We start from the raw sequence: 287421 nt of genomic DNA, 5'->3' as shown, positions 1-287421 counted from the left end.
TGTGAACCTAAAGCAAATGCCCCAGTCCATAATAAATTAAAATGAAACCTCTGTGTTAAAGGCCAGGTTGCAACTTATGAAATTCAATTAAAGTTAAAAGATCTATTTTCCAGGTCTTGCTAACAGAGCACATGGTAATGACCCTGCCTCCATAACTTTCAACTTGCTTTGGGACATATTCAAGAGTGCAGATTTTCCTGTCATTAATAAATCGTTTTATATTCCAGTGAGCAACCGGAACCGTCTCAGTTAAGCTGTGCCTGGAAGCGAGGGGCCGTGTGCTGACACGCTGCATGGTGCAGTTTGCCTGTATCCTTGGCGTGGAGGGCGGGCGGGATGCGGGGCACCGGCTGCACAGCTCCAGAATGACGGTTGTGTCAAGGAAATCAAGTGCATGAAACCCCCATGCAGGCCCTTCCTGGCCTCCTCCCTCTCCTTTAAGGCAGGAATGCGGAGCTGGGGGTGAGCTTGGGGGCTGCATGGGTGCAGAAGGCAGGGGCAGGTGAAGAGGAGGACGGCAGCAATGAGCAGAGCTGCTCTGTCCGCGGAGTCCCGACCGATGCATCCCAGCACTTTAGAATGACGGAAACTCTGCCCTGGCACTGTGAAACTTCATAGCACTGCCCTGGCCAGCGTTGGCCAGAGTTTCAGGACAAATTAGCTGCAAAAACCACAAGGAGGGGGTGATTAACCAGCAACGCACTGTGCTTTCAAAGAACAGCTAACACCTACATTTAGGAAGAAATTTATTAAGCAGGTCTTGCTCGTGAAGCTACAGAGAGGTTTGCAGGGATTTCCCGCTTCATTCTGGTGATAGCGCGAGGGGCCGGAGCAGTCCCGGGCTCCCGCAGCGCAGCCCGGGCACAGCACGTCCCCCAGGCTGACACTGCTGCGCGTGCCTGCAGATAACGCATTCGCTGCCGAGAGTGCATTAAGCAGCTCTCAGCCAGGGACAAGTAAGTGTGCTTCAGCTAAGGATGACACAAACCTTTGCCTTCAAGTTAAAAGGGCTATTAACCAGAATACAGAGATATTTATTGTTAGTATGAAGTCTATTACTATGTCATTAGTAATAATAACACACAGATAATGAATTGCACTGTTCTCCTAATGACTTGGGGGTGTGGAACCATCCTTCCTAACTTCTGTTCTTCCAGAGACCACACTCCAGGCAATTAATACTGTCATTGCATACCAAGGATCCTAACCCCACTGTGATCAGAGCACATGAATAATTTGCCTTTCAGCTATACCGAGAGCAAAACTGGGCTATGACTGAGACCACATTCCCGAGTTGCAGCTGCAATAATTAACACTCAGCAGGAAGTGGAGGGGCATTTTGGAGGAGCGCAATGGTCTGGGTTTGGAGGGTTAGGGGCTGGAAGCTGCTCCTCTGCTTTTTCTTTGGCTTTGGATCAGCCCCACCTGTTAAGAGCTTCGCTATTATCCTCTGCATGGTGAGCAGCAGGACAAGAATCTCTCTGCAGAGCATTGCAACTGCAGCACCCTCAGCGCTGTGCCAGGATTCATCCCAAACGTGGGGAGAGAAGATGCGGGAACGTGGTGCTGAGAAACGTCCTGGCCAGCACCAGGGCCTTCACGTGTATCCTGGGCAAGCATATCCTGTGACCACTGCATTTATTGGGAATTCTGCTTGAAAAGGGAGTTGGTTCTGAAGGGCTTGGATGCCTGCCATAATTAGCTGATACAACATCAGTGAGGTGGTACCCAGACTGAGGGAGGAGCCCAAGGACGCACCTTTCCTGACCATTACCTGCCCAGTGGAGCCAGCAGGGCCGGTTCTGGCCCGTAAAGCCCCAAGTGGCCCATAGCCGTGCAGTGCCATGGGTGAGGACACAGCCCAGGCTGGCACGGCGACGGGGAGGCAGCACAACGGGCCACGTTCCCCTCAATGCCATCACCGGAGCGCTCGGGGGACCCGGTGCTCCTTGTCAGCACGGCGGTGCGACCCGCGGTCACTGGCGGTGCCCAGCCGAGGGCACTGAGCGTCTCAGGACAGGCTCGCTCTGCCCCTGCTTCCCAGCCCCACTTACAGGGGTGACACCGGGTCCCAAATCACCGCTCGTGCCCCCACACGGCCCCAGCTGGCCGCGCACCCCGGCCACGGCGCTCTGTGCGGAAACGCTCAAAAGGCAAAACTTAATGTTTTGTTTGGAGTCACAATATTCAAACATGTTTTTACAAGCCTTCAGGTTTGTCCTTTTGCCCCCTTCGGAAATGTATATACTGTAGAACCTGAAATATCTCTCCGGCAAGCAGTGAGGTGAGAAATACTTCCACTTTATTCCTCTTTAGTTTTAGTAACTTGGTTTTAGTTACAATATTTATCCCCTCTTTACAGCTCGTGATACATTATCCAATGTCAGGGTTTTTTTCCGACTGCTGCTTCCCATGAAAACACGAGCTGCAGAAACTCTTGTTTCCTCGATCCCTTTGGCCGCTGTGCACAGGATCCAGAACTGCTCCGAACTCCTCTGCTCCGGCCTCGCATGCCGACACGTCCCCTCCTAGGGCACCGCAGCACGCAGAAAAAAGGAAATATAAAATCACGCAGAAACTGTAAATTCCCCATATTTTTATGAGCATCATTTGCACAAAAATTAGTTGATCATGGACAAACATCTCGGACAAGCAGAAAAATGAGTTTTGGTAGATGTGCTGTGCAGCTGCGCTCTGCAGCAGGGACAGCCTCGTCCTGCACCAGACCCCAGCCCCTTCCTGTAAATGGATTCGTGCTGTGACATTTCCTCTTCTTGCTACAATTTTTGTCACTGAAATGAGCGACTGGGGGTTGTGTTGTCTCATTTCCCCATTGCGGTGCCGTCCTCCACTGACCTTTTTAATATTCAGTATTTTGAATTGTTGACCATTGCTCTCCTCCTCTTCCCATTAAAAGCCGAGTCTAACCTGGTGCGAAAGGCTGGCGTGAGCGGCCCATTGAAATGAAACATCCGAAAAGGTCAGATTAGTGCAGCACTCCATGTATTGCCCAGAATTTATTAGATATTGAGATTCATGCGTCTCCTTCCTGTGACAAAGACTGTTCCAGCAGCAAAAATAAAAATAGGTACAACATCAGTCTAGTGTTATGCTAACAGCGGCACTAGGAAAAATGCGAGGCTGTATAATTTATCCCATTGTTATTATGGTTTTTAGCTTCTGCTCCTCTTTGGATGGATTATTATAGAAACGTAGCAGAAAGCCTAATTTACATCTGATTCAGGGATCTATTTATGGTGCTGCTCAAACTTGTGGCATTTCTGAGTCTCCTCCGCTATTCTCTGTCTCCGGATAAAAAGGTAAAACTCATTCAAATCAGAGACATGCGTTTTTCTGCTTCTTCAGCAACTCCAGAAACCTTTTCAAAGAGGCATCTGCAGTAGCATTACCAGCATCGACGGGCACCCGCTTCGCTTCGTGCCGGGCACGAGCAGTGGGCTTAAGCCCAGTTTAGCATATTCGGCCTGGCTGGTGTGCCAGGAAATTCGGAAAATGTATGTAACATTTTTTCCCCTGGAGCAAACACTTGTCTTATCCTCTGTCTTCAGTTTTGCCTGCTTTGCATTTTCCATTACTGCCTGGCATCCCAGCACTATTGCCATTAATACACAAAACTCGCTGCAGCAACAGACCGTGCATTGGAGTATGTGCCGAAATACTTGTCATTAGCTTTTGATTGTAATTTACTTTTAGATCATTCAGGACTTCTATTAATTAGAATATATCACATTATTTTCCCCAGATCTGTTTGAAAAACACCAGTAGAATTGGCTATGTCTTTTACTTTTCCAAGGGACCACTTAAAATGCTAATGATAGTGTTAGCTCTTTACTGTGTCCTCTAAGACTGAGCCCAGGCCAAGGCAAGTCAAGGTTGAAGCTCCAGTGTAATACATGGCTGAAAATCAAAACACAATGAATAAATACTCTTTTCACCTCGTTTTTCCAGTTTATCAACAGTATTACCTGCCAGGTCAGCCTCCACTTTAATTCTTTTTTTCATCTCCACAAAACCACAGTGCCTTTCCTTGGCCTTTGGAGATTAGGCACTAAAGCCAAAACTGGTTTAATGACATCAGTTTTTTCAGGCTCTTAAACAAGAATAACAAGCCAAAGTCCTTTTACATTTCAGCTGCATAGGGAGAAGAGAAAAAAATATTCTCTGATGTGATTTTCTTTGGATATAGCAACACAGGTGTTTTCCTGCCAAAGTTACCCATCGGAAACGACGGGGCAGTTTTCCCCACCCCAAGTCGGGCAGTTCCCATTCCCCCCCCCCCCCAAGTTTTCTTTTTGGGAAGAAAAATCTCCTCCCGATGGGGTGAGAGGCCTCGGGCAGCCTCCACCCCCCGCCCACCTGCTGCTCCATCCCGCTTGGGAGGTCTGGAAATGTCCAGGGGATCCTCCTGGAAGGGGTCCCTGGGTGCCCCACTGCCCGCTTTGTTTTTTCTGTGCTCAACTTAAAATGATCGGGAAGAAACACACACAAAAAAAAACCCCCAGCTACCATTGCAATTCAGCCCTAGCAATTAAACACTTGCAAAGCAACAATATTAATTTAGAGTTGCTGTTTAAGGTTAAAATTAAATTAAACACACCACAACACATTGGAAATAAAAATTTAAAATGCTATTGACAAGCTGCAAGTTCTCTAACGCCAAACACAAATTATGGTCACAACCTCTTTCTCTTTCTATTAATCCAACACTACACTTAAAGCGCACTGCCGGTACGCGCAGAGCTGGTGGTCTCCTTGCCCTCCTCTTCCTACCAGCTCTCTGTCAGTGGGAAGTAACTTTGACATGCATCTTTCCTCAGGTCTTGGTGTTTCTGGCACAGAAGGATGTGTTTGGCTGGACACCGAGCCATCCGTATAGGCAAAGGCAAAGGGAGCTGTGCTGGCATTGGAGCCGCGCGCTGGCAGTGCTCTCGGAAGGAGGGACCTCGAGGCTCTGCACATGTTTAAAGTCACATCTCCCAGTCTGCCCCGTGGCTCGTGGAGGACAGAGGATGCTCGGCGTTTTTAGAAGAGTGTTCTCAGGTCAACAGCAGCCCAAGTTATTTGTTCTCAGCCACGGGACAAGGGCGGGCGCGACGCCCGGGCGCAGCGGCAGGAGGCTCTCGGTGCAGGCACCCAGGCTGCCGCGCGCTGCGCTGCACATCCGCACTGCACAACCATGCTGCATGTCCTCGCTGCATGTCCTCGCTGCATGTCCTCACTGCACAACCATGCTGCATGTCCTTGCTGCATGTCCTCACTGCACAACCATGCTGCATGTCCTCAATGCATGTCCTCGCTGCACAACCAGCTGCATGTCCTCGCTGCATGTCCGCACTGCACAACCATGCTGCATGTCCTTGATGCATGTCCTCGCTGCATGTCCTCACTGCACAACCAAGCTGCATGTCCTCAATGCATGTCCTCGCTGCACAACCAGCTGCATGTCCTCGATGCATGTCCTCACTGCACAACCATGCTGCATGTCCTCGATGCATGTCCTCGATGCATGTTCTTGACGCACATCCCTGCTGCATGTCCTCGCTGCATGTCCTCACTGCATGTCCTCACTGCACAACCAAGCTGCATGTCCTTGCTGCACGTTCTCGACGCACATCCATGCTGCATGTCCTCAATGCATGTCCTCGCTGCACAACCAGCTGCATGTCCTCGCTGCATGTCCTCGATGCATGTCCTCACTGCACAACCATGCTGCATGTCCTCGATGCATGTCCTCGCTGCACATCCATGCTGCATGTCCTCACTGCACATCCGCACTGCACAACCATGCTGCATGTCCTCGATGCATGTCCTCTCTGCATGTTCTTGACGCACATCCCTGCTGCATGTCCTCGCTGCATGTCCTTGCTGCATGACCCCACTGCACAACCATGCTGCATGTCCTTGCTGCATGTTCTCGCTGCACATCCTTGCTGCACCTCCTCACTGCACATCTGCGCTGCACATCCTTGCTCCCCATCCTCCTTGCATTTGATATGCCACACACCTGAACAAAAGCTTCACATGGTGCTGGGAACAACGATCCCTTTCTACAAGTAAAGGGGAGATTTATGGAGAAAATCACTTGAGTCGGGTAGTCCCTGACACCACCTCTTAGTACATGAGAAGTGAGCGGGACCTGACGGATGTGGCTGCTCCTCATCAGGGAATTGCTCTTGTCTGTGTTCCAGCACAGAATGGGACGAGCGTGCTGATGGTGAAAGGAAAACCTTTACCTTTCAAGCCAAAATCCTTGAAGGATCATAACTCAGCCAGGAGAAAGGATATACGTACGGTTTATTCTGTTACTTGACAGAATTAGTTGTTCCTCGCTTACTGCAGCAGTATGAACTGTGTTTTGTGTGCAATGTTTTCTAAAGGGTCCTTTTTTCATGAGATTAGTAAATTTAATTTGAAATTTGGTATTCACGAGGAGCGTGCCGGCGGAAGTCAAGCCATAGAACCGATGACAAAGGTTATTACATTTTTAAAATTATATTTTAAAGACATTTAATAACTGCGGAGAAAAGACTTTTATGAAAATGTAAATTGGCAGATTAAAGAGCGAGTTACACAAAGTTATTTAAAAAATACCTGGAGTTCTTTTTCCTCTCAGCCCTTAGAGGGCCAAGGTCTTGCTCTCTGGCCAAAACACTATTGTGGGCCAGGATATCGCTGAGAGGAGGTTTATGCTCTGAAATTGATTCTAAGCATAGGTACAAAATGCACAAGGTTCCTGATGGTCTCATACACCCCACGTCTTAAACACGGTCTGCCGATATTTTCTTCCAATCACCTGCATTGCCGCTCGGTGTGCAAAAGGACCAGGACCTGCATCTCCTCTGTGCACGTGCCAGCTAGGGGGACATTCCTGTGCCCCTGGCCTCGCTGTGGGCGGTAGGAGCAGCGGGAAGCACTCAGGAACAGACGGTGCTGCAAGAGAGACTCATTGGTTTTCACCTTATTTTCAAAGTTTTCCCTGTTCTATTTGAGAAAAAAAAATGATAAGAGGGAATAAACGATAACAGGAGCTCTCTATGTTGGGTAGGGAGGTAGCTGAAGCAGCTCCATTGCTGGTGCCCAGTTCCCTATGGTTCCCTAAGCCACCTCTTCTACCCTCCCCGAGTTAAATCCCACATTGGGAAACATCTCTTGTCCCTGCGAAGGGAAGTCTCTGCCCAATGGAAAAGTCAAGCTCATCTGCACCTAAAAGAATGATACAACCTTGTACATCCTACCTGTCCTCCTGCAATTTTATCCACTGCACTCTGTAATTTGCATAAATTTGCATCCTCTTGGTCAACTTGGTGGGCCATATTAAGCTCAGACTCTAGTTCCCACTTGCAACATTGTCTAAGCCAAATATCGAGCCAAATCAAGTGATTCAGATAACTAACGTCCCTTCATTTCCATTTATTTGTGGGAGTAAGATCCTTTCCTTTAAATGATATTAGAAAACATCGTATACTTCTGCCTGCAGCAAACTTATGAGAAGGTCAGATGGAGATTTTGCAGTGAACCTCAGCCCTTCCCACCTCTGCTGAACCAGACCTTTCTTCCCCATGCTCTGAAGCACCAGGTTGCTCTCGAGAGGGCCAATCACCCCCACTGCACCAACATTTTAGGTGCCTGAGCCGGATGACTCTGAGAACTTGACATCAAATCCGGGCGATATGTGCAATGCTGCTGCACGATTACATTCACAAAGAGATAAAACTATAAAAACATTTGATGCTGATCAGCACTGCTTTACAGGTTAGACAGCCCTGATTACATTATTTGATATTCTGTATCTGGCTGAGGAAAGAAGCTGCAGAACTGGAGCCTGCTTCATTTTATTATGAAATTACTTTGGATGAGGAACTTTATAAATGAGATCTGCAAAAATCATTTTCAGCAGTGAATATTACTGAAGGAGGGCAAGGTTATTACCGAGGTTCCCTGGTGACCTGTCCAAGGCTTGATACAATTTGAAGCTTTCATTAGCAACCTGGAAATGGGAATGGGCGCTGGAAGGAGCGTGGTGCGGAGGACCGGAGCGGGCGCCGCAGCCTGGGGGACCCGCTGGGCTGCAGCCGGCCCAGGACCACGTTGTGCAGAGCAGAGACACCTGCGTCGTCCTCCCAGACCGGCCTGGGGCTCAGCAGGGCCAGAAGGACCACGAGCCCTTGCCCTAGGTGCAAACCAAGGCATGGACCGTGCAGGAGCTGGAGAGCGCCCTGTTACAGCTTGGAGATACAGCTGCAAGGTGCCTGTGCCCCGGTTAGAGAGGAGACCCCGTTACTGCATCTCAGTGCTCTCAAGGGAATATATGGTATATTGGCAGACCCTACAGGTTTGGAACATCCTGGACAAGGTACCCTGGCAGTGGGCAGGGAGAAGCAAGTTGATCATCTGTCCGGGGACAGCGGGAGGGCGTCAGGCGAACGCAGAGCCGGTTGCGGCAGCACAGCCCTTGGGGCAAACTCGGTGTCTGTTGTCACAACACGCTCAGCGTGAAGCGCAGAACCCACCCCCGGCTCGTGGAGACACCTGCACGGGCCCAGCAAAGCACCCCGTTCTGCTAGGAACTGTGTGCCCCTCACATGGACAACCCGAGCCACGAAGGCATCACTGCTTTTTCTTAAGGGCCATTCCCTTCTTCCTGGGACAGCTATTCTCATGGAAAACTAACTCTATGGGCAGCTTCAGTCACCCGTCCTTTTCTTTGATAGAAGAATTGTGCTGTTTGCTGTTACTCATAAAAGTATTCTTCCCCTCAGTCTCAGAAGACGCAATTATTGAAGCTTTGCAGTGAACAGAAGAAAACAAAAAGCAGTCAATTGCCTGCGGGCAGATCCAGCACAGGGAGTTTCAGCCCAGAAGGGGCAAGTTCTGCCAGGCCAGGAGAGCATGGGGGCCCCTCGTGTGACCTGCCCTTCCATCACGATTCATATCCACATCCTCTTGCCATCGATCCCTCCAGGCGCAGGAGATGTGTCTCTCTGTCCTCAGGTCTGCAGGAGATCACACAGGAGTTTCTCATGCCCAGTGCTACCAAAGCACCACTTGCAACCCATTTCCTCTTTGCTTTGCGTTAGCAGCCCAGAACTGTGCACGTCTGTTTTCCCTGACAACAGCTGGTGCTTGATGCCTGTGACTGCCTTGCTTTTTGCATTAGCCAAGCATGGGTAGACGTTGCAGAGATAGAAAAGTATTATCTCTTGCTAGAGTATACTTGGAACACCTTCAAAAGTTAAAGTAAAAAAATGCAACCCTGTATTCAAATTTGAATTTATTCATTTCATTTTATATGAATATTTTTATCTCATGCATTATAAAAATTTTTACACATATCTCCTTTCCAGTACCCTGAAACTTCTGTGCATCCTGATCAGGAGTTTGGACTTGCTTTATCTTTAAACTCTATTTTATTTTAAAGAAATAGTCTTAAATACCTTGCCAAGTTTGTTGAAAATGATGCCAATTAAGTTTTTGTATGACAGAAATGGTAAAAAAGTAATGTTGGAGGGCTGGCTTTTCTGTAAGTGTGCTACGAGCTGACCAGAAGGCATGTGCAGTGTTGTGTGTACCTTTGGTCTGCCTTCTGATGCAGGTTTTGTAAAGTTCCCCGTGCTTTGTAGGGACAGGCTATTTCCATCAGTCCTTTTTCAGACTCCTCCTGCTTCCCGACTTCCCGCCAAGTCGGAGCATGCAGATCCACGTGACACACGAAGTGTTTCAAAGCAGTGCCGAGCCTGCAGAGCTCGTGCGCTCCGCGGGGACCTTGGCACAGGCTTCACGTGCAGGCGTCCTGCAGCGGGTGGTTATTCTGGACTCCCGGTGCGCAGCGCCCTGGCACACGGACCTGACACCTCCAACCCCTCCAGCCCTCCAGCATCCCCGCCATGCTCATCCGCTGCTGATGAGCAGGAGGAGGCTGCGGTCGCGGCCCGGCCCGCGGGTCTGTGCTGTGCTCCTCGAGCGGCAAATTACGGGAGAGCAGATACCCAAGGTGCACAAGCTTCGGGATGCAGCCGGGCTTTCCGTTACGGGAGCAGCACCTGGCACAGGGCTCATCCTGTGCACACTCCTGCCTGCACCGTTCCACCCACCTCCATCCTTTCCTGCCTTTGCAGAAGGGCTCCTGGCCGCATAACCCACCACCGCAGAAAACTCGGGAAGTGCATAATTAAATTCTCACTCGTGGCTGGGCTCCAGCTCCTCTAATTTACCATCGCCCCGGTGTCCGGCACAGGCTCTGCGCTCCGGACACCCACCTTCTGCTCGTCACCTTCTGCTGCCGAAGCTGCTCCCACAGCTTTGCCACCTGCCCACCAGGCCCTTCTCAGCAGACGTGGGCAGCCCCGCTCCAAGCGCTTGCTCAAGTCGCAGGGGAGCACTGGGCTCTTCCGGAGCGCTCTGCGTGGCTCTGCTCTCAAGTCGTCTTTCCAGATCAAACTCTTCTCCTGGAGGGAGGCTGCCAACCCCACTGCACCAAGGGTCTTCCCTCCCGCTTTCCCTGGCCACCACCACAGGGACAGTGGGAGACCCTCTCCCAGAGCCAAAGGCAAGAGCGCGGCTGGACATCCTGGGAAATATGGAGCCTTTCCTTGCTTATACACATCCATGCGTGGAGGTGCCTGTTTAGGGAAGGCTCACCCAGTCCTATATGAATGCAGGTTTAATGTACAGCCCTGCTGATTCCAACTTGTCTATTCAGCCAAAGCCACCTGGCCACCACCCTGGAAGCCCCAAATGCCACTAGCATGAAGCCATGGGCCATTTCACATATGTCCTATGTGCTGCAGGACCAGAGCTTCCGTTCAAGCCTAGGCAACCTTGGATTTAATAATCTAAAAAGTATCCAATTCTTTCAGTGTCATGCTCTTTTCATAAAGTAGTTCTATACCTCTTAGATTCTTTTAGATGCCTGGAGACATCTGTTTTTCATCCCATTTTGCTGGCCCACTCTGTTATTTCTGTAACCCTGGGTCCAAAGTGTACTCTTCAGTGTTAAGATGTGAAAACACAGTGCATGCCATGAAATATTAAATGAAAAATATTAAGGCAATTTTAGAAGTCTAGAAGGTCTCATATGTCATGAAGTTGCAGCACCAGAGCCGCTTTCCTGGCTGAGCCTCGCAGCATCTCATCTTGGCTCCTACTGAGAAGTCCGACACTGTGAGTCAGCCCTTCCTGGCAATTACTGGGAGGGCTTGTGTTCCTGTAAGACAAGCCGATCTGCACAGAAACACACATACTCTAATGCTGAAATACATTTGGAAACTATTATTATTGTTCCACCAAACAATAGATCCCTCGAGAAGCAAGAGAACATTTTCTATTTACACATCTGTACTAACTGCTGCTTGGAGAAGGAATGGCTGATTTGCTTGATGCACAGGAGAATTGTTTAGTGTTCTCACTAACCCAAATTGCACATCATCAGGGATTAATTTGTGTTATAAGAGAATCAAGATTTGGCCCTTCATCAGAATAAATGGCAGAGCTGTCTTTATCCTCCATCTAGGACTCTGTAGGCAGTCCCATTGACCCCACCAGACCTCTGTCGTCTTGTTCAATACTGCAGGTTTCTTGTAGAAACAGAGACTTCAGGTTTCATAAAGCGAAGCCTGAAAACGGGAGGCAGAGCTGCCGTGGGAAGGGAGGCAGGGAGGAGGCTGCAGGAACGCAAGAAGGCTGGAGGTGGTTCCCATGGGGGAGCCTTGGGGGTGGTCAGCCCTGCTGAAAACCCCTCTGTGCCTCTGCACACAAGTCAAGGAGCAACACTGTGGAGCTCACGGCAGCGCAGTGCTCGCTGCAGGGCCTTGCTCTTCCCCCAAGGATGCAGCTGAAGGATGGTTTGCTCCAGGGCCGCACATGGCATGGCCCTGGGCACCGTGCAGTAGAGCTAGATGGGGCACTGGGCAGCATTGTGCGGGCAGAAACACAGCACAGATCCTGCTTGGTGGGTTAGACACATCTGCACAGCGTCTCCACAGTTCTTGAGGGATGAACACACCCCAAGGAAGGCTTTAAGATGAGCTTAAACCAAACCTGCACACGCAGCAGGTCTCGATTCCGCCCGGAGAAGGAGTCCACAAGGAGAGGTGGGACCAGGTGGAAGGCAGGACGAGCCCTGCTACCCCGGCAGCTTTGGAGACTCCCTGCTGCAGGAGGGCAGCAACGGCTCCTCCGCGTGGGCTGCCTTTCCCCACGGATTCTGCCAGGCTATTTCCAGCATGCGCCTGCATCACATGCATTCTCCAAGCATATTCCTTCTCAGTGCACAGGAAAGAGCAGTGTCCCTGTCTTGGTAGCTGTAGGTACATTTTCTCTTTGGAGAAAACTTCCTTCACCTGCCAGGGTGGCCTCATGCTCCAAGCAGGAAGCCTGCAGCTGGTGTTCACTCTCTGGATTTTAATTCAGTTAACATCACAGAGCACAGTTTAAACATGGAGCTGCTTTTGTTATTTTGAGGTGGTAAGGGGTCATATTTTAGGAGCACTTTCCTCAGCTAGCCTTGCTAAGGAAATCTATCTGAATGTCTGGAGTTCTCTACTGCCGTGTTAGTGAGCAATGCCGAGACAGCCCCTCTTTCGAAGGGAGCTTCTCTGGCAGGAGCTTGGAGTTATTGCTGTCGCATTCGCATTCCCTCCAGCTGTGCTGTTCATAAAGGTGCAAGATGATATTATTTCAGGGAAATTCATTGGGTAACCGAATAGTGTTGGAGCACTGTAAATAAAGGTATGTATTTGACTTTCAAACCAAGTTTCAAATACACTATATTGCTATACACTCTGTCTTTCTCTTTCACATTTATGTTTTTTCTTTTGCATTTTCTGTTTGAATTATTACTGTATGTGAGACATGATTTACATTTAGTGAAGCCCAGAACAACAAACAACAACATTATGTTACACAAGGCTAATCCGTCCTTATACAAACTCATTCCAAAGAGCAGCGTGTTCCCACTGATCTATATTCACCGATATAATATGCTCTAGGAGGCAGGCTGTTATACCTACACACAGCCCTATACGAATGCATTGTGGGTGGCAGTTCCTGTGCAGACATTTGGAACCGTTTCCTAATGGTAGCATCACCATCAGGAACTGATAATTAGAAAGTGGGAGGTATTTTTGGACTGGGCTTTATTTCCGCCGGAATGGTACAATTTTAATAATATGAAGAAATATAGAGAATTTCACCTAGTTACGTCTTTTGCGCTGTGATGCTATATATTGAAAAAAATAGATACATAAAAAGAGTATGAGCTATGCTTCTCAGATGAAGATATAGTTTTTAAATATGCAAGACAAATTCCATTTATTAGGTTTTGCAATATAAATAAATAAATGAATAATAAATACTAAATAAATAAAAATAATTGCAATAAATAAATAAAAAAGGGGGGTAGACAGGAACCCTGCAGTGGGTTAATTAGTCCATGTTAATATGCCCTTAAGAAGGGCGCCAGGAGCCAGCAAGGGTGACGGGAAGGTGGCTGAGCCCCGGGTGGCAGCTCTGTGCCAAAGCCAATGTTCTGGTTCAGCTTTAATTCGGCTACATTTCATAAACTGCAGTTATTTTTGCTACCTTTCCGATGAAGATTATGAAGGAAAAGCAAAAACATGAAACACTCTCCACTTGAGAGCATCTCATTTTTTACTGGAAGATATTTTTTTTGCTTGTCACAACAATAATTTTTTGTGGAGACTTGATACATTTTCACTTAGCGAAGTTGAATATTTCCAGTAATGCACTTTTGTTCACATCTAAAGTCTCTTGTTCATTGAAAACACATTTAACAGCACTATTTTAATCAGACCTGTAGATACCAGTTGTCTGGGGTGGAAGGTCAGGCCTCCCGAGCAGAGAGAAGCCAACAGCTCCGCAGGGCTCCGTAGGCTGCAGGAGGCTGCAGGAGGGTTGGTGACAGAGAGAAGACATCGGGTGCAGAAATGGGCTTTGGAAAATGGGATGGGCCTTTTCCTAGTGAAAACTCTGCTGCGCCGAGGGGTAGTTCTGGCTCTGGCTCGACTGCATGTTATCAAATGTGCAACTGGGAGAGGGTTCACCAACCTGCTACTGAGTCCATCTGTGCTGCAAGTGCTCGAGTGGCTCATCCTGGGAGGATGTGGGAGGATGCCGGAGGATTCTGGAGGATGTGGGAGGATACAGACGATGAGGGAAGATGCAAAAGAATGCAGGAGGATGCAAAAGGATGCAGGAGGATGCAGAAGGATGCAGGAAGATGTAAAAGGTTGCTGCTTTGCAGCACGGCAGAGCGGCGTGGAGCTGCTTGCTGCCCCGCTCCCTTCGCGCGGCACCTCCAGCTGACCCGCACGTGCTGGTCACCGCTGAGGCTCTGATGCGGTTGGCAACATCGGTGCAGCACCGGAGGCCAGAGTTCAGAAACTCTGCTGGAAAATCATGGTTTATTAATACACCATTAAGCACTTGAAATGGATTCCAGCGGTGTATGTCTAAGGAAGGAGATAATTCTGCATTTGTTAGTGACTGACAGAATGCAGAGTGGAAATTTATGGTGTAAGGCCTAATGCTAGGAACACTAACGTGCAGGGTGGATTACTCCCTCGCTGGCAGTGCTCGGGCTCTGCACCAGCATCTCCTTTTTCTTATAAACCCTGCAGAGATTTCTCCCCATGTTTCTGCTCCCCTTTAGCCTCTCCCCAGAGCTCACACAGGGCAAATCAAATGGGACTGTTCTGCTCTACTGTATGGACCACTCTATCAGCTCACTGTGCTGAAAACTTGGCCTAAGTCAATTCAATTACGAGGCTTGCAGTTTGCAGCAAAAAACATTAACCTTTGCTTAGGCATGCAGGTTTAGTAAATGCGTTCACCTATGACAAGCTCTAACGTGTCCTCCCGAGGGGACATGCTGAGCTCCTGTTTAGCCGGGATGTCCTAGACTGCCTGCACTGATCCGTGCGCTGTGCCTGCTGCGGTGGCGAAGCCAGCCCATCCCGGAGAGCTCCTGCGTCCAGCGGCTCCGGCCAGGGTCTCCGATCCCTCCCTGCTACTCTGAGGGGAAAAGCAGAGCCTCCGTGAGCAGAATTATCTTAATGGGTTTTGAGTCCACAAGTAGCTTATGGAAAATCAGAAGTTACTTGTTTTTCTCCCTCACGGAAAGGACTTTGCTGGATTATTAGCAATGGGAGTAAAATAGCCGGGATTGCAGAATGAGGCAGAGCGGGATGAAACGAGCAGTGGGAGCACCCCAGGGAGCAGGTGGAAGAAAACCAGTGCTGAAGATAAAGAGGAAAGGGCCCATTTAGGCACGCACAATTATTTCCCTGCTTCAAGAGCAGCCCTGGTCTATTTGTTTGCAAAAGCAATTCACAGGAACATTGTTATTGCCGCTCTCCCTGTGAGAGAGGGAGTACTGGAGAAGAAAATTCCTGCCTGGGGGAAGATGCTCTGGGCGCCTGTGTGCAGGGATGGGGCCGCGCTTCGTGGGCTCCTGCGGGCAGGGAAAGTGTGTGCAAGATTTTAGTGACCCAAATTCCCACAGCGCAGAGGCAGGGTCCATATGCTAGCACATGTCCTCAAGCGCTTGGAGAAGAAGGAAACTGGAGAACGCTGAAGGCAGCAGAGGCAGAGAAGGACCTGGATGTCCTGGTGGGCAACAAGGCGGCCCTGAGCCAGCTGCGTGCTCCTATGGCCAAGAAGAGCAGTGGCCTCCTGGGGCGCATCAGGAAGAGTTGCCAACAGATGAAGGGAGATGATGCTGCCCCTCCTCTCGGCCCTGGTGAGGCTACACCTCCACTGCCTAATGGGATGCTCAGAAATGCAGTTCAGAGGGAATATGAGCTATTTCAATGGACATTAGGTGCACTTTTCCGTTGGCTTGTTTGCTCTTAACCCCCTGAGTGATTTGTTATGCTATGAGCATCGTAGGGAGCAAGTGGGGGTGACATTTGGAGTGTGGTTAAAAGTGCCTTAGGACCCAAAGTCTTCTCTTCAGGCGTCCTTCGTTAACTCAACAGCCTAACCGCCCACCAAAACACGGCAGAACAGGCACGCAGGGCAGCCAGGTTTCTGAGAGGAGCTCCGGGCGCGTGCGCACGGCCGCGTGCCCCTCGCAGGGCTGCGTCCCGGCATCGCGCCCGTGCGCAGCCCCGAGGCCCAGCTCGCTCCTCTCCGCATTGCCCGAATAGGAGCGCCCAGAAAAACCTGGCTGCTCGGCATGCCCTGGAACAGAGAGCTAACAGCTCGCTCCACAGCAGCCGCCTCATTTCTGCCAAGGGAACCGGCCAGGTGAGGAGACGGATGTGTCCTGGTGTCTCTCTGCTTCTTTAGGCAGGTAACTGCTTCTTTGTTTTTTTCCTTATCTTTGGAAAATTTCCAAAGAACATCACCGGGGCTTGAGATAGCTTCAAAGAGATGAAGTGCCTACCAGCATGTTTGAGGAACCTGCGCACTCACGTTCTTCCCTATCCCGCATTTGTCCTTTGGAAATGGAAACTCTATGTGAGCCTTATAGGCTGCTTGCAGCCCTCCCTCAAGAGAGGCCGAGCTGGAAAGCAGTTTATCAGAGCACAGACTCCTTCCAAGGACTCCGTCCTGGTGACACTCATATCAATATTCATGTTGTGGCTTCATTTTAAGCTGCAGAGAAACTTGGGGAAGGGCTGGCAATGCGGCTCTGGTAGGAAATGGGTGTGAGGTGGAACCCAGTCTCCCTCAGGGCTCTTTGCATCTTCCCAGGCAAGCAAACAAATGAGCACACCAGAAAAGAGGAATCCTACTTAAATAAAGGCCTGGAGATCAAGGGGGAGAAACAGAGCGGCATCGGGAGGCTGGGCAGAGCGGGTGTCCCCACTGACCCTTCTCCTGGCTCCCTTCCTCTTCACAGGCTCCCACTGCAGCACAGAGGGGATGGAGAACGTTAGCTTAAACACTGACAAATCCCTGTCAGTTTTATGACTTAGAAGAACTATTACAACTATTAACTATTTTTTGCTTTAGACGCTGGAAGGTGTCTCACGTCTTTCCTTGCTGTTGATGGCCTGTGGTGCCCAGCCTGGCTCCCTTCCCCGAGCAGCAGCCCCGGGCTCCCTTCCTGCCCTCGCGCGCTCTGGACGAAGCACAAAGCTGCTCTAATGCAGCAGCTCGGAGGTGCCAAAACGTGGCCTTTGCCTTTCGAGTCTCCAGCACTCACCAGGACAGGTGCTGATTTGTCTTTTGAGTCCTCTGCTCCTCTTTTATTCTTCATATTTAATGAGGCGCAAAGAGCTGTGCAGTAAAGGCTCATCAAAGTCACCATTTATCTCTGCTTAGCTGTCTGCACTATGTATTAGCAATAAATGCCCCAAATCGCTCTGTATATGGGTACATTCCTCCTCATTATTTCACGTTGTTTCCTCCTGAAATTAAATCCCTTCGCAGACTCTCTCCACATCTTCCTTTGCTCCTTGACTAATAGCACTTACTTTTGAGCTGCACAGCAGCTCTGTAACCATCACAAGACGAATCCACAGGTTTATCTAAGGGTTCCTCTGGAATTTATCACAGAAAGAGCGCACAGCTCCCAGACTCCAAGCTCCATGGGAGACTTAGCCAGGAAGGAAGCCAGGAGACTCAAGCACCGGAGCGGCTCCCGAGGCCGCATCCGCAGAGCGTGTCCGGCAGCAACAGGAGTGCAGGAGCAGCTGAGAAAAGCAGCTCTGCACCCAGCATCTCTCGCTTATCTCCTCTGTTGAGGCAATGCCCAGTTTTCTGGTAGAAAGATGGGAAAACAGCGTCATCCCAAGGCGTTTGCAACAGAAAATCCCAGCAGCAGGACAGGCTGGGGGGCAAAGGGGCAGCTCTTCGTCACCACTCGCAGAAGCCTTGCATTAAGTTCTCACTGCCCAGGCTTTCACTGCTTTTCCTTCCTTAATTGCAATCATATCAATTTGTCCTATTTACACATTAATTAAAACAACGGCATTTGATTTTAACACAGACAGAGGAGGAGCAGCGCAATCCCCTTGCGGCTGATGCAGAAGTCACAGCCCCTGCCCGCAGGTTTCTCCCTTTCTTTTAGCTAGGGAAAGACCCCGAGTCCCTAACTCTGGGTCTCTGAATGCCACCTAAATTGCCCCAAAAGAGAGAGCAGCAGTGCCCAGATCTCCAGGGTAGCACCTTGAAATGGAAACAACAGAGCTTGGGGAGAGTTTGACTTCAAAGTTAGCAGAGCAGTGAAGATAGAGAGCTAAGCCGCAATCATAAGCACAGCAAATAATTAGCTAATTACAACTTGCTTTAGCAGAACATTTTTAATTATTAAAATAATGAGTGAGATTAAATTCTAAACAAAGACTCCAAAAACTCATCCCGAACTTGTCCTTGAAGCTTTCTGTCGTCTCAGCCGAGCGCGTTTACCTGGGAAGACTTTCATTAACTCCACAGAATTTATGACCACAATTTTATTCCTTCCAGTTTATTTCATTCAACAGCTCTGAATATTGAGGGTATTTCTGTAATTCTGCAATTCTCTGCCTCCTGGCGCTGAAGCCCATGGGTGGCCGGGGATGTTCCCGCTGGCAAGAACTGGCAACCCATTTCTCTTTTGCTAGTTTGCTAAAGAGTTTGGCCTATTTTTCCTTGAAATTGGTGGTATTGGAGTGGTTACCTGCTAAAGGTAGCTTTGAGGGTGATCCCCTAGGACCACAGTTCTGTGTCTGTGCTGCAAATCTGAGGTCCAAGTGGCAAAGCCGAAGGAGATGGGCAAGTCACCCAGCCCCTCCTGGCCGGGGGTTTGCTGGGTGAGAAAGGAGCGCGGTGACACATTCCTCCTGCTGATACTGCGTTTTAGCAGCAGGTTTTCAGTACATACGGGTGCATGGCAGGTGTGGAGCCAAGCCTGGAGAGGAGATGTGAGGGAGCTCCACCGTGGGCTGCTGGTCCCTTGCACCTTGTGCAATCCCGTCCGTGCAGGAAACATCTGCCCATACCCAACTGCTCCGGACCTCGTCCCCGCGCCCCAGGCTGTGCTCGCAGGAGCCCTTCACATCCACATCCACATGTTTGTCTAGAAAACCTGGCACGCTACTGAGATTTCACAGTCCAAAGCGAAATTGATTAAGTGATGGAAGGAGGGGGCATTTTAGGATATTAGAGAAATATTAGAAGGAAAATTAAAGCATTACAGGATTAGGACTTATCAGTTTGACTTGGGGTTTGCTGTAATTCAATTAAAATTAACAGTTTCACACTGATTAGTGACAGCGGTCTTCATCTTCCTGAGCTTTTGTTTCTGTGAGCAGGACGGGGTCGTGCTCGCTCGCGGTCACGGCACGGGGCAGGAAGGGGGACCAGGTTTCGGCTCCCGCTGTGCAGCGAGGTCCCTCGCCTTCCTCCTCCTCCTCTCTCTCCTCCTTGGTGCTGTTCTCCTTCCACAGTCTCCAATCCCTGCGCTCTGATATCCTTCATCCGTGCTCCCATGGAAGCGCTCGCCTCGGGTTACAGGTGGCAAAGTGGTCCCTGCTTGGTTTAATTATTGTTATATGCTGATACCGGGTTTTGCTGAAAACACAGTGCAATAAAGTTTGATTGGGGGTATAAGAAGCATCGAGTTGCAGTGCTGAGTGCTGGGGGGCAGCTCGGTGGGGCCTGATGTTTTAGGGGGTGGATTCGTCCCCACTTGCACAGGGACACCTCGTACTCCCATGTACTGCTAATAGTTTGCAATGAATGTGGATGACACCCCGCTGTCTAAAGAGGAAAGGGAGGAGACCTGGCCCCACTGCCTAAAGAGGCACCTCCCGGACCCCCATTCACACGGGATTTGGGGAAGGAGCAGCCGGAGCAGATGGCCACTGCAAATGGCTGTCTGCAGAGCACCAGGCAGGGCGTGGGGGCTGATTTTTTATTTTTATTTTTATTTCATTTTAGCAGCAGAAGCATGTCCCACATGGAAAACTTCGCTCTTTGGGTCTCCAGCCACCACAACTTTCTCCATGGTCCAGGAGGAGCTTCCCTGTGATCCCAGCTGAGAATTTGGGTTGGACCGAGAAGTAATCACAGATACGCAGGAGGGCTTTTGTAAGTAGTGGTACGCTTTTGCTGATGGGCCATTTTGTGTTTAATCTTCCCGGACTGATGCAAGAGGGAACAGGTTTTGGGTCAGCACCGTGGGCGCGCTCTGCACGCTGAGCTGAATCCCAGGGATTGCTGTGACTCCAGCACAGGGGTGAGCCCGGTCTGCTGCTGGAGCTCGGGAAGCTTCTGTGGCCAAGACGGGCTGGTGGCTCCTCCTGCAACGAGGACGCTGTGTTGGCTGCGAGGGACAGTGAAAAATTAATCAAATTAGATGGATTTGATTTCTAATAAAGGAATAAAAATCACAGCTTCTCTCATTAAATTTGTTTCCAGGAGGGACCATTAGGATAATCTAATGTAAGCCCCTGTGCTTCAGCTGTTAACGTCTTGGCACGTTGATGTGATTGCGTCAACCGTCATGTCCCTTCAGAGGTAAAATAGGATCTGGATTGCGACTGGGATACGTGGAAATAATTGATCTTCCTTGTCCTTGATTTTACCAACCAGTTCCTTCAGTATCCTGACCTCACCTGGGGCCGTTTCCATCTCTGGACCGGCAGTCATGCTCGTGGCTGCCAGGCTTGTCACCGCAGTCACCGTTCTGTGGGACGACTTGAGCATTTAGGTGCTTCCCTTCCCATTTCCACCGCTGTTGGCTCTTGGTGCTGTCTCCCCCACTCTGCTGTCCCCCTTTGCTGCAAAAGTGATTAAACACAGACAATATCCCAGGAACCAAACAAAAAGACCTCACAAGAAAGAAAAGCAGATTTCTTTAGAGAATAGTATGATTTTCTCACTTTCTTTTTTTAATTATTTGTTGTGATCCATAAAATCTTCCAGGAAATTTAGGCTCTGTTGCGGTGGACGGAATGGTGTGATTTTGCGAAGAAACAGCACAAAACGCCTGGACGGGCCCGTCGTGGCCGAACTCAGCCCCGGCTCTGCAATGAGCTCGGCGCTGAGCCCCAGCGCCGCTCGGAGCGCGAGGCCGGGACGGATCAGAAGCCGGAGCAAACCCTGTCACCAGGAGAAGGAGGTTTGGATGAGCTGGGCTGTACTCAATGCCTGCAGCTTTCACAGAACCGCTGCGGAAGTACCGCAGATTCTCTTTTCCCATTCCAATTGCCAGAAACATGTTGATGTAAAATGTGTCAGGAAGTCAAAGGGACATGAGCATCCATCCCATGGAAAAACAAAGTCCCAACTCTGTAAGTCATGGAGACTCCTAAGCATGCTGCCTTCATTGCAAAGAGGGAAGAACGGATGAGGAAAATTAGATGCACCATGTGATGGTGGTTTTTTCTCACATACAAAGCCCCTGGTGAACACGGAGGGTGCTGCTTGCGGGTGCTGGTGCAGGCACACACATGCCCGGGGCCAACCTCGCACCCAGGGCTTCTCATTGGGCTTTCCAGAGGCAGCAGCTGCAAACTGCCTCCGTGCACAATTGAGGAACACGAGAAATAAACATTATGAGAAGCTGCAAGGTCGAGCATCAGTTATTTGATCTCATTATACAGAAGATCACAGTCCATTTATTGCCTGTTTTAATGCACATAATTGCATGTATGAAAAATGAGATATGTGCAAATTGATGCATGCATAGTTTTAAACATTAATAACACTGAAACATTTTTGGTAAACCTGTTGAGAGTATTCTAAAATTTCACTCTTTACTGAACTGTTTGGAAACAGGTTTGGTACTTGTTACACATTTTCCTGCACTTTGGATTGCTTCGAAGGAGGTTTGCACATATCTCGTTGCATTTTCTGACATGAATGCTTATGCAATAAGGTGGGTTTTCTCATGGGCTGTGCTTTTTTGAGCGTTTGCACATGTCTGCGTAGCTCTCTCATTCACAAAGCTGCTGCGAGAGGCCCCAGAGGCCCAGACCCATCCTGCAGGACAGGGGCTGTGGAGCCACGAGCTCAGGAGCATCCCCTTGTGCCGGGTGTTGGATGTGGCCGCGTGCCCTGGCGCGGAGCAGCCTGGACCCGCTGGGCAGCGACGCTGCACCGAGCACGGCCGCTACACAAAAAGCATCCATAAACTCCAGCACCAAACTGAGAGCAAGCTGCGGGTTGAAAAACACTCTGAACCTGACCTTGAGTTTTAGGGATTTGCATTAAAATCCATTTTTTCCAGGGCACTGGGATTTGCAGGCTGCTCAGAGCGTGTGCCTGTGATTTGGCTGCTCGCGTGGCCTGTCCTGTGTCGCGCGTCGGTGCCGGATGCAGCTCGCAAGCCAGATTGAAGAATGGGATTGCTCTTACGCTTCCTTCACATCCCCACTTAGTCACAGTAAATAATTCTCACTTGTTTAATTCTTAATCCAGCATTTCATTCGAAAATCCATTCAAAGTCATTAAATTTTGAGTCAGAGGATGACCAAGAAGTTGCGAGTGATTGGGATTTTTTTCCTATTCCAAGCGATGACTAATAAGTGAGCAAGGCGCTAAGGCCTCCCAAGAGGCTGAATCCCCTGTTGGTACTTCCCTGGGAAAGGAGACTTGTGTGGCCAAGGAAGGATGCCAGGAGATCCATGGGCTGCAGGAACATGGCTCTGGTCTCCAGAAACACACGGCAGTGACCATACACACTGCAAAGAGCAAAGAACAGAAACTCTGCAAAGAACAGTGAACAAAAATACACCGCAACAAGGTGCCCACTGCTGTGTCCCCACTGCACAGGCTGCGAGCAGCGCAGCAGCCCAGTGTGGAGCAGCATCCAAGGGGAAAACCCGGTAGGGATGCCCCTGGCCCTGGGGATGCTCCACGCGCTCACAAGAACCTTGTGCTCATGGATACTGAGCGCAAAGCAAGAGGAGGATATGGAGGGGGACAGTGGAGCTGGTGGGCATGACCCAGCACTGCCCAGAACAGTGATGTAAGGAAGTTTAAGGTAGATTTAGGGAAACCCATGGGACCCGCGATGACCCTGCAGTCAGAGAAACTAGGGACCGGTTTTCCACATGCCTCTTCATTTCATTCGGACTCCTTAATGAGTCTGCTGTGCAATGGCTCGCATCTAGATTAGGCACAAATAATAGATGAAAGCCCGAAACAATCCTCAGGATGTTTATTTTAAATAATGAATAAGCCATGGACAGAAGATTCCCGACACTGCCTCTAAACCTTTCACCTACTGTAAATGTATTTGAGAGAACTCCTTGTCCACTAAGAGGTAGGACTTGGATAACACACAAGGAAATGCCTCCCTGTTGTCCCCAAAAACAGGTGAAATGCACAAAAACTCAGCACTTGCTTTTGAGAGGTTACATGAGATGCGTTTTTTGAACAGCCCTCACCCTCCTGCGGGAGGCACTTTTATGGGAAGCATTAACCTCCGCGGAATGACCAAAGCTGACTAATCTTTCCTGGAACATCAAGAAGTACCTGCAAGAAGGGGAAAAGGCCTCTTTATCAAATTAAAGAGATCGGGTTTAACTCTTTAAATTGATTGTACGCTTTAAAGATCTTTATTCCAGTAAAAGTATTGATCAGCAGCAGATCTGCATACTCCTCTCTGATTGTGAGGGGAATTAATACCATCAGCTGTTATTGTAATGTTGATTAAATGACACAAAGGAAAAGGTTAAAGCTGAGCCATGAACGCTTCCATCATGCTATTAAACATAGATTATGTTTTATCTGTGGTGTAATTAAAGCTGTATAACATACACTTTCATTTTCTCTATCTTCCTTGAATGAAGATGTCCCGGCAGGCACCAACCCAACTATGTGGCTTCCTTTTCCCGTCCATCTTCAAGACCTCTGAGAAGAGCCACGTGTCGAATCCTTCAGTGTATTTTAAGCAACCTCTCATTTGAAGCAACCGATCATTTAAACAATCACTGCAAAGGGCCCATTTTCTCCCACGACTTTTTTCAGTGCTGTTTGCTATTGTAAATACGGACTGCCTGCAACGTGTGAATGCAGGAAATTACAGGCGTATTTCTTAAAAGCCAAATACCTCCTAACAGGCAGCACTTTCATGTCTCAATACACTAATTTTCATCATTCTTCATATGTTATTGTTTTGAGCATAAATAGTTTGTAAGTGCACATTAAAAACAAGGTGTTTCAGATACACTGTCACCTGCCCATCGGTAGCGGGGTCTTGCTGACCGCGTGCTGATGCTTTCGGTCAGGTAACTATGGTGATGAGCAAGTTTTCAGGCTGGGCACTGTCTCTTCTGATTTGTGTGAAGTCCTGGTTAATCATCAATCTTTGTTTGCTGGGATAATGTGTATAGGAAAAATGAGAGTAGCAGCTGTTAAACACCGCGTAGCAGGGGCTGGAGCAGCCTGAACACAGCTGCAGCTTTTATACCTTCCCTCTGTGCTCACGCCTCCAGCTTTGCACGCTGTTCTGAGCGATGCCTTCCCGCCAAGGTCATGATCTAGAGCTAGTCCTCGATAATGCAGACCATGCTCATCGCAGTGATGATTCCAAGATGGACCATCCTCATTGCAGTGATGACTCCAGCGTGGAGCATCCTCATCGCAGTGATGAATTCCCGGCGTGCAGCAGCACCGCCCGTGAGCGCGCCCGCATGGAGCGCATGCCGTGGCACAGGCACTCGGGCAGCTTCAGAGCGCTCCTTGCCCAGGACATGCAGAAGCAGCGGCTGCGTGGGCACTGCGCAGCAGTTAGGCCAAGCAGAAAGGTCAGGATAGTGCTCAGAAAAAGGACTTTTTTTTTATTATTATTTTACTGAATATCCAATGAGTTTTTAAAGCTCTTACAGATTTGTCTTTTTCTGCAATAGGCTACGCAGGTGCCAGGAGCTCTGAGGAGACCCTCCCTGCCCAGCGATGCTCATGGTCTGGGCTGGTGGCAGGGACCGCGGGGAGGACGTCGTGCTCCTTGCCAGGGCACCGGGGAGCGAGTCCCCTGCGGGCGGTAACACCAGGGAACAGGATGGCTGCAAGACAAGCGGATCAGCCCGATGCCCGGGGATCCCTCGGCCCTGAGCGGTGAGCCCAGCCCCGCTGGACCTGGACCTGGACCTGCTGGGGCACGAGGCACGAGGCGCTCGGCTCCGCGTCCTCGTGTTTCCATCACTTGCTGCATGTGGAAGCGCGTGCGTGGCAGGCACGAGACCTGAGACCAACGGTCTTTGGGTAATTCACCCCAATCTTGGCGAGTGTTTAAAGGTTTGATGGGCATATTAAACTATGCTGTAGTAGCAACTGAAATGCTTTCTTCATTTTTGGTTTTTTGCACGCTACAAAAGAAAATGAGCTGTTTTTGAACCAAAAATGAAACAACTTGCTGCCAGTTGCTGCTACTTCTGAAACAGCAAGAACACGATGCAGAAAAACAAGTCATCTCCCAAGTCATAATTGCCACACTTGAATTTTTGCTATCAAGGGGAGCACCTCGGCACATTCGTGCTGCTATATTTGGGAGTCTCAAGTAAAGCTTAGAAAAAATGCCAGCAGAGATCTGTGCTCCTGCTTTGCCTTTTCGACACCCTGCTCAGAATTGCAGCACCCGCTCAGCAACAAATGTGTGCGAGAACTTCATGCAGAAGAAAAATCAGCACAAGGTCATCGAATTAATCTGGTAACATCCAGTAATAAGAAACAAAACCACCACCACCACCAACAACAAAAAGCAGTTGATTATATATAAATATTGGGAGAAATAAGCAGCATTCTGCCACACCCCCAGGGCTCAGCATCAGATAATATGTAAAACACTGCACATCAAAACGGAGCACAGAGCAGCATCATAGGAGAAAGTGCAAAATTACCTATTCTACGTGACTGAGACCCATTTTCCATGCTGTGTCACACTGTGAGAATGCCCAGAAGGCTCTGGCAGCCTTTTAACTCCACATCTACCCAATATGATTTCCATGCAAGCTCCTTAGAAGAGCAGGTGGAAACAAAATAGTCTTTTTTTTTTCTTTCCTTTTTTGAGAGATCTGAGATTATTCAGTCAGTAAAACAGCTTTAAACAGACCTCTGAACTTTCTCATCAATAGTAGTCCAAAACAGTAGGTGTAATTTTATGTCTTGTCTAATAAATAAAAGCAGACTGGCAACCATCACCATCCTTTTTAAGTCTTAAGATTGCATAAAAGCTGTTATTTTTATTAGCACAGGATATGTGTGTATTGTTCACAGTGAATCACATAATCAATGACTTTCACCTCTTTTTGCTTTACATATTGCCCAGGGTCAGCTCTCTGGAGTGCTGTGATTATTTGGCAATTATAACCTGAATAATGTGACCCATTTGCTCCCTTTCCGCAGGCTGCCGATGGCCCTCGCCAGGCCCTGGCGGTGGGGACAGGAGCGGATGCGGCTGCGTCGCTGCTTGACCGGGATGGAAGCGGCTCCTCCGCCAGGATTGCCAGTACAAATGTGGGTTGAACATCACACGAGTTGGCTTTTCACCAGTTTTCATCTCAAAAGATCCCTTTGTATCTTCAAAAATACACAGAAACCAGCATTAGCTCCGTGGGAGCCGGGGCGGCTTCCGAAGGGCGAATCCAGCCCTGCGCCAGCAGTGCAAGCCGTGCAGATCTGTGCAAGGAAGCACATTTGCAGGAGAGATGAAAAGTGTTAATTGATGGAAGCCTCTGAGCAGCCTTCCAGCCATTAGGACACCCATTTGCTTGTAGCTCTTTGTTAATTAATGGGGGTGCGATTTTTCTTTTCTTTTTATGGCAGTGCTTCTCATTTCTTTTTTTCCTTTCTATGGGGTGACCTATTTTCAAAACCATCATCCTTTATGTGTCATGGAAACTAAAACTGCTGCAGACATCCTGGTTTTGTGCTGACTGAATGCAGTAATGAATATGCATTCCGCCTAAAAAAGCGCTGTCTATTGTCACTTTTATTTGTCCTATTAAAGGAAGATGAGCAAAAGCTCCTTAATGCTTTAGCAAAATCTGCTAAAATAAAACAAAATAAAATAATCCCCCTGAGTTATTCACCTTCAGATTTTCCTCACCAGTGCATCCGTACCCTGGAAGATGCCCAGGGTCTCTGGCCTGCTGCATACCCAAAGGGGCTGCCCAGCGCTTGGTTTTCAAGCTCCCTGTCCCAGCCTCTTGCACCATCCGCTTTTGCGGCTCTTTCCTTCCTGCCAGCACGGCAGCTTACGGATGCTGACATTTATTTCCCTATTTTTGTCTAGATAAATGCAGTTCATCAATGAGAGCTGCACTGCCACGTGGGTGCCACATACAATGCCAGTCCCATACGGATGGAGCTGCACTATGTCCTTTGCGCCCCGCATCACCTCTTTTGGGGGAAAAAGGCTTAATTTGGCAAGCTGATGTGCAATTAACAGATGAGATAAGAAAATAACGATTAGGACCGAACATACACTCTAAAGCATGTCTACACCTCTCGAGATTTCAATGCGCCATGTGCAGCAAAACCGCTTGTCCAAAGATGCTTAAACCATAACGCAACTTGGCAGGACGTTTCTCTGTCGCTGTCTCTCAGTGCTGCCTAACGCAGGTGCTCGGGGACATCCCTGCTGCGGAGCAGCACCGACTGCTCACGTGTTTGTGGCTCCGCATGTGCGCTACGTCCACGGGCCCCTGCCCTGAACTGGGGAAAGCGGCAGCTTTTTTGCAGGCGGTTTTTTGCCCTGAGCTCCGCTGTCCTCTCGCACCCTCTCCATTTGGCCGCCTGGCATCCCTGCATCGACGGACCCGTGTACAAATGAACACTTGGAAAGTGCAGCCGAAAAATTACCATAATTTATGTTTAATTAAAGAGTTGTTGAAATAAGATAGAAAATACATTTCAGGAATTCAGGGAATTAGAAATATAATGTAAACATAGATTAAATTAATTAAAAATATAATATAAAAATATAATTAAGCTGAACTGACATGATGTTGATGACATTCCTATCTCTCATAAGATGAGATAGAAATGATCTCTTCTCTCAATACCCCCTTGGGAAGGCAAGGAAGGAGCCCCGGAGCACGGCAGGGATGCGCGTGCACATGTCCTCTGCCAGGCGGATCCTCAGGAGAAAACCAAGCTAGCAGCACTACTTTGTTAAATAGCTGCTGGTTTCTTCTCACCTTTGATTTATCTAATTTGGAAACAGTGTTAAGGTATTTTGGGAAGACACCAATGCCGTTCTGTGCCTCACAGTTCTTCAGCCTTAAACTCCTTTTCCTCATTTATCTAAAAACTCATCATCCCACTCGTTCTCTTCCCCTGATTTCATCTCCATCCTATTTTTCCTTTGTTTTTCCCTCATTCCATATCCTACATTAAATGTATTTTGCTTTTCTAGTAAGCCGCCTGCCCATGCCACACATATGGTAGACTTGGGAAGAACATCTCTCTCCTTGGTGCGTGTTCAGGCGGATGCGCTCGCCGTGAGGTCCACACATGTAACCAGGGGCCGGCACTTCCCTCGGGCTGGTGGGGAGGCAGCAAGGTGCTTTTTAGCTCCGAGAGCCCCAGTGCATCACTAAGGAGCTCCGTGATCCAGGACCTGCTACAGCCACCGGTCCCCAAGCCCCACGCTCCAAATGGGGCCTGCGTCCCACTGAATTGCTGACCAGCATTTCCCAGAAACAAATTTGAGGAAAAGAGCTTTCATATTTAATTAACACGAGTCTAGTCTTAGCACCCTGAAGTTACTGTGCTTGCAGCACATGCACATGTAAGGGCAGGGGGACCCTGTCTGCACAGCGGCTGCTGGGACATCACAACTTGCTGCCCTCAAACCTGCAGTGCAGGGCACAACACAGGGCACAGCCCTTCTGCAGCATTTACCTCTCTCCCTGTTCATCTTTGTACATCTATATTACATATAACTACACACAAGCATAGCCACCCATCACTCTCCTGGAGGCTCTTTATTCTAGACAGTCATACAAGTACTGCTTGTTTCCAAATTGCGCTGTTCTCCTCTAATCTTGTTTTCATAATGAAATTTATTTAAGTCTAATATAGCCCTAATGCAGAGTAATGTGTCTCCCGCACCTCAGAATGGGTGTTAAAAGTGTAAATTCATTACTTCCCCTTCAGCAGATCTCCTTTTTATCTCTGTTCTGTAGACAGTAGAGTAATATTTTTCTCCCGAATACACTGATGAGGATCCAAAACTAATTTTCACTAAAATGAGGACTCTCTAAAAAGCTCCCTTATCGTACGGTGCAGCCTCCTCCAGCCGAGCCCGTGTCCCTCACTCTAATCTCTCTGCAGTTCTCAAGTGCTTTCCTGTTCCCTTCGCCCACGTGCAGGGAGCGGGTCCCTCGCTCCGCCGTGCCCGGCCCCTTCCCGGGGGTTTCTCCTTCCAGCCAGCGGGGCGGCTTTGCGGAGCCATCCCGGGACAGGGAGCAGGTCATTAGCCCAGGGACATCGTGGGCAGCCGCTCCAGGTCCCCCTGCCCAGGACAAGGCACAGTTGGGGTTTTGGGGAATGTTTCAGTGCTGGGGCCAGCGCGTCCTGCACCGCTCACTCGGTCACAGCCCCGGTCACTCACCAATTTGGTCACTTGCCCAAACCCTGCCTGGACCGGGCAGGAACTTAACCATTTCCAAAGGAGCCTTTGCAGTTGTCCAAAAACCTGCATTCTTAAAAAGAACACCACAAGCCTAGCCCTAAAATAACTGTGATTCTGCTCTGGCCGTATCTGGCTATTCTTGTGTTGTTCTGCAGAAAAATAAATTTCAAAAAAAGATGAATTCCAATGGAGTAGTTACTTGAAAGCTATTATCACAAGATTGATTAACTTATACTACTTTATTGGAACAGTAGGATCTGGAGAGAGAGAAAAAAAAGCATTTTCCCTTAGCCTTAATCCATGAAAAAGTTATTAGAGACTTATTTCTCAATTGGCATAGTAAAAATCAATACATGTTTTGCAAAGATGTGTGCAATTTGCTTTAAAAATTTGTACTTGCACGATCTTCAGATACTGTGGGCTGTCTGGCAATTGTTCCTAAGGTTTTACAGTGATTTTGGACAGTGGCAGCTTTTGCTGACTCGCTGAAGTGGTGTCTGGTTTGCAGTAAGGGATGGCGAGAGGGAGAGGAAGGTGCTGCTGCCTTCATCAGCTGCTTTGACTTTAATGGAGACATGGGTGGTGTGTGCAGTGACGACGCTGGCTTAGACCCCACCACGCTGTGCCATGGCCTGCCCTATCCTTCCTCCCACAACCTTTCCTTGATTCCTCCGTTAGGTGCCTGGCACTAGGTATGGAGTGCAGTCTGCACGTGGATCTGCCACCATCCTCATACCGAGGTGCTCGAACCTCTGGCTCTGAGCACTTTGCAAACAGAAATATCTATCTGAGCAATGAGCAAGGTAAACGAGACAAGACAACAGGGCACATTTAAAAAAAAAAAAAAAAAAAAAAAAAAGCTTAGCAACACACAAACGGAAGCTGCTGAATCTCTATTAATTCTGAAAACCCCCATTTCTTATTAAGCCACAAGAGATAGCTCCACTTTGTTTCCAGCAGAAGGCAATTTGCGCAGTTCTGTTGCGAGCGCTGCCCACTCCGCTGGAGAGGCGAGATTTCCTAATTGCTTTGTTGCAAAAACAATTTGGGTGGCTTTTCAAATGAGTTTAATTTTCTTTAAAGTTTTCCACGTATAAATGCGGCAGCATTTGGAAAGCAAATGAATTATCCGCATAGCCGACTCAAGGCTCCCTTGCACTGCCATTAAGCTAAATCCTTCCAGACCCTTCCTCGAGACCGGCTGTGTTGGAAACGTGCACACAAACAGGGGCTCTGAGCCGGCATCTTGCAAAAGGGGGTCGCGGGCCTGGAGACAGGGGATGATTGGTTGTGTTCAGGCTGGGAGCTGCCTTCCTGCTGCGGAGCCGGGTGCGAGCAGGAGGACACACAGCCCCATGGCCACGTTTGGAAATGCCCCGTTCACTCACCAGAGTTCTCATCCATAACGAATGGCCCTCGGACGTGGGGCAGCTCCGGCACTGCCAGGTGCCGCTCTGCTTTCCGCACCTCTCCCTTTGGCATCTTCACGAAATCCTTTAATTGAAACGTATTCCCCTTCCCAGCTTTCTTCTTGTTTCAAATGTGTCTGCCTCTCTCACGGAAATAAGAGTCTGTGCTGCTTTTCTCTTTCTCTCTTTCTTTCTCTTTCTATTTCTTTTTTTCTTTCAGAAAAATATCAGGTTTCTTTTTTTCCTCTTTGCAAGATTTCAACTCTCCGACTTCGGAAAAAGAAATCGTTGTGGAGAAAGTATTTCTTGAAATGATGACAGAAGCAAAATTATATTCCTTTGTAGAAAACAGGGACGTTTGAAGGCAGGCTTAGCCTCTTTGTTCTTTGTTCAAGGAAGTTTGAATTCTTGGGTTCCTAGACCATTAATGCTGCTTCATTTTTGGTTTTTGAAGACGAGTATTTCAGAAAACAATGTTGTGCTTGAAAGTTCTTTCAAAAAACACGTCTTCCTTCCACGGTGTGTTCCAGCCATCTGATAATTTGCAGGATAACTTGGCAATTCCTGGCTATTCCTCATAAATATTTATTTCTCCAGGACACCCCAGTGCAAAGAGGCTCCCACATGATGCTCAGAGTCTGTCACCATCCAACCCTCCTCAGACCAGGTTAATAGCTGTTTCGAACATGGCACCAAGCATTGCTGAAGACAGAGCTTTCCCTGAGTTTTCCATCAGTTTTAGGTTTCCATTCCTTGTTTCTATTGGATTGACTTTTCACAGTTATTCAATCCTGCTCTATTAATCTATGTCCTCTAACGTGCTCCCTCAGCCTCAAACAGATTGCCCATTAATATTTCCGTGCTGCCTCCCTTCTCTGGAACCACCACAAACCATCACGGGCCATCACAAATCATCATGGACCATCAAATATCTTGGATTGTCATGGATCACCATGGACCATCACAGATAACCATCATGGATCATCATAGATCACAGACTGCGTAGATCATAATGGATCAGCACACATCATCACAGATCATCACCACGAATTACAACAGGTTGTCACAGATTGTCACACATCATCATGGATCATCAGGGATATCTGGGTTTCTCCCGGAAGGAGTCAACTCCAGCCTGGCACCATAATCTGCAAGGCCCACGGGTGCCCCTGCCAGCCTCCATCCCTGCACTGACGTGACCCGGGACAGCTCGTGCCTTGCTTGTGGCCACAGTATTTAGCTCTATGTGCTCGTTATGTGCTGCGGTTCCAGCTTCCTCACGAAGCACTTCTACAGTGTCATTTTATCTTTATGTGGACATCTCCAGCAGAGTTAATGTAAGACTCTCTAAAATAAAATTGCACAGGCAGAGAAAAGCCCTCTGCAGAAATAACAGCAGCCTGTAAAACTGAGCAATGAAATGACAGGAGTCCTATCAACAATGTTATCAGGCCCAGCCGGTGTGGACCCTGGGAAATCTATAGAATAACAGCAATAAAAAGAGAATGGTAAATAAAAGAGGAGCGAAAGAGAGGCACAAATCAGTATCTTTCTTCTGAGCACCTCCGTCACGAGTGACCTGCTGAGGAATACCCAAACCAAAGGCAAAGCAGCTCAATGCTCACCCGGGGAGGGACAAGCGTGGGAGCAAGGGCCAGACAGGGATAACCAACGCCATCTAAACACCAGCACTTCCCAAGCTCACAGAAGACCTTCTCTGCAAACACTGATTTTATCACACATGATTCTTCCCATTAAGGGGTTTTGCTTGGCAGTTGCAGTGACTAATGGACCTGCTAAAAACATTGTCACATCATCCTTTTGCTCAGAGTTTGTCTAAATGAGCTAGCTGGAAAAGCCACAGCAGTTAGCACGAGCTCAGGGTTACTGCTGCTCTTTTCTACTTACACTGTCCGGTATCCTGAAGGTCTCCGTGTGGTCAGGGCCAGCACAAACGGAGAGCAGCTTCAGGCCAGCTCCGCAGACACCCCGGGCAGGACACAGAGCCAAGCTGGGGCCCCATCACCCTCCTCTGCCATGGAGCTGCCTCCCAAAACCCAGGTGTGCCGCAGCAAGGCTTTATAAGGAGCAGAGATGGCAATAAGAGAATTACCCCAGCATCTCCCAGCACCTGCGTTCAATTACCCCAGCATCTCCCAGCACCTGGGTTCATTTCTGCTACCAAGTAAGCAAAGGTTGCTGGTGGCTGGAGAGAGGATGTGCCTAGCTCATGCCTAGGAGAGAAGAGGCGGCTGCAGAGCATCAGTTTGGGCTCCTTCTTTGTCGCTAGCAAAGAACAGTTAAATTAGTGCCCTTCAGCACTGCTTAAGGAATGAGTTTTCAAGAATAGAAGCTAGCCAACATATTCCCCAGCACATTTTGAAATGAAACAAGGTCTTTCTTGATGAAAAAAACCTCTGGTCTTTTGAAGCCTCCTAACATGATGGACAGAGAAGCTGTTTGCCAGCCTCACCACCACTTGTGTGTCGCCTGTCACCGTGCTCATGGGGTGCAGGACAGTCCCGCTGCCGCCTTGGTGAGAACTGGAGCATCTTCCAGAACTGACCCTCACCTGTTTATCTCTGCTTCTTAAACTTGTTGAAATGTGCTTTGCTTTTTTAAATGCTGCAAATGTCACTAAACAAACAGTTGCACAAAGCAGTGAGAAGCTTTTCTTATCATTATTAGACATTTTCTGACAATGTTTTCCTTTTCCTTAGATCTCTTATTAAACTTTTTCCTCCTCACTCCCTTGCTTTCCCCATTGCTAGCAGCAGCTACCGGCACCCCCAGGAGCCCCAGTCCAGGCTGCAGACAGCATGAATATTGCAGCAGCCCCTTGCCGTAAATGCTCTTCCCAGCTGCAGAGTTGCTGCAGCGCCAGGAGCCGCAAGGACACGGTGCTGAGCCAGGAGCAGAGGTTTTGGGGACAACGCACTCTCATTAGCGCAGCTGGACAGCTTGCGGCAGAGCGCCTGGCCATGCTGATCCCTGCGGCGCCAGGGATTCCTCTTTCTTAGCTCCGATCTACACGATCCTGCTGCCCTTGGTACCTTTGCAAGAGGCACCCCTACATTTAAATTGTCCCTGAGGTGTTTCTGGAGGAGTTAGGTAGACCTCCATGCTTGGGAGGATCAAGTAGACCTCCATCCTTGGGAGGATAAGGCCCAGCAATTCCACAGTCTTCAGCAAAGTTACTCAGGATCCTTAACTGGGAATCCCATTCCACCTAATTCCTTGTTCACATCACCCTCTGTCTGTGCATCTGTGTGCATTTTTAACAGAACCGATATCTAGCTGCTGCTGCTGCAGGTCTGAAAATGCTTACCATGAGGTAGACACCAGGAAAAATGCAAACTGAGCCACTGAAACTTGACCAAATTATCCAGTGGGAGCCCCTGCACGGTCTGCGTGGCCGAGGCAGCTCGTTTTCTGCTGTGCCTTGGCCTTGCTCTGTGCAGGATGTGTCCACACAGGATCTGGGCAGAGGAGAGGAGCCAGCGCTGAACCCCATCGTAAGGAAGAACCCACCGGGGAACTGCTGGAGAGAGACCCCAAAGAGAAAACTGGGTTCATTTCAGGCGTTTTCCCTGCAGAATTCAATGACTACACACACAGGCTGAAACTTTAAGAAAGCAAATTGCAGGTGCATCTGTGTGATACTTCAACTTTGAGTCAATGTGAAAACCTAAATAATTAATTGCTTAAAATATTAATAACGGTGCCTGATAGTTTTTCATGTCTAGGTATTTCTGCATATAAGATCAGCAGATATGCTTAAACGTAAAGGAATTTGGCATCAGCTTTTGCCAGCTAGAAAGCAGCACAGTGTTGAGGTAATTGTTTCAAGAAGTAACTTTAATTTTGCTTTCACTTCTTGCCTACAAAGTAAAGACTTTAACTTTTTTATGTTTTACAAAGACATAAGCTTTAATGCTGCAATGCTCATTATGGTTTGACAAGGACCATTAAGATAAACAGCAAAACTTACACACTGCAGATGCAATAAGCAACCTGAAATGGGTCTTGCTCGCCTATACATTTTATCCAGTATGGATTTTAAACTTATATTTAATTTTCAGAAAATGAAGAGAAAAGAAGAGACACAGAGGAGCGGAAGGGATTGTGCGTGCTGGGTGATGTCTTCACGTTTGAGGCGGAGGAAGCAGGTCCTCGCCCGTGCCCTGTCCTCGGAAGGCCGCCTGCCAGCTCGCCCCGGGTCCCTTCTCCGGGTGCGCAGGCGCGCGGCAGCGAGCGGTACCCGGGATGCGGAGCCGGCCGCGCGCTGCCGCTGCGGGAAGCCAACCAGCACCTCCCGCACGGCGCCCGCCTGGGCCGCCCGCGCCGCCGTGTCCGCTGTCCACACACCCCAGCGCCCTTCAGCGCCGTCAGGAGTTCAACTTCACCGGCAATTCCCCCCAAAACAGCGAGTGCCTGTGCGCAGGCCGCAGAGGAGCCGCGGGCTTCGTCCCCGTCCCGCGGGGATGCCGAGATCCCCCTGCCCGCGATCCCCCTGCCTCGGTGCTGGGGGCCTCTGGAGCAAGGATCCACGCAGCTGCCTTCATGGCCATTTCCTTTGTTTTATTAGGGAGTTGCAACAGGCACACGCTTTTTAAAATTATGTTGTTATATAGTCCTTTCCCTTAGGAAAATAGCCTCCATTATAGCCAGGAAGTATATTTTATTGATCTATTTGTTCTTTTTCTTTTCCTACAGGATAATCCTGAAAAGCTTTGGGAGGTATTTGAGGAAGAGAAATCAGACATAAATTCTCATTAAATGTCTGTCTACTTTTTGCTTCGTGTGGATATTCCCCCACTACTGCTGCTTTCCCTTGCTCTGCGTCCCTATTGCCTCAGCAAAGGAAGGACAAATTACATTACGTGACTGCTGGCCCCACTGGAAGCCCTTTAGAAAGGCCACCTTTATTAAACACAGTTTTAACATTGCTGGAATCATTTATGGCCATGGCTCATGCTGGGTGCTGTCGTCAGAATCTCCATTTTCTATTCAGAACTCCCCAAAACTCAAGCTCCTTCACATTAAACCCCTTATGTAGCAAAACAAGAAAGCTTCTGCTCTGGCTGTGGATGGAACTGCTAGATACACCTGTGGAAGGAGACATATAGACACGTATAGGTGCTAAATGCCTTTCTGTATTGGCGCTATCAGAGCAATTATCAAATATGTTCATGATTATGAGGCACTTGGAATATTACGAGAAATAAAAGATCAAACTTACCTCATTATCAGGGAAGATGAGCTGAAACAACAGACTCTACCAGGCCGCCATGCTGAGAAGATAAAGATCGTGTTACCACTGAATTTTTCATATCCTCCAAAGGTCAGAATCACTTCACCATAAAATTTTCAGTGTCACAAAGCTTATAAGTTGTAAATGTGTTTTTGTTCTAGTCTAGTCATGCACACAAATTATTGGAACCCTTAAATTGTCAAAACATCAAATACAAAAATCAGGATGTGATAGTTGCCATCATGACATTAGAGCGAGTATTTCTGAAAATCTAATCCATTGGCGATGGTAATAATTACTGTAAAATTGCTTCTGAAACTAATTTGTTCATGCACACATAAATGAAAGAGAATCACATTTCCTATTTCTTTTCTCTCTCTAGGGTTTTTTTCTTCCCCGTACAAAGCAGACTGGCCTGTTTTAACTGTTTGGGTTTTGCTCCTCCTTTGAACCTCACTGATCAGGGAGCTTGTGAGAGCAGCAGGCTTCCTGCTCTGGATCCTTTGGCTAAGAGCCCGTGAAGACCCCCCACGGTTCCCCCCAGATCCAGCCTTTCCCAGCAGCTCCCCGGCCTCCGGTGCCGGCTCCGTGGGCTCCGTGTCGTGGGCTGTGCGTGGCCAAGGAGAGCGGTGGTGTCCCAGGGACGTGGCCATGTGCACGCTGATCCCAGCTGCCTCTCCAGGTTTGCTGGATAAACTCCTGACTGCACTAACTGCAGAGAGGGGAGTCAGCTCTATTGCAATTTTGTTCTTTAATCATGACAAATTCTGCTTCTTTGCTAGTAATATTATTATTCCCTTGTCCTTACTGTAATGTCTTCTTCCTCTCTTGCTAATAAAAAAGAAGAAATGGGAGTTAATACTGCAAACCGGGGAAACAAGCCCACTAAGTGAGCAGCTTGAACTCCCTTGGCTGAGCAGCCGTCATGCAGGCTGCAACCTCATCCCTGGTGTCTTTTGACACAGCATCTCGGAAGGAGGCAGTTCTCACTTGGAAACGTGGCTTTTGCTTCCCTGCGCCCGTGGGTTGCAGAGCGGGTAGCACATGGGGGTCCCTGCAAGTGAAATCCTATACAAGAGCACAGCTTCTTGCAAGTCGTGTGCAGCGTAGACGAGAAGAGCACTCGGGTTGAGTGTTTTGCAATGGAAATCTCAAGGAAGTGGGGGGAGGAAAGGTGTTAAAATATGGAGCAAAAAATGTGCTTAGGCTGTGTGAATTGCACCGTTGCTTGAAATTATTTACTAGTGCGGCGCGGGTGCTCGCGGCGCTGCAGCAGGCAGAGCAAACATCCGAGGCGCGCGGGGCAGCGCTCTCCAGGAAAACAAGGCATTGCCGGTATCCATGGCAACCCAGCCACCAGATCCAGGCTTGGGAGCGAGATGCTCTTTAGCATTATGTAAATCTAAAACAGGAAAAAAAGGCTGCAGCTAAAGGCAGAGCCTCCCGTGCTTGCGTATCTGCGCGGGCCCGTCCCCGCCAGGAGCCTTCACGTGCGGATGAGGAGGAGGATGGGGCCGGCTCCGAGGGCTCGGGGGTTCACACAGAGGAAAAGAGGTCGTGACCACGGGGTTTCACAGGGAGAAGGGCTTGTCCTGTGGCCTCGGGTTCCCAGCCCGGGCTTGGGGCAGTCGATGCTCAGGAGCGAACAGGGAAAGGGTCCCTCTGGGTCGGCAGTGTCAGAGTCCCTGGGACAAGGGCCGGGGAGGATGCACGGGGTGCAGACATGTCAGGTTTTGTTTGTTTCTTTGTCTTTGTTTTGGTTTATTTTCATTGTTTTTTTTTTTCTTTTTGTTATTTCCAGAGTAACAGGCTGTCTGGAGCCGGATACCCACTGAACCCCCATGTTGTACCCATAAGCTCTGCAGCTGACCAAATTTTGACATGAGCAGCAATCTAGGGCAGGAAGCATGCAGAGCCGCTCATGCCTGGGCAAAATGTGCAGCCAGGGCAGCTCAGGGGGCTCTGCAACCAAAATGCAGCACCCAAACAAGCCCGACGGCCGCTGCAGTGGGGCGAGCGGGGCACATTCACAGCCCCCACTTGCACCAACCGGGGCCAAAAACCCCCAGCGCGGCACAAATTAATTTGATGTGGAGTCTGCAGTAGGAAATGCCTTGCAGAGATGATTATATTCCTGCACTAAAGGGTATGCACCTTAATAAAACTCCAGCTAAACTGCATATGGAAAAGGTAACATTGCAGATTTATCTTTCTTTCTGTATTCTTTTATAGCCTCCACTTGCTTTTGTTCTCTTTTCTTACCTCTTTTTACTTTTATGTTTGCAAGTGATAAATTTTTCCATGTTTTACATTTTATATTTAGTTTATCTCTTTATTTTGTACTCATTTTGCATTGAAAATGGAACGAGCCTTTAGAATAATACAGACGATATTGAATTTTTTAAATTGCTATTGGGTGTATACTGCATAAGGTGGTTATCTGATCTCTAACTTAATCATGTGGAAATATTGCTGTGGGGAAAGCTGGCTTGGTAACAATGAGACACCTATGCTTTCATAAAATTTATTTAACTATAAACCCATTATAAAGCATTAATATAGAATTCTCTCACTTCCTGTCGCATTCAGGTCAGATTAGCTTTATACTATTGCTAAATTCACACCAAAACCACATTTGGAAATAAACAGCCTCTATACTGGATGCTATTCAAGCTTATCAAGATATACCTCTGCACTGAGGACTTCCTATCTACAAAAGTCAGTAAAAATACACAAAGTGCCTTTTTTTTTTTTGTAGTTCAAAAGCTGAGATTCAGGGCTGAGAGGGGATATTGCATGTTTGCTCTACCGGGAGTAACGGTTGTCCAAGGCAGGCGGAAAACCAGCAGGTTAAAACCTTGGCAGAGCCGCGCGGAGCACGTGGAGTTCACATCCCATCCGTCTCCGCAAAAATAAACACGGCGCCTTCCCAGGCAACCGCCTGCTGGCAGGGCACGATTCGTGCTGTGTTAATGCTCTGTGCAAATATTTGTCCGCTGTTCTTTAATAGCTCCCATAGCTGCTGTATTAGGCCTGCGCGGCGCTCCGCGCTGCACGGCCGGGTCCGGGGGTGACGCCGCGCAGCGCTGCGCTCCTCCATGTCCCGTCGGAGCTGCCCCTCGGTGCTGACCCCGCTGCAATCCCGCGGATCCGCAGGGACCTCCCTGGGCACCAGGTGCCCTGCACGAGGTCGCCGTCCTGCCCGTCTCGACCCTCGCTGGGCTGGATTTACCGGTGTGTTACCGAGCCCTTGGGACCCTGTCAGGACAACGAGAGGTGACAGGGCACGTCAGCCCTGCTCAGCATCCACAGCGCGGGAAGCTTGGAAGCTGCTGCCATGTGAAGTTTTATATCACATTTTTTAGTACCGTGTTAACTCTTTCTGGTAATAGGCTCTGAAGGATAATATTCATTTCAGGTTTTTTCCTATGCAGTATTTTGGGTGCTGCTGGAGAAGGGTCATGTTATTAAGTCGCAGCCCCCACAGCCCCTTAGCCCTGGGGCAGCGCTGGGACCGTCCTGTCCCCAGGAGGAGCAGAAGTGGCGCCTCGGCCTCCCTGGGCTCTCGCAAAGCTGCAGGACTGAGCCCAGCTCTGCGGAGCCTCCCTGCACGGACCAACCCAAGGACACGCCGGAGCCGAGGAAAGGAGAGGGATGACTGGAAGCCACTGGCCCCTTTCGAGATATTTTTATGCTAATTTCATCTTCATGTTATTAAGTGTGAGATGTTATGCCTTAGGGATGTTATATATGCAATTAGATATTTATATTTAAATAATGTGAATCTATAAAGTGCATTTTCCCATTCTTAGCTGACCCTAAAATCAATATCGGAGGCAATTATGTCAGTCTGCAGGACCGGGCAGGTAACATTCATTTTCTGTACACCAGATTACTCTGCTCTTCCTGCGTTTATCTCCGCGGGACCCAGGGCTGCCCTGCAGCGCAGCAGACCCCGTGGACCAGGGGAGCTCGATCCCGAGGTGGCCAGGCCTGGGGAAAGGTATAAAAGCCACTAGTGGCCACTTGGAGATACAGGACACCCCAGCAAGCCCCTGTGTCGCAATGGTCAGCCTCACGCTGAAGCTTTGGGATAGTAATATTGTGTTATTACTAGACATGCTCGTTTTCCACCGTTTCATCACGGGATGCTCCTGCTGCTCATCACGACCGCGGGTGTCGATGCCCATGGTGGCTCCCAGCCGTGACCTTGGGGCTGTCCACCCTTGCTGCGAGGCGCCCTGGTCTTCGTGCGGGTCCCGCTCCCTCATGGGCCTCAGCGCATCCCCAGCCCACTGCCCATGCGGGATGTTGCACCGGGTGCAGCACCGTCCACCCACTGTGGCTGCTCCTGGGGCACATCCAGGCTGGATTCACCTGCTCCTGAGTCCAGAGGGGTTTCCCTGGTGCAAAGCAAGGCAGTGGAGCGGGAAGGAGGGGTATCCTCAGCTTAGCCTTGCTGATAGCAGAGCGGTGCAGGGATCGGCTGTCTCAGAGGAGAGCAAAGGGTCGGGAGAGGCAAAGCGAGGTGAGTGCCTGCCCTAAGGAAAAGCGAGTGCAGCAGCAGCGTTTGGACATTAACTCGCTGCAGGGTGAAGTTCTAGCTGCTGGTAAAAGTGAATTTTCATCAAGAGATACTGCATGGAGCACTGGAGATTTTGCTTCCTTGCTGTCCAAGCTGGGGCCTTGGGGCTGCTGGGAGACGCGCTGCTGCTACAGGGGAGCTGCAGCTCGTGCAAACACAGCATGAGGAGGGTCAACGAGGTGGTGGTGGCCTGGGGGAGGAACTGTGCCTTTATAGGCAATTTTTCATCTTAGAGCATTTGAGTCATACTTGTTTTCCTTAAAGTCTTCAGTTAGCAATAAAATCCTGGGAAGAAAGGCCATGCCAGGGAGCCACGGAAGCGTGCTCGGCGGCTGGGGGAAGCAAACCCTCCGTGATTGTTCCTTTCTTTCCTCCTGCAAAGTCTGGGAGTGACGACGCTGTCTGCAGCCCGCTCCTCCCCGCGCCGCTCCGCAGGGCCCCGGAGCCGAACGTTCCCGGGAAGGACGCGGGAGACCCCGGTTGCCCCGGCTGGTGCCGGCGGGCGTTATCCTCTCAGCATTGAGTCATTTTTCACTTAGCTCCGGGTATTGAGAGCCAAGTCCTGCAAATACAAACAAGTTAAATGTACAAGCAATAGAGCGTGGCTTTATTCTAATTATGAGCAATTTCCCAGCAAAACGCTGCTGCTCCTGCTGCCGCTAGCTGCTACTACTGCCCTTCACTCCAGGGGATCTAGGCCCTCTGTATCTTGATTATATAAATCAGAGCCTAGTTATTAAGTTAAGAAAAGGAGCTGAGCTTGCAAATCAGCTTTTCCACGATAGCCCAGACCTGCGAGTCACTGGGATAAAATTTCTAAGGATAAAACCAAGTGTCCTGGTGATAATTCAAAGATGGAAAACCTTCAGGGAAACCCGTGGAGGGAGGTCTGGGGGTTCCCGGGGCGCTCAGCCGCCTCCTCGTGCTCCCAAGCTCCTCTCGCGGCCCCGGGTGCCGGTGCCGGTGCCGGCAGACGGGCTCCCCGGCGGGACGGGGCTGCGCGGGACGCGGCTGCTCCGGCAGCCCCAGCACCGTGCGCGGGTGCTCAGCGGCCTGCGCGGCGCTGGAATGATGCATTGTGTGTCAATGAATCATGAGATGCAAATTGAAGCATATGATTATTCTCCATAATGTAGAATAAAAATTCAATGATTAGCAGCCAATACAAAGCAGATAAATATGCTTCAGATATAAGTACAGCAGCAATGAAATCAGGAATCGGTAAGTCATAATGCATTGAAGCACAATACTGATGAGCCCATTTTTCTGCGCCTATGAAATAACAGGCTCGTTTTAATTCTTTATAAATAGCTGATAGCGGCTGGAGCAGCCCGCTCCGCGCTCCGCGGCTCCACGCTCCGGGGCAGGACACAGCCCGTTCTCTCACCTCCCCTCTGCTGTTTCAGCATGGGACTATTGTTCCCCCTAAAATAAATAAACAGCCAAAAACTATCCATCTTGTGCACTGGAGCACTAATTGACTGATACGTCCAGAGATGGCATCGTCAGTAACTTCTCCGTAATTCATTTCATTTTTCCATGCTCCATGTATCCTCTGTTGCCCCCGGTCGTCTCTCCCGCCTGGCTTTGCTTTCCCGCTGGGGCAGCCAGGAAAGGAGCTGGGATGAGCGCGGTGCTCGGCCGGCAGCGGCCACGGCGGGGACTGCTCAGCAAAGCGCTCCCTGTGCGCCCCTGGGACTGAGCAGGACAGGATCAGACACGCGCTGACACATCGTCGCACAGAGTCCTTGCGCCAGGGAGCTCCTGAGAGCCCTGCGGGTATTTAAACGCTGCCTCCCTGTCACAGGGGTGATGTTTCTGCATGCCCGGCGCGATTCCCTTTGCAAGATGTGTCCTCGCTCCTGCAGCATCCCATGGGCAGAGCAGGAGCAGGAGCAGGACAGGACCCGGAGCCGGAGGCTGGGTTGGCCTCGCGGCTGCAGCCGGAGCATCGCGTGCCCATGGACTTCCCCATCCTGCTTCCCGAGCCACTGCGTCCCGCGGGCACCCGGCTCGGAGCAGCTCCAAGGGCGCCTCCACACTGCTCATCTCACGGTTTTCAGGCTAATTCCAACAGTATCAGCATACTGGTAATTCGATTAACTGTTTTTTGATGTGTTTGTTTCCTTTTAAGACCTCTGCAGTAATAATTGTTAGCTATAAAAGATGCCAGAACCTATTTCAATTATTAGTCCTTTTAAAGCCCAAATGACATTTTTAATATTCTCCCAGATGCTTATTACCATGGAAAATGATATTTACTCTTCTTGTGGAAGATGGCCAGCAATACATGTTTTCTGGGGCATCAGAACCTGGTGACAAGTTATCATGATGAGAGGGACTCAGAACACGATATATATTACAATAAAGCCTTAATGTAGTGGTAGCAGGAGTTCCTTGCTGACCAAAAGTTAAAATGATAGAAATAATATTGTGGCCGAGGCTCCGAGCAGCCATAGGGACAGGGCTCTGCTTTGACCCAAGACTCTCTCCAAATGCGAAACCCGGAGCCTGGCAGAGAAAATTGCTTTTATGTCCCAATGTCGGAAGAAGCAAAGGGAAGCAAATAGAGAGAACAGGAGAACGAGGTACAGAGACATGCAAGGCCCCAAACAAGCTTATGCCGGGATTATTTTTTCACAGAGCAGAGACCAATGTATTATACAGCAGAGCAGTGCTGATTTTAATAGCAGATCCCTATATCACCATCTTTAGACCAATGCAAAAAGTGTTTTAAAAAGCTTTATTTGAAAATGAAATCTTTTTCTGTGTTATCACTCAAATCTGCTTGTAACGGTAGTATTTGTAATGTCCCTCCTTCAGCTTATGTTATCTGATGCCTACAGGCCCGCTCTTAGGAAAACACAGAAGCCACTTCACAAAATCCTGTCTCCGGGCATTCCAGCTTGGGTTCCTGAATGCCAGCTGCATTACAAGACATAAAAGGGTAGGTTCAGAAGGTCACTTTGGTATAAGTCGACACTCATGGCTCCCTAAGGGCTTCCTATTAATTAGATTTCGGATAAGGGTCTGCAGAGCAATGGAAAGTGCTCCAGACCATCCCTGGCAGCTGCCTCAGGACCAGCCGAAGATGACACGTCACCTTGATGTGCGGCTCTTACAGCATTCCTGCTTAGCTGCTTGGAATTGACGCCCACCCACATCTTTAATTAAAACTGACGGGGATTGGAATGAGACAGTGAATGCACCAAAACCTGAGTTGGTGGCAGCAGAGAGAATAAACCCCAGGTTATTAACGGTTAATGGAAACTGCCACCTAACTCGCAGGGATACAGCGCACCGAGCAGCAGGGAGAAAAGGGCTCCCTCTCTTTTGATGTATCTGCAACAGGCCAGAAAGCCAACCCCGAGTTTAGCTGTCCTGTAAAGGAGAGCTGTGTCTCTGTCATTGCTCTGCTTTAATGCGGCAATTCTGTGTTTCACCGAAACGCGTGCATCGCGGGCACCTGGCTGGGGGCACCTTCCCTCTTGCACCCGGATTAGGATTGTTTTGATTTTTCTTTTCCATGGGAGTTTAAAATGTCCTGAAGCCACTGGCGCTGGGGACGAGGGCTGGAGCTAACCCTGTGTTTCCAAAGGCACCAGGTAGATACCACGTAGGCATCGGGAATGTGGCCCTGAGAGCAGGGAGCCCGCTCCGGCATCCGGACAGTGCCGCTTGCTCTGTGGCATCCTTGCAGAGGGGCTGAAGCAGATAAAACCCATCACAAACCCTTAATTGCCACTTTCTGCAGAAAATGGATGTTTGCCTGCATGATTCATAGCTGCCGGCACTCATTATGATCTGTTCTGCACTGCATAACTTTAAACAAACAGAAATGTTTTGATAAAGTTTGCAAAAGCGCAATTAGTCCTGCAGGCACAATATTTCCAGTTTCCTGATGCTGACTCTCTAGCTGCATTTTTTTAGATTCATAACTTCTAAAGCAGCTGATGGTGGCACGACAGACAAATGAGATCTGGGGCTTTCGGTTCCAGAACCTCAGCAGAACATACAGGCTCCGGGAGGCAGCGCGGGTTTCTCTTTGCTTTGCCGTGTGCCTGTGTCCTATAACCTGCCCCAGCCCCAGCTTTGGGGTTCTTTCCTCCAAGGAAACTCAGGAGAATCCACAGCAACATATTGCAACCTTGGCAGCATCCCCTCCGCGGTTGTTCCTCTGCCGTACATCAGGACCACGTGTCCCTGCAGCCACAGGGTGTCTCTCCATAGAGCCTGGCACTGGAGGAGCAATACGTGCAATTTTGTTATTCTGCACAGAGGATTACATGACACGAGCAAACAGGAAGCCGATGTCTCTGCAGCAGGTACGTGGCCACATTCACACAGGTGACACTAAGAGCTCGATCGCCTCGGGTCACTGCAGACATCCCTGCTGCTCAACCGCTGCCCCGAGAAAACGCACTCCTTGTTGGGTTGCTGTGCTCTAAATGACAGCACCTTGCAATATCTTTGCCATGACAGTTGCTGCCTTAGGTCCTGTTGGACAGACTTGTGCAGAAAGGAGAAATCGCTGCAATTCCTAAGACCTGGTGTTGGAAGTTTCTTTCATTTGTATTTAATATCCTTTTTATATGTCCTTATCTCATTTTAATCTGAAGGGGCTTCTCTATATACATCTACCAGCTTTTTTCTTTATAGAAAATTACAGCAGCTTGGGCTATAACCTAATAATGGTGTTTCATATAGGGAATTCTCAGTATCTTTCAGAGAGTGACCTGGATTTTATCTGCATCACTGGTTTTGTTTTTAGAGCAACTGATGCCCATTGGTCCTAGCTGGTTCTTAGTTCCTGCAGGCTGCCGGCTTCCAGAGAGAACAGGATGTTTTTTGCCATTTTCACTACATTTACTTATCAATAAATAATTGCTATCAATAATGCTAGCTAAAGTAAAGCACAATTACTGGTGAAAAGCATGTGTTTGCTTGCATTTCCCTCTCTCTCTGAAACCTGCATCTGTTTTTGCACATGCTACAGCATAATTTGCCTGGAAGCCCCTGTCTGTGCAAGGGGCTGAACCCATCCAAGTGACCCCCCAGTCTGTAGGCTCAGCTTAATGGTTTCTACCTTGAATCATCTAGGTTTGATCCATATTTAATCTAAAAAAAACAACACAGCAAATTCAAATAGGCTCCATTAGTATAGCACTAACACGCTAATATACGGGTGAGGATGACACACAGGGCTGACTCACGGCGTGCTGGTGGCGGGCGCTCCGCGGCGCGATGCCTCCCGCGTCCAGCCCCGCTCTCCTCCGGGCGCCCTCCCGCTGGCCGCGACGTCTGTGAGCGCCTCCTCGTCGGCTCGCACCGGGAGACGCAGCTACAGACAGGGACGTCTCGAGAAGAGAAGAGAAAAACCACAAAATGGGCTTTATTTGTTGTGCAGTTGCAAAGCAATTAAGCATGCAATTGGTTGGGAGGAAAGGAAACATCCTGTTCTTGCCCATTTTTAAAACTCTAAAGGAGGATCCAGTCAGCTGCCTTTGGTAGATGGAGCGTTTTGGAAAGCCGGAACCTCCCGAATTGCAGCGGCCAGGCAGAAAGCCCGGCCGCACGGTCTGCTCTGCCAAAACCAGTCTGAAATACGCTGGGGTCCATTCCTGAACTAGCTCTGCCTGACATCCGTGCCATAAAAACATGCAAGGTGCACACAGAAACGCCTGCCACCGGCACCCAGCTCGTGGGAAGGAAGGCAGAGGAACGCGGTTCTCCAGGGCCGTTTGCTGCAGATCAGGCAGCTGGCTGGACGCGAGCAGGATTCTTAAAGTGCTTGAGGTGAACTCAAGGCAAAAGTCGTCAGTATTACCACCAAGGCCATACTGGGGGTAAACTTTGAGCAAATATGGGAAACTGACAAAGATAACATGTTAAAAAAACAAAAATACCAGAAGCTGTATAATTATCTTTATTTGTAAATGCAATATTTGATATACAGTTTGAAATAGTTCACATTATTCACATTATTTGGGCGTTCTTCTTTTAAAAGAAAAAGCTTAAACAATTTTGCTCACCTCCACTATGGGAGAAATAGTGAAATGCTGCATCGCGTGCTGCAATCAATACATCGAAACTGTGCTGGGAGATTCGACGTGGCACAGAGGAGACCTACAGGAACGATATGTATCCGCATGCTTCCCTTACAGGAAAACATTTCAGGAGATCAATGAGTCAGTTTGTCCTGAAAGAAAAGAGACAATCTTGAACAAGTCAAAATAATAATAATAAAAAACTCTAAATACTCTGCTCTTGCTTAATCTCAAGGAAAAGGGAGGATTTACAGGGTTAATTTTAATGCTTCTGTTCTGCAAGACGTCAAATCAGATGATCGCAACACATCCTGTGACCATATAATCCACACGTCTGTCACTGGAACAATATTTAGCCTATGTCCTATCATTTAGATTAAAAAGTATTATTTATTATTAAAGTCACTGTTTTAAATGGACAAAGCTTGTGGATTTATTTGTTCTGAAACTGGCAATAAAGAGCAAAAAGTGTCGTAATAAACCGCCCTGGGGAGAGGACCCAATGGCCATTCTGACCACTCGACGCATCGGCCCCGCGGAGCCCATCTGCGCGGAGCCCATCCGAGCGGAGCCCATCCACATGGAGCCCATCCAAGAGGAGCCCATCCGAGCAGCTGCTCCTGCCGTAGTTTCCAGCCCCGCACGGGCCGCCCTGCGGATAAGGACTGCAAGGGAGGAGCAGGTCCCCGTGGACGCGGGAGCTCCCGACGTGCCTGTGCCGCTGGAACGCGTGCCGAACTCCCGCGGGCGCTGACGGGGACACCGCATCTTTCACACCAAAGCGGGGCGTAAAGGGACCCAGCTCCTCGCTTTCACAGACTCGTAAGGAGCTTAGCAGAAATTAAAGGATAATATAGATATATGAATTATAAGAAAGGGAATGTTAACGGATTTTTCCTCCATTATGCCTCACAATTATTTTAATTCCTCTCCAGAGGCCGCAGGCTTAGCCTGAGCCCAGCAAATCGCTGGGGAAGGTTTGTTCCAAAGCGGGGCCCCTCCGGAGCCGCGACGGGCACCGCTGGTGGCCACGGCTTGTGCCTGAGCCCCGGCAGGAGCCAGCCCGGAGCCACCGGGAGCACCCCCGATCCCGGGAGCTCCTTCCCTCCATCCTCCATCCTCGGCCGCGAGCGCAGGATGCTGCGCCGGGCTCTTTAATGGGCTCCTCTGTTTCCTGCACATCTCCTAATTACACATGCGGGAGAGCTGTGACATCTGAAAGGGCACGCTGGGGAGGACCGGGCGCGGAAGGGAAGAGCTTCAATCTATTAACTGAAATATCAATATGGTCTAAAAACATAAATAGCTTCTTTTACAGAGACTGTTTACCAGGACTCCTAGGAAGAAATAGTATTGGGAGAATAAATGCCACCGAGTACCGTATTCTTCCTAAATTGGATTTTCACAGCGATGTACCAATAAACAGGGCCCACGCGTCCCAGCAGCACAGAGCCGTGGCCCGCGGGAGGTCCCCGGCGCGCAGACAGCCCAGCGGCGGCAAACGCGGTCGGTCAGCCCTCCTCGTGGGCCAAAACAGGCGGTACCGCCTGTCTGCCCGTGCCTAGGAGTACGGGTAAGCCCGTAATGCAGAGACCCAGCTGGAATTTTAATTCTGAGTAAAGTGTAAGTAAAATAATGAAAGGATTTTGATTTTGGGGCCGTGAATGTGTGATAATCTAGCAGCCTTAATAATGAAGGTAAATTCCTAAGCATGTCAAAATATTTATGGAAAAGAGTCAAAGAACTGAAAAAGGTATGATGATTGCTATGGTACTCAGACTGCAGTCAAGGCAGTATCCCATCTGCAAGATTTAGCTTTATTTCGGTTTCAATTATTAGATTTTATTATTGCTATTAATTTCCATTGTCATCTGGAATTTAGAATTTGACATAGCAAGACTTAATTCTAGTGTGAAATAGCAGCTTTTCTATTGTTTGCCATGTTCAGTCAAAAAGGGCATCTTTTCAGGTTTAAAGCAATCAAAACGTTGATAAATTTGATGCGAATACTGCTAGGAATTGTAAAAATACTTTCTCTAAGATGATTTTACTTTCTCTTTTCTCTAAGATAATTTAATGAGTTTAATTGGGATGAACTTCTGCTTGCCACAGCTGATTATGTGCCATAATCATTTATTTATTTATTGTTGCTGTGGGCTGCAGGCTGGATGTGGCCCCAGCACCTCGTGTCTATCTTCACCAGGCCTTGGAAAGTCATGGAGCAAGTGCCACTGCCTCCCTTGGGACTTCCTCATCACCTGGACGTGTCTGCTTTCTTATGCTCCTTTCCATGAAAAATCACAAATTTTCTACTGTGGGCGAGAATTTCACGCCGGATCCAAATGAGCTGGTGGAGAGACATCTAACAACAGCCCTGGCTTTCCTCGCCAGGCTCCTGCAGCCGCTGCCCAAGGCGCGCCGATGAAACCCAGATCCTCAGGAGCCGAGTCGAGGTGGGAAATGGGGAGCAGAGCCCTTTGCAAGCGCCGATGTGAACGGGAGCAGCCCACGCTGCGCCTCGCGCCAGCCCTGGCGCTGCCTCCGGGTCCCACCTGCTCTTGCAAAACACCGGGAAGCTCCTTGGGCTGCCCCTGCCGGGGCCGCTGCCGCCGCCGGCGCAGGCAGGGGCACCAAGCGGCTGTGCAGGGACCTCAGCCGAGTTTCAGCCTTTTCCAGGCGTGACTCTGGCCATGGTCGGTCAGGGGCAGGGCCTTCAGCTTGGTTTGGAGGTTAAACATTTACCCCTATATGTCTTTGCTGATGCCACGAAAAATTTGAGAACCTGTTTTTTTGCCTTCTGTAAGTGAGCAGTGAAGCTCTCCCTTTGCTGCTTGATGACCCTCAGGGCTGGCATCACTTATCTGCTCTGCAGGAGCATCTGGGACTCTTCTGTCTGCCAGGACCCCTTGGGCACAGACTTGGCAGAGATCCTCCTGATCCACATGTGGCCGTGGCAGCCGCGTTGCTGCTCGGGGAGCCCTCCGAGGTGCCGGTTAAAGGTTGATCCGCACCGGAGCCTGGCGGTGCCCGAGACGGACCCTCTTGCAGGGGGCCAGGCCCTGGTTTCGGGGCTGTGCAGCGAGCTCAGCTCATCCCGGCACACACAGCGTCCAGCTGCCCCCGGCCCTGCAGCCGCCCCGGCTCGCCAGCCCCGCATCCCCGACGGACACGAAGGCTCCAAGCGGGAATGCCGCTTCCGGATCCGGCTGGGAACAGCTGGGGGTGGAAGGGGAGCCCCGAGTGCAACATGTCACAAGTTGAGGGGTTGTTAATGGAGCTATTGGGTTTGTACCGGAGCCGCTGACGCCGTGATGCCGACGGCAGCGCACAGAACTGGAGAGCCGGCTACCCAAACGCTCCGCGAGAGTTTGTATTTACATGGCAACCAGCTTATTATATTTACATGAACATCTGCTGCAGGTTCACTACAATCTTAAAAACAGATGGACACGGAGAAAGAGCTAGTAATTAACAAAGCTATATGTTGATTAAATCAGCGTGTGGTTAATTTTAATGATTACTGATCTTTACGGGCTCCATAAGACTTCTCAGCAATCACACCCGTTTTGGCAGAGCAGCCGCTGCCGTCGGACACGATGGGCACCGGGATGAAGGAGCAGAGCCCGCGGCTGCGTGGAGCCCCAGGGTCCCTCCTGCCCCAGGCCCGTCACAGCGAGGAACGTGGCCAGGATTTCACCCAGTGCGGCCCAACCACGAGCACAGGCCCGTCCTGGCCCTGCCAAGCGGGGGAAAAAAGCACCCAAGTTTTTAATTTCAGAACTTTCAATTAGCATGATTCGAGGTAGCCCTAAAAATAAAGCTAACACACACAAAAGCAGCAGGATAACTTCCTGACTCCTGAGCTTCAACCACCCAACAGGGAACAAGCGGTGCTTGTGGACTAGTCTGAAACAAAGCCCTGCCGGGTGTTCGGGTTGTAGCTGGAATAGTGCTTTAACCAGAAACCTTCCTGACATGGTGGAGAAGAGCGGAGCAGGGCAGAATTACCCACGTCGGACTTGTCTGAGATAAAAGAGGTGCTCCTCCTGAATTACCTTACCTACACGCCTAAGGTAACCGACGGACAGAGTTTTACACCTTTTGTCACTAGAATAAGCAAGGGATGGCCAAGGTAGAGCTAGAGACCAGGCCATTCCCCTCACCATCCTGTCCTAATCTGCCCATAGAGATGTTTGGAAAACTGCTATTCTTTCCATGGATACGGGGCAGATGTCACCGTATCGGTTAAACGGACCTGGGAAGCGCCGGCAGCACCCCCTGCAATGCTGCTATGTGCAGTTTGCTTCCGAGGGTTTCAGAGAACAGGAAAAAGCAGCGTTTTGTGAGGTAGGAAACACGCAGAGGGGCCTGCTCTCTGAGCAGGTAGCTCCCTTTGGTTAGAAGGAGAAAGGATTAAAAATGGAACAAAGGAATAAAGAGGCCGCTGGGTGAGCGGTCCTGCCCCTGCCCCTGCGCGTCTCCCGGCCGGCGGCAGCGCGGGGACCGACCAAGCGGGCGCGGAGATCCCTCCGCTCAACCGGTGAGTCCCGAGGACGGTCAGAGCAACCGCCGCGGGAGCGGAGCCGGGGCTGCCGGGAGGCCGGTGCCACCGCGAGCGGCAGCGGGGATGCAGGAGCGGCAGGACACACCGGGCCCTGAACCCGGACACGGCCCCTCCGCGCGCGCAGGAGCCGCTCGGCGCCGCCCGGGAGCCGGGACCGGGGGGATGCAGAGAGGAGCGTTTGTCATCCTGGGATTGGGGCTGAGCAGGGCCAGGCGCTGCCGCGCAGGCCGCGCAGCACCGTCCTCGCGGCGCCGAGCAGAGGGGCGCGCGGCGAATAACGACGGGCTGAGAGACACTAATGTGAAAATCAGCAAAGCTGCAAAAAGAGGAAATAACACAAAGGTGTCCCCAGGAAACGGAGACATAGACAGAAAGAGCCAATTAACTTCAAAATAAACCTGCAGACCTCAGTGCCCATGGATACTGCTGGCATAGAGTGTTTAACAGAATTCAGGAAAACATGAGAGATGTGTGTGGTTGCCAAGAAGAAACACTGTTATGTCAGCTAGGCATTTTGGAAGGGAATCTAAACTCTCTCACTTTTGCACAGAAATACATTAAAGATTTTTTCCCCCAGGCAAAGGTTTCCATAATTATACATTGCTGTGTTTTTCCTGTCCCTTTTGGAGCATCTAAACCTGGTAAACTGTAAAAGAAAGAATAGCAAAAGGTTTGAATTGCAGATCTGATCTCATATATCACTTCCTAAATTTTTGGTTAATAAGATGAAACATGCCTGTAAAAAAAAAAAACAGAAATGAAAACTATTAAGCAAGGTGAAGAAGCACATATTGGATATGAAATGGAGACCTAGAAAGGCAGTAATAACTGGAGACCTTGGGGCTGGCTTGGACAGTAAATTAGAAATGAAAATGCGATAGAATTTGGCAGTAAAAAAGGTCAAGGCAATTTGGGACTGTATGTGCCAAGACTTCCTGTCACCGAGCAGTGAGGATGGAGCCTGTTACCAATTTTCTAGATTTAAGCAGCTTGAATACACTTCAAATAAATATCCAAACATTTGTATGCTTAACCAAATCAGACCTCCAACCCTTTTGCATTTTTGCTTTGATTTCTAACATCTTTATGTTGGGTCTCTTTTCTGAGAATTCAATCTGTTGTAAAAATGAGGCTTTCAAGATAAGCATCTGCAGTTGCCAAGAGACTATTATGTTTCGCCTGGAGATGACTGGGCATCCTTGCAGATTGGGAGTTCGGAATTGGAAAACATTGCTTTGCTTTTGAAAGCAGACACATTTCAGATGCCTGAGAACATGGCTATTGCTTCTCAGAACTTCTGTTTTAGCTATTCCTCTCCAAATCATAGTTATTTTATTTAAACGTTTATCCAGGCCACCAGACAGCTCTCACCAAGAACTACAAGGGGGTCTCCAGAAACAGGGAATATCGACCTTCTGATTCCTAGGCCCAGCCCCTCTGCCAGAGCTCCAGTTACTACCATTCATTAAACCAAAACTCAGGGAAAATCACAACCACAACTAAGAGTTACTGCTCAGTTTCTGCTCTGAGACTTATGGTTCCCATGTCTCACAGATACCAGGCTTCCTCTAGAAATAATTCCTGCTAATATTTAACACCATAATATGGTTCCCATGTCTCACAGATACCAGGCTTCCTCTAGAAATAATTCCTGCTAATATTTAACACCATAAAGGTTAAAGCATTATGGTGCCACACAAACTAAGAATTATTTTGTCTCTGAGCATGCAGATGCTGCACGCATTTTACATCTGAAATTGCATCTTTCAGCTATTCGTTATTGTTTGCTACAACTAAACCTTCCGTGTCAAGGAAGTTAAAATCACTTCAACCTAGACATTCACGAGCAATTTTCTTTGAAGGAGGTAGAAATTTATGTGGCTTGACCTAATGATTGAACCGAGCAGGTTTTCGTTGCGCTGTCTGCTGGGCGAGACGTGTCTACTCTGCGCTCCAGGTGCTGGAAATGCTCCTGCGAGCGAGACAGCTCGGGAGCCGTCGGGATGACCTTTCATCGCCAACGCAAACCCAGCAGGAAGCCGGTGCTGTTCTGCACGTGCAGGTTTGGACGTTCCCACTGCTACCCCACAGGCTGCAGGAATTTGCATGTCCAGGCTTTAGGAGCCGCGTTTGCAGGGCTCAGGACGAGGAGACGAACACGTGCCTTTGGAAAATGTGACCTCTTCCACACTGTGGTGGCCACCGCGGCCCTCTGCAAGCCCATGCAGACTTGAGCTGCAATGCACGTGGCCAGCAGTCTTAAAAACCAGATCAAAACAAATCCCAAAGGCTTGATATTGTTAGTTGTCCTCCGTCTTTAATACTTCATCACTTCCCTGGTAAATTATAGATTAAAATAAATGTTCTCATTTTTTTGCCTTCTCGGAAGAGACAACCAAAACCCGAGAAATGCACTCAACTGTCGTGCACAGGACAATAATAAATGGAAAATCACATTTGGCATTGAGCTACTAGAAGAAAACCAGTACCAAAGGAATTGCCCACGGTGTTCTCCCCCCATCCATAGGAAGAGCAGTGACGGCCGGCGGTGATGCCCGCGTGGCTCACTGGCTGTCACCGAGGGGCTGGAAGACCCTTAAATTGTCCTGGATGGCAGCAGTTGCAGCATGATGTGCCCAGAAAGGTCAGAAATTCGGGACTCTGCCGTTAGGTTTTGCAGCGATGCAGAGCGGAGCCGGCAGCGCCGCCGTTTCAATGGGAAGAGGAAGCTCTGCCTCATTCCCGACCGGCACCTCGGCTCGCAGCGAGAACCCCGGCGCCTGCCCCGCGGCACAGCCCAGGCGCCAGCTTTGGACGAGGACTCTGCCCGCTGAAAATTACTTTCAAGTCATAATGCTGAGCATTTAGCAGAAAGCCAAATGAGGATGAATTATAATGAGGACATTAATCTGAAAGACAAAAATTAAGCAGAAGTTGCCGTTGGTAGAGGTTGCCCTCTGGGCAGGGACTAGTTTTAGGCAAATTTAGCGCAATTGCAGTGAGACGGTGGCACCGTCACGGTGCACACCGCAGCAAGGAGGCAGGAAACTGAAGCCCAGGGTTGTGCCCGAGCTCCTCGTTGCCCAAAGCATCTCCTCATTATAAAGTGAAAGAAAGGGGAGACGCCAGACCCTCAGGTGTGTAAATTCAGAGCATTTCCGTTCGTCCCCATGTCTGTGTGCCCACCTACCCCCTCAGCAGAGGAAAAGCAGCCCGGTCTCCACGCCTTTGCCTCACATTTAATCCTCCGGCTTTTGCTAAGCTATCAAAAGGCATTTTTGCACAACACCACTTCTCTTCATTTTATCAGGCCCCTCCGGAGGCCGGGAGCCCTGAGCCTGATGTGTATCTTGGCTAAGCCGGTGTGAAGCCACAGGCTCCGGCGGCGCCGGTGGCCGTGCCAGACGCGTGGCCGCGATAATCCCCGACAGCTCTCGGGCTGCTTTTCTGCCCGAGAGCCCCCATTCAGCCACGGATGGGCTGGTGCTGCCTCGCCGGGCACCCGGGGAGCCGGGGTGTAGGAGGCCCCACTGCAGCAAAGACCTCCCGGCCGCAGCGGGAGCAGCCGGGGCTCTCAGGCCGCGCTGATGCGGGCCCAGGTCCTGCTGAGCGCACGCGTGGGCAGAGCCCCATGCACGGCCCGAGCCCCACGCATGGCCCTTACACAACTGCTCCAACAGCAGCTTCCGCAGCGCGCGGCCGGAGCCTGGCGCAGGAGCCGTCCTGCCGCCCGCACAACGGGGGACACGGCAACGGGGGACACGGCAGGGAGGGACACGGGAACGGGGGACACGGCAATGGGGGACACGGGAACGGGGGACACGGGAACGGGGGACACGGCAGCGAGGGACACGGGAATGGAGGACACGGCAGCGGGGGACACGGCAACGAGGGACACGGCAGCGAGGGACACGGCAGCGAGGGACACGGGAATGGAGGACACGGCAGCGGGGGACACGGCAATGAGAGACATGACAATGGGGGACACGGCAATGGGGGACATGGCAGCGGGCAGAGAGCAGCTCCACACAGGGCCGCGCAGGCCATCCCCCGCGCCCGCACCCATGTTCTTCCATGGTGCCCATCGCATCTCCGTGATCCCTTCCAGGCCGTGCTCGACACGTGCCACACACATCGTTTTCTCTCCAAGAGTCTTGATGGCTTCATAAGTTAATTAAAATGGAACTTGAAAGGATTTTATAATAGATTATGTCATCTTTGGCTTTGTGACATCCATTAAAAATTTACAACTAAGCATGTCAGTTTTGGTGAAAACTGTGTTCTTTTACATCCAGCCCATTTATGTATTTATTTGGTGACATGGCATCTCATTTATAAGAGATACACAAAAGCAATCATTAATCATACTTTCATCGTAAAGCAGCTTCCCCAGCAGTTAAGTAAATAAAATCTGCAGACAAGCTGCTCAGATATGTGTGTTCCAGAGACAGTCATTGAAAACCTGCAAATAAACTTGATAGATGTTCTTATTTATTTATTTATTTATTTATTTTAAAACTTGAAGTCTAGCAGAAATTTGGTAGAGGAAAACAAGGTATTAGCAAAGTAGGCACTTGAACTAGCCGCAAAGTATATAGCACTGTGGGACTTCACATTGGATGAGAATGAATAGCAAATCAAAAGCAATCCCTGAGATCAGGATTTTGGGCACATCAGACCCTTTCTGGAATAAATCAAAGATGTGTTTCTATCACAGACAGAGCTCCTGGCTGCATCAGGGCAAGAATTCAGGGCAGCTGCTGGGCAGGATAGAGACTGCTCAATGGACTGCTCTGCTTTGGGCAAGATGGATCTTCTTCGTTCGACAATGGAAAAAATGAAGGAAAATGAAATGTGGGGGCATCTGGCTCCTCAGGGGACAAGAAGGGTGAGAAAGAAATGGGTGAGAGAGAAACACATGAGGAGTTCTGTTACCAGCGAGGTTTTGTGCCCCTGTACCTGGTTCCTTTTAAAGAAACATGTTCTGCCTTGCTCTGCGCTGCAACGACCAATTGGAAATGCTGGAAAAATCATTTAAAGCACAACCCGTCTTTTCATATGATTTTCAGTTTGCCTCGATGATCGTTCTTAGCCAATGAAAAGGTCTCTGGACATGATATAATCACTTGCAAATAAGTTGTGAATGATCTGCACAGGAGCTAATTTCAGCATGTCCAGAAATCAGATAAATGCATCGGAGCCGCAGCAAGCAGGGCTGTGCTGGAGCCACCACGGAGGTGCCAAGCGCTCGGGTGCCCTTGTCCCCGCGGCTGCCTGTGTCGACATGAAGGTCATTAGCACACAGGTGACTAATCGGCTAATATCCCTGCTCCGTGCTCTAATGAATGCATTTTGTGTCCAGCGTGAGCCTAGAGGGATACAGCTCCACTTAGAAACTTGTCTTGCAAGAAGCACTGGAAGAGGAAAAGACCAAGGGCCAAAAGGGTTAGATTCAGCCCATCGCCTTCACAACAGCATGGCAATACTAGCTTATTAAGAAGGGTTTTATTTCTGTAGGTTACGGTTTATTAAACATTAATAAACAACTAAAAAGAGCTTGTGTCTGGACTGTGCTACGGGAAACCAGAAGTTGTCCTTGGCAATCATTCATTTAGAGGTAAAAGAATACAACTAATCCAGAATCCTCCATTATTGTGAGTTTCTCTTAGACATTAACCTTGTTTTTTTCTAATTTTGAGAAGCATGGATGTCAAAATATACAAACTTGACTGCATAAGAAAGGACTTACATAGAGCTTGATATTTGAGAAATAGAATAATATTGAATGAGAGTTTGCAAATTGCATAAGTCTTCTAAAAAGTATGGACAGAAACAGTGAGCAATCAAACCTTGCTTTGGTCAGGTTGTCTCAGGCAATACCCCTTTATCACTTGCTATGGTTTCCCTTGGGATGGAAGGGAATTCCCTTGGGATTCCCTCCTCCTTCCAGAGGAGGAATCTGGAGAAGGTTGGCTGCTTTGCCACCCCACGTGTAACTGCCATCAGCCACAGAACACATTTCACACTGTGTCCAGCCATAGTTGTCAATTTTTCTATTACACTAAAAAATTTAACAATGTTACAAGTGAATCTCAGATAAGTAGTAAAGATTCATGCCAATGCTGTAAAAACATCTATACATGCCACTTTAACAGCCTATCTTCAAGGTCTGACACTTTGATGTCTGAGCTTTTGTACTTTTTAATTATGTAGCAGTAAGAAAAAAATGATATATTATAAAAAATCTTTAAGATTGAGAATAGGTTAGACCATTTATATTCTTAAGTACAAATAAAGACAAAACCAGACTGCCTACGCTACCTACACCACCTCCCTTCCAAGAGAAAACTCATCTGGCCTCATACTCACCAGCCAGACCTAGTGGAAAACCAGTATAAAGGCTTAGTTTTATTTTAGCTATATTTTCCTGAGCTGACTGGGATATTCACAGCCTCAAATGCTTTGAGCTTGTTGTAGATAAGGGACTTTTTGCATTATGACATGGGGTGATTTGATACATAACTTCCCTTGACTATCTTCCCACTCTGCGCACAATGCTGCAAATGCAAGATATGCCAAGTAGCACACAACTGCAGCAATTCCTTGGATCCTCTCTTGTATATAACTGTGAAGTGAATTGTGATATCTTTTGAAGTAAAACCCTCTTGCAGAAGAAAACATCGCCTGCTTACAAAAAAAAAAAAAAAAAAAAAAAAGGAAGAATGGTGGTATTACATTACTTCAGCATGGCGCAATATTCTTTTCTCCAAAAAAACCATTTAGCAAGCCATGTATTTACTTTATCACAGCAGAGAAGACAGAAGCCCAATAACATTCACACATTTTCATAATGTCTTGTAAAGTGCATATATATCTGTGCAATATCAGCATAGGATAGAAAGAAATATCTCAGCATCTGGAAATGCATTAGAAATAATACAGTTCAATGCAAAAGATGATCATGATGACTATTTCAATGATAAAAGATACTGATAAAAAGAAAGCAAGCTCCTAATGTTACTTGATGGGGCAAAGAACCTTTCTTAGGTAGTGCTCAAAAAGTGTCAAAAATCACACGATCCCCTGCAATCACACTATTCCCCAAAAGTGGGCTATTTTATATTTCAGTTTGGTCTGAATACATTCGCCCCAAGGCAAAATCGCTGTGAATTAAGGGCTTTCATTCTGTCTTCTTTTAAGATTAGATTTTATCACACCTTTAGGAGATAGTTCATGCGTTCATAAATGTGGAAATGTGTAATTAAGTTTTGAGAGGTCTTGGTGAAAAGTCAGTCATTAAGTGCAGGTAGATGCCCTGAACCACAATTACCCCCGCGGTGCAAGGCCGGCGAGGACATCCTTACCTTCACCTTCACCTTCCTCCCCCACGACCAGCCCTGGGGTGGGAGGGAACCATCCCGGTCATGTTTTGTAGCATCAAATCACCATTTCTGCAATCTAGAGCAAAATATACATGAATCAAAGGGCATCTGTAGCAACAATATCAAATATGACAAGGCAAGGATGAACTGGGTCTAATAGCTAAAGACTTTTTGACTCTTTAAGATGTTCAATTGAACATTTAAAAGGTTTAGTCTCATATCAGGTCCAGAAAGCACCCCGGGGGCAGGCTTAAGTAACTACGCCATTAGGCACTGAGCTGCAAATTGCCTATTAAGTCTGACTGAAACTGTAAAATTGCTTTTCACAATGCAAATTAATGTAAATAAGAACAATTGGTTACACATATCACAGGCTATCAAATTGAGGACAGATGATGCATACTGTTTTTTCCCCCTGAATTAGCATTGCTTTAAAGTTAAATTTAGTGCATGTTTAAGAGCTCTGGATGTTCCTATGATCAATTCTACCAATATATTATGGACAGCCTGCACATTGTGATGCGTGTCCTCTATTATATGAAATATAAACCTCTTTTTATGCAAGTCACTGATATTGCCTTTCAAGTCTAATAGAACTACCACAAAACAAGCCATTTACTCAACAACATATTCAGCTATATCTTAACCTCATGCAGAAGAGTGAGATTAGGAGTCAGTTACAAAGGAGGAAGGAAGGGAGGAAAGAGGGAAGGGAAGAGGGAAGAAAGGAGGGAAGGAGGAAAGGGAGGAAGGGAAGAAGGGAGGTGGGCAAAGCTGCGCACCCCAGCAGCATCGGCAGGTGATCCCAGCCCCGTGGTGACCGCTGGGGTATCAGTCCCTTGCTGGTGGTGGCTGCTGTGTTTAACAGCTAACGCTGGCACTGCTGAGCCTGGGCATCAGATTTTCGTGACTTGCTTCACAAACACGCAGTACAGAGCAAATCAGAAGGGTCTCCTCGTCCCATCTTGGGTTAAACGGACTCGCTGTACGCAGGTGCGACCAGTTCAATGGCAAGGGCTTTGTCAAGGGACGTGCCCAGGCCTGGCGTGGCCATCCACGCTGTTGCCCAAGTTCTTCTTTCAGGGGAGTTTCTCACCAACAGGACGGGGCAGACAGACTGCAGAAGTCAGCAGAGTTTTGCTATTTACGGCTGAGGAGCTGTTCTTCCTATCAGCGCTTTTGCTCATCAGCATTAACATATATTATCTGATTTTTTTAACACTCCCATTGGCTACAGAAATATCTGCCAGAAGTTTATCAGAGTTTCGTGCACAAACCCGTCAGCCTGCTGGCTCAGCTGGGATTGCAGCCTGCCTTGGCCAGGGTCAAGCTCCGTGAGCGGCCCCGGGGGCCCGTCCGCCGCACACGACCCGCGTCCCGGCCTCGGCCAGAGCGCTCCAGTGCCACGAGGGAGCGCGCCGGGGGTGCAGCCTGTCCCACAGGGACAGGGACAAGGGCGATGGACACCTTGAGTTTACACAATTGCCTTCATTTCAGGACTGCTCCGTCCCTCTGCGGTTCTGCTTGCAGCAGCCTTCCCTCTAGTCCTCTCTCAATTATGGTTTTAGGGAACTGCATGTAAGAAGAGAAACTGGTACAAGGTGCACAGGCAAATAAACACTAAGTTTGCTTATCTTTCAAAGTAATAAAATTTCAGGAAAAAGTAGCCACAAGCTGGGATGGATTTCCTTCAACCCTGTGACTTTTCAGCAGCATTTAGCTTCCTCTGTGTTAAAATATTGGCAGATGAAAATTAATTAAGCAAAAGGAATATTAACTTACACCAAAATTGAAAATATTGACCTATGTTTTAGGTTAGCTGTCTTGGTGTCCTCGGGGGTTTGATCTTCTTTACATTCAAGCAATAATTCACCGTTGTATTCCCAATCTGAATATATTTCTTTGATAACAGTGTTCAGCACATGCCCAAGGTCTGAACGCTGGTACGACCTGACAGCAAAGTATCAAATAAATTCTGAAGAGCACTGAATCTGAATACTAAAACCCTCTTTTCTCAGCCTTATGGCATTCCCTGTAAATCACTATTGGTAAGATACAAGACTTTACAATCCTGCTGCTAACAGACACAATTATTTATTAGGATTTCTGAAGTGTTGGGAACAGGATCCCTCTGCACATAACATCACAGTAATTTATTTTAATGCGCTTTGTAACTAAATTCTTAACAGATGGATGGAGCACCAGAAGGGTAACACGGGGGAGTCAGCAGGTGGACGGAGAAGCCAGGAGCGGACTGGCACTGATCAGATTATCAAATCCAAATACCTTGAGACAAGCACAAGCTGCCCACCAAATAGGCTGGCACTGACCAGATAAACAAGCAAAAATAGCATGGAAATGCAGGCCGTTCACAGCTCCTTTCCAACCCAGGGCTGTTTCCTGGTGGCTGAGGCACCATCGCTTTGGCACCGCTCTGCACACACATATCTGGTGTGAAGAGCCCCTGCCGCACACGTGTCCTTGCAGGGACGTAAATGCTCCTCCAGAGCAAAGCAAAACTGGAGTGTTGGGCTGTCACTCAGTTCCTGCAAATAATCCTTGGAGTTCTGCCCGAGAAAACCCGGGTTTCAGCACAATTACACAGCGCAGGCACAGGATTACACGGTGCACACTCGTTGGGCCCCTCTTGCTTCCAGTCAGTACCTGTCCTGTTTCAGGCTGCCGCGCAGTGCCCGTGTCCGCAGGCGGATCCCGCTCCCGGCTCCGGATCCCGCTCCCGGCTCCGGATCCCCGGGCCGGGAGAGCCCCAACACGCGCCGTGTGTGGCAGGGGCAGCGCGTCCATGGGCATCCCTGGACAAAGGGGATTCCTGGGCTGGCTCCTTCCAGCAGCGGCTCCGTTGGCACCCCCAGAGCTGCTCTGTAACAGGATACACCAAGCATTTTATAGGGCTTTAAATAACCCACAAAACCTCTTACACATTTTTAGTTCTTCATGCTGAAGAATGGAGATCAACGTAAGATTCAAAAGCTGGTGTTGGTTTAACATTGGGACCACAGCATCAAAATGGACATTTATGATGTTAAATTTGATGTATATGATGTGTTCAAAGTTTAAAAATGCTGATTAGGTTACTGGAATTTAATATTAAGTGCTAATAACCTTATGTTGCTAAACATTTAATCAGTGCAGGCAAGAACACAACATCAAGCAACTTTGTTGGCTTTAGTAGTTATCTTTTTTGAACCATTTGAACATACTGAGAAGAGCTTTGACCCTGCAGAAGCCTTGTTTAAATTTTCTCTCCTACTTGCTTCACCTTTTGGTGACAATTGAGGATTGCTTCTTCGGTAAAACCATTTTGTAAAGCTGACTTTCTGCTTCTCGCAAAGAATAGGTTCAAATATATTTTCCATTGCACATAAAAAATTCATACCAGGTCTCTGTCACTTTTGTTGTTTTCTCATTCCATATCCTTACTAAAGGGGGAAAACAAACAAGCAACAACAACAAAAAAAACCCCACGCTCCCCATCTTCACTGTAAAGTTATCTTTAAAAATGAGGAATTAGTGACTCTGGCTCCAGATCAGCAGGGCAGTAACGTAGATGTGTAATTTTGTCATAAACTTGGGCCTGCTGGACGCGACGAGGGCGTTGAAAGCACACAAGGTTCAGCAAGAGCTTTACCGAGAAACTGCAAAACAGAAACTTCACAGCATTAAGGACGCTCAAAACCTGCAGCAGAAATCAATCCTTCTTGGTCTCCTTTCTGCCATCACGATCACAGGTGTTGATGTAACAGTTGCAAAGAAACCTTTCAATAAACACTTGCAATGTGTAAATCAGTTGTATCCTTCAAACAGTAGCACCTTGAGGAACAGCCAAGGTGTGCCATTGTACTTGTTACTTCACCTCTTTATATATATTTTATATATATATACACATATATAATGTGGGTAAAACCCTTCCCACACCTTCATTCGCAAAGCCTAGCCATGATGACATATATATACAAGTCATTTAACAGGCTGTTTTATGTTAGAAGAAAATGTTTATCATGTTACAGAGGAAGAAAAACTTTGGTTAAAAGAACTATAGCTTAAAGCTTGGTTTCTTTCTCTTATCCTTGAAAATAGTAATTACTCAACACACATTCCCAGAGAGGATATATTCTACCCATGCCGTGCCTACTTCTGCCAAAAGGCCGGGAGCGTTGCCTGTTTGCTTGGGGAGATGTAGGAGTCTAACTTACTAAAATGCTCCTGAAACGGCCCTTTGCTATCCTGGGCACGTGGCCTGCACTGAATCCTGCCCGTGGCCTGCGCTGAATCCCGCCCGAATCCCACCCTGAATCCCGCGCTGAATCCCGCCCGAATCCCGCCCGAATCCCGCGGGCGCTGAGCTGCTCCGAGCGCGCGGCGCAGGGCTCGCTAACAGCCGGGTGGGAGGTGGGTGACCCCCCGCCGCGCAGCATCCCACGAGCCTGGAGACAGATCAGTGCAGGGAAATCCAGCAGTGTGCTCACATCATTAGGGTCTCATCTTGTAGACCCATGAAAACTATTAAATTCTACTGAAGACAGCTACAGACCTTGCTTTATTAGTTCTTTACTATTGTTCACCATAATTCTCCTATAAGATCTTTAGGAGAGGGTGCTTTATCCATCTGCTTCATAAATTCACTGCTTCTCCATAGCCCCTTCTCTGCTGTGCTTGCTTTATTTGTAGTGTTGTACTCTGAGTGGAAACACTTGTCGTGGCTGCCTAAGACGCAATTTTCAGCCACGATGCATTTAACACTTCAGATTGATTGTGGCAAAGTTCTTTGAGCTACTACATGAGCAAGTAAATCAACATCTTTTTTATAGTTGGTGTAAGGACCAATTTTTCTCCTGGCTGGGTTTTCTACACATTTGTGTAGAGATGCTTAATGCTCAGTGATCAAAGGCATATTGGTTTCCAGACACCAAACTGATATGATGCGAATTGAGATGCGTCTAAAAGCCAAAATCAAGCTGGTCAAGATTTCCAAAATGACAGGTCACTGTGGGCCGCCAGCTTCCAGCATTTGCAGCATGCATTTTTTTTTTATTTTTATTTTAAAGGAGGCTCTTAATTACTCATTTTAGAAAAATTTTGGCTGTACTCTTTGTGCAAGCAATGTTCCCACTGACAGGAAGCAAGCAAATATTTTAGCTAGGCTTAATGCAAAATAAATTAAATGCCAGACAGTGGCACTGTAAGGGCCAATCAGCGCTCAGCCATGCAGGACACAGAGTCAGCGTACCGGGCACTCGTACAGCCACTACCAACAACACCAGCAGTGCTGTCTGGCCATCAAGATGGCCAGAAGATATAAATATGGAAAGATTCACTGGAGGAATAATACATTTTAATAAGAAAATGGTATAGTTGGAGAAATACATACCAGTCCTACCTTAGAACTCAAACAGAAGCTGTAAATGTTATTCATTGTCAATATTTATGGGAAGAATGCAAGTTCTAGTGAAAACTGTGTGCAAGCCATTCTCACTCCACCACTTGCCTGCAGGCGAACGGATGCCTCATGTCACCGTATTGGTGTTCAGGTGCTTTAAAAGCACTCAGCTAAAACACTCAGGATCTACCTAGAGTCCAAGACAACCAGCATTCCGCTGCCTCACGTCTCACCAGTGAAGCGAGAAACCAAGGCTTAAATCTACCAGAAAGCTTGAAACAAAGTGGGAAGCCCTTAGCTGCCCTTCCCGGGGCTGCGGCGCAGGAAGGGGTGCCGGGTTTGCAGGCAGGCAGGAGGAGCAGCAGCCGCCCCGCCAGACCGCGGTGCCTTCCTGCAGCCCGCGCGTACCGACCCCGGCCCAGCCCCACTGCGGGTCCTGCCCTGCGCGGAGCCGCCGCAGCGGTGCCGGCAGCCGGGCCGAGCGCTCGCGCCGTGCGGCCGAGCCCTGCTCCTGCGGGCCAGGCCTCCGTTCCCTCCCGCGGCCGGCGAAGGGAGCCCATCGCACCGCGTTCAGCAGAACCTGCCTTGCCTGGATCACTGTGCGATTCTCTGGAACTCCCCCAACACTCGCATTCCGCGCTGGGAAGCGGGGCAGCTCCCGGCGCCCCGGGGTGCCAGGCAGCAGTGGGCGGTTTGGGAGCGCTGCCGGCGGGTCCGCGCGCGGCTGAGCCGCGTGGAGCCGGCGTCTGGCCAGCCCAATTAGCAGCTCCTTCTTCAGGGGGGCGGCAGCTTCCTAACGCTGCGAGCATGTAATTAGGGTCGTGGCCTGCAATAAAATTCAGAAGCAAGATTTAAAATTGCTTCAAAATAAGGAACAGAGCCTAGCCTAGCTTTTCTTCCTTCCAGAAGATGCTCTAGCAGCTTTTTCTACTCTCTCCATTCTTTATCCTCCTCCAGATCTTCCTCCCCTCCAAAGTTCCCAAGGTCTCATTGCTGCAGTGCTGAAAGGAAGCAAACCCCAGGGTCAGCCGTCCTCTGCGTGCCCCTCAACACTGCATGCGGGGCACGCGCAGGGAAGCGGCCCCGCTCAGGGTGGCAGCGGCAGTGTCCCCCTGTGCCCGCCAGGCTCCTGGGCACCCGGCTCCCTGCGGCGCCGGGAAGGTGCTGAGAGCCGAGATCCATGTCCCGGATCCGACGGGAGCGCGGCCGGGTGCGCGCACGGAGCAGCGCTGGACAGGCTGGTAACTGGCATCTGGGACAAGGAAAGGGAAAAGGACAACAGGAGGAAACCGTCGCAGCAGGCCAACAAACGCTGGAAATCAGCACGGAGGCAGTTGCCACACGCGCGCTGTCACCGCACTCCTGCGGATTTTGCAGCAAAGCATCCACATAAAAACATTTGTTTGCAACGCAGAAGTCGGTGACTTGCAAACGCTGCAGGGGACATGCAGCGTCAGCCCGTCTCCCTGCAGCCGCTCGCCGTGCGGGCTGCCGTGCAGCCTGCGGCGCCCGCGCGCGCAGCGAGGACCGTGCAGGAGGCAGCGCGTCTCCCACGCGGCTCCCGCACACGGAGCGGAGCCAAAGGGGGTCTCCTGGTCACTGCCCTCCCCTAGGCCCCTTCGCTGCTCCGTGACACGGAGCGCTGCAACCCTACGGCAACCGCAGGCCACGCAAACACACCCGCGAGCTCTGCACGGTCAGCAGAAGCTCCTCGGGCTGCAGTGCCAGGGGTATCTTAGCATAACTCACAAACTGATGACACAGATTTAATGCTATATACGTATAAATGAGCCTAGTAAAATAAAATAAAGGCTAACAAGCCATCTGCTTCATGACACAAACTTCCATAAATGTCATGAAATTTTATGCTCTCATAAAATGGCGCAATAGAAAAAAAAACTTTTATTTCTCTGCAAGGGGCAAAAGCTCTCTTGTTGCTTGCCAGGACTTGTTCCGTGAAGCACAAAAATAAGCACACAGAAACATTTCGAGAAGAGGACAAGGCAGTAAAACTCACCAGAAAGCAGGCTGATAATTGAGGCTCACCAGCATGGCTTTGCATGATGGTGCTCCCACATCACAGCTTCTGATTGCAGGATTTCTGGGGCACAGACTGTGCATCCTCCTCCCTCGTAGCAACAAATTCAGCCCAGCGCGAGTGACAGTCATTAATCACACCTGCCTGCAAGGATAAAACAAATAATAACCTGTTTCTTTTGGCTGCAGTTGAACCAAGCTGTGGCGCAGGGAGGCCCCCACCAAGGCCCTCGGCAAGGGTTGAGGTGCACCTCGTTGCAGCAGCCTCTCTATCTCCACACATCTCCTCTGAACGAGGGAGGACGATAGACAGACCCCGCCATGGGCCAGGCCCTCGCTCCTCTCTTCCCGCCCGCTGCTGTGCCCGGGCGGGCTCCGCGGAGAGCGGAAAGCCGGGAGCGCCGCGGGGCTCCGGGCTGCGCCCGCGCCGGCTCCGCGGAGAGTGGAAAGCCGGGAGCGCCGCGGGGCTCCGGGCTGCGCCCGCGCCGGGCTCCGGGCACTCACACTGTGCCAGGGCTCATGAACTTCCCGTAGAGACTTTCCTGCCCAAAACATCATCTATGGCAAACATTGAGAAGTGAGCAAACCTTGAAAAACTTATCCTAAAAAAACTAAACAAGACAATTCAGTGATTTCAAAGTATCCTCTTTTGAGCATTTGCATGTGAGAGAACACATTAATCTTTCATTTCAACGTTGCTTTTAAGTGTCATTTTACATCTGTCTCCAACTATTTCATTTTCATTCGTTCAGAAGAACAAAAAGGCACCCGTTGCCTCGCAGGGCTCCCGGTGCGGCGGGACGTGGCACGAGAGGGTTGTGCTCCTGGCCGCGGCCGCGCTGCGCGGCGCCGGCGCTCGGCCTCTCCGGGCAGCTCCCGCCGAGCAGCTCCAGGCCCGGCCCAGCCTCTCCGAGCAGCAGGGCTGCCCCGCGGGCTGCCCCTTCGGCTGCCCCGGCCCCGTGAGCAGGGGCGAGACACGAGGGGGACGGGGGGACCAGCAGCCACGGAGGAACGCAGCTCACCCCATTAGCATTAAGCAACGCATAAGGTACGCATATGTGACTGGTGTAAAAAAAAAGGAAGCGTGCACCTACCAGGTATCTGCAGGGCTGCTGATATATAGCCTTTGACTCCTGCTTGCTAGGATTAGCTTCAGCTGTTGAGAGCTTCTTGACTAGATGTGCTTCCAGAAACAAACAAACAAATATATATTGGCTTGTTGATGTTAATGTTTTTCTTTAATTCCTGTTCCAGGATCTGCTGCAGTTTGTTCTCTGTGATTCCCAGGGTCATCCAAGCTGGTTCCCAGAGTGAACCACTGCGGAGGGAGCCATGGAAAACTCAGCTGTGCCCACCGTGGCATGTGGTTGCCACCACGTCTTCCAGAAGCCCCTGGTGCATCTCCTAATTTCAGGTCCCATGCAGGTAATGCTTAGCACCCTCCCACGCACCCAAAAGGAACCAGACAGCGAGCAGAGTTGCTGGACACCAACCACAGTGCAGGTCTCACACACTGCCCAAATCCCAGTGCCCAGGACCAGCTGCACCACATCAGCTACAACTACTGCAGCTCGTTAGAGAACTTTCTAATCGTCCCTTAATTGAGGCTATCTGCTTCCCATTATGCAAAGACAAATTGGGCAGGTTAAAATGCTTCCCAGCAAACATCTGCTGAGGCAGGTCAAAGCTGATGATAGATGGAGAGCAGGTGACAGTGCCCTAATGGCACAAAGCCCGGGCCCTTCCCTGCACTCGCGTCCTTGCCGTCTGCTCCACGTTTGGGAAGGGGCTGCAGCACGTGTAGCTGGCTGCCTAAACAACCATTAAATGATAGTTACGAGATAAACTACCCATTCAGAAACTTATCACTAGCACTATCATGGTAACATCAAAAGCCCTCACTTTAAAGGGCAGTGGGGTACAAGGATGTGCTCATAACCCCTCACCCAGCCTTTCCTAGAATCTAGATGCCCAGCTTATGCTGAAGTTAATGGCAACACTGACATTGATAAGAATCAATTGTATTTGCAAAACAACCGAGCTCTGAGCACATCCTAGCTGGCCACTCTCTGCACCTAAGAGCCCGTGATCTCCCCAGACAGCGGCTCTCGGTGCCGAGGCATCCCGCATCCACGGGACGTGTCCGTGCAGAGGCAGGGGAAGCGCCGCAGGACAGGATGCCTCGGGAGTGGCCGCGCGCGGGCCTTGGGTGCCGCAGGACAGGATGCCTCGGGAGCGGCCTTGGGCGCGCAGGCAGCCGAGCTCAGAGCCCCCGGCACGGCCGGCCCGGGCAGCGGCCACCGCTCCCCTCCGCTGGGCCACGGGGAGCTGCAGGCTGGGGTCGCGTGGGCCTCATCGCTGGAATCAGGTCACCTGAGGCTTTCCTTAACACAGAATTTGGGCATTTACATTTTAATAACAGTTTTTCACCTCCCTTTTATATTTTACATGTGCAGATGGATTTGACACATGCTACCAAATGCCTTTTTTTTTGAATGCAGCTTTTTTTTTTTTTCCTTTAAACAAGAAATCTGTTCCATAAAACCTAATCCGTGAATAGTCTGTCCTCCAGCCTCACGAGTGCCAAGTTTCCAGGCAAGAGCCATCAGGCCATTTTCCAGCACAAACGCTGGAGGCAGAGCCTGGACCTGCGCAGCCACGCGGAAAGCGGCAGCAGGAGGGGAGCCCCGGCCGGGAGGGCTCCCCTGCACAGTGGCAAAGGGCAGGGAGGGCCTTTTCGTCCCACTGCCAGCCCCGCGCTGCACAGCTTGCTCAGAGCCATCGTTAACATCCACACCGTGTTCGGGCAGTTACAAATGCTGAACCAAGGATGAGGGCACCTGGCTTGCTTTAGCAAAAAGAGAGACCTAATCCAGGAGGCAGAAGTGATCTGAGCACCCAAAGCCGCAGATTGAAGATACCCAAGGAAGGGTGTTTTGGAAGCACTGCACGACCCCGCTTCACAAGCAGAACTCAAGAAAACAAAAACAAACCTTTTATTCTTTCCTTTTGATCTATTGCCAGCTCACTAACAGCCTGGATTCATGCTGCCGGTTGTGTCATATTCTCTTTCTCCTCTTCCTCCACCTCTCAGATGCAAGCAGACATGTTACTCCACATCAAACACATCTCAGAGACGTCTCAGCCTTTCCTGCACACCTGAGGTTCAGAAAGGCCTTAAGTGAGATGCTGCCAGGGCATATAAACCAGTGAGGGTGACGGAGCACTGGAACAGGCTGCCCAGAGAGGTTGTGGAGTCTCCTTCTCTGGAGATCTTCAAACCCGCTTGGACGCAGTCCTGTGCCACGTGCTCTAGGTGACCCTGCGTGTGCAGGGGGTTGGACTAGGTGACCTCGAGAGGTCCCTTCCAACCTCAAGCATTCTATGATTCTATGATTAATCCACTGCTGAACCAGTATTTTAAGAAATATTTGCTTGGAATTGTCTCTGTCACCAACACTTACAGCAAGGGGTTGGTTCCTGTGCCTTACAGAAAGGGAGCTGCTTTGCAGACTCTGGTAGGAGCTCCTCTCTGCTGAACATCTGCATATTTAGGCACGATAAACATAACTGTCCTCATAAGGCCTGTGCAAAAACATTACTTTTTCCCTGATTCTGCTCTACCTCGCACCAGATGCAGCTGTAAGCACTTAATCTGATATGGAATTTGACATATCACAAGGAACTGGACAAGCTTTACACCATATTTGAGAGTTTGGCTTTACAGAAAATGATGGGAAATTGATTGCAAAATCCTTTGTTCTGGATTTGCCCAACACACATTTTTTTTTTCAGCCTCCCTGGTGAAAATGCATGAGACAGAAAGATTTTGACTCCAGATATGATAAAGCAAAAATGAAATTTTCCTTTTTTTTTTCTCCATCAGACCAAGTAGGAGCTTGGCATCACTCCCTGCTCTCTGCATCCTCACAGTGAGGCGGGAGGAAGGACGGCTTCCCATCAGAGCCAGCTCCCGGGGAACGTCCCAGCCCTTGCCAGGTGTCCCCCTTCGTGAACACCCCCAGCTCAGGGCCCACCTTGCCCACACCTGCTCCAGGCCCAACGTCAATGTCACACTGTCCTCACAGGGCAGTAAATGGGATTTCTGGATCCCCATGGCCATGCCACTGGAATGAAGTGGCCATCCATGATGTATCTATCATCTCTTCTACTTTTGATGGTTAGAAAAAAGTTAATTAGAACTTCTGAAACAATGAGACATCCAATTTCTCAAATATGATTCATCTTGTGTCTGAACTAGTCTCCTGAGGGTCATTTTCATAATAAATTAATCTTTCTAATGTCAGACTTAAATTATTAGCAGTGACACACATGGCCACGGTGGTAGCAGCAGCGATGGCCTTGCTGCAGATAGGTGTGGTGGTGACACTGATGATATTGAGTCTGACAATATAAAAAATTAGCTTAAAATTAAAATAACTCTGATGACACCAAACACAACAGAGGCTCATTCAGACCCTGAACATGTCTGCCTCTAGCTGGGAGCTCTGTTGCTTCCTTCTTCGCATCTGGACATGATGGGGATATTGCTGGCCTTCCTTGCCCACAGCTTAGAGCAAAGCTTGGCAAGGCCACGTGTTTTTGTGGCCCCTCCTCACTACTGGACCAAAAAGAGCTGCAATGGCTATTGCTTTTACCTCTTGGTGAGGGAGATGTGCAGTCACTGACTATCTGGAGCAATCCTGTTCCCTCCTGGAGATGGCTTCATCACATTCACTTCCAGGCACTCAGCCATGGATGAATTCTTCATAATGCTATAATTAAACAAGATTTTCTTTTAGTCTATTGATACAGCACTGTATCACAGAGCAGAAAGTCCTGAGGCTCATTGGAATCGGAGATCATGAGAGGTCACAGTGTATACTGAAGCCAGGTAAACAAAATATAGCAGGTAGCTATTCAACAGCCATTGCCTTTTTTACTTGGAGACTGCGGTTCTCTTTAATGTAGTTTTAATTTTAAGTCATACATGGAAATGATGGAAATAATTTTGTCTGCTGCTCGTTTGCAAGCAGGCCAGGAAATATTTCATATTTTTCTTGGCAAGATGAACCTTAGAATTGGGTTCTAGCTAATACATTCTGGAATCTAAACCCTCATTTTATACCCCATCAAAATTCTACAATATTTGGCCAAAATATTATTTTTGGCAAACACTCTTGCCAGGAAATTCATTTGTTAGGATTTGCAAAAATGAAGAAAAAAATCAATATTAGCACAGGCAAAGCAAATTCATTAATTAATGCAAGCAACACTTGCATCTGCTTTCACTATGGCAGTTGTCGCGGGCGATATTCAGGACGTAGCACGTGTTTAACCACATCATCTGTCGGGTCACTTGTGCGCCGGATTGGCATTGCGGCCATGAACCAACTCGGAGGCTGGAGAGGACAGGGGTCACATTCTCCAGCAGGAAACCGCTTCCTCTGGGGAGCACGCACTGCCGGGAGGGAGGACTGTACGCGTGGTGGGCACCCGCACCCGGGATGGACAGGAGCCTGCACATATCCCACTGCTGGCACCCAGGAAACCCCTCACAAACGCTGCCCAGGAGTATTTATGCATTAAACATCTGTGTGACACGTTAATTCGGCCTCTTTTTCCTCCCTGCCCTGTGCAGGCAAATGATGAGCACCGCGCCTGGCAGCACCTGTCAGGAAATCAATAGGCCCAGAGCTAAGCATTTTGTAAACTTCAGAGGAGCTTTACAATTCGCATTTTGTTACTTAAAACAAAACCCTCCTAGACACACAATTTAACACCGCATTCATAAATCTTATGTACAATTAAAAGGCACATTTAAATCCTGCAGATTAAAAGCCAATACACAAATTATAGCCGTGACGAAGCTGTGCCGCCCCGGCAGGTCGCGTCATCTACACTGTGGGGACAGCCAGGTTGTGCCAGCACCTAAAGGGTGACCCCAACCTGAGGGTTAGTCGAGGTGGGAGGCACGGGGGATCCCGGGATAAATCTAGGCGAGGAGGGATTGCCGAGTGCTGGGAATGCCAAAGTGACAAGAGAACGGCATCAGGTGCCCACATCCCCGGACATGGCCACCCCTTGGGGCATGGCGGGTGGCTCAGGCCCTCAAGATGGCACATGTGCTGTGGTGCTGGCATGAGGTGGCCGCTGCCAACATGCTGCCACCTGGACATGGCCACTGCCACTGACAGGACGCTGCGGGCCTGCCCCAAGCCCTGCCGGCACAACACGGCCGCCACAGCACTGCCCTCCTCGCCACAGCATGGCCGCCACCACCACACCACCATCACTGTGACACGGCCACCCCCAACACTGCCCTCCCCGCCACAGCATGGCCGCCACCACCACACCACCATCACTGTGACACGGCCACCCCCAACACTGCCCTCCTCGCCACAACATGGCCACCGCCGCCACACTATCATCACCCCAACACAGCCAGCGCTGCCGCCGCTCTTCCCAAACACAGCACGGCCGCCACCACCACACCACCATCACTGTGACACGGCCACCCCCAACACTGCCCTCCTCGCCACAACATGGCCACCGCCGCCACACTATCATCACCCCAACACAGCCAGCGCTGCCGCCGCTCTTCCCAAACACAGCACGGCCGCCACCACCACACCACCATCACTGTGACACGGCCACCCCCAACACTGCCCTCCTCACCACAGCATGGCCGCCACCACCACACCACCATCACCGTGACACGGCCACCCCCAACACTGCCCTCCCCGCCACAACATGGCCGCTGCCGGCACACCACCATCACTGTCCCCAGCCATGACATGGTCACCACCACCACCAGCCCCTCCGCAGCCACCGACACCACGCGGCCACTGCTGCCACCACTGAGGCTTCGGCCTTCTTGTGCAGGTGGTGAAGAAACCGAGCCCGACGGGGAGGCTGGCGGGACACAGTGACACGGGAGTCACATTGGGTCCCTCTGCACCCACAGGGATGCTAAGGGGAAAGACTGGGAATGGTGGGCATCATGGAGGAGCTTGACCATGGGCAGAAGCCTCCAGAGATGCACACCTATAGGTAACACCCTTATAATCACTGGATAATCACCTACAATAGCTCAAAATAAAACATCACCACTGTCTCTCCTCAGAGATGACACAGTTCTCACAATTTTCCCATGCATTTTTCAGTGAATGACTGAACACTAAATTACAATTCAGAAGATTTATCATTCCTGAAGAAGAAACATATAAAATGAAACCCAAGCCAATCTTACCATTCAGTAACTACCATCATTCGATAATTACAAAACAAACTATGCAACAAGATAAATGAGGTTAGTAATTTGTTAGCGTTTTATTGCTTCATAAGTGTGTTGAAGGTTGTAAATTGGATGCTATATTAAAAATGACAGAAATCCATTGGGTCCTAAACTAAGAGAGTGATTTTTAGCAAGTTGTTTGTGCTGTTCAATACCCGAAGGCAGTAATGTAGAGGATGCAGCACTGCGAGGGGAGCGGTAGTGCAGGGATGCCTCAAGGCAGCACGTGCTGCTTGGCAGCGCACGGAGACACCCAGATGACTGTGGGTGCCAGCTCTTCTGGAGCAGAGTCCTGACATGGGCACGTGGCATAGAGACAACAAATGCAGATTCACACTGGATCACCAAGCCTGGGAGCGGTGGGAAATCCATTAGCTTGTCATTGCCAGACAGAGAGCATTACGCGAGCTCCACCACATCTCCGAGGCGCAGCTCCCCTGTGTCATGCTAAGGCAGGTTTTCTGCAGTCGTGCAAAACAACAAACTGTTCCTCTGCCCAGCAACATCCTGGATCCGGGGGCAAACGGAGCGCACAAGCAAGCATGGAGGGCACATGGCCGTGGCAGGCTCGCTGCAGGCATCGCAGTGCCAGAGCAGCCTGGAGCGCTCCGAGGCCGCGGCCCTGAGGAGTGACGGGACCACTGCAGCCAGAGCAGACTGGAAGCAACCGCGGGGGCTGCCCACGGAAGCACCGGCGACGCACGGGTGGCTCAGCCACCCTGCGGCCCTCACGGCTGCCTCCTCCAAAGGGCTGCGCTTCAGGGCACCGCGCATGGAGCGCAGGGCTTCCCTTGCATCCTCAGGGCTGCCGAGCGCGGAGCCCTGCTTGGATTATTAACTTCCTCATTTTCATGCACGCTCTGGATAATGGCAAGCCTGCGTGGTAAGAGGACAACCTGCCGATTATTCAATCTCTTTGTGCTTTATTAATATGGCATATCAAGTGTACACACATCAACAGCACACTGAAAAAAACCTGTTTGCTTTAGACTCAAACATTATGCAAAGAAAGTACTACAAAAAGGATCTCCCCCAGCTCCGTGTTTTAGGAGCTTCAATTACTGTGCCACTTAAGCTGAGTACTTTAATGTTTATCACCTTCTTACTCCCCATGAAAGCTCTGTTGCCCACACTATAATTATTAAAGAATAAGCTAAAGCATTTGACTGCTGAAGAGCCCTGGTTTTAGAGCGTCACTGGAGGCACGCAACAAGTATTGCCAAGCCAGGAGATGCTGGCCCGTACTGTGCCTGCTGTTGGACACATGTCCAACACCATGGCAGGGAGCAAAGGAAAATCCATTCTCACTGAAACGGAAATAACGGCTCTTTTCTGACACTGGCAAGGAGAGGTTCGGCAGCACCTGTGTTCCTCAGCACCTCGCAAACGCCTTGGTAAGACACTAAGACCTTTTCGTTTGCGCTAGGCCTTGCTGCTTACACATGCCTGGATGGGTAGTAGAAAAGTTGGCCATCTCTAATGTCACTCCAGAAACCAAACAGATGTTTTGAAACACTCTTTGTAGTATGTACTCCTCAACCAGCACTGAAGGCAACTACTTAAGATATACTCAAGATAAATCACATCATGTAACAGGGTTCATTACATGCATCCCACTAGCTGCCTCTCCAAGGTGTCTGCAATGACTAATCAATCACTAGCTGTGTTGTTGTTATCAGATAGAGTCTATAATTAAATGAATCGGGTCTCAGAAGCTCTTTGATAAAACCAGCTTGGATGACAACTGCAGCTAATTCTGGATAACAGCTGTGTGAAAGGACTCAATGAAACCCATTAAAATAGTCAAAGCATCAAAATTTAAATATGACTTTGTGACTCTGATTCTCTTACAGAGCTGATGCTTTTGTTCAGTCTTTTGAACAGATGTTTAATAAAAGTGCAGTCAAGGAAAACAGTCAGGAAGGTACTGAAGGACAGAACTAATTTTCAACATGTGGACACTGTTGATGTATGGAGGATTACACAGGCACTCAGTGTTAATAGTGCACGTAAGGAGTCTGCTGAACTAGAGTCTGAATGCTGCAAATCCCAGGCGGAGGGATTAGGCACAGGCCCAAGCATCTTTCTGAAAAGGGACATTCCCTCTCTTTTCTAGCCTAAAGTGGTATTGCAAGCTTTGTTGAAACAAGGTCTACCTAAAAATGATGAAAACTTTTTTATTTTTTGATTTGAAATGGAAATGTATTTAACAAGATATATAAAGGTGTCATCAGGAGTTAGTAAAAATATTCAGATAAAATATAATTATTCAGTAAGCTTATTCAATCATCCTCTTTGTCATTTATCTGTCTTTATATATGCAGAAGAGAAAGTCCTACCTCTCTTTGTTAGATGCTTAACTTCTTGAGAGAGGAACATAATAAGTGAATTGATAAGTAATGAAAGCATTAACTGTCATATAAAGTTTATGACTCTGGCGCTTGGTAGTGCAATTAAATTTGATGTTTGTTTCCCTGTCTCTGTGAGTAATGATAAGGTTTCCCTTGTGAATATGTAAGCAGCTGACTGATAACATTAGGACAACCGCTCTGGGTAGCCACTGCGATTCATTACTAAACATGCCTTTAAAACTAAATTTGCAATTACTCTAAGTGACCAAAGTAAGAAAAATTGCAGTATTTAGGTGTGATTGCTTACACAATGCACATGCATAAAACTAATGCCAAACTAGGTCCTCCCTTGGAATAACTGGAATAATTCTGAGATGTAAAGTTGTGTTCTTTTTTTTTTCTGTTATGGGTCTGTAATATCGATATGATTGAACTCAGATATGAATTTATAGTTTTCATTTTCTGAATAAAACAGCCAGGAAGACATTAACAACAGGCAGAGATCAATCAAAATCAGAAACAGTTTCCGAGAAAGAGTAATTTAGAAACAGAAAACTTGACATTTACAACAAGTAGTTCTTAGAGGGAGAGACATTATTTCTGAAATATGGTGACTTATCTAATTAAATAGAGGAAAACATTCTGCTAGCTACACTTCCAGAACCCTAAAATCATGGCTGTTCTTCAGGAGTGCTTATTAGCAATAACTCTGGTTTTGTTTTATCATAATCTACAAGCTTTTACAGAAGAGCTCAATATTATTTAATCAGATTCACCCTTTTGGAGACAATAAGTCTCGCAGGAGAGCAGAATTTGAAAGCTCCAGGACTGCATAACTGGCTGGATCGTTTAATGCAGATCATTTATCTAGCTCACGCTGGGGTTTTTTGCAGAATACATCATTCACTTTCCTCCCTCTTGCTTGACCAACTTCAGTGATGTCTCAGATGTTTGGACAACACACTCAGTTCTCAGTAACGGTCACTTTATCCTCTCATACAAAGTTTCACCATCGCACACAGCGATGCCCCAACTCCAGATGAAGCCCTGGAGGCAGCGGGCGCTCGTGGAATCAGGGATGCCCTGAGCAGGGCTGGCCTGGGGCCCCGGGAACGGCCCCGCAGCAGCGCCCGCCATGGCACGGCACGGCACGGCACGGCACGGCCCCAGCCGGCCTGAGGCCCCGGGAACGGCAGGGACAGCGGGGCCCGCGGGGCGGCCGGCGCTGCCGATGCGGCCCCGGGGAGCAAGGGGCCCCTCGGGGGCTGCGGCAGCAGCAGGAGATGCAGTTACAGCGGGGTGTCTTGGGCAGCAGAAAGCCCAGAACATGGGATAAGTGTGGGGAAAGCAAAAGCTTTGCCATTTACGACCTCATTTTATGAACTGCTATGACCTCATTTTACGAACTGTTTCAGCCAAGAAAAAGATGAAGATGGAAAACTATTTTCAATTGGGTAACAATTAGTGTTTTCTATTTTGAAATGTCTTCATTGGAAGGTGATTGAAAAGAAATAGTTTAAAAGAGTAAACAAAATGTTTTTTTTCTAACACTTTAATAAAGCACTTTAGAGTGACTTGAAATAATGTATTTCAGAGTTGATTATGTCAGAAAGACACGTACGCGTCTGTGTATATATATATGTATATTATATGTACGTTAGAAAAAAATCTGTTTTGGAATCAGCCCTGGATTTCCCCCCACTGCCCCTTCTGGGATTTGGCGATCTATAGAGCACTCAGGCTGCTCCCATCCTAATTCCCTTGAAAAGATGTCACCTACCTCTGCAGTAGGAGGCTCCATGCTGACTGCACTAAGCAAGGATCCGAGGTCAAATTCCACAACGCTTTATGTGTCCGATGTCATGGGCAGCTCTGTGTCGCGTCCCGCCAGGTGCCGGTGTAACGGGCAGGGCTCTTCAAGAGACGACCGCGACGCTCTTCCGCCCGGAGCTTCTCCTCCAAGCTTCGCGTGTTCCCTGGCTCCCATTTTCACCATTAGCAGCATCCCTGTCCATGCAGACCGTAAAGCAGCAAACCTCGCTGTGGCTGAAAACAAAGTTCAGCTCTGCGGTGCCTATCAAACCTATTGAAAGCTTCCCTAATCAACTGAAATCTTGGTTATCTGAACTTATTTAATGCCCCCCGGGGAGGTTCAGTTCGTCAAGGTTGTGCAGCACATGATATACAAGATGTGACTGATGTTAAATTGACTACAAGATAATTAGATGCTCATGTCACCATTGTGTCATGAATGTCACTATCTGGCACATCTGTGTAATCTCTGAGTGACGGCAGTGTCACCGTGAGCCTTGTTCAAGGCACTCGGTGCGCTAACGACGGCGGGGCCGCGCTGTGCTGTTTGGGTGCAGGCAGGGCCCGCAGCGCCGACACGGCGGAGCTCGCACGATGCTCCGGCTGCAGTTGCAAAGGCTGCAGCCAAAGCAAAGGCAGCCTCAGAAATGAACTCAAGCAACTTGACCCCAGCAACAACCCATACTCACACTCACAAAACACACTTATTCCGTTCTCCGGGATGCGCGCCTGGCCACGTGGAGCTGGTGGCTCCAGCACACGCAGTGCTCACAGGCTGCCTGACACAGGCAGATTTTGGTAGCTTTCCCCTGAACCGGGGGAGAAACAGAACGGCACTCAGCAGCCCTGCCTCTCCCCTGCTTTCTCAGGTCAGCCATCACTACCTAACGAGCTGTTAATCGTGTTGTCCTGCAAACCACAAGCTCTGTCCTTAACAGGAGCTCAGGCCTCTAACGCTGGCCATAGTGAAGCTACAAGATTCGCCGGAGCCATCCCCGAGCGGGAGCAGGCAGCAGGGCCAGCGACGGCTTTTCCGCGGGCAGCGCGTCCCCGCGCCCCGTCCCCACGCCCCGTCCCCGCGCTCTGTCCCCGCGCTCCGTCCCCGCGCCCCGTCCCCGCGCCCCGTCCCCGCGTCCGTCCCCGCGCTCCGTCCCCACGTCCGTCCCCGCGCTCCATCCCCGCGCCCCGCACCGCTCCCCGCACCCCCACAAGGACCCCGCGGGCTCCGCGGAGGCCCGAGCGGGCAGGAGGCCACACAGGAGCCGCCCTGGCTGGCGAGGCCGGGTCCACGCGGCTCCGTCTCCACGGCCCGTCTTCTGAGCCATCCCCCAGCAAAGATCCCCGGGCATTTTCCAGGGCACGTTTTCCCTGGCAGTTCCTCCCAACGCGGTGCTTGCCTCGAGACGCCAGGGAATAAGGTCAGCTCACATACAGTGACACTTCTGCGCTGACCTCGGCCTGGCCACGCGGCCTGCAGGCGCTGCAGCGCCGGCAGCCGGCAGGCAGGGCCGCAGCGAGAGCCCGAGCAGCGGAACAAGGAGAGCGGCGCGTGCCCCGGGGATCCCGCGCCCCTGGGGAGGAGGCAGCGCGCGCAGTTACGTCTCCAAGCTCCTCTTGCTGCTTTAAGGCAGTGTTCCTGGCAAAGGAAGCCACAGAGATATGTGGAAGATCGGTACTATAAACCTTCCAAAATGGGGAGCGCTTGCTGCCATTGCAGGCGGCATAATGAGAGGGTAAAGGAGAGTTCAGGCCCACCACGCAGGCAGCTCCGCTGCCTTTATGAGATCGGTGCGTAAAAAAATGGTCTCTTCTGTACTGCAAAACAGAATGTATTTTAATCTCAGTGGGATCTTATCAGACATGCTGTACCTATCGGCTCTTTGACACAAAAATCAAAGACAACACTTGAAATACAAAAGCAGGCAACTCGCATAAAATGAAAGAGGAAGAGGACATCAGTAAAAGTGTGATGAACTTCATAGGCACGAGTACATTTCAGAATTCCAAATCAGCTTTGTTTTCCAAGATGATGAAGACAGATGGCCAGTTCAAAACTAATATAATGAGGAGTATCTCCATTATCTTCAGTAAAACTATTCCTACCTGCCCTAGCCTCCAGTTTAATTCATCAGTCAATACTGGCCTTGGCGTGCTAATTAGATGCTTGGAGCTTTCTTGGTTACCGTCCTAGGGCACCACAACGGGTGGTCTGTGTGAGCAGCACGTGACGCTGCGCGGGTCACGTGGAGAGGCCAGCGGTGTCCGTTGTCCCTTGATCTCCATTCGCCACGTGAGCGCCGGCACGTGCGGAGACTTGACACTAAAACATGCAGAACAGGACATTAAGGCATCAAAAAGGGTAAGTTAAAAGTCATTGCCATGGCTACGTGACAACTTATTTTGCAGTATAATATGTGCTATGAAATATGTATGATCCTATTTAATATATACCATTTGTTTTTAGCATTTCATTTCTGATAATAGCCTTTTAATGATAATCATGGTCTTCTAATGATTGTAATAATTAGGCTCTTATAAATCAAGATGTTTTATGTTAAACATGCTGAAATCCTTTAAAAATATTTATTTTCCCCTGCATTTTAAGGGCTTCATTGCTCCTTGGCACTGTCTGGATTCTGTTCAGAGCTGCATTCGAGAGTCTTCCAGGATTCTCGTTTCCTTTCCCAGCTGTGCAGATTTCTCCACAGTTCTTTTCTACATCAAGCTGTGTTGGAAAGGGCAAACCCAGCGCCCATGATTTTGTCCAATACGCCGTTGCGCGAGCTCTTCAGCTCGCCATTGATCGGCGGTGATTACAGGACTGAAACTTGGCAAGGAAGATGTAAGCAAAGGGAGCAGAACCACAACGCTTCAGGAACGCAGGATCCACACAGCTGGGATACTGCTTGTGTCCCCACTACGATCAATAGTAACACTTTTTTTTTTTAAAGGATTAATATTAGATAGCCAAGCGAGTTATAGCTCTCATTTTTTGAAAAACCCATATCCTTTCAGTCTTTCTTGTTAAAATATATTGACAGCTTTCAGTAACGTAATATATCCAGAAGGGAAATTTCATATAATTCATTTGATCTTGCAGTGCCCCATATTACAGAGGAAGGTTTAATTATACATCTAACAGTTATTCACACATTTTGACATAGTTTCATTAGACTTTTATTAAAGGCAGAGCTAGGAAGAGAGGCATGAATACCTTTATTTGTAGCTTTTACCTCTTTTCTAGCCTTTTTTTAATTAAAGGGGAAAGCAGCTGTGGCCGCGGGCGCAGAGCGGGCGGCTCTGGCTCTGGCTCTGGCTCCGGCCCCGCCGGGCAGGACGAGGCCGCTTCCCGCTGCTGGGGCTCCACGAGCCGCCCCGTCTCCTCGGGCATCGTCACCTCCCTGTCCCTGCGCCCGCACCCGCCTGCGGCAGCGGCTCCCGTCACTTCTGCGTTATCAGGCTGCGTTATTGTAAAAAAAATTACAATAAGGCAGGCCTGCCTGACTCTGAAAGGAGGCTTGTTTGTGCCTCGCACACAGGGCGACGTGGGACGGGGCCGCCCGGCCCGCTGGCCGCGCGCGGAGGAGCCGCCGGGTGGCAGAGCCCGCGGGCGGCCGCGGGGCCCCGCGTCACCAGGGTCTGCGGCAGGTCCCTGGGGACGAGGAGCCACCGCAGGGCCTGGGCAGGAGGAGCCGCCGCAGAGCCTGGGGACGAGGAGCCACTGCAGGGCCTGGGGACGAGGAGCCGCCGCGGGGCCTGGGGACGAGGAGCCACCGCGGGGCCTGGGCAGGAGGAGCCGCCGCGGGGCCTGGGCAGGAGGAGCCACCACGGAGCCTGGGGAGGAGGTTTCCCCCGGGAGCCAGGACAGACCCGGGCGCTGCCCCGGCCGCGGCAGGAGGACATGGGGCCTGTGCCAGTGAGCACAGCGGCAGCCACAAGACCGGAGACGAATGCTGGAAAGGCAATGGGAAAAGTCCCAGCAACAAGGAGTAAATGAGATCGGAACCGCTGCCAAGAGCAGCGCGGGAACATTCCCGTCTCCCCGCATCACCATCACGTCTCGGGCCTCGCTAACAGAAGCCGACGTTTCCTGCGCGTTGCAGGGTGCCCGGGGCGCTCCCGGGGCCGTGCCGCTCTGCGCAGCGCCGCGTCCCTCCGAGCGCGGCCAGCACCACAGGCACGGCTGGACGCGCGCGGCCGCCGGGAACGCACAGCAAATACCCATTGTGCCACTGCTTGTAGAGTTAGCAAATACCCATTGTGCCACTGCTTGTAGAGTTATGCTGTGCAGAGGGATTTAGACTATGCTATTAGTTCTTAGGGCACAGCATAGGACATAACATTGAATCTTCTGAAGGTGAAAGGTGTACATGTGTGCATATATACTGGACACACGTCTGCTTCCCTCTGCTGTGTGCCAGGCCCAGCAGTGGCTCACCGTCAGAAATGGGGGGTTTGCTGCCCTTTGCCTCAGTGTGGGGCCCCTGCTTTTAGCAACCATTTCTGCAAGTATTTAGTAACACTAAGAGCAAGAGTTTCCACATACTTGATGATGACAACAAAAGCAGACACCTAGCAAACATTGGAAAGATTCTGGAATTGGGTAAGGATTCCCTTCATGCTTTCAAAAGACCTTCTTTTCACATAAAACCTGAATGTCTGCTGCCATCTACTGGGACGACACGCCAAATTTAACAACGATGCCTACAGGTTATTCTATGATTGGAGCCCAGGCCTAAGGGAAAAGTCTTCTTGCAAATTGAACAGATACTGTAGGAGACCCCCTGACTCCTGGGAACGTCTGTAGCTCCCTGCAAGCAGCTGCACAAACTCAAACATCTCACATACGCAGCGCCGGCACCTCCGGTGTAGATGTTCCTTCACCGTCTGCTCTGTGTCCGGCCAGCCCAACGCGCAGCCTCCTCTGCGCCGCGGACCCTGCGCCCGCGGGCCGGAGCTGCAGTCCAGGAGGAGCTGGGCGCAGACACTCGTGCTGCTCCGGAACCCACGTTCCGGGGGAAGCACAAGGCGGAGGGTGAGGACCAGCAGTGGGCAGGGGAGGAGGCCGTGCGCCGGGTCCGGCCCCAGCACCAGATGTTTGTGCGTTTGGCTGCCCGTGCAGACAGGAGGGACTGGGGCAGTAATGCCGACACACAGAGTTCGTGTAAAATAAACTCGACGTGCAATTACCTGCATGTATGAGAGGAGAAAATGAAATTAGCCCAAGCACAAAATGTGCCAGGGAGAGCCAGCAGCTAGGGCAAAACTCCTGTGCCAGGGAGGAAGCGCAGATACATTCCTGTAGATCTGGTGGCATACGCTGGGGTACGTATACAGGCACCGAGCCACAGCCCCTCATTTCTGCTACACACAACTGAAGCCCAAACTGTCACTGAACTACCTTAACAGCGGAGGGGTTTCATCCAGTTATCACACAGTACTAACCCTAATGAACTCTTGCCCTGCAAACCGGGACGTGTGACTGCATAGATTTGCAATACGTATTTTATAAATGTAAATATTTGGTTTACACCACTCAATTGAAAATATCAGTTTTTTTTTTCCCTAGAAATAAAGAAAAATCTAAGCAAAATTAGAGACGACAGTGTGGTGGCTAACTATTTATTTTTTTAATGGGGCAAATATGAAAAGGAGGTGTAACACCACCGTTTTGTAATTTCTAACAATGAGTGTTGTTAAGACGCCTTATCCCTTCTCGTTGTGTCCAGGAGAGAGCCCAGTCCAAACCACAGCAGTGACTCAGACCTGCGCTCTCCACCTGTCCCTGGTGACTATTTCACCCCTGAGGCCTCGGGGCGGCTCGTGGGCCTTGGCTGGCAGCAGAGGCGCCGCTTCTGGCCCGACGCTCCTTCGCTCTTGCCACCTTTGCCTTCGCTTCCTCCAGTCTCTCATTAGTCTTTTGTGCGACAACAGAGCTCATGATCGCTTTTTCTGCCAAGTTCTCTGTTTGCATCCTCAACTTCCTGCAGGAAAACAGAGGGAGGGATTGTACTCTAATTGTATAACCTTCTTCTATGGTTTAACTTTCACAAATCAGCTATACAAGTTCCCTGGAAAAAAATGCACCTTTAAAATTTGTTTTCTTTTATATGAAATGTCCTTGCACTTTTTTATACTTTGAAAAGCTCCCTGTTGCCTCTTTTCTGGTGCTGCTGCTTCGTTCAGTGCCGTCCTGGCGGGCGCTCGCCCACGCGCGGCGTCGCCGTCACGCGGGGTCGGGGTCGTCGCGGCGCCGGGACGCGCCAGGCCCTGCACAGGGGTGGCCCTGGGCCCACGGCGGCGCCCGGCGCGGCCCGCGCGGCCCCGGGAACGCGGCGTCGCAGCGCGGCTCCGCTCTGCCCTCCACGTAGCAGAGGGCTTCGCCCGAGCTGCCTTCACCAATACACCTACCTCTCCTACTGCAAATGCAGCAAGTCTATTCCTAGTAGAAAAACTCATTTGAGACATATCTAAAAGGCTTTGGTTTGGCCTGATTAGAATCATCACACTCAGAATGAACACTTGTGCTTGTTTAGAACATGGTATTTCCCTCCAGCATTACCATGGGGTAACGTACGTCTTCAAAGATGAATGGAACAGCATCAGGGAAAACCCAAGTAGAGAGGTTATGATAGAGAACGGGGAAGCGCTTCACAAACGGCCCATCCCAGCCCGTGGGTCTTCACTTCAGGCTGCAAACTGGATAGACTGAAATAACACCCTGACAGCTCGAGCACATGCATGTTCAGAATCACACTGACCTTCACGACAAACACAGGCCTTTACTGATCTGCAGATTTTACAGACAGAGAGACTATTTCAATTATCCAGCCTGACCTTCTGGATAACAAAAAATATTTTCATTCTGTAATTCTTCTATCAAGCCTGTAACTTCTGACTGACTGGCAAAGATATCCAATCTGATCAAGAGACTTAAGGTTATCAGCCACATCTCCAAGCGAGCTGTTCTTATGGCAGATTGCTATTACACAAGCTGCAACTTATTTCTTCTCTAAATTTGCCCATAGCGTCATCTCCCAGTTGTGGAGATTCCTCCTCCAGGCTCACGTCTCCTGCTAGGCTCCTGGTGGACAAGGGACCCACACGGAGCGTCTCCAGGCCGCTCGGCCGCCGCCACGGAAGCGATTCACGGCTCGCAGGAGCGAGGTGGGCTCGGGCGCGCTCCGCGCATCATCCCGACCCGTTCAGCACCTCCTGCTGGTCACAGCGCAGCTCACGGTCACGCCGGTGGCATCATCCCCGACCCGTTCAGCACCTCCTGCGGGTCACAGCGCAGCTCACGGTCACGCCGGTGGCATCATCCCCGACCCGTTCAGCGCTTCCTGCGGGTCACAGCGCAGCTCACAGTCACACCGATGGCATCATCCCGACCCGTTCAGCACCTCCTGCGGGTCACAGCGCAGCTCACGGTCACGCCGGTGCCACGCGGGACGGCCGCGCGCCCGTCCCCAGCCCGCCGGCCCCAGCCTGCACCTCCTCCGGGAGGCAGCGAGGCGCCTTTCCAGGCAGCAGTTCTTGTCTTGAAAACACGGCTTGCACAGGCTTTGGATGAGGAAACAGTCATTTCTCATTTTGGAGAAAAACTGTACCAGGCAATTTATTTTTACTATTAATTTACAAAATTATAACTTCCATGGTTCAAGATCTCATCTAAATTGAACTAAATAAATTCTAAAATTAGCACTGACATGCTTGATTCATTTTTTTTTTTTGCTACCAAATTGGCTGAAGTTAGGAAACACTTCAAGATTTGCATCACTAATTTCAATTCAACATTCAATTAAACATTGCATTATGCAACACAGTTAGATTTAAATGATTTGTCTTATCTAAACAAGATATCACTAAGGAAACATTTTGGGCAGCAGCATAGATGAGTACCAATATCCAGTACTGGTTTCTGTTATAGCAGTGCTGCAGACAGAGAACTTTCACATTGCTGCAGTGTAGCTCTTCCAATTTACAAGAGCAGCAGAGTTAGGATTCTTTCCATTTTGTATCTTTTCTTTTGGAAGAACATTTTCTTCACAGTACTGTAACAAAATGTCGATAGCTTTGTGAAGCTGAATATGATTTGTCTCTATGTGATTTATTCAACAAACAAGTACTGAAATATCTGTCAAACACATGGATGTATTTAAGTTTATGAAAATAATTGCCTTTTGTGCAACACCTTCATGTGGGCTGCACTGAATGTTAAGAGACGTACCTCTGATCCTGAAAATTTTTCATCATCTGCTTATATTTCTTCATTTGTTCTCTACTTTCCCCAACTATTCTTTGTCTTTCCTTCAGGCCATCATCAAGTTTCCTCCACCTGTCAAGTTTTAACAAGCCCTGTGTCAAAGCAATATGTTGAGCGTTGAAGTCCTGACCCACTGAATACTCAAATGCTTTTTGTTTCTTGCTTTCCAAGAACTTTGTATGCCTTTGCCTTGCATTTTCAATATATCGTGATCTTTTCTTTTCATGCTGTTGTAAAGCTCTTCCAATTCTCAGGCCCTCTTCTTCACATTTTTTCTGAATACTGCGCTGCTTCTCTTCAAAAAATTTTTGGATATAATGGCTCCCCTTTTCCTTGGCAATCTGTATTTGTACAACCTTATGCAGCTTTCGAGCTTGGCTATCATGTTCCTCGTTCTCCGAGTAGAATTTATCAATAAGAGGAAATGGGTCAAACGTCACAGCCCCGTGCCCTCGGGCAGCAGCGCTCCTTCCTACGCCAGCCGGAGGGTGGCTGGTGCCTGGAGCAGGGTGGCTGTGGAAACCTTTCTGCTGCAGACAGCACCTGGTGCCCGGGTTGTCTTGGAGTGCTGTCAGCTTATCGGCGGCGTGAGAAGGTTTGTTAGAAGTAGGAGGGCTAAATTTCATTTCTGTTTGCTTCTCCATATCAGTGTGCTCTGTTTCCAGGGGACCTATAAGATAAATAAGATAACCTTAGATCCAGTCCTTGGAATATACACTGTGGAATTTCAAAATTTTTCTTTTTTTATTAGAACTTAGATTTGACAACAACATGCTTACCGTGTAAGGCAAGCTACTGTCTTGTAGTGCTGAATTAAGTACCAAAGGTCTTTGAAATACAGGCACAAGCTGCTGTCCTCTGCACTGTGTTACCATCTCCCAGGATCGCATGTTCAAACATGTGGCCTACAGCCTGGCTACCGAGCAGTGGTTCCAGGTAAAAGGCTAATATGGATCTTCCCTTGCAACAGCCTAGGGGCTTAGTGCCAAGGCACAAAAAATAGGTCTGAAAAAAATTGGTCAAATCACCCTACTTTTCCCTTTCCTCAAACTTTTACCAATTCCTAAATGGTAGCTTTTTTCGGTATAGATTTTCAGTACAGAATCTTCTGACAAATGCAAAATCCACAACATAAAATTCTATACAAATAGAAGATGATGATACAAATTATATTTCTTCATGTCCACATTTGTAATATATTCCCTATCTGCTTGTCTATTAGTTCTTCTGGCATTTCCCTTGAAATTATACATCAGATTTATGTGTAATAGTATATTCCATGCAGTATATTCATACATAAAAGCCAATTCTCCTGTTTTAATAATCCAGGTATGAACTTGGTTGAAGTAACGTTTATGTCGCTTTATTTATGAGTAAAATTCTCACTATTTTTGCAGAGATGATGTCTGCCAAACAAAGCTAGGCTCTTACAAAGTCTCGGTTCTGCTCACCGAGTCCTCAGTAAAAAACGACTCACGCCTCCACACCGCATTCAGCAAGCCACAAAACAGCCTTCTGTCCCTCTTTTCTCCCCCCTTAAACTACTTTGGAAGTCGTGTACATAATTAATCAGGGCTGGATTAAAAAACAATCAGCTTTTCAAAGGAGTGGACTGAAGAGAGGCAGTGACGGGAAACGTTTGCTGCATGGAAGACAGGAAACAAGGACAGAGGCAGGACAGCAAAAGCTTCTTCTGCAACTTACAGAACCCAAACCATATAAATCAACTGAGCAGATGATCCTCATTTATGAAGAAACTACCCACATTCTTTTAAAAATTTCAGAGGAAAGGCTCAGAGGCAGCCAGATCTGATGGCATGGATCCCTCAGCGCGCATCACAAAGGAAAACACTGACTCATCTTCACTGGCACTGGAAGAATGAATGAAGCACATAGCAAGGCAGGCTGCCACCAAGGAGCTGCATTGCTGCAGTACACGAGATTTGCCTTTTCTGGCGGCATTTAAGTAGTTATTCTGGATAGGAACGTTTCTCATCGGTAACAAAGTGATGCTGTACTCCCAGCCTGGAAATATCCCACGACAGGAGCTGTCTGTGCAGCGGTACAGTAACACCAGCTAGGAAATACATGCTGTGATGTACACATCCCATACTCCTGGGAAGCTCGAAGGCATGAGGCTAGGTGGCCACTTCTTAATTTTTCAAGGATCTTTTCTTTTATGACCAATAAAAATGATTTAAAGAAGTGTGAGCCAGCATGATAAAAAAATCTCACTTGAAGAAACAGAAATGAATACTTAAAGAAGTAGCAAACCCATCCGAACTTACCTCAAGATTGTACACTGAAGCTGCACACTGCTCTCCCTAGCACCTCAGGACCAAGTCGTAGGGTTTTTTGCCCACTTGTTTCATTGAATTTAAGGATTTTCATTGTTTAAAATTTGATTTCATTGTTAGAAGTAATGGTTTACTGTTAATTGATCATTCATTGTGTTAATTTGCCGTTAAGCACTCTCCTCGCTAACCCCAAGGGCGAGGGCTGGCGCAGGGCCGCGCGGCGGGCGCAGGAGAAGCCGCGACGCGAAGGGCCCCGCGCGCTCCCCCCTGCTCCAGGGCCGCTCTGTTTAACCGCCCCCTTCGGAATTTGCCTTCCCAAAGTTCTTTCCCAGCACCGACTGTCTGGCTACAGCCGAAGGAGCCACTTTGCAGGCGTCACAGAGCAGCCCCGCTTCCCGCTTCCCGCTTCCTGCTTCCCGCTTCCTGCTTCCCGCTTCCCGCGGCGGGGCCACGCGGCCCGCGCTGCACCCGGGCACCTGCCGGCTCCAGCCACCGGCTGGGAAAACGCACCCTCCAATTTCCAAAGCGCCGCGAGCGATTACATGCAGAACAATTGAAAAGGGTAAGTAGTAAATACCAAATTTTGAATTTACGAGGATCGATTTTCTATTCGACAACATGTAAGACGCGAATGAAAACACCCTCTGTTTCCAAGTGAAGGACTTCTCACTCCGCGGAAATGCAAAGAAAACACGGAATGTCATTGGAAAAGAGCACATTCTGACACCCCACAGAGAGCACGGGAATGCAAACATTGCAGGAAGCAACGCAGACAGTTTGTGCCTCGCGTTTCACTGCAACTTGCCTTTCCGTCCTCAGGACCACGTCCTGGCTGGGCCGCTGCCCCGTCCCGCGCTCCCTGCGCGAGGCCCCGCGGCCCCGGCTGCTCCCGCGCTGCTCCCCGCGCCGCGTCTGCGCTCCGCTCCCCGCCACGAGCGCGCGGGACGGCCGCGGCAGCGCCAGCGACGGCAGCGCCAGCGACGACACAACACTGCCCGCTCTAACGACGTTTTATAGCATCCCGAAAGGTGCTACATGGTGCAACGTGCCCCAAGCACCAGCATGCTGAAGGAGGGGTTGGTATCCAGACAAACTCAACACAACTAAACACGTTATGTATGCCACTGAAAAGATAATCACTATTTTTTCAACGGTTAACTACTGTTGTATGTTTCAGAAGCATCAGCACAATCACCACATTTGCTTCCAAGTATTTTCCTTTTCATTAACACAACACAAAAGACTACCAAAGAACCTAATTCCTGGAAACAATCGGTCCAATCAGGCCCCAAACAAACCCTCCTTCTGCCCCAGACTGCGGCTGTCCCAGGGACCAGCGGCCGCACGGCCAGGACAGGCCGCGACGGGGACTGCGCGGCTCGCTCGGCGCTCAGGGTGATCCGTGCAGCGTCACCCTGCGTGTTTATGGTTATGGTATGGGTATTTTACAATGTGTTATGAAAGAATTATGTCTAACCCTTCCTCCACAGAGATCCTTCTTGCTTGACATTAATCTTTCCGACTTCTTTTCGCAGTATGTCCAAGGCAGAGGTAATTGGCTGTCTTTCTCCTCCAAGACATAAACCAGGAAGCTCTTTAGAATCATCCATATTGAAGACCTGTTAACAAAACAGAATTTATTCTAATTACAGTGCCACTATACTAATAAAAACAGTCTTGAGGGACTAATACAGAATGCAACTCTTTTTTGCATAGTGAGTATAGACCTATTCTGTGATTTAAAGCAGGGGGCGTGGGTTTTTTTGTTGTTGTTTTTTGTTGTTGTTGTTTTGAAAGAAATGCTCCCTGTCTCTTCAAAACTCCAAGCAGGGCGGATGCGGACACAGGCGGATGAATCCTTGTCCAGCCCCACACCTCTGTGCTCCCAGATTAAATCGCAGCTTTCAGACTGAGCAGCCCTTCCCTCATCCCCTGTTCCACCAAGATGCATCTTTCTGCAGCCAGCAACAAGGGCACCTTTCCTCTAACTCCTGAACAGAGCGCCTGCAGGCCAGGCCTTAGGAGCTTCCCCAGTCTTTAAGCAAATGTAAAGGCTGCGAAGCTTGCCTGGCTGCAAGCGACATTTCTATCTATTTGCAAGACACATGGCAGCTTCTCATCCCTTTGTCAGCAAATAGTTGCTCTCTGAGCTGAAGTTTGAACTTGGGGCAGGCAGAGTTTACTATTTACCTACAGTGATTTGGGCCCTTCTTCTGAGGCGTCAAAGATGCCCAAGGAGCTGCGTTAAGGAGGGTATTTGAAGAGGACAATATTTGCTAGCTGAAAATTAGACCCTTGTGACACGCTCCAGAAGAGCATCAGATGTGAACGCTTTTACCTTGCTCCCTGAGCCTGACTCGAGCAGGCAGCTCGAAAGAACTTTGGGGAAAGAACGGGAGTTTGCAGGGCCTGAAGCAGCGGCTTCCTCGGCTCGCAGTGCGCCATGAGCGCCACGAACGCTTCACCGCGCTGCTGGACACGCACGCAGCACCTAACGCGGCGCCTGCCCAAGACGTCACTCCAAGCGCTCTTGCAGGTTTCACGTCTGGCCACACTCCCCAGCAGCTCCCTCGTGCTCCCTCACCCCTGCGCAGGCAGCCCGAGGCGCCAACGCTCGCGCAGCCAGGGCGAGGCGACGCCAAGACCACGGAGGAACCCGACGTCTTCTCCGACAAGCAAACCGCCCCGCCGCCTTCCGGCACATTCCAACGGCCTCGGAACCAAGCAACCGCTGAAGCCTAACTTTACCTTTGTAGCTCTCTCCTGTAATTTAGCCAGGTCGACTGTGATAGGCTTCCCAACGTCCTTTACAAATGACAGGCTGGTTGTCCTTTTCTTTCCATGCAAAGAAAAGATAAACACAAAAAAAAATCCCTTTTGGATATGATGCAAGAACACATGACTCCACTTATCCCACACAATTCTTTCAAAATAGTAGCTGTAACTATTGCATTCAATGATAAAGCTGCATTTTGTTTTCGCAGTGTCTCCTGAAGTGTGTTTCTGAAGGAAGATGTCATCTCCCTGGAGAATTCAGACTTAAATCCGTTGCACAGAGCCAGTCTCTACCAATCCGTGTCAGAAGGGAAGTGGCAGGTTAAACACGCAAGCTCGTCTGTCCCATCGCTACTCCCACCTTCACCAAGGTCTTTCAAGGATGCAGTTAATAAGAAGGAAGGATTTAGCCTCGGTGTGTCCCGCGCCGCGCGGCTGCTCGGTGCACACCCGTTCTCACCCAGAGGGGACGGCGCCTGCGCGTCGCGCGCTGGGGACAGACACACGCAGCCGCCGCCACGGCGCGCGCCGCGCGGGCTCGCGTCCCCGCAGCCCTCCGCGATGCCCCACACTGCTGCCAGCCACCAGCTCGAGGCTTCCACTCCAGCAACAGCCTGAAGTTAACCCGTTGCTCCAAAACCCGGGCATCATTACTAAGGGGCGCCACGGGGACAAGGAGATCACCATCCCGGCGTTAATATTCTTATCCTGTTACTCCTTCTTGGCCAAGAAACACTAACGCAGGCCTGTGTGACTATTTTGGAGCCATCTTAACAGCAGCAGATTCCTATGTTTTTTCATGGTAGTAGCTCCTGTAAAACAAACCAAATATGTAAGTATGACCTGTGGAGGGAGGTCGTTACCTTAAAATGCATGCCAACATAAAAACCAGTATTTTGCTCTCATTAATTAAAAGGCATTTTTCAGACCTTGAGGACATGGCTTTTGAAACAGCTTATTGGAAAATCCAACAAAAGAAACTACAGAGTGTGAATAACCCTGTACCAGGGTGATCGCAGCAGTGTGTTTACGGTTTCGCCACGGGGCACGGAAATGAGTGGAGGAGACAGAGGCGCGGGAGCGAGGGGAGGACCCCGCGCGTGCGAGCGGGCGCAGCGGCCGCGAAGGGCACCCGCCGCGTCCCGCACCCGGTGTCCAACGGCAAAGGCAGCCGTGCGCACCAGCGACGACAGGAAAAACGGCCGGTAATACAAACGACCAAGGAAAAGGCATATCTCCTCCTAATTCCACATTCATATTTAGCAAGTAAATGTTAATGTGTCTCTCTTAAGATGCTGCTTTGCTCTTTCAAAAAAACATGGTTACTTCACAGGAGGATAGCTCAAAGAGATTTTTCTCATTAATAAGATATATTAATAATATTTTCCTGTACTACAGCTATGCAAAATTTATAGAAATAATATGATAATTTACAGAATTAGTAATACATACTAATGGTGCCACCAAACATTTTATTCTGCCTGTCTATGTTCCAGATCTCCAAGGAGTACTCAGCAGTTACTGCTTATAAATACATTTACCAGGAATGTTTTTCTTCCTCTGAATGAATGGAAAATGCCATCCCCAGTATGAAATTCAGAAGTAAGAATGAATTCTCACTGTGATTAAGTAAGTCATGCTACTGAAAAGTAATGTCATCCAGAATAAAAACAATTCATTCTAATCTTCATTCTGCTGTAAGTAATGGCTTGAATCATGAAGAATTCCAATTTTTCAATAATACATACAGATATTAAGTACATTTGCTCTAAAAGGGTTGAAAAACAATTTAGAAGCTTACTGAAGATGCCCTCAATTTCTCTAGTAAAATGACAACTAGCCTTTTCTTATTTATTCCAGCATTATGTCAGCCCTTAGTAGCAAAAAAAAAGAGTATTTTACAATTCATAACTGCTAGAAGTACATTTTAACTTGTAAAGATATAAATATTCAGCTAGGATAATATTGAAGACTATTTATGGCTTCATAAGGAAACCAAGAAATATTAAACAGAAGCAGAAATGTCAAAGCGATGGTGGCAAAGTTGGCTTCTGGTCCAGGTCAAGATAGAGCAACTCCACTGGCGTTAATGGAATTTTCCCAGCTTTTCTAGAAAATATGCGGCCTCGACATCATGACTCACCACAGTTATAGAAGAGTCACCAGCTCTGGCTGTTTGAAATCATTACATTTTGCTGTTAAACCATGTTGGTTTTAAGGAGGTATTTACTCTGATCTGAGAATGATTAATATTGAAAAGAAAAATAAGGGAAGTGCCTTGTAACAGAAATAATAACTAAAAACGATATAAATATAACTGGAACTTTTCATAGCTTTATGCAAAGGGGAGACAATGAGGCTGATCTCCCTCAACACCAAGGCCACATCAAGTCTTTCCATCCCCACAGCTACAAAGAAGGGGAAAAGAAGGGTAAACAGCTCAGACATGCAGCAAAAAGACTTGTTACACACGCTCAGCTTCTGCATGCTTTCCAAACAAAAAACTGCACATCCTCACCCACAAGTTCACCCACAAGCATGGAACCAACGTCTTTGAGCTCTCAAACTGTGCTGCAATAACGGAACACGTACCCGAAGCCTTTAACTCCCCCCATCAAGTGCTAGAGCTTCATCTACTAACGGAAGCCAGTGACCAAACTCGTAAGAATAACACATACACCAGCTAAGGTAACGCTTCATGACACATTTGCTAAGGACTATGGGATTAGAGCACTGGAAAGAAAAAGGAAAGGTCTGAAAAAAGTTTTCTTATTTTATGGTCAGATATTTCATAAAGTATCAAAGAAAAATCTGAGGAAATGCCCCACGGACTTTTCTGTTTCTGTTGGACCATCACAAAGAATAAAGATGTAACATCCTTCCACCAAAAACACGGCTGAAGGGAAAGAAAATCGGCACTTCTAAGGCTACAGGGATGGTTACTTTGCCTCCGTGATTAAACATTGGCTTCTGACTACAACTGTGCCCAAGCCCATCTCTTAGTAATGTTTACTAAGTTCAAATAACCAGGAGAGTTGCTTAGAAATTAATAAGAGTCTTTTTCCCCATTAAGGCTTTTCTTTCTGTATGAAATTCATTACAAGATTAAAATCATAGAACATAAACACGTTTAAAGAAGGATCGGAAAGATGGTATAGCTAAATCGACTAGAGATACAAGGAGGAGCCAAATCCTACAATTCTACCAACCCTTTTCTTTGATTTCCAAGCTTGTTCTGAATGTTCTTTCATCTTTCCTACCTCGTTTTCTTCTGCCATATAGCCTACATGAAGCAATTTTGTTATTTTTAAGTTAAAAAGAAGAAAATCCAAGTTCTCTTCTCTGAAGAGAAAACGATCATTAACTGGCAAAAGTAGGATAATAGCATCCCACCTTGGAGCTGTAAAGAGCCAAGAGACATAAGAAAGGCAGAAAAGCAGACAGTTACATGTAAAAAGGAACCAAACCATTTTTCCATTCACAAAAGTGTTTTTTTAGTGCTCTCTATATGCGGCACCGCACGGAGAGCAGAGCGGCGCTCGCTGAGGGCCCACGAGGACGGGCACGGCCCGACTCCCCACACACAGCACCGTGTGCCCTGGACACCAGCGCGGCCATGAGGCACCGCACGGGAGAGCAGAGCGGCTCTTGCTGAGGGACCACGAGGACGGGCACAGCCCGACTCCCCACACACAGCACCGTGTGCCCTGGACACCAGCGCGGCCGCGAGGCACCGCATGGGAGAGCAGAGCGGCGCTCGCTGAGGGACCACGAGGACGGGCACAGCCCGACTCCCCACACACAGCACCGTGTGCCCTGGACACCAGCGCGGCCGCGGGGCACCGCATGGGAGAGCAGAGCGGCGCTCGCTGAGGGACCACGAGGACGGGCACAGCCCGACTCCCCACACACAGCACCGTGTGCCCTGGACACCAGCGCAGCCATGAGGCACCGCACGGGAGAGCAGAGCGGCGCTCACTGAGGGCCCATGAGGACGGGCACGGCCCGACTCCCCATACACAGCCCCGTGTGCCCTGGACACCAGCGCGGCCGTGAGGCACCGCACGGGAGAGCAGAGCGGCTCTTGCTGAGGGCCCACGAGGACGGGCTGTGGCTCATCACCTGGCGCAGGCTGCACGGCACAGGCAGAGCTCCCACACATCCTCGGGGGGAAAAAGGGCTCCTCCACAGCACCCTCACCTGCCTCCCGGATGAACGCCTTCCATCCTCCATGCTCTGTCCTGGTTTAACACCGTGATACACGAGGCTTCCACTGCTGCGCACTGAGGAGGTGCTTTGAGGATACATTTGTTCATCTCTGTACCACATCTGCAGAGGAGCATCACGTAAAGGGGTTCTCCTGTAAAACACAGAAGCCTTGTTACTATTTCATGAGAAGCCTTGTTACTATTTCATGGTACACAAAATAAGCAGTATTCAGAACTGCAGTAAACTGGAGTTAATTCCATTGCTGCAGATGAAGTGATGTGAATTTGCATGCTGAAATGTTCGTTTAATTCTAATGACATGTCTAGTTGGAAGCTTTAGAAAATTTAAGAAAATCCATAGCTGAAATCCCTAAAGCTTGCTTTATTTATCCACTTTGCTGAAATACGCAATAGAGTGCTTTTTTTGTATACAACACAGTGATAGACCCCGATGAGAGACACGCAAGGGCTCTAGGAAGACTCTTGCGTTCCTGTGAAGTTGGGGTGCACTGACTGACTGACACCACTTATAAAGGGGCCCGCTCGTATCAACGTTGGACCACCCGAGCTAGGGCCCAGCTTCACCGGCGCCGCCGCCGCGCGCCCGGTGCCCTCCCGCCCCGAACCCAGCGCAGCGTCCCCAGCCGGGCGCCGCGGCGGGGGCTGCAGCACTGGGGCTGCCGGCTCGGGGACGCCTTCCTCACGGAACACCAGCTGCTTTGCACGGATGCCAGTGGGCGGTAAAAATCCTGCTGCTTTTTAAGGAATCAGCACTAATTCTGCAAACGAGAGACCAACAGTGCACCCTATTTCAGGACCAAATAAAACAATCAAAACCAAAAGAGAACTAAAAACATATATTAAACAAACAGCAGCACAGTTCCTGAGCAGGAAGGAAAACGCCTCCTTGCTCCCTAATGGAACTCTTAGCAGGCCAGCCCATCAGTGAGCGTGGCTGATATAAAGCAGACAGTCCAGAAATCTAGCAGGGATTTACTACTCATCTTTACTATTACTCCATGGCAAAAAGTGTAGGTCATGGAATTAAGCAGGATGGAAAGTCTAGAGGACCTGTACAGGAAACTAGCGAAGGTAAGTAGATGAACAAGTAACAGCAGATGAAATACAGTGTTGAGAACTACAGGGAGGAGCACATTTAAAGGAATATTTTGATTTACTGATGAAGTCATTGGTTTCTAAAATATCAGTAAAATCATGAAAGGAAATTGCTGTAGCAACAGATCATCATTGGAAAACCACTTAATGTGCAGGACTAACAAAAACGTGCCATAAATGAGCACCAGGAAAAATAAATTGGATACAGTACACCTTTTAGATCAATTTTATACTCTCACTGAGGATACTGTTCATTCTTGATTACACCAACCAATGAAGATAAAAAATATCAATAAATACTGAAACAAATACAAGTGCACATAGAAAGAGACACGAGCGTGCTGCCTCTTCTGTTGCATGTAACTCCATAGCTGGTGCACCCCACTGCTGAAAGACGTTGATTCTGGAAATGGGCTGCCCAGGGCTGGTGCCTTGTCTGCAAACCAGCAGTGCCCAGCGGTGACGCTGCCACGGGCAGCGCTGAGCAGCGGCCCCGGCTCCCCGCACGCTGCATCGCAGCGAACAGGGCTTCTTGCATAGGAAGGGTTTAAACACGCATTCTCAACTATTTCATATGTTTGCATGTGTTTTCATATGCCTTAGCATATTCTTGAAGTAAATTCTAGAATTACACTTTTCATGAGTTTTCCAATCTTCTAAAGCACCTGACACTAGTAACTGAAAAGGACACAGCATTGAACAAGGTTCATTTTTGGTTCACTTTAAATCGTGGTTTGTTACTGAGGGGGCATCAATCTTTCTAAATTAACTTTACACTGGTATTCATGGCTTACCTGTAGAGATTGATATTAACGTATCAGAAATCAGATGAATCAGGATTATTATTTTTATTAAAAGGTATCTTTTTGTCCTTAAAAAAAATGACTGTGGCCCAGTAAGAAGAGTCTAATGGAACGAAAGATTGTCTGGAAGTGATCTTCAAATGTCAAGGAAACCCCTGACTAGTCACAGTAATTACTCAAGAACTACAAAAAATAAGTATATAATTTTTAGAATGCAATGTACAGTACTTTAAAAAGATTGACAAAACGTTATCTGCAAAGGGCTTCATATTAACATACTAATGAAACAGTTTTCAAGCCATTATGGAGACACTGAGGCTTTATGGTAATATGTAAAATGGCAGTAATAACCTGTAAAATGCATAAGCATGAAGGACAAAAATTTTAAAGGCCCATGTTTTGAACAGCTATTAGTTTAGGACTACAGCTGCGTGTAGGGATTACAGCCACTCATCTCTGGTCTGAAAATGATGGGGACATTGACACCCTGTCCCTGCTCTTCTCTTCCAGAGTGGCAAAGCGGGACTTGAATACATAATTCTGCAAAACACGTCTTTTTGCTTTGTAATAAATAACACAGTTCTGATACTGCAATGGAATAAATAAACCAGCATGTTGAGCCAAAGTCACAGAAAAAAGTGCAAGCTTTGTCACTATGGCAATGGTTGTATTTAATCCTGCTGTTTTAAGATCCTCAAATAATTAAACTCAACGCTCATGCTGCTGGCATCTTTATAGAGTACTTCATATCAAACACCAGATACGCTGGTAACAACTACGGAAGTGTCCTCGTGCGAATCTTATCAGCACACGCACTCCCTCCCAACAACACAATGAAGCCAGGTATCATTTTGCTCCTCTCATCCTTCGCTTTACAGCCCCTCAGCAGTTTAAAAAGCGCCCGATGAAGCAGCCTCTGGCTCCGCGCTCGGCGCTGCCCCACGCTTGCTGGTTCCAGCGCTGCCCCACGCTTGCTGGTTCCAGCGCTGCCCCACGCTTGCTGGTTCCAGCGCTGCCCCACGCTTGCTGGTTCCAGCGCTGCCCCACGCTTGCTGGTTCCAGCGCTGCCCCACGCTTGCTGGTTCCAGCGCTGCCCCACGCTTGCTGGTTCCAGCGCTGCCCCACGCTTGCTGGTTCCAGCCCTGCCCCACGCTTGCTGGTTCCAGCGCTGCCCCACGCTTGCTGGTTCCAGCGCTGCCCCACGCTTGCTGGTTCCAGCGCTGCCCCACGCTTGCTGGTTCCAGCGCTGCCCCACGCTTGCTGGTTCCAGCGCTGCCCCACGCTTGCTGGTTCCAGCCCTGCCCCACGCTTGCTGGTTCCAGCGCTGCCCCACGCTTGCTGGTTCCAGCGCTGCCCCACGCTTGCTGGTTCCAGCCCTGCCCCACGCTTGCTGGTTCCAGCGCTGCCCCACGCTTGCTGGTTCCAGCCCTGCCCCACGCGTGCTGGTTCCAGCCCTGCCCCACGCTTGCTGGTTCCAGCCCTGCCCCACGCTTGCTGGCGCCGGCCTGTCCGAGCGCCCTGGCCTGGCACCGCTGGCGCTCCCGGCCCCTCGGCCGCGCTCCCGGGTTGCTGCTGGCCCCGGGTGCCCCGTTGCTCGCAGCGCGTCCGCAGGGGCAGCCCCGGCCGCTGGCCCTTGGCCATGGGCTCCCGTCTGCCCGGCCCGGGGCCGCGCGGCGCCTCCAGCAGCGCCTCGCACCACGCAGCCCTCATCCTCATCCTCATCCTGAAGGGGGTTTCGGCATCTTTCTGGGTAACACAAACAGCTCTCATCCTTAAAGATCCCTAGAGGAATGAGACACACAACTGGCAAACCCTACAAATTTCTCCACGTGTATGACACTGACGTAATGCCCAGAATTCTCTGCAAAGCAGCATATTTCAACCTACAGAGTCTTGCATTGCACAAGCGTTCTTTTTTTAATTTTATTTTTCCTATAAAAACATCATGTTTTAATTCCACAGGTTTCACTGTGGTACACAAGAAGCCTAAACAATTCAATTTTCAGTGCCAGCTCTCGATGCACTTAAAGATCTGCCTCAAGTTCAAGTACCGACATGAGGCTTTAGAAAAGCCAGACAAACTGAACAGCAGCAAATAACCATAAACAGACAGCGTACGTGTAAGAGTTCAAAAGAGGTCAGCTATAAGTTGGCTGAACAGGTAACGGGGATATACTACCCTGTACCTAAACTACCATCTGAGCTGCCTGAGGAAGCCAAGGCAGGGAATTTAACAGCAACTTCTGCACAGGCTCAGAGGAAAGCAAGGGACCGCAAACCCGTAAGTATTGCAGACAGGTAATTGCTAAAAACAATACTGGAGGAATAAACCGCCATGAAGAAATGATCAGTTTGGCAAAGGATTACCGGTGGCATTTCAGAGATCATACTGAAAAGCTGTTTTGTTCAACGCACTCATAAATGATCGAAAAAAACATAGATGACATCTGTTGCCAGCTACTGTTACTCCGCATTATACCAGTATTATGGTATTAGTCAATATGAACAGATAGATTTCACACTGTGTATTCATAATCAATTAAAAATTTTGTCCAAACCCAGAAGGCAAGGCATAAATGGGGAAAGGAGCACAAGGATTTCAAGCAATATAAATGAGCCACAAATTTCTATAGGGTAATAAATTAAGAGTAAGCTGTTTAGAGCATGGTAGAAAATAACTGCAAAGGAAAATACACAGTTAGTAAGAACTGCATGTGAATGCATTAAATGGCAGGAGAAAATGACCTTTTACAGAGTTACTGCCATCCGAACGGAGGGAAGGAGGAAGCTGTTGAAGAAGTAACTGGGTAAGAACCTTTCCGGACCGAAGAACCTTTCCAGCAAGCACAACTGGAGCAGCAGCGAGAACGCCAGGGCGCCCTGCGCTCCGCCGTGCTGGGGTGCTCCGCGCCGGCCGCGGACACCCGGCGCCGCGGAAGCCTGAGCAATTTTTGTAAATAATTTCAGCATTATGATCTGAAGAAAACAGCAAAATCCCAATGCACGTACTTTTTGATGCAGTCATCCAACTGTATTATATCCTAGGATACAAATACAAAAACCTTCTCCTTATCATTGTTATTGGAGTAATTGCTCTTGTACTTAAAATGTATGGGCAGTTTTATAAGAAAATGAAGTTGTTTTAAATCTTCACAAGGAAATACAATTAGCTTCTAAACAGCACAAAAGAAAATTAAAATAACAATGACAGTGATTTTATCTGCAGTAGAGAAGCTATGTTGTCCCCTGCCACTCACCTATTATCATATTAAATTAAATAACACAAGTGCTGAGACTCCAAGAGTTCACCCTCAATGACAACAGAACTATCCTGCTGAATGCAGCAAGCATAGCTCTAACACTGCAATACCCAATATCATCATTATTATTAAAGTGCCAGCACGTACATTGCTTATGGTGTCCTCAGTAATGGCTGAAATCCTTAATACTTACTTTCTATAGAAATGATTAGTACTATATTGAAGCGTAACTAGGCTAAAGCTTGCTTTTTTTGCAAAAACTCTTTTCTTCAAGTAAATTCAGGTAAATCAAAAATACATACCCAAGTCTTTTTCTAGCTAGATATCCCCTTATCCATCTTTGAACAATTATGATTGGTGAATGATGTGCCAAAACACGACTGATTTTGGAAACGACATCTTTTACATGACTTAAAGCCTCTTCAGCATTTGCTTCCTGCATGAATTCAAAAGAAAAATTTGTTGAGCACAACACGCACTAAAATTCATATTTCTACCACACATGATTTTAAAGACAGATTTAAAAGAGATTAATTTCACCCCACAGCTGTAGACCAAAGATGAAGCAGGTGCTTTCATGAAAGCAACTTAACCAAGCAGAGCAAATGCTCCTCGTTATCAAACCAGGGCTGGGAGTTCCTTCCCAAGCAGCATCTTTCCCATGTGAAACCTGCAGCAGCTCTGCGGGATCCTGTCCTCCTGCTGCAGAACTGTTCCTCCTTGCACTTCACAGGAAAGCTATCTGCCCTCCCCACTTACAGATAGAGGTTATTAAAGGTTATTAAATTTTTACTAGTGAAAAACACATTCACCAAAGCTATCAAATGCAGGCATTTGCAGTTATTCTTTAATGCATAACTACAAGACATTTTTAAAAAGGAACTAATTTTACTGTATATCCAATATATATTCAATACAACATAGATAACTCTTTCATAGAGTTTTTCTAATTCTCATAGGCAGAAATAAATGTATTTGTTTCATTGAACAAGAAGTATAAGCTTTCTTCTCAGCTACAGGCTCCAAATTTTTGAAACTGTTCACACACACACACAATGGTATGGTCTATTCTATGCCAATGATTTTTCACTCCCTTTTTTAACTTCCATTTTCAAAACTAAAAGTGAAAATCTAAACAAATTACTTCTTTCTAAATCATTGGTGTAGTTCAATCTCTACAGATATAATAATGATTATTAACAGAGCCTTGAAATTATTCAGGTGCACTAGCTTTGTTTAAAAGGAATCAGAACAAAATTAAATAGTATTGCCATTCACAATTAAATAAAGTGTTGCCATTCAAAAAATAGAGGCAGAAATTTAGAAAGACAGATTAAATGTTCTTATGTAGCATCTTTGCTATCCTTAGCCACCAAGGCAACAATCAGTTTACAGCGGCATGTGAAAAGAAATGTCCTGACAGCAAAATGTAACACGAGATCCTGCCTGGGTTTAAGTTGAAGGTTTTGATTAACACTGGGTATTTAAAAAATTGTTTTACCCTGAAATGTCTCGATTTTTAATGAAATGTCTCCAGTTTTAATGAAAAATTACAAAATACCCACTGGCCTAGAAAAAACAGCAAACAATAACTGTTTGTACAGTAACTGCTAGGCTCAGAGAACAGCCAGAGGAAGGAGAATGAATTTTTCCCTATCTGCTTTCAGGCAAAGGATTTGGGTTCCCCAAGGACAAAGTAACAGAAACGGCAATGAAAATGTTTAGAAAGGACTCACAAAGAGAATGGGGACATTCTGCAAAGGCAAATGGGGAGCCTTGAATATAGGGGGATACAAATTAGTGCCTTTTTGTAGTCAGACGGAAGTACCTCGTTTAGCTGCAGGTCCAGCCGAGGTGAGCGGAAAGGCCAGGGTAAAAGCAGACCAGATGTGCGGGAAGATGCTGGGCAGCAAGGCACGGAGCCGGAATGAAACCCAGGAAGACTATTTAATACGGACATCTTACTTGTCTACATCCGTGTGTTCAGTGCCTCATTAAGCAATTAAGAACTATTTATTTTAAGGAAAATGCTCTCACAGCTCAACCTTTCAGGAAAGCAGCTGCTGTGCTTACCTTTCTAGCAAGAGGGCTGAAGTCAAGGAAAAGCGAAGGGCAAAGTGCTCCGTACTTCTCGGGAAGCTTCCACCCCTCCACGAGCTCCTCGTCCGAGATGACGTAGTAGTCGAGCGCGCGGAGCGCGCAGAGGGCGAGCGCGGTGCGGCGCCGGTACGCGGCCCGCAGGCTGAGCGGCGTGTCGAACGCCGTGAGCGCCACGAGGCCGCGGCAGGCGCCCAGCGCCCGCACGGCGCCCGGCGCGCCCAGGCCCGTGCCGTGCAGGTAGAGCACCCGCAGCTCCCGCAGCCCTTCCCAGAACGCGGCGCCCGGCAGGCGCTCTATCTGGAAAATGGGGAAAAGCCACCCTTCAGGAAAAGGCGTTTTTTAAACACGCGAGACTATGAAATATCACACACAGCCAGATCAGCCCTGGAATAAACAGAAGCAAATTTACTGCCTAGGCAAGGGACGGGGCTCAACCTGGCCCCCATTCCTGCACGACTATTGAAGAGACAACTCCGACGGCTCGAAGCCACGCAAGGGAGAACAATGAATCCTGAGTCACCCGTTACAATGCCACGTTTTTACACGTGACAAAGCTGAAGCTACGTGAATCATACAGGCTCTTCTAGGGACAGGATTCAGCTCTTCTGACTAGGACTGAAGTTCTTTTCATTTTGTGGTTCTTTCTGTTTCATGTCCAGCACATAAAACTCAGAAGGTCTCATCGGAAATTGCAGAGTAAAGTTCAGCTTTTGTCCCATAACCTGAAAGGGGGATCGGTGGTGAGTTCCCACCGACACACGCCATGGACATCACTACCAAGACATAACATACCTAATACCAGCAAGCAAGACTTCCTCATAGATTGCTAACAAAAACAAACATATCTTTAAGAGGAAAAATAGATTAAAACAGAGAACTGGATAGTATGTATTGAATATCTCCCGAAAACCCTGAAGAGTAAGTTCAGAGATAAAGAAAGCAGCACATGACCTTCTGCTTTCAGTTTTTAAAACTAGACAGATGAAGCCCTTTAATACACAGTAAGAACCATACATCATCACCAAGTTACAATATAAAAACTGTCGCGTAGACTTTCCCTGCTTTCTGTTTATTTGATTTAAAACATGTACAACATACTGAGAAGTTATTTTATCATTTCTCTGCACAGTAAAAAAAAATCTACTTCATATTATAGCTTTTCAGGCTATTTCAATATAGCCATTTGAATGCTGAAAAACTTGCATGTAACAACTGGTGATGTAATCACCACCGTTTCCTTGGAGCTAAAAAACGAAGGGAGACATCAAAAACTGAACTTCTCCTCTAAAAACTGCTTTCTGAACAAACAGCGGGGTAGCCATGGCAAAAATGCTCATCTCATTCTCACTAATGGCAAAACTCCCATTTAATTGTGTGAAGCAAAAATGTAGCTACTCCCACTGTAGGAAAATTGAATATATTAAACCAGAAGAGCTCCTTCCATAAGTAAATCATACTTCATTCAAAATATGTATTGCTTATAAGGAATGCAAATGTACAACTTTTTAGACAAATTAACATAGCTTTTGTTTCTTCATAAACCGCTATTATTTACCTGATTTCCATGGAGATCCAGTTCAACTAAATGAGGACAGCACGCAAGTGAATCAATATTAGTAATGAAATTATTTGCCAGGATGCATATTTTAAGTGAATAGCAATATTGTAAATGTTCCACATTCTTTAGATACTGCCCATTTAGCCAAACTATGACCAGATCTTCTAGCTCCTTTGCACGACTTTGGTCAATAGTTTGCCCACATTCAAGCACCATATTTTCTGAAGTAGGGACGAGATACTCGGTTAACTTCTTCATGATGAGCTCTTGGTTTTGATTCATCACTCAGATCTAGGAAAAGGAGAAAGGCGAAAGGTATGTAATAGGATACATATACTCAGCTTAGTCTGGATTAAAACACAATATCCAGATACGGGCTACAAAACTCCTAGTGAAACGGCAGGTGCCGCAAGGCAGCAGCGGGCGCCTCTGCTGCCGCCACCGCTCTGCGCATCACCCGCGGCGTCGGAGGACAGAGCGCTTCAGGGATGGCGAGCATCCGTTATTCCCTGGAATCGAGTGTAAGGACAACTGATATTAAAGTGCCACTATAAAAGCGGGGTTGCCGTTAAGCTCCAAGTGCCGTTTTCGTTGCCCAACAGCAGTACTCCTGCAGGCACGAGGGCCCCGGCCGCAGCCTGCCCGCCTGACGCGGTTAGCAGTACGTTACTATTACCCGTGTGTGTTCCCTGCCTCTTTCCTCCCTCGCCCGGCACCGCCCGGCCCGCGGCGGCCTCTTCCGGGTCGGCGCGGCTGGGCGGCGCTCCCCGGGCAACGCGGGCCGGGCCGGGCCGGGCCGGGCGGGCCATGGCGGCGGCGCGGAGCGCGGCGCGGCGGCGGGACACGGCGCGGCGCCTGGCGCGCTTCGCCGCGCTCGCAGGTGGGACACGGCGCGGCCCGGCCCGGCACGGCGCGGCCCGGCCCGGTGCGGCCCGGCCCGGTGCGGGCGGTGCGGCCCGGCCGGCGCCGCTCACCCGCTGCTCTCCCCGCGCAGGCGGCGCCGCGCGGCCCGCGCGCTTCTGGGACGTGGTGGCCGTGACGGCGGCGGACGCGGCGCAGGCGGCCGCCTTCCAGCGGCAGCTGGACCAGAAGCTCCGCGCCGGGGAGCTGCCCCGCGGCGCCCGATACCTGGCGCTCCCCGACCCGCCCGGCAGCAAGCGCGGTGCGTGCGGCCGCGCACGGGCTGACCTGCGCTGCGCTGCGCTGTCCTGTGCTGCCCTGCCCTGGCCTGCCCTGGCCTGTCCTGGCCTGCCCTGTCTTGTCCTGCCCTGCCCTGTCCTGCGCTGCCCTGCCCTGCCCTGCGCTGCGCTGTCCTGCGCTGCCCTGCCCTGGCCTGCCCTGCCCTGCCCTGCCCTGCCCTGTCTTGTCCTGCCCTGCCCTGTCCTGCGCTGCCCTGCCCTGCCCTGCGCTGCGCTGTCCTGCGCTGCCCTGCCCTGGCCTGCCCTGGCCTGCCCTGCCCTGCCCTGCCCTGCGCTGCGCTGCCCTGCCCTGCCCTGTCCTGCGCTGCCCTGCCCTGGCCTGCCCTGGCCTGCCCTGCCCTGCCCTGCCCTGCGCTGCGCTGTCCTGCCCTGGCCTGCCCTGGCCTGCCCTGCCCTGCCCTGCCCTGTCCTGCCCTGCCCTGTCCTGTCCTGCGCTGCCCTGCGCTGCGCTGCCCTGCCCTGTCCTGTCCTGCCCTGCCCTGCCCTGCCCTGCCCTGCCCTGCCCTGCCCTGCCCTGCGCTGCCCTGCCCTGCCCTGCGCTGCCCTGCGCTGCGCTGCCCTGCCCTGCCCTGCCCTGCCCTGCCCTGCCCTGTCCTGTCCTGCGCTGTCCTGCCCTGCCCTGCCCTGCCCTGCCCTGCCCTGCCCTGCCCTGTCCTGCCCTGCCCTGCCCTGCCCTGTCCTGCCCTGCCCTGTCCTGCGCTGTCCTGCCCTGCCCTGCCCTGCCCTGCCCTGCCCTGCCCTGCCCTGCCCTGTCCTGTCCTGCCCTGCCCTGCCCTGCCCTGCCCTGCCCTGCCCTGTCCTGCCCTGTCCTGCCCTGCCCTGCCCTGCCCTGCCCTGCCCTGTCTTGTCCTGCCCTGTCCTGCCCTGTCCTGCCCTGTCTTGCCCTGTCTTGCCCTGTCTTGCCCTGCCCTGTCCTGCCCTGCCCTGCGCTGCCCTGTCCTGCCCTGTCCTGCCCTGTCCTGCCCTGCCCTGCCCTGCCCTGCCCTGTGTCCTGCCCTGCCCTGCGCTGCGCTGTCCTGCCCTGCCCTGTCCTGTCCTGTCTTGTCCTGTCCTGCCCTGTCTTGTCTTGTCCTGTCCTGCGCTGCCCTGCGCTGCCAGAGGCCTTGGCATGACGCTGCCTTAGTGTTGTGGACGGCTGCGCATTGCTGTGCCACAGAGCTGTGCATGGCTGTGCGTTGTTGTGCACGGCTGTGCATGGCTGTGCATCGCTATGCATCACTGCCGCGCATTGCTGTGCATCATGGCTGTGCGTCATCGCTGTGCACTGTTGTGCATTGCTGTGCACCATGGCTGTGCCTGGCGGTGCATGGTTCTGCATGGCTGTGCGTCATCGCTGTGCACAGCGGTGCATGGCTGTGCGTCATGGCTGTACATGGATGTGCACGGTGGTGGATGTGCACGGCAGTGCGTCGCGGTGCGTCGTGGCTGTACATGGATGTGCACGGCGGTGCGTCGCTGTGCGTCGTGGCTGTGCACGGCGGTGCGTCGCGGTGCGTCGTGGCTGTGCATGGCTGTGCACGGCGGTGCGTCGCGGTGCGTCGTGGCTGTGCACGGCGGTGCGTCATGGTGCGTCGTGGCTGTACATGGCTGTGCACGGCGGTGCGTCGCGGCTGTGCATGGCTGTGCACGGCAGTGCGTCGCTGTGCGTCGTGGCTGTACATGGCTGTGCATGGATGTGCATGGCGGTGCGTCGCGGTGCGTCGTGGCTGTGCATGGATGTGCACGGCGGTGCATCGCTGTGCGTCATGGCTGTACATGGCTGTGCACAGTGGTGCGTCGCGGTGCATCGTGGCTGTGCACGGCGGTGCATCGCTGTGCGTCGCGGCTGTGCATGGCTGTGCACGGCGGTGCGTCGTGGTGCGTCGTGGCTGTACATGGATGTGCACGGCGGTGCGTCGCGGTGCGTCGTGGCTGTGCATGGATGTGCACGGCGGTGCATCGCTGTGCGTCATGGCTGTACATGGCTGTGCACAGTGGTGCGTCGCAGTGCGTCGTGGCTGTGCACGGCGGTGCGTCGCTGTGCGTCGCGGCTGTGCATGGCTGTGCACGGCGGTGCGTCGCAGTGCGTCGTGGCTGTACATGGATGTGCACAGCGGTGCGTCGCTGTGCGTCGTGGCTGTACATGGCTGTGCACGGCGGTGCGTCGCTGTGCGTCGCGGCTGTGCATGGCTGTGCACAGCGGTGCGTCGCTGTGCGTCGTGGCTGTACATGGCTGTGCACGGCGGTGCGTCGCGGTGTGTCGTGGCTGTACATGGATGTGCACGGCGGTGCGTCGCTGTGCGTCGTGGCTGTACATGGCTGTGCACAGCGGTGCATCGCGGTGCGTCGTGGCTGTGCACGGCGGTGCGTCGCGGTGTGTCGTGGCTGTGCATGGATGTGCACAGCGGTGCGTCGCGGTGCGTCGTGGCTGTACGTGATCGCTGAGCTCCAGCCCCGAGGGCCACGGGGCCCCGGTACCCGCTGCACGGGGGCTGCGCAGACCTTGGCCCCTCGCTGGCCCCGAGCGCTGGGGGCTCCCTTGCGTGTGTATCATACACAACCTCACGGGTTACTGGTGCTCCTGACAGCGTGTATGAAGATTGTTTTTTATAGGAAATGGTGGTTCAACACTTCACGTTCTTCAATGCTTGGAAAAGCTGTATGGTGATAAGTGGACTTCTCTTCTTGTGCTGTTAATTCATTCTGGTAAATTCCATTTTATATTTCATGAACTAAAACCCTAGCTTGATTTTTTTTTTAAGAAAATTATTTTCACAGAGAAGGAATAGGAGGAACAAGAATTCTGAAATATACTTCCCTCAGAAAAGTTCTCCCAAATGTAGCTGGTCTGATCATTTGAATTTAGATCAATATAATTACCATCACCCACACATTGCTTCCTGGCATTTAGGTTGTTAATCAGTGGAGAAATATAATTCAGAGTATCTGAAATAAGCTCCTGCCTTTAAATACTCATTTAAGGAGTCTGGTCCTGCATAGGAACTGCATAGGAAGCCTCTTAACTGAATACAGACTTTAGGAGCGCTTGCCTTGATATCCAGTTATCAGAGCACTTCTAAAAACTGATAGCTGGGAAACTGCTAGGCAAAGGAACCAGGTAAATAACAGGTCATGCTCCCAAACTGCTCCTTATTTGACTCATCTTTGATTTAAAATTGAAATACGACTTTGGAGTGAAGGGCTTTTTTTTTCTGTCTTTCAAAGAAGGAGCAGTAGTCATTTGGTTTCTTTGCTTTAGTTTTATAGAGAGGTGGTTCATTTTCCAGCAAATAAAATCAGGCATGTTTAAAAAAAGAAAAGCTACTTAAGGCATGCTAAATTTCAGGCATAATTAGGATCAGGGCCAGGATCTACCTTGAGAAATGTCTGAAAAGGAATGATGATTTTTACATTTTTCTTTAATTCTGGAAAAATACAGTAGTTTATGACTAAGCTATTTGTTGGTATCTTAGCGTATACAAAGAATAAGCATACAGGTTTTAGTTTTGCTTATTTTATATAATCGGTCTGTAAGAAAGCATGTGTTCTGTATCCTTAAAATGTCTTTTTCCTCAAGGTGGTTATAGCCAACGTTTACCAAGTGCAAGCGCGCTGGGCAAGATTTTCACAGCTTTGCCCTTGGGTGATCCCGTGTACCAGATGCTGGAGCTGAAGCTTGCAATGTACATCGATTTCCCAGGGCACATGAAACCAGGAATTCTCGTTACTTGTTCCGATGACATAGAGCTTTACAGCATTGCAGAAACAGAAACCATCACATTTGACAAACCTGGATTTACTGCTTTGGCTCATCCTTCAGATTTGGCAATTGGGACCACTCACGGAGTGTTTGTTTTGGATCAAGCCAGTTGTTCAGGTGAAGGACTTCAATACAGATCTTGCCATCGCTTCCTGCACAAGCCGGACGTGGAGAGGATGCGCCGGTGCGGGGCAGTTTGTGTCAGACCGAGCTCCTGCGGAGACCGCAGCGGCTCAGAAACGGACTCGGAGTACGTGTACACTGACAGTATATTTTACATTGATCATAGCACTGCCAAACTATTACTGGCATTTTATAACCAAATAGATAGTCTTTGCTGTGAAATAGATGCATATGGTGACTTCCTCCAGGCCTTGGGACCTGGTGCCACTCAAGATTACACAACAAACACAAGTAATGTCACAAAAGAGGAATCACAGTTGGTGGAAGTAAGGCAGAAGCTATATTCTCTCCTTAAAGGAACTCCCCTCAATGTTATAGTATTAAACAATTCCAAATTCTATCATATAGGGACTACTCAAGAGTATTTGTTTCATTTTACATCTGATAGCAAACTGAAATTTGAGCTTGACTTGCTGCCTGTAGCTTTTAGCATCTTTTCTGGCAAAGCTGAGACCTTGGATCGATCGTGGAGTATCATTCAAAGCATACTTGAGCCTGGGTGTCTCATCGGGCCTGGAACCGTTATTGAGTACTCCAGAATTGGACCTCAAGTATCAGTAGGGAGTAACAGCATTATCAGTGGCTCACACATAAATTTTAAGGCAGAGATACCCTCAGACTGTTTTCTGAGTTCACTAAGTATAAAGATGAACGATGAAGTGAAGTATGTAAGCATAGTGTTTAGTGTACGAGACAACTTGAAAAGGAACGTGAAGCTGCTGTCAGATGTACATTCTCTGCAGTTTTTTGGAGTCAGCTTACTAGAGTGCTTGGATCTCTGGGATTTACCGGTTTCAAAGCAGCTCTTCTCCAGTGATAGCACAAATTTGGGGTTGTGGACTGCTAGGATTTTTCCAGTTTGCTCTACTTTAAGTGAATCAGTTAGAATGTCGTTAAAACTATTAAACTCTGTGCAGCACAGGGCAACTTTTAAACTGAGCAGCTTTAAGCTCTTATCTGTTGCAGAAATGCTGACTCACAAAGATGTAGAAGACATGTTGAAGTTCAGGAAGCAAATTTATGAAGAAATCTGTCTACAAAGACAAAAAGAGAAATCTGATTTGTAGAAGACCAGTATTTGTCACTTTTCCTGTCTTTAATTTCTGGGAGATTGATTCGTTTCAAGCCAGTCGAAATCACAGAGGCAGCACACTGGTCTTCTTTGGTTTCATCTAAGTAGAAAAAAATGAAATTGCATGAACAGCACTGTTGTAGCATAACATTAATTACACAGGAAATACAGATACACTATTGTTTCGATTAAAGAAGCAATGGAATGTTTTAAATCAATGGAAACCCTAATTGGTGGCTCTTTTTTTCATGGTGCCCATTATTATGTTTTCTAGTCTTTGTCCATAATCAAATGGTAGAGAACATACTAATTAGAAATTTCATTGAAAACTATTTCAAAAGTTTTTCAGAGTAGGGTTTTAGCTAAAACAAAATAGTGAGGTGTAGTAACAAATTATGGTTTTCTCTTTTCATGTCATCGTTTTAAAATAGCTTAAAGTAGTGGGTTTTTTATTATTTTCAGGGAGAGGCAGTACTATAAAACTAACAATTTCAAATATTTGTTATTCTTTTTTAATTGTATTTTTATAAGTAATTGCTTGTAATATATATTTTGGCAACACATTGTTTTACAATGACATATTTATATATGATAAGATAAAAAAATGAATCATAAGTCCAATGTAGGGATATGTATTCCTTTGATTTTTGGACAGTGTGTCAGTGAACGAAATTTACATTAAAAGTACTTTTAAAATCATGGCATCCTCTCTAACCCTTAGGCTTTTTTTTTTTTTTTTCTCTTTCCTTCTGCAATTTGTATCCTTTCTTGTTTTTCATAAATGCCCTAGAATATTAAGGAATCAAATCAAGCATTTAAATGCATTAGTCCTATCGGAGAAAAAAAGACTTGCATACGAGATCATTCTGTCCCTTGAGACTATAGTAATATTGGGGTCAAAACCTCCCATCAAGACATACGGATTTTATTTTTAGTCATTTGGCAGCTGGTAGATTGACTGGGCAGCTACTGACTTTTTATTATCCAGAGATTTCCTGTTATGTGCTGTGTGAAAAGTTCCATTTCTTATTTCTCTGAACCGAACTGCTTGAGTCTTAGAGCGATACTTTTATTTCTCATAAAGATCCCTAGGCAAAATAGCAGCAAGAAAGAGGAAGCTTGTATGAGTGGCACTGTAACATGCATCTATGGAGTAACACACAGGACAACCTGTTCTCCCTCTTCCCCTCCCTTGCTTCTTTTAATAAAGATATCCTTTGGTTTCTACTTTATATAGATAGATGTGTGTGTATATCTATGTATATACAGATATATACATATATGTGTATATGTATAATATACACACATATATGTGTGTATATATATATTTGTGTATTTGTTTAGATTTATAGATCATGTTTACAGATAAATATGCTTTCTATTCAGTGCCATTTTCATGTGCACAACTTTATTGATTCTTCTCTGTCTCCTTGTTTATTTTTCCTTTTAAGAACATAGGAAGTGTGCTACTAGGTCACGCCAATGCCCCGTCTAGCCCCATATTCTGTTCTGGGAGCTGCAGCACCGGGATGCTGCGCAAAGGGAATAGCCGCTTCCCGTGTTGTTTTTAACAGTGCATTACATAGATAATCAGTGTACTGCCAAGGTGGGAAAATGCTGGTTCATGCTTCACACAAAATTACATTCTCATACCTCATATCATTTATTTCTGATTTTTCATCCATAATGACTTTTAAAAAAAGGCAATTTCACACTGTTTTTTAAGAATAGGCTTTGTATTATTTCTGTGTGATTGGCTGCAGAAAAGCAGCTTTTTCTCTTGCATTCATGCACTCTATTTAACGCCTCGGCCGTGTCCTTTTCAGAAGCGCGCGGAAGCGGCCCCGACTCCTGCCCGGGCCAGGGCTGCCCTCCCGCCCCGGTGTCCGGCCGGGCCGTCCTTGCCGCTCGGGCCGCTCCGTTCGGCCCCGGCACCGCCCGTCTCTGCCGGGGGGCGGCCTAGGCCGCTTCTCCACCCGGTTGTTACTCGGAGTGCGAGATTCTGTTAATTCCTTTCTGAAATGTTCACTTCTATGTTAAAGCTTATTGGAGACTAATTGCTACAATTACTTTATCGCTCCAAGTTCTCTGTCACCTCAAGATACCTGCAGTTTCCTCTGCGTACCTCGTCCAACAGCTGCAAAGTAACAAATTCCCTGGGCCTGGGCCGTTTCGGGCAGCCTGGCAGAGCTTCGCACCTCTGCCCTATGCCCAAACGCATCCAGTTAACACGTCTGCTCCTCACCACAGATTAATGCTGAGGCCAATTTTCTTCCACATTTTACAGACAATCCATAATTTCTCCTCTAAAACTCTGTCAGTCCCCTCTACGAGCTCATTGAGTACTCCAATAATTTTAAGCACTTCTAATATTATCATTTAATCACATGAACAAAATATCCTGTGTTGAATAATTTATATCTTTCAGAATAAAGATTTGTATTATAATAAAAGATCTTGGAAAAGATGCCTCATCAGTGGAAAAGATAGGAAAATACGCCTAACAGGAGCTTGGCCTGATTTTTTGAAGACGTTCCTGTTTTAATGCTTAGGGCTGTAAAGGAGGACAGAAATACTATCCGATTTTTTTTTTTAAACCAAGCCTTTTATTACAGTTCATTATAACAGGACTTATCTCCCTGCTGACTGAATTCCTAATGGCATCTTTCTCATGCTGACTGCAGGGTGGAATCATATCTCATGAATATTACCCAACACGGTTTGACCTTTACCAAGTTTATCATTGATAAAGAAACCTTTCAAGAGACATAATATTTCATCCAAGGAACTCCTTTGAGCATGAGCAAATATACATAGAGGTTGGGAATTATTGAGGTTGGCTTTAAGAGAATCAGGAGAGTTCTGGAGAAAACAGAGGTCTTAAAAAGCAGTAAAAAAATAATGGTTTTAAAATGGATGCAAAGCAGTAGATTTGAGAATATTACAGTCAAAGCCCAAAATGCATAAAGGTGAAGTAAAAGTAGTTACAGAACGTGGAGCATGAAATTGTCTTTTATATATCATTGTATTTCCATAATCTTTATCCATCTATTGTTATACAAAACATTTTGGAAAAAGCAAATGTTCGACACAGTCTTTGCATCTGCAGTTGGAGACCAAGCTTTGCTGAGGCTTCCCTGGCCATTGCGTTATGGCTTTCTGAGCGTGCAGTAACAGCAAAATGAAGCTGCATTCTTCTGACATGTTTACTCACTTCAACTGCTACACTACGTTTACTGTAAATTCCTCAGATACCATCTGCTGATTCAATGTTTCATCACTGAAAGCAATTCGAGTATAAATAGAAAGCAGATATGCTTTGACACATAAATAAGAGGGGGGAAAACGATGAGAAGCGGGCTAAGAAGCTTTGGGAAAGAGCTCAGGTCGACTCGCTGGAATAGTGGCTGCTCCGGTTGTGGAAGGGAGCTCTTCCAAGAAGCAGCAATCTGTTATGGAAGGGATATGGAAGCGCCCCGTGGAAGCGCTGCCTGCTGCTGCTGCTCTCAATGCAAAATTTTCACCAGTGACAAGAGGAAAACCTATTCCCAACACGGGTTTATGTTTGGCAGAACTGTTAAGTCAGGGTTCTAGTAGCACCATTTGGCTATAAATCAGTGCACTTTTGCTGGTCTGATGTCAGGATGCAAAAGGCAGATGACATTACACTGCTGAATTAATACATCTTTGTGCTGAATGACATCCACAAACTAGGGTCTATGGTTTTTCCCTACCATTAAAATTCGTTTTTTCAAAATTATATTTGTAAACTGAAGACAAAATCAATTTTGAACTGCTTCTTTCTTGGAGCTCTCTTCATTCCAGTTTAGCACTCTTTCACAGATGAGACTTCAGGGTGGGAGGGAGATAAAAGCCCAATCTGTTCATAAAATATACCCTAGAGAGAGAAAAAGAATCCAATAAATTGATTAAATGTGCATGTTAGCATATTTCAGAGCAAGCTGCGGACATATATACGTTTAAAATTTGTGTTCACATGCTTGTCCACCTTCAGCTGAGATAAAGAACTTAAAATTTGTTTTAAGCGTATCCGTAAAATAAATACAGTTTTTATCTGTTTCTTGTTCTTAAGCCTTTGCTGACTAATACTGGGTATAAGTACTAAGCGCTTTTGATGGCGGATTAAAATCACACTGATTGCACACCCAGCTTTGGAGTTCAGTTCTTCCTGCGGGGCGTTTTTAGCAATACTCACAACAGCCCGCGGCAGTACGGTGCCTTGGGCTGCAAGGGCTCACAGGGACACGTGGCCCTTTCCATTTTACGCATTTTCAACCTAACTACAGGGCAGCGAGCATGTCTTTTGATGTATAGAACCAAGTCAGGCCTGAACATAGAGACGAGCAATGCAGACACGGCTGAGGCCTGGCTCTCTGGTGGCTGTAGCCGAGCTCGGAGCCAGCCCCGTGCTGCTCCGCACGACCTGGGATTACTGCAATCCCGCCTGGCACTGCTCCCCTAATCCAGGGCCATGGGAGCTTTCTGGTGTCTAACGGAAGACCAGGACTTGCAAACGATACATGCTTATCAAGACCACAAAGATTACGCTTAGTGAGCTGGAAAGCATGAAAGCTCAGTTGTATCTTTCACTGAAGATGCTGCTGCTTTCACTTTATTTAGTCCTGTTGTCAAGGAGCTGAAGGAAGAAGACTTACACAGCTGTTATTGTCAGCAGATACTTGTGGAAAGCACCCTTGGGTCCACGTCTAGAATGTATGGCTGTACAATGAATCAGTATAAAAAAGACCTGGATACCATCACACCTCAAAACATGTTTTCTTCCAGTGCATGCTCTTTTGTTGCTCTATGCACTTTGTTACCATTCCCCAAGTAAAGCTGGTGTTTAAGTAAATGATGTTTGCATTTAAATACATGAAGTGTCTGTGCAGACACTGCTTGTATCTTCATTCATGGCTCTTAGAATATGTGACTGAGTTGAACAGCTTTTGGCTAAACACTTCAGCACTTTCCTGAGAGGAAATAAATAATTCGCATCTTGAGACGGGAAACTTTAACAAAGTAAATTTAACAAGACTTTTAACAAAATAAGTGTAGATTTGATTTGCTAGGTAAGAAATATGAGACTGCTTCAAAACTTTAAGGTGCTCCATGGTGTCTGTGTACTAAATACTTTTGTCTCAAATTTAGAAAGCATATTTGGTCAATATTAGGCAACACTAATGTCCACAGGGTCTTCATGATTTTGTTCCACAGATATTGAAACACCAGGACTTGTAATGCAGGCCATGCCACACAGAAGATGGGTAATGGTAATACCCAGGGTGGGCAGACATTTGTGCAGGGCTGGTAGAACTTAAAAATTGAAGTGTACAGCCATTGCCATTGAATGACTTTTTTGAAAGGTTTTGGTAAACAAAAGGCATATTTCTCCTCGGGAGTTTTAAATGCTGAAACACAGCTTTACCCTGTCAAGCTACAGCCAGTAGCTAGCTTTGTTGTTTTTGCCACATCAGCTTTAGCACAATATTTGAAAACCTGCAATGAATTTCCTGTTAAAGTCATCGAGAATTTCAATTGAAGCAGGAGCCAGGTTTTTGCCGCTGTCAAACATGCTGGGGAGAAACGTTCCTAGAGTTTTAATCCCTGCAAGAAAGAACAGAGTTGCAGGGCTCTTGCTGAGCATCCTGACAGCAAGTGTGCACAGTGCTGCCAGACCTTGGCTAATCTACTGCTGCTTGTGCTGTGACTAATTCCTGATCGGCATGAGATGAGCAGAAGCTCATAGGCAAAGGAAGCTTGAAGCTGTGGAACAGAGAAGTGGCAAGGAGGATGTTTAGTCTGTAGCTGATGTAATGTCATTTCTGAGTTAACACAACAGTATTTCTGTGAAGGAGAGAGCGTGGAGCTGACAGATGAGCCAGTATTTGTGTGCTATGCTTGATGACACATTTGAAAAATAATTTCTTTATTTAGGTATGAGATAATTCTCTGCTGTAATGTGTTACGGCTATTTATGTAGCGTGCATGTTTATAGCTACAAAAAATTCTAGCCTTTTCAACAGGGACTATTTTATAGTGTGATCTAATCTTGCTAAAATCAAAAGGACTCCAGACTAGGAACTTCCTCAACATAATGCTACTTGGCACACAGCATGTGTATCTATTTTATTCATATTGCATTTTACAACCTTTAGCTAATCTCTCATTTTCACTATCCACTGCTGGTAGATGACAATAACCGTCTCTTGTTACCAGCTGGGATATTGTGTCCCATGGCACTTGAGGGACTTACACAAGGCCATAGAGTAAAATTTATCAGCAGCATTATCGTAATTTAGAGGTCGCTGGTTTCTAGTATCAGACTCTGAAAACAAGACTATATCCTGGCATGCAGGTCCGTGACTTTCCCCCAGCCTAAGCAAATAATCCCCAGTATAAGGGATGCCGTTCTGACAATGATGGTCAGGCAGGAATTCCTGAAGCCTGGAGGTTCCTGGGTGGACGCGGTGCCTGCACGGGCCCCTCCATCACTCACTGCCTCGCGTCTCTCCTGAAACGCGGCTCGGGCTGGTACAGTCTCAAAGCCAGGAACAGCGTTTAATGGTTTTATTCATGTCAGCTTTCTTTATTTAATTAGTTTTGCTGCATAGTGCAATAATAGGGCTCATAACGAACATCGTCTTAATGACCTCCCTGAATGCTTTGAAAGCATGCTATAATGAACAGAGATTTAGCCAAACTGTACGTATTATACTATGAAATTTGAGAAAGGATTATTTCAGTAACCTTATAGGCAGGAAATTGAAATCTGAGAAATTGGGCACTTGAAAAGGAACACAAGGGAAGGGAACAGAGAGAAAAAATGAGCAGCTGAAAAATATGTGTGCCAGAAGGGCTTGAGGAACTGACAAAAGGAGGAAAGCTCCAAAAATCGTTTGGATCTCAAAAGAAACATTCTTGACTTAGAAAGGGAGTTTATCTGTAACGGAGCTCAGTGGTTCCATCCTCTTCTTGTTCCTAAGTTCCTAACGCAACGCTTCTCTTTCTCCTCGCTGTGTTCACAGAGCAGTAGATGGCATGTGGGAGATTAATCCCTGTGCAAATGCCGCTGTAATATTGGGATAGCAAAAATAGCACTACTATTCTTTGAGGGCTTCTTTAAATTCACTGCCACAGAGAAGCCATTGTAAACACCTGTTTCATTATACAGGCTATAGAGTCCCTTGTACTTTATTTTCATAATAATGTGTTTTATTTTAAAGCCTTTTTCATTTTCTGTGACACATCTGAATGTTACCAGAATGATATTGAAACAGATAGCAGCAACTTACAGCCTCTCCAAATAAATGATATGGATATGTTCTTTCAGTGAAAAGGAATTAATTTGAAATAAAGATCTTTTCAAAAGACTTAATCCTGCAAAGCGTCCCCCAGAAGGACATTTACAAACAGAGATGGAAGAAGAGTTTTACACACAGAACTCTTAAAAGATTGGACACGACAGCTGCGCAAACCAAACATAAAAGAAAACTGGCATAAAACTCCTAAAAAAATAATCAAAGCGTGTGCTGTAAACATTACATCTGAGGACTCAGGCTCACTGGAAAACATGGCTTTTAGCTTCTTAGTTCTAATTGTGTAGACGCTAATTGGAACTGGCCTAATGCAGCAGTCAGTTCAGGCCTCCCTTTTTCTGATTTGTTTGCAAAATGCCTGCAAACAGTCTCTGTGATTACTACTCATTTCTGGTCTTTCTTCTCCTGGTTTCCGCTATTCAGCAGTGACTCCTCACAGCCTGTGAGGATAGCTGCTTTTGGAACCATGATACTAGTGAATAAACCAGCTCTGCCAACTTTGCTATTTGGGCATTTTTCCTCCCTTGCTGTGGTTTCCAGTGAGAAGACGACCTTCCTCGAGCACCTGTGTGAATGAGCCTGCACCTGCCGAGATGTCTAACAAATTGTGAGAGTGATGAGCTCTTCTCAGACTATTTTCACAACTTGAGCTACTGGAATTTAAATATTATGAAAGTTTTTCACAGCTTTTAAAAACATAAATAAAATGCAGGTTATTTGCAGCTTTTAAAGACAAACTTTTACCTCCGCGTCATGGTGGTAATTAAGTTCTGTCACGTTATAGTACTACTACTTTCTTCACCACCCTACTTTCTGTGCGGTAGGGAAGAATCATTCCCTGGAGCCCAGAGTGTGCCCCGTGTTCCCATTTCTATCGTATTTATCATGATCTGGATAGAGAAGGGTCTCCCCAGCCCAGCCTTGGCCCCTCAGGTCTCCCCTCGTCGGCTGCCGCGGGTCCTGGAGCGGGCGCTGGGGCGGCAGGCCCGGCAGCGGCGGGGACATGTGTGGGGCAGAGCGGCCACAGGGCGCCCGGCGCAGCGCGGAGCACCCGCACACCCAGGCGGCTTCCAGGCCTTCCAGCGGCTGCCAGGCCTTCCAGCGCTTCCAGCAGCTGCCAGAGGCTGCCAGGCCTTCCAGAAGCTTCCAGAACCTTCCAGGCCTTCCAGCAACTTCCAGCAGCTTCCAGGCCTTCCCGCGGCTGCCAGGCCTTCCAGCGCCTCCAGCAGCTTCCAGAGGCTTCCAGCAGCTTCCAGCAGCTGCCAGAGGCTGCCAGGCCTTCCAGAAGCTTCCAGAACCTTCCAGGCCTTCCAGCAACTTCCAGCAGCTTCCAGGCCTTCCCGCGGCTGCCAGGCCTTCCAGCGCCTCCAGCAGCTTCCAGAGGCTTCCAGGCCTTCCCGCGGCTGCCAGACCTTCCAGCGCCTCCAGCAGCTTCCAGGCCTTCCCGCGGCTGCCAGGCCTTCCAGAAGCTTCCAGAGCTTCCAGCACAGGCCTTTCCTCTCCACCTGACTCCTGGAAGTAGCCCCACCTCATCTGATAATCCCAGGTAAAAATCCCAGAGCGATTAACATCCTCCTGCAAGAATGCAACAACAACAAAAAAGAAATGCTTAGAAAATTAAATAAGTGTAAAAAGAAGAAATGCACACTGGATTTGCCCGCTCCTGCAGCGGCTGCGGCTCCTGCTCAGACACAGCCCTGGCTGCGTGTAGGAAATGCGGGGAAAAGAGGCAACATAAATAATGGGAGAAGCGACACCATTGCGGGGCTGTACGTGCAGCTCTGCTAGTTGCTTGGCAACTGGATGTGGAGTGTCAGCGAAGAGGCTCAGGCCTTTCTGCAAATATTTGGTTGCATATCAGGGTATATTGTCAAAGCGGTTCAAAGTCTTCTAAAATACATCCCTGGTTTTATGTGTAAATCAGTGCAAATAAAGGGATATGCTCATGCTGTGTCAGAAACTATCACAGAGGGCTAGTATGTTTACACTGGGATGCAGTGTGTTGAAGACTTTATATACCTATATTTTATGCACACATCATCTGGCCTGAAATCCTTATCTGAGAAGATATGCTTTTTCTTAAAAAAAAAAAAAAAAAAAAGGAATTTAACAGCTTAACTTAACTTGGCAGCTTAACAGCTGCCAGGGTCGATCAACACACTTTGTAAATACATAAATGAATACACATTCAGGTATAGGCATAGCAAGCAATTAAAAAGGTAAAAGGAGAAGTGTACGCACATACAGAAACCAGCATGAATACCGTAGTGTAAAATGATTCAATTGGGGAAACAGGTATGAAAGAGATGGAAGAGGTACAGATCAGAGCTAACCAGATTACAGAGGAGATACAGTTTATGCAAGGGAAAAGTGATATTCATCTACTAACCTCTTGGTCACTATTTCTGATAGTGCTCCGAAGAGAACCCATCTTGCCTCACGGTTCTTAAGCAGAGATTCTTAGAGGAATGTGGCCATGCACAGAATCTGCACTGATTGCACGTGTGGGTAAAACATGACAAGTTTGCTCTGTCCAACATAGCTGGATCTTGGGCTTTTTACAACTTTACAGTGTCATTGGGTCCGATCTGAAATGCTAAGAGACAGGATGAATTCAACTGAGCACAGTGTTTATTAATACATCCATGCGGATGGCTGAGACACAGCTGCCTTGTGCATGATCTGCTTGGAATATAAATATAAACAAAGCAGCTTGAGCTTGCTCCTGTCTGCAAAAATTGTATCTAAGGCAGGAAAACCAGCAAAACAAACTCTGGAACTTCCTAACTGTGAAAGAATTGCCCAGTGTTCTCCAGGTTGCTTCCATAGCAACCTCAGGGAAATTTTAACCTGTGGAGCTGTTGCTGCAGCCTGTTGGTTTGAGGGGATGGATGTGTCAGGGTTGGTTCTTGAGCTAAGGACAGAAGAATTCAAACTAAACGCACCGAGTTCCTGGCAGCAAGCTCATGTTCTAGCCTCACTCAAGTCAGGCTTCATTGACATAACAACACAGGCAAATACCATCAAAATGTAAGAAGCCAGTATTTTCTGACACAACACAGCTTACACTTCACAGTTAAAATAACCCAGATCTTCCAAAGACATCCCATGTGTTAGAATACATCTTAATGTTATGCGTTGAGGTCATCACTGGCCTCTCTAAATTAGGGACCCTCCTCACTCTTTGCAGATCTGATTCTTTTCCTCATAAATTAGGGCCTCAGCTTCATAAATTAGTTTTTCCCTAGAAGGCTGGTAGCAAGCTGCCAAATCACCTGCTTCTCACCAGGTTTAGGTATTCAACAGATGAAAGAAAGTGTTTCTGTTGGCATATTTGCAATTCATTTTGACAGTAGATTTTTAAACAAACTGATTAGGTACCTTTATTGTTTTATGCTTGACAGCACGCACAGTTTTGCTCCGTGTCATTGTTGCATGACATTCCATTTGGCACAGAGTTTATTTTTAGCCAGAGTCTATCAAAGTATTTTTCGGTAGGACTGTCACTGCTCCTGAACAAGGAATCATATTACTGCAAGAACTTTGCTGAAACAAAGAAGATACATTGAACAAATGGGAAATTACAAATCCAGACCAACCCAAACTTGCACGGGTAATTAATGTTCCTTTTTTTACATACGATATACCATGCATCTGTCAACAAGCAGCAAATGATGTCTTAGCAAATAACTCATTGCTAACTTGCTCTATAGTTCAAGGATAAGGTATTTTATTGTTCTTGGTTTACATGAAGAATGGCTTAACCCAAATCGAATGCAGAGTCTTGTAGAAGTAGACAAAACACTTATAAATTAAATTTTGTGGGACTATCACATAAGACAAACTAACTTATTTCATCAGTTGATTTAAATCACATTTCATTAGAAAATTCTTAAAACTAGATCTCTTCTATGCTTTGCGTCTGTGCTGATAGGATTTAGAAAATAAGAACTAACAAAGGCAATTATTGTTCAAGTTTTTTGTTATTCGAATTAAAATATTTCTGGTGAAGTTTTGTGTGTATTGTCTGTCTGCAAGATCAGCATATGTGTATCTAATGGTTGCATCGAGAACTGTTTAATAGCTTTAATATGATCTTAACTAAACATTCATCCTTAGCAGAAAAATACTGCATTGAGATTGAGGATAATTGGATGTTTAAAAATCAGATCTGTAGTTCCTGGTTACTGAGACATTTTGATTTGAGTTCTTTTTTTTATGTTTTGGAGTGTATTACCCACCAGTGGTTTTTTTTGTTTTTGTTAGATGAATGGAAGAAGAAAGTTAGTGAATCATACGCTATAATCATAGAGCGATTAGAAGATGACCTGCAGATCAAAGAAAAGGAACTGGCCGAACTGAAGCATGTTTTCAGGTGAAGTATGCTTGAAACCTTCCTATGAATGTATTTTAAATGCGTATTTGCTGTTACACGGTATTTTGGGTTTCAGGTGTTTTTTGCCGAGGGGGTTTCACATGCCTGGAATGCCTGCTCTTCAAGGTCTATTTTTGGGAATGTCCTTAGAGTTCTGGGCCAGAGTCCCACAGCACAGTACCATAATTAGTGGCTGTTAATTATCAGTGCCAACATTTTATATGAAATGTATGTAGTTTTGGAAGTGGATTAGCTTTAATGGGATGTCTGATTTGGTGTGTACTTTCCATTTGTGCTAGCCTTTTCTTTACATGGGGATATTGCTGAGGTGGCAAGGTTTAGGCAAACAGACCAGCAGAGGAGCTTCCGACAGTGACTTTCAAATTCATAATTGCTGTCGCTTTCTCAGGACAGCTCGTCCTAAAATCCACATTCCCTGAACCAGATAGTATGCTCACATGTTCCTTATCTGAAAACCTCAAATACAGAAAACACACAGCTTAGTGACTTGAGTAAGTTAATTTAAACAAATGATCAAGTAAATATTTTCAGACATAAAATGTACTTCAAAAAATGGATTATAGTCAGAAATAAATCACAAGCTCCCATTTTTTTTTTTATTTTCAGGTAGCATAATTTATTTATTTAGCTAACAGGTTTGAACCTGTTAGCTGAATATCATCCTCAAGCAAAATTCTGCCATACGCTGGCCACTTTGTCTCTGATCCAGTAAGGTACTTCAGCACCTGCCTAGCTTTTAACCCTATTTAGAAGCAAAGTAATTATCTGAACAAACTAGGGCAAGTGTGTTTATCACCTTAAGATGAGCAAGACCATTGAGGTATATGGTGAAGTGTTTAATTCCTAAATTAGTCCCTAAAAAAAGTAATGGGAAATGGGAATAACTCATTAATTCATTACTGGCAACCTAGAGAACAAAGGTAAAGACAGGCTTCTGGCTTTTAAAGGAGAGCAGTACTAACGTCGTTTGGAGCTGTAAGTCTGTTAAGTATGTTTAATAGTGCTGCTCTATCAGGATGGATTTATATATATACAAATGTAAGTGTTCTGCTAAACAGGAATGTCTAATCTCAGCTGTACGGAAAGGAGAAAACAGACTTCTATTGGCAGGCTGAAGTCTGCAATCTTCAAAAGAAATACTGTAAATTTCTGCATTTCACTGAGTTTCAAAAATGTATCTACCTAGAAAGCTTGGAGGAGCAGTAATAAGTCAGTTTGTACCAGAAGAAAACAGAGACTTTGCTACAAAAGCTGAAGTGTTTAGGCGGGATAATTATTTACCTATCCGTAACTCTGTTTTCCGAGCAAAGTTACAGTACCTGTTCAGGTAGGACTTTATAAGTGAGGATGGGTCGGCTCTAGCTGCACACACATCTTTGGCTTCCCTTAATATGGTGGTTGTTTAGCACGTGAAGTAAAGATGTCCAGTTACATTCCCTGCAGCCTTACACAAAGACACTGCTCATGTCTATTTGTAACTCTGGGGGCATCTTTAGTTTATTATCCATTCTCTTTATTGCCAACATTTTTAGCTTTATTTTATTGATGAATTTGTTTTTGGAGCTTGACGTGCATCATGGAGAAGAAGAGCAGAACTTAATGAATCTAAAACTGTAAGGACTGTAACACTTTTATGTATGTTCTCTGTGTTCTGCTAAATAAGAGTACCAAATACAAATGCTGAATGTTATTTTTAATGATTCAGAACTGGTATTCATCCTATTTAAAGAGAATATTATTAGAAATGCATTAATAATAATTACTTCCCTTTAATTATTCACTTCATCCTTCTGTGCCCTAGAAAGCATCATAAAATCATTAAGCTATATAAAAATATAACAGAGTGTATCAAAAATGTGGAAGAAAACTAAACATTAAATTGAGCTTCATATTGTCAGTGTCAAAGTGCATAAGTGGCATTTAGTTGTCAGAGAGTTTTATGTACAAACATGCCTCACCTTGGAAGAATATGATTAAAAACTATAATGCTTTAATTGCCCATATCAAAACCAGAAATATTTCCCTAGAAGTTAATGGGAAGTCAAAATGAGCATCTATAAACAGTTTTAAAGTTCTATAATATACCACCTTCCAGTGCAGTAAGCCAAGGCCGAAAACCCGAGCGGTGAAATGAGCCTCGTTCCCTGCGCACTGTGGGTTCTGCGCTCCCTCCGACGCGAACAGCAGCCGTCACTGATGCGTCTGTGCGGGACAGACGTTCTCCGAGATGCCTTCGGCTCTGGGGCTTCTCCTCTTCCCTCTCAGCTGACGCTCAGGCCTTCGTAGGACTCAGTATCCCATTAGAGCTGCAAATCCTGAACCAGAAGCGCAGTGTTGGGAAAGGCCGCTCCATTCACTGGACCCTTGGCTCGTGGCAGGTTCCTTCAGGTTACGGCCCCTGCCGTGTCCTCGGCGTGCCGAGGCGCCCGGGCTCGCTCCTAGGCAGTGCAGCACGCAGGCTGGGTCCTGCACACTCCGCCAGCTGTGCTGCTCCCTCTCCACGTTCCCAAGCACGGACACGGCTCTCCTGGTGGCTCCTGCCTGGGAAGCAGTCCACGTGAAGGCCTGGATGTCCCAGGGCAGGATGCAGGGGCCAGGAGGAGAAAATCAGGTCTTAAATGCTGATAATATACGCACAGTAGTAATTTGGGGATTCAGGAACCTCCATTCAGTACCAGAATCATAATATTAAAGTTTGAGAAAGCAGACACACATCTATAAAATGCAAAGAGGTAAGAAAGACCAGAAGTGTATGTGCTTCCTTAGTGTTCCCATATACATGTTTCAGTGAAATGATCATATACACCCTTCCTGTGATCTCATAGCATAACCATAAACTTGATTTCTGAAACTTTTTTTCTGTAACTTTTTTTCTGGGTATTCTTTCATCAGCTTAGTCTTTTTTTTTTTTTTCCCTAATTTAGCTGATTTTGGCATGTATATACCGTGACTGAATAGCAAGATTATCCAGGTGAGAATGTGAGTTAGGCTCTGTTTTAATTTACTGAAAAATACATCTGGATTAATCCAGAGTGCTAGTAAAATATTTCTAGATTTACAGGGGGCAAACAGGAGCCTGAATTTAGTCCTCTATCTCCAAAAAAAGTAACACTGAGATTTCTCTTTTAAAATTTTTCCAAATGAATGAAAATACACTGAAAAATGAAAGCTGTAATCATCTGTAAAATCTCTTTTTTTTCAGCTCTGATGAAGCCTTCTGCCAAGTCAATTTAAATTACCGCACAGAAAATGGGCTCTCTCTTCTTCATTTATGTTGCGTATATGGGGGTAAGTATTTGAAATCTGATGTTCTCTAAACCTGTTATTTACATGGGTAGTGATTTATTCTGTCTAATAGCTGACAGGAACATTATATTTTTAATCCATTTCCTTCTTCACGTGGTACTTGTTGACAGCTGGATAAGCATCTGTAGGCATTTCTCAAAACTCTGTTGCCAACGTGGCTGAATCCAGTTAACACTGAACTCCACTCTAACTGATTCTTTCATCCAGGAAAACTTTTGATAGATAATGCAAATTGTTTCAATTGCATCTAGTTCAACTAATATTCAGTTAATTCAAAATTCCATGCTACATGTATGTATTAATATATGCTAATCGTATATGTTAATCATGCTCATTCTATAGCATTTCTCTACTTTTCTATATTTTGTACATGGTATTGACTCCAAGATAGGGAGCAAGTTTTAACAAATTCTTGCCATACAGAAAACATATATTTTTCTAATATAATGAAAATGTCTACATTCCATTTAATGGTGCTTTAAAGAAGAGTAAGTAAAATGCACTAGTGAAAAATATCATCTGCTAAGGTTATTGCAGATAGCAATCCCAGTATCCAGGAAAAAAGTGTAAAACCACGTGAGTGATTTTCCCAGCTGGTGGAATGTTTCCTGCGGCGTGCGCTGCCGCTGTCACCCCCAGACAGGGTGTCATTAGTGCACGCACACTGCAGGAATCAATAGAAACTGGCTGAGAGCAGCTGAGTGTTTTACCCCATGGTTGCAGCTCTGCAGAAGGCTTAAGGATAATTTGCAAAAATGTCTTTCTAATTATAGTCCAGCTCCTACAAACAGGGGAAACCTGATCCTACACTGTTGAAAATCAGTTGGATCTTTACCTGAATTAGAGAGTGCAGCATCACAGATCGTATCGGAGCATGACATCAGTGGTTGGCAGCATTAGAGCAATTGGTGGGATTGCTGAGAGGAAGTTTAGGAAAACATATGTGAATTAATTGTGCGCTATGTGTGAACACTTCATGGAGGGAGGAAGGTATTAGCCCCACTATTGTACTTACTGGCTGTCCCAAGTGTTCAGAAGGCAGCCACGGTTTCGGAGGTGATCAGAGTGCATCAGACAGGTAGCAAAGCTGCTTGTCCATGCTGAGATGCATTCCTTTCCCAAGGAAGCACCATTCCTGTGATAAAGTGCAGAGGGGAGAGCAGAGCTTCAGCTCTCCAAAGGACAAAGGACTTAGATAAGCGTCTGAGGAAACAGAGATTGTTACATCTTCCTCTAGTGCGGGGAGTTCTTTGCAAATCATTTCAGAGGTTAAAAAAGGAGATTTTTTTTCTTTACAAGTTCAACCATCTCTAACAAATCCTTCCTACTGAGGTGTGAACAAACGGTGAATAAATACATGACCAAATGTACCCTCCCAGTGACTAAGGAGACAGTGTCTAATGCTTGCTGACCTAGGATGCAGGTCCTGTTCTGAGGATGTTTGGGTTGTCCTTATGACTGCCTCAGCTCAGCAGGTTGGTTACTCGTTTGTCCTTGTTTTCAAGCTCACGTGAAGGCTTCCTCACACGAGCCTTGCAGTTTTAAATCTCTAATGCAGGAAGTTAACAAGGAAAGGCAGTCAGTGTGTTCTGAATCATGTAATTGAGGATGGAAGAGCTGCAACCTGATCTTAGCTGCAAGAAGCCCTCATGTCTGCGGTTACTTTCCAAATGCTTAGCTCTTATGGGAAGCTCTTTTCTCATTTACCTCATTTACCTGTCCTTTTCTGTAAATGACTTTGATACACAATTTTTATTTTAAAGGTAACAAATCACATATCAGAACTCTTATGCTAAAAGGACTGCGCCCATCCAGGTTAACCAGGAATGGATTCACAGCTCTCCACTTGGCAGCTTATAAGGTAAATAATATAAATTTAATTCAATATGAATTAAACTGATGAAAAGAAATCAGAACTCAGGAGTTTTAGCAATCACACTGCACAGAAAATGCTCTATAAAGACCCCATGCACAGGAAATCAGCATGTGCTTTTGTACTGCCATCCGTGAAGACATGATTTGGCTATTCAAATATTGATTAAATCATGTGATGCAGCTCAAGATAGAGGAGTACTCTTTTTATTATTATAGCTATTTATAGAAACAATCTCAAAGGACTGTATTGCTCTTGTTTTGGCCTTTTTTTCTTCCTCAAGTTTTACACTCAGCTGCAATATTCATTTTCTTCGCTGTTTTTGTTTGTTAATACCCAGCCAGTATCCAGGATACGGTGCCATATAACGGCCTGAATTTGTCCCGCAGCGCTCGTGGTGCTGACACTGCCCGGTCGCCAGCTCGGAGCTGGTGCGGGGTCAGCGTGGACAGAAGGCTGGTATACTGAGAGAAGTGATAGAAATACTTAAATACTTCTGTGCATGACAGCAAAGAAGTAAAATAATAGGAAAAAAATGCTCATGGTTCAAAATTTACCTTACATCCTGGGTATTTATCTGGGGAAACCCCAGTGTCATTGTCTGTTTTCGACAGTATATTTGTTTTGACATTTAAACAGTTTGTATGAGCACTTAATAATGATTCAGAGACTGAGTCATCTTCAAAGATATAAAATCAGGTAGAGTGACCATTTTAGAAAGTACAGACTTCGGTATAGCTAGAGAAGCCTCTGGTGCCCACATGAAGCTTCCACTTTGCTCCTGCGATGCGATGGAGCTTTGTGGCTCTGTTTGCCCCCTCCCTGCAGGTGTTAGAGCTGTGACCCCCCAGTAACATGGTTTATGCCCGTGCCTTTCAGGACAACGCAGAGCTCCTGACAGCGCTGCTGCACGGCGGAGCTGACATCCAGCAGGTCGGCTACGGAGCGCTCACAGCCCTTCACATTGCTACGATAGCGGGTCACCATGAGGTGGGCTTCTCTTTCTCCATTTAGAAAATGCTGTGAGTGCTGATGTTCATCACGTTGTTTTGTTTTAAATTGATACTAATCAAAACTCAGTACTGGTTTAGCATAGCTAAACTTTATTTACTGTGTTCTATACTTTTGTATGGAGAAAACCATATCTGTCCATATGTTTCTACATATGGACGTGTATAGAGGGTCTAGATCTGTTTGCCCATATCTTTATATAATTATCTTTAAAGTCTTGGTAATCAACAGCATTGCTCTCTGAATGTCAGAAGTGCTAACTAACAGATACGCAATGGGACACAGTCACCCACACGTGTCAGGACACTTCTCTGGGTCTGCATATGTCGAGAGGCTTCTGAATACGGTCTTGTCTGAGTGTGAAGGAGCCCCATTCATTTTATTCCATCTTATAGATGTCAGGTGTCAGCTGAGCAGCTCTGTGGTTTTTACTTCGAGAGGGGACAGAGGTTCTTAGTTTAGAGCCGTGTGACAATCCATATTAGTGCTAAGAAAGCTACTGCCAGGGCAAGTCATTTGCACTCTCAAATGTCCATACTGGTAAGTGTTGTGTGCATTGGAGACTCCCATCTCCATTTTTTTCCCTAAAAATTCTTTCTCCTCCTAGGGAGTGGAGGAAGGGAGTGATGAGATTCCAAAGGCTGCTGTAATCCTTTTCCAAACGTGCTGTTAGTTATGAATCTGTTTTTCTAGGATTTAGCACCTCCGTTCCATCATTCACACATCATCTCATTTCTGTCACCCTGGCAACAGCTCACTCCGTGTATTTTTTTTTTAATCTCTTCAAGTATTTAATACTGGTGCAAAATTACCTTGATAATGAAGGGTTTAGAGCTGTAAACACTCGTGAGTACAGGTACTTCTCTTTTTAGCTCCTTTGGGCCCATTAGGCAATAAAGATTTTGTTCTCTGCACGGGTAAAAGCTTTGACTTATGCAGAAAGCTAAAGTAATTTATCAAGACAGAAACATTAGATTCCTTTAAGGAGAGATAATTGTCAAGGAATGCAAGAATAAATAAGTAGAAGGAAGGAAATACAGATGATATTAATAATTGCATTCAAGCCATGAATTCATTTCTGCGTTTTACATAGACTTATAAATTCAAATACAAGAGTTTGGCCAGATGACTGCAACGAAATGCCTGTGCAACTCTGGACAGAGGAGAGGAAACCGTTAGACTCCCAGGCTACAGAGGCCACCGAGCTCGGTGATGGGAACAGAGTTCTACAGTCTGCCCTATTTTCAGTCACCCAGCACATGCCCGCATGCACGTGCTTGCAGACAGACTCATACCATTTATTACACATGAAGATAGAAAATTCTATATAGCAGTGTACTGAAAGAGAGGAGAAAAAAATACTTTAAAATAATCAGTTTTGTTGGGGAAATGATCACTCCTTAGAAACTTTCTGTATTACCTTAAGGAAACCTGTCAACATTTAAGTACTTGGGCTGAAAAGGTAGGAGGCAGCGGCTGATGTTCAGCTGAACAAAAATGGTAGTTCTTGGCTTACAGCAGTTGAGTTTTCCTGTCTCTTTCTTAGTGTTTGTGTTTAGTCTGAGGAGCTTATCAGATCTTTGGGTTGGTGACAATGTGACAGACTTTCTATTTTATTTGGGCTCTCAAAGATCCAGGTAGATCATGCAGGTCAGTATTTTAACTGCTAATTAAAATTAATTACGTATTTGAACTATTTTGAAACCTCTGAAAATTGCGTCGGGTGCCTTTTGGAACTTTTTGCACTTACTACCTTCGGGAATTTCCCCTTACGTGCTAACTGCCTGTGTAGATAGACAGTAAATCAGGGGCCTCGGTGTCTCGGTAGCTGGTGGAGATGATGCAGTGCCGCCGTCTGCAGCGCGGCCGCCGCAGGGAGGTGAGAGCTGCCCTCCGCAAGGCCGGGGCTGTGGAGCCTGCCCTCCGGCACCATCGCAGCGTGGGTCGGAACCGGTACCCGCTAGGCCTTCTGCCAAAGGCTGCCAAATGGGCTGGCGAGAGGGAAGCGCCGAGGGGCAGTGGGAAAGGGATTTTGGCCCCAGCTGGTGCAAGGAGCACGGGCGGGCGCTGGGAGCCGTGCGATGGGGAGAGCTGGTGTCGGCACCGGTGGAGGAGCAGGCGCCTCGCCGGGGCCTTGGCGGCCGTGTGAGCCGGCGCGGGGCCGGGGAGCCTCGCGGTCCGTTGTGCAAAATGAGGAGCGCGTCCCAGGAGGGCGACCGGGCTGAGCCGGGCGCGCAGAGGTGTGTGCGGCGATACCGCGCGTGCCCCGGGGCCTGCGCGCGGCGTGAGCTGCACCAAGGCCAAAGCCGTTTCCAGGTGGCCACCCCAAGGACTCCATTGAAAATCTGGCAGTCTGCAGTGCTGAAGGCAGCAGCTCCGGCAGTGGCGAGGGGACAAGCCAGCTCCAGCGTCTGTTTATGGCGGCGGGGAGGAGGCACCTTAGCAGAGCGGGCTGCTCACCCGAGTCTTGGCTCTGCAGGGGAAGGACCAGGCCGGCAGGGTCAGAGCACAGGCCGGGCCGAGGGGCAGCGCTGCGTCCCGCAGCCCGCTCCCTTACTCCCTTCATGCACAGCCAGTTCTTACTCCCTCAAACAAACCCTTCCTTAGGTATCTTGGCACTGAGAAAGCAGATAGGAAAGCGCTGGGTCTGATTGTGCTGTTCAGGGATTGTCATGGAGACGTTAAAAGGAATCTCAGCTCTTTAATGATCTCTGTATCTTTTATGGAGTATGTAATGGTTTCTGTGCAGACTACGTATGTTTTGCTGATGGTCTTCTGTAGGAAATTGCATTTTACCTGGAGGAGGCATCATATTGGTAACGAAATTGCATATGCTCATTCATGGAGCTACAAATTATTACTATAGCATGTGATTCACATAACAGGTCTGTTAAAAATACTGTTTATATGAGTTAATATCTTCTAATTTGTAGTAGAGGGTTCCTCTTTATACCTGATACTTGTTAATTTAGTTTGTTTTTTGGAATAATTTGCTTGTTAGAAAGAGGAGCTATTCAGAACAAGCGCGCTGGCGCTTGTCTTGCAGGGACATCTGCAGTGCGACGCTGCGTGTCTGGCCTCGGCCAGCCCGGCTGGAGGGGCTTGGTGGAGGTTAAGGGCCACAGCGGGTTAAGCTGCCCGGTGAAGAGCTAGAGCTGCCCGTGTCTCTGCCTGAGGCAGTGCCTGGCCCCGCTGAGCAGCTCAGCGCTGAGTTCTAGTGCTGCCGTGCCCAAGAAACGGTGTTTAGGTGAGCCTCGTGTTCCATAGTAAAGGTGTGTTGGCAAATTTATCAGTAAATAGTCTTTGCACTCTAATATAAGTAACGTTTATTAATGATGATATGGGAGAAGCTACCTGTGCCATGCCAGATTGTCTCTGCAGAACTGGGAGAGTGTCGTTAATCTGTGGAGCCCCTGCACTGAGTAGCTGTCTGCGCTGCTGCGGCCGATGCATCACCCAGCAATGCGCACGTTACGGAGGGAAGCAAGCGTGCTTTTAGTTGTGATTTGGGACTTAGTTCTGTTAAAAGAAATTCAACCAGCACCCGCGTGGCTCTGTAGTGCCTCTGTACTGCGGCGCTCGCGAGGAAGCCCCTTGCAGAAGGAGCTTGCTGCGTGCACGAGCTCGTTCTTCTGGGAGCTCTTGTGGTGAGAACTGGCCGTAAGCGAGCACAGCAAAGGCAGGGTAGTCACCTGTAAGGAAGTATCATTTCAAGTATTTAAAGAGAGCAATTGTGTTTTCAGCTGTAAAGCAAGTGCTGTGTCACGTCAGGGGTGGCTTTCTGAGTACTCTTTCTGCTTCTGAAAGACAAATCCGAAAGCAAAACCTATTTTCCTGATTCGGTTGCTAAGCAGAAGTAGGTGAGGCAAACGCTTTCGGAGGCGATGCGCGCTGGTGAGTGTAGGGCACACACACGGGTGCGTGCAGGGCACAGCGCCCAGGGCCCCGCGGAGCGGGCTGCGTGTGTTAAGCCCGGTTCCCAACCCGCGAGCGAGAGAGGAGCAGAAAGGCCCATAATCGCAGGACGCAGCTTTATTACCAGCTCGCTGCGGTCCCGGCACAGCTCAAAGCGGGAATCCTGCCCGAGGACCCGCCCTGCCGCGCAGGGTTTATATACCAGCCGGGGGTGGGCGGGCACACAAAACTGGATATTTCCTTTTAAGGTCCGGCCGCTCCGGGGTCTCTCCTGATTGGCCGTACCGAGTGTCGCTCCTCGAAATCTTCCCGCGCCCGGCGGCGGCTCCGCCCCCAGCAGCCGCTCGGCCCTGCCCGGCAGCCAATGGCAGCGCCCCGGGCTCGGGGCAGCCTCGCGCCAGATCTCGCGTGAAGTCGCGCGAGGCGCCCTCGGCCGCCATGAGCCCTGCGGGCCGCCATCCGCCGCGGGGCATTGTGGGTGTGAGGGTTTGGCAGGAACGTCCCGTTCCGTTCTAGCACGTGCTTGTAGAATACATGGAGCAACTGCCTACTTCTGACCAGAATGTTAGAATGAAGACAGAAATAACTGGGAAATATGAAGTGCTCCCCGGTAGGGTGTAAAGCTATAAAAATGCCTGAAAACGCTAGAGGAAGCCCTGCTCCTTCCTGCATGGCTTCAGCTCCTACCGAGCTCCCAGGAAAACGGGGCCTCCTCATCCTGCAGGCGTAGGGCCATTGGTTTGAAAAGATGTCACTTGCTGCAAACAGTTTGGAAAAGCCCCGTTGCTCCTTCCTTAGAACGATGATGCCTTTGTCACAGTATTCCCGTGGGTGGAGTGGGGTCTTTGTGCCTCGTTTGGAGCTTCTGCCGTTCGGGCACTGAAGAGCTGTAGTTGCATTTCAAGCTTTTTCTTTCTTTCCTAACGTAACTGAAATTGTCTCTCAGCTGAGAATCTCCTCGGCATTATTAAGCAGTTTATTTTATCCAGAATATCAGTAATATTCATGGAAATATGTACTATTTATTTAAAAACCGTGAAAACTGAATACATTTAAAAAAGAGAAAATATATTTTGATGTTCAAATAAGATAGATAATTACATTTCAGACCCAATCAGCAGAAGCACACACACCAACCTGTTCAATATAGAAGAGGACTCACTGTATGTAAGAGCAAGGTAGAGAGAACTGGGGAAAAGTAACTTTGCTTCCCATTTTCCTGGGTCATTCTGTGCTTTTTGCTCCATCCCCACCCCTGAGACCGTGAGGGCAATCACTTCCCAAAATGAGGATGCTGAAGGCCAGCACTGCAAATGAGATGTTCCAACATTGGAGTCGGTGAGGTGTATAAATATTTCATCTGCTCTGATTTAATGTCATATTTTACTTTACCAAGCTGTGCTGTTTGCTTGTTTTATCTATTAATGGAACTTAGAGGTCTCAGTGGAAAGAATGAAAAATTAATGAAAAAATATTATATAAGCTGGAAAACATGTTAGAGGCATTACCAAACAAGTTTAATAAATATCTCATTAAATCTGATATTTTGAAAATTCTAAATGTTTCCAGCCCAGCGAGGTCATTGCTACATAAATAATGCATGTGCCTCATGCACATTTATGTGCTATCCGGTACTGCCGTGCTGGATAACCCCGGCGTGGGCCACTTCATTTTGTAAATTAAAGCTGTTGTTTCCAGCTTACCCCTGCAGGGCTGTGTGAGCGGGTCCCGGCAGGATGAGGCAGCGACGCCAGCCTGGGAGCGCGAGATGTGGATGTGCTGGGGAAAGGGAGCTGCTCCCACGGGGCGGATTCGCAGGGGAATGCATCCCTTTGCACGTGGAAGTCATATTTGTGACACACACGGGTTTGTCACCTGCTGTCTTCACTTGGATGAGTTTTACTGATAAAGAGGAGTTCAATTTCAAGAAGTCCTCATTTCTCCTTTCTTTCCCTGCATTTAATGCTCGTGCTGCATCTTCCCAGCCCTTAGCCTTACCTGGCAGCAGTTTTTCAGGCCTTTACAGAATTATTCCAGAAGCAGGAACGCAGAATTAATATTCACATTGCATCAATAGAGTTGACTGCGTGCCAACAGAGAGCCAAAGGTCTTGTTCAAAATTTGCTTTTACCAGAAGATCCGGACAGCGACAAAAATGCCTGGAAATCAGATTTTGGAATTCCATCCCTGATTTAACAGATATCATCAAATTGTCCAGACTGAATGAAATGAAGACAACTTTATACAACCTAAGAGTGGAAGAATTTCTAGCTTTGAAATATTTGGGTTGAATTGGATCCTCTTTCTCTTTTTAACTTTTTGAAAGTAATCTGTCTGTTCTTAGACCCTAACCATAAAAAATATCCCTAAAAACAGACAGAAAATGCTTTTTTTCTATTCCGTGTATGTTTAAAGTAGCATAAAACTCAGTGCTATCAAGTCAAACTGTGGTAGCTTTGAGGTGGAGCTCCACATTTGGCAGAGAAAAAGAGGAAGAGGGGAGTGATGGCACTGAATCCAGGGACATAAATACAGATGGACCCAGTTCAGCTGAGGAAAGACCATCAGCTCAGATCCATTATTCTCTGCTTGAGAAAAGCAGATCCCAGAAGCACTTTAGAGGCACCTCCTTCATTTCACATAGTCACCTAGAAGTCATCGCTCCGTTGCTCAGGGTAGGATCAAGCATAGGACAATAATCTGGTGCATTGTCAAGTTGAAACGTTGACCATGTGTCTATGTAGATGAAAAAGGGAATTTGTCCTAGCTGATGTGGCTTATTTTATAATTGAGGAACGAGAGGGGAAAATTCAAGAGCAGAATCCACGTCACAGAGGTACTTCCTTCCCTCCTCCCCGGCAGCGTTTGAAATCAGACGGTTCCGCAGCTTCTCGGAGTAGATGCTGGTGGGTGGGATGAGGTGCTGTCCAGCACATGATGGTTGTGCCGGCCTGCCCCCTTCCACCACAACGTGAGCTGGAAAGGGAGAATCAGCAGCGCACGTCGGAGGGGAGCCGGTGGCGAGAGGACAGGGATTGACTTGCATGGAGGGGGAGAGGCAGAGAGGCAGCGGGCACGGGGGGTGAGAGGAGCTGACCGAAAGCGAAGGCATTGCCTGTGAGACCTGCTTGGAAAGGACTGGGCAGCTCAAAGGCCTTTGGACATAAGTATATTTAGATCTTAGCTATCTGAGTCTTCAGGACTTCCAGCAAGATTGCAATTCTGCAATTACTTTAATTATTAAACTATTAGCAAAAATGTTTCTCCATGGAACTGAGTCACGTAGGCACCTTTGAACATCCTGTCCTGGGTGGCTTCTGCGACGCCGAGGACGTGCCCAGCCTGGCCACAGCATGTTTGGCAGATGCAGCTGAACACGTGTTGAACTGTGGTGCAGTAAAGGAGCTTTCAGTAACTTAGTGGTGCTGACTTGTCTGAAGATGGTGCCAGCTTTTTGCTCCCTGAGAATACCCTTTATAGCGTGCCCCACATTTAGCTAGGAGTCAAAATAAACGAGACCTCTTAGAACTACTAGTCATGCTCTTATTACTAATGCTGTTAAATTCATGGGAATCTCTTTGTCCAGAAAAGTTACCTTTAAGTGTACACTACAGTGTGCAAGAACTTCTGTTTTAGGTATAGCATCTACTGATATTAGCAGAAAAGTTGAAACAATCCAGTTCTGCTGCCCTTTAGCAAAATCAATCCTGGGGAGAGCAACTGTATTTCTAGACACCTGCATCTTTCATTATTGATTCTTTCTGTAATCTGTGCTTTATCTGATTGGAATAGCTAAGAAAAAAAATATGAAAGATTATCGCTGAAAGCATCTGTCCTTATGTCTTGCAGGAGAGAATGCATTAAATATTTCATTAAACATTAAACTTTCCCTCAGAAAGACAATTGTACATTCATCAGGGAGTTGTATTTAAAACATTCAGAATCCTCTTTAGAAGTTTCTTGATTCACTCTCGCCAAGGTTTATTATAAATTCTTACAGAATTTATAATAGAGAGTTAAGAGTTGTACTAATTTTGTGCAAAGACACTTTGCAGAACATGACTTATCATACTCACATTTGCTCAATTACAGAGAATTAGGAAATTAGCACTACTATATATTTTTCATTTTAATAGCTTATTTAATAAAGAAATTCTGCCGTAAAGGAATTCCAAACCATGACAGCTTCTTTAGATATTTTATCATAGGTCTGTATGGAGTCTAGCGCAAGTGCATATGACTTAATTGTTGAAGTTGTTTTTCTTTAATTTTACCTGCTAAAGAATCAGTAATCATTGGTTTTATTTTCTTAGAGGAATTACTCTCTCCTGCTTGTCCAAAAGATGAAGCCCTGGCATAATCTTATGTTCTACTTTGTTGATTCCTTCTAGTCTTCAAAGAGTAGCTTAATTAATAGTCTGTCTTTGAAGTGAACGTAATTGGCTTGAATATTCAAAAAGCTTCTGAGTAAACCTGTCACAAAAGGACTTCAAGAAAAAATAATAAGTAAGATCATCTCAAGTTTATCAGACATGATTTACCCTCAATAAATCCAGTCTGATGGTTCCCAATCATACTGAGGAATCAAGAGGCTGAAGATATTCCTTTTTATTTTTATTTTTCGATCTGGGCAATGATGTTGCCTGCAGGTCGAAGCTGCGTGTTGCCAGTTTTCAGTCCTGTTGATGCCCTGCAACACCTCTAAGGTCAGCAAGAGGTGCTTCCTCTGCAGCCTGGAGATCTCCCGTAGAGCAGGAGCTGCACCCCTCGGCACCCTCTGTCTCCTGAGGGTTTGGATTACCTCACCTAAGTATTTGAAGCTCTTCTTGCATAAGCAGCTTTCTGCCTCTGCCTCTGCTTTCTGATGTCGATCTTACCATTACACATCACTGCATCATATCCCACTACTTAAAACACCTCCAGCAACTTTCAGTGCTTTCTGATTTCTTTATGAGAAAGATGGGTTCTCTTTGAAATGCTCAGGATTGTCCCTATTTCTCCATTTTGGTATTTATATGAAGTGGAGATTGTTTAACATGACTCACAAATTTCCTCTTACTAGGAGATCACAGAGTAGGTGGCACAACTGTTGTTTGTACGGCCTGGAAAAATGTGTCAAAATTCATCTAGCTTTCTGTTTGTCATCGGAGGTGAAACCACATTGCCCAACACAGTTTCTTTAACTTGAAGCTCCACAACAGCTCCAGGTGAAGCTACATTTTGAATAAAATCAGACTGATCCGAAGACGTTTTAGCCATATACCTGTAAAAGATACAGGTCCACAGCCTCACACTGGAGACCCTGGTGCGTGACCACGTCACAGCGCGGGGCGCCGCGGGCCCCTCGCAAGGGAGGCCCGTGGGAGCGAAGCACCAGGGCAGCCGTCCTGCTGCAGTGCCTGTGCGGGGTGACGCGCACGGCGACGCGGGGAAGGTGCCGTACGAGCCCTCGAAGTGCGGGAGCGCTGCGGGGTGACGCGCACGGCGACGCGGGAAGGTGCCGTACGAGCCCTCGACACGTGGGAGCACTGCGGGGTGACGCACACGGCGACGCGGGGAAGGTGCCGTACGAGCCCTCGATGTGCGGGAGCGCTGCGGGGTGACGCGCACGGCGACGCGGGGAAGGTGCCGTACGAGCCCTCGACGCGCGGGAGCGCTGCGGGGTGACGCGCACGGCGACGCGGGAAGGTGCCGTACGAGCCCTCGACGCGCAGGAGCGCCTGTGTGGGGTGACGCACACGGCGACGCGGGGAAGGTGCCGTACGAGCCCTCGACACGTGGGAGCGCTGCGGGGTGACGCGCACGGCGACGCGGGAAGGTGCCGTACGAGCCCTCGATGTGCGGGAGCGCTGCGGGGTGACGCGCACGGCGACGCGGGGAAGGTGCCGTACGAGCCCTCGGCGCGCGGGAGTGCTGCGGGGTGACGCGCACGGCGACGCGGGAAGGTGCCGTACGAGCCCTCGGCGCGCGGGAGCGCTACAGGCGCTATGGAAAAATTAGCGGCCCTTTAGACTTCAATAAATAATCCAAAGTGGTTTCATTCAGGCTTCCATTTTGACAGCTATTCAGAGGGCCAGTATTTCATAATTAATAGCTGTTCAACCAAAACATTGGCTTCCTGAAGGAATAAAAAAGTGGCAGTTTGAAAGGAAACACTTAGGGTTATTTATTGAAGTCGAAGGGCTATTATCTTCTAAAATACAAAGAAATCTTTGCATGCTGAGGGAATTAGGCTAGAGGATTTACCTGAATACATTTACATTTAAAAGGGTCTTTCATTTTGTTTTATTTACTTCCAAAAACTCTGATATGTTTACTGCCCTTTGTTCATAATGCTTAAAAGAAAATTAAAGGCTATTTTGATATACTCTAAGTCAGTCATTTCTGTGCTTCTTCCTTCATAAATACAGTGGTTTTTTGATTTTAGCTGTTTTTTTTTAACAGGCAAATACATTTTCAAGCTTATTTATAAAGCATCAGTGACATTCAGTGTTCAGTTAAAGTACTGTAAGTTAATCACTTTTACACGTTGTGTGTAGTTCTTCCCCATTACAGCTTGCTTGCTTGTGGCTTTTTGTTTACATTGGTGATATAAGGTTACTAGTGAACCACATCTAGGGCTTCTCATTGCAAACTTTTTTGTTTCTGTCCTTCCAGGCAGTTGATATCCTTTTGCAGCATGGAGCTTATGTGAACGTTCAGGATGCAGTTTTTTTCACTCCGCTGCATATTGCTGCATATTATGGCCATGAACAGGTAACTGAACGGGGGAGATGTGGGAGAGCAGAGCAGTGACACTGAGACAAATAGAGGTTTCTTGGCGCATACTTTCCATTTGTATTCCGAAGGGTCTTGGTAAGGAAAGGCCACATATACAGAAGGTATTTTCCTAACCAAAGTCTGGGTGTTTAAGAGGCTGAATAATCCCTATACTTTCATCCTTAGTGCCAGCAAAACTGGTATCCTCCTCCCTAGACCTCTTGGAAGCAACGCTTGTCTACAGCTCTGATAACGCAGAAACAGACTTGCGCACAGAAGCTTGTTTTGTTTGATGCTTGTTTTTCATTCCACATTTCAGAGATTGAGGCGTGTGAGAATATTGACTTAAATATCTCCAAGAAAATGACAATCTCTTGCCAGTGATAAATAAGTGGCCATTATAGTGGTTTGTGTTGGAATTCACAAATTAAATTATTACCACTTTCAAGTTCATAGAAAAACGGAGACCTTGCAGGGCAGAACTTTCCATGAGGAATGTGCTTGTCGCATTTAGGCAGGTCATGGAGTTACTAAAAAGTATGCAGAACTTCTGACCAAAATTGACATCAAACTTCCCAGTTCCCTTTGCTGAAGTATTGTTCGCACATGGTTTATGTAGCAATCCAGCCAGTTGCCCTGCAATAGTCCCTTTTTTGTGTGAAAAATACTCCTGGATCTATGCTGACTTACACGAGTCATTCCCCATGCCTTTATTTGGCTAGAGGTATGTCTGCTGGGATGTTTTTGAGTTTCAAAGCATAACCTGCAGGTAGAGTGTCCTGCTCCCGCCCTTCGTTAACGCGCCGCTCCTGCCCTTCGTTAACGCGCCGCTCCCGCGCCTCGGCCGCGCAGGATGTGCGCGCCGCGAGCGGTCCTGAGATCCTGCCTTGGTGCCTATCCACCCTGTCAGCCTGGAACGTTAGGAAACCCCCTGCATGTTGGGCTGAGAGATTAGTCTGCCGACTTGCTGTGAACCCCTCTGGAGCAAATAGTCCCAGTCCAGCGAAATTCCACCAAAATGCCAGTGTTGCTCTTGTGAGAAGGGAGGCTGTGCAGGAAGCCGCTGCGGCTCCGGGGCTTCTCACTGCGGGGCTCTGAGCACGTTTACTTTATCATGCGGACTGGTCAGTTAAACAAATGCATGTGTTTTATGATTCTCTACCGTCTGTATAACTGTAGAGAGTGAACTAGCATTTGCTCTTGACTATTTTAATATTTTTATAAATAGAGAACTTAAAATGGGTTTCCTAAAGTATCTTCTCACTTGTTTTAAAAGATATTCACATATAGTGATAACCAATGCAATATTCTTTTTGGTACATTTTCATGTGATATTCCAGTTAACCTTGATGAACTCTTTAGGTAACGCACCTCCTGCTAAAGTTCGGAGCTGATGTGAATGCAAGCGGGGAAGTTGGAGACAGGCCCCTCCATTTAGCTTCTGCCAAAGGCTTTCTCAATATAACCAAGCTCTTGATGGAAGAGGGAAGCAAAGCTGATGGTAAGAAAAGAAACAGAAACATTCAATTTCAATACTGTATTTTATATGCTGAGTCAAGCATTGAATTTTGAATTTGCCTTACTGACCCTTCATGTGTATGTTTGTGTATTGTCTTTGGGCAGCTGTAACCAAAAATAACAACTGGAGAGCTTCTCATTACTTGTTTGTCTTGCTATTGCTCTTGCATTTTGCTCCCATGGATAAGTTAGAGGTGAAAAACATCATCAGAAAACAAATCTGAGATTAACATATAGGGATATCTCATAATTGAGACACTGATCCAACCAGAGAAGGTGTGGCCATGTGGCCTGTGTCTCCAGTTGTAATGATGTAAATGCACAATAAACTGCTAGCGGATAGGATGTAGATAAAGGATTTTAAGTCAAAATTGTACAGCAAGTAATTTAGAACAATTTGGGTGAGAAATTGCAAATGGTTCACAAGACTTAGAAACAGGAAATGAAGAGGAATGTGTTTAATTCTTGCTTTATTGTGCTGCAGGCTTCTTATGTTTCATTGTAGAGCATTTGCCATAAGAGAAACTGGGGGGAGAGTTGCAGAATTAGTTGAACTTACCTAAAAGTTTGCTGGCATGCATTTTTTCTTTTGCAAGTTAGGAATCACTGCATTCTTTCTATAGGCTATCTCATGCTCAGACCAATAAAACTACTATTTTGCAGTTCAGAACTGTATATTTTGCATATGCCACAACTTAAAATATTTTCCATTTTAATTTATATTGGTACCCCTCTGCCTGGTTCTTAGGTTTACTCTTTTGTTCCCTCTCCTTAGGCTGGTTCAGCAATGTAGGAGGCACAAGACAGAGCGCGCTCACCTTGCTCACTCCTTCCACCTCAGCTAATAGAAGGGAATGTTAATGCTGAGGCTTATGCACACTACATAACAGCAAAGTTATTTGGAAGGCTATTTCTCGTCCTTAGAAAAAAAACAAAAGAAAAAGCCTTTTGAAAATGAACAGTATACGCTTTGCAAAAGTACTGCTCTTAATTCATCTTTGGGCTGCATTATTATTGTTATTAACTTATATCCAAAATATGCAAGGTAAAATCTTTGTCTCCTTGAAGTCAGTGGCAAAACTCCCATTGATTTCAATGAGTCAGGATTTTGCCTAGGGAAACAGTCACTATTTGATTTGGAGAGAACTAATTAAAAAGAAAAATAGAAAAAAAAAAGGGAAAAAACCAAAATGCTGGCACTTGCTGCAAGAATCCTGCATGTTACAGAAGGAACAAAGTTATCAGGATTCTTCAGCTGCTGCCTCTCAGTCGCAGCGTGTCGGTGCCTGGCGCCGGTGCACGGTTCCTCGTGGATTTGCACGGCTGGAGCAGGCGGAGCGGAAGCGGAGCGAGGCTGCGAAGGGCTCCCTGCGCCTGCCGCACCAGCCCTTCCCGCCCCACCGCGGTGCCCCGGCTCAAGGCTGCAGTGCTTGTTCCGGACTCTGGAACGCTCTACCATTCCCTAACAATTGGAAAAACATGGAAAAGAGCCTGTGAGGCCTCTTCCTTGTGCAGCGTGCCCGGGAGCGCTGGCATCAGCACCACTCGCGCATCCCGGCCCCACGGGTCGCGCTGCCGCTCATTCCCTCCCCGCTCTTCCTTTCCAGGCTGTGGCAGTGCCCCGCTAGCGTCACGGCTACGGTCCAGGCCTCTTCCCTGCGTGCTGAAAAACGGAGGGAGGAGACGCCAGGCTCAGGGTCGTAGGTGCCCTCTTCTATAGTGAGCCCCGGAGGCTTCAGCCGTAACGCGTGTGCACTGAACAGACACTGCTGTCATCAAGAGTGGAATAGGAAGAGATGTTCACTCACTATGACTAGGCAGCAGGAGGCTCACTATCTGTTAAATAATTTATTTCAAAAGGAAGAGAATTTCGGACACCATTTAAGGTTCTTTGTTTCAAAATCAGTATGTTCTGCACTAGAAAAAGCAGAGGAGAGTGGAAGCAGGAAGACTTGTACTCACAAAATAAGATGCTTGAAACTTGGTTGGAATTAGTGATGGAGGAAGAGCTCTTTGTGCTTAAGAAAGGAAGGAATTTATGAAGTAATACACAGAAATGCTGGCAGTTTCCTGTGCAGACACGGAAATGTGTGTCATGAACGTGAATGATTTAACATGGCCTGGCTGGTCCCCCAGCCCTGAGGCCTGGGCAGCTGGCGAGGGAGAACGGTGACCACCGACCTGCTCTGGAAGGTCAGAGTGCTGCTGAAATACCCGCGTTTGCAGTGCAAGAGCAGCCGTGATGCACGTACGTAGTGTACGTATGGATGGATGTGCATCTGTACGTAAAGGTGTCATCCGTGCATATATAACCACGGATGTTCACAGTTTATATATAAATGCCTGTATATAAAACCAATGGGCTGCAAGTGCCGTCAGATTTCTGGATGCTAATGTCATTATCTGTTTATATGGCATTACCAGGGATTTAGTGAAAGCCCTATAGGGAAGGGCAGCTTGGTGAGTGCCCACGTAAAGGCCGTGTGTTTGCAGACCGTGTTAGGCCGCACGCGCGGCTGCGCGAGGAGGCAGAGCCGGTGCTTCCTTCCGCGGCCCCTTACACCCTTGTGTGGCAGAATCCCACGGCCCCGACGTCTCTGAGGTCCTTCAGGCCAGTCGGTGCGTACAGAGTAAAAAACTTTGACATCTATTATTGTAAAATTTTGACATTCATTTCCCTCTTATTTATGCCACTTCAGAATGCATTTATATCTGGTACCACATCATAATAAAAAGGTAAAGGCTAACATGTCAGAAGCAACCTAAAAGTGAAGACAAATTTGAGAACAGAGAAATTCAGAGAAACAGAGAAATGGTTTACTTTTGTAACTCCTTTTTAATACAGCCCCTAGGGAACATTGGTGGGAACAGTTAATGAAATTTGAGAGCTCAGTCTAATAATAATTTGAAAGCTTAACATAAATTACAAGAAGAACTTTTTTATCTTTCTTGCCTGAAACATAATTCACCTTTGGCACTCTGTCACTAAATATCAATGCAATTATAAGTTTAGTGCTGTTTCAAGGATTTCCTATATGTGTGGGCATTTGCCAATACTTCATAAAGGTTTTAAAACAGCCTTTATTGAAGTATTTGTTGCTCCTTATAATCGCAGAAAAGTGAGACAGGAAGGAAGCTCAGAATGTCCTTTGGTTTATCCCCTGCCCCAGGCTGGGTCAGGATCATTCCTGTTACGCTTGAACTCCTGCCTGGCGCCTGTTTGGACCTGCTCGCGGGACAGGCTGTTCCTCGCAGGAGTGCCGCGGGTGACGTCCTGCGAGCTGCTGTCTGCAGGGTGAGGTGCGAGTGCCGGCCGGAGCGGCTGGGCACGCAGGGCCGCGGCCGTCCCTGTCCCCATCCTCGGCCCCGTCCCGTCCCGTCCCCGTCCTGTCACCATCCCTGTCCCCATCCCATCCCGTCCCCGCAGCGCCGCCTCGGCAGGCCGAGCTCTGCGGTGACCGGACACCGGCCCTGCCCCGGCCACGCTGCTGCTGGCAGCGCTGGCGCCGCCGCGGCCCCTTCCTGCCCGCTGCGGGGTAGCTGCGCTCCCCGCGAGTTGGTCTGGTGTTATTCTGCTACAGAATTATTTCCTAAATGGATCTTCATTAGAAGAGATGTGTGTTACCAGCACTTGCTATGTTAACATGACACGATCAAAATTAGATCGTTTCAGCGATGCACGTTGGCTTCTGCATGGCAACTGAAACGAGATTTTGATCTAACAAACCGCTTGGTGGTTTGTATCTAAGTGCTTTGCTGGAGTGGGACTGAGGGGACTGAGAGCTGCGAGAAGGATCTCAGCCTGACTGGAAGACAATGGAATCATTTTACTATGGAAAATTTTAGCCATGGAAATCATTTCATCGTTTCATGGAAATTCTATCATTTTAGCCATGGAAAAGATTTTACAATGGATATTTTTAAATTCACGCCTAGAATTTTGTACCTGACAACTACCTAACTATCCCCTCAAATTTTTGACTATATGAGCTAACTAGAATTCTAGGAAATGTCATCAAATTAAAATTACTAGTGCATTTATGCTTATTAGAGAGTTATTTAGAATGAATTTGTTTTAGTTTTCTCCTGCTTTTAATTTTATGCTACTGTGTGATGACTAAAGCAACTGTTCTTGTAGGTGGAAGGATGCAATAACTGGCCTAAGGCAATTTAGAAAAAACATACTTCCACCTCATATTTTTGATAACTTGTGTGCCGCATATAGAATGCATGATTTTGTAAAATACAAATCACTGCCATTCGCTAGAAGACATGTTCTTAAACAGAATAAAATCTTCATATCACACGGTTTGTTTTTTTTAAATACAGCTTCCCAACAGTAGTGTACTAATTCTGTGCATTATTGTGTGGAGTTCAGTGTTACACAATAGAAAACTGCCATCTTCTAAGCTATTCAGGAAGGAAACTGTAGTGTGAATATAAGCAGCTTCACAGGTGAAAGGAAACTTTCAGAAAAACAGAAATATTGGAAATCCAGAAGTTTGAATAAATTCTCCCCCTTTTCTTTGCCTTTCATTCATTAACTTTTTACTAATGACTGAAAATTGTACCCTTATTGTCTCCTTTGTTCTGTTTAAATGTATTCTTCTGCCACTGTATGACTAATTTTATTGCTTGATGCTACTGTTAGTATTCAAGGAAGCTAATACATTCCTTTTAAAAAATGGATTTTCCTCTCCTAAGAGCAGGAACGAAGTATTTTTCTTCCCAGTATTTGTAATGAAAGACTACAGGTCCATTCATTTGGAGTAAGTTGGTGGCTCCTCTTGCATGTGCTAACTACACATTTTTGTTTTATATGATAACATTGTTCCTGTTCTCTTTAAGGGTCATGTATAACCCATTAGATTCATTGGAAGATACAGCAAAACACTCAATACATCTGCTAAAGGAAAGCAATTAAGCCCTAAGTCCAAAAAATTGTATGACAATGTATTGTAGATGATGCTGAGTAATTTGGTTTTCATCTATAAAAGCTCACAGAAACTTCGTTTTTAAAGAAACAGTTCATAAATAGTTCAGAATACAAATCTGTTAAATAAAAGTTAAGTGTAAAATATTTTCTTTGGTCTCTTTCAAATGACAGTGAATGCTCAGGACAACGAAGATCATGTTCCTCTGCACTTCTGCTGTCGATTTGGACACCATGAAATTGTGAAGTTCTTATTGCAGAGCAGTTTTGATGTTCAACCCCATGTGGTTAATATCTATGGAGACACACCTTTGCACCTGTAAGTCATGTGAAACAACCCTATTTTACCTTGTTTGGCCTATCTAGAAAGTTCGCATCGTTAACAGCCCTTTACTCACTTCATCTACAGCGCTTGTTACAATGGAAAGTTTGAAGTTGTCAAGGAAATAATTCAGCTCTCAGGAACGGAAAGTCTCACTAAAGAAAATATATTCAGCGAAACAGCTTTCCACAGGTGAGATGTTCCAAATGGCCATGTTCAATGGAGTTGCACGTACAGATGCATACAGTACAACCCTGGCAATAACAGAGGTCCCACCAGCAGCCAGCTGAGCAGTGAGCTTGGCGCGGATGTCAAGTTCATAACCTGAAACTCAGGAGAGGACATGATCTAAGAACCAGGCAGTAACTAAGGAAACAGCGAGGAAAAGAGAGGGGTGTTGGGATGGCATCAGTGTCATCAATATATTTCTAAATAGCGGTGTCTCTTTATGTCTGGTCTGGAAGCTGAGTTTGGAATCTGTCATGCCCAGAAGCCTGCTGGCTTCTAGACCCTGTAATCTGGAAGTAAGGTGGCAGAAAAAAATGTGGTCGTGATAATATAAATCTGTAGTGTGTTACTTAAGAAGCACTTGCAAAACAGACTGTATTCATACTGCATGACAAAATTAATTTGTACAAGAGTAATTGGAATGTTCCCAGAACAACAGAAAATAATCCTTGTGCTTTGGTGCACTAATCTTGCATTTGCACATTTCTAAAGACTCTCCACCATGTTACTCCATTTTTATCTTTGTGTAACTTTGTATTTTGCTGTTTTACAGACTGTAATATTCACTTTCCCCTTTATTTTTGCAGTGCTTGTACCTATGGAAAGAACATAGAACTTGTAAAATACCTTCTTGACCAGAATGTTGTAAGCATCAATCACCAGGGAAGAGATGGACATACAGGTAACATCATGATCCTTATTGTGTATAAGTACATATCAAACCAGCACCAGAAAGTTTGGAAGCCATGCGCAATCAGGATTTCCAAGGTAATTCCCATAGGAGTTTGACTGTCAGCATCCGATTACCTTTCAGAGAGAACTCACCTTTTTTGGAATATGTTTGCAAGCAGACATAGAAGAGATGGGAATTTAGTGAGGATGTGTCAAGCTCTTCAGCTTGTGTATGACTGGCAAAACCTGGCGTAAGCTGATTCTCCTGTAGTTACCCTTCTGAGCGGGTGTGGGGGTTAGGCCCGAGTCTCCTCTCCCGAGGCCTGTGCAGGCTCCGCGCGCAGCAGAGCCGCTCGGGGACCGGAGCAGCCCCGGGCTGGGGCCGGGCGGGCGCCGCCAACGCGCGAGCCGCATCCCGCGGTCCGGCCGGAGCGCCGCGGGGCTGGAGAAGGGCTCTGCGCTGGTTGCGCTGCCTTTCGAATGCTGGGCGTGATGGTGCAGGGGGATGGCAGGAGAGGTAAAAGGGTCTGTTCTAGGAAAAAATAGGAAAAATGTGAGATGGGAGATGTAAAGTGGACACAGCAGTTATGAAGAGCTTGGAAAACAGGGAGGAAAAAACAGAGTCACACAGAAATGGGGACAAAGGAAGACTGGGGAGAGAGGCCTTGTTCAGGGTGGCAAGAAAGGATATAGTGTCTGAAAAGCTGCACGCCTCCATTTATCCATTGCAGGCAAAGAAAAAAGAGAACTGCCTTTGCTTCTATTTGCTCTTCCTCATATACAAAGTTTTTAAATGCGATTTGCAGGTGGCAGAGTAAATGATGGCAGGGGCTGTGTAGAAGGCAATAGATTGGTTCTTGGGGCACGATGTTTTCTTTTCATCTAATGCCTCGGGTACTTGTTTGATAGTATATTCCTTTATCAAGGAAATCAATTTGCACTTTACAGCTGTTGCTACAAATCTTGTTATGATGCTCTGAAAGTTGTGCTTTCCACAGTGACTTTTTCCTTTTCTAATGTTCTAGGATTACACTGTGCTTGCTACCATGGTCATATTCGTCTAGTGCAGTTTTTACTGGATAACGGAGCCGATATGAATCTGGTAGCTTGTGATCCCAGCAGGTCTAGTGGAGAAAAAGATGAGCAGACCTGTTTGATGTGGGCTTATGAGAAAGGTATTTCAATTTTCTAGTTTCTGCTGCAAAATCCGTGCAACTACAGCCAGGAGATAACGGTGCAAGATGAGCTCTCATCCCCTGTAGACTGGGAGCTTTCACCGTCTGCTTCCAGCTCCTGGTATTAAGGCTTGTAAAAAGCAGCCCTTATGTTTATCTTCTCTTAGATACTCTGTTAAACAGATTCATCACAAGCTCAGGTACAAGAGTATTTATGTATTGCTAAAGTGAGAACACACAGTCTGTTCAGAAAAGGCAGTTTCTGCCTCTGGAGGAGTGCATGAGGAGTTCCAGTTTATTGCTGAGGGAGACCCTGCAAGGAGCTGTGCATCAGAGCCAGTGATCTTTAGTTCCTCTAAATATGAATTAAAGCAGGACATTTTCCATGGTTCCTGTTACACTGATCTGTATGTCCATTGCACGTTAATTACAGCAGTTTGTCAGTTTTCTGTGTTGCTGTATTTCAATTTTCTCTGCAAATAAAAAGCTTTATTTCTTTCTGGTAATGTTTTGGATTTTCACATCTGTTTATGCATTTCATCTGTGATTGAGAGCCATGTATTTATTTGAGCTCCCCTTCCTTCCCTTACTCTTCCTGGTCGTGCCATTCCTGCCTCTGGGCCATGGGAGGTGATTGGAGTCTTTGTATGGGTTTGGGAGGAAGTGGCCCTCTTCTTTTCATTTGCCTTTATGTTAGTGTAAGTTATAACACTTTTAAAGTGCTTGGCTCCAGCATCCTGGAGTTTGGGCATCCAGAAGGCTGCTGCCTGTTGAAAGCTGTCCTTGACCTAAATTCCTTTGTTTTAGAGAAGCATTCAAATATATATATACACTCTCAGGGGTAAGCTCGTGTTCCTCACAGCTTCGGAAGCCAGCAGAGCTTCTCTCGCCAGGCCCTACATTCTGATTACAGTACGAGGGGCAGCACACAAAGCTTAGCTGCATTTTCTCCTTCCCCTCATACCCTTAGTAGTGGGGAGTGCTGTTTGTTTGCTTGTATGTTTGTTTGTTTATCTTCCTGAGAGGCCCGAGAGCGTTTTGGTTTGGGTTATAAATGCGTAAGACAGTATCCAGAACAGGTACTTTCTACTGATGGTGCCTTCATGACTGATTTAGGTGCTATTAACTGAAGAATCGTTGCAAGAAATAATGCTTTTGAATTCAGCAGTGCTTAGTATCCTGCAAATGACTCAGTGTAGAGCATTTTAAGTGGTTCTGGATGAATTAGTGTAGAGGAGGATGAGCTGGCTGTGATTCATTGATATTGTTCACAGTTACTATTTTCTGATATGTTTTCATTATGACTGTTTTCTTGGTTTATTATTGATCTGCTATGTAATAATAAGAATTGTCATAAAATACATGAAAAAATGCTTGGTTGCTCTTTCTGTATAGTTAGGTAAATAGTGATCTATTAAGACTTTTCAATATCAGAGCAATGCAGGTTTTGGAGAAAATTTTATAGACAGCCTATTTGAAGTCATGGTTAGACCCTATAGTAAACTGCAAATTATCTTGATTAATCACTTACCATTATCCTTTCTTTGGGAATATTTGTTACAGACAGAAATAGTTCACTTTCAAATACTGCACTAAATTATCAGCCACTTCTATACTAGTGCCACTTTATTCCTTTTCCCTAATTAAATCACACAAATCATCTCGGTGAGATGACCAAGGGGATCCTGCGCGGCTGCCGTGGGAGTTTCGCAGGACCCCGTCCAGGAGCCCTGGCCAGCCTCATTGCTGCAGCTCCTGAGCTCACGGCCTCTCCCGGGCTGCTCTGTGCTCATCACAAGCCAAAAACTTTGCATTCATCAGGGTCTTGATGAAGAGGATCCTCAAAGAAATGCCAACAAATTGTGCCACCGAACTGGCAGAAAATCAGAACTGCTCCAAGTAAACGGAGCCAAGAGAGCTGTTGAAATGATAGGTAGCGTTTGGAATGTGATCAAAGCATCAGGACCTCATTCCAAATGCATCTCTGTTTCTTCTTTTCTTGCCTGTTCTCATCTTTGCAAGCAGCCAACAGGAACATTTTATATTGGCATGAGTATATGAATAAGCAGTGCGTTGCACAAAGCAAGAAACTGAAGATGCTGCTTTTTTTTCCCATGTTTTCTAGGGGATGGGGCAAAATGCAAGTTAAAGTTGGAGGATTATGGGGCATTCTTCCCTTCTCCAAAACTATGACATTGCTGTTTATTATGTAAAACACTGTAATATAGTAACAGCATAGATCTAAAGGAAGACATGATATTGGCAAAATGTACAAAAATCCTGAGGAAGAACTGAGCTTTGTAAAGTTTTCAACAGAATTTTGAGCATTACCAAATGCTCAAACATTGTGCATCAAAAATCTGAGAGCTTGAGCAGGTTTATGCGTGTACCACTTTTCTCTGCTTCTTTGCAGTCAGGAATAATGAATAACGCAGTTGTCTGCTGCAATATTCTGTGCAGATTGTCCTGTTCAGGGCTTCAGAATTTCAGTATTTTCAGTCACTGCCTTCTTGTGTAGGACTTCCTGAAAACTATTCTCAACCTTCATTTTAGGATTTCTATAAAACCGTTTTGTCTGTTGCCATGTACCATATCTTGGTTTTATGTAGACTCATTTAAAAATAGCATGTTTGTTTTTATTAGCAAGTATTTTTCTGTATTTCTGTAATTAGCAATCATATTATTGTTCTGATTAGTGCTACTGAACCTTTATTTATGTGTTTTATAAACAGACTTACTATTCATTTTTTTAAAAATTGCCTGTTTTTTTTATAAATCAGTATATGAATATTAGGTCAAGACAGCTTCGCTTATCTGCAAATTCATATATTTCCTTTTTTTCTTAGGTCATGATGCTATTGTGACCCTTCTGAAGCATTATAAAAGGCCCCAGGATGAGTCGCCCTGCAATGAGTACTCACAGCCTGGAGGAGGTATGGCCTGAGAAATCACTTTTTCTCAGGGAATGTTCCCCTCATGTCCATAAGCTTTGGATCAGTTCTGTTTGGCACAAAGAAAATTAGTGATGTGAGAGTGCTCATTTTCTAGGTACCATATGTCCCTCATTTACATCAAGATTCTTGCTTTATCTTAAAACAGTTGTCACTTTGTGTTACTAGCTAGAAAGAAAAGCTAGAAGCTATGAAATGAAGGTCGTTCCTTAGGAATCATTCCTTGTAGTTTCCACATACTTAATACCTTCTTTAGCCATTCTCTTTGTGTTGTCTCTGTGTTTCTTTGATGGCTGCTATTCAGTACATTTCTATATTCAGTGCCCTTCATATTTCTTAGTATCTTTAGATATCTAATTCCCCCTTGGAAAGAATTAATTACTCTTTTTGTTACAAAAATACTCATTGCTATTGGTAATTAAATCACAGATGGCAAGAAGAATGCTTGTTATTAATGCAAGCAGTGAGATAAGCAGTGATAATGCTTGTTGCAATATATGAGAATACTGTCTGCAGGGAAGATAAAAGTTTACATTATGTATTGCAGCCTGTCCAGGTCATTGCTCTTCCCGCCACAGAATCAGCAGAATTTTGTAGTCACTAGCAGGATCAACCTGGTTCCTGCAGGCTCAGCTCCACGGAGAAGTTTACGTGCTCCGGGTGTCCGAGTCGGGAAGGCTCAGGCCTGTGCAAATCCATAGGGGACCAAGTTGATGCATAGATCACAATCTGTTTTGGCAAGTGGTCAACACATCCAGGTGGGGTTTCTAATGCTAGTTGTTTTAAGAACACAGGTCCCACTTAAGTAGACAAAAGAAGAGACCAGATCTTTGGTACACTGTGAAAACTGAGGTATTCTGAAAATTTAGTCAGTGAATTCCACAACAAAATCCATTTGCAGCCCACGTGTACGGAATTCTTAATCTGATCCAAGTTCCTTTAAATCCCTAACTACCTGTAGCTACATAGACCTGATGAAACAAAATACTGTTCCATACAGTTAGTGAAACTGTCCAACTTACTGTCACCATTTTAGCAATATCACGTCACAGACATATGTGTGTGTGTGTGCTTATATGTATTTTCATTCCCTTATTTTTTCGTTCTTTAAGCAACCATTGCTTGCTAATTTATCAATATAGCTGCTTATAGTGTCTTCAAAGAGCATGAAATTCCCTCTGTTCTTTTATTTCAGATGGTTCCTATGTGTCAGTTCCATCCCCTCTAGGAAAGATTAAAAGCATGACTAAAGGTATTTTCAATGACAAGGGGAAATGCAAGTTTTATGGTCATTTACTCAAGGTGTTTGTTAGCCTGAACATACTATATAAGATTCATTATTCCTGGATATGTTTTGTTCAGAAATGCAATGATGTGTATAAGCAGCAGCTCTATTTCTCTAAGAAAATCATAGAAAGCTTTATTTAGCTTGATTATTTTCCTTTTGAGTTTTTGCAGAGCTGCTGAGTACCTTGTGCCTATAAGTCCTCTGTTTGTCTAGTTTTCATTTGCTTTTTAAAAAATAACCCTTTTTTTGTCTCTCTGTTTTGAAAGAAAAAGGCTATGTGTGTGAATTAGCACTAATGAAATGCGTAGGAATCCCTTAATGGAAACAAATAACTAATTGGACTCTGCTGGGTTACTTTCAAAAGAAAAATTATCTCCAAAAATAAATGGTGTTATTTTGAAATGGGTATAGACAAAGCATTCAGATGCATATTTACACTGTTTTTGTGTGTGTCCTTTCAATTTTCCTCTGCAAATGTTCACTCTGGATGTACTCAAATGCTTTTATGTTTTTATATTAAAAATTAAATTGTTCCACATAGCAATATTTTGATAAACTTCTGCAATTGAACCATACAGATAACAAGGTAGTGATGGTTACACATCAGAATTCAGATTCCATGTGTCACTGGTGAGTAGGTCAGATCTGGAATAGCACTGATAGCGTTGGTAGTGAGCACTGACCATTCAGGAAAAGGGAATTCGTTCTGTATACAAAGGCTTTTATGCAGCCATCACATGATCCAGGCACAATATGACCATGGTCAGTTTTGATCAGTGATAAGACTTTAAAACCAAGAAAACCTGAAGCAACTGTAAGATTGCAAAACTTTGTTTATTATTGGGATTTACTGTGGGTTCTGAAAGAAGGAAGGATAGAAAAAGCAGAGAAAATCAGCTTTTACTGTGCAATATTCTTGTGAAGCTAAGTGTTTTTGTTTTGCCCTTCCCGTGACCCTGCATTTTACAGGTAGGGTAACAATTTTCTTTTGCAGAAAAGGCAGATGTTCTTCTCCTGCGTGCTGCTCTGCCATCGCATTTCCATCTTCAGCTCTCTGAAATAGAGTTCCATGAGATTATTGGCTCAGGTACTAGAAATAAGAATGCATCCATTTTTACATATCTGATACTCACAAGAAATATCTTTATACTTATTTATTTTAAATCATTTTAGGTTCTTTTGGAAAAGTATACAAAGGACGATGCAGAAATAAAATTGTAGCAATCAAACGGTAGGTTTCTCAAACCGTTCTCCATTTCATTTTCTTAATGCTGTAGTTTGAGGTATTTGAAAGATGACGTTTTTGCCCTGCTGTTTTCTCCTCCCGTAACTGCGAAGCTACCGCGCCAACACCTACTGCTCCAAGTCGGACGTGGACATGTTTTGCCGTGAGGTCTCCATCCTCTGCCGACTGAACCATCCCTGTGTCATACAGTTTGTTGGAGCCTGCTTGGACGACCCGAGCCAGTTTGCCATAGTCACGCAGTATATTTCTGGAGGATCACTCTTTTCCCTGCTCCATGAACAGAAAAGGTATCTTAGCCATTCTTTGCATGTACAGAATTCTGAAGATTGGTAAATCTGTGTCAATGCAGATTTGTTCCTTATCAATGAAGAGTGAAAGGAACACTCAATAAAATTTATTTCTTTAATTCACATTATTTGGTATACAAGGGAAAATAGTAACTAATGACAGTAATTATTTGGTTGTCATTATTTTACAGTAAATATTTTTATATTACATATATTATAAAACATTCTTTTGTATTCAAGATTTTTAAAGGGACCGTGATTTACAGATAATTTTCAGTTTGTCTGTAAATTTTGAGTAATGTTATAATTGTTTCAAATTCTAGGACTCTTGATCTTCAGTCTAAATTAATCATTGCTGTAGATGTTGCCAAAGGCATGGAGTATCTTCACAACCTCACACAACCAATCATACACCGTGATTTGAACAGGTAAGTCCCTCTCTTCTGGAATGTGGGGGCGTTGAACGTTGGATGAGGTGTGTGTGCTGCTCGCTCACATTAGCTGCCTGTCAGACCGGTGCAGTGGGGCTGGATAAATCCCAGTCCTGCTGGATAAATCCCAGTCCTGCACGGGCAAAGCGGTGGGAGAGTCTGCGCCAGAGCCGGTTCCCAGGTCCCCTCTCTGGTCTGGGAGCCGCTAACGTCACTTCTCCTAGTTACACACTGCGAGAAATCCCCTTCGCTGAACTTGCTGCTAAAAACGACAAGATCTCCTCACATCTGGCCCTCCAGTGTTGAACTGTTGCTCGAAAAAGGAAACAAATTATCTACTGACTGGAATGTTGTTGTGCCATGTCTACATCAGAAATCACTTAGACTCACCATTCTGCGATACTTTCTGCTTTGAAAGTGGATTGACCAAAATTACATATAGACATACTAAACAGGAGCAACTAAACAAGGGGAATTAGTGCTGAATACCTGTTGCACTCTCTTGTCACATTAGTTTCCTTGGAAATAGTTCCTCATGCATACAAGCGGCATGATATGAAACCTTATACAGAAAAAAAGTTAAAAAAATTAGGAAGAGAGTTACAGAATGGGTGTTCTTCAGAGTCAGACATACATATCTTTTTTTTTCCCACATTTTTTCCATTTTAATCAATAATTCCGTTACTTATTTTAATTAAAATTTCAGAAATTCTCCTTTCTGTGTGTCTCTCCAGTGACTGTAGTACAGAGTTCCGATACTATAATAAGAAATTTTCTCCTGCATCTTGCCCTAAGGTTTCATTTCTTGGTGGTGCTGTTAGCTGCATTGGGAGATTCCTGGTGAAAGTTATTCTTTCTTTTTGGGTATGTAGGTTTTTCCCTTCGCTAGTTGAAGGAGTAAACTGGTTATGATGCAGTGCACAGTGCAGAGCACTGGTAGCAAATTCTGAGAAAAAAAATAGGGCAGAGGCATTTTCTGAAAATGGTCATTGGGACTTTCCATGAACAATGTGGTTTTCACACGTGAAGAGTTCTGTTCTGCTTACTTGTTTCAAGTGTACCTGAGCTGACAGCACTGTACAAGGGACCCCAATAAAGCAAGGGTTTCCAAACAGGATATTTCACTTTAAAAATGGGAGTTTTCCTGGGATTCAAAAGTACAGCATGAACAAGATGAAAATGTGAGAACAGTCATAGGGTGTCAAAGCAGGACCCCCAAAGGTGGTGTCCTGTCTCTGGCAGTGGCCCACAGGGGCAAATCTGAGAGCCAAGCATGGGTATAATGATGAATTCTTGGATTCTTTCCCCAGCCCCAACAGCTTTTGGTTCAGCAGCTCCCTTGCAAGACTGGCATAAATGCTACCCACTGGTTTCCAGGAAAAGCCTCCTTTCCTCTGGAAATAGCAGCCTTTCCTTGTGAGATAGATACTTCACTCAAACAGGCATTTTTTAAAAACAAATACCTGCTCTTGAAGTCAAGTTATGATGCTAAAGTCAAATGTTTTGTTTAACTAAAGAATGATCCTAGTTGTGCTTAAGAAAGGAAAAACATCCCTGCAGACTGAAAAGAAAATCAGGCCATTAATGCCTAGAGGCTGTTGTTTTTTATTTTAGTTTGGAAAACAGTCATACAGATCCATCTTCTGGGAGTGATGTGCTGCACGTTAGCGAAACAGGCCCCAATTCTGCTCTATACCGGGTGCCCAGATTTTATCTCGCCCTGCTCTGCCCGCGTCCCGCGCGTGCCAGCGCCTCCGTGGGAGCATGTGCAGACCCCTGGAACGGGCACCCGCTGCCGGCCGAGGTTCAGGTGCCCCGGGCTCTGCTCCCGCTGCCGGCCGAGGTTCAGGTGGTCCCGGGCTCTGCTCCCGCTGCGGCCGAGGTTCGGGTGCCCCCGGGCTCTGCACCCGCTGCCGGCCGAGGTTCAGGTGGTCCCGGGCTCTGCTCCCGCTGCGGCCGAGGTTCAGGTGCCCCCGGGCTCTGCTCCCGCTGCCGGCCGAGGTTCGGGTGCCCCGGGCTCTGCTCCCGCTGCCGGCCGAGGTTCAGGTGGTCCCGGGCTCTGCTCCCGCTGCCGGCCGAGGTTCGGGTGTCCCGGGCTCTGCTCCCGCTGCCGGCCGAGGTTCAGGTGTCCCGGGCTCTGCTCCCGCTGCCGGCCGAGGTTCAGGTGCCCCGGGCTCTGCTCCCGCTGCCGGCCGAGGTTCAGGTGCCCCGGGCTCTGCTCCCGCTGCCGGCCGAGGTTCGGGTGCCCCCGGGCTCTGCTCCCGCTGCCGGCCGAGGTTCAGGTGTCCCCGGGCTCTGCTCCCGCTGCCGGCCGAGGTTCAGGTGGTCCCGGGCTCTGCTCCCGCTGCCGGCCGAGGTTCGGGTGCCCCCGGGCTCTGCTCCCGCTGCCGGCCGAGGTTCAGGTGTCCCCGGGCTCTGCTCCCGCTGCCGGCCGAGGTTCGGGTGCCCCCGGGCTCTGCTCCCGCTGCCGGCCGAGGTTCGGGTGCCCCGGGCTCTGCTCCCGCTGCCGGCCGAGGTTCAGGTGTCCCCGGGCTCTGCTCCCGCTGCCGGCCGAGGTTCAGGTGGTCCCGGGCTCTGCTCCCGCTGCCGGCCGAGGTTCGGGTGCCCCCGGGCTCTGCTCCCGCTGCCGGCCGAGGTTCGGGTGCCCCGGGCTCTGCTCCCGCTGCCGGCCGAGGTTCAGGTGCCCCCGGGCTCTGCTCCCGCTGCCGGCCGAGGTTCAGGTGGTCCCGGGCTCTGCTCCCGCTGCCGGCCGAGGTTCGGGTGCCCCCGGGCTCTGCTCCCGCTGCCGGCCGAGGTTCAGGTGCCCCGGGCTCTGCTCCCGCTGCCGGCCGAGGTTCGGGTGCCCCCGGGCTCTGCTCCCGCTGCCGGCCGAGGTTCAGGTGGTCCCGGGCTCTGCTCCCGCTGCCGGCCGAGGTTCGGGTGGTCCCGGGCTCTGCTCCCGCTGCCGGCCGAGGTTCGGGTGCCCCCGGGCTCTGCTCCCGCTGCCGGCCGAGGTTCGGGTGCCCCGGGCTCTGCTCCCGCTGCCGGCCGAGGTTCAGGTGCCCCCGGGCTCTGCTCCCGCTGCCGGCCGAGGTTCAGGTGGTCCCGGGCTCTGCTCCCGCTGCCGGCCGAGGTTCGGGTGCCCCCGGGCTCTGCTCCCGCTGCCGGCCGAGGTTCAGGTGCCCCGGGCTCTGCTCCCGCTGCCGGCCGAGGTTCGGGTGCCCCCGGGCTCTGCTCCCGCTGCCGGCCGAGGTTCGGGTGCCCCCGGGCTCTGCTCCCGCTGCCGGCCGAGGTTCAGGTGTCCCCGGGCTCTGCTCCCGCTGCCGGCCGAGGTTCGGGTGCCCCCGGGCTCTGCTCCCGCTGCCGGCCGAGGTTCGGGTGCCCCCGGGCTCTGCTCCCGCTGCCGGCCGAGGTTCAGGTGCCCCGGGCTCTGCTCCCGCTGCCGGCCGAGGTTCGGGTGCCCCCGGGCTCTGCTCCCGCTGCCGGCCGAGGTTCAGGTGTCCCCGGGCTCTGCTCCCGCTGCCGGCCGAGGTTCGGGTGCCCCCGGGCTCTGCTCCCGCTGCCGGCCGAGGTTCGGGTGCCCCCGGGCTCTGCTCCCGCTGCCGGCCGAGGTTCGGGTGCCCCCGGGCTCTGCTCCCGCTGCCGGCCGAGGTTCAGGTGCCCCCGGGCTCTGCTCCCGCTGCCGGCCGAGGTTCAGGTGCCCCGGGCTCTGCTCTCGCTGCCGGCCGAGGTTCGGGTGCCCCCGGGCTCTGCTCCCGCTGCCGGCCGAGGTTCGGGTGCTCCGGGCTCTGCTCCTGCTGCCGGCCGAGGTTCGGGTGCTCCCGGAGTTCTCTGTATATACAAAGAAAATATGCTCTTACTATGCGAAGAAATCTCATAATGCAATGCACATATTTCAATGAAACATGGTGGAACACCTCGCTGCATCCTTATGTGAGGTTTTACGTGAAAATGCCTTTTTCTGCTAAAGACAAAACATCCTTCTAAGTTCTGCTAGTGTTTGAGTACAAAGTGCATATCATTCCAGCTGTGCACTGGTTTGCCTTTTACTAGGCATCCTTATTAGGACCAACATTCCGTTCCTGAACTTGGGCCCAAGTCAGGGGCACTTTTACTGCTTTGGCAAGCAGGTCTTAGCCCATCTCTTGCTGCAAGGTCTGCATTAAGACCAAAGAGGAACTCCCAGTATTATTAATTCCCACCTCATTAACTCCATAAGGCAAATCTTGACACTGGAAAGAGAGTTTCCACATTAACCTTTCTTTCCCCCCCCAAGAAAAAGTTGTTGCTGTCAGTAAGAGCACCATAGCTCCCCCAGTGCTAGATTTTGTTGGAAACATTGAAGAGCGGGGATAGAGCAGACTTTAGTGACTGTCCACGTTTCAAAGTACAGGAGATTCACTAGAATTTGCTTTCCAAAAAGCAACCTGGCAATCACGGTGTGAAAAATCACGGAAGAATGGCCTCTTGAGCCCCAGTTCCCTGTTTGTTCCACCAGCTTTTCTCTTCCATCTTATGCCTGAGGTTCCCGTCCTCACTCGCTGGCTCTGACAAGCCCTCGGCTTTCTCCCTCTCTTGGTAGTCTTCCCCGCACACCCGTCTCCGTCTTCCTTTCACCGCTTTCCCGAAGGCTGCCAGATTTTAGAGCTGAAAGGGAGACACCGTCTTTCGAGCAAAGCTGAGAGTTCCCGTCCCTGCCCCGTGTCCGAATGTCACGATCCAAGTCCCTGTTCAGGACAGCCAACATCCAGACCTCGTGGCTCAGCTTGACATCTTGTCACGACCGGCTGTCAGAAAGGTAATTCTGCATTGGATGATTTTAAATAATGTTTTCCACAAAATCAGCACTCACCAGAAAGCCCAGGAGTGTATCCCTGCCTCCCAGAGCCGTGTCACCCGCGCTTGTCTGTGGCCAAGGCCATCTGTGACAGTGACACCCGTGTGGCTGGTGTGTGGTGCCGAGAGAAGCGCGACTCGTGACACCTTTGGCGTGGCAGTAGAAGTCATGTTTTCAGCGTGAGTCCCAGCCAGCCCACGGGCACAATTAAAAGATGAAAATCCGTGCAATAACTGAGGAGAAAGCCCAGGAGTGAAAGTCTGACCCTCTTGTGTTAAGTTTTGCCATTGGCTTCATGGGAGCCTGAAATTTTCTACCTTAAATTTCCCCCTGTCTTGTAATCCTCCTTGGGAGTTCTGAGATCTAATGCAGTACACATAAAGCATCAAGTGAATCTGCAACATTGCTTGACAGAGCTGAGAAGAAAATGAAATAAATGAAATGTCTCTACTCTGGACAAAGGGTTATCTTTTGTCCATTTTAACAATAATTGGGAGTTTTATTTTGCTTTTTAGTTCTGTAAAAAAATAAGTTCTGACAGCTATCGGCATTGGTGACATATACCATTATCACTACTTATATCAAATCTTACATTAGTGAGAGATTGCAGCCACAATGATTATAGTACTTTAATAAAAAAGAGACCATTTTGGTATCAATTTAATTCAAGCCAAAACAGCTGAACATGACTGGACTGAGCCTTTGAGCGAGTAACCTTCATTTGATGGCTCTAACTATCTGTAAAAGTTTCTGAGAGCCAGCCTAGTGCTACGGATGAAAGGAAGGATGGAAGCCTGGTGGTAATGGGGACGGTGTCTGCAACTCCTCTTTGTTATCAAATCCCCTTATAAAATCTTAAAATAGCAGTTGCCTTTCATTAAATCTGCAGTGCATTAAAGGCAGAAGGTTCTTTTCATGGCCCCTATTCTTCGAAGAGAAACGCATTCTGAATCCCCTGTGTCTGTCTCTTGCCCCAAGAGAAGCCCTTGCATCTGGCGGGCCCACAGAACTACCTGCTTTGTAAAGCCGGGATGATTACACACGCCTGATTCCTCCCTAATTTTTTTTCCTTCTACGGTTTCATGAAGAGAATGAAAAGGGATCTTGGTGTCACCATTTCAGACTTGGTGCGGTCTTTGCAGAAGACAATTTAGTTCTGATTCTGCTGCGCTCTTTATTAACCTTCTGTCAGCTCAGATGAAGTTTCTCTTGCTGTTATTTCTCAAATCAGGGGCTCCATAGTTCCTTTCTCTTCATCTGTGGTTTTCAAATTTCCAAATGCCATTGAGGCAAAAATAGCATTTGTGAGCTGTCTTCCAAGCCTTATTTCTATGGATTGTATTTTCTTACTTTAGAAAAGAAAAATTAGAAACTATAGTGTTCACCAAAAGTACCAGAGTGACAACAACACTTCCAGAGACTCTTCTCTGCATTTCAGTTACGTTCATATACTCAGTACCAAAATAGGCTTTTCCAAAGGACTTACGGATTCTATATACAAAAAGAGTGAGAAAGGTTGTTTATTGATTTCTTGGCTTCTCTACAAAAGCTGCCAAATCATTTCTTGCCTGTACTTGTCACCATGGGCCTATTCTAGACCTTTGCATCCCGTGAACAGATTGAAGCTAAGGTTATCATTACATTTTCTTCATATTAAGAAATGGTGATAATTTTAGTCACTACTGACAGAGGCGATATTTGAATCAAGACCACAGAAAAATCTGTATCAGTTTTGTGTGAATTGTTTTTCTACATTCAACTTAGGGTAGAGCTTTCTAGAGTCTATCAGGCTTGGCCTTACACTTGATTAATATTTTCATTCGACATCTGATGGGGGTCTCAAAACAATTCCACTTGTCATACTCAAATCACTTAAATATTTTGATGGAAAGTATATATGGGAGCCAAAATCAGATTCAATATAAACTAAAAGAATCACGGCTACATTGTATGAACCCATTACATTTTTATGATTAAATTTATCATCCTGAGGTTTTGTTTTATGTGAAGCTAGAAGTCTTAAAGACAGTGATTTGTGAGAGTCCTGGTTGGGAGAGTTTAAATTTTATCTGTCCTGAAAAACTATTATCTGGTGAGATTTGTATTCCTCACTTGGTTGTTCTTGCTCATATCTACAGCTCTAATATAGGCAAGTTGTGCCTTTTCTTGAGACCATCAATATTACTTTCATTTTCCTTTCATCATGTGCACCATTGCCAACTTTCTTCATTTCTTCTTTTCGTGTACTTTTCACTCTCCTAAATCTGCTTGGACCAGTAAACATTTTGATAAATATCATGTAAGCATTCCTGTGTCCACATTCATAGGCTTTTATGCTACATAAATTTGCTCTGCCTTTCAGAAGCCATGTGCTGTGAAGATGCCATATAGTAACATACAGTGTATGTGCATAGTATATGTATAGTATAGTGTATGTATATTAACATATGGTGTATTTCATATAGTATATGAAAGCTTTGACCTTCAGAGTCAAGGCCTTTGACCTAGTCAATGCAGTTTGTAAATTTTTCACCGCTTTTCCAGTACACTTGCAAATTATTCCTGTGGTGTTACGTTTTTCAGGACTTTCTGTGTCCTTGCTGCATGCAGCTGGGGGTTTTTGGGCTTCCTCTTGTGCGTTCAGTACTGCAAATTAAAACAACTGTAATAACTTTCTTGAATCACTATATCAGTTTTCAATAAATTCTATATACAGTTTTCATTCTGCATTGCAGAATGACATTTTGCAAAGGTATAAGACGTTTTGCCTGTCTACCTCTGCTGCATTTGGATACATATGCGCCTTCAATTAGCAGGAGTGTTTTGTCTGCCTCCCTGAGTTTAATTCTCTCCAAATTTTCTAGACATCTAAAAGAACTGTGTTCATACAAGGTGTTTTTGAATGAAGTTGTTCTTTAAATGTTCCGGGTTGAGTGCACGTTGTTCGCAGCCGCTGCGAGCAGCAGGGAGCTGTGAAGCTCTCAGCTTTGTTGCTGTGCGGATCTCTCTCCTCTGTCCCCACATTCGGAGATATTTCGGCTCCTCTCCGGCGTGCAGATCCTTCCCTGCCGGTTAGAACGTCACAAACACCCTTTGCACAGTCCTACTTTGTGCTGCAGGTAGAATGGCTACCTCAGAACTTCACAGCATTTTTGACATGTTTGAGTTGGTCTTTACAAATTGGCATAAAGGCAACCTTTTGTTTTGAACATGCATTTCCTTTCCATTTGGCTGCTGGTAGGGATTTGTCTTGATCAAACCTTGAACCAAAACCAAACAAATAAAAATGAAGCTTCCGTTTTATTAATTCCTGGTATCTGTTCTTCACAAGTTTGCCATCCATTTACTATTTCATGTGAGCGCTACAAAGTCTCTCCTTGGAAATTAGAATCCCTAAAGCTTTTTCAAAGTGTGCTGAAAGAATAGCGCGTCTCCAGACATCCCTCCAGCATAACAATGAATTTGGGCTCATTGTTACCGTTCAAACTGTCGGAACAAATGGATTCTACTGAGTGTCTTTATTGCAGTGCAGGAGATGGCCCCGTGTCTTCTTGATGATGAATCCTAGGACAGGGAACAGGGCCTTGGGAACCCTGCAGAGCTGGGAACGCCTGCAGATGACAGCAGGCAGCGCCGCGTCTGCTAGTGCAGTAACACCCGCGGCCTTGAGCCCCAGAAACAAGTTAGAAAACATGGTCAAGCTCAAACCTTATTTCAGCATTTTGAGAAATTGCGTCTCTTCATGATGCACCATTTTCTTTTCTTTTCTTCTTTTTTTTTAACATTTCTTTACAATCATAGCAAAGGGTTTAAGCCAGGATGTCTGTGTTAAACAATTAAATCTGTATTTCTACACCTGAACAAGCACAAGGCTCATGAGGGGGTTGAAAACCTCAGTTCATGCAATGGCTCTGCTGCACACGAGGCAAGTGAAAGCTACTGGCTCGTATGATTTATTAACAGTCTGCAGCATGTAATTCAGAAACGTTGCGCAGGGCTTAGAAGGGCAGTACAGAAATGTTTTAACTGTTTTGAAAGCCAGACTCTTTAATTTAATGACTGTTCTGCCCACACGTATATGGGTTTGCACAAAAAAGTCAATATTACAAGAAAAGTAATTTGAACATTGGTGAAATCAATATGTACTATGGCTCCCATCAGAAGTTTGTATAGAGTAATATCCTCTTAAATCAAAGCCCCTTGCAGGGCACAGCCGTTTATAATCTTGCATTGAAATTGCAATGATCCACTGCAAGGTTAAGAACAAAGGATCTCAGAAACTGTAAATAGAAAGAAATGAATCAGATCACCTTTTGGTCTAACTAGTAGCAGAGTTTTCATGAAAACTATTACCTCTTATTTTCAACAATTTATTAACCCGGGCTTTGCAAACCTTCATATCTTACAGTTCAGCTGATTTTCTAAAAAAAGCCTCCATTGAGAATATCCTGTTGAACAAGACATGAACCTGAAATAATCCTGAAGCCTGGAAAACAAACTTAGCTTTGAAATAGCCTATTTTAAACAGCTAGAGATGGAAGTACATTTTTCTCAGTTGGAGAGTATTCCAGAGGCTAATAGTATTTGTTCATTATGCTCTGCAGATAATAAGGCCAAAAGGAATCATTTTAGTCATCTGTCAATTTAGGACTATGAGATATAATGTGAGACAATTCCAGGCCTCTGCTTTCGGAAACGACCGTTTCAGAGACCGATTTCTAGTGTAATGTAAGCAGTAAGTTTGTTGACAAACAGGTATTTTCAGAGGCACCGCTGCTGTGGGTTCAGGAGGTGTTGACAGATAATGCAGCAATCTTCTGATTCGTTGCTTTTTCTAGAGAAGGTCCCAGGTGCCCTAGGTCTCTCAGCGTGTGCCAGGTGGCCCCTTGGCGCGGGCTGTTCAGAGGACCCCATGGTCTCTGGTGTGGAGCAGGCGCCTCCCGAGAGGCAGTGCGGGGGCTCGCCTGGAGCTTCTCCTCTTGGCCTGGAAACCACCATTCCAGTTCGGAGTCACCTACTGCTGTGAGGACAGCCGCAGCTGCAGCTCCCTCGTTACCTCGGTTTTGCTGTTGAAGAGGTGCTGGGTGCTCGTGTTTGCCCTTCTGAGTCATGAACAATTAATCAAACATGTTGAATACGACTCACAAGAGATTCTCCAAGCAAAGTTGCTGTAGTTGAGGAGGATGAAAATGTGAAAATACCACATTTCTAAGACTGTAGCTTTTTTTATTCCCTGGCCATAGTTTTCATATGCACCTTAACTCCAAGAGCAGTGCTCCCCCCAGGGTTCTGCTACCTGTCTGCAAACAGCTGCGTGTCCGGAGCGTTGAGAAAGACCTGGCCTGCGTTTCTAGCCGAGGAACCGATAAATACCTGTCCCTGGCGCTGGCCGGCTGCCTTCCGCACGAGCACTCGTAGTCACTGCCCTGGTGTGACAGGAGGAGCCTTTCTGTGGCCAGTCCCGAGCATTTGCGTAGGGGAAGGGAACGCTTTGGTCAATGCGGGAGCGAGCAGCACGGCATTCTGCATGCTCGGTGACTGCAGAGGGGCAGGGGGGCAGGAGATCCGTGCATTGGAAAGGCATTTGCAGAGCCACACCAGCAAAGGTCCGTATGTGTATATCCATGTATGAGGTGTTACCACATCTTGGGGAATGGATGCGTTTCCCGAAAAACCCCCGGCAGCATCTTGCACGAACAGGTTGTGGCATGGGGTGTGCCGAGAGATAAGGGCACCCCCGGAAAGCCGCAGGTGGTGGCACCGGGAAGCACCTCTGGTTGGAAGGGCACTCCGCACATCTTCCCAAAGCCAGACCGGCTTCAGAGCGAAGTGTCTGCCTGAAAACCAGGAACACATGCACAGCACTAGCTTCGAACCTCGCCTTCCCTAGACAGCTTCCACTCATTTGGCAAAAGCCATCAGGAGACTTGATGGAGCCCCCTACAACGCGCAGAAGATGACATTTTGACTAGGTTCAGTGTGACAGTTGATTGTTAGGGCATCACCTGTTTCCTTTTACATCCCTCAGTGAAAAAGTATCATGGGAAAGGAAGGAGTGCCAACAGCTTTAAGTTGCCCAGCTATATCAAAAGCCATGAGATAAGGGCTGATGTTAGGATAGAAAAAGATTTTCAGGTAAGGTTATCCTTTTGGAAGATTCAGTTAATCATATTTACTGTGTCACAGCGCTCTTAAAACCAGTAGCATCTTGTAAGTAATCGGGAAATACGTCTGTGGGAGATGTGAGCAAGGATGTCAAAGAGGTTGATTTGATTTAATGCCCACTGCCACTCAGAGGGGACTAGGAGATTGTGAGAGGGAAAAGGGATCTCGCTGTTTTTGTCTTATTTCCCTTTTTGGACCATTAAGGATTGGACACATAACAAAAAATAAAATCACAGAATATGCTACGGTACAGAAAAATGCAAGAAGACAAGATAATATTAAATTAGTCTGGGGCTGGGCTGGCAAAGCCCACTGCTCAGAGCGTGTTGGCATTCCACAAAGCACTGGCAAGCATCAGCAACGTGCAAACTTATCTTCACTTACAGTGCTATACACAAGGCAGACTTGGCAGAAAGAAAGCTTTTCCTACTCCAGCATTTCCCAAGCTTTGTAGCTGTTTGCTTTTTTTCTTTACACAGCGTTTCTTAATTTTGGCAAAGAAAATGTACTTTGAATTATCTTTCCAGAATGAGCATGTACAATCAAACCAAAATACCTGTGGGTGAAGGGTAGGACTGATTCGTATCGCAGAGACCCACAATGAAGGGAAAGTCAAGTCATGGGATGTGCTCGGAGACTGTTCCTGGCCTCCCCCTGCAGCCAGGGGGACTCTGTGAGCAGTGCACGGCCCTGACTGAAATTCCTCCTGGGAATTACCAGAATCTCCGCACTGGGGGGTGGTTATTCCGTGGCTGAAGCAGGTGGACTTCAGGTTTCCTTGCAGCATGGGAAGATAACTTCAGAATGGAACATTTCCGTTAGGCAGTTTAGGTAATATGAGATAAAATATTTTATAATTTGCCTTGCAAAGCACATTGTGCTCCACTGGAGATGAGGATAGGAAAAATAAAAGTTGAAATCTGAAAATTTCCCCAATGATAAAATACATCGATTTATTTCCCAACTGGCCCTACTGAATATTCCAGATAGGCTGCGCCCTTTTTGTTAATGGTTCTATACATACACTTGTGCATCGTGCGGACAATCCAAGCGGGTGCCAGGAAGGCAGCAGGAAGCGCTCCTTCGTCCCGCCCTGTCCCGCAGCGTTGGCTGCGTCCCGGCAGGAAGGCGACGGCGGCGCATGCAGCCGCGCTGCGGGGGCGGCCCCGCGCAGAGCCCCGCGCTCGGCGGAGCCGCGGGGTCCCGGCAGCTCTTCCTGTGCCAGGGCCCAGCACGGGACGGGGCTCTGCCTTTACTGCATGTGCAGCCCCTGCGTGGAAGGTCCCCCAGCCTCCTGGTGTTTTTAGGTATGTTTAACATTTTTGCAACATCAGGACCTTGCAGAAGTTTGGAAAAAAGGCTAGCTTCTCAGCCAAATACCTGTGAGCCACTTAACTAATACAAAATAAATAAATAGATAAGAAAAAACAGAAAATTTTCACCAAAACTAACCATTCTTAAGTTGCTCCTCCAAAAAATGTCTCCTTCAGACACCCTGATATATTTATTCCCTGTTTCCAGGGGCTGAAGGACCCCGAGGGGCAGAATGGCGCCCGGTCGCCTGGACCCCGGCAGGCAGGGAGGCCGAGCGGGTCGGGGCGCCCGTCGGGACCTGCCTCTCCTCTGAGCGCGGGTGCTGCAGGGCTCGCTCCGTCCTGCCCCCGCTCATGGAGAGCCAGGACCGCGTGAAACCAGCCGGGCAATTCTCACATGTCCATTTGGGAACCAGCAAGGAGTGGTAAGCGGTACTGTAGAGACCTATGTTATAAAAACTGACTGCAATTGGACAGTCACACTTCGAACGTCCGTAAATTCCAGCTATTAGTTGGTGGTTATATTAGAAAATAAATCTTGTTTCTATTTTTTCCTCTTGTAGTTTTGCTAATGAAATGAAAAAATAACTAAGAGCTGAGGCAGAGCTGAAAAGATTACATTTAATTTATTGTAAATTGATGTTTTGTGTGTAATTTGATGGCTCTGTGTTCATTCCTAAACTGTGAGGATATGGCAGGGAAAAGAGATTACAGCTATTCGGGTTTCTTTTTGCAATATCCTTTTAGTAACCATTAAAAAGTGAATTATCTTTCAATATCACTTTTACCCTATCCCTTTTGGAGGGAGATAAGTTCAAGCTGTCCTATGGTTTTTAGTTCTTTAGTTTTAGTCCCTGTGAAACCTTCATCAGGGAGACAGAACTAAGAGCTTGGAAGTCATTTCGTGAAGTATCTGTAGTGTTGATTGCTTCAGGAAGACTGTAGTGTCTTTTTGTTTTAAACGCCATCATTATCAAATGAAAAAATATGAAATTCTGGGAGAACAAGGATTTCTGCAGTGCCTGCACAGGCTTGGAATACCAAGCAGCCCCGAAGCACAGCGTGGGCCGTGCTGGTGGAGAGCCCTAGAATACCAAGCGCTCGGAGCGGCAGGGCCGCGGCTCTGCCGGGGAGCGGGATACGGAGCTGCCGCGGCGCTGCCACCTGGGCTCGCGCTTCCCCGGCAGTGCCGGGCCTTCCCGGCGGGATACGGAGCTGCCGCGGCGCTGCCGCCCGGGCTCGCGCTTCCCCGGCAGTGCCAGGCCTTCCCGGCGGGATACGGAGCTGCCGCGGCGCTGCCGCCCGGGCTCGCGCTTCCCCGGCAGTGCCGGGCCTTCCCGGCGGGATACGGAGCTGCCGCGGCGCTGCCTGCCTGGGCTCGCGCTTCCCCGGCAGTGCCAGGCCTTCCCGGCGGGATACGGAGCTGCCGCGGCGCTGCCGCCCGGGCTCGCGCTTCCCCGGCAGTGCCGGGCCTTCCCGGCGGGATACGGAGCTGCCGCGGCGCTGCCGCCCGGGCTCGCGCTTCCCCGGCAGTGCCGGGCCTTCCCGGCGGGATACGGAGCTGCCGCGGCGCTGCCTGCCTGGGCTCGCGCTTCCCCGGCAGTGCCAGGCCTTCCCGGCGGGATACGGAGCTGCCGCGGCGCTGCCTGCCTGGGCTCGCGCTTCCCCGGCAGTGCCGGGCCTTCCCGGCGGGATACGGAGCTGCCGCGGCGCTGCCTGCCTGGGCTCGCGCTTCCCCGGCAGTGCCAGGCCTTCCCGGCGGGATACGGAGCTGCCGCGGCGCTGCCTGCCTGGGCTCGCGCTTCCCCGGCAGTGCCGGGCCTTCCCGGCGGGATACGGAGCTGCCGCGGCGCTGCCTGCCTGGGCTCGCGCTTCCCCGGCAGTGCCAGGCCTTCCCAGTGCGATACGGAGCTGCCGCCCGGGCTCACACTTCCCCGGCAGTGCCGGGCCTTCCCGGAGGCGCCCTGCAGCCCACGTGCAGGAGCACTGGCTGGGGTTCCGCGCTGGAACCCGTGAGCGTGCGCTCACCCACAGCAGCCCTGCTTTGACACACTCTGAGGAAATCTCCCCTCCTCAGCAGGAACGTGCGCTGTAAACAGCACCCACCTGGGTGCACAGCTTCCCCATCCCGTGGGCTGGGCTGGTGCCCAGCTCCGGGTGTGGATACTCTCCAGGGGCTGAGGAACGTGTCAGCAGAGACCCACTGATCCTGGGCCCGCTTCCAATTCTGCCCCCCACATTACCTGAGTGGAAGTTGCAGTGGAATTACCAAATGCACAGGGAAGGGATTGCCCACTGTAAGTGGCTACATGGTGAGAATTTCTTCCTTTTTTCCATTCTGCACAAGCAGCACAGTTTCTGAAAATTCATCCTCAATATTTTATTTCCTATAAACCCACGTTTTCTTCAGATGTGAATTGCCAATTTAACAGAAGGTTTTATTCAGTGTGGATTTTGGAAGCATGTGGCAGGTCCCCAGCCCCAGTAAGGACATGTGAGCGGGAGCAGGCGTTCAGGCGGGTATCTGCCCTCCCGCAGCGTGAGAGGGCGGTTCTGGGCACAGGGCGGGTGTACGCGTTACCGTGGCAGCCGGTTCTGGGCGCAGGGCAGGTGTACGCGTTACCGTGGCAGCCGGTTCTGGGCGCAAGGCAGGTGTACATGTTACCGTGGCAGCCGGTTCTGGGCACAGGGCAGGTGTACGTGGTACCGTGGCAGCCGGTTCTGGGCACAGAGCGGGTGTACGCGTTACCGTGGCAGCCGGTTCTGGGCGCAGAGCAGGTGTACGTGGTACCGTGGCAGCCGGTTCTGGGCACAGGGCGGGTGTACGCGTTACCGTGGCAGCCGGTTCTGGGCACAGGGCGGGTGTACGTGTTACCGTGGCAGCCGGTTCTGGGCGCAGGGCAGGTGTACGTGTTACCGTGGCAGGCTGCCCCTTCGCAGGGCCGGGCCGTTCGGGCAGAGCGTCTCCAGGGCAGGGGTTGTGCTCGCACGCCTGGACGCTCCTTTCCCGTGCCGCCTTTTCCCCTGCGTGGGGAATGGGACGTGCGGCCCTCAGCAGGCAGTCCCGCAGGGCGGAGGTGCGCGGTGGTCAGCGCTGACGGCTGGGATCTGGGATCGGCTGTGGCGCGCTCCGCACGCGCTCGCTGAGTCCTAGCTCCCTTCTAGGCTGCCCCGCGCCTCAGAGATCTTCCACGTTCTGCCCTAAAGAGGGCGAATGTCCTGGTGTCCCTGGGTAGGGACATGGCTGCGCACAGGCCTCCCTTCCCTCCCACTTCCTTACTGAACTCCCTCCGTGCAGTGGCCGTGTTTGCTTTGAGTGATCTCCTTTTTCCAACATTTGCAGTGCTGACCTTGGATTTTAATTCTAACTTCACAGATGAGGGAGGTGAGAACATGCTCAAATTGCCCTGATTTTATTTTATTCTTTGACATTTTTAACCTAAGACTGGTGCTCATGGCAGTGTCATTTGCTCAGCTGAGGTATCGGGAACGTCAGTACCTGACGAACAGCCGTGCGAAGCTGCACACAGGAGCCTGCTCCCAGCTCTAACCTGCCTAGCCCCAGACCTGCTATTTCCAGACAAAATTGTCAAGCTGAAAAAAAGAGCCATTTTTATTGTGTACTTGAATATGCACTTGTCCATGAGGAAGTAGGGAGCTCCATGAAAGAGGCACAAGCAGAACACCAAATAAATCTAAATACAGAATCATGTTCCCGAAGATTTGGGATGGGAAGTTCAACTCCTGATCCTTCATATTTTCCTCATCTGCAACTTATTCATGACTCCTTGACAACGAGCTTTAACTAATGAAAAGTGCCCTTGGCGAACACTACAGTAGGGATTAATGTATTTCCCCATGGGTCAGGTAACATGGACAGTATCAGCCATTCAGCAAAAAAGGGGCTTCTTATGTTTGAGTCTGGTCTGAATCCCCAGAGTTCAGGAGTTATCTATTCAGTGCAAGGTCAACAGTGATTTGCTCCCAAATTAGAATTAATTCTTTTCTAAGGTTAGTATTCCATTTTTGCTTTTCTAATTTGAATCTGTCGAGATGAAAATGTATAATAAATGTCCATTTCGTTCTGAGTATTTTCAGAGCTTCAGGGCCTGAATTACTCTTGTTTTGCTTTGGTTTGGTTTGCAATTCTCCTGCCTAACGGATCACAAGATGAAATGGATAAGAAATATTGGTAGTTTTATGTAGAAATATTTTTGTAGCTGTTTTGTTCACATTTGTAAACTTATTGTGGAAATCCTGTTATTTATAGGGTGGGTGTATGTGTAGCATTAGATTTCTTCACAGATATTATCAAAATCCACTGCATTTCTGACTTTGAGTAGATAATATGTAAAGAAGGCTGCATTTCCTTCACATCACCCTCATAAATGTATACGAGCTACCGCACAAATCTCATAGTTCACCTTGTCAATCCTGGTAGTTACAGGACAAATCCATAGACTTAGCGGTAAGCCTCCCAACACCGCTCTGCCAAGGCCCCGCGGTGACGTTCCGCCCCGGCAGCCCTTTGCAAAGCTGCCCGCGGTTCGCAGTTGCTATGGCTGCAAACATTTCCCTGCAATTAAAGCACTTCTGTGTGTGTCGGCACAGGTAATTACTGGTGGTAAATGGTACCTCGGCGTTCCAGGGTCCAGGCAGAGGTTGCCCCTATCCCCGCCAACCTCTTCCTGCCTCCTCCCCACGTCCGGAATCGCGTATCAGGAGACTGTGTTTAGAGATAAATGGGTCAGCTAAAGGTCTCACTGATTTTTCTAGCATATAAATATTGTATTTACCTGAGGTGTGTGGGCTGGTTGGAAGCAGACATGAGTTTCTGCGAGGGGAGCCGTGTGGGTCGCAGGGCCCTCGCGCGGGCCGGCCGCGCTCCCTGCTGCGGCTCCTGGGGCTCCTCGCGCTCCCGCCTCCGCGGTGCGCGCCCGGGCCATGGGCAGCCTCGCCGGGCCTTAGGAAGGGGACGCCACGGAGCAGGGGCTCCTCCTCCTGCCCCCGCAGATTTGCTAGGGCTGGTTTTTATGCCAGCCTGTGAGGTGTTTGTGTTGGGCCAGCTCGCAGTCACTCGAGCGATTCCGTTTCAAGCACATGTGTCTGCAAACAAATGGCTGTAGTGACAGGATGGGATTGAAAATGAAGCCTAATTACCTCAGCTTACTTAACCCGGGAATAACGCTTCCAGACGTGCCCACGGCCGTGCCGGTTGGCTGCGTTCGGTGGCGCCCTGCACAGAGCTCGCACACATCCTGTGTCCGAGAGCTCTTCTCCAGCTAAGGGCCTGTGGACGTGGTGAGTCTGGGAGCGAGGGGAGAGCACGAGGAGCTGCAGGGACAGTGTGTTGTGAACACACAGGGCAACAGCAGAGAATGTTACGTAGGGAATATTCTCCTTTGATCCTGAAGACCCTCATCACTAGGTCCTCGTTTTCCTCAGGAAAAGGAAACAAAGCAGATTTGAGCCTTTTTGCCAGTGCTCTGTGCTTACCTTAATGCAGTTGGCACTACAGTAAAAGGAGAGCTGGCAGCAGTCACGCCAGCGGTCCTGTCTGTGCAAGCTGCCGCTGCGGCACACGGGCAGCGCAAGCGCGCGCGTCCCTGCGGCGGGGCAGGACGGGCGCCGCGTCCTCACCCGCGTCTCGTCCCGAGGTGCAGTCCATGCCGCAGAGACATTGGTGAGTGAGGCCTCCTGGCACACGGTCGGCCGAAAAATCAGGTTATGCTGGTGCGTTTTGGTACAACAGTGAGAGAAGGTTTGTGTGGCAGGTGAAATGCAAAAGTTTGACTTTTTGTCCGTAAAGTAATAGAAAAGTAATTTTTCTTCCTTACTTTGATGTACCCTTTTTGTTGATACAACTAATGTTATTAAGAAGAGACTTCAAGACCTTAATGTAATTGCTCAATCCTGCTGATACTGATCTGCTCTCGCTGAAGGTCAGGGGAATTTTGCTGGTATCTCTGTGGTGAGCAGGTCGAGGTCAGACGTCTTTCTTGCAAGGCCAACATACCTGATACTGTTTCCAACTCTTAATTTTCATATTAATCCTAGTTATTGGAAGTTTCGGGAAAATTTCTCTTCCATCACTAACTCCTCTTTCCTTTTGGTATTTAATTCTATGCTACCACTCTCTATCTTTCAGTTAAAGTAGCTTTCATAAGACTAGTTTTTAAGCCAGCTTCTGAACCATTTTGCAGTTGCTTTCTAGTCACAGAAATCAGATGTCCTGGTATTTGGCCTAGTATATGAGCCTACATTTGTATTTGAATATAGTGATTTATCGGGAAGCCTCAAGGCACATCTAGAGACTGAAGCAGCCCTGTGTCCATGTGCAGGCGCTGTCAGTGCCGCGCACCGGGCAGGGCCGCAGCGCACGGCGGCATCCCGCTGGAGACGGAATCCCGGTGCTCCGATCCCTGCCAGCAAAGCAGGGCTCTAGGAGGAGAGCTCTGAATCGCAGGTGTCGGGAGGGGAGCTGGGGGTGCCGCTGGCCCTGCCCCAGGGCTGCGCTCGGGGAGCCCCACGGCCCCCGCCAGCCTCGGCTCTTCTGGGATTCCGCCATCTTCACTCTGAAGAAATCTGCTTGCATTTTGGGCAATGGACTACATTTTGTATACAACACCTTCGCTAAATTTTTGGTAATAGGGTTTACAGTAATAAACAGTATGTTGGGCTTGCAATTATTCCCATCAAGCAATGATACTCATTTCACTGATAATAAAATAAAATATTAAAAATTTACTAGATACACCCAGCGGAGGCGAGCAGGGTGTCGGGCTGGAGCACAGGGCTAGGAGAGCTGGCTGCACAGCCTGGAGGGAGCGGGGGAGACAGGAGTCGTCACTAGTTGTAGGTGGCAGCTGCTCAGAAGCACCAGCAACAGGCCCAGAGGCAGCGGGCAGCTCTTGCAGCAGGGGAGCTCGCAGCGTGGGAAAACGGGGGAAAAACCTTCACAACAGCCATCAGACCCCGGAGCAGGTGCCCGCAGTGTTGTGGGATCTCTGTACTTGGAGATGATCAAATTCCCTTGGACAAGGCCCTGGGTGACCAGACTTGCTGTTGGCACCATTCTGGGAGGGGCTGGCCCCGAGGGCCCTTCCCGCCGGGACCAGCCTGTGGTTCTAGTGCCCGAGGGTGGAGGCAGCCCACGGTGCCCGTGGGAAGCAGGGCGGGCACGCAGGGGGCTTCCTGGGCACCCCCCGAAGTATCCCCACAAGCGCGGGCGCGTGAGGCAGGCGATGCCTCAATGGTGCTGAGAATGGGAACTGTGACGGTGCTGGGTGCTCTGGAGGGGAAGACAAGGATCTCTCTCAGTCACTGTAAAATATTGCAGTGCTGTTTTTCCCCCAACTTAATGATTTCTCATGGCTTTTAGTGACACATCCTAGAAGCCGTATCCTGTATATATGTATTCTTAAGATCAGTTCCAGCACTTCTATGCATCTACCTGACTTAGAATTAGTAGTTTGAGCTATGCTGACTACATGTAAGCCTTAAAAGAGAAAAGAATCAGACTGTGTAATTATATTTAAAGGCTATATCTGTGTTTATCTTCAAATGCCTTCCTCACTTCATCCTAGAGATCCAGTGCATATAATTAATAAAGCTGTTGTAATTGATCTATGACTAACTACAGAAATTATTTTATTCAATGGTGATTAGAAACTGACATTCTCATATATTCTCAGCATTAATGTGTGTACTTTATGATAACAGGTGTGAGATGTATCTAAAGGAGGTTTACCTGAAGACATTTATCTTTCAAGCAAATGAGTAGAAAGACCACAACTATTCAAGCTATAAGTCAAAAATATTAAACTTTTCACTACTTCTATGGCACCATCAAATAACTGTCTATTTTAATAATGGTCTTTTTTTTTTCCAGTCACAATATTCTTCTGTATGAGGATGGCCATGCTGTTGTTGCTGATTTTGGAGGTGAGGAGTTCTTATGAAAGATGTATCATTAACTTCATATGCCCTAAAAATAAGTATGTGCTGACTAAGAATAATCAGAAAGTTGATAAGGTTGCTCTTCATTTCATGATGGATGACAGCAGAGGTTTTTAGGGACGAGGATATCCCTGGTTTTTTTCCTCATGTCGGTTAGCAGGTTCTGTGAAGGACCTCACAGTCTATCTGAGGATGAAGCCATGACCATGAGAGCGATGCACCCAGTCTGGTTGGGTTTTAACGGTGGGTTAGAGGAAGAGCAGTGAAAGACCCCTCTAATGGAGAACGTCAGAGACGCAGTCAGGGTCTGAGGACAGCATTACCATGCAAGTCTGTGCTTGTGAGCAGCCAAACCCCGAGCCAATAGGACAGGTTTCATTCAGCTGAAAGGACACAGTATAGTTCTGCCGGCCTTCATTGTGGAGTTGTGGGCCGCAGGAACTGCCTCTGGGTGGCATTAGACCCGGTTGCACCTCATGGAGCTGTGTCTCGTGCACCGGCCTGGTGTGTCCCGCGGGAGCGTGTTCCCCTGAGCAGGGGCAGCCCTTGGGCCGAACGGCCGGAATGGCTCCCTCAGACTCGGCCCCGCTGCTGCGCCGCAGCCCCGGGCTGTGGCGAGCAGGAACCTCGGCCGGCGCGAGCAGGGCCTGTGTCACTGGGCCGCATCCCGGGACATGGCGAGCAGGAACCTCGGCCGGCGCGAGCAGGGCCTGTGTCACTGGGCTGCGTCCCGGGCTGTGGCGAGCAGGAACCTCGGCCGGCGCGAGCAGGGCCTGTGTCACTGGGCCGCATCCCGGGACATGGCGAGCAGGAACCTCGGCCGGCGCGAGCAGGGCCTGTGTCACTGGGCCGCGTCCCGGGCTGTGGCGAGCAGGAACCTCGGCCGGCGCGAGCAGGGCCTGTGTCACTGGGCTGCGTCCCGGGCTGTGGCGAGCAGGAACCTCGGCCGGCGCGAGCAGGGCCTGTGTCACTGGGCCGCGTCCCGGGCTGTGGCGAGCAGGAACCTCGGCCGGCGCGAGCAGGGCCTGTGTCACTGGGCTGCGTCCCGGGCTGTGGCGAGCAGGAACCTCGGCCGGCGCGAGCAGGGCCTGTGTCACTGGGCCGTGTCCCGGGACATGGCGAGCGGGAACCTCAGCCGGCGCGAGCAGGGCCTGTGTCACTGGGCCGCGTCCCGGGCTGTGGCGAGCGGGAACCTCGGCCGGCGCGAGCAGGGCCTGTGTCACTGGGCCGCGTCCCGGGACATGGCGAGCGGGAACCTCGGCCAGCACGAGCAGGGCCTGTGTCACTGGGCCGCGTCCCGGGCCCGGCCGTGCAGCACGGAGCCATGGGCGCCAGCGCGGGGAGGCGGCCCAGGGAATAGCGTCTCCTGTGCCCTCCCGCTCGCCGGGCGTGCGCTGGGACACGCGTGCGCAGAGCTGGTGCCAGTGCTGCTTTTGTGTATGGCAGAGTCCTGGCTGGGGGCTTACTTATATATCGTAAAGGTCATCACACACTTCCCACACTGTATTCATGCAAGATCTTGTTAATTTTAGCAGAACTGTTTTTCTGACATTAAATAAGACTGGCAGGCTCCTGTGGGGTTGGTTTTTAATGCAGGGCTTGGTTACTGTTTGTTGTAAATCTGGATCAAGTTATACTGACCAGTACAAATAATCACACAAATTCTGAGGTGGGTCTTCAGCTGTTGCAAACTGCTGTTCATGTCGCTGGGGCTTTGCAGGTTTACACCGGTGCTGAATCCAGCGTATGGGTGAGAAGCCTTGCCGGCTGCACGCATCTGTGTTAAAAAATGAGCTATCCCCATTCCCCAGGGTCATAAGTGTTTTTTGTTTTGGTTTGGTTTTAACCAAGAATTTTGTACAATTATGTGAGTATCTGTGGTGGGATCACAGTAAAACCTTTCTTGTGTATTTTGTGTGTTTCAGAATCGAGATTTTTGCAATCTCTGGATGAAGACAACATGACAAAACAACCTGGGGTTTGTTTCTTGTTCTGTTCCAGATAACCAATATAAAATATGTAGGCGAACTCAGTTCAGGAGAATTATAGTAGAAATATTTGGTTGGGAAAGATGCTGTGGTGCAGCTTTGTATCTCCTTTGTGCTCTCTTTTTTTTTTTTTCCATCTCCTTTAAGTATTGGAGTTCAACCTTTTCAGTAGCAGATATCACTGAACGCAAAGTATATTTTCGGCTTTGCACTCAGAAAGAAGTTTTTTACTGTGCAATAGAAAATAATATTTTTTGAGGTTCTTATCTGGATTCTATTGCCTGAAAAATCCTTAGTAAAATATCCACTTTTTGTATCCACCCAGCTGCATTTACACACACATATTGCTAACAGGTGGTCCCTATTTCTACTAGGGATTAGTTATTCAGCACTGATTTTTTGGGGGGTGTTTTTGTTTGTTTTTGAATTCTTCTCGGTGTTTCAAACTCACTGATCTCAGAGGGTCATCTTTTACAAGACAGCTTGGCTTCCCAAGATTTAGTCCAGATGCATTTGGGGTGTCACACAGTGGTGATGAAACGTCACATCATCGGAGTCAGTCAGGATTTAGTGGTCAGTCTTTCATCACACCCGCACGGAGCGAGGAGCGAGTACGGCTGCTGCAGGCCAGGTCCTCTGCGGGCCTGGCCGTAGCTCACAAGAAGGGCTGTCTTGCAAAGAATGGGCATTAAATAGCTGAGTGCACAGAACCTATGAAGAGACCCTGAATTCGTCACTGCACGGAGGCAGCTGCTCGTGAAGCAGCTCAAAACGCAGCTCTGCAGATGGGAGGCAGCACCCGGCCCAGCTGCCATCCCTGCTCCCCCAGCTGGAGCAGGGGTTAATCACTGTGATTGACTAACCCAGCTGATACCTGGGCTCCACGCAACTTAAGGCGGGTGTTTTGGGTTCAGGCCAGCAGTGCTCTCTTGTTTAAGGCCTGGTTATGGTGGCTTTCAGGAGCTGATGTGGACACTATCCTAGTGTTGTCATGTACAGAGCACAGTAATTTGCTGCCTGAGTTTTGCATGCCATTTTTCCCCCCTAATGAACCTGCCTCTTAACTTATGGGAGAAGGGAGGCAAAGTAGCAGAGGGTAAAGCAAGCGTGTAAATATGGGAGACGATCTGCTGCCCGGGTGCAGATCCCTGCTAACGCCCTGCCCATGTTTCCTGGTGTGCAGAACCTGCGCTGGATGGCCCCCGAGGTCTTCACCCAGTGTACAAGGTACACTATAAAAGCTGATGTTTTCAGCTATGCTTTGTGTCTCTGGGAGCTGTTGACAGGTGAAATTCCGTTTGCTCACCTAAAACCAGGTAAGATACTTGGTGAATTAATTTTTAGACATCAAGCTACAGGAATAGCTGCATTGCAGAATAATAACCAATATTTTATTAATGTTTGTTATTAAGTGCATAGATGATACATTTGGTGAAAAGCATAGAACTAGCCCACTACAGTCGCGTTATTATTTGCTAGAGTAAATTTGTTTTGAGGTCAGTAATTACATCTAGTCCAGGGATCGTGACCAAAGCACCCTGACTACACGCCCTTGTCTTCTGCATTGTCCCTGGAAGTGTAAGGTGCTTGCTCAATATAATTCTTCTTGGGTGGCTTCCAGCGGGCCCTGCCCTGGCAGGAGCTGGCAGCAGCAGGTGGGCTGTCCAGGTGCAGAGCCACACGTGCGCTCACTGGGAGTTGGAGCTGTGGACGGGCCCCAGGAGCCCCGGGCGTCGCGAGCGCCCCGGGGGTGCAGCCGGGGGTGCTGGAACCTCGTGCCGTTGCGTGGAGCCGCGCGGCTCCGGGCGCTCCGACGCGTCCGCGCGACGCTGCCGCTCCGGGCGCTGCGTCGCCTCCCTGCAGAGGCGGAAGCGCCGGCTCCTTCCAGCGGCTCCGAGGAGAGGACAGTCCTGGCGCAGGACATGGGCCAGGCTCCTCGCGTGGCCTTCAGATAGATTTTATGGTGTTTGGAGAAAGCCTGGTCTGTGGCAGCATTTTGTGTTGAGAATGGTGAGTTTCTCTATTTTGTACAAACCGGCCAAGGAGAATACAGAATGTGGAGTAGCACCGTATAGTGCTTTTCTACTCATGCATCTGTTTCTTAACTGCCCATCACTATGCTATTCCCCCGATCCTGTCAATCACTTTATAAATTAAATACACAAATATTAAGTGAGATCTGAGGTATTTTTCTCAGTGCATTGCTGTTATCTTTTCAAAGGCATAGCTTCAGATGCATGTAAAGTTTTCCTTATCCCATGGTCTGGTTTTTTTTTTTTTTTTTTTTTTTTTTTTTTTTTTTTGTCTGTTCAAAGAATTTAAAATGAAGATTCATGCCTCTCTCATTTTTTCTGAGATTTTTACCTCCATTAAACTCCTTTGGAAGTTCAGCCTTTTGCATGCAAAGTGCACAGCTATCATTAACATCGTTAGTAATTAGTATGCCGGATCTGTATATGACCTTCTAAATTGTATTAGCAGGTTTTCACGGCTCTTTATTTCTAACTGCTCACGTACTAAATGCAAGAACCAGGCATCTGAATCAATTCCACTCCAGTATCTAGAAATAAAACACATTTAGCTGTCAATCTGAATTTCAGTCCTGATTTTTTTTTTTTGCATTCTTTTTCTACTGGTTATAGTATCTTTGTTCATGATTGTTTAACTGGAAATCAAGACTGTAGATTTTTGGATGTGCACCAGCCCACATAGCAGTTGAAATTTGGTCCTGTCAGATGTTCAGTTGAGTAATTTTCCCCTTTTTCATGGATATGAAATTGAGACTTGATGCAAAGCCACAAAGCAGGTGATTCTCAGATGTTGCAGTTGCTGTTTTCTGACTAGTTCCTGTGGTCCCTCACACTGCAATGCTTATGAAAGATATGATGTATGTACTCATAAAAAAGATACTGGAATTACTGCACATAAGATTTAGATGTATATTTTGCAAAGAGCAGATTTGAGGATGCTGTATGTTTTATAGTGTGTGTAAAACTTCTACATTTATGATATATGTTCAGATGACTATTCAGTTAAAAACAAATCCCATATTTTTCACAAAGTATGTATAACAAAGTGAGGAATGACAAATTTTTCTTTAGAAATTTTTGTATGCCATCTGCAGAACACTGTAATTATGTATTCTTGATCGTATTTATATTTTATAGTTATTTTTGTGCATGCTGGGCCGTCTGGGAAGTCATTCTGGTCAAGCTAAGTGTTGAAATAATATGTGATACTGAAGAAAACTAGATGTCACCTACTGAAATGGATACAGCTGGCTCACGAAAAGTGATTCTGTGTCCCCTGCTGAATCTGGTGCAGAATCCAGCTTTGTTAGTGTGTGCGGTAGTCAGAATTAGGACGTCGTTCATCAAATTGTATGAGCAGTTTTATAGTTATTGAAGTCGCTAGTTACTTTATCAATCACTAGTTACTCCATGGCGCAGGGAGACGAGGCCTTCCCCAGCGCAGGGCTCTGCAGCCCGCGGCTCCTGCAGCAGCTCGTGACGTTGCTGAGGTGCAGGCCGCGAGGAGCGGCCGTGGCGCGCGGCCGGGCTCCGGTCCCAAGTCCTGCGCGCTCACTCGCCGGGCGCTGCGCGACGGCCGCTGGGACGGCTGCCTTGCTCGGGCCTGCGGGGCCTCAGGGCATGGGGCGTTTGCACCGTTTCCTCCCACCACCAGGAGAATAGAGTAAAATACAGGAATCAATAATAGATCATAAGTCACTAGTAGAAAGAAGTAGGAGATCATTTTGCGTGAAGAAATTTCAGGATTTTTCCAAAATATAGAAAGAGATGGGAAGGAGGAAAATTACCCTATTAAAAAGAAAAGCATAGTAAATAGAAAGTTTTGATGGGAAGAGATTTGGGTTTTATACCAAAGACATAATTGAAACGAAAAAGTAACAGCCTATGTTTTAAGCACTAACTGCTAACCAATAAACCATGGAGTAATGTTGATCAAGAAGATAAATTCCTTGCAGGGTAGTTAAAATGTCTGCTAGGAAGATGAATTGCATTTAATGAATGGATAAAACAGTTGAGAGCATTAGAAGAGCTTCCTTTGAAACCTTGACCGCTGTGCTGGGGTAAATGGGTTCTCCTGGCAGGACCAAGGGGTGCAGTATTTTCAGCCCATCTACCTCAAGTTGTTTGTGTGGGGTTTTTTGTATGTTTGTTTGTTTGTTTGTTTGTTTTGCTATGTGTTTAGCACTAGCTATGCTGGTACCTTGTTCTTTCTCTCAACAGCAGTTGAGGACTCTTGAGGAAGAACTTCAAATGTCTTTTACAGGCAATATCTTTTTCTATTGATTTAACTGAGCTAGAATGTTATCCCAAAAAACAAAATGCCTGTAGGCCCATTTGTGATAAGTGAATGTTTTAGCTGCCAAGCATTTCAGTAACAGACTGGACCAAAGCTACTTTAGACTCAAAGCTTTGATTAATTTGAGAGAGACTTGCGTAGTATTTTGGAAGCCTAAATTATAAGAAAGATAATATGTTTATATATATATATATATATAAAAAAAAATTAGGCAACAATACAAATGAGACAGAAGAGCAGAATTTTTGTCTTTGAAAGTTAGTCTTGCTAGTTCAGCATTTCCGCGCGTCGGGTGTGTGTAAGCACAGGCGAGGTGTGTTTCGCGGGACGGGTTGCGACGCCCGACACTAACGCAGCGCCGTTGCGCGCTCGCTTGCAGCCGCCGCAGCCGCCGACATGGCCTACCACCACATCCGGCCGCCCATCGGGTACTCCATCCCCAAGCCCATCTCCTCGCTGCTCATGAGGGGCTGGAACGCCTGTCCCGAGGTGAGTGCTCGCGCCGCCGGCCGCCCCGCTCGACCTCTTCCTTGGAGACCTGCTTAGGGCTCGTGTCTAAAATCACAGCTGCAACCTGCTTAAAACTTACATTTCCGATAGAAAAGATACTCACAGTGGCACAGGACATGAACATATGTCTATATCCTTACTACTTGGATGTGATACTAGTAATGTTCTTTCATATTGTGTTTTCTTGATGGCTGGACTTCGGTTTTTGTTAAGTCTTAATTGCATTTTTTTGTGTTTCTGCTGTATTGGAAGTGTTCTGCCTTGCAAGCTAATCGAATACAGGAAGCTGAATAGGGGAAGAACAAGAAAGACAGAAAAGGGGTGGTTAAAAGCACATAGGAAGGAAGAAGTGAACAGAAATGAGAGAGAATTAGGTGGCCAAACAGACATCAACAAAGAGAGTTGACAAATCTGAGAAAAAGAAACAGAAGAGTTGATAAATTGTAGAAATGTAAATAACTATTTAGCCATTCAAGGAAACTTCAGTGCTCACGGTGTGAAACTCCAATCATGACTTGTTTCAAGAATGGTTTGGGACAGGAGAAGCAACAAGAAGTCGTGCAAATTCTTGTTTGTGAAAGAAACAGTCATCGGTCTGGGACGTGTCTTTGTTCATGGCAGTCATCCTGAGCTCCTAATATCTACGGCTTGTTGCAGTTTTCCTCTGCTTTTCCCAAGCTGCTCCAAAGATGCCCCCTGGACGCAGAGTTTGTGCACGCGCTTTGGCGAGCGGGCAGGGGCTCAGCCAGCCCAAAACCCCCCGTGGGTTTGGAGTGGAGGGCAGAGCCTCTGCGGCGTGGGCTGAAAAGCAGCCCCTGCCTCCAGGAACCGAACGGAGATGGGTGCTCTTGGCACCAACAGGAGACCAAGCATCTTAGCAGGCTGTGTGAATTTAAGATAGAATTCAATAGCTGCAGATGAAAGAAAGGGTTTCTATTATCTATTAAGCAAACACAGTAATAAATGGAGTCCATAAATATTTTAAGAAATGCAGTTTGTACCTTGTAGAGAGCAGCAATGTTTATGAGGATTAGAAATATAAGTTTTTGATGCAGTATATTCCAGGTGTAAGGTGAAGCTGCCACTCTGATCAGTCAGCACTTTCCACTTCCTTTCACTTACAGACTGTTATTTGGTCTATCCAAGCGACAGGATATGTTTGCATGATTCCACCCGTCCCCAAAGCCACTGTAATACCCAAAGCGAGGTATTACACTAAATGGCTTGCACTGATTTACCTTTATTTTTTCAGACGCTTTAGTCAAGTAGTAGTTGATGTCTTCCGACCTGTTGAAATTTCCCATCGCAGCAGCACTAGCAGTTTTCAGAGGAGCTGAGGCAGGCTGTCCGGGGCGTTGGGAAAGCAGGGGGACGGTCACTGTGTGTCCCCTCCTCCCGTTGCTTTGCCCCGGAGGTGACACACTGGCGTATTTGGCAGATGGTGGGTTCAGCGCAGCTTCTGTAGTGGCGCTTTCAGCTTCCCTCCTTCTGCAAGGAGGTCAAGGCACCTCATTTTCTGCCTCAGAACTACTGTCTTTTAGCTCTGGTAACAGAGACATCTCTTTGTGCTCTTCCAGTGGCATCTGAGCTTCTTCGAGCACCTTGTTATTTTGATAAGGTTGGTTGTTTTGAAAGTCTCGCAAGTCCTGCCCATCTTCCATGCGCACGGTACTGTTGATCTGAAGACTGGAATTATGGCCAGTAGGGAATTCCCTTTTTCTGCAGAACCGATCTCATACTTGGTGTAACTCAGTCGTGTAAAAATTACTTTTTTCATATAGTGATGCAATGCTTTGCTCTTCATTATCCAAAATCTGTGATATATTTTCTGTTGTGGTATCTGAAATCGTTTTTGTGCCTGAAAATATTGTTTCCAAATTTGATTCATTTTTATTAAGTGGTATTTTATTTCCCCTTGTTTTATTATTTTTATTCCCTCCTTTCCAATGTTTTCAGTCCTCTTCAGATTGTCTGCACTATCAGTTTCTCCTTTCCAACGCCTGGTTAAGTGCCAGGTAACCAGGGTACTTGAGAACGAGCTTGGAGACTGGGGACGGGGTTAATTCATCTTGAAATGATATCACTCCATAGAGACCTGGGCCACAAGAGCTGAATTGTAAGAAGGCAGAAGACCTGCTAGTAATGGCATCTGTATCCCTGTTCTTCCCAAACTATTGAATGTTTCTCGTATAATTAGACTTTCATTCTAGATTTTACTCTGTATTGTCAGACTTGTCCTCACAATCCTGCAGCAACTTTACCTGCTATAATGACTGTACTTCCTGCAGGTTTGTTCCAGGGAAGCATTTGTGGAATGCGCAGAACTGTTTTTTGGAGTAAATCTCTATCTCTCTGTGAGCACTCACGTGCTCGTTGGTGATTACACAATACTTCTCCTTTTTTTCCTTTCTTTTTCATAGATTTTCTTTTCAAAGAAGCTGACAGCTTTCTCTGGATTTCATTTGGCAATTGCTTGAGCGAATGTCTCGTTTTCCGCTCCAGGTTTTCACGACGAGGTCATCCACCTGATTGGAGTCTAGTTTTTCTGAAAGGATGCAAATTAAATTGTACGCTTCACAAGTCATATCCTTTTATTTTCATTTTACTTTTCCATTTGGGTTCATCTTCCCTCACCCAGTTGGATTTCCAGGAAGATCGTGAACGGAGGACAGTTTACCTTCTCCACTTCTCATACTAGAAGACATGGCAGTTCAGTTCATGGCAAGTCATCATTTCCTTTCTGTAGCTATTTTTTTGCAGTTGCTTTTCTTGTGCTGCTGTCTCATATGGAGACATGGGATGTCAATCCCATCCTCTTTGCCATCTTAGGCACATAAAAGCTAATACTCTTTGGCCTGCATCTTCTCTTGACCCTGGTTTCTGGTCTAGCAGTAGCAGCCTCAGATCTTTAAGTGTATCAAAAACATCATCTTCAGTGTCTGCAGGTCTGTTGCTCCCCAGACTCAGCAGCGTTAGGTTGGAGGGACCGGGAAGTTGCAGCCTGGCGAAGGGACAGGAGGGAAGGGGGTGTGTGACGAGGCTCACGCGTGGCGGGGGAGATGGCCCCGTCCGCTGCCGGGCGCGGGGCGGGAAGGGGCTGTTGCCCCAGGCCCTGGCTGAGCAGAGCAGCAATTAGGACAGTCCCCGAGGTCTGTTTGTCTCCATGCCAGGAGCTGCAACCTCCCTGGCCAGGCTGAGAGGAAGGTCTGTCCAGCTGCATCCTTAACGCTGCCATAGTATGTGTTTCACCTGGATTGAATTATCGGGATCCAGCCTCCTCCTTCATCTGAGCCATGGATCATTTGTCAGAAGTGTCGCACAATTCTCCTGTGCATCCAAATATTAGATTTTCTTCCTATGATGTGGCATATTTGTTGGAAGATTGAGCTCCATCTGTGCTGTGTGCTGCTCACTGCTGCCCTTGGTGTCAGTGCTCAGGGCAGCAGCGCTCGGAAGCAGGCAGGGCCGGCCCGTGGCTGAGCTCTCCCCAGCGGCTCCTTCCCCTCCGCTCCGTCACTCTTCGGGCCTCTCCAAAGCCATAACGAGCAGCCCAGGTAGCTGTGCTCTTCAGGCCTTCCTCCTCTTTGAGTTTTTCTCTATCCAGTAGGGAATTTCCTTTTCTGAGTAATAATAAACATGATGAAACAAGAAATCCCCAAATGATACCCTGGGAACTTCAACACAAGTCTTATTAATACTGATAAACACAAACCCCAGATGTGTTACACCTAGTAAATTATTCTATATAAAAGGTAACTTTAGTCTGGAGTTCAAGAAATGTTCATGGCAGTTGCCATAATTACTGTTTTCAGGAGCAATTTCTGCAGGATGAAAGTCTGATACAATGAGTTGTTGCAGTAATGTCGCTGGCACTGCACCTTCCTCACATCCTGCAATTACAACTGGGTTATAGTGAGTGGAGGAGTGTGGCTGATCATCCACTCAACTAAATAGCAATGGCATTAAAAAAAAATACATAAAAGTTCCCCCCTAGTGTTATAAAATAGTGGTTAAAGAAAGGCTGCTTTATGTTGACCTTTGCAATCTGTTGCAAAGCAAGGCACCCGCACCCCATCGTCCTCCAAGCGCCGTTTTTAGGGCCTTGGCAGGACCTCACGATCCTGCGGTGCCTCGGCCTGTGCTCGAGGGACAATGTCCCTAGACAATGTCTGCAGCTCTGCCTTTATGTGAAGGATCAGACCTTCCAAAACAGGTTGACACTAGCGCTGCTCCGACTCCACGTCCTGCCTCTATTTCCTAACGGGTGGATTATTCACAGGGGTATCTGCAGGTGCTCGTGCAGAAGCTCTGGCGTGTGGGGCGCCTGTGCAGGCACAGACGCCGTCTCGTTGTTGGGCAACGTTGCCCTGGGCACTGGAGAGCCCAAGAATAACGTGTGTGTTCGTAACGTCGGGGCTGTGACGTTCCCTGAAGCAGGATAATCCTTCCCATAGTCATTCCCAGTCTGATGGATTGCACCTCTGCTGCGTGACACCTCCATCCAGCTCCTCTGCTGAGTAGGGTCTCTCAGAGAGCCCTGTGGGGCTGGCTGGGTCCCCCCGTGTGTAAGAGGCTCTGCTTTGTTTTGGGATCGCTGAGCCAGGTACTGGGACTGCAGACCGGGAACGGGCTTTTCTGCAGAGCCCCTTGGCAGTTGGGTGACGGGGAAGGCAGGTTAGCGTCAGCCCGGCCGCGGTCCCGTCCTTGCTGGTGGAGGTGGCCCTAGCAGGCACGAGGCCGTGCAAGGTTTGCTGGCGCCGGCCCCGCTGCCTGCAGGCGGCTTGGCCCCTTCCCTGCCTTCCACCCGTTACCTTCCGACCTGCAGCAGGAGAATTGTGCTAAAATATGTTTGCAGTGCGGGCCACAGCCACTTTATTTCATAGATATTTTATTATAGGATTATTAGGGTTCCTAACTCCTGGAATATGCTCTTGTCTTTTGATTTTATGGGCTGATGTTAGGACAGGATTTTTTCATGTGTAGCTATAAAGCAGCTGCTACTAATCATCGGCATGTAAGTCACATTCTGTTTAAATTTATTAATAAGATGTCGTACTAAATTGTTGACTTAAGCAAGCAGTAAGTAATGGACATAGTCACTGTATCTTGTTAGCATTTCCACAGCTCATTTAGCCCCGATAAATAAGAAACCTCCTTTCAGCATCCTAATGTACTCGTCGCTAACAGGCGTCGCTCCCGCGTCGCTCCATCCTGCCGGGGCAGGGCTGAGGCGCCAGCGGTGACACGAGCGGCACGCGCAGCGCAGCAGGACGCACTGAGAGCGGCTGTTGTAAGGTCTCCTGCTACATGGAAGGACTTCGCTGTCAGTAAAAATGAAAGCTAATTGGAAGTTTTTAAATTACTTCTGAAGGCCTTAGAATTTTGGGTGTGATCCTGAGAAAAGAAAAATCAGAGAATGATTATGGTTGACAAAGACCTAAATAGAGCAGTGTTGTCACTCTGGAGCTGGAGTTTGAAAGGTTTGCTCATAGAAGTGTCCTGCTCTGCAGCCGATCTCAAAACACTGGAAATTCAGTGTAGGAATTGAAAAACATTCTTTAAAGAATTTCCCTTAGTTGCCTGGTGGGTACGATAGCCCTCGACACAGTGTCATCTACTGAGCTTGCCACGCAGGAGGGAGGACCTGATGACCAGCAATTACATGAATCCCCAAAGCTAAAACCGAGCATGGATGTCACCCTACTGGCACCCATTTCACAGGGTTTCACTTTAGTATTATTTGCCTCGGTAGTTATTTAAAAGGGAGGTGGGTGCTATCTGGTGAATCCTAGGGCTCAGTGTTCACAAGCCAGAAATCTCCAAGAATTCTGCTTGCTGTGAAGGAAAAAAAAAAAAAAAAAAAAGGAAGAAAATGATACATATGTATGTGGATTTCGCTGAAGACCTCTGAAATGCTTCCAGATTTGAAGATGCCTTCCTTTATTTGCCTTGAATTTTATTCGAAGCTCATCTCAGTTGATAACTAGTTCCCATGTATCATGTTGCTGTTCCCATTTATCAGGTACTTGAACATCTGCCTGCTGCAAACTATTGACTGTACTTGTTTCCAAATGCAAACTGATTACTAGAAAATTAGACAGTGGGTCTTAAGCACTGTTTTTCATTAGCTGCTTTAATTTGTGAGCTTTAATGAGATTCAGTGTATTTGCTGTAATACTTGGGGTTTGGTTCAGTAACGCATATAAATATTGATGCCGGTGACTTGCTGGCGTCTGGAGCTCTGCACCGGGAGGAACTTGGTGTTCACGGTGGTGGTTCCTTCTCCCCACAGGAGCCACTTCAGGTCAGTTTTCAGGTTCCTGAGGTGCTTTTAACCCCTTCCCTTTCGCCGCTGCCCCGCAGCCGCAGGGTGCGTCGGGGTTTGCCCCGTGCGGTGCCGCTCACGCGTGGATGCTGCTCCCGCGCTCCGGGCCGCAGTGCCCAGCGCACGGTCCGCGTTTCCTTCGCGGCCCATGGGAGGGCTGCGGGGCCGCCCGGGCCGTCTGTGCCCACCCTGGCCTGTCCCCTGCCGGAGCCTCTCCTGGTTCCCGACGTTCCCAAGCAGGCAGGAAGCCAGGCCGGGCTGTGCAGGGCAGCCGAGACCCACATTTATCCGAGAGGCAGCTTAATCACAGAAGATGCCGCCCCCTTCCACTGCTAATACCCATGTGCTTTTTCTGTTCTCTTCACAGGGAAGACCAGAATTTTCAGAAGTAGTCACCAAACTAGAAGAATGCCTGTGCAACGTTGAGGTAAAGACCTTATTTCTACTTGGGTGTGAGATGAGGAGGGTGCAAGCGGGAGAGCTGCGCTGGGATGTGCCGCTCCGTCCCGCGCGCCCCGTGCCGCGTTTCTGAGGACGTGGTCAGCAGCCGTTTCGCGGGTGATGAGATGGGCACCTCCTCGCTGTGGGGGCCGGGAGCTTCTCAGAGGGGTTGAGGAGAGCCTGCCCCGTGTCCCCGTGTGGACTGCGCAGCCGCCACAGAGCGTTTCCAGGAGAGCAGCTGAACGCCAGCCTTGCCAGCCCATGCCCAGCAGCCGTAGCCCTCTCTGTGCCCTGCCGGTGTGTGCTAACAGCACCGTTTTCTTCAAACACAGCTGATGTCCCCAGCATCCAGCAACAGCAGCGGCTCCCTGTCCCCATCCTCCTCATCAGACTGCCTGGCGGTGCGCAGCGGCCCGGGCCGCAGCCACGTGGCAGCGCTGCGCAGCCGCTTCGAGCTGGAGTACGCCGTGAACGCGCGGGCGTGCGCAGGGTGCGCGCCGAGGTGAGCGGTGCCATGAGCGCGATGGCGTGCGCGGGCTGCGCGCTGAGGTGAGCAGCACCGTGAATGCGATGGCGTGCGCGGGCTGCGCGCCAAGGTCAGTGGTGCCGTGAACGCGCGGGCATGCGTGGGGTGCGCGCCGAGGTGAGCGGCGCCGTGAGCGCGGTGGTGTGCGCGGGCACCACGCTGAGGTGAGCAACGCAGTGAATGTGCGGGTGTGCGTGGGCACCGCGCTGAGGCGAGGGCGCCGCGCCGAGGTGAGCGCCGCCCTGCAGCGCACGGGCACCCCTTGCCAACGCCCCACGGCCCCACTGCTCCCTGCCCTCAAGGGACTTGCTGCAGTAGCAGCCACCTTCACAATGAGAAGCAGAGCTCCAGGGCTGCAGTTCACTCCCACAGAAAGAAAATAAATTATACACTTTTTTTTTTTTTTTTTTTTTTTTGGTGGGGGCAAATCCACACCTATGCCCTTCGTTTCATGCAGCTCCGAGGCAGCCCGTGCCCCCCTTGGAGACCTGCTCGTGAGGCAGGTGTTGCCGCGCGGGCTGAGCGCACAGGGTGGATGCCTGGAGCCGCGCGGGCCCTGGGCCTGCCTTACCCGTGAGCTCCACTTAGCCGCCGCGGGCAGCAATAGCAGGGAGCCCGGCCCCGGCCTTGCTCCTCTTCTGGCTGCTCAGCTGCTGGTTGCTTTTGCTGGCAGCGAGCGCTGCGCAGGGCTCCGAGCAGACCCAGCTGCCGCTGTCCTTCCCCGCAGCCCCGTGTCGAGGGTGAGCGGGTCGGTTGGTTTCGCCCTGCTCGGCGCTGTGTGCTGACCCGCTCTGCTGTCACGCAGCGCCGGGCAGCCGCCGTCGCAGGGGCTCTCCCTGGACGAGATGAGAAGGACCTTCCAGTACCCACCGATCGACCAGAACGGTGAGTTAACGGTGCCCGGCCCTGGCTGCCGCAGCAGGGAGCACTCACTGCCGTGTCCGGGGCCGCCACGCTGGCGTCGCCGTCGGAGGGAGCGCGAAGAGCCGTTTGCGAGCTGGGCACATGGGGCAGCAGCACCAAGTGGCTGCAGCCTCCCCGCGCCGCAGGCTCCTCGCGGTGGGGATGGGGCCGGGCCGCGTGGTGACGGGGGAGCGGGGACGCGCTGCCTCCCTGTGGCGCTGGGCACACGTGGGGCAGGGCAGGGTGGGGGCGCGGGCGCCTGTCCCCAGGCCGGGCCTCGCTGCCACCTCTGCCGCGAGAGCAGAGCGTGGCCCAGCCGCGCGCAGAGGGCAGCGCTGCCCGCGGCGGCCGCACGTGGGTCGGAGGGACCCTGCGCAGCGTCACCCGCAGAGGCCTGAGCAGGGCGGGCGCAGGCAGCGCGAGGTGCCGGCTGCCCCCAGAGCTCCTGCAGGAGCCCTGCACAGGCGCACAATGCGCTAACCGCAGTGCTTATTCTGAGCCCTGTAAAGATACAATTGAAAGGTTAGAAAGTACTTTTGAACATCAAACTTCCAGTGTTACTAAAATGCTGAGCTGCTTTACGTCAGTCCCCAGAGTTGACATGTGCATGACTTGTGACTCACTGCACGAGTGAAGGGTCTGCTCACTTGTTAGCTCATTTTGCCCTGAGCAGATGGTGCCAAACGGAGGTTTGCAGGCAGCGGAACGCGTCAGTGTGATCTGTGCCTGTTTGTCTCACAGTGACGCGCGCAGTGTTATCCTGACCTGCTCCCCAGTGAGGGGGTGGATCAGAGCTGTGTCCTGACGCTGCCCTCCTGCTCCCGCATTCGCAGGTTACGTGTCGGACCCCATGAGCAGCCTGCGGTTTCACTCCTGCAGCAACAGCGGCAGCTTTGAGGACAGCAGCTGACGGCAGCAGGGCCCGTGCGGAGGGAGCGGCTCCGCAGCCGGCAGCACCAGCCCTTTCCTGGCGCGCGGGCAGCGCGTGCCCGGCTGAAGATCCCCAGCGCGAATCCGTTTATGCATTGGTGGTAAATACCCCTATCGTGACTTAGGCTCTAGCTTCTTTTCTTGCTGACCTGCTTCAGGGGCAGGAGTGGCCTTGGTGACAGCTCCTTTTGGAGAGTTATTCCCAGCCTGTGTGCCTGGGGCTGGCCGGGAGGCTGGCTGGAAGTGTCCCGGGTTCCAGGTGCTGCCCTGCGCTGCCCTCCCGAGCCGGCCGCCGCTGCGGGGTGCTGGGCTGGGCGCTGCGCAGGGAGATGTGGAGCAGGGTCCTGGCACCTCCCCTCTTCCTGCTGCTGCTCTTACCCCAGCCCTGAAGCAATAAAAATGGGGAAGATGCTTGGACCTTGTTGTATTTCTTACCGGCTGAAGACCTGTGGGGTGGTGACATTAACACACCAGTGGTGCAGGAGATCCGTGTGCTCAGGGGAGGCCGGCAGAGGTGGGGGGAGCTGGCGGGTGGGGGATGCAGCTGAGATTCCGGGCCAGACCATCCCTGGGAGCAGCCGAGTGCGGCGGGGCCGGGCGGCTGCCGTGGGTTGTTCTTACAGGGAAGGTACTTGTAAAAACTCACGGAGTGTCGGAGACTAATACAGAGCTTTTTATAGACCAAAGTAAATGTGCAGGTGTGCATGTGTATACAGAAAAACAGATCTCTGAGGAAGGTCATTTACATTAATTTCAATTCAGAACATTTCACAGACCAGGTTTATTCAACTGCATAATACATAAACATAGATTATCCATTTACAGCAATTTTCATATTGAACAACATTGAAAAATGCCTTAGTCCAGCAAATAGTCCATTACTAATTTTAAGGATAGTCCCTGGTTAAATAAAAAGGCCACTGCTGAATGATTAAAACTCCAGTACTTGAATTTCAAGCCAGTACTGCCCATCCTGCAGAGAGCAAACATCTCTGCTGGGGCACCTGCCATCACCTCAGGTGTTCACGTGAGCTGCTGATTACTGCAAAACCCCTCTCTGACCTGCCCCTGGAGTCATATTCTCTAATACAGTTTTTCAGCTTTTCTCTTTCATAATAGTTTGCAGAATCCAGATTGAAAATACAAATCCATCTGTCTTTAATACAGTAAGAAACAAACACAAATTGCTTGATCATATTTAAATTTCTTATCCCATCTATAATAATCATAAGTAATTGAGAGGAACAATACACTTAAAATCCTGCTAGTTTGATTTCCCACTCTGCAAACACAAGTTACAGAACACGCAGCCTTTGGAGCAGAGCATCCCCCAGCCCCGCGGCTGTGGCTGTGGCTCCGTCCCGCGCGGAGGCCGCGTCCAACGGGGGGGTCACACTGGGACCATCCCGACTCGCGCCCCAGCTCCGAGGCTCCCTGAGCAGAGCCATGTGCTGAGCGCGGCCCGGCGGGGTCCCCGCCTGCAGCCGGGACAGCTCCTGTCCTCATGGGATGTGACGCTCCCGTCAGCATCACGGCTTAACCAGCTGGAGGGCCACCCGCACCTACCGGAGGACGCACAGCGGGGACGTGACGCTTTAAAAAGCCCCATGACACCGAGAAGGGTGCGGGGAGGGGACAGTGAACACGTGCAGTCTCTATGTGCACACCTACATCTGCGCTGCATCCGCCTCCACCAGCCCACCGGCTGGCAGGAACAAGCTGTGGCTGCAGGAGGCCGGACATGCAACCAGGGCAGTAGGTGTGTTTTGGGAAAAAACAGGCATGACAGCTGTGAAACAATCCTTACTGTCCATAATGATAAAGGAGTGACACTTCCTGGGCTGACACAGGCTCACTGGAGTTGTCTGGTGCACGTTAGGACGCTGCTCCAGGAAAACAAGACAGATGGTTACAGTACTCACTGAGTAAAAGAAAGGAGGAGTGAACATCCCGATCAGCACAAATCTCAGTGATTTGGACAAACATTCCAGAAAAACAGCACTGAGGAGCTGGAGAAAGGCTTAGTGGAAAGATCCTTCCACATTCTGGGGGCTGCGGCGAGGCCATCACAGTGTCGGTTCAGCCCATCCTAGCGAAAACAAGCCAAATGCCAGCTGTGCAGTAACTACACTACTGTGCATACCCAATTACCACGCTAATGGATTTCCTAAAATCAGGAGTACTAGGGGCGCCACAAAAGCCAGAGGCTGTTTCTCCCTGTAGCACCGCGCTCCTGGAGCCCGTGGTGCCCCTTTGGGTCATTTCCTGACAGTCAGCGCTGCGAGAGCCGCCACTGCCAGGAACCAAGAGCCTCCACGCGCCGGAGCGACGCGACAGCCCCGGAACCTCAACAGCAGCTCAGACTCATTTGGCGATTGCGTGGGTTCAGGAGCAGGGGTGAACGCCAGTGCTGCGCTGTTGGGTGGGATTTCGCCTCCTTTATCCCGGCTCCCTGCAGTGGGTACTTGGGAGCAGCTGTGTAAGAAAAGGGGCAGGGATGACATGGTAAAAGCCCTGTGTCCGACAGCCAGAAGCCTGGGGGCTTGTGCCAAAGGTGCCAGTCATGCTAGCACTTGCATGGACACTGACCTCACGGATCTGGGCTGCTCCTTCCCGCGCCGGGGCCTCCCGGTGCCCTCGTGTGTCCCGGCCCAGGACTCTCCTTCCCTTGCTGCCTTTCAAGCTGCTCCCCATCCCCTGAGACGTTCTGTGCACTTTCTGTGACACCTTCTCCTTCTCCCTGGGCGTCTTCACCGGTGCCTGGCGCTTTCCAGTCAGTTCCCAACGCCGCCGCTCCTGTTTCTCCCTCCACCGGCCCTTTATTCCCACCAGGATCTCTCTCCGTTACCACGGTGCCGGGAGCCTCCTCCTCAGCACCCCGGCTCAGTGCCAGCTCCGCTGGCCCAGCTCCCCCTCGGGGCCCTGCTGCCCCGTCCTGGTGCCTGGGGACGGTCGCCCGTGTTCCCACATCCGGCTCGTCCCCAGCGGACGGCACTCCCTGCACTTCCGCACGCCTTCCGGAGGCGACGGCCCCTGGCGCCTCCTGCTCCTCCAGCCCCAAGGGCCCTGTTCCTTGGCACTCCCGAGCTCCAGCCTTCCTCTGCCCGCCTGAGGCACCCTCTGCCTCGGCCTCCTCCAGCGCCGAGGAGGCTCCTGCCAGCTCCCCGCAGCAGAGCGGGGCCCCGCGCCTGCCCCGGGTGCTGCCGCTCACTGCAGCCTCCAACTCCCTCCGTGCAGACGCGGCCTGGGGCTGCTCTCGCTCCACCGCGTGGTCCTGGTCCTCGCCTGCTGCCTCCGCCAGGGCCTCCTCAGGCCTCCCTGCTCCTGCCCTTGCTGCAGCCTGGGCCACGGCCACACTCCGATCGCCACCCCCCGGCACCGCAGCCTCCCTGTCACCCTCCCTGGGCACCGTCCCCGCGGCGGCCTCGCCGGGGGGTGCACGCGCTGCTGCTGCGCCGGGCACCTCCGCGCCAACAGGCATCTCCCCGCCCAGCGCCGCCTGCTCTGTCCCCGTCCCCGCCGCGGCCTCCAGCGGCTCCTCCACCCGCGCTGCCGGCGCCACCTCCTCTCCCCTGCCAGGCGCCGCCTGCGCCGCGGGGCCTCCCCTCGGCCCCTCAGCAGCCTCTTCCTGCACCGCAGCGCCCGCCTGTGCTTTGCAGGCCAGAGCTGGGCTTCCCCTCAGACGGGGCCCTGCCGCTGCTCCTGCTAAGCCTTCATCCTCCTCCTCCTCCTCCTCCACAGCTGCCGCCTCCTCCCGTTGAGAGGAGCCTTCACTGACGGGAGCCCTTCCAGCACCCGCCAGCGCCTCCGGCCCAGGAGCTGCCTCCGCTGCATCGTCTGCTCGCAGGAGGGAGGTCTCTCCCACCGCCGATGGGTCATCCAGCTTGGACAGTGCTTCTCCTATGGCAGCTTTCCCACTCTCCATCCACTCTTCCCCAGCTGGAAAGAGCTGGGGAAACTCACTTGACTTTTTGAGCTCTTCTCCTCCAGGTGCTGCTGCTTCTGTGCAAACATGCATCTTTCCTGATGTTTCCAGTAGAGCCCCAAGCTTCTCCACAGCTTCCTCTCCTTCAGAAACAGCTTCCCCCACAGCCTCTTCTGCCTCAGGGCCAACCACCCCCACAAACTCTTCTGCCAACTTTATGTCTTCCACAACCTCCTGTCCCTCAGCCACAGCAACGTCCACAACATCCTTCCCTGCGAAACCTCCCTCCTCCGCAGCCTCCTCTGCCTCCGACCCGCTCTCAGTCTGCACAGCTCCCGCCACTGCCTGCCCCTCCTCAGGCTCTGCTCCATCCACCTCCTTGCCCGGTGACACCACTGCCCCGAACACCTCTTCTCCCTCAGGCGTTTGTCCTTTCAGCGCTTCCTCACCCTCCTCCACAGCCTTCAAAACTTCCTGCTCCCCAAAGGTCACCTCTCCACCTCCTCCTGTCTCCTCTTCTTTTGAATCTTCTGCCACAGTCCTCTCCTCCGGTGCAGATTTTTCTACAGCGAACTGAGCTTCCACTGGCACCACAGCCCCTGCGTCTTCCTGGGGCAGCAGATCTCCCTCTAAGGTTGTTTCCTGTCCCACCTCTTCACCGTGAGCACCTCCCTCCTCGGCTACAGGATCGTCCTTCTCAAGTGCTTGTTTCTCCCCCGCCATCTGCCCTTCTTGTACCACTTGTTCTGCTGCCTTTTGTATTTCAAGTGTTCTCGCCTCTTCTGCCAAGGAAGCTCCATCTGGTGCTGTTAAGAAATAATCAAAACATTATTTTTTATTGAAATAACTGTGTTAATGATAAAGCTGTTTTACGAGGCAGTTATTAAAGCCGCTATCTCCCAAGCAACAAAGGGACATCAGCAAGGTGACAAGAAGAAAACCTGTTCTGCTGCTTCTTGTTCCACACGTGTGTGCAGCTAAGCATCACACTGGCACTCAGAATAACTAATTTAAGCAAAAACGTTGATCAGCCTCCAACACTGATCCTTCCCTCTGCCCTTCCCGCCTAGCAGGGAGCTCAGGGTGTTTATATGGGACACCCATCAGCCTGGCACATTCAAATACTCCAAAAGAGCTGGCAAATTGTTCGTGTAAAATATGCTCATGTAAGAGGAAAACCACGCAGCTGTTCATGTAAAACAGGTAATCACTTCCCCTGGATTCTGTAACTACAGCAGGGTATAACACAGGGCCTCTTGCTGCTCCCCAGGAATTTAACGGTAGCGCTCTCACGGAGTTCAGCGTTCCAGGATCTGCTCCAGGGCCGTCGCCTCCGGAGGTTTGTGCTGCTGCGGCCGTGCTTTGAACCCACGAAACGCCCTGGGCATCAAACACAGGGCGGCCTGTGCCCCTGCTGCTGCCGCTGGAGCGGGCGCCACGGCCGGCGCGGGCAGCGGAGGAGCAGAGCAGCTCGCCCAGGATCCCCGGGAGGGGACACAGCCCCGTCCCCAGGGCAGGGACGCACAGGCGGCTCCAGGAGCCCAAAGGAAGGACGGAACGGAGGGAGGAAGGAACAGAGGGAGGAAGGAACGAGCCCGGAAGGCAAGAGAGGATGGAGGAGTGGAAGGAGAAAGGGGAGCCCAGGGGCTGCGTCCTCCCACCGCATCACTCATTGCCTAAGCGCGAGGCAACACCGTTACATTAAAAATTCCATGTTGCATTTTGTAATACAGGAAATCAGGCCTTCATCCAGATGTGCCTTCACCAAGTATATTGTTTATGTTTATTATTAGCTTCCTGAAGTCCCTTAGTCCCTTAAGCTTTACATTTGTTTTTTTCTTATATATACATATATTTATGTCTGTAAAATATGTAATTGTAATTATATAAATGTATACATTATAATTATATAATTTTATATATATAAAAGAAAAAATATATATATATATTTTCTTTTATATAAAACATCTCAATCAGCTGTGTCATTGTTAAAGCCTCACAATACCTCCTGAATCTGGGAGAACTTAACCTACTATTAAAATCAGTAACTTGTATAATCATTAAAGATTTCTAATAAAGGCTTTGGTACAAAACAAGATTAAAAAGAAATAATAATAATCTCAGTCATCTCAACCAAAAATCAAATATTACTGTCTCCACAAAGGCAGCCTCTGACCTGCCCAGGGGCTAGGATTGGATGAAGTCTTCCATAATGGATTTTAGGTGGTCCCTGTACAGCAAATACTTTACGTTAACGTCTCCCAAAAGAAACGGGGTGTTTTCTGCAGCCTGACACAGTCTGATTACCCTCCTGTCAGCAGACAGGGGGGTTAGTTTCCTCTGGCAGCTGCTGGCAGCACTTTCCCTCCAATAAAGTGAGGTCCTGCACAGGCCGGGGATGACAGCAGCAAGTGGGAAGTTATTTCACATTAGAGCATCCGAATGAGACTCCTTGAGAGCGTCCTCTTCCAAAGGGTACCCCAGTGGGAAGACAACACGTTTCACCCCCCATCGAGAGGGTCAGGGAATCTCCAGTGCCACCAGAATCCGGCTGCCTGGGAGCGCTCTCAGAAACAGAGATGTTGTGAAGACCAGTGCAGGAGATGACTGGGTTTTGAAACAAAATCTCAGACGGTTGTTTTATGGTTAGCTATGAGACAGGGCAGAAACAGTCTCATCTCAGAAAGGGTCCCTGAGGAAAAGGCAATGACTGAGAAACCAGTGATGAAGAGGAACCTCCAGCTTCCTGGATACACTTGCTAGATGAAAGACCCTTTCAAGACTGTGTTCTTTGACCAGCTGACAGCAAAACTTAGCTCACCCCTGCTTTATGCACTGAAGTAGCAGACAGTGCGGAACCGGCAATGAGAAACCAGGTATTACTGGTTCCTGCCAGCCCTGGGCTCTGGGACGGAGGATGAGAGGGGGAGATGCAAGCGCAGGCTCAGCCAGTCTTACCGTGTGGTTTCCTTCTCTTCCGAGTCCCCCTGCTACTAGGGCTCGCTGCAGCACTCCCCTTAGTGACCAGGCAGCTGCCCCAATGCTCCTGTGTCATAAACCAGGCCCCTCCGTGAGGCAGGGCAAGCCTACAAAACCAAACTCCACTGAGCCTGTGGGGACTGCAAGGTCCCGAGACGTTCCTGGACAGAAATACCTGAAACAGCCAAGATCAAGCTGAAGTTTCCCTATTGCCAATTAAGCCAGCTGCTAACATGGAATAAGCTGGAAACACCATGAGGATCAGGGCTGGAGTTCAGCTTCATTCCTGCTCCATCATTCTCATTCCATTTTGTGTCAGCAGTCGCATCCTGCCTGTCTTGACACTACATTTTCCCAGGAGGCTCCATCCTATCATTTACTACGTCTACTTGGAAGCAAAGGGGAACTCACCAGACACCTGCTTTTCACTGCTATTTTCTTGAGTGGCAGCCAGGCTTTTTTTGGCTTGGATTCTTTGCCCAGGATCATTATAAGTCCCCCAAAGGCATCAATTATACGTGACTACAGAAGCCAGCTAGACATCACCTGATTTTATACAAGTCGGAAAAAAAAAAAAAAAAAAAGAGTCAAGAAAGTAAAGAACAACAACCAGGAAGGCTTTTTAGCCTAGAAAGTAAAGCAAAATGCAAAATGTTCCATAAACAGATTTTAAATGAATGAAATATAACCCCAGTTCTTGGCCATGTTAGCTGTCCTCACCTTCCTTGATAACATGCTCTGTGCTTGTTAAGTTCTCTTCCTCTTCTGCTCTGGAATCACTAGGTTCAAGTTCAGAATTCATGTGATGATCATCTTCGATTGCTTCTGCTGTTTCCTCTTGGACCGACTTGTAATCTTAAAAAAAAAAAAAAAAATCACAAAATCGCAAAAGAGGAAGCAACGAAGAAACCATCAAAAAACAGTTGTAGAAATCATTCAGTCATCTCGACTTAAAATCTGTAATATTTCTGCAGTTTTGTTTGGCATCAAGTGAATCTTCACCAGAAATATTTTCTCTTTTGAAGTACACTAAAATTAAATGGCAACGACTATCAAAAAAAAAAAGAAAAGAAAAACAGATAGAGAAAAGAGATTCACGCAGAAGCAGCTATAGACACAGAGCAGCAATCTTCTTCTGCAAGGTTACCACAAAACAGCTAGACAAGCTCTGTGAGAATGGAGGGTAGGACAAGCAACATTGTTTTATAAAATTGCTTTTGTTTCATAACTATGTAAAAAAATGTAGCATTTTTCTATTTTAAGCCCAATTAAAGTCCTGATGACCCCTGAATTCCCCAAATCAACAGAAGAGACAGCTTGTGAGTGCAGGAGCAGGGAGAAAAAAATACATGAACCCTGATTTGAGCCCCTTGCTAAGGGGATGCCCCTCTGCAGCAGAGCATGTCGTAAAGGTACCCGGAATTTGGGGCATCATCAAGAAGAGACAGGACAGAGGGCAGTGAACAAGCTGCAACAGGAGGCGGAAGGCCAGACAGTATGAACAGATCCACAAGTGGACTATACACACCCACGGGACAGCAGATGCATAAATGGATGCTAAAAAGACTGGACAGGGATTTTTTTTTTTCCTGTATGCAACGATCCGACTGCCAGAGTGAAACATAAAACAGGAAGCCTCTCCTGATCTCTGCAACCAGCATCTTCCCTCCCGTTATCACAAACAGACGACAGTGACAGATGCACCTCGGGCACTTCCTACCCAAGAAGAACTGGCTGCATAGAAATAAGCACAGAGAGACAGACTGCCCTGGCCACTAGTGCCATGGAAACTGCCCTGTCCGCCCGGCCCTGCGCTGCGGTGAGCGGGGGCGGCAGGACGCTTGCCGAAAGCGTTCAGAAGGACGAGGAAGGAGGAGGAAAACACTCAACCCACTGAACTAGTCCTTCCTCCATGTGCGAGTTTCAAGGTGTCATGCATGAAGCCTCACACTGAGGACACCATCGCTGCAGAAATTGAACAGTCTAACCATCAAGCTGTAAGTGGCTAAAACTCAATAGCTTCAGCTACACAGTAATTAACGATCTTTGTCTCGGCTCTTGTGGCTAAGCTGAAAAGGTAAAGACTACAGACCTGCAAGGAGCAGATAACAGCAGTATCCATAGTCATTAAGAAGGATTGTTTGGGTCTTTCACGAAGCTACGGATTGATTAGATCACTTAAGATAACACAGCTTAATCTGGAATGCAACTTACATTTAATATTTGTATTAAGTATTTTAACATCTGCACTGTGTTTCTAACAAATCCCCCTTGAATTCAAGTCAGAAAAACTTGCTACTTTCAGATAAAGCTCCAATTTGGCAAGCAAGTGTAAAACAAGTACATGTGAAGAATATAGCCCATTGCATTATATGTGGGAACAGGCACGTGTATGTGCGCACACACGTGACAGCACATTCCCTCCAACAACACACAAGCAGAAAGGGCTATCATTCTTAAGAGACTGCAGAACGGGCACCAAACTGTTTATGCTTGTAGCTGCATATAGAGAACATAAGGTCTGCTATTTCAGGATCAGTCCGGGCAATGAAAGATTCCAGAGGAACTGGAAGATGGATATTCCCACTGGATGGCAGTGAGAGGAATTAACATCATCCTCAACTTCACATTCTTCTCTTCCCAGCTCCTTGCCTCGCTTTTGCCAAGACACCATCCATCCTCTCTCACCTTTTCCCTGTACCATTGTCTTCTACACTGCTGATTCCTTCTCCCTATCCTCCATTTCACGTTATTTTTCTTTTGTTTTTCATCTTTGTTATTTTCTCCTTCTCCTTCCTCTCATGGTTCCTCCTACTCCTCTCCACTTACTTCCTTTCCTTCCTTCCTTCCTTCCTTGTCAGGACTCAGAACCCCCAGTTCTTAAGAGAAATGGGAGAAGATTCCCTTGTTTTGGGCGAATTCAGTACCAGATTACTGGCTTGACATATTCAGTTGACCCTTCTTTGGTTTTACACTACAGTGTAATAGGCTGCTTTTTAAGTTCCTTGTCCTTCACTGGTCTTTACTCAGCTCGCCCGAGGCTGCTGGTAAAGCTGCTCAGACTGAAGCTCCTTTCACGACCCAGCTGAGGTTCCAGAAGCAAACAACTTGTACGACTTCAGCACTATCCAGTGAAGGGAACACTACTCTCTCTACTCCAATTCTGAATGCAAAACAAAGAGAAAGACAGTCAAAGCAACAACCCATCAGCAAGAGACCTGCAAGCCCTGAGCACCAGCATTCACAGACATTCGTTCCGCACGCAGCTCAGATACTCGCACTGCAGTGAACAGAAAGCAACAGAAGCAGAACCAAAAAACACCTGTTAGAACAAAAGCCTGACCCATTCCACTGCAAGTCCAGCATACAGAGACACACCACAGGAAATGCAGTCTCGAATGCAGCTCTGTCAGCACCATTGCAGAACATTTCTTTACACTGCCTGACTTTACAACAGCCAGAACAGCTCTTCTATGAACCAGGTAACATTTCAAAGCAAGGACTTGCATTCTTTCCGTTTCCCCATAATGCAAAACCTTGTTCATGTGGCTGTTTGTTATTTGCTCATTACCAACACATCATCCATAAAGGTGAGGCTGAAGCATCTCCATTTCACCAGCAAACTCAGGAGTCGGGCTGATTTCCTCCTTGAAGAGAAGGTTGTCACAAAGTGCAGTTACAAAACCAGGAGCCAACGGATGTAGTGTTTAATCCATCTGCTACACCACGACTCATACAGCATCTTTGGGAATTTTTTTGAATTCAGTATTAGCCATATGATAATAAGATTTACCCCAATCTAATATGCAGATTCTCTTGTAGATAATAAAGAACATTTGAATCTTAAAATTATAATATATAAGAATATCCAAAGCCTTACACTAAAACACTAGAAAAGAAAGCAGGATTACATTCTGGATGGTTACTTAGCTCACAGCAGTACAGAGCATTCTGACAGCTTGGTATTGCCTACTAAAGTTGTCCAACAACTGCGTTTCCAAAGCAGCAGCATAACTTCATATAAAGGCGAACAGAGCAGCACTTGCACACACTGGTCACATCACAGTTCTGCAGAGGGAACATACTCACCACCTCCTTCGTCACTCTGAGAAGACTCTTCATTTCTATCCTCTACTTCCATCATATGATCTTCCAAAGACACTGCGACATCTTCCTCACCATCTTCCTTCCCGTTATGTGCCACCTGCTCCCCATCTTCCCTTGTGTTACCTTCTACTGCCGCAGCGTGTTCGAGGTGCCCACCAACTTCAGGGCCTTGATGCTGCATTGCCGTTGTATTTTCATGAAAAAAAACAGCGTTTACCCTTGCTGCTTCTGTCTCTTCTGCTTCATCTATTCCTTCTTTTTCCAGTGCAAAAGTTTCCGGATTGTCCTCCATTCTGGCCTGATCATTCTCCCCATTCTCATTTCCATACTTTGTGTGAGCTATGTTACCAGCTGCCGTTTCAATATCATACTCCTCATTGCCCTTAACGTTGCCGTTGAACTTTTCAGCAGAGTCATCTTCACTGCTGTACAAAGTACTCATGGACGAGGAGCAGTGCAAAGACCTCCTATCTAGAAGTGAAAAACAATTCCATTTTAATATCCATCATGAAAACATCTGCATTCATTGCCCACTAATTCATTTTGCTATGCACAAAGGGACAGGCCCTCATCTAACATCAACCTCTGAACCGCACGCCCTGAAGGACTTGATGGCAAAGTTCCAGTAATTGTACATTGATTCATTTGGGCTTCTAAGTGTTAAAATCAGAGTCACTTCACTTGGTCTTCTGATAACAACAATGAATTCCATTAGCTTCCTCTAATTTGATTAAGGGCTTTAGAATTGTTTCTTGATGTCTGTTTGAGAAAGACATCAAGAAAAGTAAGTGCTTTAGTGCACTCATGTCATACCAGTGAATAAAGATCTGTAAAATCATGTGAAATCACAGAAAATGAACTGGGAAGGCAGTTCACTGTCTCCTTTAAAAGAAGGATTTAGAGATCATCATATAAAATTCATAAATAGAAAAAAAATGAAGAAAAAATCTTCATTGATAATTCTTCATATAGTATTTTGCAAAACAGTGGAATTTATTACTGCAGGACACTGAAGGCGTCCAAAGTCCTTACAGATCAAAAAAGAGATTAGTTAAACTCAGGAAGGAAAAATGCACTCAGGCCAGGTAGGTGCAAAGAGACCACCTCTGAGACAAGGTGAGCACAGGGTGGGCAGACCCAGCGGGGACGCAGCACAGCAGCACTGCCCTTCTCCTGCTCGGTTTGCTACGCGCGAGTCGCTGGAACACGGCCCCGCGTCGTGTCCCCCGAACACGGCCCCGCGTCGCGTCCCCGAGCGGCCGCTGCGCCTCATGGAGCCAGTGTCTGCCCTGCGCCCCTCCTGCAGCCTCTGGGCAGCCTCTCTGCAACTTCTTCACCCGCCATGTGAGGAACGCTCACTGAAAATGCTGATAATGTTTCAAATTATCCTCTTCATCTGCAGGGTATTTGAAAATTCATTTAGAGTGGCCCCTAATGAAGGTCCTTAGTGTACAGGTAGCTATGGAAGACAGTTATAAGCTACCTGTTTCATTCCACCTAGAAACATGTCCACAGTTGCCACACGCATTGCCACAGCTTGATAAGCAGCTGATTAAAATCACAAAAATGGTAATACCTACACTAATAAGAGGAATTCTTAATTGTACTGATTGTTCATGAATCACAGGTAAACTATTTCTGATTACCATTAGAAAAGTAAAAATAGATAATTTTGATCACTGCAATGACTTAATAGGCAAAAATATTTCAAATTTGGTTTGAATTTCTGTTGCATTTTATACTTTCTATAAAAAGACTGGATCTTTCCTGTAGCTGCAGCTTTTTCACAAACAGCTGTTTTACCTTTGCAAATTTAATCTAGAAATACAAATGTGAAAGTAATGTTTAAACTGAGAAACAGCTTGCATATTAGGACTGTCAAATGTAAGGAATATAAATGAGTTCATTTTAAAACAACAGTAAATTGAGAAATCCTGGTATATAATGACAAGCAACAAGCATGTAAGTCAGCTCAGGATCTAAGAGATTTAAGAGCTCTCTCTAAGAGGAGAAATATTAGAAGTAAACCACTTCTTCACGAAGAAGAGACAAGCCAAAACATATGCAGTTCATTTTCTGCTCCTTCACCATGTTCTGGAATTCTCTTATTGATTGTTTAATAAATGTGAAATTGCCCGCAAGTTTCTACTGGATTATTTATGAATATATGCTGCTGTGAATATGTGAAGGTCAACTGTTAAACATTAAGCAATAAAAGTGCTGATGCAGGAAACTGAAGGGATGGAAAATGCTATTTATGCTACAGAAATTCATTCCAGAACAGTTTAATCTTTCTGAATTAATAAAAATTGTCCTGTGCACTTTGCACTTTCTTATCTACATTCGCATCAGGAAATCACAGCTTGTCATATAGGCTCGGACTCTTAATCTGTTTTCTACCAGACCTGATCTGGAAACCTCAAAAACTTTCTAACTGCTGCAAATAGAACAGGTGAATGGGTAACTGCATTTTCCTCTCTGAACCACACATGAGTGAATGATCTAGCAGAATATAAAGCTAAGGTTATAATGACTTGGGGTCATTATTAAAGATAACACTTAGGACAAACAAGTTATTATGTTGGGTTTCATGATGGCTTCTCAGATAAAAGGGCACTCCTCAGGATGGGTAAGTGGCCATGACTTCATGGCTCTCAGTGACCAGTGACATTACCATTGCCCTAAATATGTACAGCTAATTTGCTGACTAGATACTTTTCCATTTCTGCAACTAAAGTGTTTAGCAACATCTGCTGTAAACCATGACACATGCTTATGTTGCCCAAAGAATTTGGCTGTATTTAGTGATGGATGGTGGAACTGATAAAAATATAAAAGGTATCTTTTACCAATTCAGTAGTGATTGCATGATTTTTCTTCGTCCTTTACGTAGTTTGTACATCATCACAGCACCACAGCACAAATTAATATCTGTGTTCCTCCAAATTAAGCCCCCAGGAACTGTAAAATGTCACACTGTGGCAATAAAGATGTCAAGCTACTCTAGCCCATCTGCCCTCACTCACCCGACGAGTACCACAAGTGCAGTAGAGGGACACGTTAAGCTCAGCTGGCTCAATGAACACTGTGTGGAAAGGCAGGAAGACCTTGTCTCGGCCCGAGGAGCAGCAAAGCAGCTGACTTGGGCCTTCCCTTCCCAGTTACAGCTGCAAGTGGCTGCTCCATAGCTGGGAACTTTAAGGCAGCTGAAAAAAAAGCCACTCTCCAGATTGCACAACAAATGCAAAGGGTTGGGATGTTTTGTGGTGATTAACACCCAAAGTGTCACTTTCATGACACTGGAAATGTGACAAAAATACAGACTCACCACACATTTTGGGCATGCCCAGTAACGTAAAACATGCACCGCACTGCCTGCTCTCAGCCTTGCTCTGACAAAGGACTAACCTTGTTCATTATCCTCTGAGTCACTATCAGAGTTTCCATCATTTTCATCTTTTTCACCATCAGAGGCCTGCAGCGCCTTCTGTGATGAATTTCTACTCTCTTTTTCACGGTCTAAATTATCTTTCTCATCATCTGAGGATGACTTCGACATTCCACTCATTTGATCACTAGTCTGTCCTTCTTCATTAACTTCTTCATCTGCTTCAAAATCTTCATCATAGTCTAAAATAAAAGAATTCCACTGTGAGATAGAAAACTGAACTCACAATCACTAAAGATCTTTTTAAGCAGACAAAGGTTAACTTAATTAACCTCCTTTTCCATTTGTTTTCACTCACTTAAAAAAAAAAATTAAAAAAAAAAAACAGGAGAGAGTCTCAGACCACATGTAGGAAATGTAAGAGCACATTATGCATTGTGCATTGTGTTCTTCACCGAGGGAGTAGCCAAAATGCCATAAATCTACCGAATGATGCAGCAAGTATCGCTAGTGTATTAAAAATAAAATTTAAAAAATAGCCACTGCAAGGACTAGAAAAATAAAAAGATGAATTATGCAAGCTCAGAAATAAAAGACAAGCTTGTATCACAGAGAAATAAACTGTACAAAAAAACATATAAGCAATAGAAGAAGCTGCAGAAAGGAAGTATGTTGTAGTCCAAAGTCAGATAAATGCGGATTGACAAAGCATATTAGCAAAGAGGTAGCTTACAAACTAAATTAATTAATGAAATCCAACTAAAGGGTGCTGAAGAGGAACACCAATTACCATGCAGTTCAAATATCCATGCAGTTCCCAGGTAGAATCCCATTACAACGGAAACTTACCCCAGAATTATCATTTTTACATTAATCGGGCCTGGGTTTCATCCCAGGTTGCTAACCTGACAAACTGTAACATGTGACAGATAACTTTGCTCACACCTATAGTTAAGAAATATTCTCCACGTACATATAATAAATAGCCTTTCCCTTTCGAAGCGAGGCTGCAGTATTTAAATCCCAGACACCAGAATGTGCAGGGATGCCAGCACATTCCATCTACAACTCAGCAGTTTCACTGACATCGCTAGTTCACTGCACAGGCGGCAGAGGGAACAAACCCAAGCAGTGCAGGGAACCGTCAGGTTGACAAGCGGGCTGTCCCCCTCGGCCACAACTTCTCCCCGTACAGATTTAACTGCTCACCTCCTCTTCCTTCACCAGTGCTTTGAAAGTGGTGGAGTGACAGAATGCCAAGCAGAGATGTGAAGAGTATCTGATGCAGAACCAATTATGCAAATGACAATTACCCAGACAATGAGAATTAGCAAAATAAGTAGATTTATCTTCTGCATTAGAAATCAGTTAACATTCCAACTGCAGTGTTGGAAGTGAGGCCTCCTTGGGTAATTGTCAGAAAGATGCCCACCTCCTGGAAGTGAAAAGGCTTGATTAATCACAAAAGCACATGCACAGGGACTCACAAAGAAGCTGGCAGTAGCGCTACAGAATCATGAGAGAAACGGGAACTGGCGGCAGGGAAAAAAAAAAAATACATATAAGGACAACTTACTCTGACAACCCTTTTTAATAAGGAGTGAAAGACCAGGCAGTGTTCTTTGTCTTCCTTAGGAGTAGTAGATGTGTAAATAGACAGAGGACCAAAGGGACTGGCTTTGGGTGGCACTGGGGAGGATGGCACCTCCCGAGCCTGAAGCTAGAGCTGCACCACACTGCTTTTATATCTCAAAGATTAGCTGTGCCTGCCACAAGAAACACTCCTTGGGCAAACTTTCAGCAAGTCGCTGTCTGATCTTTCCTTTTAAACCCCTGTCACAAGAAACCAGAGAGGACTCAAGCAGAAAAGGAAAAGCTGGTCAGCAACAACAGTCAATGGACACATCAGTGGAAGAAAGAGGAATTTCTTCCCAGCAGTGTAAAAGCAGGGAAAGCAAGAAAGGTGAGTTGGGAGACCTGGAGCAAAGATGATGAAGATCTGGAAAAGTGAGGAAGCTGGAGGTCAGGGTGGTTTCACGTGGATGTGGTTGGGACAGGTTGGCAGAAAGGTGACTAGGAAGAGTCTTGAGTGAACAAAGCAGTTCAGTCCCACCAGCAACAGAGGAAAAGCTGCCCAAACGCCGGGCTCCAGACACAGCTGTGGGCGCTGCGCCGTGGTTCCCTTCCTGCCCTGCCCAGCACGTGGCCTCCTCCCGCCACGGCCCCCTCAGCCTGCGCGGGCGCTTCTCCGCCTCCCGCCTCTCCGCGCCGCGTGCGGAGGCCTCCTGCCCCACAGGAGCTCTCCTCACACTCAGTCTGCTCGGGCAGCAACACACGCAGTCCCGTTCGCTCCTCCTGCTCCATCTACTTCCATCTGCTGCTGCTGTCCTTCCTCATAGCTGCCCTGCCACTGTGCCCCACTTTCTTCCTGTTTTTTCAACTCCCTCGGGCTCCTGTTTCAGCCTCTTTTGTTACATGCTTTTTGGCTCCTGCAAAATCCTCTCATCTTGTCACTTAACTGAGTCCCACTAAGCTTAAACTAGAAACAGCCATCAGCCTCTGAGTCATCTTCACCCCATTTCTCACATGAGGTACCCCAAGGAAGGATAAATTCCTAACGAAAATGGAAGCCCACAGTCCCGTACCTTCTCCCTAACTCTCCTCTCCCATTTTTCACACCCTGTTTGTGCTCTGGAATACTTTACCATTTTTACCAGTGTCTTCCTGACTATCTTCAGTCTCTTGATCAGACAGCTCTTTCATTTCTGCTCTTCTGTACTCCTCTCCTGTCTCCCCTTTGTCCTCCATAGGTTCCACACTTGCTCCATGATCCGGTGAAATGGCTAACGTTGGATCTTTGCCTGTTGTCTGCTCAGCACGGCTTTCACTCGGCTCCCTGTGCACTCCAGCTCCCAGAGACCCTGCTTGCTTTTCACTGCTCTCCTCCTCCATCTTCTTCTTGGGAGGGGATGGCTTTTTGTCCAGGCCCATTGCAATAATGCACCTACAAAACAGTAGAAAACGAGAACTGGAAAACACCACACTTGTTTCAGTGAGCAATGGGAGGGCTGCAGACACAGTCAGCAGCTCACCTCGTTATCTGAGGTGAAATGTGGAGCAAGCCTGGGCCTCAGCTTCACCACACAGACAACAGGGACACTGAAAGGGGCCTTCTCATTTTGAGAAGCAGCCTGAAAAGGCCTAAGAATTTTTTCTTCCCCAAAACTGCTTTTCCTGTGTTAAGTTGCTGTGCACTCTTCTTCCCTGCAGCTGTTTACAAACTACTGTGAAATGTCCTATAATTATTCAGTCTAGAAATCTTGCTTTTTGTGCCTGCAAAACTGAAAATGTAACATTTCTGAAAGGAGACCTACTCTTTCCATTTTTTGTTTTTGGTATTTTTTCAGTTATCTTTCAGATACTGAAACATTTCTGTGGTGCAGAAATGCTGGACGTGGGCCAGCAGAAAACTCTTTGCACAGAGATCACAGCATCTGCGTAGAAATCACTGCAGTATCACAGCGCTGTGAATCAAAGTCTAACCTACCAAGGAAAAATCAGCCTGGGTCTCTGCTGACAATGAAATTGGGTGTTTAATCTGTGGCTATGAAATCATACTCAAAACAGAAAATAAATGCAGTTTATTGTATATATGGAATTATAATACAGCTTATTGTGTTTAATTGGACCTGAAGAACATGTGAAAATAGCTTTTATTTATGGGGAGAATCTGGTTGAAGTAGATTTTTTTTTGTCAGTAGATAATACCAGATGGACCGAAGAGACGGGACAGAGACAACTCTCAGATAAGAGGGCAGGAGGTGTCAGGCTATCTGGCCAGTAATTACCAGAAATCAATTTCTGGGGATTATATTAATTCAGAATAAGGTAGCACTTTAGATCTTTCTATAAGTGCAGAAAAGCTGAGATTTGGGCATCCCAAACATTATAGTTACCAGATACATTCTGAATTCAGATGCTTTTCACTACTAAGAAAATACTTAGCAATACATTTATATAATGTTTAATGCTAACTTGAAGTAGAAAAAATATGATAGAGGATAACAGATTTTTTCTCCTCAGAATTCTTTTTTTTTTCTAAAAAATAAATATGGCTCTGAGGAGGTTCTCTTCTCTCCATCTTCATCCAACTGGTTATTGCCATTTTAAAAATTACTTGAGGAAAAGAATAAGCAAATTTTAAAACTATCCATAGATACAAAAATCTTCTTGTCCAACATGTCTTTGGAAACCATGCAATAGGAAGATTTTATTGAAATTAAGTCTTACCAAAAACTGCAGCTGTTGATAACAGCACTGACAATTTTCCATAAAAGAGAATGGAACTCTACTTCTCAGATTTGTTGCCTGAAACATGGCTCACACACGTTACTGCAGGCAGGGATACCCTCCACCTACCTGAGCACCAGAACTATTAGAAAACAAGCAAAAAAATCTGGTTTTCCATAAAGAAATCTCTGAAAAAATACAGCTAACAAAACAACACTCTTAATATTTGTTTCACTATCACTTCCACCAGAAACGTCTAAGTGGCCTATGTATGCCACCCTACACTATTTCTCATGACTCTACTGTCGATTCTTCAGGTTGTCAACAGGCTCAGTAATTCAATTGCTTTGGTACAGGCAGATATTGGTGGTCCAAAATGCCTGCGCCTATTGCACAGAAGAGCAGCAGCAGCAGCACAGAAGTCAACTGACTTTGGTGGCATCCTTGGATATGAGACTGGAATGAAAAACCCCACTCTGCAGATGCTTCAAGGGATGCCCAGAAACAGACCAGGTTCAACAGAACAGCAGAGTGCCAGAAGGATTTTAAAAAGAAGAAAATGGTAAACACTCTAAAAATGGTGTTGCTAAAGCTTTGTGAGCAAAGTACATTGTGCCTCCATACCTATAGCAAGGAGACGCTCTCTCCACATTGAGAAAACCAAAATATCCATGTCTGCCTCCCAGCCTGGAATGCTTCTGATGTTTGTACTCACAGCAAGAGCTCGACCTGTCCACCTGCATCCCATTGAGAAAAAAGGTGAGGCTGAATGGGAAACCGTGGTGCCTTTTTGAGGTGAACTGAAAGGTCTCTGTAAATGAAGAAAGTGTTCAAAGAAAAAGGTTACGCTTCAGTGTCAGGCAATTGCATTTATTGCATCTCATCTGCATCACCTCCAAAGCACCTATTCCACTGAGATCAGGTCCTTTCGTTCTCAGGTGCACTAACCAGGCTGTAAAACTCTTGCCTCCTCCATGCACAGTGCCCTTTTCTCCTTCCAGCCCAGGAGTGCCAAGCTGGACACATTCGTGACAACCTAATACTTTACTGCTTTGGCTTTTCCTTGCTGCAGCAGCAACAGAGCCCAGAACCTCCTGTCACAAATGCCCTGGACTCTGCCACTTGCCTCGCAGGGTGCACGTGTGAACTAAAGTGGCTGGCGCGGTGGAACAGGCCCCCCTGGTCCCCTGCAGCTCCCTGTCCTGCTGCCCATGGCCTGGCAGGGAGGGCCGATCGGCTTCCAGAGCAGCAGGGCTGCAGTATCGGCGGCTGAATCGGCCTTCACGGCAGCACTGAGCAGCTGGAACAGTCTCTGCAGCGATTCCAGGCTACACTGCAAAGGCCCTGTTAAGCATCCAGGCCTAAAGGGCTCTGAGGCTGCTGCCCTGCTCCATACAAGGAGAGAACTCAGTTGCACTCCCTTTTCCCACAAATTCTGGTATCCCTCCAAAGTTAACTGAGCACACAAGCAGAGAGGAAGCTACACTCCATGCCAGAGTGTTCCCAAATAGGTGTGAAAAGGGATCAGGACAGTGGGGTAAGCACAAGGGACACCTTCCCCTTGCTGCGGGAGGGCAGCTGCAAGGAACGCTTTGAACGAGACCTATGGGCACAGTGTGGTCCATCCACAACCCTGCGGGACAGACCAAAGCACAGGGACGTCTGCACCACTTTTCCCTACGCAGTGAGAATGCAAATGACAAACACAGTGAGCTGCAGCAAGGGTTTAATCTAAACAATTACCTTCTTTACAAAGGAAAATCATACAGCCACCTCCCACTCTCCTGATCCTATTTCCAAGATCAGACTTCTTTTACCAATGATTTATACCAGTGTGGGTAGCTCTACAGAAGCTGATGGAGCCACACTCATGTAAAAGGGATGAGGAGTGGGCTCCCAACCTCTCTTTTCCTCAGGAATAATAAACAGCATGCACTGATGTATTATAGCAAGCCAGGAACAGTAACTTGTACTCAGGGATAGTTTGTAATGCAAACATTTTATTAGCCATATATCTCTAAAATTAATCTAACCCATTGTATTTTCTGAAATCATTCCTTTAAATGCCCTCATCCATAATTTGCAAAAGTAATTACAATGTCATTCTGAACTATGAAACAGTAAATCTGGATTTAGTTTGGAGGCAACTGGTATAAAAGTCCCTGGATGCCCATAAATTGGCCAAGTTAAGCTAAAATCATTTTGATATCACACCATCTAATTAGCCATAAAAGAAGATGTTGCCAGATTCAAGATAAGCTCTTCAACTCTCTCTCCTTACCTCCTTCCAAGAGCTTGCCTTTGTAGACACATAGGTTTTCTCCTCCACAGTGCTGCTGATAGACTTTGATTTCATCTCTGAAATCAGTATCGTCATGACATAAACGCACACCTTTTCCTAGGAAGATCATGGTAACAAGTGCATTGCTACGTAATGAGGGCTTGTGGAATTTTCCAGAACTCTGCAGCAGAAATATACACAAAAAAGATGCATACAGCTCCCAACTCCTAACAAAAGGTGAGCACAAAGACCACATACACACAGCATATTTAGCAGGTATTAATTTACCTCATTGCTTACTGCATTCAGTAACATTTGAGTATCAAATACATCAAAAATGATTGCAAATCTTTAGCCTCAAATCAGCCTTTTTTTTCCACTCTCCTGATTTTGAAGAGCTGCAGCACTAATTACAACTACTGATCAGGGGCACCAAGGAGGGGTGATGCTGGCTGGGTGCCACAGGAACAAAGCAGGCCACAGCCTTCAGGGGCAAATTCAGCCCCTGGGCTTCAGCTGCCTTCCTCACAAACAGGGCATGAGTTCATGACAACTCTGGGAGTCAGGAAGTAAGAAGGGGCCTACGAGCAACTCTTCCCTATCAAAATAGGTTCTAAGCAAGCCCAGTGAGTATGACCAGCAGATATTAATAGGACATTCACTTAAACAACCCTGTTTGAAGATCACCATCTGCTTGGGAGAGATGGGATCCACCTCACTAAGCCTCTTGCCAGCAGGCTGGCTGATCTGGTAAGGAGAGCTTTAACTGAGGAATATCTGAGGAAGTCCAAATGGGACTTCCTAAGGCTTTTTGTGCAATCATCTTTTCTTTTTAACTAATGAAAAAATCCAAATGTTTTAGTATATGGAGGAATGGATGGCAACTATATTTTAATAGTTTGAGATTTCTGAAATGAAGGAAATTTATATGAATCTTTAGGCAAAATATGTATTTACATAGTTCAGCATTATTTATATATATATTTTATATATATATATTATTTACATATATTCTTCTTTGAAGAAGGCAATACACCTACACATAAGAGAAGAAACAGAGGAAGATAACCAACCTTCGATAAAAGTTGTTCCAAGTCATTTGGTGCAGTGGTAGGACGAAATCGTCTTCTCCTGCGCATCCCATTTCTCAGGATTTTTACACTCCTGTCTCCTGTTTGCAGGGGGGGAGGTGGCACTGGTATCACATAATTGTTAATGATGGGGAGTCGATATGGGGACACACCAGTTACATATTCTACTGAGTTCATAAGTCTTAACTGACTCTTCTCCCCCTGAAAACACATTTTAACCAGGTTAAGTAAATTGTGCAAACAGAGCTACAGAGCACACTGAGCTAACCGCAGTTTGACTGTTCTTTGCATTTAGTAACAGACACACGTCAAGAAAAAAAAAAAACATTTAAACTTGCCACTTCAGCAGCCATTTTTGTTCTTAAATGCTTTCTTTTAATCTGCACAGCAACAAACACAACTGGAGCAACCAAGATGAGATTACTTGCAAACATCACCCTCACAGGCACATGTAATCCTATAAACCACACGCTATTGGCAAGCTGGCAGAATGCCACACAATCCCACAGCACTGCTGCTCTCCCTTGGTTGGTAGGCAAATTCCAAAAGAGCCAGGATCTTCCAGTAGTAAAATTAGCTGGCACCAATTATACAAGGTGCACTTCAAAAGGCTTCTTTTCCATTTGTAGTGGAGGTTTAGTTCTCCATCAGAATGAAATGCAAACTGAGGACCAAGGCAATGAAATGTGCAACGTACAGTGAAGAAATTCTGCAGCCACTGCATGCTCTGGATTTGAGCTCTGCATCATCTTTCCATAATCAACAATTGATTTGGCTGTTTTGTCAATAGCTATATTAATTTATTATATAAATTACCCATAATCTGAGAGTTGAGAGAGCTAATAACAGCAGATTCCTGGGGAAATGATTGTGAGCATCACAATACAGAGCAAAGGCAGAGCAGGAGGGGAACACGGATGTAAATTCTGGCAGTGCGTAGCAGCAGATCACAGTCACGCTCTACAACTGTCCTCTGCCATGGGGCTTCTAATGTAAAGCCAATTAATGCAATGTTTTCTAGAAAACAGAAGGCAAGTCCAAATCTCTCCTGAAAGTAACTAAGTACAAATCAAGATCATTTTTATTACTCCAGACAGAGTTCCCCAACCCGAGTGGCCCAATAAGAGGAAAAAAAATTGTGGAGGAGTTTTATCTGTAGATAAAGATGAAAATTTGCAAGACTCCTTTTTGACATATTAGTATTAACCAATTGGCTGCTTCCCTCTCTCTGCATGACAGAAAAATCTGTGTAGAGAGAGATTTTACACATACACAGATTTTACCCTACAAACGAAGTCAGAATATTTTCCATGACTCTGATCAAAGACTGGACATTAGACCATTAGACAAAGACAATATCTTGAAAAATGAGGGGAGGTTAAAAGGAAGGATTTAAATAAAAGCTGATGATAAATTATGATTCACAATTCTCAGAACTGCAACAATAAGTTGTACTATAAACCTGTTCTTAAAGTTATTTCATTTTCAGAGTGAAATACATCCTCACCCCACTGGCAAACCGCTGATCGCTTTCAAGCGTGGGGCTCCTCTGCCTCAAGCCCGAGGTCTTGCGCAGAGCCGCTGCGGCAGCGCCGCTGCGAAGGGGCTGGCGCTGCAGCGGGGCCTGCAGATTCCCCGGAGCAGTGTTCGGCCGAGAAGCAGCAGCCTAGAAAAAGCCAGAGATTCACCATGCAGTTTCCAGTGCATAGCAGCACCATAAGGCAGAAAACTGATCAGGACTTTCAGAAGACATTAGTGATTCTGCGGTACCTTTACGAAACTTAATGTTACCGTACCTTCTGCATCCGAAAAAACAGACCCTACAAACATATCTAAGTGAGAATCCAAAAGCTGGAGTGTCCAGAAAGTCTCTTGGCCATAAATCTAGCTTTTTTTGCTATCTGCTCACAGTGCAGCCCTGAATGAAGCTCAGCAAACTCAGCGACTATAGCAACGTGCTCTGCGCTAGGGCTTCAGCTCATGGATGCTGCGAGAATACACAAGGAAAGCATGTCTGTTCAGTACTCAGCACTTAACTTAAAAATAAATACATAAAAATTAACTCACCATTCCCAAAAATACACACTCCCTGTGTTGGTTCTGATGATAAGGATGTCCAGTGTTAAGATCAACTAGAGGTCCCTGTGCTCTCTGTATGGTGTTGGGAGGAGAAAGTAATTCAGAACTGGAAGCATTGCATCAATTTGCATCAATTAGCATTTATTGGAATGTTGAGCCAGTTTGAAAGAGATTACATATTTTGCCTTTGATATTAGACTTCGTCTTCATTATATTTCTAAAGTTTGTTAATGTTCTTTCTCTGCCCTTTTACGATGAGAGTAAGACCCTTCTGAGTCACAAGAACCCCAAAGAACAACCTTCTACCACAACACTTAGTTTTACTTCATCCCTTCATTCACTCCTCCCCTTTTGAAAAGATCTCCATTATTTCAAAATTTTACATGCATAAACTTGTCCACGGCCACAGTATGTGCTGACAACATTTAGTGTGCTGATCCAGACCTAGCCTTAGGTGACACGACAGGTAGAAGAGAGGAAGATTAAAGCAGGTTTATCACAAAGTAAAACTATTTTTTCTTCTAAGTTTTCATGTGCAACATCAGTTCTCCAGCTTACTTTGCAATGACACAATCCTGCAAACAGAAAATTAGCCTCAAGTGATGCTGGATGAGGCACCAGTCTGGACTGTGTTTACATTATAGCACACAGAGTATTTGGTGGACTCACCAGCTGTGAAGGACTAGCTCGTTCTGCAGCCACTAAGGGAAATAGCCCATAATGACTTCTTGGACCAAGTGGTGGATGTGGGGAAAGTATAAGGTTAGCACCTTCCACAGACCTTCTGGATTGTTCCACCTGAAAGAACAGAGAATTATACCTCTGAGTTACTCAATACTCTAACAGCAATGTTTGAGCTGTCTTCTGCCTGGCTGTCATAGGACAGCCCCAGATAACAAGCAGCTTGCTTAGACCTGAGGGAACAGCAGGGTAACCATTCTGCAAAGTGGAGACCCAAAACAAACAGCACCAAAAGGAAATCAAGGGAAGGAGAGGACAGTAGAAGGGGAAAAGTCTTGTTCCTTCTCTAATTTCTTTATCTGCAGCTCTCTCCAGCCCCAGTCCCCCCCCCCAGGCCAGTTCACATGCCCTTCTCTCTATGCTTCTCCCAATTCTTGGTCTGACTGAAAGTCTCTTTTCTAAAAAATTAGAGGATCTCCTCTGTTGCTCCCTTCCTTGCCTTGACTGCTGCCCCCTCTACCATCTTTTTCCCCGTTCTCAAAAGCTCCAGAGTGGGGTGACTATCCTGGAAATAGCTATCTATGTCTCCTCCTCCCTCACTCAGTTATCTGTCCTTTCCTTTTAGACTGGCTATTCAGTCAAATGGGCTGAACATACGAGGTTAGAATCAAATTATTCTGCTAATGTCGGGCAGCTTCCTGTGTTGCAGTGTAGCACCGCTCCAAAGATACAGCATACAGATGTACAGGTGTCTCAGGTGTCCACCCTACACTGCTCCCTGAAGCAAACAGTCTTGCTTTACGTTCCAAAATCACCCAAGTCTAGAATCCTGTGGCAGACAGATGCCTTGGCCATGCTCCTTCCCCACAGAACTGCGCTACTTCTCTGTGGGGACTTTCTAGCAGCAGAATGTTCTTGCAATTACCACAGTGATCAGGGTTTTCCTGAAAATTTTCTCCTTTCATTTCTTGATAATTGCTCATAATTATATTATTTTAAACTGAAAAAAGACACTTTTTGCAACTGCACAAAGAAGTAACTACCTTCTCTGTACACTCTTTTTAGTGTGTGCAGACTCCTAATAAAGAAACAAGATGTGGAGGGTATGTCAGCCAAGATGAGAACAGTTTTTCCAACACGAGTCCAAGTGATTTAACTGGGAGAGCCATTGACTTCGGTGGGATTTCCATGACCAAGGCTTTGACTATGCAACACCGAAGTGAAGATTTCCAAAGCTGCATTTTGTTATTTACATGCTGCTTCTGCTAAAAAACACGTGGTGAGGCAAGCAACTGAAGTATGACCTCAATGCTCCAAAGCAGTCACAAGCAAATAGTGTCTCAAATTACTAGAAGAGCTGCCACACATATCTTAAATTATTCATCTGTTCCTGGTTCCTCATTTCAAAAGAGAAATAGTACAGCTAGCAAAAATAGAAAAAATGGCAACAGTAATGAGAAATCCAGAATGGCTCAAGCATGAAAAATTCAGTAGACTGGGGCTCTCCAGCTTGGAAAACTGAGAATTATGATAAAGGTCCTTAAAAACATGAATGCCTTGGAAAGGAGGAACAATTAATAACTTCTTCAAAATACGAACAAGGAAATATCCAACAGCATTATTAGAAGATAAATGAATTCATGTGCAGAATGCAAGGAAGTACTGTTTCACACAACTCATAATTAAATTGCACAGCCAAGAACACTGCAGAATCAGAAGTCTGGTTTGAAAGAAATCAGACACATTCATGGAAGTCCCTGAATTGCTGGATGATGGAAGGAGGAATGTATCCTGGGGCAGGGTCATTCTCTCCTTGCTATTAATTGTACCAATTCCATAAGCATCTGCCACTGTTGGAAGCAGGATATTTGGCCCAGTGAATCTCTGGCCTGACTCATCTCAGCTGCTGTTTAGCACAGCAGGACTGCCATGTCCCACCACTACTCAGTACCATTTATCCCTTACCTTGATTTTTTGCACCCTTTCCTTCCTCACAAAATTTTCAAGTCTCCTTTTTATTTCCAGTTGATGATGACGCTATTAATGTAAAAGAAAGAGAAATCTCATCAATTAGCATTCTGAGATATCAGTGAATACCAGAACACTTTGTTCTGCTCTGCTCATCATTTGCAGGCTCCCTGGTCAGTATCCTCATTGAAGCCCAATAGCAAACTAATATTGCTTTAATCGATTTGCACTATACCTGTGTATGTTAACATCACCAAGGAAACAACTGAGCATCTTTAAAGTCATAGGGGCCAATTAAACTCTTACAGTTAAAAAATGCAGTTCACATGCAACAGGAATGTTCCCAAACTTTGTACTCAGTTAAGATGTACAATATTTCAATTATTTCCAAAAATTAAACAAACAAAAAATAAATCAAACAAGTAGGCTTTGCAAGTACACATCCCATAGCCATAATTAATTTGAATTAATTTTACCTTTTTGTAAGTGTGTAAAAAAAAAAAAAAAAGTCGATTGAGATATATCCCTACACTTCAACCGTAACCTGTTAATTTGACATATGACATGATCATTCAAAGTGACATGATTTCTCTGGAGTAACCACTTATCACTGTCTGCTCTGTGGTCACTGTATGCCTGCATATTTTGGCGGAAAATGAGAGGAGCAGATTAAGGCTTGAGTAACTCTGAGATCTCCAGCTGATTCCTTTAAACCTTTATTCCAGTGGGATGTACTCCCTAGCTACAGCAGTAGCACAGGACATTCTCCTCCACTCCTCTGCCCTCCAAAGACTGCTCACCCTTCATCTACGAAAAAGGGTTATCTGGGACAACCTGTGCTTATTTAACATGACACAGGCTGAAGAGGACATGGGGTTTGCGTTCTGGGGTCCCTGGTAACACAATGAAGCCAATTCACCCATTGAGTCATCCCTGAAAACAGAAGCCAAGCAAAACCTTTGCTTTTGGAAAGACATGCTTACCACTTGTCCAACCTAGAGCACAGAGGGTAGGATCCTCTCTCATAGACTACTCAGCCTCTTCTTTGTCCATGTGGTAGCAAAACACTAAAGAAAATCTTGCCTTTAACTACTACCACACATTGTGTGTGAAGGCACTTGTCCCACGATGACTGGTGCCACACACATAATGGCTGGTGCCATGCAGAGGCCAGCGAGGGCACCCCCTCCTCAGCACTGCGCTTTCTCTGGCCAAGGTTCAGCATACATTACAAAAGATGCAGCATCTGGCAGAATGTGCTTTAAAAGCCATCAATATTCAACAAAGCTGCTAGGCCTGGGCTCTCCTGCGCCAGCACCGGCGCTACAGCTCCCAGGAGCATCCCGGCTGCAGCGACGCGCGCTGGGCAGCACTCCACAGGCTCCCCCGCTCACGGCAGAGCCCCGCCGTGCCGCGCCAGGACAGGGCCAGCACGGCACGCGCGGGTGACAGCGCGGCCCGGCCGCGAGACGCCAGCGCGGCCTGCGCAGCCTCAGGCACACGGACGGGAAGGGCCTCCGGCGCGAGAGGGCTGCACAGAGCAGCCCAGCGCGAGCTGACGGCACCGCACGGTCAGGATCTGAAGAGGCTTCCACGTCGCTGGGGAACACTCACCTCCATGTCAAGGACCTTATGAAATATGGCCTGAGCCAGGCACTCCTGCACACATTTTTGGTGATCCTTCCTCATAGCATTTAGCCGATACTCTTTCTCAGGTATTATTCTTCCACTCTTTGAGATCTGGCGTGAACAAACAAAATACAAGTAAAGAGGAAAATGGAGAACCAAGCATGTCTAAACACAGACGATATCCCGGGATGACTCTCCCTCCCCAGTTATCCACCCGCTCTGCTCTTGCCAGGCTGCTGGAACCCACCTTCCCAGCACAGGCCCGGAGTTTCGCTGGCCCCATGGACCCTCCCAGCCCTGTGAAGAGAGAGGCAGCCACAGCAGCCGAGGACTCAGCCTGACTTGTGAGCCACTGCCCAGCGCCCTGGAGGGGAGCTCACCACGTGCCTCCTGCTGCGCAAGAGCTGCATCTGCCCCTGCTAAACATCTCTACCAAATCCTTCCATTTCCCAACGAACACTTTTGAAAATTAGACTTTTTGGAGGTTATTTGAACAACTGGAGTTTGCTAAATTCACTAGCGCCACATGCTATAGCTTAGATTTCACAGTTTATATATCTCAGGAGAATCAATATGATTCTGTAAATTACAAACTTAGAGATTTTGCAGAGAAGTCCAAAAAACAAACAAATATCAGGAAAAAAAAAAAACTGCCAAAGTCTCCGCAGCTTCTCCGCTGGGACATTTAGCCAGCTCTTCTTACCCTTCCGTGCAGCTGCGCTCAGGGCCTCGTGTTAGGGAAGAGCCTCCACAGGCCGGACACGCAGCGCGGGCGGCAGCCAACGCGGCCCTAGCGCTAACGCACGTGAGGGGCCGGGCGAGGCGCTGCGGCCTGCTCTGCTGTCTGCAGACAGACCCTGCACACGCACTGGCACTGAGCTCACTTTGAGCCGTCTTTCAGCCTTCTCGGTCTGAGCCCAAGCTCAGGACCCTGGGTGCCCCAGCCCTGCGGCCTCGTATCCCGCTCACGGTGACGGCAGCGGGTGACGTCCAGGTGGAGCAGGCTGGCTCCGAGTCGCAGCGGCACCGCGTGGCCTGGACGTGGCACGCTGATCTCATGAGCTTGCCTAGCTGACTACATTCTCATCAACAGCAACCTATCCCTCCTATATAAAAAAAACAGTGAGGCCATCAGCGTCCTGTCTTTTGCAGTACCAAAAAAAAACCCACAGAATTCTTCTCTTCACAAAAGGAAACTTTTCAATCTCACCAGTCCTGATCTCTGCAGATGTCGTCTTATCCTCCTATTGCTGAAATAGCCAGCCAGGTGTTTGTCTGTAAGGCTGTTGTAGGTTGCAAGAAACCTGAAATAAAATCAATACAGATCCCATAAAAACACCTTTTGACACCCTATTACTTTTTGCTGAAGGTATGAAGAATTACCCCATAGTTTGCTGCACAAAATGATGTCTTGAAGACTCATGCCCAGCCTTTTGGCAGATAATGCCCATCAAATTATGCAAAAGTAACATCTCGTTGCTCTATGAGGATTCATGTTCAATAGCTGACTTCACGTGGGAGAGAGCAGCCAGTGGAACACAGAGCTTCAAGCAGCAAAGTACCCCGTGAGAGCCCAGGTTTGAAGCTCCCATTCAAAAGCAATTCCCATAAGGGCTTCCGCAAATAAGAAATGTGGAAATTTGGCAGGTTGATGTAGTGCCGTAGCATTAACTGCCAGCGGGAACGTGGAGCCAGATGCCTGGATGGGCCTCGCCGGAGCTGCCTCCAGGGTCGTGGTTCCCCTGGCGGTGACCCCGGCAGTAACACCCCGCTCCTGCTCCCAGCGCCCGGCGCGCGTCCGGCCGCCCTGCTCATCCCGCTGCTGCGGCGCACGAGGGACGGCCCGGGCAGTCCCAGCATAGAGCTGCAGAAAAGCCTGTGTTGGCCAGGACCTCCTGGATCAACCAGAACAAGCTCCTGCTAAAAACATACCTTATGTTGGACTTCCCACACACAAAGGGGTTTTCAGAGATCTTCACTGGCACCTCCCTGCCATTATTATCTGCTGTGTAGCACAAAATGGAAGCAGCAGTCCAAAAAATTGCTTTCTTCAGTTTATCTACCTTAAGCAGAAACTTCCAGTACCAAAAAATATTTTTAAAAAATGACACAGCTTCAATAACACGTATAGCAATTTCCAGAGCCATGAAAATGTTATCAACCTGAATGCAAACCTCTGCTGTAATGAAGACTACGACTGTGTGCTCAGCCCCAGCCTCCTTCAGCATCTGTATTTCCATCCTTCTTTATGTCACTTGTGTCTTTAATGTTCCCACCGTTACAAGAACTGCAAATCAAATTCAAACATCTGCCAAAGGCACCAAGTGGTTTCAATTCCAGCTGTCTAACAATAAGCACAAGTTTTCCTTCCTGCTTTGAACCACTTTCTGGACCGAAATGCAGCTGTTTGTTACTGTTGACTGGCAAACCACTACTTTTTTAATGAGCAAAAGCCTGTAAAAAAACAGTCTTCCTTCTGGCTTTAAGCTGTCAGAAATCACAAGACACACATGAAAATTAATTCATGGCAGAGATGAAGAACCATCCCGCATACTTCCAGCTCTGTTTATTAGAACACAAGAGTGATTCTAGAGTAGTTATTTAAACAAGCCACCAAGAATGCTTGTCCTAGATGAATATTTGTAAATTCAACTGCACAAAATTTGTACAAGATTCACAACTGCTGTTGTGTTTGCAGACCACAACGCATCTGCTGCGGCAGCAGGCAGGTGCTGGCGGTTAGCGCACGTCAGCGGTTTGCCTGCAGGATCTCTTGTCCTCTCAGCACAGCCACCACATTTAACCAGATCCCTGCACACGACTGCCGTGCCCAGGCCGAGGACACCCCGAGCGCCGCGCACGGCCCCGCGCCAGGCCGAGCTCTGCGCGGGCTCGCGGCGCGGAGCTGGCGCCTCCTCCCGGCGCCGCATCCTGCCGCCAACGGCCCCGGCGCCTTCCCCGGCCCTCGGCCGGCCCGGCCCGCCTGCCCAGCGCCAAACTACGGGCCCAGAGTCTCTGCTGGAAAGGGCTCTCCAAGCTCCACAGAGACCTGCTACCACGAGTGCTCTAACACGTCGTTTAACCTATAAGACTTTGCGGCACATGCTGTTGCAGTGCCGGATCGTGGGGCTAGGCCACTTTCTGCCTTAAGTCTTCCCTTTTAGGTCCCTAATTTAAGGGTGCTCAAGTCCCACCCACGTTGAGAGCGATGGAAATGGGCCCAAAATCAAGCCCAGGCTCTCTGCTTTTTTCTAGTTCCCATGTCAACGTGCTAGAGGTTCTCTCTGATGCACACACCTCATATTTCAGAACTAACAAATTGCATCTCTCTTTCTGCTCGTTGGTGAAGAACAGCAAGATCAACAAGCACGGAGGCCTGGAGAGCCCAGGGGCCCCCGCTCTGCCGCACATCCCCACAGCCACTAGCGCTAAATCATTGCAGCTACCAAAGATCAGAGCTTCCAAAAGAGTCCAGCCCGAAACACACAAGTTGAACACAAAAATTTAAGCATCCAAAGTAGCAGATAAATTTCTATATAGTTCTTACCACAAGTAAAATAAAGATCTTACTTCTGTCTCTGGAAAACAGGACTAAGAATAACGTAGGTAACAGTAGGCTTAATTTTTAATATTCTAAATCAACTCAATTTTGCAAAATTGATACAATCATATATATTGCATAATACCATCATATTAACCCATTGGCTAAATTTCAAATACACAATGACAGATCTCTTTTGTTTCCTTTTGCTTTAAATGCCACTGCAGCTCTGTTGTGTATGTTTCAATGGGATAACTCAGGTTAAATTTCTATTGCTGGACAGTTACCATAAACAAAAGAAAGAACAACAAAACAGGGGGAGTGATGACAGACTTACTGGAAGTTTATTTGGGCTTTCGCAATAATCTCACAGGTAGTCCACCAACAATAAATTAAACTTTAAGCAGATGATTCGTTTACCCTGTTCTGCTCATTAAACAAACTCTGATACCATAGCAACGGTCCTGCTTTACTTTCTCAATCCTTTGTTTGTGTTTGCATTTGAAGTGGCCAAATTACAGCAGTTGTTTTGAGTATTGATTTACAGTATCACCTGGCAATTGTATAGCCCAGAACTTAATCTAATGCCTTTGTCTCATTCCCTTCTGTCTAATAGTTCATGGACCATATAACTAGTTAAAATACAACTCCCATCTGAGCCCAGCGATAGAACTAACGTACTTCCATTGAATTCTTTCTGTAGATGTATTTTCTCATTTTAATTATGAGCAAATTGCTCCTCAAAATGTTGAATAAAATTCAAAGGTGTTTTGGAGGAAAAAAAAAAAAAGAAAAGAAAAAAAAGAAATATTTTGGGCCTGAGCCAAAACCCACTGAAACCACTGGAAATAACTTAGTGGATTCTGATCCACTGGACTTTGGCAGAGCCAGAGGCCCCTGCCAGGACGGGCGCCCCGTGCCTGGGCTGCAGTTCAGGTAGGAACGGAGCAGGGCTGGAGCTGCAGCCTCTGTGGGCGCTGCTGCTTGTTTCGGCAGACCAGCAGACTGGCCTTGGGTCATACCTGCACTATGCTTGGACCAAATCCCTCTGGAGCACCCCGTGGGAATCAAGGGCTCAGACTCATTCACTGCTCCAAAGGACGGGGAGGCACTTTCCAGTTTTATCCTCCGGGGAAAGCAGCCCTTTTGTTCAAACCCCACAGGCCGCCGGGCACGGGCCCCGCGCGAGCCGCGCTGCGAGGAGGGCGCCAGCACCAGCCGCTCGCGTTACCTCCTTGCAGCCCGGCTCCTGTTTCCTTTCCGTCTCTGCTGACTCGAGTTACGCCTGGAGATAAAATCAAGAATGCTGCTTACGAGTTGTAACGGGAAAATGACACCCAGTGATCCAGAGTGACCCAGCAGTTCTGCAACACAGACGTGGGCGCCTCCTTAGCCCCATGGAATATTGGGAATATTGCAGCCTCTGCCTCCTGGAGAGCCTCCCTCCAAGGGAAGCTATCTGGGAAAGGACACCCGTTGCCTGGCTTGACGAACCTGGAACACACATGGCTTGTTCCTGGTTTATTTATTATATCAATATCTTCTTTCGCTTATACCTACATCTCAGCTGAGTTCCCTAAATTGATTCTCTGTAAAGACAGATTTGAATGAGGGCAGCTCCTTAAATTCTTCCACAGTTCCAGACTGCTGCTGCTGAGTCACTGGGAAACAGCAGCATCCTATCTTAATTGTATTTTTTCATTAAAAAAAAAAAAAACCTTTTCCTCTCCATAAGTGTTATCTTGTTTACTTTCAGAGAATATAATTATACTTCTCATTAAAGATTACACTTTTTAAATTTCTAAAAGCAAAAAGTGAGTCCCAAAGTCCTCTCCTTTTCACCTGCCTAGAATTTCAAAGAGCACAACACTACAGAGTTGAGGGGGGAAAGGGAATACACCTCCCAGGTTACATCCACCTTTTATTAACCAGCGGGTTTCACTGGGAACAGATGAGACCTCCGGGCTCGGCTCCCCGGTCCCGCGCAGCCAGCCCTGGCTCCCACGCATGGAGCGCTCTGAGCGCAGAGCCTTTCTGGAGCGCTGCGAAGGGCACGGGGCTGCGGAGAGGCTGCCTCCCCCAGGACAAGCCGCGATCCAGAGCCAGCGCCCGGGTTCCCGGTTCACAGGGATGCTTCCGAGGCTCCAGGAAGGCTCCCACGCGAGGAGGGCAGAGCGCATCCCAACGGGGGCCGCCGCCGGCCTGGCCCAGGCGCGAGAGCAGCGGCACCCGCCGCGGCCACGAGCGCTTCGCAGCGTCTGCGCCTCTGCGCAGCTCCTAGCGCTCTAGTCACAAAAATAAACTGCTGTCGCTGGAGCCACCTCTTCTTTTTTCCCCATTAGGAAAAATAAGAAATTAATAAAGACACATGCTCAGATTAACTGGTGGAAAGAAGCCAGAAGAGCCACTCTCTACTCTGCTACTTAGCAGCACAGCGACAGGCTGCCGCGGAACACGCAGCACTGCCAAGCATCCCCTGGGAATTCCCGCTGCACCGGGGGACTGGGCTATTCCCAGCTGGAGCGCGATCCCACTCACAGCTCCTGCCTTCCGCTGGCTTCTCCCAGCCTCTTGTGGGACTCAGCGCAACAGCTTCTGCTTTTGGCAACCCAGCAAAACCAAGAGACTTGAACCAGCTCCTTGATCCCTAATTAAAGCAAAGCACATAAACTGCAGCTGATGACTAGGATTTTGGTAATTTAAAGAAGTGCCCACTTGGAACTCGCATACTGCAGGGTTTTCACATGCAGTATCGTTGCCAACAACTTTATCAACAGTAGCTGGTTTTTATCAGCTTACAGGGCATTATGTGCTACACTGAGAGCCACTGCTGTGTGTCAGCGATTTTTCTGACCGTTCCTGATGATTTAAAGGATATCAGAACAAAGTCGCTGTAGGTCTCCAATGTTAGTTTATAAATCAAATCTTCAAGATTAATCATTTACAATGTAAATAAGTCGGAGGCTGCTCACTAAGAGAGAAAAACTCTTGTTTTTGGAAAAACAGCTCCCACTTTGCACTGACAGTCAGAGTTTATTGCCACTTTTCCACTTAAATTGCAGTGCGAACACACAGTCCTGGCCATGACAGCAGAGGCCTTCCCAGCTTGGACAAGCTACCCAATCTTGCACGCTTTCGGCTGGTGACATCGCACCGTAACGCGGACGAGCCCAGGCCACGAGCCGCAGCAACCCGCGGCGCAGCGGCACATCCCATGCGGGGAAGAGACTGCTCAAATACAACCTTCCCCATATCCTGCTGCTGTTTGCCATTCCCCCCAGAAGGAATTCAGCCATCATCGTTCAGCTGTAGCCCACTTCCCAAAAGAGCTGCTAGGGTCTCCAGCGAGGTAAGCAGATAGTAAGATGTTTTTCTAAATGCAGACTGGACTTTGTGACACAGCTGGGCAGTGACCTAACTGCAAGCATGGAGCTAGTGGTACAAAAAATGGTCCAATTTCAACCCAGACAGAGAGAGGGATTTTGCCATCTACAAGTCACCGTTGGCATTCAGCGGCCAGGCTGATGCCTTTCTTACACAACTCATCGTACATGAATATTTCACTTGGTGCCTCTGAGCCATAGCTAAGCAGAGGGAACATGGTCACAGACTACGCTGTGCTGGCATTTCCCTTCCAGGAAAGGGCTTGTTTATTCAGCAGATCCAAACCCAGGAAAACAATCCTCAGTCTGCATAAAAGGAGGCTCTTGCTTCATTAGGAGACACAGCTGTAGCACTTTGTAAACTTCAACCATCAGCCACAGATCACAGCCCTTCTCCAACAAGGGCAACCGGCCACCTGAGCAAACGGATCCCTTTGACCAAAGCGAGTCAGAACCTTTGCACTTTCCGCAAGTCACAGCTTTGGCTTCTACAGATTGCTATTAAACTTCGCTATTAAACTGCTGCATTCTCCACGTGAAACCATGCTGAACACGGCCACAGACCAAACTCACTGAAGTCAGGAGATGACCTGAAATTTATTTTGACAGGGCTTTGGACTATCTCGATAATTAGTTGATTTATTTCAACCCCACAAAACCCTTAAGCACACAATCAGTTTTCTCAGCTGATAACCAAGCAAATGAGGACCCTGTGGCCCCTCAAAATCGCGGTGTATCTCTGTTTATCCGCTTCAGCCGTGGCCGCCTGGTCTCGGAGACCCTTCAAAGTCTTTCTCCTGGTGCACACATACCCCATGGGCTCTCCTTTCAAGGGCTTCACATCACTTCCCTTTTTCTCTATGTAACCTAACCTAGTGGCTAAACCGCTAAGGAACCTTTGTCCAGATACTCAGAGAAAACGTTATCATTTATTTTGCACGATCTCCATCCTTGGAGGTTTGCAGATCGCATTCCCCTCACAAACACCTGAAGCGACACAACCGGCTATTGCCGGCACTATTGCCTCCCCAACACTGCAGAACCGCCCGCAGCTCGAGGGCGGCAGCGGGCTCGCGGTACCGGCGCCGCCCAGCCCCGCAGCTGAGCAGCGCGCGGCCGCGGGGGCACCGCTCCCTTCCCCGGCCGTGCGCGAAGCCCCGCCGGGGCGGCCGGGCCGGGCGGTGCGGGGCAGCGCTTCGCCCGCCCACGGGTCCCCTGAGGGGCGCGCGCCGCACTCACCCCGGCTGCGGGCCGCTCATGGCTGCGGGAGCGCCGGGGGCCGCGCGGCGCCCGGACCGGCCTAGCTCGGCTCGGCTCGGCTCGGCTCGGCTCGGCTCGGCCCGGCCCGGCCACAGCGTCCCCGGTACCGCCGGCGCGGCGCGTCCGGCCGTTGCTAGGGCACGGCCACGCAGTGACGCAGCAAGAGGCGGGCGCAACCCCAGCGACCAATGGGCGGGCGGTGTCTGCCCCCGGCCGCGCGGGTTGGCTGCGCGGGCCGCCAGTCGCTCCGAGCGCGGCGCTGCGGCGCCCCCTGGCGGCCCCTTCCGTGCCGCGGCGCCGTACACCCCTGAGCCTGTACACCCCGGCGCCTGTACACACCCCGGTGCCGGTGCCCCGCTCCCGTACACCCCGGCCCCGTACACCCCGGGCCCTGCACACCGCTCCCGTACACCCCTGAGCCTGTACACCCCGGCGCCTGTACACCGCTCCCGTACAACCCTGAGCCTGTACAGACCCCGGTGCCGGTGCCCCGCTCCCGTACACCCCGGCCCCGTGCACCCCGGGCCCTGTACACCGCTCCCGTACACCCCTGAGCCTGTACACCCGGGCGCCTGTACACACCCCGGTGCCGGTGCCCCGCTCCCATACACCCCAGCACCTGTACACCCCGGCGCCTGTACACCGCTCCCGTACACCCCGGCCCCGTGCACCCCGGGCCCTGTACACCGCTCCCGTACAACCCTGAGCCTGTACACCCCGGCGCCTGTACACACCCCGGTGCCGGTGCCCCGCTCCCGTACACCCCAGCACCTGTACACCCCGGCGCCTGTACACCGCTCCCGTACACCCCGGCCCCGTGCACCCCGGGCCCTGTACACCGCTCCCGTACAACCCTGAGCCTGTACACCCCCGCCCCGTACACCGCTCCCGTACACCCCGGCCCCGTGCACCCCGGGCCCTGTACACCGCTCCCGTACAACCCTGAGCCTGTACACCCCGGCGCCTGTACACACCCCGGTGCCGGTGCCCCGCTCCCGTACACCCCGGCCCCTGCACACCGCTCCCGTACACCCCTGAGCCTGTACACCCCCGCCCCGTACACCGCTCCCGTACACCCCGGCCCCGTGCACCCCGGCGCCTGTACACCCCGGCCCCTGCACACCGCTCCCGTACACCTCTGAGCCTGTACACCCCGGCGCCTGTACACCGCTCCCGTACACCCCGGCCCCGTGCACCCCGGCGCCTGTACACCGCTCCCGTACACCCCTGAGCCTGTACACCCCCGCCCCGTACACCCCAGTGCCTGTACACCGCTCCCGTACACCCCAGCCCTTGTACGCCCTGGCCTGACCCCAGCCTCAGTGCCCCCGACCCGAGTCGGGGCCAGCGCCGCTGGAGAGGGTGGTCACAGCAGCACATTGGATTGTTTCCTGCCGCTGTTCCGCTAGCCGTCCCCCTGCCGCCTGCAGATCCTGACACGAGGCCTCTGCGGCACCTCCAACCGTCACGGCCAGCGCGCTGCTCGCTGCGTCTGCAAACACTGAAGCGCGGTTAGTTCACTAGGGCCTTCCCGCATTGACGCAGAAACAGGAGATAACAGATACAAGCATTGCTGAGACAGCAGAGAGCTGCAGGCTCGAAGATCTTACTGCACTGTTGCTATTTATCTACCTGGCACTGCCATTTTTCTTACTTATTGCTCAAGCTTCTCTTCCTATACTATGTACACCTGTGCACCAGTGATAAAAACAGCATCCCTTTCAGGAGGGACGTGTGGACCAAACACGGCTGTGACTGTAAAAAAATCCAATGTGACTGCATGTAGCAGGGTGACCCAGGTCAAAAAGGGCGGTGGAAAGTGCATCCCACTGACATGGCAATTCAGCTACGTACTGTGCACGTCTCCCTTTCCTCCTTCCCAGCCCAAACTGCTGCCTTTAAAGGCTTGACATAGCCCAAGCAAACACTGCTCCACCATGAGCCAAGTGCCCAAGTCCGTCCAGTTCGTGCACACGACAGACCTTCAGCCAAGAGACCATCATCCCCTCACAAGCTTGGAGAGCCGTGAGGAGGAGGGTGCTCAGCACAGAGTGATACCCGTCACCGAACAAAGCCGGCCCCGTCACCGGCGCTGCGCAACGCTGACGCCGTGGGTCTGAGCACAAAAGGGTCAGCAAATTGCTTTCTTGAAGCTGCAGACATTTCTGCTTTGAAATCTGGTATTTTCTAGTTTGAGAAGGTCCGTGCTTCTAATTGCAGCTCTATGTACGGGCCTCCATTCACCCTCTGTAAAATTAGGATAGTCATATTTGCTTCAGAAGACAGCAAGAGGATTAACTGCTTTTTATGTCAGGTTTTCAATATATGAAATCCTAGCAAGCACAAAATATTATTTAGACTTCAGAGATACATTTGGTGACATATTGTGATTGTTTATAAAGGAATTCATGAACATTCCCCTGAGGCACATGACAAGATTTTTCCATTTATTTAGGGATGGAAACCTAGAAAGATTTATGCCTCCCTGCCCACTCCTGCCCCTCTGTCACTGAAAGCTGTTCAGTAGCCTGGTCATTCCTTGGTAGTAAAACACACAAATATATATGTTGGATATGTACAGACACATATTTTAAGACCTGTATCTAGTTGTGGCATCGTGTTTTCAGACAGTGCTGGTACATCTGCGTTCAGACTGCTGTGCACGAACATCCTGCATTTAGCTATGCTGTTTGCACACAGCAGCCCAGGCTTTGCACAAACAACTCTGACACTCTCCAACACCTATTTAGAAATTGAGAGTGAATTAGTTTGATCCATAAAGCAACTTCTAATAGAGGCCCTAACCTATCCTATGTTTTGTACCTATAATTAGATGTTTCTACCTGCTCTGCAAACTAAATTTTTTGCTGTCTTCGGTATATGTTGGCATTGGCATTCCAAGCTATCAACACAAAGGCCAAATACGTATATTTAAAAACAAACAGTATATAAGGAAACTGAACATCATTGATCTTCACATCATCTTCACAGTCATCTCCATTATTAATGGCTACTCTTACCTGCTATTTAGTACCTTAACATGAAGCGAAGTCTTATTTTTCCTGACAGTGTCCTCAAGGGGGAACTGCAGATTTCCTACATGCAATCACTACCTCAAACTGCATTCTGCCTGAATGAATAGGAATAATCAGCATCTTTCAGCAGAATAATCAGCCAGAAAATTACTTATCCCCATTGCTCACTCTAGAGTAATCAGTCTTTGGCCTTCAAATTCAGAATAAGTGAAGATAAAGCTCCCTACTACTATGAAAAGTGCCACAGATAAGAAAACACTTTCTATTCATTTGGGCATCTGCACAGCATTAATGAATAAAGTATCCTACCGTACCTGTGGGGATTAGGAGGCAGGGTACCAATTTGTTGTTTTACTACAGCTGAATCCTCCTAATCCTTTTCTGTGCTACCAACTATGTCCAAAAGCATTTACTGAAACATTAGTTTGTAAACATTATGTCTAGAAATAGTCTTCTCTCCTGGCAAAACAATCTTCAGTTTGATGTAAAGGCTTTAACATAGGCATGCTGTAAAAGCCGGCAGCAAAATTAGACCAAGTCTCTTCTCCTGTTTTTACAAAATACAAGGATACACACAGTACAAACATAATCCAAACAAAGCCTAAACTTATTAGCATACTTAACTTGCCAGAAGGTTTATAACATCATGAAGCAATTATTTAACTCCGTATAGCTAAACTGCCTCACACTTATTTGCACAGAAGAGATAGCATTGTAATGTAACTACTCCAGAAAACAGAGCTCAGCGAATTCACAAAAGCAGTTACATGACAAACTGCTTGAAGAATATGAGGATGAAGCTCAGTAATACCAGATACTCTAAATCTTGTGTTTAATAATGAGATTTAACGTTGCAGTATCTTATCATTACCCACCCCCACCAGAAATACAAACACATTACTTACTTAGATTCTGCTGAACCAATACTGCTGGAAATTTTTCTATATCTATGAATAGTGATATGTCTATCCATTTATGTTAAACTATAAAGAAAAGAAAAAGAGAAAAGATTCACTGGTAAGTTTAAAACATACGATGACAGTCCCGAGTAAAACTAACAAGGAAAACAAACAAACAAAACTTTCCTCATCTGAAATAGTCTCACATTGCAAAACTGAATCTTGAATTTGGAATGGTCTCCTACCTGCTAAGCACTTAATTTAGCTCATCACAGATGTACTTACCCAGTGACCGACTTGGTGTCAGATAAGGCAAGTCTTCCTCGAAGATCACTGCACGTTTCTTAACCTTTCACTCAAAAGCATTCCATCCCAACTTGAAACTGAGACCTTCCTAAGCCTGAGCGTTCCTTTTTGTGCTAGATACCTAGCTACTGCCACGAACTGATGTTCATGAACACCACACCCGCCACAAAACAAACCAACCACACACTTATCTCCAATGTGTCACTTGTCTCAAACCTGAGCCCCAGTTCCCAACTTGGAAAGTGATGGAAACGCTAGGTGCAACTGAAGGACAGAGACACAAACAGATCTGAGGCCAGTCTTTCCGATAGTTGACTGATAACCCAAAACTGATCTCCAGTAAAGTAAATTTTAAAATTAAGAATATGAAAAAAATGTCTGTCCATTATAAACTATTTGAATAAATATCAACATTTATTTTTAATCTCATAGTCTCTATGATCAAAAAAAAAAAAAAAGTAACTGGGCAAAGAAGTTTGTGTCTAAAGAGGTTCTCAGGGAGTAATTTAAGAAAAATAATTCTAAAAACCAACCCTGAGCTAAGGAACTATCAATGATCAACTATCAAAACCACCTTTAACCTTAGCTTTCCAGTTCAATAAACTGTAACTACTTTGTGTCATCTGAAGAAAAGGTCAGCAACATGTACAAAACAATGCTAATTTTGCTACTATTATTCAAACAGATTTTACACAAAGATTTTAGAGAAACATTTTAGAGAAAAAGCCTCTTCTAGCATATCATGCTGCTCTCAGCTAAGAGAGAGGAGAAACTGTGAAGCAAGATCTCAGTAACAAAGTTTGAAAGCAATCCAGGACTGCTTGATGTTTACAACTTACATGAAAATATTCCAAGTGATTCCTTACACACATAAAATATGGCAGCGAAACAACAATTCAAGGATTCAGAGATACTCAAAAATGTAGAACATGATAGCATGAATTCCTGATACTCGTGACAGCAGGGCAGCCTCTTTTCTTCTCTTTGTAGCCAGGGATTCAGGTAACTTTAAATTTAAGAAAGGGTACAGAAAGAACCGAAATCCTCTCTAGCCAGACATCTCCCCCATCAAGGAGCCAAGTTCTAGTCTAGGCATTAGTTTCCCTTCTGTCACAAGGCTGCACCAGCAGAGCTATTTTCATACCATCCAAAAAGCCACAGAAATTTATTTAAAGCATATGCAACTCTGTTTATTACAAATACAGAATAGATTCTTAAAGACATCTCTGCAAGTCCTCATCTGCTGTTACTCTCAAACCTGATTAATAGCATGATTTGTAAAATACGTCCGGTGAATCATGTAAGCAAAGGTGCAACTAGAACACCTACAGAAATGAAAAATGGAAAAAGACTTTATGGAAGGAGCACCATCTTTCCTCGAGCACCACTGCCATGAATAATGTCTTCATGAGCCTTAACTACATTCTCCAAGGGATATTCGGAGCCTATTCCTGGTTTCAGCCAGCCAGCTTCTATACCATCGAGGACTGCTGCTGCACATTCATTTCTCTCCTCCTATATAGAATAAAGGCAACATTTATTGTAAGGTCTGTGCATTTTAGAGTAATGTTAGGAATTTATGTAATCATTAAACCAAATTTTACAACTCAAAGATATTTTAGGAGGATCTGAGATTAAATCAAAATGTAAAATAATGAACAAATATTATTTACAGTGAAATTATGCTTATAACCTTTTTTTTAATAGATAAACTATTTTAACTAGAAATAGTAAGGCATTAGGTCAACAAGACATTCTTTAAAATAAAAATAATTGTTTTCTTACCTCAGTTGCAAGAAACAGAGAAACTCCAATTATGCTAGATTCTTTGCTCATAGTGTCTCTCGGATTTATCTCAATAGAACCTCTACAGCCCACAACCTGTTACGACCCAGTTAAAACATAATTTAAGATTGTTGAACTGGATTGCCAAATATGCAAACTCAACTTAATGACAGAAAATACTTACCATCACCCTTCCTCCATAGGCCAACAGATGCAAGTCGGTAGCAAGATTGACATTAGACAGCATTTCTATTATTATATCAACTCCTTTTGTCCCTGTGTATTCCTATATAAGATATAATACAGTATTAAAATAATTCCAATTGATATTTGGGTGCCTCTGCATATATCTTATGCAAATTTTATAGTTCTTTGTGTAGATTTCATAATACAGCGTTCATACTAAGACTGACAGCTAGTAAGTTTACCCTGTTTTGACATGCTATTACACTGTGATTTGCTGAAATGGAAGAGTTTCTAAATGCCCCGAGGAATCTGAGGAAAAAAAAAATCAGGGAAGTTTTCTATTGTGTAGAAATGAAAAGGGCAGTATACTATTGCCCTACGTAAATCTGTTTAAAAAAAATAGCAAAGCTTTTTATACTGTATAAATACTAATAATGCATACTATATCACCTAGATCTGATAAATAGTTACCTCAATGTAACAGTTACCTTAATCTTCTCAACGTAATTAGCTTCTCTGTGATTGAAGGCCTGGTGAGCACCACTCCTCAGCACCGTGTCCATGCCCTCCGCGGTCCCCGCAGTGCCCAAAACCTTCAGCCCACGGGCTCTGGCCAGCTGACACGCTGCTATTCCCACCTGGGCAGGGGGACGACAAAAAAAGTCACTCTTCTTTCTTCAGTACCTCCTTCTCTATTTTAAATTTAATATATTCTACAAGCAACTTGAAATGTAACCATTTAGAAAACTGAAAATTTGAGCTGGGAAACCTTTTTTTTTTGCCACAATAAGTAGTGTTAAGACTAGCCAAGTAATCTTTAAAAAAGAAAAGGTGTTTTCATAGGCACAATGAAATTTGCTTTTTTTTTTTTTATCAGCTATCAGCATTTAACAGAAAGTCATGTAGAATCTGTTAAAGTTGGAGCACACCTTTTTTGTATGCATAAAGCCAAAGGAAACAGCCTACAACTCCTCTTCCCAGAATCATCTACCATGAATACCAGCATTACATACTGCAAAGAAAATTTGCAAGAACAGATCTTATTAACACTACTTCTGCATTTTTCACAGATTAAATTACACCTTTAGAAAATATTTTTTCCAGAATCTTGTGCTCATCTAGTACTCGAGAAGATGTTCAGAAAGGAGGGATGCTTCCATAAAAACCTGACTTGGGTATCTATGATCCCTTAAAGCACACGAGTGCCACCTCTTGGTTTTGCTTAGTTTCCAGTATGTTAAAGCAAAATGAGGAAGAAACTGGGGAGGAAAAAAAAAAATAGCACATTTCCTCTTTGGATTTAGTCTCAAACTGCCAGCTGCCTGAAGCTGTAGATCTGACAGCCCACCATGCCAAACATACATATTTCTACACCTTCTCCGGGATATGCTAAGATATGGTCGTTTTTATATTTCTAGTGCTAAAAAATAGATAAGCAAAGGAGACCACAAAACCCTGTTCTGTGACTCTACTTTAAACCTCTGCATGTGAATGTTGCACAAGGTAAAGGCACAGTCTTCTGGAAAAAAATCCAGCACGACCTGTCACAATCCTCCGTGTCCAGCCAGATTCTAACCAACCTGTTCTCCTCATCAAATGTGAGCTTCCTGATCATCAGCTTTCAATAAAATGAAAAAGCAAACACTACCAATTAAAATATATCAGGCTGTTTCAACATAAAACAATTTTCAATGAAAAATTCAAGGGAAGGCACATTTTTAAGGATCATTATGGAAATCATTATCACTTGCAAGAAGAAAAGATGCAGCACAAACCGTCTTTTCACTTTAATATATGCTTCAAACCTGGACATATCTCACCGTTTCTGCAGATATTTTCATACTAAAGGTTACAAAACCACATAAAAACAGATTTGCATAGTATGCCTCTACAAATTTGCATAGTATGCCTCTGTAAACGAAATTTAAAAACATATTTTCCAGAGGCATATAAAGTAGGTAAGAATACCAACACTGCATGTAGTTTATGCAAGAAAAAAAAAAAAAAGGCCACCAGGCCGAGTGCCATTTTAGTATTTGATGAAGAGATCTGAATTCTTCTTCCTAGTTGACTCTCATAATCAACTTTTTGCTGTCGACCAAATAATTCAGGGAACTTGACCTGTTTATAAAACCTGTTCTGGAAAGTTGTGTGAAAGTAATTTAATAGTTAAGAGTTCTGAAATTAGCTTGTCATGAAATAAAAGAGGATCTAGGTGTGTAATTCACATATTATTCAGACATGAATTTTTATATTCCAGTATCTCTGCCTTGCAGCTAGCTGTTTGCCAGTAGATAAAAAAATATCTCAGAAGTGCATAGTTGCTATGCACCAGTGATTACTCCTCAGAGAGCTAAGAACATCTTGTACCTGTTTTAAAACTGCAGGTTTTTGCTCTTAGCTTTGTCTGAGATAGACTGGCTATAGAGCTTCTGGATCAACCTCCAGCTGCAGCGGTGGTTCATGATCAGCCCTCTGCAACTGGGGCCTCATGGAACTGTTTGGGCAGTTTCCTAATTACTTCGGAAAGCAGGGTCTGCTTCAAAAAAGAAGTATCCTAAAGCATCTGAAAGGAAAATCTAATTCTGTTAATCAGCTTCTTGGTATAGGTGTGAATGTAAATCACACCACAGCCTGCCTAAAGCAGATGCAAAGACAGAAAACAATGCTGCTTATGACTTGTGGATTCTTGAGATACTTACTCCTCCACTGGCACCATGGATCAGCACACTTTCCCCTGCTTTGGCATGTCCTCTGAATGACAAAGCAACTCATTAGACTAAGATAATCATAAAATATCAGGTTACATATAATGACATCTAATTCCTTCTTCCTCACTAGTTTCACACAGCAATTAACAAGTAAACAATATTAATCATACTATTCATAAATTTAAGCAATATGCAAGTTATGCCACACACAACCAGCAGCAAGCAACAGCCTGATGCTGAAACGCAATTCAGGATCTTCATGTGTTCCGGTTCTCAAGACGACCCGCAGCGGCCCCAGTGCCTCGCTCCACGGAACCAGGCGGGATGCGCAGCGGGGCCCCGGCAAGGGCAGCGCGCGGAGCGCCCGGCAGACGCTCGTGCAGAGCGCGGGCGGGCGGCAAACGGCACCGGCCTCGCTTCTCCTCCCACAAAAACACCAAGGGGTGCTGGAAAGAGCCGTGTCTCGGCACACGGTGCAAACTGAAGGAGCCTTTCCAAGAAATGCTTAACACGAGAACACAGTCGACAACCTCCGTGTTACAGCAAATTTAACCCAAGTCTTTAAATCACACCCACTGATCATCTCTCATTTTACGGAATAATGAAAGTATAGCTTCCTTATTTTAAATATTCAATAACAAAATACACAAGCTGGATTTGGCATCTTACTTTTGGAAAAGAGCACGGTAAGCAGTGAAATAGGGTATTCCAATGGCTGCACCTTGCTTGAAGTCCAGTTTATCCGACAAAGGAAAGACACTATTAACTGCAGCGACTGTATAATCTGCATATCCACCAGAGAGGGTGCCAATAGTAAAAACCCTGTCTCCTTTCTAGAAAGGAAAGAAAATTATTAATGATTAATAAATAATTTCCCTTATATTTTCCTTATTAAACAGTTCACAGAAGTTTTTTTTCCTGTAAGTTTTTCTGTTAAAAATCTCAAGTTAATTTTATAAATGCAACGCAAACCATATATTTTGATTTAAGCATCATAAATATATCCTCTTCCATACAGTGTGACATGCAAACCTACTGCCTCATTAATATTAGCAGTAAGGAAACCAAACACTAAAAAATTCCATCCACAAATTCCAAATGGAAACCTTCAAAACATTTTACAAGGATCAGAGAAACAGTCCTTAACTATTTTCATTATATATATATATATATATGTATATATATGTACACACATATATATACACACACACATATATATATATATATATATGTACAAAAGCACTTTTAACATGCCCCAAGGTAGAAAAATATTGCCACTGTTTTTATTAGAGAATGTTCAAAGCAGCGAATCAGTAGGTTATGTACGAGGTAGTCCTCTCCGCGTACTTGGCACGTGTGTGCATATACGTGTGTCTAACATCTATGTCACTCCTCAGACATTAAGTAGGTTATTACCTACCACACAGAAACCTGTGTCACAGAACAACTATTTCTCAAGCATTCCGAGTACATAAATGAAATGGATTGGGTGACTCCTCTGCTCAGCAGTTTCCAGATGTTTGTCTATAGCAAACATTGCGCTCACCTTCTCTCTTTCAATCAAGCAAATCATCAAGATGTTCGTAAGAAACAAAACGAACATAATGGATATAGTAGATAAGGAAATAAGAAGAAACATGATCTGTCCAGGTAACAAATCGGTCATTTCTCAACAGTAACACAAATTCAAAACAAGGAAATTCCAGTATCTTTTCCCCAACAAAAATCTAACTACAATTTATAAGTTTGTCTGAGCTCCACAATCTAATGACTTGAAGGGAAAAATTGATCTAAAAACTGAGTAAACCTCACAGATGCCTTTTAGCAATTGGAGAACTTCCTTCTCTTATCCCAAGGGTTTTAGACTATTTGAACAGTCTTACCAACAAATATGAAACTCAGATTTTTTTAATATAAGTCAGTAAAATAAAAGCTATTCCCATTTTCCCACAATGACACTGAAGCGTTTTCAGCTCTGCATGAAATTACCTCAAAACAGGAAGCATCCAACTTTTCCTATTTCTGTGAAGCTTTATGAAATATTTCCGAAACACAGGTTTGAACACCAGATCTCACTGCTTTACAGTAACAGTCTGAAGTGCCCCCGCTGAGACCCTGTAACGCCTCGATCCTCGCAGAGCATGAAAAACCTCCCCACCGTCCACCCTGCACACTCGTGGAGGTGCAATTCCCCACGTTAAATGCTTATAGGCTACACACACAGCTACACGGCACACTGACCGAGCAAGGAAGATGCGTAAACAAATTCCAATTAAACTCCAAAGGGTAAATACCTTGAATGCAGTCACGTGTTCCCCAACACTTTCAATAACACCCGCCACATCCGAGCCAGGAGTATAGGGCAACGCTGGTTTTCTAGCGTAACTTCCAGAACGAATATACGTCTCTACGGGATTCACTCCACAGGCACGGACTTTAACCAGTACCTGAAAAAGAAGATTCCTGTTAAACAAAAAAACAAAACAAACAAACAAAAAAGGATTTAAAGCTTCAAATCCACAGCAGCGTATTAAGAATTTTTAGCTAAACTTGAATGGAGTTGGCAAAAGCTACCGTTGAACTGAGAACATTTTAAGAAAATTGTTTTTATAGACTATGTAACTCATACAGTAAAAAAAAAAAAAGGGAAAAAAAGCATCACACGTAATGCCTGAGGCAGCCTGAGCAGTGAATAGGTTGCTCTTTGTACAATTTAAGCTCTGTATAATTTACTCGGTTCCCTGCAGAGGTGGGATATCATTCAGTATCACCATTTCAGCCAAGTGAACTCGTACTTGATTTTCTTTTGGAACAGGAATGGATACATCTGTCTGGAGCTTCAGCACTTCAGGGCCACCAAATTCAAAAACTCTCACAGCTCTCATCATATTTCTCGCCGCTGCCATAGCGAATCAAATGATCTGAATATCTGGAGAAAGGAGATTAAAAAAAAAAAAAAAAAAAGTACTTTACTGGCTTCACAGTTTACTCTGCCCCGTCAAAGCAAATCCACCCCAGGCTCCGCGGCTCACCGCTGATTTCAGCGGCGGCCTCTCCACGGCCGAGCCCCGCAGCAGGCGAACCCGGCGCTGTGGCGGGCCGGCCCGCACGGGCGAGGCGCCCCACGCAGGCCAACGGTCCTTGCGGCAACTCTGCAGCGGCTCCTGCGAACGCGGCACCGGCCACCGCCGCCGCGGAGACGCCCGGTCCTCGGCGGAAAGCGCCGCAAATGGCTGCCCTGCGCGCGGGAAGCGCGTGTGGAGCGGGACGCAAACCCGCCGCTCCTGCCCCAGCGGGCCGGGCCGGGCCGGGCCGGGCGGGAGGGCGCGCGGGGCCGGGGCGGCAGCCTCGCCTCGCCTCGCCTCGCCTCGCGCCGCGCGGCTCCGCGCCACAGGCGCCGCCCCGGGGCAGGGGGCCGCGCGGGAGGCGGGCGGGCCGGGGCGGGCCGGGGGCGGCGCTGCCCGCGCGGGCACCATGGCGGCGGCGGCGGCGTTCGCGCGCCGCAAGGCGCAGCGGCTGGGCCGCGCGGACGGCAGCCGGAGCGGCCGCGTGGACGCGCGCGCCGAGCCCGTGCTGCGGCTGCTCAACGCGCGGCCCCAGTTCTGCACCGCCAGCTCCTGCGCGGGCCGCCTGCTGCTCGCGCGGCCCGACCCCGACGGCGACGCCGTGAGTCCCCGGCTGCGGCCCGCGCTCCGCGGCCCGGCCCGGCCCGGCCCGGCCCGGCTCCTGACCCATGGGCTCTCTCTTTGCAGGACGCGCGCGGGTTCGCGGCGCGGAAGCGGGGCTGCGCCTGGCTGCTGGTCACGCACGAGCTGTGCACCAAGCGCGAGCTGGTAAGGGCGGCCCGGCCTCCTGTCCCCTGCCCGGAGCGGCCTCCGCAGCGCCGCGGAGCTCGGCGGGCTTCGGGGTCCGCACAGTGACCCACCTCATAAGGCTGGCTTTTAAATAGCAGCTTCTGGAAGCCCGAGATACTGCGAGTTTGATTTGTTCTTAACCCTTTCCTTGCTCCGAATAAGCAGAACTGAGTTTTTCTTATGCAATTGGTGTTCCTTTCCTGAAAGATTGTTATTTAGTATAACTATATTTCTCATTTCCGCAGTTATTCCTTGGATCTTTCTTTTCCCCCTTCTTACTGGGCTGGGCAGGGTCAGCCTTGACACTGCAGCAGGGTGTCAACTGAAGACGATTTTGATTTAAACACCTTCGTGTCCAGAACTAAAATAACTATAATTTCCATAGAGTGCTAGCTGGTGTTAAGAAGCAGTGAGCTGGTCTTTAGCTGGCTAGGCTGGACTAAAGGGAAACGCTTGTTAATGCCGGGGTAGCGGCTGCTGCATGAAAGCAGGCACCGGCCTGGCGAGCGCCGCAGCCGGGGCGGTTTCGGAGCGGGCGTTGCGTCCCTGGCGCACGCGGTGCAGGACGAGGCACCGCGTGCACCGAGGCCACAATCGTAGCGCCCCGTGGCACGTGCGATCACTGCGATTGCTGGATGCAGCCCGTCGTCCTCGGCAGCCGCCGCGTAGCTGCGGCCCCTCTGGCTTCGTGTCTTTGCTCAGCAGTTCAAGGAGCAACCAGAACGAAGCTGCTTGGTGTCCGTTACAAGTAGACGCGTGCAGGTGAGCCTGCCAATGGCCATGTTAATTGTGTGCACAGCAAGTGCCTCGTTACAAGTCATCCTGAGTCCAGCTTGCTGCACAACAGCCTCCATTTGCAAGCACCCCAAAACAGCAAACAATGAGTCTCTTACACTGCATCTTTAATATGGCATCTCAAAAGTTGCTGAAATAAGAAAAATCAATAAACATTTTTTTTTTTACTGTGCTTTTAAAGTAGACTGCTTCTCCTTACATCTCTTTGCACTGTATATTCTAAAACTGAAGCAGCTACCGGGTCACAGATTTTCTCACTAGATTAATAACTCATTTTACAGATCCACTTGCACATATACGCAAAAAAGCCTACCTCTGAAAAATATCACTAATATTTGTTCTGAATTATGTGCCAGCAGCTCCATAGCAAAGCAGAGCTTGCTGCAGTTCCTGTCAGCCAGGTTCAGCTTGGGTAGGACCTCGTAGGTCACTGCAACTGGCTCTCTCCAGAGGAGCTGCTCTGTTCTATTCAGTTCCTTTTGGAAGGTAGATGGCTGGTAAGTTTTTACTGCTTGAATTGCAAGCATAAGAAAAATGCCTTTGAGTAATTTTTAAACAGCTATGCTCCATTATGTGGAAAAAGGTTGGCTAGTCCAGTGTTTAGGAAAGGAGAGTGGGGAGTAGAGTTCATGGATTCTGTCTGTTTTGCTTTTCATCTGGGAGATTGTTTGACCTTCCTGTGTATATCCACCTCAACAATACAAGCTTAAAATATCTGTTTTGCAATTGATTTTTCACAATACTTAAAGAAAAAGCTTTATATACTATGAAGTACCCGCTTAGAAGGTTCTTGGTACCATACAAATATTAATTGTATGATTCTCAGATTATCTAAAACTGAAAAGGCTTACCCTTTTTTTTTTCCTTATCGTACTATTTGCATTAAACTCAGACACCTTCAGCGTCAGATTTGGGGCCTTATATAGAGCAGAACATAGGCAGCTGCTGTTCAGTATTTTATTATATGCCTGTGCAGAGCCTTTTGGTTTTCCCAGGACTTCTGTATATGCAGATTTGTCTGCGTGTCTGGGTGGAATATGAGGCATTCCTTCTGCTGTTATCTTTTCGAACCGCAGGCGAGGGCAGCGCGCCGCCCTCGCGTGTCACCGCGCTCGGCGCAGGGCTCCCGGCGGGTTCCTGCCCCGCTCCGTGGAGCTCCCGCGCGCTGGCCGGGCTGCGGCGCTTCCCCGCGAGGCGACGGCGCCGTCTGCGGCTGCTGCTTCCCGAACGAGGGCTGTGCAGCAAACAGCGCCGCGGCAAACGCTCTGCCACAGTCGTCATTGCCTGCAGTGAGCAGCTTCCCGCTTGCTGTCACTCCGTCTATGGCTCCTGTGTCTGAAATAGAGGGATTTTCACTGTGTACGTTCTTCTTTTTTTTTTTTTTTTTTGGATATCCCATCACTAACAGATACTTTGTCCTCTCACTATAGTGACTGGGATTTGTTTATAGATTAAGGGCCTCATGCTATTCCCGCTGGGTGTTTTTCCATCAAAATCATTGGGATCAGAGCTGAGCCTGAAATGTTATAGACTTAACAGAAAATTACTTTTGGTATTCCCCTATTAAACTGATTTTACAGAAAACTAGTGATTTAGAAGCAATAAGATGATAAAAAAAACTTTACTTGGAATATTTCATTCCACTAATAAACTTTCTGAAGGAACCAGTACGTCAGTCTTGGGGCAGCGCTAACATTCATGTATGACTTTCCCAGGTATTTCTATTCCCCTGATGAAAAATCTGTCTCTGGCCTATCTGTTAAATTACTTAGCTTTTTCAGAGCAACAGAAACGCCTGGAGCTCCCTGCAGCGCGTTGCTCACGGATCGCGGTTCATAGTGTGTTCTCTGTTACGGTGCTGGACTCGCAGACGAGTCTGTGTCACTTGGCTTCCCACCACGGCGAGCGCTGCTCCGGCCCATGAAGCGCTGCATTCAGAGCACTGTGTTGCTCTGCGGCCAGAACAGGGTTTTCAAAGACGGAAAAACACCCGGAGAGGGAATGCTCACGCGCACGGCGGGTCCCGGCTGCGTCGCGCAGGAGGCCGCACAGCGCGGGGCCCGCGGGGACACGTCCCGTCCGCACGGAGCGCCGCGCCGGGAAGGGGCTGCAGGGCCCTGCGGGCACCGGCGCGCAGAGCAGCCCCCGAGCCCTGTGCCGGCACTGGGGCTCCTGGGCCCCGCAAATGCAAAATGAGGTAGTTTCAGTGTTTCTGCACAGCGCTGCCGTACGCAGTGCTGATCTCCTCTGCCTCTCATCAGCGTTAGCACAGCTGTGGTTACTCAGCGTTTCTCTAAAATCTGGCACATAAATTGTGTGACTTAGTCACTCAGAGCTGCTTTCAACTCAGAATAACAACAGTTACAGAGGGGATGCTGTATACGCAGATTTCATTGTTTGTCAGTGTTTAAAATGAAAAGAATTGTCGCTTGAGCAGTTTCCTTTTATACTGTCAGTAGTGTCTTAAATATTAAGATTTTATTGAATATATTTCACAGAAATTCTGAGAAAGGATAGACAAAGCAAAAAGCATGAGAAAGCAGTTCATATTTCCCAAGTTAATATAGCAAAATTTTAATATTGTGGATTAAGCAAGTGAATGTGAATAAGAAGCAGGGGGGCCCAAACAGTACATGGAATACAGTACAATAGAATATTTTTTAAGGAATATGTAATGTAACTGCTTCAAAGCAACCTTTCTGGAAGGAAAGACATAACCCTTGAGATTGTTCTGCATAAACACAGCATAGAAAAACAGAAATTGTAACACTGCACAGTACCTTTCACTGTAGTTTCAGATGCAGGAAAATTTGTCATTAGTATCTCACACTTTTTGCAAAACTGTAGTCTTAAGGTAACATTTAGCATTTTATATATACGCAGTTATTTGCCTTCTTTTCCCTGTGGTCTATGCCTGTAATTTCAACCTCTGAAGTTTTTTTTTTTTTTTTATCTTTTTAACTGTCATACAGTAGGCTATGCAGTGTTGTTTAAACTAAGATTAAAATGTGATCAAGTACATTAAACTATAAATTTAATCTTCTGTAACGCGAAAGTTCTCTGAAGTTGAGGAATGTACTTGAGAAACTCAATGTCTTTGATTGTACAGAGCAGCGTAAAAAAACCCTGACTGCTCAGGTTTCATCTGATTGCAGTCAAACAGTCGTCTTCCTGTGCTGTACTGACTATATCAATTCATTTGAATGTACAAAGAAGTAAACAAGGAAGCACATTAAAGTTTTAAAGTCTATCTTGCCATGAATTTCCATCAAACCTAGTTTAGCTAACAAAAATCTGGGAGTCCATGCAATTTCTGTGTGTTATGAAAGCAACTGAAAGGAACAGGTTAATTTGCTGCATTTTTAATGCTTGTTTTACACACTGCCTGTCTTTATTTTTTACGAGTAACAGTACACATTTTCAGTATTAATATAAATATTTTGTGCCTTTTCCAGATGACTGCACTAGAAGAAGTCGCTGGTGACGTTGTGTTCAAGTTTGAACCATTTGTTCTTCATGTGCTGTGTCGAGAGCTGCAAGACGCGCAACTTCTGGTAAAATTACATCAAGTAACAATGTGACATTGTTATTTCACCATATTCCTTGCTGCACAAGTAAAAGTATTGGCTCCTGAGTAGATTTTAACACTAAGGATATTCCCAGATGTACTGCATGGTTAATAACTTGGGTAGTAAAAATAAGCTAATGAAGAAAACATAGCTTTAAACTTACTAAAGATTTTGCTGCGCTTTTTAGAAAACAAGATTACTTGACCACTTCTGTATTTTAGCTGAAGCAGGTTGGCAGGTTAAAAAAAAAAAAAAAAAAGAAATCCCAGAGAGCCTCTGTTGCTTTCGTTGGCTAAAAGTGAGAGGTTTTTTATAAGTTATTTTGCTGCTTGCCAAGCCATTTGGCTCTGGTGTTTCAACTAATTGAGTAGCACCTTTGCCTTCTGCTTTTCCAGAACAACTCTGGAGAGCCTAATGCATGATGGATTTGTTCCATGATTCACATAGAGGAGAGCTGGAGAACTTCTCTCACCGAGGTGCTCCCCATTAGCTGTGGGTGTTGCACGATTGCCTGTAGCATTACCAGCATTTAAGGTAAAACAGTGCAAGGCAAGAGAGACACGAGTGCAGATGGCTGCACTGATGGTTTAAGGTTGGACAATCAATTAACAATGGTTCTCTGAGAACCAGCCACTCCATTTTGTGGCTTCAAATGCAACTATTATTGCATTAATCTGGGGAGACGATTTTGAATAAGTTCTTGACAAACTGGGTTCATAACTTGCAGTTTGTAATACAGTCTTGCTGTGAAAGTGTGCGTGACCTGTTTGACATGTATTTGTTCTGCAGCATTCTGCAGCTATCGATTCTGGATTCAGGAACTCTGGTATTACAGTCGGCAAAAAAGGAAAAATTGTGATGGTAAGGACTTCTCTGCTTAACTACAAATAATTTGACCAGATAGTTCATTAATGTTAATCTCAAATTTTTAAAGCCAAGATCTGAATAGTAAGGTGAAAGACTGCTATTTCACAATATTGTGCTGAAAAAAAAAATCTGCTTTGCTTGACAACAAATTAAACAATTATGTGCCTGGTTTTTTTTCTTCTTGTCATGAATTTCCTATGTTTAAATAACCCCTTTAAAATAATAAAAAAAATCTTTATACTAGATGAATATTTAAATGTGTGTGTTTTAGGCTGTGCGGAGCACTCATTGCTTAGAAGTTCCATTGAGCCACATGGGGAAACTCATGGTGTCTGAAGAATATATTGAATTTCTGATACAAACAGCAAATCAAAAAATGGAAGAGAACATGAGGAGGATTGACAGGTTTGTTAGATTACACTAATTCTATTGATGATATTAAATGCAAAAGTGAAAGGTGGTTAGGAGAGGCCATGTAAGAAGAATCCTACGTGTTTTTTAAAAAAAGTTGCAGATCTAAAATACAAGTTTCATTAACTTTGAGCTCTGAAGACTGTAAACTGTTTATTTAAACAAAGCCTAAAGCAATATGAGTTTGCAGGCCAAGTTTGTTACTAAGTAGCATTCCATTTTCTTTTTCTAATGATAACAGGGGCATTTGTTTTTTTGTTTTTTAACACAGGAACAGTTTCAGATTGCAATGCTTTTAGTCACCTACAAATTTTTAGTTTCCAAAATTAATGAGTCATGAAGGAGATGGAAGGTTACCTAGATTTGGGGTCCTTATATTTTTGTTTCCAGATATGAGGAACAGAACAAGTGGCATGAAGATCAAATGAATGCTGCAGATGCACTTACTTTTATTAAGACCAGTTTGTTTTTATTTGTCCATTTAAAATCTCTATAGTTGTCAGAGGAGTTCAAAGTTGCTACAAATGGTAGCAGTCCAACCAACTGCAGTCGTTTATTAGACACTTAAGATGATAACAATTTATGGTATCTGTAAAGTTAATCGGGCCTTAATTGCACATAAGTACATCCACTAATTGATTTCTAATATACAAACATTTAAAAGAGAAGTGACATGGCATAAACATGACACATGCTGCTACTCCTCATTTTTCTTGAAGTGTTAATTGGTACGTTTAGTAACAATTTTGTTTTCTTTATGCTTTTTCACTGAAATACAAAATCACTAGTTTCTCTAATTTTGCAGATCCTACAAAATCTACAACAACAATAACTGCACGTTTGTTTCCTTCTAGGTTCTACAATTGCTTACAGTTAGCTTTGAAAACTGCCCCCGATGCAGACGACTCACCTTCTGAAGAGAGAGAGAAGAACCACGATGTGTATGTCCGCAGAAGAAAGAGGGAGACTGTTCAGAAACGTGGTGCATGCACCTCTCCGGGTGACCACAGCGAAGAATTAGAACAGGAGGATGACCCGGAAGGCAACGTTGATATTTTTGGTGAAATTACGGAGTAGACTAAGACATTCGAAAGCATGTGTCAAAGTGAATGATTATACTGCTCTTCATAAGAGATACAGATACTACTCTGTTCTAAGTGGTTCTAAGTAATAATACTTATGGCCATTTACCTACAGAAAGTAATTAAACAGAGTTGTGACTGAGTTTAATGTCACAGAAGCATGGAGAAAAAGACTTACAACATTTTTTAAAAAAGATTGAATTTATTTATTTTAGTTTGTCAGTTATTGCAGAAATAGCTGTTTCATTACAGCCCTTGGCCACATTCTCCATGGACATCTGTGGAAGTAATCCCCTTTTAAATGCTGCCCTTGCCCCTTCTAGTTTTTGCAAAGGAAGGGTCTTCTGGGAGCTGAGTTATCTTGAAGACTTGTGTATCTGTAGGAATATGTGCAGCAACACAAATGGCAGCACAAAGCCGTGCGCTATGGCCAAGGCAAAGCATCTGCCCTGGAGACGAGAACAGACCCGTGAGCCCCGCGCGCGGCTCCGCGCAGACCGTGACCAGCAGCTCCCTCCCTGCCCCGTGCGCCGGGCAGCAAAGCTGACACTTGTTTTGCTGCACTTTGCTCTTTGTCCAGCCTTTAGCCCCACCGCTGATGTGTTCTGCTTCCCTTGGCTAGCAGCCAGTAAGTGTTGTTTTTCTTCGCATGTTCTAGCCAACACTGTGTGCTGATAGTTTGTTAGTTCACTTTTATATATTTCTATATGGCCAGCACCCAGCTCTAATTCCAACTGTCAAGTAAAATTTCAGCTGTAGGTGCAGAGCAACAGGTTTTCCTAGCAGGCTCTAAATCACTGACATAACGCTAACTGTTAAATGCAAAATAGGTGCAGTGTTTTGTATATTCCTACAATGTACACCGGAAAATAGTTGCTCGCTATTGGTAGGGTTTTTGGTTGTTGTTGCTGGGGTTTTTGGGGGGAGGGTGGAGGAAGGAAAGTGAATTTGTAAACCTTAGCAGCAATGAACTCTCAGCTCTTATGCTTTATGACCTAGTGGTTGCTGACATGCATCACAGGGCTGACTGAAGGAAACGGTTGGGTTGGGGCAGTACCTCCAGTTTGTGTAGTTAGGAAACTGTCATTGTTTCCATTACATAAACCTACATCTTGGGGGCATTTTAATTCCACTGTAAAAACCTGGCATACTAGGTGGCAGCAAAGGGAAAAAGTAATTGAGCTGTGTTTCCAGAGCAGGCATGCCAAGAAAAATAAACTTGTGCCCTTGGGTGTTGCTTATTTGTGTTTCTGCCTCACAACTTTTGGTCATGTGCAGTTTGGTGCGATCCCCATGGGCCCGAGACCTCCACACCCCCGTGCGCCTCGGGAGAGGCAGGACCGACCAACGCGCTCCCTCCTTTAGCAGGAGCGTTGCCCTCCGCCGTGTGATCCGACGGGTCAGCCGGACCCTGCGCTTGTTCACTGCTAATTGCATGAAAATTGAACCAAACAGAGTCTCTGCTATTGTACCCTGTTGAGCGACAGTTGGGACAGTTTGCACAAGGGTTGTTCAGACCCTTCCCAAGGGCTTTCCGCATGGAAAGCAGTCCTGGAATCCCGTCAGGTCCATGGTTTACTGGAAGCATCTGCGTATTTGGTAAGTGGATGCAAGCAGTTTGCACGCGCCCTGCCCTGCCGTGTCTCATGGCACATGCCTACAGGCCAAACAGAGATGCCAGGAAGCAATAGCTGAGGCCGACCCTGAGGCTCCCAGCATCCAGGAACCTGTATCCGTGCGGCAGGAGCCGTGTCCAAACGCAGAGCAGGGACCCTGCACCAGACCCTGAGCCCGTACAGCCGCGGCGGCAGCCGTGCCCTGGTGGCAGAGCTGCCGGCTCGCGTTTGGGCACAAGGACACTCAACATCACTGCTCCCTTTCCCATTATTCCTTCAATCCAAACACCATGGTAATGCCCCTAAACCTTTATGGTATATACCAGCATACACAATGTTTCAAGGAGTTTCAAGGGATAAGATGTTCGTCAGGAACTGATATGTGCTAAAATTCCACAGCCCTCATAGCAAATTCTGGGGATTTTTTTTGGCAGTCTGAAGCGAGGGCGGTTAAGCTGAGTGTCACTGTCCGGCACTGATCCCCGCGCGCTCCGGGCAGAGCAGCCGCAGCCGCGCGAGGGGCCGGCTCGCGCGCCGCGTGTCCCCAGCGCCTGCATCCCGAGCGCCCCCGACGCCGTCGCGAGCGCCCGCGCCGGTGCGTTCCCGAAGGCTGGGGAAAGCTCAGCCACAAATGTCCTATATGCACATAACACTTGCTAAACACTATTACACATATTGTGCACTGTAGTTTTAGAATGTCTTCATTGCTACTAGAAATACACAGTTTCTTCACAGTATGTTGGTAATTTAGTTTTATGTAACGTGATATTAAGGAGGATGTTTAGCATCAGCTGAAAGTAATGTGCAGTGTGCAGGGCGTTTTTAAAGGAACCTTTTTTAAAGGAATTGCAGCGGGAGCGCGGAGAGCTGGGCTGCCACTCGCCGATGGCGCTGCTGCGAGCGAGGACCGCGTGGAGCATCCCGCTCGCTCCGAGGGCCGGGAGCAGCCGCGGCCGCGCGCGGACAGGACGCGCCGCATTTTGCTCTGCCCTCAGGGCACTCCTTGTTCGTGGCAGTGGAGCAGATGCAACATTTAGCCAACTTTGCACTGGGGATATCTTTCTTGTTTTCGTTTTCTGCGTGATCCCATAAAAGAACAACAACAAAAAAAGGTATTTTTCTCAAAACCAATTGATATTGTTCAAAATGAACATGATTCCACTGCCACATCCCAATAAACTGTATCTACCATTCATGGCTGTTGTGGATAGAGGAACTCCACCGCAGTGTTTAATTGCTGCCTGGCTTTGCCTGGGCAGCTCCTTGCGGCGCCGCATCCCGCACGTGTTTTCGCGGCCGGACAGGAGCGGTGACTCTCCAGGCACTGGGGCTCGCGCTGCATGAGTCACTGCGTGCGGCCCCTTGCCATCCCATGCCATCCCATGCCATCCCATCCCATCCCTTCCCATCCCATGCCATCCCATGCCATCCCATCCCATCCCATGCCATCCCATCCCATCCCATCCCATCCCATCCCATCCCATCCCATCCCATCCCTTCCCATCCCATCCCATCCCATCCCATCCCTTCCCATCCCATCCCATCCCTTCCCATCCCATCCCATCCCATCCCATCCCATCCCATCCCTTCCCATCCCATCCCATCCCTTCCCATCCCATCCCATCCCTTCCCATCCCTTCCCATCCCATCCCTTCCCCCCAGGCACAGCAGCAGAGGCACCGCAGACACCCGATCTCAGAGCGTGTGAGGATCCACGTCTCGCCCGACTGAGTATGAGGAGCAGCCGTTTCCCTTTGCATGAGCACCTTTGAAATGAGAGTTCACAGTGCTTTTTAACTTGACGTGGGAACTGCAATAGGCAGTGCAGTGAGTGTTCGCAGATGTTTGTTCTGCTATTTTTAGCCATTGGTAGCTTTTCAAAATTCCTTGTTTTCAAGTTAAAATGCAAGGCTACTCCAAAAGGTAAAGGTAAGAAGTTTCATCAAGACCTTAGCTGCTCCCCTGAGTTGTGTGTGAATGTTTGTGTATGGTGTATGTATGAAGAGAATTAAATAAGCTCATAGGAAAACACACCCAGAGCAGCATCCTGGGCATTTTCCAAAGAAGTCCTGAGAAGAAATTCCTTAAGAAAACAGGCTCATGCACTTCGCTGCGCATTGGTGTGCCCCAAGAGAAAGCCCGTAGGTGTGATCTCCCTGAACCTGCCTGTTCTGCTGCGACTCCATCAGCTTCATCCATCCTCCAGGCTAGAGGCAGAAACACGTACACGTGTGCACGCACGCATACGCGCACACAAAGCGCACACATGTGCACGTGCACGTGCATGCACGGGCACACATGCACACACATGCACACACACGTGCCCCTCCTGCTCTGCAGCAGTGGTGCGGAGCCACCATCCCCGTTTGGGAAGGGGATGGCAGCTCCTTGCTGCGCTGCTGCCGAACAAACAGGCGCACCAGGGAGCTGCCTGGGCAGCATGGACTGGCATTAATAGTGTTGACAAAAATCAAGGACCATTCATAAGTGAAATGCACCCGAGGTCACGCATTGGAGCTGCTTTTTCCACCGTCCTCCCCATCCTTCAGAGCCGTGCTTCAGACCACATCTTGCTCAAGGCTGTTTCCCGTCGCAGTGGGTCCGTCTGCCTCAGGGGGCCGTGCGGATGAAATGGGTAGCACGGGGGTGTCCACAGCGCTGCGGGCCGGGATGGGAGCCTGGAGCAGCTCTGCAAGGCTCCCAGCGGCCGCTCTGCCGGGACGCCCACGCTCTGGAGCGCAGCCCTTGCATGATGCTGAGTGAGCTCTGCTGCATAGAACACGTCCAGGGGGGTGTTTGCATTGAGCTCCGCACTCCGTTTCCTGCAAGAGGTGGCTCAGATTTCATGGGGTCATTAAACACTTTAGAAGGCGCCCCTCACGCTCTCCCTTTCCAAATCACATCTCGGACACAGGTTTTCCTGCACGCCATCAGATGTCCTTGCAGCACAAAGCAGAGGTGCTGTGTGGAGCAGAGCCGAAGCCACTGAGGTTCCTGTGAGCAGAGTGCTGGCTGTGACCCCCACGTGTCCCTGTCCCATGTGTCCGTGGCACCCGGAGCTGCCGGCACTGCACTGGGATCACAGGCACCATCAGCCTGGAGCTCACTCGCGCCCCGGTGCCCCCGGGATGCAGGATGAGGCAGTGGCATGGGATGCTCTGTGGTCCTGCAGCTGGACATTCCCCTTGGGAAAGCCCCGTGTCCCTGAGCACATCCACGTGCTCAGCACCGCGCTGCTGCTCTCCTTCCCTCCTTGCACTGCGAATACCGCCGCGCCAGCCAGCATTGCTGGGAATGGGGGAGCAGCCGCAGGAAAAGCACCTGACGAGCAGCGCTTGCCTCCCAACACCCCTCTGAAATAATAACGATTTGCCAAATGGCTGGGAAGTTGTTATAATTCCTTCTCCAAATTATTGCTCGCCCTTTAGATTAGAAATGAGGCCGGGGTTAGCAATCAGCCCTAAATGGAAGGATTTCTGAAGGAGCAGCACTTGTCTGATTGTGAAGTGGGTCCATTACTGCCTTGATTGAGCGCTCTGCGCCCGCCTGATTCGCACGGCGGCGGGCGGCGCATTCACGGCCCGGCGCAATCACGGCCGCCTCCCACTCCGCGCGCCGGCTCGGGCGCTCGCGCAGCTGCCGCCTCCCAGCGCCGTCACGCAGGGCCGCGAGCGCCGCTCGTGCTCCTCGCTGCCGGCCCCATTTCTCCAGGTACTGCTCCTCTGCAGCAGATGCGTTTGCTTCAGAGCAGGTCTGCAGGCCCAACAGTGTTGAGCGGCCCTGTAAACCTCCCGTCCATCAGCGTATGCCCAAAGCAAGCAGCTGAGCACCACGGCGCAAAGGGCCTGGGGGCGCAGAGGCAGCCATGAGGTGCAGTGCTGCCACAGCACCTTAAAACAGGAAGGATAAAATAACAAACCCCATGTTCTGTGTGCAGTAGGCCACAAACGCTGTAGAAAGGATCTCCTACTTCAGGCCTGTAACTCCCTTTCCTGTTGGCATTCGTTTCCTTTCAAAGCCATCGTTTGGGAGGGTGCAGGACAGGGAGGGGAGAACGGTCCGCGCAAGCAGGCCGCATTGCGGCACGGATTCGGGGCTGCCGTGGGGCACAGGCCCCACCTGCCCGCAGGCCCCCCGGCAACAGTGGCACTCGCCGTGATGAGAAATTGCCCCTGCGTCCATCCTGTAAGACCAAATCACCAGCTGGCACTCATTTATTTTGCCAAGAATTCCCATCCACTAAAAAAAACATGAATTCTTAAACAATTATTTGCTTAACATTTCAGCTCCATTGAGATCTCTAAGGAAAAATACAAAAGCAGGTATGTATTTGGTGCAGTTATTTGTCATTTTTCCGGGAAACTCTTTCAAAACCCATTTTCCAGGAGAGCTTTTGCCAACGATGGACATTGAGCAGCATCGCCTGGTTGCCACTCAGGTGCCATCCTGTGGCCACGCTATCCCGCTATCCCGCCACGAGCTCCCGGAGCACTTGGCCAGCCCCGGGGCGGTTTCACACACCTCTCGCGTGCCGAGACGTGGGGCAGCCGCGACGCGGACGCGGACGCGGCCGGGCACAGAGCCCGGCTCGTGCAGCAGAGTCGGCCGCCGAAAGCCCCGAGTGCCCGTCCGGGCCGCGTTCCGGCGGCCGCTCTGCATTCCCTGCGACACCAACGGCCGCTCCGGTGCCCCCAGGCCCAGCCCCGCTCCCGGCTGCTGCGCAGGGCGGCGCGACACAGCCCGTCCGACGCGGGACGACCGTCTCCGCACGGACCCGACGTCCCGAAAGCCACCGCACGCGTGGGCGCTGGTGGTCCTCTCCAGCGCGCTCCTTTTGTTCCGGCTTTACAGTAAAATTATCAGCAGCAGTTTACAATTACGGGGAACAATAATAACTGCACATGCTTTCATCTGCACATACAATTACAATAAACTGCATGCTTTAATAGGATTGTGAAAAATCTGTGTTTGACCCATACAAAAAAGTAAACATTCTTGTTCTGGATACTATATCATTATCACAACAAAGAGAAACTCCTGAAATCTGATGATTTAAACATCTGGAGAATGTTAATCACTTCAAAATGACGGATGTTTTTTATTTTAGCTTTTGACAGACACACTCCTTTCATAGATAGATGATTATTTACATAAATTACATCATCAATGTGAAAAAAATCAAAAATAACTTCAAAGGCTAAAGAGCTTAATTAAAAGGAGCCTTTCATTTCCCCTTCGCAGCACAGGATAAATACGAGAACGTGTAGCGGGAGAAGGTCGCTCTTGCTCTCTTCCAGCCCGGCACGGTGCTGCGGCTTCCCAGCAAGCGTCTCCGCAGCGGCGCTGCCCCGGCTGGGCTCGGCCGCCTGCTCTCCGCTCCGGATCCATGCAGGAAATGGTTTCCCAAGGGTTGCGGAGGGGCAGGAGGGCAGCCGCTCCATGCACCAGCTGCAGCACTAGCACCTGGGGCACCTTGGCCAGGCAGTCGCCTGGTTCAACCAAGTGCCGGGGGCTGAGCTGGGCAGCTCTGCTGGGCTCGCTCGAGGCCACCACCCCGTGGGGCTCCTCAACTGCAGAGCAGCTGCATGGGCGGCCAGCACCTTCCAGCACCCCAGGGCAGGGCTGCTGCATCCCAGAGCGGGGCTGCTGTATCCCAGAGCAGGGCTGCTGTATCCCAGAGTGGGGATGCTGAAACCCAGAGCCAGGGGCTGCTGTATCCCAGAGCGGGGCTGCTGCATCCCAGAGCGGGGCTGCTGCATCCCAGAGCAGGGCTGCTGCATCCCAGAGCAGGGCTGCTGTATCCCAGAGCGGGGCTGCTGCATCCCAGAGCAGGGCTGCTGCATCCCAGAGCGGGGCTGCTGCATCCCAGAGCCGGGGGCTGCTGCATCCCAGAGCTGGGGGCTGCTGCATCCCAGAGCGGGGCTGCTGCATCCCAGAGCCGGGGGCTGCTGCATCCCAGAGCTGGGGGCTGCTGCATCCCAGAGCGGGGCTGCTGCATCCCAGAGCAGGGCTGCTGTATCCCAGAGCGGGGCTGCTGTATCCCAGAGCGGGGCTGCTGCATCCCAGAGCAGGGCTGCTGTATCCCAGAGCGGGGCTGCTGTATCCCAGAGCGGGGCTGCTGCATCCCAGGGCAGGGCTGCTGCATCCCAGAGCAGGGCTGCTGCATCCCAGAGAGGGGCTGCTGCATCCCAGAGTGGGGCTGCTGCATCCCAGAGCAGGGCTGCTGCATCCCAGAGCGGGGCTGCTGCATCCCAGAGCAGGGCTGCTGCATCCCAGAGTTGGGGGCTGCTGCATCCCAGAGCTGGGGGCTGCTGCATCCCAGAGCAGGGCTGCTGCATCCCAGAGAGGGGCTGCTGCATCCCAGAGCGGGGCTGCTGTATCCCAGAGCTGGGGGCTGCTGCATCCCAGAGCAGGGCTGCTGTATCCCAGAGTGGGGATGCTGAAACCCAGAGCGGGGCTGCTGCATCCCAGAGCAGGGCTGCTGCATCCCAGAGCTGGGGGCTGCTGCATCCCAGAGCGGGGCTGCTGCATCCCAGAGCTGGGGGCTGCTGCATCCCTGAGCTGGGGGCTGCTGCATCCCCGAGCGGGGCTCCCGCATCCCCGAGCTCAGGGCTCCCATAACCCACAGCTGAGGGGCTCCTGAACCCCAGAGCTGAGGGCTCCCGCATCCCTGAGCCGAGGGTTCCCGGGGGGAGCAGCCCGGGGAATGGTGCCCTGGGAAGTTCCCCTCTGCCCGGCCTCGTGCCGCCTCGCGCTGCTCCCGACTCGCCCCAATTTAGCTGATCCGCTGCAATTTCCTCCTACACGGCATGCCGGGCTGCACGCTGACCTCAGACAATTTGTCTTCTCCCTGGGAGAAACATCACCCAAAAGGAAGCTATTAAGTCAAGAAGGTAATTCTGCAAGAGCGGCCCACTGCATAAACACAGCTTGACCTCAGGTAATTTATTTCTGTCCTTCACAAAGGAACCTAAGAGATATGATGGATACATTTCAGCATCTAAATAGGTGAATAAAAATGGGAAAGAAAAAGAATTCTAGACAGACTTTGTGAGAGGTTGTCTTTAGTATTAGAAGCTGAAAAACTGAGAATAACTGTTAAAAATAAGTCTTTAAAAACCTAAAAAGAGATATTTTTTTTCTGCATTTCACAACATAAACATCTGTGGATGGCAGAGTTCAGCCTAGGGATTTGCTGAGCAGGTATCTGTCCTTCACCTCCCACCATGAATGCATGTCAAACTGTCCTGATCCATCAAACATTTAATATCATGGAAAAGCCTTAATTCATTACTGAATTTGAGAATTTTCTAAAAGCTAGAAATCAGTTTAAAAAAAAAAAGGAAAAAAAAAAGTGTGGGGAGATAAAATGTTAAAATAAAAGAAAATGTAATTCCAAAGACTTTGGGTTACAGGAGGGGTATGTCTTCATTATTAATACTCTACTAATATTTTGTTTAGCCTGGGGCACCGGTGCTTCCTCTGGGACTGACACAGGTATCTAAATGCGAGCCCCTCCTGGCAGGGTGCAGAGCAGTGCCTGCCTCGAGCCCAGATTGTCGCGGGTGGGAGAACGGGCGACCTGCTCCCGCAGGGTCCCACGGCCCCCGGCTGCTCCTCGCTCCTCTCTGCAGCACGGGCTCCAAGGCCGGAGCGCCCAGGAACTCCCTCAGACACCTGGAAGCAGCCGGTTGGGACATGACACGAGTTTAACATTTTGCGAAGCCGGTTGGGGAGGCACAAAGCTAGGGAAACCCCCAGTGCGATTGTGCAAGGAAACAGCCGGGACGGGAGCCTCCACAGCGGGTGGTCCATGTCTGGGGGAGGAGGACAGTGAGAGCCTGGGTTTTGGAAACCACGGGTTTGCAGCATGGTCAGAGCTTCCTGCATCAGCAGAGCACAGCGGGACAGTGCCACAGGCTCCGCATCCAACTCACCAAACTCCCTTCTCGTAACTATGTGTATGAAATTGTTATTTGCATTTATTGCGGAGAAGGCACACGATTTCCAGGCTATAAGAGCAGCTCCTTTCCTTGCCTGGTGTTTACACATACATCAAATAACACACTTCTGCAACCAGTATTTGTGGTTCAAGGAACTCAGCAATATCGACTGCTGCCCAGATGGCTGCATGTGGGTCCCATGAGCTCGCTGCGAGCACCTAGGCCCTGCTTCAAAAGCCTCACAGCTCTGCTTGTTCTCACCAGCCGAGCATGAGTGCTCGCGGCTGACAAAGGTAAAATCTGCTTTTTGTTCTCGCTTTTGTCATCCGAAGGGGATTTTACGACATACTGCAGGCTTTTCAAAACCTCCTTGAAAAGCATGAACCAGAGCAGAGAGACAGCTCGATTTGCTAACTTTTGACCACCACTTTGTTTCTGGTCCCTCACCACCAGCTGGAAAGACTTCTTTATATTTTGTGCCAGAAAAGTGAGTCTGTTTCTTGGCATTATTTGTGCATTCTTCCCCCCTTCCATGTTTTCCACTTGAAAATTGTAAATTCTTTTCACAAGGGGTTCTCTCCATGTTCTCCAAGTCAAAAAGCTCCGTTTCCTGTCCAAACTTTCTTCCTGACACAGTGCAAAGAGCTTTTGGTAGCTCGGGGTTTATTTCTGGGGGAGTGACTCATAGCACACAGATTCTTCAGCAGTCTGGCACAGAGCGCAAACCTCCCATTAGCAAGCAATGCATCGGACCTACCCATCCTGCCAGCTCCAACTCCTGGGCGCTTCCCTGGAAGGATCCGTGGCAAGCAGGAGACCCATGGAGAGGGGACCGCGCGCTCAACCATTATACTAAACTAGCTGCAAGACGAAGGAAAGCACTTTTCCCTTTGGACGAGGGCCTAGGCAGGCAGCGCTCGGCGCACGGACGAGGGTCAGTACTGAATGTTTGGCCGCAAAAGTTCCTGGAGCAGAGCTCAGACAGTTCAGATCTCCATAACAGCAGAATGTCTCCTCATGAGGAAGGGCTACGAAGTGTTTTAAAGAAAAGAATAAGAAGAGAATTCTTCAGTCTAGGTGAGTGAGGAAAAGTGATTCCCTGAGAAGATTTAGAGCATCAGACCAACAGGAGTTACTGAGCACAATAAACAGGTTTGTTCGCAGGGAGTTAAAATAAACACAAACATAAATCTTTGCATTCGAGACTCTGGGAGATCCATTCCCTCACCTCCACTTTCTGTCAGCTTTTCTATCTCATATTGGACTGAAAAAGTAACTCTTTGCTGGTCTTTTTCCTTCCCCCAAAATACAGTAAGGCCGAAAATTGCTTGTAAGGGTTTTCGGTTACCCTAGTGAGCCCACCCTCATGATGTTAACTAAAGGGATCATAGCAAACGTTGCCTCTGCAGCCACTGCCTACATGAGCCTGAGGAAGCCCTGTAGGAAATGAGCCCACATGCCTGAGCGGAGCAAGCAAGTCACTGGCATTATTAACCACAGGTGTTTACAATTGCATGTCAGATCCTTGTTCAGGGGCTTCCTACGGATGCAGGGAATTACTGGTGTATTAAAAAAACAGTTGCTGAATTTCCACTATTTTGAGGTATGTTGATAAAAAAGCAGGCTGACATACACAGGAGCCCTAAAATATCTTGGACTGGATCATCTAATTTAACTTTAAAACTTGCAAACCTACCTGACAGTTTGTGGTAATTTTGAAAGTTCACAAAAAAGCATAAATACAACGGAAAACCAACCTCTTGGGCTGCACAACTACCATGACTGTTGCACACAGGTTTCTAGTGCCTGAAGAGCCATCCTGGATAGCTCTCTCCCGCCGCTTGCACCCCACCTGCGTCTGGGGGACTGGACACCGTGGGGTTGTCAGGACCTGCTCTGGGGACTTGGTGACAAGAGACGGGGAAAAGGCCAAGGTACTGGACACCTCTTCACTCCAGGCCTTGGCCGTGAGACCAACCTTCAGGACTCCCAGCACCTGCGACCAGAGAGAAAGCCCAGAGCAAGACATGCCCGCAGCGGGAAGGGTCAATCATGCTGACTGGACGTACACAAGTCCCCTGACGGGAGGCACCCCCAGCGTGCTGCGGTGGCTGGATGTTGTCTTTGCAAAGTCGCTCTCAGTTATCCTTGAGAAGTCACAGTGACCAGGAGAGGTCCCTAAGGACAGGAAGACCCCATGCACCGCCACAAGCTTTCGCATCCCACACCCCTCACACCAGCACCCACCCGCTCCAAGCTGGTCACAGGAGCTTGGGGACCCCCCTGTCTGCTCCAAGCTGCCATGGCTCCATCATGAGCATCCATAGGCCGCATTTTCCTTTTTATTAGGGTTGACATCACTGTGACAAAATCATTGTGCTTACACCCACGTGCCACAGGAAAGCTGCCCCAATTCCTTAATCACACCATCCTAGTGACGCCCAGTAATGAACCCTCCTTCCCTAATGCAGGGTTGCTTCTCCAGCTCGCTCCCCTCAGCTCTGTGCATAACTGTGGCCTTGCTTTTCCTTCTCCACTTTCACTAATTTTCAAGGGTCTGCAACATATCATTGCGGAGTTCTCCCGCCTCTTTGCAGAGCTGAATAAACCCTTTTCACACAGAGCTGCTTAGGAATAGGATATATAGCTGCTCCACATAGTGAGTGTTCAGGCATTTCTATAAATAGCTTACACTATTTGAGAGACAGAAACCATTAAATATTACGGGCATTAAGGGTGAATTTCAGACGCTCCAAAGTGCCAGCTGGATTGCTATGTATCTTTGTAAGCCTCCCAGCTTAGGGCGTCCTTCACTTCAGCTAAACTAAATGACATAGTTCCTTTGAGCAAGCATGTCAAGAGCAGATTGCATCTCGTTCTAGCTCCCCTGAACATCCTTTTCTTGGTTTTAATCTAATTAGGGTTTATCCACTGCAGATGCTGAGAGCTTCTGGGGTTTCCATGCTCCCTGATTGCCCCTGGCCCCTGAGTCTGATGATTGAGGGAAAGACGAGGCAGGTTTGGCACATGAGCACTTGAGTCACTGCATGGGCTAAACCCGCAGGCTGTTGCTCGGCACTTCCCGCCAGCATGGAGGGATGTCCAGCCCTGGCTCGTCTCTGCCGCTGGCCTCGGGCACAGTCTGCGCATGCAGAACGCCCGACCAGCCTGCGCCGCAGCGCGTGCGCCCATGCAGCCCGTGCGCCTCTCGTGTGCGCGCACGCCCTGGGCATCCCCAGCCTTGCTGGGACACAGGGACTCCGTGCACACGTCTGGAAAGCGGATCCCATTCCATCCAACTTGTTGCAAAAGGCTGATGCAGTTTAGTCAAATTAAGTATGCTTGCTGAGTCGCACTGGTGCTGCACTGTGCAAGCTCTTCTTGCTCTCCAGGTATAAATTTCAGCTGAGATGGAAATAAGGAGCCACTATAAAAAGCCTGGCACATTTTTGGAATACATCTTACATCAATCCATCTAGCTATTATTTGAGTAAAATTCCCTTTGCTCATTAAAAGTCTCAGTGCAAAACAGCTGCTGCACCAGCATCCAGATGGAGCTCGGCCCTGGCCTACCCTGTGCTGCCAGTTCCCGGGACCCGTGTCACCCCTGAGGAATCCTGAGGCACCTCCGCTTGGAGCTCTTCTCAGGAGAAAAATGCTATTTCCTTCATAATCAGCAAAAGTATTAAAGACAAAGGGCAGACCACTTCAGAAAGAGAAATAAATTGTTATTCTGCAAAACCTACTGATCACTTGTCTGCCACTAGCAAGGACACGGGGCTCTGAATTCTTCTATTAATTACTACCTGAAATCCGCACGCCATAAACAACCCATACCCCCATCTCAAAGCAACACATCTGTGTGAGTTACCAGAAAGCAGCACTAAATCAAGCCTGAACCGCTGGCAGGATCTGAGGTAGGTATCTCTCCACAGAGACAGGACCTGGGTTAGTACCAAAAACACTCCTTGTGCTTAGGTCATTGTTTGAGTAAATTGAGGATAGATGGTGGTTTCCAGTGGGATATCAAGGCTTAGGTATTTGCCTGAGAATGTGCAAATGGAGCAAGCAAAAGTAAACTGTAAAAAGAGTTTCCTAGGTGTATAAATAAACATTGACGCTAGCACAAACAGTTGTATCAGTTTATGGCTAGTGCAGCAGACAATAGTTGTTGTATTGTCTCATTCTTACTATAGGGAGCACTGTGACCTTTGGGGAATATGATAAATCATCTCTTGATGACAATTGAAGTAAATGAGAGTAAAAATGATTTGTGATTATAGCTCAGGGACAGGACTTGTGAGGTTTGATGTCTATGTTTTTGTTTCCCATAGATTTTCTGTATGAACTTAAATCCCCCCAACTTTTTGTGCATTACTTTGCCCACCGATATGGTGAACTATAGTTATCCATTTCAATGTGCACTTTAATGATGACTGTGATATCCTCAAAACTGCAGATAAAACATACGCTAACAATAACTGCAGCACCAAAACCTCAGCTTTATCTGAACCTCTTGCACTGGAGTTATGTGCTGGTAGATACCTTCAGGGCAGAGCCTCAGGTAGCCGCTTGGCAAGTGTCAGGGATAAAAGATCTTTTCGGTATGACTCCTGAGTTAGGTTGAGCTTTTACAAAGTACATCAAAATGAGCCTCATGTCAAGATTTGGCATAGATTTTTATATACATGGCACTCTTGGAAAGGGTGTTTGTATATCTCAGCTATCAATAGAAGCATCTTCAAGGTCAATCTGAAGAATTTAGACAGGTCAATAGATAAAAATGAATTATCTGGCTCTCAAGAGCCAGAGGAGAGGAGAGGATGCTCTCTGCCAGAGGGGTATTAGCATTAGGAAGTGCCACGGCCAGATTTCCCTACTGAAATGATACTACCTTGGAAAGAAAGCCGCAGAGATGCCCTGTCCTGAAAGGACAGCTCGTATGGGGTTAGTCACCAAGGTCTGGCTCTCTGCGTCTGTCAGGGAGAATTTCGCCCCCCTCCAGTAAAACCTTCATCACAGGTAAATACATCATCGAAGTCTCAAAGAGGGGCCATGAAAGACCGAGTTTTACTGAGTCCTTCATGGGAAAGAAGTGATGTGGGCTCAGGTGACAGCGCCATGAAAGAGGAGGGAGAGACAGCACCATGGAGCAGTGCCGTGGGTCCTTTGCACCCGCAGCAGCGTGGGGACGGGGACAGGGCTGGGAATCACCCGCCAGCGCTCGCTGCTCATTCAGGAAAACACCAGCTGGAGCCACAGGCCCTTCTGAAAAGCTGCCAGGGACCGATCTGTGCAGCCACACACAAACCAGCCCTGGAAAGCGTGGCAGTCCTTGCGCCTGGTGTTCTTCTAGCTGCAAAAGGTATTTCAGGGTAACAAACCTAAAGCTTCAGTCCATTATTACCGGCTATTCAATGTGGATGTAAATAATATGAGCTTACACTTTTTTTTGCTCAAAAGCTGCCAAAGATTGCAGCCAAAATGCTGTCAAGGCCCTTCTTTTCACTTTTGTTTCATTCAGAGATAATCTGAGGGAAAACTGTGACTAAGACTGCGTTACACAAACTGAAAAAAATATATACTTTTATAAATAAGTAGAAGAGAAGTAAACACATAGAAATAGAATGTCACCAAAATCCCAGGGTCCCAACAGTCACAGTGATGTCAACAATACTTTTGTAAACTTACAGCTGCAAAGAAAGCAAGCAAATTGAAGGCAATATCTCTAAAATGATTACTCAGTTTCCCTTCAAGTGTATATCCATTTATGTCCCATATGCCCTATGCTCCACGTTCTGCAACAGGTAAAAGAAAATTCAGCCATATGTTCACTTTTTAATTACTAAACCAGGTCTTTCAACCCGTTCTTGGATGACTTAAACAAGCTGGGAGGCTGAGCAAAGATGACTGATGAGCGCGAGCATAAGAAATACACAGTTGTTAACCTGAAGTTTTCCTCTATGTTGAGTGATTTTGAACTCCTGCTACAATCACCCTAAGCAAAACCCAGGAAACAGAGCAAATGCTTCACTGTGAGCCAGGAATTGGGCAGGATTTTGCGTTGCTGCGGAAGCTGCACAACTCTCAGTTCTTGGTATATTTTCCTATATAAAACTTGTAAGAAGTGAGGTGGTGTACCATTTTGCAGAAGGTGAATTGAGACAGAGTGACTGGATGATTTACCTGTAGGCATGCAGAAGGCTGTGTTAGAGTGCAGGCATGTGAAAAAAATGAACTTTGATATCCATAGTCTTCAGTTTGTTCTCCAAATACAAGACTATTTTCCACATTTAATCCATTTTCCACGCATAATCTGTGTCCAAAGGCACAAAATTCGAGCAAGAAACAGCAGAGTCACCCAAAGCTAGCCATAGCTGTGAGCATCAGAGTTCCATCTGAGATTACTCCAACTTGGTAGTATCGTGTCCTGGCTACAAAACTGAGCTTCCTCTGTGGAATGACTTCGACAAGAAAAGCAAAAGAAGATTTTTGACTGTGTTCAGAATATCCCATCACTTGTCTGTTATCACCTAGAGCTCAACACTCAGGATGGATTGAGAACTCCGAGCAGGTAGGCAGTGCAGGCCTGGGCTCCTCTCCAGGGCGTACTGGCAACGGCTCTTGACTTCACCACTCAGCCAAAGCCCCTGGGATAAAAGGTATTTAATCTCTTTGCAACGTGTCTGAGATTTTTCTTTACCAATGATGACTATTCAATAAAACTTTGTAACTGCAACTTCATATCCATGAAATAAATCAAGTGTAAACAGCACAGTCTAGGTATGTGAGCACTCTGACAACCAATTGAAAACAGATAGGTTCCTACTCATAGCTCCATGACAGTGAAAGCCATGACAAACTCAGGAAGATATGTTCAGAAAATAAAACCTCACACCAGTACTCATATGGAAATGATTTTTTTCAAAACACTGTAGTATTGCAAACCCAGCCCAATAAACAGCAAGGTCTCCATAGCATTGTTAGTCATGCCACCTCCTGTAAAAAATCAATTTATTCAGCATTTCTGATTGCCAGGCCCCCGTTTTCTTTTCCACATCACTGTTAAAAGTTAATGTTGACAGCTGCAAAAAGGATGTCACCCCCCAAATACCACAAATCATTTCTATTGGTTCTAAAACCACTGGGCTGTATATACCTGAGTGCTGCAACCATGCTTATAGACTAATTACTTAAATACCAGCACAGAGCACTGTCATAGGTGGTCTAATGACAAAATTATGGGACCTCTTAGGGTTGCGTGGTTGCTACTTACAATATCAAAAAATAACATAATTTTACAAGCTACCACAAGCGATTTTATCTGCGTATTTCTCAATATGAACATAAAAGCTTGTCTTTGCTGCAGGGCAGCACAAAGAACAATGGAATGAACAGTAGGAAAGAAAATCACTTCAAGTTGTATGGTTACTCACAGTTGTGTGCACACAATTACAAAATCCTTCTCTAAAAGGAACAATTCACACCAGATTCCGGCAGAAATGAATTATGGGACTCCCCACATCTCTTCCACCTTCCCTGCTTGAGAGCAGAGCGATCACGCAGGATTGGTAAGTGCTTCTCAGAAGACTACATTCAGTCTATATGAGAAAAATTCCACACGGGTTTATATACACACTCACAGGTTTTTGACTGTGCTCTTGAGAAAAGCAAGCTACCTTTGAGCAAGAGTAATGTGGTGTCTTCCTGGGAATTTTCTCCTTCTCTTGGCTCCATCCAGAGTGACTCCCAGGAGGGTGATTTCCTGTCTAAGACCGTGTGGAAAGCGCACGGAGCTGCCAGGAAAGCACGAGGCCAGGTCAACAACACTATCTCAGAGTGACAAGGCTTTAAAGCAAATTTGGCTCGTTTGGTCTGGTTAACAGGTCGCAGTAAGTGACACCAATATACGATCCCATTTGTGCATGTAAAAGATATTAAAGAGGAAAAGAAACCTAAGACTTAGATAGAGCCATGCCAATGTTTGCTAAAGCCATTTTCTGGATTATGATCTTCCATCAAAAACAACATTTTAAGTAAAATATTGTTTACTTTAGTAGTATTGAGCCAAAATACCCATGACAACCATTTAATAAAGCATGCAAACTTTTCAGTTTAGAAAAATATTTAGTTCTTGGTGAGAACCTGAGCTGCCCTGATAAAACACATAGGATTAATTTACTATGCAGGAACAATTCCACCAAAATTTGCTAAGTGAAGGCTAAGCCTGGTCCATTTGGAAATTACATGAACAGAATTTTAAAATGGTGACGAGCAGGAGTGACAGAAAGGCTGTGCTGTGCTTACTTGTAGGCGATTGAAGGCAACGCGTGTTTCAGGGCCTGGAAGAGGCGACCCTGGCCAGGGCAGCCTGTGGGGACTGGCTACGGCAGCGGGGAAGGAGCTTCCTCAGCTCCTGCTCTCATCTTTCGCCCTGGGGGAATTTGTCAGATGTTGCCACGCCAACCATCCTTTGGCTTGCTCACCCTTAGACGAGATATTTTATCTGTTTTCCAATGATTCCCAGTCGAGAAAAGCACACTTTAAGCATATACTTAACCTACTTAAACACATGCTTAAGTTCCATTTGTGCCAAGAGTGAAGTGTACATCCTGGTTAAAGAGCCAGTGCCAAAGCAAGACTGATTTGAGTGGTTTGGGGAACTACCATGTTTTTGGTTCAATGAACTTCATAGCTTTGTTGTTTTTGCAGTGCTTTTAGCACACGTGTATTGCAATGGCCTAGAGAACCTGGAGAAAACTCCAGAAATACTCAGGAACTATGATTACATGGTGGTTGAACACTAGGCCATGTTATTTCTGGTGAACTTAAGCCCTGGAGAACCCAACCTGCCTGAGCTGCCTGAGCTCCCTCTCTGCTAACTGGAAAGCTCTGTTTTGCTCCATCTTTCAACCCATGAGCTTCCTTGCTGAGCAGGAGGATGGTACCGCCTGGAGCAGCAGTGCTGAAGGCAGGTCCTTGGAGCAAGAGGAAAGATATGGCTGGTGGAGAGAAGCACATCAGCATCACTTGTAGTGAGCAGAGAGGGAGAGCGGCTGCTGGCAAACAGCTCCCACGTGAGGCTGCAGAGGGTTCTCTGGAGGTCCAGGCAGGTGAGGAGGAAGCTATCACGTCTGTAGGTCTTGCTGGTGCGTCTAGGCTTGCATGGAGATCCTAGTCCACACAGCTGCACTGAGCAGAACTCAGAGCATCCAGTGAGGGTGCTGGATATGCATTTTTTTCCTTCAAAAGCACCTCCACCATCTAGCTAATTAGCGAATAATTAGCCCAAATTTTGGCAAATTTTCTAGTGGTTGCAGGTTTCTGAGAGCTGGTGCTATGTGCTCTCACTGAAGCACATAGTAAAACCATGGATAAAGATGGTGATAAGAGCAGCAACAGAGTGGCACCAGGGTGGGCTGGGGTCACGCCCCCTTGGGACACCCACCACGGGTGGGATAGACAAGGATCAATTGGTCTATCCCACACCTCATGGCAAACGCTCCCATGCCCCACAAGGGGCCCTGTTCGCTGATAAATACCAGATTGCCTCAACATGGCTGCTCCGGGGCTTAAATTTCCTGAAAAAATGCAGCTTTTATTAAAGATAATTAAGTATTGTTTTCTTTGGGGTGAGTCACTGAGCTGCATCATGCACTGCTTTCACATTTTGGAGGATCCATATGACGATACTGGGGAACTGCGGTCATTTTGATTACCACAACAAGAGTGAGAGAAGCAAGGTCTGATCTTGAATTTCGCAATGAACATCTATTATTATTCCCATACTAACAAAGCAGAGCCCTGAACATATCCATTTGTTGCTCAGGGCTCATTGGGAATACTGGAATAACTAGTGTTCCTTCCCACTCCATAGATATTACAACTTCACAGTTCACCAGGTCAAGACGAATTCGTATTGACTTCAGGAAACTATTAAGATATTTTAGCCAATTGCCTTGTAGCAAAGAGTAATCACTTGTGAACAGCAAGGATTAAACTCCATTCTGAGTGAGGTCTAAACATTGTTTTTATATTAAGGATCTTTCTCAGGAACACCACATTGAGGAAAGCCAAGATTTATAAGAAAACTGGCAAAAGAACTTTTGCATCAGCAGTAAAGATCTGATGAAGTAAACGGAAACTTTGCGGCCATTGATTCGATGAAGCTGAAACTTGGCTCCCATTACCAGCTAGGACAGGATCCACCTCCGGCCATGCGGAGCGACGAGACACTGCCAGCTTGGGACACATCCTCCCTGAACACAAAAACCATTCCCCAGGGTTGTCCTTCACACCTGAAATGCTTCCCGAATAGCAACCTGTGGCTGAGCCCCATAAGCTGATCCACCGGCAGATGTAGTTACTATGGGCTATGGATACACCCGAGTCCAGCTCCCTCAGCTCGAAGGTAATGAAATATGCTAACTAACAACATCTGAAGGTCTGGCCCTCCGTTTTTCATTTCTTCATTTCTGCTTGGTTGAATTTCTATTCACTTCAAAATCTTGTGCCTATTTTGGAGAAAAAAAAAAATCTGCCTCCTAAGAGGAAATGCAAAGCTTAGGCATCAAAAGTGATCAAGCAGTCCTTCTGAGCCTTGCAAAGGCTCTGCTAGAGTCATTTGTTGCAATACGTTAAGAAATATTTCATTCCCTGAGAAGAAAATCTCTGGCTTTGCTCAGGCCTACAAAACCTGAAGATAATTTGTATAAATCCAAAATAAGAGAGAGCAACATATTAAATTCAGATTTTCTGGATCTTCCTTTGCTGAATCTCCAGCTGATAAAACAGGATTGTGACCATTGGTTTGAGAAGGGTGAAGAACTTGCAGGGGTACAAAACTGGGCTTCTCTGCCTCCAGCTAACAGAGTTGCCATACGGCTGTTCTTGCACGTTCCAATTGTGAAGGACTTCAGGACATTACAGATCTTTGAAATAACTGACCAATTGCTTTTTTTCTTTAAACTACCTAGAAAACAGAGATTGGAAGGGGGAAGAGCCCTCTAGATTTATAGATTATAGGTATTCTTTTTTACTATACAAAGTACATAGGTATACAAGAGAGAGAGATTTCTTGAGGAAAGTTATGAACTGCCTCCAAAACTTGAGCACCTACAACAAACATCTACCTTAGTGACATAGCTTTTCATTTTAGTCTACCTGACTGACTTCTTCAATCTGAAATCACAAGAATCTCTATAGGGTTTAACGCTGATTTTGATTTCTAATACTTACAATAAATTATTCTGACCACTTTCTGAGTTCCAGGCCACCACAAATTATCCAAACCACAATACTGGCATAAAATATTTTACAACTTATAAAAGTATTTTGGTTATTTTATACAAATTAAACTTAAACAGCAGAAATTTCACAAGGGAAATTTGTGAGGTTTAAAGCCACATAATCTGTTTTTAGCTCTTCTCTTTGTCTCAAGTTAAAACAGCACTCATTAACGTGAAACAATAAACTCAAATTTTAACTTTTGAGGATGGAAATAGGCTCTGGGTCTTGGCAGTATTGGCTGTTACAGATGCACAAGGATCAGAGGCTCCTCGGGCAGTGCCAGGGCCTGTTTGAGACAGCCCAGTCTACTTAATTTCACATAAAAGCTCAGGCACTAACTTGCCGCAGCCTCATGACACACATCTTGACAGCAGCAGCATCCACACTGATGCCGTCCTGCACGCGTTGCGAGAACTTGCAAACCAGAGCTCCTGCTCAAACGTTCCTCTACTCTTCCTCAAATGCTAGTTTGAGATATTTTGTTGACTCAGCAAAGAAAAAAAATTATGGAACACACAAAGGCAGCCAAAACAATTATCTGCAGAAAAAGATTTGCAAAATAATTTTTAATCATGACAAAATTGAAGAAAATCAACTCCCACAGCATGCATACAGAATAAATGACCACCTCTGCTTGCCTGTTCTGCTCTGTATACTTATATCGCCTGCCAGGAATTTTTGAGAAATGTTTATTTAACAAATATGCTGATTCATCAACACTGATATTTTTTGCCATGGGGGAAAAAGGTCAGTTATGGCAAACTGCCAAACCATTTAGTTTTAGCATTTTAAGTGAAAAGTTCCAATTTTTGGTTCAAAGAATGTTTTCACTATGAAAATACGATTGTTCGCAGTAAAAGCGTAAAATGAAATTAAAAGATCAAATTCAGAATAAAATATTTTAAAATATTGTGAACAAGTGGTTACAACTCACTGCCTTCATCCTTTTTTTCCTTTTTTTTTTAGTTTCTATGTCCTTCCCCAAATCTGAATGAAGAATCGAACGTTCTCAGGAACTCTGGAGGTGTTCCAGGGAAACCATTTCCTCACCCGGTTTTCCTCCCAGATTCTCACAGGGACCCTCCCCGGCCCGGGCAGCATCACGGGCCCATTAAGGGACACGCGGCTGCACCTTGCCAGGCGCAGCGGCCCTGGAGGACGTGAGGGGCTCGGGGAGCCCCGGGAGCCCCACGGCGCAGCCTCGCATGCGGCTGGACAGGGCGGGAGGGACACAGGAGGAGCGAGAGTTGTTTGGGGACCTCGGGGTGTCACCATGACACTAGTAGGGAGCAGCCAGGCACAGGCCTCCCTCCAGGAGGCAATTTCCCTATATCCCAAATATCAATCCCAAAACCTGGATGGGGTCTTAAATCTTCTCAGCATCTTTCTTCCCGCTCCTCATTCTCCCAAGCGACACCAACAGTTGCCACCCAGACTCCGCATTCAGAGGACACAAACCCTCATGTTTGCGATGCAGGACATGTCGCCAGCACACCAGGCCGTGCGACCCCGTGTGCAGGGCTTGGAACACGCCAGGCACCTGGACACACAGAATTCCGGATTGCTGTGTTCCCTCGGACACCCCCTGCCAATATCTACCTCCCTTTGCCCCTTACCGATGGCCTAGCACCCTACAAGCACTATTGGGTTTGCCGCTTCTCTGCAGGCTCCCCTTGAAGGCAGGAGGTGCCACCAGCTCCTCTCCTGGAGGAGGACATGGTAGCTATCACCAGGCTTCCCCGATGGAGCACTAGCTATGCCCGGCGGAGGGAAGGAGCAGCTGGGGCTGCCCGTGGCCAGGAGGGGTGGCTCTGCATCCACCATCCTCCCCGGGCCAGGAGCCGGGGACATGAGCCAGGCCAGCCCATGCAGAGCCTCGCACGTACCCGGGTACCGGTGCTCCTGGAACCTGTCGTGTGGGTACCTGTGCTCCCAGGTGCCTGTCCTCCCGCGTACCCCTGCGCCTGGGTTCCTGTGCTCCCTCTGGACCTTTAGCAGGCCTCGTAGACTGAGGTGACTGCACAAATTCTTTATGGCTTTTGAAGATCGCCCCACATTGCTCAGCACTGTGCAGGTTGTCCCTGTGCAGCAGCAGCGGCCACTCAAGGACGGGCGCAGAAACTAGATTGTAATTTGCTTCTACGTTTTAATCAAGAGGTGAAACCTAATCAGCCTTTCTTACATCTCCTTACACACAGCTTCCTGGGAATGCCAACAGAATTCACCAAAGTTTCTTCCTGCTATTTTGCCTTGAAAAAAACAAGGAAAGGAGGCATAGGATATGCTTGCAGATCCATATTTTCAAGGGCATTTGAACTCTCCCTGCACGAATATCCCCAGGTTTCTTTGCTTCTCTGATCCAGGGAGATGCCTTTGTTCATGAAGAAAATGACACAAATGCTGGAATTTGCTTACTTGGTTTCACTCTCCACAAGCATCACCAACAAAACGCCATCGCACTGAGGGCACATGCTGGGGAGCGCTCACGGGGGCTGCACGCGCTCTGCTACCCGTCACGAGCAACACTATGTGCTGGAACAAAACACTGAAGGGAATTAAGTTAGAAAGAAAAGCAGTAACACAGAGAGGGCTTCTAGTCCACAAGATACAGTTTTGCAGTATCTATAGCATTTTACTGTCGAAGTAAGGCAATCTGGAAAGCTCAGAATATTATATAAGGGACAGAGCCAACAAAAGGATCATAAAGTTAAAAAGTCTCTGTTAATCAATGACAAATTTAGTACTTGTTGCTACAATTACAAAGATAATAGTTCCTTTATGTCAGTGCCTTTGGTTTTGCAGCTGTAAAATAGCTTTGAAATTCAGCATTTTAAGTAACAGAAATTAATAGGAGGTCATTTCTACCAGAGAAATTTTAGGGGCCCATCCTCTCTAATCATCATTAAAAACTAAATCCACAGGAGAAGAGGCACTTTACTGATTGTCAAGTGGAAGCTATTATTCATTTGATGAAGCTCTTGGCACAGTGCCATTTATTCTGCTGTAGAGCCTGCTGGTTGCTCTACTTCATCTCATGCAATCAAGGTTTTTTCTGCCTGCCAAGGGTTATTTATAGAGTGAAAAAAAAAAAAAAGCCAGTATGTTCTCTTGCTTCAAAACAACTTTCAAACTTTCTAGCTGAACAACTGTTTCCCTTCTCCCCAAGTGACTTTCTTTCATTCCGAGTCCCAAACGTACCAAAACAAAAGCACACTCCCAGATTTAACCTTCCCTTAAAAAATGGAAACAACCCCAGAGCCACGCACATTTTCATTGAAAAAAATCATTTGATTTTCTCGAATTAAGATCCTGCATAGCCACATGTCTCTGCCAGCACACAACAAGTATCACAGCTTCTTGGCCCCCATCCATGTTAAAGTAGAATATGGAGAAGAAATACCTCCCTTCAGGATGAGGCCTGGGGACACCCTCACTGATGTGCTGACCCTGCACTCAGTGTCGGGTCAGTGTTCGAGATGGGGACACCCTTATCCTTGTCCTGAACCAGCAGGAAGCCTCCGCCAGGATGAGGAGGTGGATGAAATGTTGGGCTGGGGAGGGAGACATGAGTCTCCATCTCAAAGCCTAGTGCCCTCTGATGTTCGCAGGACCACAAATTCCTAAGCAAAATTTTAAAGCATATTTCTGAACTCAGGCCAATTCAAATAAAAAATTTTGTCATTCTTGAACAGAAATATAGGACAGCAGAAACAATCTTTATAAGGAATATAGTAAAAAGCACCAGTGTAAAGTTTGTGTATGTACCCAGAACCAGCCTTTTAAAGTTCACTTTCTGTATCCTGCCAGTTTTTAACAGTAGCCCCACATAAAGCTCCGACTAAAGCTAAGAAGTGGGAGGAGAAGTGGCTCTTGCAGCAGCAGGAGTGTTCAGGCACTCCAGAGGCTGAATCTGCATGCAGCTGAACGATTTTATCATTTAATTCTAGTTTTGCCCATTCAGTGAAACGAAGACCAAATCATGGCTATTTTCACCCAAGAAAATACTATTAATCCTCCATTATCAGGTCTATTAACCTTGTCCCTTTAAACACGAGGAGATTGTCAGGAGTTTACTAATTCCAGTTCTGGCACCTTTATCCATAAAGAGGAGCACTTTATTCCCTAAGCATTTCCCCTGATTTCGCGCAATTATTCCCTTCCTTTGCTGCAACCTGTCCCCAAATAATTGACAGAAACCAGGCATGGTAGGAGGGAGTGCAGCCCATCACCAGTGTGCTCTCCTTCTACATAAAGGACAAAGCAGGAGCCCTGCACTGATGTCCTTCACTCCAAAGGCCAAACTCCAGCCATTCCCTAATCCTCCCTGCCCAAAGTCTCTGATTTCCCAATTTGAATGGGTAATAGAGCAGAGAAAGCGATCTGCACAGCAGCGTTCAGCTAATCACGGCTCATAAATTTACTGTTTGGTCTTGCTAACTTCAGGTGGGGCATCACAAAGATTAAATTGAGACTGCTTTTAAGCTTCTTGTTATTATTATGTTTATTATTATTTAATAAGGCAATGAGCAGAGAACTGATTCTGGAACATGACTTGCTGAATAAAATACCAGATGAGCACAGAAATCCTGTTTCATAACAGATTCTATTCCTTTCTCTTCAACTAATAAAAAATTTGATACAGTTTAGTGGATCCTTAGTTAAAAAGAACTCATTAGAAATACAGAGAACTCCTAATAAGCAACTGCTATAGCGGGACTGCCAGGAAATCCCTTCAATAAAGAAAATACCAAGCAATTGTTAGCCAATTTCCTAGGTATTTTATGTATAATAAGCAAAGTACATTAGGAGCTCTTGATTTAACAAAAAACCCTGAATTATGCATTTGTGTAATGACAAGTACTGAAGGCAACATTTACACAAGTATGCAAGTTTTATGTAAAATCTAGTGTGCATATGCTAAAATACCCATCTCCCCCCAGAATGCAGAATAATTCGGGGTGGCAGTTTCAGCATGTACCCTGTCTGACACACGGTAACTCTGGTATAGCTTGAGCAAAAATGCACATTTCTAAGACGAGTTGCAAAGCTATTGTTCTAACTGGTATATGAAAAGGGATTTATAAATCACTGGAAAATCATGCGTGGTTTGAAGATTATGCCTCTGAGCTGGTTTTCCCATTGGATGACATGGCAAACCCTGGACACCAAAATGAATTATGCTGAATAGCAAATACTAGTCATTAACTTTCCTGTGGTTTAATAATTGCACCTCTTCCTGGGGATGTGATTAAACCACACACAGCATTAGAAAACAGAGAGAATTAAGTCAATATGCCTCAGAGCTGAAGAGTAAGTGAATGTATATAGTAAAAAAGAGTAGGATCAGATGGCTGGATGTGTAGTTCAAGGTCTGTACAGCAGTGCAACACACAAATGTGATAAGAATAACACAATTACCGGATGTAATGGTGCTCCCTCCTCAAGGGAGATGCAGCATTGCATTACAGAAAGACATAAGGGGCACCAAGAGCAGCAGAGACCTGCCCCCGACCCCGAGCCTTGGCGTTTCAGAGCAAAGGAGGACTCCCTGCCAAGACATTTTAGGCTGCGTTTTGTATCAGACCAGGTGCTGTGTTTATATTCCTTAATGGAACGCATGGAAAGAGCACCTGAACTGTCTGGCAGGATGCTTTTTCTGTTTAAAACCCTATACACAATCAAATTAAAACCTTTGGAAAGACACACTGGGCCAAGGACAGACATCCTCACCACCCTCACTGCACACTCCCCACTGAAGAACAGTTGAAAGCTCAGCTATTAATACTCTTTTCCAGTTTTCTTTGACTGCAGTGCTATAGCATTTGAAATGAAATCCACCGGAATTGCTTCTGGGTGATAGTGTGGTGTGGAGGGTGCAGGGAAATCAGCTCCTCTGTTTCTCTCCCTGCCTGCAAGAAAAATCAGCGCAACCCCCTGCCTGGGACACTGACACTAACCAAAGCACCTGCAGCCCGAGCCATCAATTTAACGCTCGGTGCCAGGAGAACCTTTTCCTTGCCTTTGGGACTGGAGATGAGCTTAGCAGCCAGGGAAGCTACAAGGAAGAAGATATGTGTCCCCCAGCACCAGACTCCTTAGGGAGACACGTGCCCCTAGGGAGAGCGGCTGCTCACTGCCCGTCCCTCCAGGATCTGAACCAGCTCTGGTTTCAACTGTGGCTTGCAGAGCCACCAGCCCTACTAGCCCAAGCAGGAGCAGTGCTGCAAGACACTTGCTGACTCAGTGAGAGCAACCTGAATCCTTCAGAACTCGGCAGTTTCCGAAAAGAGAGTGTTCCAGCAGCACATTCTCTGAGCACATTGGATATTGGAAAGGACAGTCAGGCAACACTGTTCCTCAGTGTGCTGATGTACTCTGACCACTGCAGTACCTTGTTTCCTCTGGAGAAGAGAGTATCCCTAATGGATGTTGGATTTCTGATACAGGCAATGAGCAAAAAACTCAAACAGGATGAAAATTAGATATTTAACCCCAAAAGGCATTCTGATTTGTTAGACCCACAACAAATAATACTGTTTATTAAAAAAATTCTTCAAGCTGATTGCAAGTCCCGAGGCTCTCTTCCCACGATGAAGTCTCCAACCATCAATCACGAGTGCTGGAAGGGGAAGGAAGAGCTTGTTCTAAACCACGTGCAAGTACCAGGAACAAGCCAAAGCTGCTTGGCAAAGTTTCGGAGGATGGTGGCTCAGGGGGGGCACATTAATTGGCTTTGATGGAGTAACATCGGGGAGGAATTTAAAACTAAAGCTTTTCAGTTGTGAGTCATTTAGGTTCCAATGCCACCATCTGGTTTGGGACGTTTCTAGGAACCATGACTACTCCAGGATGTGCTCTGGGAAGAGAGTGGCAATACTGCGCTGGAGCAGGCAAAAGCAGCATCCTATGGCTGACAAAGAAATGGTTTCATTTCCCAGGAAAAATATTAACAACAACAGCAAAAAAAGACCAGTTTTGCATGTTCTTTGAATAGTTTTCTTCAGCAATTCTTGCATTTTCTTTGAAATCCCCAAAGAGAAGACATTCCATCTTTCAAACATTAAAAAAAATCTTTTTCCACTCAGCATTAATACCCTCCAAAACTTAATTATAAATAACAATTTCCTGTGTAAATTTGCACTTCAGTAAAGGAAAAAAGTACCAACAGAAAAAAGAAGAAAGATGTGTCCTCAGTAAAAGAACTATTTTGATATAATTATTTCTGCTAGTTTTAGCTGATTTCTTTCTCCAGTTTCAAATACCTGATGCTGAAATGCTCTGAGATTTTGAATATATGTACTTACCCGTCCCAGCCGCTCTTGGCATTTTGTCTGGGAGGAGACGTGCATGCCTACCCCTCGGAAGAACTGCAGACAGGACCTGCTGACACAGGAGACCTGGAGCTCACCCCGTGCTCCAGTGTCACCACCTGAGCTGCAAGAAGCCTCGGGGACAGCACACGTCTTACCTGGGCTGTCACCATCTCACTCTGCTACATCACTAATAGGAGCAGTAAGTGCATATGAGGCAGGTGCAGTAGGATCAGACCGCGCTGCACAGCCCCACTGCCGCCCTGAGCCCTGCTGCCCAAAGGCCCTTGGGGAGGCAGCTCTAGGAACTCACTCTCGCTTCTCCTCACCCACACCCTGCCTTTCTCACCAGGCCATTCTTTCTTGTTCCCGTGACAGTGCTTTCCTACCCTGAACAGATCTTTCTCCATCGGCATTTCCCGAGTGCCCCCAGCCTGCATTTCTTGCTCTGCTGCTTCCTTTCCCAAGCCGCGCACGCTGCTCCGGTAAAGCTCCACTTCGGAGGATCTGCTCCCATTACCGCATTTGCCAGCAGCTCATCTACACACTGGTTCCAGTGTGAACCCACCTCCAGTGACCAGAGCTGACCAGAACCGTCACTGCTTGAATACAAAGTTTGATCAGTGCTAGTTACATGGTGCTTTCTGGTGTCCCAGAAATTACTTCACCAAATCCATCTGCCTTTCTCCCGTGCCTCACAAGTGGTTCATACTCAGGCAAGTTTTTCACCCTTTCACCCTTTTCACCATTAATGAACTACCAACTTGGTGCAGAACAGCTGGTCCTGCTATACAAGAACTTGTGTATTCTATTGCAGAGTTATGCCAATTCCCATTACTGAAGTCCTCAAGATCATTATTTTTTCCTGCATTATATTGCCATCCTTCTCTGCTCTGGTACTGACTCCAGATTTTCTAGCATGCTTCTACTCTTTGCCAGAAACATTAAGACAAATATTATAAATATAACTGATCCCATGACTGAGTCTTTAAAAATTCCACTTTTATCCCCCCTGTACTTCAATAATGTATCTTTTATCTGTTGTCATCTTCCCTTATGCCAGTTCCTCATTCACTAAGTTAACCATAATGGAGATGACGATTGCTCCATCATTGAACCATCATTAAATGAAATTGTACTTTAATGTGAAATTAGTATTAGTTTAACTAATATTTTTTGATGTGACACTGTAATAACTACCTGGCTATAATTAGATTAATTGCATTTTGTTTATCTAGAAATAGAATCTTTTTTGAGAAAAGATAACACCTTAGTCCAAGGTGACTGATGTTTGTTAAATTTATTTGTATTTTATCTTGTCATTTCCCTCCATGCCTTTTCATCACCCCTTCATAAACAAAGCCGTTTTTGCTCTTGTGTTCTGGTTAACAAGTCAATAGTTTTCAAATATTTCTGTCCCTACCCCCTCGTCATTCTGCTTGGAGGCTACATCACCACTGGTTTCTAGTCACACAGGATCACCTCGACTTTACTGTTTTTGTAAAACTTATTGCAGTTTCACATACAAGTCCTTCCAGACGTGGAGATATTTAGATGTCTTCAGCTGGATTCACCAAGATCTTTGAGGCAGTCTCTAATTCAGCTCCATTTCCTTATCTTTAATTCTCATTAGCCAACCTCCATCTGCCCAAAGTGTTGAAATCATGTTTAAGGGAAACTTAGACAAATCATTAATTTATTATCAACATGCATTTAAAATTTCTTCTAACTTCTCCTTCTAGCCTCAGTGCACACTTAATTGAACAACTTTGAATTTCCTTCCTAAAATCACATAGTCTTTGGAAATCTTAGTTTTATCCCATAATATTCACTGCTAAGATACACCATTCTTGTTCAACGAATATATTTTCCTTTCCATTATAGGCTGTCTGACTGCTCATAATTCCATTTGAGGTATTTATATAGTTTACCCCCTTGAGATCTTTCTCTTGATTTTTTTACGCCTTTGATTTAAAGAAATTCCAAACTCTTCCTCATCCAAAGAAATCTAGAGACTAACACAAACAGGAATATCTGTATCCTGTTATTACTAGCAGCATTTGTTCTCCAATCTGTATCTGGAAAATGAGAGCCTCCCATAATGATGCAATTACTGGTAGACTTACCTTTCTAATAACATGATAGAAATCTCCCTGCAGATCCAAATCCAACCCCGAGGGCCTACAGCAGATATCCAGCACTACCAATAGACCCTCTTGTATCACCTCTTCCCAAAGGGGCTGTGTCCCAGGTGGATTCTAGTTTTCATATACGTTAGCTCTCTGTTCTCTGCATTTGCCAAGCCATTAGTGCACAGTGATATTGCAGGTAAATACGGGCACACACATTCCCAGGGGAGGAGAACCTGCTGCCACACATTTCCCAAGCCGATTGCTGCCAGACTCCTGCTCCCAGTCTGATGGCTCTGCAGGCCACTGAAAGCCACCATCACTCGTGACCACATCCTCAGACAGGCAGACAGGGTGAAGGATGACCAGATTCTCCGTGGACGCTTTCCAGCAGCTGGCATTGCAACGTCACTGCAGGCAATATCCTGCCTATGTATAAAACTCTAGGTGCCTGTTCATGAGGAATGATATGCAAATAGAACCAATATCCTGTTTGATTATTTCTATCTATAATGTTCCCTTAATAAGAAAAGGCTTTATAATATATTGATGTGTGCAGACATCAGTCATGGAAGAATCGTAATATGGAAACAAAAGAAAATGTTGGCAGGAAAGCACTATAGAAACCTGTATACATATCATTTGACTGGCCTTAATGGAAGAGCATACAAACGTTTTTGACCAAGTGCACCACTTCTGTCATTATATTTAAATTATAAGGTTTGCATCAAGAATCAGCTGGGCCATATCTCTAAGGTCACTGACATATTTTGCTTGTAATGAAAAATAATTACTCTGCTTTTATACTGTTCTATCACATATGTGCTATTTACACTAATTGCCTGAGGATCCAATTTGAATTTTCAGTGGGCTGCATTTATATTTCTCAGAAAGAGGAAATATCAGGGTTTATCACCAAGGAAGATGTCTGGTGCAGACTACAGCCAGACGGTTTTCCTTAGCAGCTAGGCATACGGACCTCCACGACAAGGATATTGTCTTTTAACACAATGCTCTGTTCAATGACATGTTGCAGACAGGTTTTCTATTCCAAGAATTCCTTTCTTTAAGGAGAAAGGATTTGAGTCTCAATAGTCCTCCAGAATTACAGAATTTTATAAATAGAGAGCTTTATGCCTCCTTGAAATGTCAAAGGCATGATATTTTGTGAGGAGATGCTGACAGGCTATGAAGACCTATAAACCCCAACACATCCAGAACTTACTGAGGACAAGAATGGGTCTCTGCTGGATGGGAAGCCTGGTCTTGCTTCAGATCAAATCCCTTACCGTATAACTAGCCTAAGGGCTGATGTCAGCCATAAGAAGCAATTCCAAACATTGCCTTCTCCCGAAGCCCCAGAAGAGAGCCATTTCTCATGTAAATTCACGTTTAAAAAAGAAAGCTAGCCATCACTCATCTGTTTTCTCTATTTCTGCTGCTTCTCTGGTGAGTCATCCCAGATCTCCTTGCCAAAACCTCCAGAAACACAGCAGATAAGAATAAAGCTCACTTTCAAAATCACACGTCAAGACAGGGCAGAGGGAAACCAGAGACAGGTAATGACATGTTACACTGGTAACTGCCGTTTGCATCATTATCAGTAACTCAATATCACTCCTCAACCCTGAAAATAACATAAAAATATCATAAAATAATGAGTGCAGAAGGCATTTGGAGGGCATCACATCAAAAAGCCCACTGGAAGGTTGGAAGTAGAAAAGGGAGGTCATTTTTCTGAGACACTCCCTGCAATCTTCCTTTCTATGCCTAGTAAGGTTAGTAAATGTGGACATCTTTTATTATAATGTTCTAGGTAATAATGTTTAGTCTATTATAATGTTAAATTTTATTAAATGCAAGTGTATAATGCAATAAGCCCTAGTCCTTGTTTGAACTCAAAGTGGTGCCAACTATATATACCATCAATAATAATCATATGCCTCAGGACAACTTCTCCATCATGGAGCAGGAAAGCTCGAATTGACACACATGTACATAAATGTGTGAGGGAGCTCTCCAGGCAGGAAAAAATAAAAATAAAAATAAAAATAAAAATAAAAATAAAAATAAAAATAAAGAGAAAGAGGCAGTCATAGAACTCAAAGGAATTAATCTTTTAAATTATAAAGGCCAACACTGGTCGATTAGATTTCCTCAGCCTTGATATAACAAGGCCTTACGATGAGCAAATTTAAACAAATGAATCGTCTCAATTAGTAAAATTATTACCTCTCTTCAACTGAAAAGGATATTAATATTAAGCAATAAAAATAAATACCACACACAACCTTCAATCTGCAGATTGTCGGTAGAAAGGAGTGACAGAAAACATAATGACTTGGGGAAATATTTGGTTATTTCTCCCAGGAGTATAAGGTGTCCCACAACAGAAATAAATACAGAAGGAATTGTCCATTATGACCAGTAACAGAGTGATTATTTCTATACTATATGAGTTTCCACTGTACATAAAACTTCAGCTCCTACTAAAGAGCTACAAAGCAGAATTTGTACTAATGTTCCATTTATAAGAAGTCCATAAAAGTATAAATAATTAAAAATCATTTGTACAAACTATTAATCAATTGTTACAGCCTGCTATGAAGTCCTTCAGGACAATAGTTCACTTACAGCTACGGCACTGGGTGGCTGGAGGTACCCGGTTCCGCTCAAGTTCCCATCCTCTGCCCTCAGAGAGGCTGTTGCAGCGCTAGCTACCAAGTTATTCAGAGAGCACAGGAGCTCCAGGATAACCCCTAAGTGTCTCCCATTATAACAAGACCCAAGACACACCAGCTAAGTCCATTTGATGAGAACTTAATAAATAAACTATTTTTAACGAAGATGATTCTGAAGTTCATCTAAATGCTGAAGCAGAAATTCAGTTTTTCCCGTCTTGAGAATCTAGTCAAAGTATTCCCTTTTAAAAAGAATATAGAACTAGCTATTTCACTTTAGCCTGTCATTACCCAAAACATATGGACTTTAGTCAGAGAGACTATTAATAAGAAAGAGAATCCCAGAATGGCGAGTTAACAGGGACATCAGGAGACCATCTGGTCCAAGCCTCCTGCTCCAGCACGTTCCCCTCATGCACGTTGCCCAGGAGCGCGGCCGGCGGCTTCTGAATTGTCTCCAAGGAAGGAGACGGCACCACCTCTCCAGGCGACCTGCTCCAGTGCTCTGCTACCCGCACAGGGAAGAGCTTTTCCCCATGTTCAGACAGGGCTTCCTGAGTCTCAGTTTGTGCTCTCCATGGCAAAGCTGAGCACATGTCCCCCTGGGTTCCATGCTCCAGTGTCCCATCTGCCAATGGGCTCCTGATCCCTACACATGATGCAGCCGAATCACAGAGTGCTGCTCGGACAGGACCCCTCTTCCTTGGACACCTTCACCCAGGCACCCCCAGTTACACAGAGCAGAGCACATCAGAACGTGCTTTCCAACTTAGATGTCCATAACGATGAGTGCTCACATGGCAAATACCTGACTGCGCTGAGAAGTTTCCAGCTGTTCTTGTGCTGTATCCTGACGCTATTCCCAGTCCACTCCTCAGGCTCCTCCTTGTTCAGCATCCAGCATTGATTCTGCCTCCCCAGGCTCGAAATGAAACAAAGCACAGGTCAGGTTTTATGAAGAATAGGTTTTGGGGCTAACCTCACAGTTACACACAACCACATATATTACACACACTCTTTTCCCCGGAGGTCTCAGAACTATGCAGCGTTGCGTGCATGGATACTGTCATCCTGAGCAGAGCTCGCAGACTTCGAATGATGGATTTTGTTGGGTTCCACCATGAAACATATTTGAATGGGGTAGGATTTACAGTGCATTTCCTTAAAAAAAAAAAAAAAAAAAAAAGGATTTTCCAGCTAAATCTGCCTTTGCCTAAAGAAAACATGAGACAATGGATTTTAACATGTTAATGAACACAGGGTTCCCTGGGGAGAGCAAAAATGAAACAGAAATCAGCTGCTGCAAGCCTGTGTGGCAGAAAGCTGCTCCCCTTCCCTGCCGCTGCTCTGGTGGCACGCGCTATGGCATGCATCATGGCATGCACGCGGCAAAGTGCAGCACACATCGGGTCACACAGCATGGCACTCACTGCAGCACGCACTGGGTCATGCACCATGGCACTGTGGTGGGGAACCACATCGCAAGCACTGGTACGGAGGGGAGTGCAGGCCTTTCCTCTGGCCCTGGGAATCGCTTCAGGGATGGTTTCAGTCCACATGCTCGTCAGCAGACTGAACAAACAGGTCTTGTAGAGGAAGGATGACACGAGCCCTGGCTGACGGGCAGCCCTGGGTGTCACAGAGACGCCCGCGCCTGGGGAGCGCGTGGCGCTGGGAGCAGAGCCCCTGCCCGCGGCCCGGCCCTGCTGCCGCTCCTAACAGCTTCCACCACCCACAATCCAGGAGCTGGCCCAAGGATGCAGAGACGGACCGAGTGCTCCACTCCTACAGCAGCACAGTTTGCTAGGCTGGTTTTGTATCTTTTTGCATTAGGAAGTAAGGGGAAACATGCTGTATTTATGTGAGATGGCACAATTCATATATCATCTAGGCAAAACAGGAGCCTATGTTATTTCTGTCATTAGTTATAATTAGAGAACTCTAATCAACCCCCTGCCTGCCCCAGTACTCAGAAGTGAATCTGCAATTTTATTTGTGTTCTTCATTAAAGAGGAGGGAGAAAGGAAAATAGTCACTCATGAAACTCCCATTTATATGAAGAATTTATTTTAGAAGGTTCTTCAATGTTAGTATCTTATCTGCAATTATCCTTCTGTACCATCTCCAATAGTGTTTCTCTCTACATAGAGATTTATGTAATGCCTAATGAAGAGTAGATATTTCTCAATCCTCTTCAATAATAATTAGGATTTTGGTGCAGAGGTGCAGAAGAAATATTTGGAGAGAAGATAAAGGTCAGTAAGACAACTGCAGGGGGTATTCATTGCATACACTTTCTGGGGCAGAAGGGCAGAATTACTCAAAAAGCTTCAGCATCCTGAGTCTCAACAATTTCCAACAGATGGTGCTGATGACATAATTACTGATGATTAAGTTTCAACTTTTATAGTGAAGGGTTTTAAAGGCAGAGCTAAGCAGAGGAAAGCCTGGACTGAGCTCTTTGCAAGGGTCACGAATTTCACTCCCAACCATTCCACAGCTTGTTTTCCAGATTTCTAAGAGATTCCACACAAATATCAGGCAAGATCCTGTTCCCATTTGTGCTGCTGAAGTCTAGAATATTTCCTATGGCATCTTTTTAGGGATGCCCCAAGCTTTATAGGATGCTAGATTTAAGGGTTTCAGAGATTAAAGACAAGAACTATCGATTATCCAGTTTTGCTCTCTCATATTACTGCAGAAGAGTATCATCCATATTTGCTGTAACATGAACGTGAAAGACTTCACTTGAGCCAAAAGTGCACAACGTTGTGAGTAGGTGGCTATCTGGGCTCGGGGCCTGTTCCTGCCATGGTTGAGCTGCTGAGGGATCCACTCTGGGCCACCGCTCCTGTGGAGACATCAGACGCAGGCCCCGAGCGGCACCATTCTCCAGGTCCAAACACAACGTATTTGGGAAGCTGTTGAAGGACTTCTGCGTGCCCAGGTCCACTTGGGCCAGCCCAGTGGCTTCAAACACCACCACGGAAGAGCCGCACAGACTGCCAAGGCCAACGCCTCCTCCAAGCCGCCATCTCCTGCCACAGGCTGCTTCGCACGGCAGCCCTGTCCTGCATGGGTTAGAGACACTGTGGGGAGCAACTTGCGTGTCCCAACTGCTCAATACTGCTTCTCACACCAGCATTTTCTAGCAAAATTAAGAATAAAAACAGTCAACATCTGAGCTCCTGAAAGAGCTGCAAGCACCTTTACCATTAACTAACTACCAGCTGAGCTGGAAAAGTCTCTGGTCACCATGTGCCACTGCAGGGAGTGAGTGGGAGATGCTGCTGCATCTCAGCATCCCTATCGACCCTGCGCTACCCCTCCTCATTCTTCCACGCTGCCCACCTCCATGGCACTCTGGTATGTCCCATGCACAGAGCTGTTTCTCATGCTGTTTCTTAGCTGTGCAGAGCTGTGTCTCTCCTCACCACCACCACCAGCCTGCTCCATTTTGCAGGACACCATCCCAGGTGGGAGCACGTCTTCACGGAGAAGAAATCCCCCCCAGGAGAATGCTAAGCAAGCACAGGTATCTTCTTCTATAGGCACCTGGAAGTACCTAATCCACCAGGGTTTTAGCACAGACCGTCTCTTCCAAATGTCTCCAGCTACAGGAAATGAAAGTGCTCCTTTTGCAGAGACACAGGGAGAAACGGCCCAAGCATTAGGCTTGGTTTCCTGCATACGAGGCTAAAAGGTGGCTGCATGCGCTCATAGGCACTTATTCTCCCAGCCAGCCACATGCATCGTCTCTCAAGCCTGCACCGGCCCCAAGGGCAGGGGCAGCGCCGCAAGCGGCCCTGCCAGCATCGGGGGAAGCTGCTCAGTGCGCTGCCCGCCGGGAGCGCGGCAAAGGCTCACCCATCGCCTGAGCGCGCACGCGAGCGTGCGGCCGTGGAGCTCTCAGGGACACCACGCTTCGGAAAGGCACACCGCAGCGCTGTGCCCAACTCCCACGGAGCAGCTGCCACATGTCAAGGCCTGGCTGTAACTTCAGGACAGCTATATTAAAAACTTGATCCACTGTGAGTTACAAGTGCACTGGAAACAAGGGTTTTTTGGAGAATTCCTGGGTCATTCTTGAGTCTTAGCTGCAAGCATCAACAAGCACCACTGCAGTTTGGCTCCCTACACAATCTCCAGCCAAGAGGCAGAGCAGCTTTCCAATGGCCTCAGCTTTGGCTGAGGTGACTTCTGTGGGATGATCAGGGGACACGAAGGTCTCTCATCTCTGCTGCCTCCTACTCAGGAGGAGCACATTGCAGAGGGGTCCTGGGTCTGGCTGACACACAGAGCTAGAGACCAATTCCGCAGTGAGGGTCTCTCATACTCTGCGTCCTCCCTCGTGTTCCCTCAGCTCTGAGAACAGCCGGACGGGGCTGTCCCTGGGACAGGCAGTGCAGGCAATGCTGCAATCCTGCCTGTCCAGGCACGGCGGGCAGAGCTGGTGCTGCCCGTCCATCAGCAGCCCCAGCAAGGCTAGGGTGGACCCAGCCCAGGGTGCAGGCAGCCAGGAGCATCCTCCCACCCTTTCCTGTACGCCTCCTCCTTCCCCTCAACCCCCCTTGCAGCCCCTTCTCCTTCCCTTGCAACCCAGCTGCATCCCCCGCAGCAGCCCTGCCATGTCCCTGGCACCCTACATCCCACCACAGAGGGATGCAGCCCACATCCCGCTGCATCCCTCGCATCCTGTTGCACCCTCCACATCCCTGCTGCAGCTGGGCCACATCCTGTCACATTCCCCCGCATCCCTTGGCCTCTCCCTGTGCTCATGACACTAATGGAGTAGTTTATATCTTGTTCAGAGCCTGAAATGAAGGTGAGGAAACCAACTCTTCTAATAGAAAGTAACCCAAAACCCTCACTCCACACCAAATAAAAAATGCAATGGGGTTATGCATTTGGGATCTGGCCTGCTGAAATGTGGGCTCCTACCCAAGGCTGGCACGGAGCTGACGGACACAGGCCCCGCGAGGCTGCAAGCGCAGTGCAGGTCAGGCTGGACGTGCAGCAGTGCGCGCTGCTCCCAGGTAGGGACTGCTAATTAATCCACTACACTGCGGATTAATTTCCCAACTGCTGCCATGCAGTAGCATTTTGTGATTCTCCGTGCCTGGGATGTAGTCACCGGTGCAAAGCAGGAGCAAAGGAAACGAGGGCAGAGCCTAAGCTGAGTGCAGGTCCCCTCGGGAGCCCCACGCGGGCAGCTCGCAGGTGGCAGCCTGGCCAGGACGGTGCCCATCCTGCGGAGCAGCCGCGAGCAGGACCCGCTTCCCGGGGGAACTGCCTGGTCCTGCACGCAGGGCTGGGAGCTGCCTTACAGGGATCAGCTGCAGCCGCTGGAAGGCTTGAAGATTTGAAGGCTTGAAGATTCAGCTTCAAGCTGAAGCCGCTTGAAGATTTACTGAAAGGGTTTTTTTTTTACCCCTCTGTGGCCACTAGTTGCTTCAGTAATTACTAAAATGCAGGAATATTTCCATTATCTGCTCAATAATTTCCAAGAAACAATCAGCTGAATGCTCTGAACTCTAATCATGCAGCATCACTGTCCATGGTAATGTAAGCCTTAACATCACATTTACAGACTAGCAAAAAATGAAAGCAAAATTACTTCAAGCTAAACGATGAGGTCCCAGGCTGCAAAACACAGCAAATGAGGCTATAACTAGATCAGGGTTTCACCTCAGAACTTGTGTAAAAGAAGTTTTTTTTTTTTTCAAGAATGCCAAAAATGTAAAGGTGAACATTTAATTGCATGAAGTCTGAAACAAGTGGATGTCGACCAATAGCTCTCAAGCTCAGATACACGCAGGTGCACAAGGCAAGGAGAACTGCAAATTGAGGACACAAAATGTCAATTTTAAACTAAATTTTAAACTTGCAAAAAAGACAAAATATATTTTGATACAGTCCTCAAATTGAAAGTGAATGTGTATGCACTCAGATTTATGGAAATGCAATAGGCAACGGTAAATCAGAGGAAAGGACTAGTGAGAAGTTATCTAGTTGTGAACATAACTATTCTATAAATACATCAAAGTAAAGTAGAAGAAAAGGTGAAGAGATTTCACTCAGTGATACACAGTGGTTTCCAAAAAGCTGATTTCAGCAAACAATCTTAACCTGATTCAGTCACTTTCCCTACAGAAAAACAAAAAGTCAACTTTTCAGGAAATCTTAAGCATTACTAAATGAATGAAACTCAACAACAACAAAAGATTATGCAGTGTTTGTCTGAAGAAGCTTTGGTGCAGGGAGATTCAGCAGAGCTCGCGCCTCAATAGTCTTGTGTTAAGAAATTATATTTTCAAATACTGGTTCTCTCAATTTCCTAAAACTTGTGGAATTTACAATGTACTTCAATGCAGTAATGGAAAGAACATTTTCTTACATAAATAGACTCAGACAGGTTATAGAGAACTGCTAAACATTGATTTTGCTAGAGGTGGGCTTAAGGTTAATGCTGAAGAAAAAAATATACGTAGAACATTGTGAATTGATTCAAAACAGTCAAGACATACTAAAATAGAGTCCAACAGATGCAACAATAATAATAACAAATACAGAGTTGTGTGTTTAAGGACAGTGGAAATATATCTTGAAAGGGGAAAACGGTGCCCACATGAGACACCGAGAGATGGTGTTTCCCTAAACAATTCTCCAAACAGATACTTTTCTCTATTTCTCCCGCAATGTCACTTCCTTCCTGTGAGGACAGATGAAGAAACCAAGTGACAGGGTGGCAGGAAAGGATGCACATGCGGAGCCAGGAGATGCACTGGATCAGGGGACTGCACATGCAGAACATCTCCTATTGCAGCACTGCAGGGGCAGCTCCCAGGTTTTCTGTGTGTTCATTTCCATCTCCTCTCCAGGCTGCTACTTGCAACAGTTTCCCTGGCTCAGAAGCCATTTTCTGTGCCAAGGAAACATCACTGACCATGACTCATTTGAGGAAATATAGTCTGCCTTTTTATAGAGGAACTGTAAAACTACAGCACAATGAAAACAGTCGTGGATCAGGTCTGATTCAGAGCTCCGGGCCATCGCAGTCAACTGATTTCTTGACTGTCTCTTGCCTCCAGGAGCCTTGAACTACCACATCACTGGCATCAGCTCCAGGTACCAGGAGACAGGGCCATCATTATATGTGCACCAGGAGCCAGAGGTGTCCTCATGCACGGACCCACCTCGCAGCATGCAGAGCCCCATGGCACGTGGAGCCTGCCAGGCACGGAGCCCACCAGACACGGAGCCCCACATTGCACAGAGCCCACCAGGCACGGAGCCCACCAGACACGGAGCCCCACATTGCACAGAGCCCACACTGCATGGAGCCCACCAGGCACAGAGCCCACCGTGCACTGCCCCTCTACATGCACTGCTGCTGCTGCCGCACAGGCACCCTGGGTGCCCTGGGAAAGGGCTGGTGCGGTGGCCAAGGCTGAGGCTTGTGGAGCAGGACGTGGCCCTTGGGAAGGACCGGCTGCAGATTTAGTTTTGAATTAGGGGAGACCTCTGGCATCGCTGGTCAACCCCATGCTCCCGGTCACTCCTGCCTTCGTTAGTGTTTGGGCTGCCTCGCTAATTGTGGCATGCGAACGGCAGGCTGCACAGATGTCAGATGTCACGCTCTATCTGATGAAGAGGTCTCTGCCGCGGGCTGTTTATATGTGACCTACCAGAATTTCCTGCTGCATGATGAAATAATTAGGGGGCCTCATGCAGGGAGTAGTGTTGCGAGTAGGTTGCAAAGGATTACACACACACACACACACACATACACATGAAAAAAAAAAAAAAATCCTAAGCATTTTCCTTATCTGTGATACAATCTTCCAAGGGTCCTTATATACATTCAACTTGTTTGCATTATTTCTTTTAAAGCTCTCTATGCAGATGCTAAATGAATGTTTCTGAAAGTTTAGCAGCATGCTTTCCTTTGTGCTCAGGTTACATAGTGGGAATAGTGGAGTAAGCAAACAGGAAAAAAAGAGGAGTTATTTGTTTGTTTTAAATTAAGATTGCTTTTGGCTCTCCAGGCAGCAAGCTCAAAACTGTGGATGGTTTAATAGAAGTCGATTCTGTGATCAAAAATAACCCATTTTTGTAGCTTCTCTTTTTCTTAACCAGTTCAATTAGCAGCCGCCCTGTGCGTGGCAGCACATCCGTGCCCCCGCGCAGGCTGGACGCTCCAGCCTCCCGGGCACATGCAAGAGCCGCCAG

General features: G+C 47.7%; 6 protein-coding genes across 7 annotated transcripts; 3 read left to right on the top strand and 3 right to left on the bottom strand.

Annotated features, from left to right (window-relative positions):
* Positions 1 to 102458: 102458 nt before the first annotated feature.
* LRRIQ3 (leucine rich repeats and IQ motif containing 3) lies at positions 102459 to 104334 on the bottom strand. The gene is made up of 2 exons (XM_088537567.1): positions 104074 to 104334; positions 102459 to 102815 (listed from the first exon to the last, which is right to left on the bottom strand). The coding sequence occupies exons 1-2, from the start codon at positions 104332 to 104334 to the stop codon at positions 102459 to 102461; spliced, it is 618 nt and encodes a 205-aa protein (XP_088393693.1).
* A 547-nt stretch (positions 104335 to 104881) lies between these two features.
* On the top strand, positions 104882 to 110280 carry FPGT (fucose-1-phosphate guanylyltransferase). The gene is made up of 3 exons (XM_088537573.1): positions 104882 to 104956; positions 107868 to 107960; positions 108832 to 110280. The coding sequence occupies exons 1-3, from the start codon at positions 104884 to 104886 to the stop codon at positions 110262 to 110264; spliced, it is 1599 nt and encodes a 532-aa protein (XP_088393699.1). The 5' UTR covers positions 104882 to 104883; the 3' UTR covers positions 110265 to 110280.
* Positions 110281 to 121012: 10732 nt separating this feature from the next.
* Positions 121013 to 190099, top strand: TNNI3K (TNNI3 interacting kinase). Of its 2 annotated transcripts, XM_088537571.1 has the most exons (26): positions 121013 to 121219; positions 121873 to 121981; positions 125205 to 125290; positions 127072 to 127169; positions 128061 to 128171; positions 138765 to 138863; positions 140229 to 140367; positions 145492 to 145636; positions 145727 to 145831; positions 146455 to 146549; positions 147565 to 147714; positions 150561 to 150647; positions 151861 to 151917; positions 152948 to 153040; positions 153127 to 153184; positions 153292 to 153486; positions 153810 to 153914; positions 174103 to 174155; positions 176096 to 176148; positions 177342 to 177474; positions 180864 to 180973; positions 187687 to 187746; positions 188093 to 188262; positions 188744 to 188759; positions 189114 to 189171; positions 190023 to 190099. In XM_088537571.1, the coding sequence occupies exons 1-26, from the start codon at positions 121180 to 121182 to the stop codon at positions 190097 to 190099; spliced, it is 2502 nt and encodes an 833-aa protein (XP_088393697.1). In that variant the 5' UTR covers positions 121013 to 121179. The 2 variants fall into 2 exon arrangements, with proteins under 2 accessions (XP_088393697.1, XP_088393696.1); XM_088537570.1 differs by lacking the exon at positions 188744 to 188759 and having other exon boundaries at positions 189092 to 189171.
* Positions 190100 to 191648: 1549 nt separating this feature from the next.
* On the bottom strand, positions 191649 to 226743 carry ERICH3 (glutamate rich 3). The gene is given in 17 exon segments (XM_088537566.1): positions 191649 to 191681; positions 193088 to 194850; positions 197744 to 197878; positions 201113 to 201603; positions 202846 to 202948; positions 204539 to 204760; positions 207224 to 207522; positions 209433 to 209619; positions 211090 to 211270; positions 212163 to 212381; positions 213688 to 213846; positions 214248 to 214331; positions 214929 to 215057; positions 216906 to 216977; positions 218523 to 218648; positions 219748 to 219841; positions 226701 to 226743. Coding segments are annotated over 17 exon segments (4317 nt in total). The 5' UTR covers positions 226721 to 226743.
* A 5382-nt stretch (positions 226744 to 232125) lies between these two features.
* On the bottom strand, positions 232126 to 238594 carry CRYZ (crystallin zeta). The gene is made up of 8 exons (XM_010221815.2): positions 238439 to 238594; positions 237938 to 238090; positions 236313 to 236476; positions 235635 to 235686; positions 233421 to 233570; positions 232931 to 233032; positions 232747 to 232842; positions 232126 to 232476 (listed from the first exon to the last, which is right to left on the bottom strand). The coding sequence occupies exons 1-8, from the start codon at positions 238547 to 238549 to the stop codon at positions 232315 to 232317; spliced, it is 990 nt and encodes a 329-aa protein (XP_010220117.1). The 5' UTR covers positions 238550 to 238594; the 3' UTR covers positions 232126 to 232314.
* Positions 238595 to 239117: 523 nt separating this feature from the next.
* TYW3 (tRNA-yW synthesizing protein 3 homolog) lies at positions 239118 to 246350 on the top strand. Its single transcript, XM_088537565.1, has 6 exons — positions 239118 to 239282; positions 239396 to 239476; positions 243748 to 243846; positions 244651 to 244722; positions 245000 to 245133; positions 245994 to 246350. Exons 1-6 carry the CDS (start codon positions 239118 to 239120, stop codon positions 246214 to 246216), a joined length of 774 nt encoding a protein of 257 aa, XP_088393691.1. The 3' UTR covers positions 246217 to 246350.
* The last annotated feature ends 41071 nt before the right edge of the window (positions 246351 to 287421 follow it).

Source organism: Tinamus guttatus, unplaced genomic scaffold, assembly GCF_059628265.1.
Source record: "Tinamus guttatus ecotype Peru unplaced genomic scaffold, ASM5962826v1 Tinamus_guttatus_pri_ptg000814l, whole genome shotgun sequence".
Lineage (NCBI taxonomy): Eukaryota > Metazoa > Chordata > Aves > Tinamiformes > Tinamidae > Tinamus > Tinamus guttatus.
This window is presented reverse-complemented; position numbering and strand designations above follow the sequence as displayed.

Coding starts and splice junctions, on each gene's coding strand:
- TYW3 (XM_088537565.1), top strand. CDS start 239,118: ATGGCGGCGGCGGCGGCGTTCGCGCGCCGCAAGGCGCAGCGGCTGGGC. Junction 239,283..239,395: donor GCGCGGGCCGCCTGCTGCTC/GCGCGGCCCGAC, acceptor CTCTCTTTGCAG/GACGCGCGCGGGTTCGCGGC. Junction 244,723..244,999: donor AAAAAGGAAAAATTGTGATG/GTAAGGACTTCT, acceptor TGTGTGTTTTAG/GCTGTGCGGAGCACTCATTG.
- LRRIQ3 (XM_088537567.1), bottom strand. CDS start 104,334: ATGAAGAAGTTAACCGAGTATCTCGTCCCTACTTCAGAAAATATGGTG. Junction 102,816..104,073: donor TGGATCTCCATGGAAATCAG/GTAAATAATAGC, acceptor CCCATTTTCCAG/ATAGAGCGCCTGCCGGGCGC.
- TNNI3K (XM_088537570.1), top strand. CDS start 121,180: ATGGGAAATTACAAATCCAGACCAACCCAAACTTGCACGG. Junction 125,291..127,071: donor TTTATGTTGCGTATATGGGG/GTAAGTATTTGA, acceptor TTTATTTTAAAG/GTAACAAATCACATATCAGA. Junction 151,918..152,947: donor GATTAAAAGCATGACTAAAG/GTATTTTCAATG, acceptor TTTCTTTTGCAG/AAAAGGCAGATGTTCTTCTC.
- FPGT (XM_088537573.1), top strand. CDS start 104,884: ATGGCGGCGGCGCGGAGCGCGGCGCGGCGGCGGGACACGGCGCGGCGC. Junction 104,957..107,867: donor GCGCTTCGCCGCGCTCGCAG/GTGGGACACGGC, acceptor TGTTTTTTATAG/GAAATGGTGGTTCAACACTT. Junction 107,961..108,831: donor TGTGCTGTTAATTCATTCTG/GTAAATTCCATT, acceptor TTTTTCCTCAAG/GTGGTTATAGCCAACGTTTA.
- CRYZ (XM_010221815.2), bottom strand. CDS start 238,549: ATGGCAGCGGCGAGAAATATGATGAGAGCTGTGAGAGTTTTTGAATTT. Junction 238,091..238,438: donor CTGTTCCAAAAGAAAATCAA/GTACGAGTTCAC, acceptor CTTCTTTTTCAG/GTACTGGTTAAAGTCCGTGC. Junction 233,571..235,634: donor TCCATGGTGCCAGTGGAGGA/GTAAGTATCTCA, acceptor CCCCCTGCCCAG/GTGGGAATAGCAGCGTGTCA.